This window comes from Channa argus, chromosome 2 (genome assembly GCF_033026475.1).
Source record: "Channa argus isolate prfri chromosome 2, Channa argus male v1.0, whole genome shotgun sequence".
Taxonomy (NCBI): Eukaryota; Metazoa; Chordata; class Actinopteri; order Anabantiformes; family Channidae; genus Channa; species Channa argus.
Genome location: NC_090198.1, coordinates 19,220,237 through 19,468,111, shown reverse-complemented (window position 1 = coordinate 19,468,111; position 247,875 = coordinate 19,220,237). Strand labels below are relative to the sequence as shown.

The 247,875-nt window shown below is 38.4% G+C and overlaps 16 protein-coding genes across 32 annotated transcripts; 10 read left to right on the top strand and 6 right to left on the bottom strand.

Annotated features, from left to right (window-relative positions):
- Positions 1-4,376: 4,376 nt before the first annotated feature.
- On the top strand, positions 4,377-41,978 carry rasa3 (RAS p21 protein activator 3). 2 transcript variants are annotated; one of them, XM_067496184.1, is made up of 24 exons: positions 4,377-4,662; positions 16,921-17,038; positions 18,569-18,672; positions 19,949-20,043; positions 23,155-23,231; positions 28,230-28,328; positions 28,408-28,480; positions 29,964-30,037; positions 30,146-30,250; positions 31,082-31,238; positions 31,344-31,492; positions 31,853-31,967; positions 32,146-32,220; positions 32,324-32,447; positions 33,210-33,316; positions 33,563-33,640; positions 33,780-33,857; positions 34,077-34,150; positions 36,690-36,796; positions 37,537-37,619; positions 37,740-37,948; positions 38,038-38,141; positions 38,252-38,435; positions 39,514-41,978. In XM_067496184.1, exons 1-24 carry the CDS (start codon positions 4,608-4,610, stop codon positions 39,587-39,589), a joined length of 2,520 nt encoding a protein of 839 aa, XP_067352285.1. In that variant the 5' UTR covers positions 4,377-4,607; the 3' UTR covers positions 39,590-41,978. The 2 variants fall into 2 exon arrangements, with proteins under 2 accessions (XP_067352285.1, XP_067352286.1); XM_067496185.1 differs by having other exon boundaries at positions 4,378-4,662; positions 28,230-28,310.
- A 3,584-nt stretch (positions 41,979-45,562) lies between these two features.
- Positions 45,563-56,832, top strand: pros1 (protein S). Its single transcript, XM_067496181.1, has 14 exons — positions 45,563-45,789; positions 46,296-46,453; positions 46,694-46,718; positions 47,133-47,210; positions 47,316-47,438; positions 49,209-49,334; positions 52,152-52,280; positions 52,599-52,839; positions 53,441-53,627; positions 53,723-53,887; positions 54,078-54,246; positions 54,616-54,752; positions 54,857-55,085; positions 55,771-56,832. The coding sequence occupies exons 1-14, from the start codon at positions 45,711-45,713 to the stop codon at positions 55,959-55,961; spliced, it is 2,037 nt and encodes a 678-aa protein (XP_067352282.1). The 5' UTR covers positions 45,563-45,710; the 3' UTR covers positions 55,962-56,832.
- Positions 56,833-58,195: 1,363 nt separating this feature from the next.
- gas6 (growth arrest-specific 6) lies at positions 58,196-72,246 on the top strand. Of its 2 annotated transcripts, none has more exons than XM_067496179.1 (15): positions 58,196-58,751; positions 59,010-59,170; positions 61,461-61,485; positions 61,595-61,657; positions 63,699-63,836; positions 64,851-64,970; positions 65,317-65,439; positions 66,398-66,519; positions 67,449-67,567; positions 68,154-68,343; positions 68,433-68,597; positions 68,689-68,857; positions 69,079-69,218; positions 69,307-69,505; positions 70,185-72,246. In XM_067496179.1, the coding sequence occupies exons 1-15, from the start codon at positions 58,676-58,678 to the stop codon at positions 70,334-70,336; spliced, it is 1,962 nt and encodes a 653-aa protein (XP_067352280.1). In that variant the 5' UTR covers positions 58,196-58,675; the 3' UTR covers positions 70,337-72,246. The 2 variants fall into 2 exon arrangements, with proteins under 2 accessions (XP_067352280.1, XP_067352281.1); XM_067496180.1 differs by having other exon boundaries at positions 58,198-58,751; positions 63,714-63,836.
- Positions 72,247-74,069: 1,823 nt separating this feature from the next.
- LOC137122934 (transmembrane protein 255B) lies at positions 74,070-90,185 on the bottom strand. The gene is made up of 9 exons (XM_067496182.1): positions 89,930-90,185; positions 88,886-89,028; positions 88,711-88,773; positions 81,089-81,178; positions 79,308-79,388; positions 78,823-78,908; positions 77,792-77,951; positions 77,092-77,238; positions 74,070-75,852 (listed from the first exon to the last, which is right to left on the bottom strand). Exons 1-9 carry the CDS (start codon positions 89,991-89,993, stop codon positions 75,622-75,624), a joined length of 1,065 nt encoding a protein of 354 aa, XP_067352283.1. The 5' UTR covers positions 89,994-90,185; the 3' UTR covers positions 74,070-75,621.
- Positions 90,186-91,455: 1,270 nt separating this feature from the next.
- grk1a (G protein-coupled receptor kinase 1 a) lies at positions 91,456-98,108 on the bottom strand. Its single transcript, XM_067493195.1, has 7 exons — positions 97,311-98,108; positions 95,508-95,635; positions 94,955-95,112; positions 93,914-93,997; positions 93,308-93,432; positions 92,626-92,827; positions 91,456-92,171 (listed from the first exon to the last, which is right to left on the bottom strand). Exons 1-7 carry the CDS (start codon positions 98,010-98,012, stop codon positions 91,879-91,881), a joined length of 1,692 nt encoding a protein of 563 aa, XP_067349296.1. The 5' UTR covers positions 98,013-98,108; the 3' UTR covers positions 91,456-91,878.
- A 1,413-nt stretch (positions 98,109-99,521) lies between these two features.
- LOC137122930 (potassium-transporting ATPase subunit beta-like) lies at positions 99,522-103,544 on the top strand. Its single transcript, XM_067496169.1, has 7 exons — positions 99,522-99,832; positions 100,956-101,084; positions 101,178-101,291; positions 101,384-101,589; positions 101,684-101,746; positions 101,872-101,964; positions 102,775-103,544. Exons 1-7 carry the CDS (start codon positions 99,721-99,723, stop codon positions 102,931-102,933), a joined length of 876 nt encoding a protein of 291 aa, XP_067352270.1. The 5' UTR covers positions 99,522-99,720; the 3' UTR covers positions 102,934-103,544.
- Positions 103,545-103,689: 145 nt separating this feature from the next.
- Positions 103,690-114,161, bottom strand: tmco3 (transmembrane and coiled-coil domains 3). 3 transcript variants are annotated; one of them, XM_067496167.1, is made up of 14 exons: positions 113,950-114,161; positions 111,200-111,517; positions 110,455-110,622; positions 109,766-109,945; positions 109,324-109,524; positions 109,026-109,154; positions 108,832-108,924; positions 107,766-107,952; positions 107,240-107,357; positions 106,944-107,139; positions 106,619-106,769; positions 106,444-106,523; positions 106,212-106,368; positions 103,690-106,094 (listed from the first exon to the last, which is right to left on the bottom strand). In XM_067496167.1, the coding sequence occupies exons 2-14, from the start codon at positions 111,455-111,457 to the stop codon at positions 105,910-105,912; spliced, it is 2,103 nt and encodes a 700-aa protein (XP_067352268.1). In that variant the 5' UTR covers positions 111,458-111,517; positions 113,950-114,161; the 3' UTR covers positions 103,690-105,909. The 3 variants fall into 3 exon arrangements, with proteins under 3 accessions (XP_067352268.1, XP_067352267.1, XP_067352269.1); XM_067496166.1 differs by lacking the exon at positions 113,950-114,161 and adding an exon at positions 113,393-113,530; XM_067496168.1 differs by lacking the exon at positions 113,950-114,161 and adding an exon at positions 113,393-113,530 and having other exon boundaries at positions 106,219-106,368.
- On the top strand, positions 113,543-121,748 carry dcun1d2b (DCN1, defective in cullin neddylation 1, domain containing 2b). Of its 8 annotated transcripts, XM_067496171.1 has the most exons (8): positions 114,393-114,458; positions 115,625-115,841; positions 115,941-116,109; positions 116,361-116,491; positions 116,609-116,691; positions 117,733-117,829; positions 119,689-119,748; positions 119,886-121,748. In XM_067496171.1, exons 1-8 carry the CDS (start codon positions 114,456-114,458, stop codon positions 119,894-119,896), a joined length of 771 nt encoding a protein of 256 aa, XP_067352272.1. In that variant the 5' UTR covers positions 114,393-114,455; the 3' UTR covers positions 119,897-121,748. The 8 variants fall into 8 exon arrangements, with proteins under 8 accessions (XP_067352277.1, XP_067352276.1, XP_067352273.1 ...); XM_067496176.1 differs by lacking the exon at positions 114,393-114,458 and adding an exon at positions 113,543-113,681 and having other exon boundaries at positions 119,689-121,748; XM_067496175.1 differs by lacking the exon at positions 114,393-114,458 and adding an exon at positions 113,602-113,737 and having other exon boundaries at positions 119,689-121,748.
- An 867-nt stretch (positions 121,749-122,615) lies between these two features.
- Positions 122,616-131,285, top strand: adprhl1 (ADP-ribosylhydrolase like 1). The gene is made up of 8 exons (XM_067496160.1): positions 122,616-123,473; positions 124,755-124,919; positions 125,009-125,134; positions 125,252-125,392; positions 125,526-125,653; positions 125,731-125,863; positions 125,955-126,120; positions 127,885-131,285. Exons 1-8 carry the CDS (start codon positions 123,260-123,262, stop codon positions 130,004-130,006), a joined length of 3,195 nt encoding a protein of 1,064 aa, XP_067352261.1. The 5' UTR covers positions 122,616-123,259; the 3' UTR covers positions 130,007-131,285.
- A 2,154-nt stretch (positions 131,286-133,439) lies between these two features.
- On the top strand, positions 133,440-145,163 carry grtp1a (growth hormone regulated TBC protein 1a). Its single transcript, XM_067496165.1, has 8 exons — positions 133,440-134,258; positions 136,365-136,516; positions 136,611-136,769; positions 138,380-138,504; positions 138,981-139,077; positions 139,452-139,624; positions 140,343-140,528; positions 140,654-145,163. The coding sequence occupies exons 1-8, from the start codon at positions 134,188-134,190 to the stop codon at positions 140,744-140,746; spliced, it is 1,056 nt and encodes a 351-aa protein (XP_067352266.1). The 5' UTR covers positions 133,440-134,187; the 3' UTR covers positions 140,747-145,163.
- lamp1a (lysosomal associated membrane protein 1a) lies at positions 141,270-148,593 on the bottom strand. The gene is made up of 9 exons (XM_067496162.1): positions 148,218-148,593; positions 145,055-145,161; positions 144,747-144,966; positions 143,762-143,923; positions 143,476-143,678; positions 143,268-143,393; positions 143,108-143,174; positions 142,853-143,020; positions 141,270-142,380 (listed from the first exon to the last, which is right to left on the bottom strand). Exons 1-9 carry the CDS (start codon positions 148,258-148,260, stop codon positions 142,241-142,243), a joined length of 1,236 nt encoding a protein of 411 aa, XP_067352263.1. The 5' UTR covers positions 148,261-148,593; the 3' UTR covers positions 141,270-142,240.
- An 803-nt stretch (positions 148,594-149,396) lies between these two features.
- On the bottom strand, positions 149,397-158,820 carry cul4a (cullin 4A). The gene is made up of 20 exons (XM_067496161.1): positions 158,200-158,820; positions 156,533-156,648; positions 156,208-156,311; positions 155,308-155,377; positions 155,130-155,203; positions 154,323-154,485; positions 154,141-154,230; positions 153,977-154,059; positions 153,443-153,510; positions 153,080-153,198; positions 152,790-152,982; positions 152,495-152,599; positions 152,277-152,387; positions 151,771-151,856; positions 151,558-151,665; positions 151,138-151,251; positions 150,935-151,040; positions 150,671-150,843; positions 150,405-150,557; positions 149,397-150,288 (listed from the first exon to the last, which is right to left on the bottom strand). Exons 1-20 carry the CDS (start codon positions 158,339-158,341, stop codon positions 150,193-150,195), a joined length of 2,274 nt encoding a protein of 757 aa, XP_067352262.1. The 5' UTR covers positions 158,342-158,820; the 3' UTR covers positions 149,397-150,192.
- A 1,219-nt stretch (positions 158,821-160,039) lies between these two features.
- On the top strand, positions 160,040-173,163 carry tgfbrap1 (transforming growth factor, beta receptor associated protein 1). Of its 3 annotated transcripts, none has more exons than XM_067496158.1 (13): positions 160,040-160,295; positions 161,808-162,518; positions 163,529-163,723; positions 165,076-165,230; positions 165,470-165,552; positions 165,808-165,988; positions 166,085-166,245; positions 166,789-166,846; positions 166,949-167,092; positions 167,637-167,780; positions 168,140-168,299; positions 168,569-169,035; positions 169,744-173,163. In XM_067496158.1, exons 2-13 carry the CDS (start codon positions 161,822-161,824, stop codon positions 169,930-169,932), a joined length of 2,634 nt encoding a protein of 877 aa, XP_067352259.1. In that variant the 5' UTR covers positions 160,040-160,295; positions 161,808-161,821; the 3' UTR covers positions 169,933-173,163. The 3 variants fall into 3 exon arrangements, with proteins under 3 accessions (XP_067352259.1, XP_067352258.1, XP_067352260.1); XM_067496157.1 differs by having other exon boundaries at positions 161,803-162,518; XM_067496159.1 differs by lacking the exon at positions 160,040-160,295 and adding an exon at positions 160,335-161,150 and having other exon boundaries at positions 161,803-162,518.
- Positions 173,164-175,816: 2,653 nt separating this feature from the next.
- LOC137122923 (F-box/LRR-repeat protein 3-like) lies at positions 175,817-184,752 on the top strand. Of its 2 annotated transcripts, XM_067496154.1 has the most exons (6): positions 175,822-176,125; positions 177,804-177,999; positions 178,442-178,606; positions 178,752-178,874; positions 179,322-179,493; positions 181,722-184,752. In XM_067496154.1, the coding sequence occupies exons 2-6, from the start codon at positions 177,805-177,807 to the stop codon at positions 182,360-182,362; spliced, it is 1,296 nt and encodes a 431-aa protein (XP_067352255.1). In that variant the 5' UTR covers positions 175,822-176,125; position 177,804; the 3' UTR covers positions 182,363-184,752. The 2 variants fall into 2 exon arrangements, with proteins under 2 accessions (XP_067352257.1, XP_067352255.1); XM_067496156.1 differs by lacking the exon at positions 178,442-178,606 and having other exon boundaries at positions 175,817-176,125.
- Positions 184,753-186,674: 1,922 nt separating this feature from the next.
- Positions 186,675-192,765, top strand: lims1 (LIM and senescent cell antigen-like domains 1). Of its 2 annotated transcripts, XM_067496152.1 has the most exons (11): positions 186,675-186,863; positions 187,793-187,949; positions 188,093-188,159; positions 188,409-188,529; positions 188,712-188,861; positions 189,005-189,155; positions 190,842-190,934; positions 191,111-191,159; positions 191,289-191,364; positions 191,587-191,761; positions 192,045-192,765. In XM_067496152.1, the coding sequence occupies exons 1-10, from the start codon at positions 186,835-186,837 to the stop codon at positions 191,723-191,725; spliced, it is 1,032 nt and encodes a 343-aa protein (XP_067352253.1). In that variant the 5' UTR covers positions 186,675-186,834; the 3' UTR covers positions 191,726-191,761; positions 192,045-192,765. The 2 variants fall into 2 exon arrangements, with proteins under 2 accessions (XP_067352253.1, XP_067352254.1); XM_067496153.1 differs by lacking the exon at positions 191,587-191,761 and having other exon boundaries at positions 186,677-186,863.
- Positions 192,766-194,410: 1,645 nt separating this feature from the next.
- nkpd1 (NTPase, KAP family P-loop domain containing 1) lies at positions 194,411-201,689 on the bottom strand. Of its 2 annotated transcripts, none has more exons than XM_067496150.1 (6): positions 200,851-201,689; positions 200,233-200,292; positions 199,265-199,381; positions 198,505-198,788; positions 196,292-197,758; positions 194,411-195,524 (listed from the first exon to the last, which is right to left on the bottom strand). In XM_067496150.1, the coding sequence occupies exons 2-6, from the start codon at positions 200,249-200,251 to the stop codon at positions 195,243-195,245; spliced, it is 2,169 nt and encodes a 722-aa protein (XP_067352251.1). In that variant the 5' UTR covers positions 200,252-200,292; positions 200,851-201,689; the 3' UTR covers positions 194,411-195,242. The 2 variants fall into 2 exon arrangements, with proteins under 2 accessions (XP_067352251.1, XP_067352252.1); XM_067496151.1 differs by having other exon boundaries at positions 196,292-197,497; positions 200,851-201,682.
- Positions 201,690-247,875: the final 46,186 nt, after the last annotated feature.

Here is a 247,875-nt window from a genome sequence, read left to right as displayed (position 1 = left end):
TAAATTCATCCATCGCATGAACAATTTAAATTACCAACCATAAATAAGTGTGCCGCTAATATGATATCAATTTTAAGAAAATAAAAAAAAATGACTGACTGCATTGCTTTGTGCTGCTCAATTTCCTCTATTCCAGCAGACGTCTGGAAAAACAGTCAAAGACATTTTATTGCGAAATTTTCCCAAGAGTGTAACATTACAAAAACGTATAAAATCGTATCTGAGTGCACGGCTACATTTCATGTAGCAGGGTTTAATGTTATTAAGTCTATTCCAGTGCACACAAGGTGGTGCTGTCTGATTGCTGCACTGATGAAGTGTGTCGTTATTTTTGACTAAGCTGAAATCATTCATAAAAACTGGCATTGCTATGATGCCCCTTCATCACCTAATTATGTTTTCTCTTAAATCTAGTAGACCCTTGACTCCAGATTTTTAATTGAATCTTAAATAAATTCAACAGATAAAATATGTCCTGCTTTCTTATTTAATCATTTAAACCCAGAGAAGAAAACATAAAAATGTAAAAATTCTGCACGTGTTGCTCATTTATTTTTGCTGAAACCACAATACTAGTCTAGAGCATGGTTTCTATTTTTTGTGTTTGTATTTTCTACTGATGCAATGTTGAACATGGGGGCTTAACCAATCAAATAAAAAAATAAAATAAAAAAAACTTGAGCAACATGGAGTTACTGTTTATGTGAGTCGAATATAATAATGCTAACTATAGAATCAGAGATTTAAAATAATGCATTTTGTATGTTTTTCACAGAGCAAATCAAGCTTTGATTCATGCTCTGTATCTACAGAATCTATTTCTCTTATCCATAATACCAGGATTAACTTTGCCATCTGTTCAACTCAATATTCTGTCTCTGTCTTACATTTATTATATCCATGCACACATGTACAATGTTAAAGTGTGTGGTTATACTATGCAAACACACATACAGAAGGGAGGGTTAGTTGTAAGTGTACAGTTATTTTAAGTATGCCAACGCCCTCAAACCCCACTCTAGTGACTCGCTTGTGCGTTATAAAACAGTATCCTTTCACTAATCTGCTTAGAATTAGCATCTGCCTTATCTTCCTGTCTCTGTCAGTACCTCTGTATTGTCACACATACAGACATATACATGCAGTTTTTTAACACCTTCGTTCCATTATACTTTTGCTCGAGAAAAATTAGACAAAATTTGATAAGAATTCTGTGTGTCCCTGTTTGAAACCATTAACACAGACATGCATACAGTTAGACACACAGGCTTGTGGTTTACCACAGGGCGTAGTCATAACTGAAGTGAAAAAAGTGCTTGTTATAAACATCTTTAAAGCTTTATTCCCCTATGTGATGCCATGCATGCAGCTACCAAAAAAGCTAAATTCTCTCCCTTCCATTTTGCTTGTAGATTACTTGTAGATAGTATTTTGGCTGGTATGTCATTAGTGAAAACCGTTGTCTTCTACAGTGTAGTCCTATAGTGACTTTACTGCCATTACAACGGTTCATGCAAAGTTATAGTCAAGATGAGAATCATCAGTTTTCTTGTTTGGCTGAATAAACGTTAAATGAAGTTAGTGCTCAAATCACTCCCCCAATCTTGCTACTAGCGGCACACGCCTGCAGCTGACAGGATGTGGCCAACATAAAGACCTACATTATTATTGTTTTCTCCCTGCTAACAACAAGTTATTTTGTCAAACTTGTTTTGAGAAGTTATTTAAAGCATACCATGGTTATTATCTATGAAAATAGCCACAGAGTTTTTGAAGAGATAGTCAAATGCAGACAGACCATACTGATATCTGTGTCACTGATATGCACACACAGACACATTATGCATATTCAGCCAGTGGCGGAAAAACCGGCATAAAATGGAAATAATCTTCTAGTGTCTAACATATTAACAGGAGAGACGTGACATAGGCCTACTGTACAACCCAATTAGACTTGGAGCTGTTCTAAAGAAGTCACAGATAATCCCAGCACCTTGGCCAGCAGCAGCAGCACCACAGTTAACTGTTATTCCTTTTAGAAAGACTGTCCAACTGCTCTTTAAGTCCCATGTCTCAACTGGGTTGGGCTTTGCCAGCTGGGTTTGTAAAGTGTTCCAGAGCCAGACCAGAGTCGGGCTATTTTGAGGAATGTGGTCATAGTGATCTCAGAGGCCTGGCCCAAGAGGCTTAAGTGTGGTCTGATGATGACCCTGCAGCTTTTAACTGAATGGATTTTAAATCCCGTCCTGATATCCCTCCCGCCAGGCAGGCAAATATCTTGACCATTGTACAATTAAATTTGGCCCAAGATTGGTAATAAAAATAGGAAACACTTATTTTTCCACTCTATTGCTGTTTTTGACCATCCTAAAGAACAGTTTACTTCTGTTAACTTCTGTTGGCTGTAATGCTGTAATGGGGTTCGGTGTCTTGCCTAATGCAAATTCGGCACTTCGTCAGGAGGGACGGGAAGTCAAACTGCTTACCCTGTGTTGTGCGACGACTGCCTTTCCAACTGAGCTACAGCTGCTGCATAATAAATATAATAAAATTCAAAATTTAGCAATAACTCATTGGGTAGTATTGTTGACACTGGACATAGTTTGTTTACCTGTGAAATTTAGGTCTGAAAAACAACACTAACACCATGTTTAAGTAGGCACTGAGTGACTTTGTTTTTTCTTTGTTCATTTTATCACACTTTTCCATCAAAAACTCCATGGGTCAATCGTAATCAACATTTTGCTGTATAAGATAACTAGTGATGTAAATCATTCAACATTTTAAGCTAGCTGTTATAATTCAGTCTAGCCCTTTTCTTGTTGTAAGATCATCTATGAGAGGTGATTAATGCAAAAGAAATACAAGAAGAGGAGTGGCAAATTGCACAAGTGAGTCAAATTAATTTCAGTTACAGCCCACACATCTAATAAACACACATCACATGAAGCCTATCATATTAGGTTGATTGGTGACTCTAAATTGTCCATAAGTGTGAATATGAGTTTAAATGGTTGTGTGTTTCTCTGTATCCACCATGTGATGGACTGTGGACTTTTCCTGGATGTACCGATGATGAGTGAGTCAAACCTCTCAATACACTTGTTAAGACAGCACAACAATGGAAAGCTTGTGCAGACACCCTAACAAAGACTGTGTTTTATCGTTGAAAGCAGGCTATGATGTTGACTCTCTGTTCGTCTTTCAGACTCTAACCCTTAGGTAATATAACGAGTAATGCAAAAAGCTATTTTTGATATTAAGTTATAATTAAGGTAATAATATTAATTTTGAAGAGAAAAACAAGTAATAAGCATTAAATTACATATTTTAGTAATGAGCCCAACACTTAAAGTGCAAAAATATTTGACAGGGAAAGACACTCTATGGACTTTGTTACCATCATTGCAGCAAAGAAAGTTTGGAGATGGTTATGCATTTCAGATTTTTTATAGTAGTAGTAAGTTTTTATTAGTAATTTGTGTTATATACTTTATGCACAGAGCCACTTCGGTGACATCCGGGAGGAAATAAATTGTGTGACCAAGACCCATTAAGGCATGGGAACAAGATACTATGTTATGGCTGCAATTTAATAAAAGGTGCAAACCAGAAAGCATATTGTGTGCTCATGACTTATTAAGGCATGGGAAGGATATGAATCATGTTCTATATTTGATAGGATGATAGACAGCATTTATTTTATTAACAATCCAAATCTTCTGTGTTTCTGAATGATCTGCAGTAAAATCGTGCAAGGATGATTGAATGCAAAAGTAAAAAGAGTGAAAGCAGAAAGAGTATTTTACCGATTCATAATTGGTTTGGAATTATGTGGGAAAAAAACACTATTGGGCAGCTGATGGTTGAGGAGCCGGTGTATTTAATATGTATCAGATGTGCTTCAAATGCTTGTTGGAAATTGCTGACCTGAGTTCTAAATCCATCCATAGTTACACACAGATGAGATACAAAACAAAAAAATAAACGACTACAGCAGAGCTACATACATCCTGCGCGTACCTTTTATACTGGACATAAGTAGGCTAAGTTGCATATGTTTTAATATTTGTATCTGTGCACAATCCAACTACCACTTCACCACAGTAAAACAACAAGCATCCTGCTATGTAGAACACAAATTAAAGCATGGCCCAGCATTATGAAGAAAGGGCCATGTAATAGGCTACTGTCTTGTTCCAAGCCTCGGTGATTCCTGGCCACAAGATTTTTCCTAATTCACCAGAGGGGCTCTGTACAATATGTTTTATTAAATGATTGTTACACAGATTCAGTCTTTATCCGGTTTAGTGAATGGGCAGAACTACAGTGTGGCACACCCTCCATACCCATGCGTGGGCGGTGTTGCGTGAAGCCACACCTCCACCGGCTCTGCTGCTGCTGCTGGTGCTGCGGGATTCTCAAGTCGAAGCTGTTCGCTTGTTCTCAGCCAGCCAGCAGCGGCAGTGGTCGGACCCGGGTATGTGCGCTGTCCGGAGAGCATAGATGTGCAAAAGCCCTGGAATATCCGTGCGCTGGAGAGACCAGAACCGACCACTGGATTGTCTTTATTTAGTCGTCAAAAGGGAAGGAGCCACGGTGACAGCATGGCGGTAGAAGAGGAAGGTCTCCGGGTTTTCCAGAGCGTTAAAATAAAAATAGGTAAGAAGAGGAAAAATCCCTACCCCCAGTCTGAGCGCCTCAATGGATGGCTCCATATTAACGGGCCAAGCAGGCAGGCAGTGAGGGCTGGACACCGGACTGATTCGGATCTGTCTTGTTGTCCCTGTTATGGTTTTTCATACCACACGTTTCCCTGTCAGTGCAGGGAAACCTGCACATGTGAAAGGGGGGAAAAAATCTGAGATCTTAACCTTTGTGGAACGTTGTGGGAATTTGGCAGCTGGCATTAGGATCCTAATGGTGTGTTAGAGAGCTGCTGCTGCTGGGTGACATTTAGGAGACTGTGCTACATAAAGATTTGTGCATATCCAGATGTGTGTTCTGTACACTTTGGATCAAACTAGCCATTATTTCTTTTTAGGTGCAGTCACCCATGTTATTGCACCCCCTTCTCCTTCTGTCCTCCCCCTCGGAACAGCTTTATGCCTGACTGTGTAGTTATTGATTGGTAGCCCAGATTTCTATATTTAGGTATATAGCTGGTCTCCAGTGGGTACCCTGGTTTGTAGGAGGCATGTGGTGCATGGTGTCTTGTGAATGGAGCCATGAGGAGGCTGAGGGCAGTTTGTAATCAAGGGTTGTGTGCAGAGAATAGTGTTTTATGCAATTTAGAAAAAAAATCTCTCTTGATAGGGAATAGATATGATCTGTTTTTGGAACATGTGACTAACTGTACATAAATGCATGTATCTCATGGATTACAATAGATATTAAAAGTAGGAAATATCATTACTTTACAGGGGATAAAAATGAGGTCACTGTAATCTTACTTTTAAGTCAGAAATATTGTCCTAAAAAGGCTCTTTATATATTTTAGAGAAGCTGGAATTATATAATTTGTGTTTAAGTAATAAATTGGTTGGTCATGCTTCAGAAAACAGTCATGCTTTTATGTTTTATCTTTTAATATTAAACCAGTTCTGTGTGCTTGAACTGTTATCTCAGGTCAATATGGGACATTTGTGACTGTCTCCTTTTGTTTTCACTGACATCTGGCACCCAGTTCATCCTGGCTGTTTGTTTTGACTCCAAACATGCGACAGAAGGGATGAGCTGAGAAAGAAAAATGACAACAAACACACATACAAGCTGTGGGGCTGTGTGTTTATGCCAGCTCGCATTAGATAGCAACATCCTGTGGCCTTTTTCATTGGAGCTCATAGAGTAAGATTGGCTGTAGTTTTAAGCTCCTTACCTGTCATCAGAATTGGCTGCAGAGAAACAGCTGGAGAGAACCACACTGAGATGAGTTTACAAAAGAGTCCAGGCCTTGTGAGATAATATTCTCAGACCTGTAACTCCAGGGAGATATTTAAATCACAAAGGCCTCATTAGTTTGTTGCACTTTGTGAATGAATGTTCAGTCATCCAGCAGCGTTGAGTTCCTGTGAATAAAAGCTGAATGACTAAAGGACCTGTGTTCATCGCAAATGTCGTTCCTGGAAACAGGACTGTTCACTGCTCACGTCAGTAAACATCAGTGTTGGAGGAAGTAGTCAGACCCTGCACTTAAGTAGAATATTCTGTTGCAATTATAATAGAGGTAGGATTACTTAGGTAAAATTACTGAACGCAGAAAATGGTCCTTGTGTATTGTCTATTATTGCTGAATAATTGCTAGTACATTGATGTGCAAGTAGCCTTTTAATGTTGTATTTGGTTGAGGTGGTAACTTAAATTAAAAATATTATTTCATATAAAACTATTAAAGCATTATTTGATACGAATAACTTGGTTCAAACTTGATTTTCAAACCAAAACTTCAACAAATTGATAATTTTAAAATATAAAAAAACATGATTTTTAACATCACACATGAAGATGTGTTCCCTGCACTGTGATGGATGTTATTCATATGGTTTAAAGCCATCAAGTCAAACAGCTAACAGTTATTCATTTAAATGTCGTAGAGTAAAAAAATATATATAGTGGCATCAAGTGGAAATACTGGAAGTGGAAGTAAATTACAAGTGAAGTGAAATGTGTGTTAAGAACAACACTTGAGTAAGTACTTAGTTTCATTCCTCCACTGGCAAACTCTATCGATATGTCAGTACTTGTTATTTACAATTTACTGACATTCCCAGAGAACATTTATGCTGTTGTTTCAGAGGTCACTAAGTCCTAATTCTTCGGTAACAGTCGAGCTTACGTGTAGTTACCTAGCAGCATTCATACTTGCTGTCAGTCTGATTCCCATGGCCCTCTGCTAACAGTAATGCCTGTGTAACCCTTGCATCAGATCGTTTTCATCAAAGTGTTGTCCTTTGTCATGAGGATGCAGTTGGCTGATGACTCAGAGCTCAAAATCTGTCACTTATTTGTAGTAGAGGGGGGCAAGCGAGAGGTGGCTTTTATTGTTATGATTTGCCAGGTGATGACTGTTCTCAGTTTCCTGGAGGAACACATGAATTTTGGAAACTGAACAAGGCTACTGGGCTCGAGTCAGTACTGTCTGGGGAACACAGGAAACAGGAAACTACCCCCAATTCACTTCCTGATTGGCTGGAATAGACTACAAAAGAATTGTGTTTTTTCCTGCATGGCAACAAGCTAATACAGAGCAGATGTAGTGAAACACAGAGCGAGGGACAGAGCTGGTGTCTCCCATACAGAAGCAGGCTGTGCTTCGTCTGTCAGCGCTCAGAGAGATGGGATGTCTCGGTGGCACAGCTGGAGTCGGGACTTTGCTCTAATTAACAACAACATATGTACATCCGACCTCTCTGTCACTGCAAGAAACATAGTTTGATCTGGATAAATATCTGCTTTGATTAAGACATCAGAATATAGTTTGCAGCAAATTACTCCTTAATTAAATATCTTAAATCACACTGTCAGTAAGTGAATGTGACACGTTCTGTGAGGTAAAGCTCTGCTTAATCCCTCAGAACTTAAAGGTACCCTGCAGAGTTGCACACTGGAATAGGGAGCCATATATTTTTCTAAGTAGTTCCCAGTTTTGTTTAGATTATGCGCACGCACGGTGACAAACAAGCTGAGGTGCAAACATGCATGCAACGCTTCACTACTTTGTCTGTTTACTTTTTGATGCTGGGTGGATAGTGACTATTGGGCAATTACAGATAAAATGATGAGCATACCATGAGAGCAGTGGGACTGAACCAAAACAGTTTGAGCCAATGACACCAAAACAATTATTATGATGGTGATAAAACCCTAGTTAGATCTGATGGTTCTCTGTGGGTTTTATCGCTACGAGTGACTTGTTTATCATTATACCTAGTCAGTAAAATGTTAATGACAGCAGCTTTAAAGACACTTATGGAGAAATAAGAAGGGGAAAGCAGAATCCAGAGGTTAAATTAAGTGGATTGTGTACACTAGATGACATAGAACATACTGTACATGTACTGTAAGTAACAATGAAATGAGTACATTTGTAGTTGTTGGTCTATTTGTAAGCACACTGTCGTATTATTATTTCTGCATATTTACATTTTGCTGTTTAATCCCAAGTTAAGGGTTAAGATCCTGCCAGAGTTCAGTATGGGCCAGATACTGCCTGGTGTGAACAAGCATATGTTATTAGATTTGATATACTTTATAGTGTGGCATCACATCATTACTATTTAATAACGTTGTAAAAATAATAGTGTAATATTGTATACAGGGAAAATAGTGTGGAAATAGCGATCAACATCGAGAGGGCCAGTGCAAAGAAACACTAGATTACATACTGCATAGAGGTGATAAGGTGCTGGGGGTCCAGGAAATTGGAGTGAATCCAGGCAGCTTAGGCTGGATGACTAAGACCAGTATGAACTTGCAAGGGAAGGAAAAGTTGTTTTTATTGACAGAGCCCTCCCCCGCCAAACAGAGGTTCCCAAACTTCCTCCTGTCCAGACTGAATAGGAGATGTGGAGTGACAGAGAGAACGAGGTGAACTTTGTGTAGAGGACTTATTTAACTCATGCTTTTTGTTTTTACTTAAGAAGAACAAGTTAGACATGAGGCAAGGATTTCATTGTGTTCATTACAACAACCTTGTTTACATACAGTACAGGCGTTTACATGCCTAGTCCTCCATTTACTCCTAGAAGAGCTTCTCTGCAAAGTAGTTGGCTGTAAACATGTGTGTTGACTGTTCAGTCTAGGCTTGGCAGGCCTTACTATATTCAGCTATGTGGCCTCCATGAGAACACAGCACTGGGAATAGTGGGGAAGTATCACTGTAGGACAAACTTGCATGGTCAGCACGAGTAAATAAAGAGTTTGACAGCACCTTCAGGTTGTCGTTCAAATGCCCTGTGGAAGAAATCAACATGATCTGTCTATGACCTCTACCTGGTTACATAGACACAGGCATAAAAATGTGCATCATGTGGCAGAGAGAAATTCAACTGTCCAACAAGTGTCAAGAACCAGTTGCCATATCGTTTCTTTGTTGTGAAAAAGCAAAATTACCACAGAAAGTTCTGTAGCAAATGACTCTGCGCATTACATCAAGTTTTGCAACATTGTTGCTCTATGGCAACACCAGCAGTCTCAGCTTGCCACATAGGAGGGACTTAAACCCAATTTAAACTCACTTTCCTGTGATATCATATCTCTCCATTAGTTTCCATGTGCATGTAGCATTGAAAAAAAGTGGGAGAGCTGATGTTATTTACTGAGAGTTAAGCAAATGTGTGACCTGATCAGACCATATAATGCTGTGAAGCTCCCTCCATTCAGCCTCTAGTGGTACCTCTTACTTTGAAAGATTACACCCACATCCTGAATGAGAATACCAGCTTTCTGACCCTGACTTCTAACATGTGAGCAGATTTTTAGGCCAGATTTCTCCTTCACTGCAAACATCTTTCTGCGTGTTTATGATTGTATGTTTTAGTTTTACTCAAGTTTACTCAAGACTAACAAATCTGTGATCATTAGCTCTATGCCGCACTAAACAGAAAGTGAGATTGATCAGTAACTGAACACACAGACTGGTGCAGCACACCCTCTCTTCAAATGTAAACTCCCTTTTTTCCACTTTCTGTCTCCTCATGCTGTTGTGGTTGTGCGGAAACGTCAGCACAGAACAGCTCAGCTGGTTTCACTGTAAGGGTTGTTATTCATGGTGTACAATTTGCAACATGAAGGATTACATTGAAAAGTGGTGCTGCTGCAGCTACTACAAACAATGTGTGAGCTTTATAAGAGAAGTTATGTTGACACTTACATTGAATTTGTAGATTATTATTGTGTTAATAAAAATAAAACGTGTATGTTTCTGATTTAAGTACTGTACATTTTATAAATCAATGTAGCTTCAATGAGGTATAATTAGATTTTATTTTGCTGAATATCTGACATATGTTATGTCAGTCAGGATGGAATGTTTTTCTGTCTGACCTTTAGGCTACTTATAGTAACCAGACTCTGTCTTTTGTGACAAACATTCAATGCAGGCTTTAACAGGTGGTGCTTTCCTCAGAGCTCTAAGGTGGTTCATAACACTGCACCTTTAGCTGCATTTAGCCAAGCCGAGTCTGATTTTAGAAACATATGTTAACGCTGGAGAAGCAGATTACGATTTAGCTACAATTGTATAGCAATTTCAATTCTGTGTAACTGTCATGCAAGCTCACCACATCCAGACTTCTTCTTAAAAGCAGCGAAAAAGTGACATTTAAAGCCTTTAAAGCAATAGTTAAAAGATACAGGAGAAATCAGCAGGTTTTTAGTGATAGTGTCAGATAATGTTGTATAACTGCAAAATCTTTTCTAACCGATTGCGCTGCATAGACACCTCTGCTGTGCTACTGGCTCCACTCAAATGAAAGAGAGGACGTTTGGATTGTGTGTTGGAGCTACAAACATGAGCGTGTTTTTACAGCCATTTGTTCCTTTTTTAGTATTTGTTTGTAGAAATACATTTTATTGGTCACTGGACGTCAAATGACTTGGGGATCTGACTGTAGCCATAACTTGGCTAAAATGTGCTTGCAGCTAATTGCTTATTTGAGACTGAGTTTGAAGTATGTGAGCATAAACCAAATAGGCTGTGTTGAACAAAAGACACAAATGAGTGCAAAATCATAGGGGCAACTGTAAAAGACTTGCTGTTTGACGACTGTCCATGACTGCTGTTGTCTGTATGATGTTACTTTTTTGGATTTATTGTCCCATCTCATGAACGTGATATCTCAGAAAGACCCTGAGAGAAGTTATTCAAATTTTGGCAAAAATTTCCACTTGTACTTAAGGGTAAAGTGGTTCGGATTTGGTGGTAAAAGGTTAAGGCTTAAAACCACTGTGACTTCCTATCGATCCAAATTTTGTCAGTACAGTATTTCAGGAAAGTCAGGCATGAATTTCATTACATCTGGCACAATGTCCTCTTAGACTCATGGATAAACTGATTAGAATATGAGTCTGGAAAGATAGGCATAGAATTTGCAACTTGACTGGTTGGCAGACGCATAGAACCCAAGGTAGTTATTCTAAATTGGGTTTTTATGAGGGAGAATTAGATAATAATAATCACATTTTTCAAATATTTCACTGCGTAATCAAAGCCACTGCTGTGAATATCCAGAGAGTTGGTTTGTTTGTGTGGGTGTGGGTGTGGGTGTAGTGTTTTTATATTTATTCATTTTCTGAGAGTCATAAATGTCTTACAGTGTTTTTTTTCGGTTCCTGTTCTGACTCTGCCTCAAGACATCAAAGGAACCAAGCATTAACAGTGGGAGAATATATTGCGCTCTTACAAGTTTCACTCCTTTTTTCCTTTCTCACGGTGCTTCTCTCTGTTTCTCTCTCTCTCTCCCCTCTCTCTCTCTTTCTCTCTCTCGCTCTCTCTCTCTCTCTCTCTCACACACACACACACACACACACACACACACACACAACAGGGTTGTTCGCTGCTTTTAAACTACATCTTGGATCCAGTTGAAATTCCTTTCTCCTCATCTCATTTCCTGTTGTAGCTTTCTCCAAAGCAAACCACTCTCCACTTTTCTATCTGTCTGACTTCTCTCTGTGTCTCTGTAGCCTCCTCTCTCACCCTTGATTGACTACACTGCTTGTATTTTTCTCAGTAACACCAACAACCCCCCACCCTGCCCTCTCCTTTCCTTAAAGCCACTGAAAGCATTCACGCTTGTGTATCCTCAAATGTTTTCTTGTCGGAGAAGATTTGTTGGGCTGTTAACACAAGTGTGACCCAGTTGGACTAGTCAACGTATGAGGAAGCAGAACAAAGCTACGCAACATTTTTGATGTTTTGAATTGCTCCTGTTCACTTTCACCCTCTTTGGGCTGTTCCTGTCATGAATATGTCTGTGCAATTACGCCCACGTGGTGTTTTGCGTGCACACTACACACACGCATCAGCAGTGTGTCTTCCCCACTGTGTGTTTTGATACTAAAGCAAGATATTCTCCAAGGGCAGCTGCAGTGATGCTTGATGAAAAGAGAAAGCTGCTGTTGCTGTTGTTGTTTATTTACTGATTATTTTTGAATTGTGAGGAGACCCAATGCACCCATATGATAAAAGTAAAATATGGACAGATGAAAAAAGGGAGACAACTGGAAACTGAGGAAAGTGGATTTAGGTTAAAGCTAATTCTGAAAAGGAAAATGAAAGCAACTATGACTGTGCAGATCAAAAGCAGAAAATGGACTTCAGACAAAGAGGAAAACGAGCAATAAACAGACCTGGATAATTTGAAATTAAGAGAGAGTCAAGGCCAGGCGTAGACAGATTACAAACTCCGGTTTAATATCAAAGTCTTTAATGCGTTAAATGACACGTTACTGGATGTGCTTATCCATTCTGTTGTAACAGACTCAGTCTCCACTAAACATAAATGCACAAATGTGCAAAAGCGAAACTTCTTCTCCACCCTCAGTGTTGTGGTAAACATGTTAAGCTCTCTACTGCTTATCAACTCCTCCAGAAATATAAGAAAACTGTCCAGCAGTTCCTTCTTTGCTAAACAGGAAGCTGCAATATGACACCCTGTTTCTGTAAGAAGGTACTGTCACAAGGTTATGGTTTAAATGCAAAAACAGTCAATATCGAGATTTAAACAGCAATCAAACTCCTCCATCCATCCTGACCTCACTGCTAAGCAGACTTTGTCACTGTCACCAGACTTCCTGTCATTATTTATGTAGCCACCAGAGGGGTCATAATAAATAGGCAGACAAACGGCTTGAGGGAACGTAATTTTGTCGAAAAACTACAGATTTCATATTTTTTTAAGTAAGTTCAAGTGCTTAGTCATTTGTTAAATTGGTTATTTATTAAAAAATAAATTTATTTATATAAATTCATTGATTTTACTTGTATATAGTTATAAAAATAATATATTTGTATTTTTGACTATTTGGCTTTGTCAGATTGCCACACAAGACCATTTTATACAGTATCACTTTGTTAGTTAATAGCCATTGTAAATATTTTTGACCTTTCATAGACTAATGATTAATCAAAAGATTAGATAAAGGCCTCTAGTGAAAATGTTTTTTTAAATGCTGGCATTGCAGGGTATGGCAGGTGGATCCAACACCTAAGTTCCCATGTGATTATCAGGACCTGGGATTATATTATCCGGAGTTAGATAGAGGGTTAATATCAGTTCTGGTCAGTAACTATTCTGTTAGATATTTAGAGAATTTAGAGTTGTTAAATGCACATTTGACAGCTGACAATAATAACATATTAATTTGCTATTGAGTTATAACTATAATAATGAAAATCAGTGTGGGTAATTTATTTTCAGTGACTTCTCCAACATAGTACTGAGTGTGACATTTTCCAGATGAACAATACTGTAAAGTTATATTCCATTATAATACAAATACAGGCAGGTAAAATAAACCATTAATATCAGCTCAGCTATAGTTTATAGTATAAGATATAAGATATAAAAGAGCACCAAATTCACCAGAATGATCAATATTATGTGACTTGTTGACGTTTGAAGGTGATGGTAGTTTCTTCCATTATTGGGATGAGGTGAAACCTCTGGCTGCTTCTTCAGCTACAGTATAAAGGTTTGGTTCAGGAGAAAAATAAAAAATACAATACAGAATGTGTTATAAAGATAATATTTCTTAAATGTAAATACAAATGATGTGTGTATCCTTTTTGTACATGATTTTTGCTCTCCAGCAACTTTGATTTTGAACCTCAGGTTTGTCTTTTCTTTGGAAGTAGAGTCCTTAAACACACACAGACACACACACAGACGCAGAGCTGAGAAAGCTGTGGTAATCCCATGATGTTGTGGTTATTAGGATGACCTGGATGGTGCAATCCAATCAAGGGACTGCACAGGTCAAGAATAAGAGCAGGGTGAAAACAGAGATTGGAAGGAGTTCAGGAGCATGGTGAATGAGGAGGATTACAGGAGGGAGCTAAATAAATGAGAGAGAAGCAAAGACAGGGGAGAGCTCTAATAACAGTGGACAAGTAAAGGGATAAAAGACAGTGGTAAGAGAGGCTTAAGTCAATGCTCAGCTTTCGTACATAAACACATAGTTTTTAACAACAGATTCAAACTGTACACCCTGTTTTGCAGCTTAAATTTTCTAAATGAAGGTTATTAATGTTTCGTCATAATGCATATCTGAATTCATTGAGATATAGTTAATAGTTAAAATACAGAGGGCATCTATTTGTGTAAGCATTTTATATTTGTCCTGTGTATATTATTAATCCTACTAAACGTCGAGATCCTGGCTAGTTTCTTCTTAATAACCATCTATTTGTTACTCTAATTGCAGATTGAAATAATCTATTTTCTAGGATTTCTAGTAACAACAGTACATTGTCTAGTAACAACAGTGCATTGTCTAGGTGAGGTGATAAAGCTTTGTATATTGTCAACAAACTGTAATTGAAACCAACAATGGTTTTAGCTTCCAGTTTGCTTTATCAGTGACATACTGCAGGCTCGTGCACACACACACACACATACACACCTTTCTTATGTTAGCCTGGATGGTCTGTGTCCAACTGTTTCTTTTTTACAATTTACAGAAACAGTCATCTTACATTCACACCCACTTCACACTGTGATCGGTCAGTTGTGAAGAGGTGAGACCCTACACTGGCTTTGCTCTTGCTCGGTTTTTCATTTTGGCGACAGACTTCAAACAACTTTTCATGTCTTCTGGGACTAAAATTGTGCACCAGTACCCAGATTTTTGCTTGATTGTCTTGACTCCTCTCTCTGTGATGGTAACTGTACATAAACACTTATTTTGTTGTTTGATTGTGCGAGGTTTTCCATCCTACCTGTTACAACTGTCCGTCTTAAACATGTGCCACAACTAGATTGTTTTAATTTACATCAGTAGTAAAACAGCTGGACCCTGTTGTTCTTAGAAAATTTCAACTATTGCTGTTTTTTTGGGGCATCCAGCAAAACCAAGTGCTGTTCAGAAGGTGGTGTAGCAGAGCATACCAGAGCAGGAGAGGGAGCAGAGTGGATTGATTTTGATTTTCACATATACGGTTGGTCTCTTGCCTGCAGAGTAAGTTTACCAGAGTGTAAATAAATCAGAGGGCTTTATCCAAACTGTGTAATTGCATGTTAGGGAGAGCTTTGTGATTAATATGATTACTCACCTCCTCCTAGTGATGACATATATTACGTTTTCATTGTTGCACCATTGCAACACCAACTGTTAAACATTAAATGGGTATATTATAAAATAAATTTCTTTGGAAATTAAACTAAACATAAAAAAACAACAAAACCAGATAGATCATGTTCAGTTTTCCATAGTGATAAAACTGACTTTGCAGTAAGTGTGAATTGAAAAGTCTAATGCTGCAGGTATAATACTGCAATAATAATACTGAATCTGAAACTGTGGTAATATGTTTTGCTGTTTTACAGTTGGCTATTTGGTGTCAAATGTCAACTCTGTTCCCTTCCCCCCTTCGTTTGTTGGATGCAGGGTCAAAGACACCTCAGTGGGTACAGCAAAACGTTTTTCGTAGCTAACAGATTTCTTATTTCTTCGGCAGCATTCTAGTGCAGTGGGAGAAATGTTTTTTTTTAACTGGCTGAAGAGATTATGACTGTTTTGTGGGTTTATTTTTAGTAACCCTAATAAAAAAGCATTTTACCACGGTAATTAAATTCTTTTCTGGAGCAGCAGTTCCCAAAGTGGGGATTGTGTTCCTAGATATATTGTATATAAGGAGTCAAAAGTTAATTAAAGGGAGGACAAAGGGGGAAAAGTTGTATCTTTCTTGTATTTGTTCTTGCTTACTTTCTTGTAAAATACTGAACAACGTCGCTCAGTTTAAGAGGAAAAAAGCAGACATTACCTAATTTCTTTGGTTATGAGCCAAACATGGGGAACTACTGTTGGGGAATTTTAGGTTTTAAAGAGAAAGTGTTAGTTTGCATAAAGCAGCCATCACCCACAAACTCATGCTTTAATTGTAAAGAATTTACTTACTATATTTGAACTCAGTAAAAACAGTAGTTTCCTCTTGCTCAGCTTGTCTTCTCAGTGTCAGCATAAGATTCCTGTGCAGAGAATGGAGCATTATTGGCACAGACACTGACAGTGTTGGGCTAACACATGTGTAACTATAGACTGCAGAGTGTTCTGGGTCCCCAGGGCAAAGACAAACAGAATAAGTAACAGAGTACTGACTAACATAGATCGACGGTTTCATAAAAGAGAATAAATTGCTCCTGTGGGACTGGAACACCACCTTTGTGGTTTGTGTGTCTGTGTGTCTCAGCGGTTGATTGGGTCTACATTCTTGTGGAAAGGAGTGCTATCTGTCACATGTTTGATGAACAGATTTGGCTTCAAGAGGCCCCAGGAAATGTCCCACACAGATATCCTTCATTCACAGATCTGACAACACACACACACACACACACACACACACACACACACACACACACACACACACACACACAAACAGTGTTGCATTGTTATTTGGGTGACTAGTTCCGGCAGCATTGGTATTTGTTGATATTTGTGAGTCCAGTGTAAAAGTAGCCACTCTGAGAGTTTAGATCATTGTACTGCTGTGTCGGCTGTGGTGATATAATGATAATGAAAGTGTGTAATAGAGGGTGATAGACCCTGCCAACTCAGCCAAGATATTGAACTTACATCATGTGTTTTTTTATTGTCCACAAATAAACAATCACATATTGCGGTGTGCCTAAATAAATACATTGTTATTGCTTACAACAGAACTCATAAATAATACTGCCTCTTTCTTTTTTCTTTCTCCAGGAGAAGCAAAAAATATCCCTCCATACCCAGGGCCAAACAAGATGAGGGACTGTTACTGCACTGTTAACCTGGACCAAGAGGAGGTCTTTAGGACCAAGATCGTGGAGAAGTCACTTTGGTGTGTTGAGGGCTCCTTTCACTTTTTTTTCATCTCCCTCCTTTTGTCAATTGTCATTTTGGTCTGTATGTTCAGAAATCTGCAACCCTAAAGGTCAAATCATGGGTTATAACTCAAGGCACTGGTCTAAATTTAAAAATCTATTCATTGAGATGGTGTTAATAAGTTTTGCTCATCTTTTACTTTATTTTAGTTGTTGTCCTCTGTTTACTCATAAGAATAATGAACAGTATATAGCAAGTTTTCCGTTCCCTAAACACCTGCAAATATAAATATAATTTGCAACATCACAAATATAATAAAAACAAATTCCCGTGTGACATGTTGGGTTTTAAATTCCATCTCAAATTGAAAGTAGGCTGTATGGTGAAGTAGGAGATATCCTGTTTTGAGCAGTTAAACCTTTAATTTGTAAGTATTGTTAATTTTCTAAGATCCAGATCTCAAGTGCTTTTAAGATTTCTTTCAAAATTCTGCTAAAACCGTTTATTATTCAAAACACATTTAATATGTCTTAATGTGCGATGGTTATTGTACTATACGTGACACACAAGCTGGAGTATTTTTTTACATTTATTCTTTAAATGGGTTGGCACACAAAATTAAATTACATTTATGTAAAGATCCTGTATGTGTGAGGCCCTCAGTGTCACTCCATGCATCCCTTTGTCTTTATATGTACTGAGAAACAGAAAATATCAGTAAGTGTTGGCTGCCCCGAGGCTTTGGCTCAAGAGATTCTCATTGCATTGATTTCCATGGTTGTCATTTAGGTGAAATAGAGTGTGGCGCATCAACAGGCCACTCGTCACATACATACAGTATCTGTTCTGGTAGCTTAACAGACGGTAGCAGATTTCATGTGATTCAAGAGAAGTTGTAAATCCATATAAAGTATAAGCACTTTTTTTCCTAAATGACTGATAAACATAATAGTCATCTTTGTGCAAGATGCATGAAAGTATATAGCCGGTGGTGACAATTTAATAAGAGGAATTAAATCGTAATACATGTTTTTATTATGTTTCAATACTCTCTGCTGTTACAGTGTTGCCCAGTGCCCTGTAAGTATTGCAGAGGATGCAGAATAAACCTCCTTCTGTATCTCATAATGTGAGAAAATTTGGTGCGGCTGTAACTCAGTTGGTAAGGAAGGCATTTGGGACGTAGTAGGTCATAACTAAGAAAAAAAAGTATTTTTTGTCAAATGCAAAGAAATAGTTATTATTATTATTTAAATTTGTGATTTCATTTCATATCACTAAAATTGATGTTTAGGATGTGCATACTGCAGTAATCAAACCTCACAGAGATGTGAATGTTAAAGGTTTTGTTTGTAATTTTATTTAATTTTTTCTTTTAGCATAATCTTTGGCGCAACTGAATCTGTGATTTCCTCTCACAACATAAAGGACCTTTTTGTTGTATTTAAAAAGTTAAATGTGTACATTCGTGTTTGTGGTAAAACATCCCCTATCACATGAACGAGTATCTAATCACAGTTTACTTTGTGTCTTCTGTCACCTCCAGTCCATTCTATGGGGAGGACTTCTACTGTGAGATCCCACGTAGCTTTAGACACCTCTCTTTCTACATCTTCGACAGGGATGTTTTCAGGAGGGACTCCAGTATCGGTGAGTTAACAGCTGCTGTTAAGAACTAACCCTAAACCAACTCTGAATATGATGCAAGATTTTTTTGAATTATGGAAAGGTTTTGGAAGGAGGAAAAAGCTTTATCATAATTGTACAGAAGCTCAAGCTGAATGTCAGGTGTCTCTTCACTTTTATGAAACTGCAATAGCACTTACGATGAACTGTTCTGTTTTTTCCATTATTGTAGCATCTAATGTGTGGACTTTAGACTGTTTTTAAAATACCATAACCCAAGTCATTTAAAACGGCCAAGCAGTCAAAACACAAGTTGGGTAATAAAAACAAATGCGAGTATTTTATTCCGCAATTGCGCCATTTTTCCTGAACCAAAAGAAGTTCAAGTTATTAACTTCAAGTGAAGACATGAAAGTCTTTATTACTACATGAATAGTGAGATTTGGGTCACGCATTATTTGCTTTTTGTGCCTTTTGTCAGTTGCTGGAGCATTAAAAGAAGATTTTGGAAAATACGCTCATTCACTTTCTTGCCAGGAGTTGGATGTGAAGATTGATGCCACTCTGATGTCTGTGAGGCAAACAGAATTGCCATTAAATATAATATATAACAAAACACACCTTCTAGCATCAACATTGCTAATAAACATGTTATAGGTGTATTGCCTGTTTAGTATGTCTAAAAGAGTTAAGTTTTAATGTTTTTATTTGGATTAAAAGATAAACATAAAACATTCAAATAAAAGTTGCATATCTTAGCTTCTTACCCATGTTTTTTTATGCTGAGCTTAGCTAACCCCTTGCATGGCATGAGAGGTGTCTTAAAGTTCAAATGATTCCTTTAAGGTCGTTTTACAGAGTAGTACTTTAGCACATAAAAGGTGTGTGTGTATTTGTGTGCAGGCGGATGCTTTTAATCTGTGTTATTGGGTGTGTCTGTGACCACCAACCACAAACCGAAAAATCTTTCTTATGGTGTGATATTTATCTTTAACACTATCATCGCTCTTGTTTACGTGTGTGTGTGCGTGTGTGCGTGTGAGAGAGCGTGGAAAAATTGGGTGTGGGTGTAGCTTGTTAGTTTCAGCGCAGAAATAACGGGGTCATTTCTAGGCCACTGACAGTGCGCTTTGTGAGTATTGGTGCACCAGGTGCCAACATTCATTAAAAGTGAGTAGTGTTTGGATTCACAGTTTGTGAACAGGCATGTGAGCATGTGTGGTTGTAGGCTTTTTAGGAGGCGTAACGCGAGATGTGTTTTGGTCTAATTTGTCTTTGTTGTGTGTCAACCTGTGTGCAGGCAAAGTTGCAGTGAAGAAAGAGGACCTGCAGAAATATCACAGCAAAGACACCTGGTTCCAGCTTCAACCTGTCAGTGCTGACTCAGAGGTGCAGGTCAGTACAGAGAGGAAACACAAACACATCACACATTTTAACAACAAAGCACCCTCCCTTTGTCCTTTTTTCATCTTCGCTTTAGTTTCTGTTTCCCACCTTCACCTAACACCTGTGGGTGTTACATATTGATCCTCCCTGCTGACTGGCATCAGCCAAGTGTTAGTTGACATCAAAAGCTTCCTTTGAATGTTTTCTTAGATTTTGAATCAGATGCTGAGAGAAGAAGCTGCCATGAATTCTTCATAGATATAAAAGTGAACCAGAGAGGCCTTTATTTGGGACAGACAGGCTGCTGTTTTCCTTGTTCCCAGTTATTGCAAAAACACATTGTGCTGGGTATTCCACTTGGCCTTTTCTGTTAACAAAGCTTAGCTGCCATAAGTGAAACCAAATGTTTACTCCGGAATTAAAAGTCTTGCAGCCTTCCCTTTATTGATAGGCCTTTAATGTTAGCATTAATTAGGAATAGGGCAAAGAACAAATGACTGAAAAGGCTAATTTAACATTTCCATAAAATGAGTTTGAGTTGAATTAGTGTACACTATATTGCAATGCACTTTAAACTGAACTGAACGATTGTAATTACCAACCAACCTTGTTCATGGCCTTTTACATGAATACGAGATTTTATACAAGCATTTACAGTATGTAAGTTGAAAGAAGAAACAACATAACCCTTTTCATAAAAATGACATTGAAGACCAGTAAAACACACCCTTTGCACACACACTCAGCTTTACGTGCTCTAGTCTGATATGTGGCTTTTAGTGGCTAATGTTAGCAGACTTCAGGTAATATTTTGGTGTAGCTGAGATTACTGGGTTAGTTTGCTGACTGTCTTACCTTACTATACTTGTTATGCAGTTACTCCACACTTTACAGTAGCATTTACTATCATCTCATGATTATCACTTGTGGCCACAGAAAGCACTGTTCAGCAAAACCTACTTTAACATTTGAGTCTTTAGTTAAAAGAAAAATATCTTAATAGAATACATTCTTTAAAGTAAAGCATTGATGTCCTGGGTTTGTAAGTGCTCTTGTATCAACCCTGTGCACCCTGCATACAGTATATTCATAGATACACACTACAATATACATGTCTGTAGGCATGTTAATATTTGAAGTGGGGCAAAACCCAAATAAACACAGCATGTGTGCACCTGAAACAGTTGATCCTGCAGGGTCAAAGTGACCTGGCTCTTTGTGTAAATACTTAAAAACGGATTTGTTCCATTTGTGGCGACATGTTTAAGGACTCAAAATATAGTTTTTATTAACATCTTGATATTTTCCACACTCTCACTTGTCATGAGTGAATAATAGCAGGCCATGAAAGATGGCAAGGTGTTTATTTAGGTGGCTGGTTGTGGTTTTGATATATTGTTTAAAACAATAATAAGATTTACATGTTACATGTAAATTATTATTATTATATTATTATTTTAAAGCAAATCACTCCCATTGTAAGTGGGGTATAGAAAGAAAGTCCTGCCTGAAATGTTCAAATATAATTTTAATTTGTTCGAACTGAATGTTTGCACCTCATTCTACGTTTTAATCATTAACAGTTTATTAAGTATGATAATAATTAACTTGTAAGGATATCGATGTAATATATTCATGTGTCTTATTTTCTAAACAGTGTGACTGTTGTTTTCTTAGAACCGGTTGCTACTTCTAGGTAAACTCAAGGTCAAAGGTGCCGAACGTTTCATGCTGTTGATGTTACTGAAATAAGGTTGTGTTCAGTTTATAGTAGGTTTGTTAATATTTATGTCTACAAACTGGAAAACTAATTCCCTTACACAGAGTGTGTTGATCACTGAACAATAATTTTCAGTTTACTGCTGTTTTTGTGATGGTGCAAGACGCAGAGAAAAGTCTGCACGGTCCATGGAAACTCTTAAAAGGGAATTTAGTTGATGTAGTAGCTACTTTATCCATAATTAAAGCAGCACCCTCCATTCTTGGGATAATCTTAGTAATTATTTAGCTACAGATAAAGCTGTATTGTATATAGTTACACCTTTGCTTCTAGTGGTTATTGGTGATCCTGTTTAGAGTGCATTTTCACATTGTACATGTTCAACATTTTACAGTTACATATTAATATATTGTGTTTTACTATTCACTATTCAGCAATCTCGCCCACACACATGCACGCACACACCCAGCACATAGTATTGCACACGCAGAGCTGGAGACACAGTGAACGGTAACATCTGCAGACAGATGGGTGTGTGTAACCCCGGAGCAGGGATCTGAAACAGAGACACATTCATCCGAAGAGCCGGGAAGAGGAAGGATGTGTGAAAGAATGAGAGAAAAGAGAGAAAAGCGAGGGAGATGGATCAAATGAAGTAGGAAGATAGAGTGTCTCTCTTTTCTTTTCAATAGAGGACACATTGTTTGGCCTGTGTGCACATGTGTAAGTGTGTGTGTTTGTTCCCTGTGCTTGAATCGCCCTGAAAGAGCAACGCCTGTGAGTTTGCATACTGATGCTGTTAATTAATGGAGCTTTTCTGGACAGCTGCACCACTACAATGTCATTATACCATTAATCCAATCACTTCAGAGGGAAAATAACTTTAGCATGACATTCATTCAATGTTGGTGGAAGAGTGACACATTTGTTTTGAGTGTGTATTTTTGTTTTGGAGAATTATTGTTTGCCGGTGTGTTGTTTGTTTATACAAAAATGAATCCATCCATTCCCAGCCATAAACAGTACTGCATGTACTATACATGTACAGTTCAAAAGATACATGATACAATGTGTATAGTACTACATATCTGTGGTACCAGAGAGGCAGTGAGCCGCTGGACTCCACAGTGCCCACTAAAAATCATCTACAGGTTTGGTAAATTGAATTTTTGGACAACTTGAAGGGCTTGTTTTTTATTCTTTAAAACTTGTGGTTGGACCTGACAGTTTACATTTTTAGATAGTTATCGCTTCTATAATATTTATTGAACTTTTCCTGTTATTGGGCACCTGGCTATGTGGTGATATTATCATAAGTACTCTGTAATATCCTGAGTTTTGTATGTACTGTCATTAGAAGAAGTGCGTAAAGTGTGTATTTGTCTTTGTGTTTTTTGTAGGGAAAGGTACACCTGGAGCTGCGGCTGAGTGAAGTCATCACAGACAGTGGAGTCATCAACCATAAACTAGCCACACGGTATGGCTGCGAACACACACAAACACACACACACGCACAGACATAGGGTCTTATACCTTACATATATTATGATGTAGCACAGAAAATAGAGTTTATGCAAAGACAGTAATAAAGAAGAGTAGTTTCCTTACCAATAGTAAAAATTCTTACTATTTGCAAAATGCAAACATTAAATCTAGAATTTCATAGCTTTATTTTTGTAGAAAAGAAGATAATAAGAAAGACTAACTTCACTGAAGTGAGAGGTGGTTGAAAGTCTGAAAGAAATGTAAAGGTCTCTAAAACAGTGGAGACTTTTGTCAGCAAAGCCTTATCTTCAGTGTTTTTCATCAAAAGATACTGTGTGATCCGTGTATATCCGTGTTTAAAGCATCATTTCCAACATTTGCAAAGCAAATTTTTAGAAGTATTGTTTACAGCCATGTTACCTTTTGATGGTGCATTGCAAAATTCCTGGCATGCTACTGTTGCCAGCTGGACTCCCTGGTCCATAAAAGCTCTAAATTTGCATCATTAACATCATAATTCTTAGACATTTGATGTGGACAGATGTTATATGAAGTTTGATGGTAAAACATATTTTATTTCACTTCTAACATGCATGACTTGGAGATGATGAGCCCAGAGATGTTCGTGTAGAGTCAGTGTGCTGTTGTGTGTGTGAATCAACACATTTGGGAAATCAGGAAGCCATAAACCTGCCCTCACATCATGTTTCTGGAAGTGTGTGCTGTTGTAAAATGTGCTTGTACACACATGTGGTATGGTGGGATTATTTTTTTGTGTGTTTGTGCATGCTTGTTTGCTCTTCCTCTGTAGCATGCTGCAATAAAGTCTGATGATGAACCAGCGTGGCACTGGTCCCAGACCACATTGTGGTTAAGAAGCTTAGAGCAGAGAGCAGGAGGTCATCTAGTCAGATTTCTCTAGAAAGACACGTGTATGAGAGAGCCGAAGAGCAAGCTGGGTCCATTCAGATCAAAATGAGAGACAATAATTTATATATTTCTCTTTATTTACTGCTATATAGAGGTTTTGAGTGAAAAAGTTTCTTGTGTCAAGCAAAATGGCATTAGCTTCCTTCACAGTGTGTCTGGTATCTTACAAATTAGATTTGCGATTGATTTGTCTGTGCAGCAAAGAAACCTGCTTAACCTGCTTTGTTTCCTCAATGAAGTACAGTAGCATTACCATAAGTTATTTAGAAATAAAAAGACATAGGAACATATTCAGAGTTGCTTTAAATAAATATTGTACTTAATTACAAATCTGAGGACCTTCAGCTCAAAGTATTAGCATTTCATGCTAGTTTATACTTCCCCTCCACACTTCCTCTACATTTTAGGGGACAGTATTATTTTCTGTCTAATGAGATTGTTTTTCTACTGGTCGCTAATGTAGCGTCGACCTACTGGTCTTAAGCAGATATGAGAAAGTCTTTGTCTTCCTCACGCCACAATTCCTGTTTTTAATTTTAAAACTTATAATCTTATAATCCTTTACAGCCACAAAAATGCTGTAAAATCCACTTTCACAAACACAGTAGGACAACTCCCAAGCACCTGTTAAGAGATTTTCATGTTTAAAATTAGTGGAGGTCCCGAACATTCTTGAAAGAATCTTTCACAATAATGTGATACCCTCTTCCGTCACTTGAAAATGCTGACAGAAACAAACATGGTTTAATGTACAATATCATAAATGACACAAGAAATAGTATCAACAAGAACAAATATATTTTACTTTCTGGAAGATAGTCAATTTTCAGTTTTCATTTCACTCATTTGGCATAGTGCACTTGTCGATAACTCTGACTCAGAATCACATCTGATTTTTTAGTGCCATGTTTTTTTTTTGGCAGGCGACTATGATGTAATTCATTTCCTTCTCATTTGAGTGAAATTGTTTTTGACAGGATACGTGGGCGCAGGAAAAAAGTACATTACCAGATATGAATAATACTGACTATAACAAATAAGTCTGCTTCACCACCAATGTCTGGTATTGTCAGAGTGGTGCTGAGGGACAGGGGTGGATAGTAGGCCAAGCAGGGGTTATATAAACAAGCTTACTGGACAGGAAGCACTCTGGTATTAGTGATGCTTAACCCAGCCCATTCCTTATTCCTAACTAGGAACCTGTGGGCGTGTGTGTGTGTGTGTTTGTGTGTGTGTATGTGTCAGCAGGAAGGTGCAAGCTGGGTCATGTGTGTCAGCGTAGTTGTGGGCAGTGTTGCAATGTGCTGAGTAAGTCATCCTGCAGTGTGACTAGTGGTGCGTGACTGTGACACACAGGATGTGATTCGTCCCGCTGGGTGTCCTGTTTGGGTGCTAATCCTCTTTCAGCATGATATCATTGGCAGCGGGACAGCCGTGACATATATATATAGATAGATAAATACATATATACAAAGGTCTTTTTGAGTAGAGCTATAAGTACAATTCTGAGTACTTTAATTTTATGTTACATTATACTGTTATTAAAGTTGAGAAGAAAAGGTTGTGTTACTCCACTGCATTTAGTTAATTTGCTGATGGAGATTTTAAAAACCTAGAATCACCACATACAAACATGAAATCACAATATGGCTCCAATGTTACAACTTGTAACTTGTAAACGTTTATACATGTAACAATTATCCCATTTATGCTGTTTAGAGAGTATTTTAATTGTATATTTATCTGACAGTACCTCCAATTAGGTTTGAGAGCTGTCTCACAATCCCACACCACACACCTCTGTTATAAAGGTGTATCTATTTATTTTTTAAATGCTGCCTAAGCTTTGTTTTCTCCCTGTCGTGTATCTGGTGCATTTATTGTAGAGTCAGGCGTCTGTCCATTGTCTTCAACATATGATCTCCTCTGCTTTTTACTTTATTTCTCCATGGCCTCTCTCAAGTTATCTTTGTGCTGTGTCTGTAGTTTCTGGATCTTTCTGAATTTAAAGCTGGCACAACCCTGTGCCAACAACTCAATTGGAATTGCTTTTCTCCGTGGCTTTTCATCTGCCCCACTTTGTGTGTCTCCCTTACATGCTGTACACACCTAACATCAAGAGGCTGAGAAAACTATCCAAAGGCTCTTAACAAAATTTACTAGCAAGCACTGTCAGCGTTGGAGTGAGCTCAAGTGTGAATAGACCAGATGTTTTGTGTCTGTAAGAAGGGGGCTGTTGATTGAATTGCTTGATATGACGCTCGCCTTAGATTTATTTTTATCAAAAATGCATAAAAAATTGGTTTATTTGAATTTTTTTCACAAACCTAAGATGTGTTCATTTCCACTGATTGTGGTTTTTCATCTCATTTGAGATGTTATTCGCACCTGGTGACGCTAAACAGACGTTTTTCACTGCAGACATTTTTAATGGAACAGCGCTATTATTTATGCTAAAATGTGCAAAGACTTCAAGTCAATACTGCAAAAATATATGAAAAACAAGATTTCCAGTTTCTTACAAAGTCTCTAGTTATTTATTTATGATGATGTTTACTGACCATTAGGCACTTTATATATTTTCTGTGTGCTAATGGCATGTGGCTCCATCTGTGGAGCATGTGTACAAATGTGTGATGGGATTTGTCTTGACTCTCAATGTTTCCCTGGGAGGTTTTTCATCAATCCAGATTTCAGAGGTGAAGTTAAATTTGCGTCAACCAACTTTTTAGCAACCGCTAGGGGCGTCTGTAGCTCAATTGGTAAAGTCCACCGATGACTCAGATCCGCAGTCCCGCCTACGTGTTGAAGTGTCTTTGGGCAAGTCACTGAACCCCATGTTGCTCCCGGTGGGTCAGCTGAGCACCTTGGATGGCAACCAACAACATTGCTGTGTGAGTGTGTAAATAGGTGAATGAGAAGTGACATTGTAAAGCCTTTTGGATAAAAGATCAATATACGCAGCCATTTACCATTTACCACTTGGGTGCAGAAAACAACTGTAAGTTGACTGAGAATTGTACTGTACAATGAGAGCGTTTCATGTTTCAGATACATGTTTCCGACAGACAGGCAGACAGACAGACAGACAGACATACAGACAGATAGACAGACAGACAAGCTGTCTGGAAGCTGAAGATGATGTTGGTTGTGGTTGAATTTAAGCAATTCGCTGTCAGACTTCTGACTAATGTCCTATTCGTGGTAAACTGCAGTATTTAGACTTGTCTGGAATAGAGGATAAAACTGTTTCAGAATAAATGAGGAAAAACAAATAATAATACAAAATGGGAACCAGTTGCATTTCTCACTCTGTAACTCATTTATTATGCTTCATTCTGTTAGGTGACGATAGAGGTCCTGGTACTGGTACGGTACTGGTCTTTTACACCACTTTCAGAAAAAAAATATCTGTCTTTGAAGGTACCAGACTCCTAAATTCATTAGGATAAGCAGCACAGACGCTACTTATGTTCTTTCTTACTGGAAATAACCCCCTGTTGTTTTGTATAGTAGAGCTGATGAGAGCAGTGAGACCTGCCCTGCCTGTGTGATCTGCCTGTGTGGGCTGATGGAGTTAAAAGCCTTGCAGAGACGTACTGTGTGTCAAGTGGTCTCAGGGGTCTTGACAGTGCTGCTGAACCTTTCACACCTGCCATTTAATTAAATGATAATAACTTAATTTAGTTTTAACAGTCCCGAGAGGATATTCACTATATTTGTGTTGCTCCCAGTGCATTTATCATTGAAATGTTTTTTGCCTGTTCTTCTTTGTGCTGCCTGGACGCCTCAAAGCATAGTATTATAATTATAAACACCTTGTGAAATGCATTCTTTTATGTTTTTTCACAACTCAGCTTTTATATTGTGTTTCCTGATATTTGGGGGTTAAGGCGAGACAGCCGAGCACTGGATGAGACCACCCAGCGCTAATGGTGCATTAAAATAAGGATCAAGTTAATGTGTTACTGGTGTGTGTGTGTGTTGTGTGAGTGTGTGTGCTATGCTTGTAATGTGCTGTGGTTATTCATAAGTGTCTGGTTTGTGTGTGTTTCTACAGAGTGTTGGAGTGCCAAGGCCTTCCGATTGTCAACGGCCAATGTGATCCCTATGCTGCTGTCTCCTTACTAGGCCCTTCCAGGTCACATCTCTCATACAGGTCTTCATCTTATACAACATTGTCTATCTTTGGATAAACATTGGATTTTACCTCTCTCTCTTCCTTTCTGCCTCCTTAGGTCAGATGCCAAGAAGACCAAGGTGAAAAGGAAAACCAACAATCCACAGTTTGATGAAGTTTTCTACTTTGAGGTAAAGGCTTCCTCTGTCATATTTGTGTAATATTAATATTAATCCTAAACCTGACTTTATATCAGTTTCCTACTATGTATTTAAAAATTTAATTTCTAAATTTGGGCATTTAACGCAATTCATGATAGATAATAAAAAATATGCTGTGGTATCTTAATTAACACCATAAAAGGTATTTTCTACGATAACACATATTTGTGTAACGGTTCAGGGAAAAAAGTTATGAAAAATGACAAAAAGCAACTTGAAACACTGTGAAATTGTTTCACTAGTATAATTATATAGATTACTTTGTCAAAAACAGATCACAGTTAATATACAAATTCCCCTAAATTCCATCATTACTGCAACATTATGGACTTGTGTTATGAAATCAGACAATTAGTAAACACAAGCAAATGCATAAATGCTTAAATGTTAATATGTATACAGTTATTATGTATTTATATTCCTTGGTTTATATTATATATGTATTTTTGAACATGCACACAGACACACACACACAAACACACACACAACATTCCTTTCACAATGCCCTCGTTAACCCTGGCTCACCAGAAGCGACACTGCTCTGACATTTTTGTTTCGCTCCTCCCTGTGCCCTCCAGAAGACAGCAGCACAAGAGTATGATTGATTCATACAAGCTACCAAACAATCTGGCCCATTGATTTCTATCCGACAAGACCATCTCATTTATTCCAAACCACCACATGATCAGGACTGTACGCTTTCTGCCTGCAGTCTCGATGTCGCACACAGAGGGCTGCGTTTGCACTCAAACACAGGCCATCTATCATGTTTCTGTCACGTGTTCATCCTTTTCTATTGTGATTTTTCTGTGTGTTATTAGAAATGGAACCTATTTCATCATGACTTCTGATTGGTTCCAGAGTTTGACTTGGGTCAAGGCTCATTTTAGTCTAATGAAAACAAAATAAATTTTCCGTTTAATTAAGGAAATTATTTACATTTATTATTTTTAAGTAATCTGTCAATAACATTATACCAAGTAGTGAAAAAATATGTATTTAAATTAGGTGATATATTTAATATTATCAATAGTATCAAATTTGCCAGCATAACTGCTAATTTAAAACAATTAATAACATAGTTACATTTCTTGTAGATAAGACTAATTCTTTCAAGTATAGTCTGTTGTTCTTCTTCCACCAGCCTGATTTGGGGGACATAGATGGCCCTGCTGTACAGTATGAGGAGAAAAAAATACTTTATTCTAAAGACTAATAGTAAATTGTAAATGGTCTGAACTTATATAGCGCTTTTCAACCTATTGGCTGCTTCTTATTCACCCATTCGCACTCAAAATCACACCTACTCATACACCGATGGGGGCCAACGCTCACCGGGAGCAACTAAGTAGTACTACTACTAGTACTAGTAGTAGTAGTAGTAGTAGTAGTAGTAGTAGTAGTAGTAGTAGTAATATGCTTAATGTTCGTCTTAATCTGTTTATGTTTCTAGGTGACACGACCATTAAGCTACACAAAGCGTCACTTTGATGTTGAAGAAGAGGATGTTGACAAATTGGCACTGAGGTGAGCCAGCACCTGTCTTAAGGGGCTTTAAAGTCATCATGAGAGTCAGTGCTGAACTTGGTGTCGTTTAAAGCTCCCCCCCACATTTGAACCTGTGTTTGTGTTCAGGGTGGATCTGTGGAACGCCAGCAACCTAAAGTTTGGGGATGAGTTCCTGGGAGGTGTGCGCGTTCCACTCCGGGTCCTCGGTCAGGCGGGGGTCCACGATGCATGGTGAGAGGAGCATCACTCACACATCACATTGTGGAGATTACCCAAGTACATTTACTCAAGCAGTGTATTTAAATTTTGAGTTACTCCCTATTCCACAGGGAATAAATGTACTTTTTACTCTGTTTTATGATTTTTGATTCTTGAAAATGCAACATAAAGATCAAACCATGGGCTTGTAATCATATATGTTTTTTTTTCTTTTAAACATTTTCTGAATCAGAAATACTTTAATATAGGAGCACTGGTGTGAAAATCAGAGCATAGAGAATGAAGATTGGATGGTCAGCACAGGCCTATTCAAAACAGAATATTCATCACAGAGAGACAGTAAATATGGTCCACATATTAGCAAATTGTTGCTTATTTACACATCCTGCAGACATGAAGCAGCCTTAGCATGTGTGCTTTAGAAGCCTCCACCAGTTCCCGGGGGAAATATCTGCTTCTTTAGCTGCTGACTGAGCCTGCATGTTGTACTAATTGTACTGCTGTGCAACACTGCGTGTTTTTTGGTCTTATTCACCGAAAGCATCTGCCTTCTGCTGCTGGGAATGACGATTAATGAGGGCAGCAAAAATCAGCCAATACAACTAAAACATACTAAAACCCTCTGCAGGATTGAAGAAAACCACAGAGTCACATGATATTTCTCAGTGGATTCATTACTACCAGAAATAAGTTTCACATCAGTAGTCGATTCTATTTACTTGTCACTTTTGAATCAGTCGGTCGGAAAATGTTGGGACAAGTGTCAGGCATTAGGCTTTAAAGTTAATCAGAATCTAATTAGTGACACTTAAAACCTTAGATTCTTTACTTTTTCTTCTTCAGGTACTTTCTCCTGCCGAGGGAGAACGGAGGGAAGTCAGTGAAGGTAGAAGAGCTTGGCTCGCTACGTTTAAACATCATTTACACTGAGGACCATGTCTTCCCCTCTGAACACTACAACCCCCTTAGAGATCTACTGCTGGACTCTGCTAATGTGGAGGTACATTATTTTTGTACAAATGTTTCTCTGCTTATACTGTACATCCTGCAACATCTCGCACTACTAACTGCTATTACACATTAACTGCTCGCTCTCCCTTTAAAGCCTGTGTCGGCGTCGGCTGCTCACATTCTGGGGGAGGTGTGTCGAGAGAAGCAAGAAGCCGCCATACCCCTTGTGCGTCTCTTTCTTCACTACGGCAAGATTGTGCCTTTCATCAGCGCCATCGCTCACGCTGAAGTCAACCGCACACAGTCAGTGTCTCACTGTATCTTTTTTCTTTAAATAGGTAAACAGCTAATACTTGTCAAAGTTTGTCACAGAAGATTTCAGCTGTTGCTTAAATTCATCTCCTACTTTGTGGACATTGTGTATAATTCTATTATCTCAAGAGAGGAAAGATTGGAAGCACTTGTCGTATGTCGTATATTTGGGATTCAGACATACTGTTGCATTATTAAGTTAGATACAGTTTTGTTGTTGAATCCCTGTTTTCTTTTTTGTGATTCTCAGAAGTCATGTTGTTTTATTTTTGAACACTTTGGCATCTCATTTCGAGACACAAGCTGCAGTTTTGATTAGTATTCAAAAACTCACTCTCCCTCCTTTTGTAGGGATCCTAATACCATTTTCCGGGGAAACTCGCTGACTTCTAAGTGCATTGATGAGACCATGAAGCTCGCAGGAATGCACTATCTGCAGGTCACACTCAAACCGATCATAGACGAGGTAGAGCTTGACGCAGCAATGCTGTCATGGTTTTAGTTTTTTTTCACAGTATGTGTTTCTCAAACCGTTTCACTCTCTTCATTGAATTCACCTCATGTCTTTTTCTTTGGCACATTTAAGGATTTCATGGAAAATTGGTTACAGATGTTTATCCTAATGCATTTCTAAATCTTCACAGATCTGCACAGAACACAAACCCTGTGAAATTGACCCAGTCAAACTGAAAGAGTCGGAAAACCTGGAGACAAACAGGGTAAGAAGATGAGTGTATTTTCGTGTCTGCGTGTGTGTGTGTGGGAGTGTGTGTTGTTGTTTGCTGCATTATGTGACACCTCTGTTCTATATCCCCTCTTTAGGAAAACCTCCGTCACTATGTAGACCGTATCTTCAACGTTATCACCGCCTCTGGCGTTCGCTGTCCCACCGTCATGTGTGACATCTTCTTCTCTCTGAGAGAGTCTGCTGCAACCCGTTTCCAAGGTAACTCACCTCCTCCATACTTTTCCACAGGTGGAAGAGAGAAAACGGGAAACAGACAATAAAGAAAACAATGTGCAAGATGTCCAAGAAGGCTTTCTTTTTTTTTCACTGAAGATCACAGAAACGATCACAGTTTTTGTCTGCTAAGCTGTGTAAAACCTGAAACCACTTAAACCTCCTACACATTTGTTATAGTTATGCGTATCATATAGAGTATGTACACCCAGTGTCATATACTGTCCTGCCCCCTGTTGGCCATCACACGGCACTGCACTCAAACAACCACAAACTTTTCAAAAACAATAAAAATCTAGTTTTTATAGTATAGATGCTCGTCTTTGATCCCATTGCAAACCTGTGGCTCATTCAACATGAGATAACAAGACACAGTTATTTCACAAAACAGGCATCTTCCAGGAAAACATTCAAAAATAAACTTGTGTTACATCGTTACATTTTCTTCTATATACTTTCAAATGCCACAATATTATGTACACTTCAACTACACTGCTATAACTTCTCACTTTATCCTAATCAGCAGCTGTTTTTCCTCATGTAACTTTTTAGATATGTCATTTGTGCTTTGTCTTTACACTTACACTTTTTACTTTTTATATAAAATTAATCTGCTGTTCCCATTAGAGATGATAGAAAACAAACCATCACAACAGATCTGCTCTTCTTTGTTCAGACCAACTGTCCATGTTTTGTCTTCAGTGTCATTAAGGAAGTATACCTGTTGTTGTTGTTTGTGCCCTTTAGTTGATCAAGACGTCCGATACACAGCAGTAAGCAGTTTCATCTTCTTGCGTTTTTTCGCCCCAGCCATCCTCTCCCCCAATTTGTTCCATCTACGGCCGCACCATCCAGTGAGTCTGACTTTTAAAACAAATACACTTGGACAGCAATACATATATTGTAAAGCTGTACAGTATATGTTGAGGCTGAAAGCAAGTTTAAAGCTCAATATTGACTCTGGAAATAGTGGTTTGTTTGTTTTGTTTTTTTAATGGTCTGTCCTGGTCGAGGTTGTAGTTCTATGTAAATGCTGCCAACATGGGATCAAGTCAGATTAATTTGGTTTCATTTCACACTGTACCTGTTTGTGAACCTAGGATCCTGCCACTTCACGAACCCTCACTCTCATCTCTAAGACGATCCAGACCCTGGGAAGTCTTGCAAAGTCTAAATCTGTGAGTTTCTTTACATGAAGTGAATTTTTCTCTCGTGTTTCCTTTGAAAAAATGCAATTGTATTTCAGTCTAACCGGACAAATTCCAATATAACTTGCTAATCGTTTTATGTCTTTCGCTCCATCTTTTCAATTTCAAGGCCAGTTTCAAAGAGTCATACATGGCTGCATTTTATGACTACTTCAATGAGCAGAAATATGCAGATGCGGTGAAGAATGTGAGTGTTTGGCTTCTGTCCTTGTTACAAGCAGCACATTTCTATCAGGCTAGGTATAATGAAATATGAACAAGAGTTGATACATTTGAGGTGGAGATGATAGAAGGATATCAAAATGTGGTTTTCACGGTTGGAGAATATTTGGTTCCTGTGGATGCTGCACAATATCAGCACAATAAATATGTGTGTATTTCACATTCTTTACTTCTCTCTCCACAGTTCCTTGACCTGATCTCCACCTCTGGCAAATGGGATCAGAGGAGTATTGAAACGCCAATCATGCTAAAAGAAGGGTGAGAAGCGTATTGTTTAATGAATGTTCATGGTGGATTTTTCAATACCACTCTTACAGCCTCCTTCACATGTGATATTAGATAAATTTAGAGATTTTTCTTATTATCTTGGGTACGGTGGCTGATAACATGAGTCAACTTGTTTCTGCCTCAATGATTGTTTGTTTACCATCTTATCAAGGTTGTCTTGGCTCTTAATTCTACCTCGATGAGGCAGCTGATTTGACTATAAACTGTCCAGATTCAAAGGAGGGCATTTAGGGTAATATTTTCTTTCTGAAAGAGAGGATAGATGCTGCTTGAAAAGCTCTATGGTAAATATGTAGGCTAAAGGTTGGCTAGCATATGCTACATTTATGTTATTTTGTTTAAGTTATATTTATAAGCAGCTAAGTGGGAAAAATGCACACCATCTTTAGACTTCCCACAAGGTGAAAAAAACACTGTTGACGTATCTGTCTGGTTTTACTAAATGAATATATTCGAAATATAATTCTTGATATTACTGCAATTTGTTATCCATTAACCCTTACTCATTAATATTACTGATTCAGTTAAATTTATAGGCGCTATCGATTGAATGTGGGTTTATTTATTAACAAAATGATACAAATATGTAACATTATGTAGCCTATAGTGGTTAATTAGGGTTATTTATGCGGCATATACGAAGTTATACAAGCTATCAGAATAAGTTTATTTCTTTATACAGATTAGATGATGTTGTTAATTAGTGAGCTTTAGAGGTGCTCAAAGGTGGCTTTTGTTAACTTTGAACAGAGATGAGCTGGGTGTTTCCAGTCATTGTGCTAAGCTAAGCTAACGGACAAATGCAACAAGTTCCTAGAATGGTAGACTTGTTCTTAAAGGTTTTGCTAAAGTGCTTTTACCTTCACATGTATGATTCATCACAGTCTAGTACATTTAAAATTGAGCATTTACAGCAAAGATCCACCTGACTTAAAACGAAGCCCCAATAAGGAGCTTTTGATGTGATGATATTTATATTGAGGCTAAATAGAGGAAAGTTTCGAGTTGACAGTAGTTCTGCCAGCGTCTCGCTTATCAACATCCCAACCCTCTTTTGTTTCTGCTACCGGGCATAGGAGTGTAAAACTCACTATAAAGAGGGTTGATGGGAAGGGGTCGAAAGGCACAAAGGGCAGGTAAGAGCTTCTCTGTATAAAGCTTTGCTCTTGTGACTCCCTGTGTGTGTACCGTAACGCCCCTCCCAAAACCAAGATGGCCACTATCTCTACCCCCAACCATTATGCACTGTAGATGCTGCTGCACTTTACTTTATATTTATACTAATAAATGAACTGTTACACTGTCTGATGCAGTGTGATGAATTAGGATCTTTCTACACTTACTGTACATAGCAGTAGACTCAGCCTAATTGTATAAAGTAAAGTGTGAGGCTTTAGGCCTGCTTACCCAGGTAGCGTAACTAGTGCTGATAGCCCTTCTTGTTCCTTGCTGTGCCAGACATACTTGGGGTGACAGTGACAGCAGGGGATGGTTACTGTACAAACATTTCTGGGATGTCTTGTCTTCCCGCATCCTGACCTGTCACACCCTCGGTCTAAACTGTGACCACATCACAACCATACACATTAAAGTTTCCAGTACAGCTGTAGGCGTTACAGCAGATGTGCAACCAGCATGACGTGTTAACAGAGAACAAGTCTTCCTGGGTGGGAGAGTAACATCTTTGCTTTTTGTTACCTGGTGCTTCATAGTTTATGTCACCTATGACTCTCAAACTCTACGACAAATACGCCCTTGTGTTTACTCTCCTTTAAAGAGCTACACCGGTGAAGACCTCTGAGAAACATTCATTATAGACATTATATCACATTTTTTAGAGCATGTCATAATTCTCAACTTACAGACAAGTGGGTTCATTTATTTTATTACAGCGGGAAAGTTAACTGGATAACTAATCCATCATAGTGGATTTAGCATGCTTTAGCATGCTTTAGATGCTTTTTTTTGTTAAGAAATTGCAAGCTGTGATTTTAGAATGTAATATGAAAAGACCTGCTAGAGGTTTAGTTTAGCTTTCTCGTATTGCTAAAACTAGAGATTATTGTCATTACTACCCAATATGCTCATTATTTTTTCAGTAAATCAATTGATTAAAATAGTGAACATGCCTCTCTGAATTTCCCAAACTCTGATCGTTTTGTTATGTTTAAACCAACAGTACAAAACACAGCATAGTAGCAAATAATCTTAGTGAAGAAGCCTGAACCTAACCATTTTGGCTTAAAACTGACTTTTTATTTTGTAGAGCAGCTTTGAATTAGAGGAACCGGAAGCATAAATATGTAGAATATTGATTGCACATGAATGTAAAATTAATGTACAATAATTAACACTAGTACATTTAGGTGAACTGTAATGTTATAGAACCATGGATACTTATAATTAATTTTATTGTGTATTGTGCCCAAGAAATTAAAATATTTAGATTTACTGTATTCAAACATTTCTGCTAGGTTTTCATTTATTTCTCCCATCCACCTTTCAACAGGTTTATGATAAAGAGAGCACAAGGAAGAAACCGGTTTGGAATGAAGAACTTCAAGAAGAGATGGTTTCGCCTCACCAACCATGAGTTTACTTACCACAAAACAAAAGGTTTATTTTAACTCATTATTAACTCATTGCTGCGTTTATGTTAAGACTGAACATTCTGTACATTGAGGAGGTTAAATTACTGAGGAGCCAATACATTGTTACTGCTCGCAAAAAAGGTCATCAAGCATTGAGGACACAAGCTATTTCTAAAGGTTTAGAAATGAAACGGTAGTGGTAGTAACTACGTCCATGAGAAAACAAACTCCAATAAGACCTTGCAACAAATTAAGAAGTAAATGTTTGAACAATATTTTTCTTTCTTTGTGTGAAGTTTAATTGCCAGTGTTATTCTATGATAAGAGGTTTATTGAAGTTTGATATTCATGACTCATATTTTCCCGGATATCATTATCTGTGTTATCCATTGCAAATAAGCTTCCAAACATCAGCCTAAAGGAACAAATAACACTTTTTACAACTGCAACTCATGGTTTATCTATGTACTGCCAAGTAGTAATTGATAGCTGTCCGTGTATTATTACATTGGAAACAGAACCCTTTGAAACTAATTTCTGCATTATTTTAATGGAGCCAGCCAAAAATCCAAGCAAATATGATTTCTGTTTACAGAGTTGTCAAATATCTGGAACTCTACAAATAAGCAAGACAAAACATTAATAGGAAGTGTAGAGGCATGGCAGCACTTAATTCAAGTCATTAAATGTAATTACATTTTTTTTACAGTCTTCCATCCTTTGCTGTTGTTTGCCATTCCTGATGTGTTTCCTTTCCCCCTCCAGGTGAGGGAGCTCTATGCAACATTCCCATAGAAAACATCCTGGCTGTAGAAAGGCTGGAGGAAGAGTCGTTCAAGATGAAAAATGTAAGGGACCGACAGAGCAAAGCCTATGAAATCTTTAGAGGTTTGAACATTTGGTGCAACTCTGTCCTAAAATTATTTAAACTCTTTTCTTCCCTCTGCTGTCCATTATCTCTCCTCCAGATGTTCCAGGTTATCCAGCCAGAGCGGGCACTCTACATCCAGGCCAACAACTGTGTTGAGGCACGCGACTGGATCGACATCCTGACCAAAGTCAGTCAGTGCAACCGCAAACGCCTTAGCACCTACCACCCGTCAGCCTACCTCAACGGGCACTGGCTCTGCTGCAAGCATTCAGCAGACACAGCCCCTGGGTGTACACCCTGCACTGGGTACATGAAGTTGCTAATGTCTATCCCCCACCAGGTTCCTTTTCTTTGTTTCCACTCGCTCTTTAATTTTCTTGTATGCTTTTTTTTAGCGGTCTCCCAGCCAACATTCAGCTAGATGTAGATGGAGACAGAGAAACTGAGAGGATTTTTTCTCTGTTCAGCACCTACATGACCAAACTCATCAAAATGCAAGGTCAGATATGGGCATGACTGTTTTTAAGTGTTTGTGATTGCAAATATTCTGAGTTTGTATCTTGTCCCTTTTGTTCAGCCTCTCTCTCTGCTTCCTGTCTTTCCCTGTAGAGGCCTGTGGTAGTAAGTCTGTGTACGATGGGCCTGAACAGGAGGAATACTCCAGCTTTGTCATCGATGACCCCCAGGAGACCTACAAAACCCTGAAGCAGATTGTTTCAGCTGTGCAGACGCTGGAACAGCAGCACACCAAGTACAAACGGGACAAGTTCAAGAAGACAAAGATAGGCAGCCAGTATGTTTTTTTTTCTGTATATTTGTGCTGATAGCTCATGTTAGGTATGTTATACTGTATAGTTTTTGAATTTAGAAAATGCAGTTTAGATGAGAACTGTAGAAAAAATAAGGGTTTTCAAATGTAAAATCTACTGTAGTTCACTCCAGAGCTGCCCCCTTTTTTGTGCCAGCAGGTGGTGCAGTGGTACAACTTACAGTTGCACAGTGGGCCTGAAAGATTTATCCAGTGTAAAAGAGGAAAATGTGTGAAAATATACTAAACAAAAGCTAACTAACAAAAAGTATTTAGCAATTTAACAATACATGTGCAAGATTTAGAAACGCTGCTGAGAAACAAGCTGAAGAAAATCAAATGCAGAAGCACTGTGAGTAAAACTGACAACAAGCACTATGTGTCAAAAGTAATGCACTCAGACACTGCAAAATGGTTGTTGGTTCCTTGGTGCTGTACTAAGAAGTCAACAAGCCTGTAGTATGTGCGACAGCCGCACATGCAGTATGTTGACCAAAGACACAGGCATAGAGTCCCAGTTCCTTTTTGGCCACTAGGAATCAGGAAACAAATCCTGTGGTTAATAGACAACTGCTCTACCAGCTGTGCGACTGCTGCCCCGAAACTGATGTTGTGATTCAGATATTATTCTCAGTGCCTGTTTCTGTATTCAGCTGGGTTTTTTTACTTTGCAACATTTCTTTTGCAGCACATGTTAAATTGTTGACATTTTCCTAATTGTGTTAACTTAAGTAGCCCTGTGGCATTGTAGTATTAGGGCCAAGGTTCAATAACTTGTTAATTTAACATGTATAAAAGTATGATTGAGGTTAAATGCAGCACTTTTAACATTTAAAATACTTCTAACATCATACGTTTAAGTACTACAGTGAGCTGGATTTTCCCCTTGAGTCCACTCATATTAGCTACTGGTTTCAACCTGTGTGGATCATGTAGCCTCCAGCTCTTTTTTATCATCCAATAACACTGATGAAAAATAGTTATTTATATTTTATTTTAACTTCCCCAGAACACTGCAACCTTGGTGAATAAATAAACTCAATCTTTTTCTTTGTTTCATCAGGGAGCACCCGATTGGAGACAAGGGTTTTCAGTGCTACATCCGTCAACAGTCGGAGAGCTCCACCTACTCCATCTAGCCACGGCCCTGTGTACTGTTTCTATGCCCAGAACCAGCGTACTTTTCTTAACTGCTAAAAAAAAAACATCTTAACAAAGCTCTGTTTAGTACTGAGTTTTAAATCTTTCTGCTTTCTTTTAAAAAATATAGAGAGTTTTAAGACTCACTGCCAGGCTGAACAAGTTCTGTAGATGGAACTTTTTTGCAGTTTTTCAAGGCCCAATTTGAAGAAACAGACCTCAGATCTGCAAGACTAAAAAAAAGGAGAAGGAGAAAAGAGCGGATGTGAATGAAGAAGATAATCAGGCCATGTATCTATTTGGGTCTCCTTTCTGTAATGAGACAAAAGAACAAACTTTTTCACTGGACAGTTTTGACAGTGACTAACACGCACTTTAATCGTCTCCAAATTTGTGGATGAACAAGTCTCACAGCACAGCACACACACACATATTTTATCAGTTTGATTTGTTTTGAGTTATTTTGATGGTTGTTCACAATTTCCGTTGTTTTTCATGTACGACAGACCAAACTCGACAAGGAAAGTGTGTAGAGTGGGTCCTCGTGTACTTCGTTTTTTTTCTTTGTTTGTTTGTGTTTTTGGCCCCAACCTCCTCAGGAAGGCTATAAAGGTCAAGGGAACCCAAGAAGGGATTGTTGGGACCAAGCACAGCCAAGGGCAGTTATACTATGCTGGGACGTTCGTTATGAAAACTCACTCTGCAGACTTTTTTTATCATTCATTATTGCTTATTATCAGTATGCTAACACATGTAAAGTATACCATTTTTATTTTTCATGTGACGCTTTGTTCTGCTGTGGTTGCATAATCATGCAACTGGGTTACCAGCACCTTGGTTCACGGAAAAGCTACGTCTTGGAGAGGTTTTTATTTTCATTGTTGTTGTTGTTTTTACTTTTTACACTGAGTCACACAAACCCATAGATGCCTTTTACCTATGTCTATACTGTATGTTGTTTAAAGGTCTAGTCAATGGTTTGCTTAGCATTGCTCATTTCATGCATATTGAGTCGCTGTGCTTCAAGACTTTGTGAATTTGTGCATAAGCTCAAATTTATCTAGTAAAATGCACAAAAGAAGTTGAAATTCTAACTTACTTTCACTATTAGGTACACCTCCACAAATCAGTACAAATGCTGTAACTTATGTTCCACCATTCCAAGTTTATAATGCTAACTTTTGGTAACATTCTCAGAAATTCTCATAAAATAAAGGTGGTTTTGTACTGGACTACATGATGGCATGTTGAGAGGTGTTCTTTGAGCTTTTCTTTTACATACATGAGGGGGTCAGAATATTAAAAATACCCCTGTAATAAAGTGCAGCCCAGTACACCCCCAGCATCAAAACTTCTGTTCAAAACATATACACTAAATAAATTAAAATGTGTGTGAATGTGTCATTAGCTCAACATTTTAAGCATCATAAAAGCATCATAGATATTAAGGCAGAATTCTATTGTAGTGTACCTTAACTGTTGCTAAAGTGGCTAAAGAAATTTAACATACAGATTTGTTATTAATTAAATCCACACATGTTGAACCTAGAGCCTTTGGGTCATAATGAGTTTCCGACCTAGGTTATTGGTTTATAAGCACACACAATTCCAGATGAGTCGCATCATCACAGGTACACATGCATGGCAATCTGTCCACGCTACTGGTTTAAAGAGGTGCAGTAAATAAACTGAGCCAGGCTAAGACCACCATTCTACATACCCTCAAACAGCATGTGACATACTGTCATAAAGGCACGCTGTATGTTTGTTTTACTGATTTTAAAAATGCAGTTAAACCAAACTATACATTTTGAAATCATAAACTGTGTTTCAGCGCAGCTCTTTAAAAAAAGATGTTTTTTAGCTTCACTCTAACTAATCTATATACTATCATTTTAACCAGTCTTGTCTCAAAGTTATGTTGTGAAATGGATCATGTGTTGCCTTGTTGGCTGCCTACCATTATTTTGTTTTGTGAGTTAGCTCTGTCTCATTGTGGAAAAGCTGTCCCTGTAGTTTAAAACCTATTTATATGCATTCCCCTAAAACTGCTTGCAAATCTTACAGGCCAGAACCTCAGAATCTGTTGAAGGTACAGGATTTATTGTTGTAAACCAGTTTATTTTTATATGCTTCTCAATGGCATCTGCTCTCACCTGCATTCATATTCATTAGCACTCACTCTGGCCAACTACTGGATGTGAAGTATACAGTAGTTATAGTCACAGTGATGGTAGCCTCCACAGCCACTTCTTTGTAACCAGGGGGCTACTAACCACATATGCATTCTGTATCTTTTACATTGATATGTAGCCTCATGGATGATCACGTGCTCACACGATCCCAAACAGTGCCACTCCTCACTTTTCTAAAATTGTCTTTTTGAAACAAACAAAAACTATCATTGTTTAAATATGTGTTTATATCTGAAAGCCTATAACTGTTTTAAAAGCAAACGAGCAAACATTCTGATTACATGTTTTTTTATGTCCTTCTACGAACCATAAGGAACCATAAGGAAGGTTCACAACACTCTTTTTTTCTCGTTTTCTTGTCATACAGAGATCTTGCTGTGTAGGTGAATAGATTGATAAGCACTGTGTGTTTGTATGTGTTTGTATCAGCATGTACATGAGTGACTGACATGACGGGTTGCATTAACCCAGTGTTACAGGTCAGGAAAAGCAGAATCCCTCTTGTTAAAATAAATCACTGGCTGTAATTTTACTGACTGCAGTAGGACTAATAAAACACTGGCCTGATGTCTCCTCTGTCCTATATTGTATAGACCCACTGTCCTATTCCAAGAATATTTTGAATATTTTGAGTATTCTCCTCAAACAGTGGACAACATTATACATAGGACATACTGGGATCCACCTCACCATCACCTTCTTAGCACATCAGAAATCTTTGTAAATTGATAACACATTTTAATTGGTTTCACACAGTTTATACATCCTTTTTCAAAACAGTTGACACATGTCAGTGACCCAAACATTTTAAGTATTAACTGTGTAAACAAAAGTAAAACATGTTTCCCTCTGATTGAAATGACTTGCAAAATTATGAACTCCTAATGTATGTGTGTGCAACCCCCCCCTCCCCAAAACACACACACACAAAATTCTTCAAATAGTGATAAGTCCTTACCAGTCAATAAAAGATGCTTCTTCATGTTGCTATTTGGCAGTCTGGATCAAAGATGAGGAAAAACAGTGTGATGTTAATGAGAACCTGTGGCGGATTTTACCGGAGTGAATGGACCAAATGTAAAATTCAAAGTATTTCATGTCTTCACTTTTTTCGGGGGGGATATTTCCACCCATAAGCTTCTCTTGGTTTCTTGATCTATTTTTAAGTGAAATTTGTATTTTTCTTTCACTGGAGAAAAAAAATAGTATACATACTGTGCCATATTGTGTGTTTGAATTAGTCTTGTCTAGGTGATCACTGTAGGTCCTGCATGTCAAAGATTGGGTGCAGAAAGAACTGCACACAGGAATGAATCCAGAACATTTTCTTAGAAAATCTCTTTTATTTTAATAGTATTTCCACAGGCCATTTAAAAATAATGCAGGTGCAGCAGGGTTACCTCTAGTACAATCACCATGAGATACCAGAATATTGATGAATTTATTTTGTATTTTGTTGTCTACTGTATGGTGATTCTTTTGGAAGATTGTAAAAGTTTGACAACAAGTTGTGTTGTTTGAGGGAAAAATCTGCTTTTGTTGCATGTTTTTAATGTTTTGTTAGTGTGAGAGCATTTTGCAGAAAAAAATGTGTTATTTTGAGCAATGAGCTTCTGTTTCAGCCTTTGTGTTTTGAAAATGTGACTTCAGAATGGACACAGTTTCTAAGCAAGTGAGACATACTGTAAGAGAGCAGTGTGGCTTTAACCTCTGAACTTCAGCAAGTGTTGTTTCCACCAGTTACTAAATTTACTCAGGTTTACGAAACTCTGCAGCACTGCATGTTTTACCCCCCAGAGAGATTCAGATTAAAACCACCTGTCACCCCCCCTAACTATTGAATCATATTTATTATCATTTCTAGCTAAACCTTCCCAGAATTATCAGTGAAGTTGGTGTGGTAATTGCAATTCCTCTACCCCAAAGCCCACAGAGGAATGACTTATGCAATAATAGTGTTTCAGCATGCAATAATGTTACCAACCACTCAATTAAACCCTTGAAATGACCACAAATTAACAATGCACATCTGCTGATGTTTTTTGCAATGAAATGCCTCTTCAGATACCTATTCTAAAGGGAGAACAGTATGTTTTGTACAAATGTTTCAAAAGTATTAAAATAAGGCTGTTATTTGTGCACATAAAAAAACACCTAAATGAAGTGTGAAAATGTGATGTTCTTTTTCCTGAATAACTAAATGAAACCAACATTCATTCAAATGTGGTGCCTGTGTCATTTGTTAAGCAGTTTGGTCTGTACACACTCACATCAAGAGCCTCGTTTACTTTAATTTAGCAGAGAGAATAGTCAGAGAACATTTGGATGTTTTTGTATGTAGAGTATAATAGTTCCAGGAGTTTCCATGTTTTCCTAATGCTCGAGGGGGTGGTTTTCTCCTGGTACTCTGGTTTTCTCTCACAGTTCAAAGACATGCATTTTAGGATAATTGAGGACTCGAAAAATTGCCTGTCAGTGTGAATGGTTGTCTGTCTTTGTTGACCCTAGGATGGACTGATGACCCATCTCTCACCCAATGACAGCTGGGGTAGGCTCCAGCCCTGCAACCCTGAACAGGATAAGCAGTTACAGATAATGGACATTGTTGAGACAGCTAAATGAGGAAATGTAATTATTTCTCTATCTCTGCTTTTATTTCCAAGATGAGAAAACATTTCCTGTAAAAACGTTAATTTCAAACAAATACCTTCCTAATGATGCTAATTCTTTCTCAGTGTCATTTATCAGCTTTGTTATTTGTCCCCTTACATCAAAATGGCATATAAGGGGATGCAAACATAACACTAAAGCTAACATAATAACAATGGACAATCAGCCAGCTAGATCTTTTATCATCGCAAGTTACAAAAACGATTAGTAAAATACTGAAAATTCTATCAGTGTGTATATCAACTTTAATCAATTTCTAATGAAGGAACATTTGTATGAGCTTAATGTAAATTTTAACGTTATTGTTAAGTATTTGTTTGAATCTTTTGTCATTTTAAATTAAAGTGATGCTTTACTTTTGGACCCAAGTGTATATCGAGAAAAGTAGGCCATTATTATGGGGTTGCATCAAATACTATTTTTCATTACCAATTGTTTTTGATTATTCAAAAACATTATTATTCAATATAAAAAGATGACGCTTACATGACAAAGAACAAATCATACATAAAGAAGGTAGTAGTAGCCGAAGTGGTCAAGAGGCCACAGAGTGAAAGCCTCAAGACATTGTTAAATCTTTTAAAGTCAGTGAGTTCAGTTAAAATACACTAAAATGACCACAAATTACTAAAGAAACAGTGGGTAGGGGTCATTTAAACAATTTGTGCCCATGGACTCATATTAGATGCCCCAAGTGTAAGTTAAGATTTATATTTACCAGTGTGTTTCACAAGATGTAAAACACACTGGTGTGTTTGCCTTCCACATCTGACTGAAGATTAGGCCGGTGTTAGCTTTTCCTCTAACTTGTAATTTTCGGTTCCTTCTACTCAGGACTGTTCTTACACATCCTGCACTTGTGAACTCAGCAACTTGCTGACTGATTCTTTCTTCGCCGTGTGTGTGTGTGTGTGTTTCTTCTGTGCGTGAACATGGGGCCCCTTGTTGCGTATTGTATTTCATAAACCAATCTTATGCATGAGTTCAAGTACCCAGCAGCAAAACGCACGCATGTGATAGCGATAGCAGTGTACGTGACTGAGTTTGCAGCGCTCCCTAGCTGCCTCCTCTCATATCCCCGTGGAACCGATCCTGGCAGTCTCCTCCACTCCCCCTTTCTCTCTCCCTCTCTCGCTTTGCGAAAACACTTTCGGGAAAAATAACGTTGTTTTTTTCCCCCCCTCACACGGACCCGTGCTCAGCCAGCCAGTCTCCCAGAGCCAAGCCGTGGCCTTGCAGGAAGAACAGCTCGACTATGTGGAGGAAGAAACGGGCACTTGGGGAGTCTGTGGTTTGTCTCGTGTTTCTTGTGACACTCGTGGATGCTTATCAATGTAAGTGTTTGGATTTTGCGGTTTACATTTTTTCTTCACGCAGTCAAGTAGTTCCCAAAACAGCCTCAGTGCCCCGGTTTGAGACGAGCTGGTTTTTCGGCCTCGATGTGACTAAAAAGCGCAACTGATGGGAAACAAAGTGTGAATAGGTCACGGCTCCTTTCTACACTTTGAAACAAAGTTTGGACAACACGAGCAGCCTGTTATCATAACTAGGGGTCATTTCTGGGAAATAACTGTTTCGCAATACCATCATTTTCAGGCCAATTAGGTTGTCCACTCTGTGCATGCAGGCCAACAACACCAGCCATGTTCAATGAGGAAACTAGATGACTTAAATTCCTGCAGGGATCAGACACGCTGTTATACTGTAGCTTGTTAAATTAATCGCACATGGTATCACGTGGTATCCTGCACCGTTATGTTCGTTCACGATTTCTGCAAACATGTCAACAACACAGATGTACACATTATATTTAAAATGAGTCTGCCTGTGTCTGTCCTAGTCCTGAGCCAGAGCACGGCCTCCCAGTTCCTGAGGAGACACAGGAGAGCCAACTCTCTGTTTGAGGAGGGCAAGAAGGGGAACCTGGAGAGGGAGTGCATCGAGGAGCTGTGCAACAAAGAGGAGGCCAGGGAGATCTTTGAGAACCAGCCTGAGACGGTGAGAGCAGTGACGCACCTGATCTCACTGCTTTGCTTTGTACAGAGAGGACAGCCCTGGTGTCTCCAAGTTGCTGATCGCGTTTTGTATTTTTTTTTAAATTATGAATACAAATGGAAATACATTGTTCAGTGGAATTTTGACATAGTTATGATTTGGATTCATGTTTTTCCTTGCTGCCAATGTAAATGGTAAAAAATAAGTTACATGTTATAAATTTGTTTATTTATTTTCTTTTAGGAGTACTTCTACCCCAAGTATGTTGGTAAGTTTGTACAGTGTATTGTGTTTCTTAAATTAAAGTTTTAATTTCCTTTAGAAATGCTAATGGTAGACTTTGGGCAAAGAAGCACAGCAAGACAAAGCATCCGCCTACCCCAGTTCTTTTTTCTATTGTTTCTGGGGATCAGAAGGATACCCCTGTTTTGCAGTGATCTAATGCAGGTGACTGCCCTATCAGTATCAGGCTGTTAGTTAGGACTTTTTGGGCTGCTGTGGTGCCCTGTAAAGCGCCTTTATGGGAGGTTTGGAAGGTTTATAGTGATTGCACAATGTGCCAATATTGGGCCCTTTGTCACAGATTTCTTTGTAGGGCCCAAATATTTGCATGGTTTGTCTTTCTGGATGGTACGCCTCAGGTCTATAATGTTGCATTCTGACAATGAACACTTTGTTTTAGTGTGCCTGGGGTCACACCGTGTCGGCATCAACAACCAGAATTCTCCCATCCCATCGGACCTTCGCACCTGTGTGAACGGTGAGGGGCTTTACTTAGTGTTTGTATCTTTCTGTCAATTAATCTAAGTTCACTGCCCTCAGTGACATCCCCTCTATGTGTGTGACATTGATTGTTGCATGGCAGAAATCAGTAACCAGTGCACACCATTTCCATGCTACAAAGAGGGATCAGAGCGGTGCGTGGACGGCCAAGCCTCATTCACATGTGTGTGTAAGCCTGGCTGGAAGGGGCTGCGTTGTGAAGACGGTAGATCCTCATTATTCATTACATCTTTAAATGTTTTAGACTAACATTTGGTCTTATCCAGCCACACTGTCAACTTAAAACCTTTAAACTGGTCATCTGTAAGCAAACATGCAGCCAAATCACCTACACAATGACAGTAATTAAATAAATCCATGTTGCACGTACAGTATATCCGGAAAGTATTCACAGCATTTAACTTTTTCCACATTTTGTTATGTTACAGCCTTATTCCAAAATGGATCAAATTCATTATTTTCCTTAAAGTTCCACAAACAATACCCCAGCATGACAAGGTGAAAGAAGTAATTTTGAAATCTTTTTGCAAATTTACATGTACATAAGTATTCACCGCCTTTGCCATGACACTCAGAATTTAGCTCTGGTGCATCCTGTTTCCACTGATCATCCTTGAGATGTTTTTACTACTTGATTGGAGTCCACCTGTGGGAAACTCAGTTGACTGGACATGATTTGGAAAAGCATACACCTATCTATATATGGTCCCACCGTTAACAGTGCATGTCAGAGCACAAACCAAGCCATGAAGTCCAATGGATTGTCTGTAGACCTCTGAGACAGGATTGTATCAAGGCATAGATCTGGGGAAGGAACATTTCTGCAGTATTGAAAGTCACAATGAGCACAGTGGCCTCCATCATCCGTAAATGGATGTTTGGAACCACCAGGACTCTTCCTTGAGCGGGCGCGGCAGGCCAAACTGAGCGATCGAGAGAGAAGTCCATTAGTCGGGGAGGTGACCAAGAACCTGATAAACACTCTGAAAGAGCTTCAGTGTTTCTCTGTGGAGACAGAAGAACCTTCCAGAAGAACAACCATCTCTGGAGGCCTGTATGGTAGAGAGGCCAGACAGAAACCACTCCTCAGTAAAAGGCACATGACAGCCCAACTGAAGGACTCTCAGACCCTCAGAAACAAAATTCTCTGGTCTTATGAAACAAAGATTGAACTCTTTAGCATGAATACCAAGTGTCTTGTCTGGAGGAAACCAGGCACCACTCGCAACCTGACCATTACCATCTCTACTGTAAAGCATGGTGGTGTCATGTTATGAGGATGTTTTTCAGCAGCAGGAACTGGGAGACTAGTCAGTATCACTGAAAAGATGAATGCAGCAATATACACAGATCTATTTATGAAAACCTGTTCCAGAGCGCTCTGGACCTCAGACTGGGGTGACTGTTCATCTTTCAACAGGACAATGACCCTAAGCACACAACCAAGATGACAAAGAAGTGGCTCTGGGACAACTCTGTGAATGTCCTTGAGTGGCCCAGCCAGAGCCAAGACTTCAACCCGACTGAACATCTCTGGAGAGATCTGAAAATGGCTTTGCACCAACGCTCCCCATCCAACCTGATGGAGCTAGAGAGGTACTTCAGAGAAGAAGAAGAAACTGCCCAAAAATAGGTGTGACAGCATCATACTCGAAAAGACTTGAGGCTGTAATTGATGCTAAAGGTTCTTCAACAAAGTATTAAGCAAAGGCCATGAATACTTATGTACATGTGATTTTTTTATTATTATTTTTTAAAAATAAATTTGCAAAGACTTCAAACAACTTCTTTCACGTTGTCATTATCGGGTATCGTTTGTAAAAATAATGAATTTGATCCATTTTAAAACAAGGCTGTAACATAACAAAATGTGGAAAAAGTTGAGCGCTGTGAATACTTTGTTGTACTGTTCATGTGTCTTTAAACTGGCAAACAGTTGGCTGATATGTGTCTCTCTCTGTGATCTGTTGGGCAGACATTGATGAGTGTTCAGATCCTGAATTTCCAGCGGGATGTAACCAGAAATGTTTCAACGTCCCTGGTAGTTTCCACTGCATGTGTGAAGAAGGCTACTTGATCAGTGACAATATCCACTGCTTAGGTGAGACTTCATTTTATTCCAGCTGTTTGTAAAGTTAAACTGCAGTAATGGTATGTATCATTTACATTTGAATTAATTTCAATTACATAATGAACAAATGCAGTTTGCTGTCCTATACAGTCATGTTCAAAACTTGGTATTTTGTGGAAAACAATATGAAAGTCATGTGATCTGTGCAAGTCTTCATATCAGGCCTATGGGACCTAAGACAAACAACAACATACAACTTTTTTCATCGTGCCATTATTTGTTTTATGATTTTGAGCAAGCTTTAGCTGTTAAACAGATGGCCTCACATTTACCTCTAGAATACTCTGGTATAGAAAGGAGTTCATAGTCCAATCTAAGTGTGTTTACATGGATTTAAGTAACCAGGCTACAATGGACTTTGTCGGAAAAGCTGATTTCCTAAGTGTCATGTAAACAGGAAAGCAGGAGATTAGGGAAACCTGATTTCTCCAGGTAGATTTCTGTTGGAGAACGCCAATTCGTACGTACAAAACCAGGTTTCTGATCAGCTTTCTCCAACTGTGACTGTGCGTAACAATAAACTGCAGACAGGAACACGCAGCTTAGTGAAAGGCTGGTAAGTACATTAACAGGGCGATGCCTACTCCTTTTTAAAACAAACTGTCAAAGGTCACACAGAAAACTTAGCCAACACAAAGGCCCTTGAATTCTAAAGATTTTACTTTTTCTTGCATATTTTTTTTTGTACATTAAGACAGTTCCTGTGTTTACCCTTTTTCCTTTTCTCCCCCCTGCACTGTCACTCTGCTTTGACACAAATGGAAAGCAGCATTTTCTTCCACTATACACTTGAAATTTCTGAGCCAGGCTTCCAAAATAAGTTTGAGGCATATACTCTGGGCATATACACGGATTTCCAGTAACCGGGTTTCTTAAGTGCATGTACTATAAACACTGTTCCCCAATTTCCAGAGAAAGGTGATTTCTCAGATTACCCTGGATTCCTAAGTGCATGAAAACCCAGTCACTGACTGCATGTGCCCAGGTCCTGTGGCTGCAAAACCCAAATCTTCACCCCTCCAACACCGTGCCTGACAGTGTGTATGAGGTGTTTTTGCTGAAATACTGTGTTTGGTTTTTGTCAAACATGGAGCATTAAGGCCAAACAACTCCACGTTGGTCTCATCTGTCCCTTGGACATTGTTCCAGCAGTCTTGTGGTTTGTTCAGATGCAGTCTTACAACCCCAGTTGAACCAATTATGTTTTCATGTTCATTTTAGACAGAAAAGTCTTTCTCCTGTGCTGTCATTGATTTTATTATTTAACATACTAAGTGAGGCCTTTTAAGTCAGAGGTTGAACTCTGAGTTTATTTCTTTGAGTCTGACTGTGGGTTTAGTGCATTGGGACTCCTGGGAAGATTGGCAACTGTCTTTCTCACTGTCAAAGGTTGAACTCTAAATTCTTTGGGAATTGTTTTATAACCTTTTCCAGACTGATTTGCAAGAATTTCTTCTCTAAGACCTATACTTGCATGTCTTTCCCTCTTGGTATTTTGTTAATGCAGACCTGGAGTTAAGCAGCAAACTGCCAAAACATAAAGCTCTGCTGACCTAATGATGATTAATCAGTCAAGGGCTGATGATCAGCTGGGTGCTGCTGATGTTTTTTACCCAAAATAACAAAGACTTAAAAGAGGGGGTACTAAACATCACTGTATATGAATGTACCAAGCTGTTTGTTTGGTTCTGTGAAGGTGTAATGCACAGTGCTATGATGTAGCTGAGCAAATACAAATACGGATTTATATTGGTTTAGTTTATTTTAATTTTTTCATAATGGCTGCTTGAACCTACACACTTCATATCAAAACCTTATTCTCCATTCTGTTGTGCTCAGTGCCTTCAACTTTTGTTATTTCTAACACTGACCTGAGGTGACTTCTTATGTAACAGAGTGTGAAAAGCTTTTACCATCTGAATAGATGGTCCTTGCTGTAAACAGACTATGAGTTCCTTGAGCTATTAGAACATACTTGTATTCCTTTTTTAGATGTTTGTCGTCTGATTTACGCATATTTCTTTCGGTTATATTTTGTGTGGGGAGTTCAGTCAGTGTTTATCTTTAGATGTGTTGAAGGCTCAACCGGGTACAAAGTCTTCACAAACATGAACCGAGTCAGCTGGGTAAATTTGCTTTCTCTCTTTTAATTTTATGTAATTTTTTGAATGGTGTTTAAGAAGAGCATACACATAGATTGTAGATTATAGATTGTAACATAGCTCATCAATTCAAACCCCAAATTATACTGTACATACAATAGGTTGTGAGGAATTACTGGTAGCAGGAAATATATAATTTTAATTGAACTGTCAGTTATTTTTAAATTGAAACACATTTTACTTACAAATATTAATTTCTGAGAAACTACAAGCAGGTGATTTTTATTTTATTTTTTTTGGTTTATAAATTACTTAATGTCTCTGCTTGCAGCTGCACTTCATTATGACACAACCATAATTTAATTTATCCATCTATCCATCGTCTAAACTGCTTATCTTGTTAACGATAAGTGGGAGTGCTGGAGCTGATTCCAGCTATCGCTGGGCAAGGATCGTAATGTTTACAAGAATATATAGGTGTTTCAATGTTGGATGAAAGGTATGCCATCAATAGGAAAATCTTTGAATAATAATTTAGTAATTTCCTCCATTACGAGGACGACTTTTGCATTTAACCTTGTATGGTGTATTTTTTTCAGTTCTTAGTTCATAATACATTCTCACAAGGACATTAAGTCTCACAACACCATTTGCTCATTGACACCTTTGAATTGCTGTTTTCCAGATATGAATGAATGTCTGCTGTTTCCCAGTCTCTGTGAGGCACCAGCTAAATGTGTAAACCTGCCTGGCATGTTTGAGTGCCGGTGTCCCCTAGGATTTAAATATAACTCAACTTCCAAGACCTGCAATGGTGAGATTTCAGTTTATTGTTTTTTTCTAACCAAAGGAAAAAATGCACTTAAACCTTGACAACCTTACTTGCTGTCGAGGTGCAAGCTAATTTTTACTTTGGCAATCTACAAGTGTTGTTGGCAGCTTGATCTTTACAGTTTGCTTCTGTCTTACTAGTGTTGACACGTGACAAAACTGATTATTAAATATATATTTTACATGAAAAACCTACAAAAGACATTTAATCAAACCAGAAGACATTACTTGTATGTATTATATATTGTATAATATGAATGTATAATATAAATGTATAATATATTTTTTGTTGGTGTTGCAGATGTAGATGAATGTAAAATGAACGTGTGCCACAGCACTTGTATAAACACAGTGGGCAGCTACACATGCCACTGTGATGGCCGTAAGGGTCTTCGTTTGGCCGAGAATGAAGAACACTGTGAACCAATCACTGTGTGTGTAGACCTGTATGACTACAAACACCCAGAGATGCTTTACCTGGGCGAGCAGTTTGTGGGCCTGCCTGTCATCTATCTGCGTTTCCGCCTGCCAGAGAACACAAAGTAAGCATCTGCTGGACACACGTGCAGATGAAAATGTAGTGAACATTTTTTGGTCTTGAAGGTTCATAAAGGTGTTTGGTGCTTTTAGTCCAAAATGCGTTTGGCACATAAATCACGTTAGTTAGCAAGCAGTTAGCAGAGGTTGTCTAAAGTTTGTTTCTACTGCTTTAAGCATGGTGTGAAAATTAGAGACTTGGTTGCTGGTTGGGGTGTCATTGTGTGATAACGCACCTGAAAATTGTGCATGTAAACCTTCACTGCATCACACCCCAACAATATTATAATATGTGTATGTTGATTGTTGAACTGGATAACAGTAGTTTGATCAAAACAATGCACTCTTTTTCAGTTATTTTCTATAATTTGATTCAACTCACTCATTCGAACACTGAAAGAAGTTAAAGAGTGTAAAGAGCATACAAGATTAACTTTATCCATCGTGTGACAGATGGAAGCATCTTTGACATTTTTATATTTGTACATCATTTTTAACTGAACTTTGTAAACAAGCATTTGCATTAACAGTTTGGCTATCTTGGAACTAGTAGTTTGTACATTTATTAGTGGTTAAAATCACCTCTTTCTGTTCTGTTGTTGTTAGATTTGCAGCAGAATTTGACTTCCGTACATTTGATCCGGAGGGAGTTGTTCTGTATGCAGAGTCCTCTCAAGAGTCTTGGATCATGTTGGGGCTAAGGGATGGTCGTGTTGAAGTCCAGTTCAAAAACCAGCACACATCCAAGGTCACTAGTGGAGGAAAAGCCATCAATGATGGACAGTGGCATGTGGTAAGACAGAGCTGTAGTAATCGGAAGCTCTCGTCCTTGAAGAGTTATAGTAAAGTAGCAGTAAATGTAATTAAACTATTTTGTGTAACATACAGATCTCTGTGGATGAACTGGAGAGCAGCATTAGTGTGAAGATCAGCAAGGAAGCTGTGATGAGCATCAACAGCCCTGAGAGCCTCTTTACATCAGTTAATGGCAAACTGGAGACCAAGGTGTACATTGCTGGTTTACCCAACCGCACAGACAACGTCATCAAACCTGTACGTTCGTCATCTACATTAGTGCACACACAACTAAATTACCCAGAAAGCACAATAATAGATACATTTTTTCATTAGCAAAAGTTTAAATAAACGAGCATGTGGTTTGTTTACTTAGCATTGACTAAGAGACTGTACTGAAGACCAGGAATTCATATTGTTGTACTTGTGTTTTACAACCATCTGACAGATCAACCCTCGACTTGACGGCTGCATCAGAGGCTGGAACTTGATGAACCAGGGAGCGTCTGGGGTAAAGCAGGTCATCCAGGAGAAGAAGAGTAAACATTGTTATGTGTCTGTAGAACGAGGATCTTTCTTTACTGGGGAAGGACTGGCACACTTCAACATTAACTACAGTGAGTAAGTTATACTTTAATAATCCCTATGGGGAAGTTTGGCCTCTGCTTTTGATACTTCCTAACAACTTCAGATCCTTGAGCAACTGTGTTACAGTAGTGCAGGGTCAAGTTTAGTTTGGAGCAAAGTGCATAGTTTCAAAAGCAGTGAGAAGAGTGTTACCAAAAATGCATGTTTTGGGGTGGAAAACTAAAACATATGAACAAAATGACCATATTTAATATAGAGGGGCCTCTTTTGGCTTTGGTGGGGTTTAGAAAGTCCTGAGTCCTGCCTTAATGTGCTAATGTACAGTACACCAGCATAGGTACAATGTCTCTCAAAACAAATTTGTGTTTTCCAATATGTATGTTTGTGTGTGCAACTAGGTGAATCTGGGAGCTGGATTGTGAATATAAAGATGAGTATCCGTCCCTCCACCAGTACTGGTGTCCTCTTTGGCCTTGTCTATGACAACACAGTCCCCCTGTCTCTCGCTGTTGTATCAAAAGGAGAACAAGATGCTGTGAGATAATTTACACTTTTGTTGGAGGTATCTTGCCATGTCTTCAAACACAATCGCATCACAGATGATTAAATTTTGCAATGTTATTTCCCCACATACTCTAGAACTTGCAAGTGTTCTTAGACGGCGTCTCTGTGGCGAGGCTGGACTCTCTGATGTTGTGTTACCCTGATCGGCTGATAGTGCTGCTGAATGTGACTCCTACAGAAATCCAGATTTCAGCCAACTCTTCCACTGTTACCTATATTCCCTCTGATGCTCTGCGGGAGGCACTGGAGCGACTAAACACCACCATGCAGAACCCCATCAGTACATATATTGGTGGTATACCGGGTTAGTCAAAGCAGCAAGCACAAAGTAACCAAGTACAAAAGTGACAACTACTTGTAATAACTACAAGCCTATCCTATTAGCTAGGGTACATATGGCAACTGTAAACACTTTCTCTGAGATTTCCTAATGTTGGAAAAGAGTTTCAAAGCAATCAAGGCTTAAAGGAATGTAAATAGGTTTTCAATTTGGTTTCAAATATTGGACAGTTTGAAATTCTGACCAGATGATGGCACTAGATTCAAGGTTTAGGAATTGTGACTTCAATATATCCTGAATATCTGTAACAAATTTAGTTACAAAAGGCATAGTTACAAAAAGCCAACTGGTGAATCTCCCATTTGTTATACTGGAATGTCTACATTGAAACTTTTAATATTTGTACACATTTTAATAGCAATCTGTCAAATAGAGATACATCTATTTAGACCAAAGTTGTGGACGAGACACCAGACCAGCATTTTAATAAATACGGCCACAATCATTCTTATTTAAAGGGCATTTTGGTACCAGCATTTTACTTATGAAAATGTTGTTCACTCTGCTGTTGAGATTAAAATCAAGTTGGGAATTGCATTTGCTCTGTAGTGGTACTCAATGTGTTTATTTTTTTGCATGCCATAAACTTGGTTTAAAAATGTCTCTCTTTACCACCATGACTCATTATTGTCATTCTCTTGCTCTATAGATGATGTCCCATTATCTGCCACCCCTGTAACAGCTTTTTACTACGGCTGCATGGACATTACAGTCAACGGTAAACAGTTGGACTTTGATGATGCTCTCAGCAAACACAACAGTATCAAGTCCCATTCCTGCCCTCCTTTGTCTCCTTCCTCCGAAAACCGCCATGAAACAGTGCACCCATACAGAAAATGACCTTTACACCAGCGTCACATTAGGACACCTTACTGTTCCTACAGGGGGCACTTCTCGGGATATTTTGGTAAAGAGAGAGAGAGGCAGGGGCTGAGAAAGAAGTGACAAGAGGAGGCAACAGAGGTAAATGGTTAGTCATTTTTGTCGACTTTCTCTTGTTTATTTTAAGCTTTGTTTTATGATATTTTTGTTTATCCAAACAGTGTCATTGCTTCTGTGCTGGAAGTGTTTTGTTCAGGTTTAGTTTTTTAGTTTTTTTGGTGCAACAAAAGCTGGCTTATCTGTGAGCCAGTGGGGAACTGGATGGCTGGTTGACATAGTAGCAGTTTACTGCAAAGAAATACATTTGTTTCAAGGAACTTTGAAAAAGGGCTGAGTTCTATAGCACGTGTAAGAGATGGTTGGTGTTTGTTTGGTGTTTGTTTTGAAAAATAAATGTTCACTGTTGAACAGGCTGTAAGACCACCTGCACATTCCCCCCTGCTGTTTAAACTACAGGGATCAGGAGAAAAGTAGCTGAAAGTGGTTAGTAGTTGGTTTTGGTTTGAAAACCACACAGGAGAAAGTTGAGGCTCAATCCAATTCTGTTGAATTTTTCTCAATTGGATCACCATTCCCTGTTGGTGCTCTGCTTTATGAGATGCTGCATTGGTTTATTCAATTTTAGAAGCATGTTATATCATTTTATTGTTGCCAGATGTATACATTTGTTGGTCTAACAAAATTACCTACAAATTTTGTTATTCTCTTCATGTCCTCATCTTATTAAAATAATTTGTGGCATAGCAGTTGTACATGGCATAGTCTGAACTGTAATGATAAAGATTTAATTTAATATAAGGTAAAAAAATAAAATTAACTTTTTCCAGCACTGTTTGTCTCTCAAGTCTTTGGTCACAAACCAAACTAATATAACACTCATTTAGAAATCACTCTTTTACCCAGGCGGTTTTCCTTTAACTTCAAGTGATTTCTACTTGTTTAGAGATCTCTGTTAAGACAAAATCGCAATATCATGCTCCATTGTGCTACCACCTTTTTTCCACCACCATTGTCATTCATTATTGTTGTCAAACCCATTATTCTTGTTGAGATATATGTTCATAAATCAATCAGAGACTTTGGGTCACTACATTTAAAATGCAGCATCCATATACTGTAGCTAAAACATTTTTACTATTTACTACTACACTTTAACAAAACTCCAGGTATGCTAGAACAGAACTGCTCAACAGACATTCTGACATATAAAGAACAGGACAACAGAAGAACAGGATACAAAAAGCAAGTGAAAAACAGACTTTTGCTCACACAAGATTCAGAGGAAACAAAACTGAAAGGAAAATATTCCTTAGAAATGCAGATGTCTTTGTATATCTTTAGATAATTATAATTCATAAATGCATAAGCAGCATTTAATATTGTACCCTAGTAAAAGTGGTAGCACACTGGTATTTTTACTTAAATTATAAATTAAAACCTACTTTTAGTTTTATTTTTTTTATTTAAGAAAGACACTTGACAGTTTTTTCCCCTTCTCCTCAGTTTCTGTTGACCAGTGCCACTTTATTAAATACATGTAACTTAATAAAAGATAATTCCACAAAAATTATTGGCCATCATTTATCAATAATATCAGGGGTGGCAGAGACTCAGTTCTTGGCCGCCTACTGACCATAGAGTCAGAGGCTTGCGCCCTTGTTCTTCACTACCACGGGGCTATTTGGGGTTCAGTGTCTTGCCCCTTAGCCTGGTAGAAATTGGGAGGGTTGCATAAAAACTGTGCCAAACCAACATGTGGACAAATGATCCACTGTGGCCACACAATAAGCTGAAAGGACAAAAAAAATAATAAAAAATGCTTTGAAACACACCACCTGAACTAGGCACTGATGCCCTTCAGTAAGCCTATTTACTATTTACATCGAACAATTTTGTTCTTGCTCGATCTTCACTACAAAAAGGGCTCAATATTGTGAGCGTTTCACCAACATTTGTGAGTAAAACAGTAATGTGACTGTAAAGCAAGTTGGCTGCCAAATTTACCAAATTTCGGTACATGTGATCACCCAGTTTTTATGTTGCAGTGTTTACCTTACCTGAAAAGAGCGCCATTAATTTATTTTTTACAGTGGTATGACAAGAAAATCTACCTTGAAGTTATGAGGGGGGCCCAAAAAAAACACAAGCCCCGAGCCCCCCTTACCCGGTTATTCCGGCCGTGGGGAGCGTAGTCTGGAGGGCTGCATCATCGCAAACTACAGCCTGCACTTTTTAGAGCTACTCCCCTCCTGAAGCAGCAGAGGCGTGCAGTCTTTCTCCACAAACCCCGGACTCGGTCCGGCTTCATAGTGCTCAGAACCGCAGCAGAGAGTCAAAAAATAAGTAACGATACACGCCGCAATGGGAACCAGTTTAACCGCTGAGAAAAAGAGGACGGTCGCGTAACTTGCCCGTGTTGTGAACGGAGAAACACTGGGCAGCCTGGCGTGCATCGCTCTGCCGCGGCAGTGATTTAATAATCCTCTAAAAGGTCAACGGTCAAACATACGAGTACCTGCAGCGTTTCGCACTAACGTTGGCCTCGGCTCAGTGCAAACAGCAGTGACATTGAGAGATACGACGGAGGAGGAGGAGGAGGAGGGGGACAGAGAGACTACAAGACGGGACGGGAGAAAGTTTCTCAAGCTTGACGCAGACTCAGCGGGTAAACAATGCGGCTGACCCCGACAAAGTCCCTTTCATCGGCAGCCCTGCTAATCCTGCTGATTGTCCGCTGGTCCGACGGCAGTAAGTAAACAGTTCCATGCTAGGTGGCTAGCTAGCTCGCTAATGTCTCTGTGACAGTGTTGTGGCAATGATACATTAACGTCATTAACGGTGTTTGAACGGTTACTGTTTCGCAACCTCCTCTTAAGTGTTTTCGTTTTTGAAGCCAAAAATATTGCAGTGTTGTTTGCCCTAATGTTGATTATTGTAGGTTAATTAACTTGACCTAGTCTATTTTGGGTTCAGCGGTGTTCTTTCTTTCAATTTTCTTTTTCAAAGTTTCCCTGTCGGCTCAAGAGGCGAACCAGTTTCTGAGCAGACACAGAAGAGCTAATCAGGTTTTCGAGGAGACGAAGCAAGGACACTTGGAGAGGGAGTGCGTGGAGGAAAGGTGCAGCAAAGAAGAGGCCAGAGAAGTGTTTGAAAATGACCCGGAGACGGTGAGTGTTGAACCTATAGAACAAAAAACACCATCTAGCTACAGTTGTATTGCTAAGGCCATACAAGCCCATATTATAACATCACAAAGCCTTGTTCTTCTGAGGCACTGCGGTACCAAAACCGCAGTCAAGTTAATTGTAATACAATCATTAGCCATTACCAAGTGACATTATTTACTGTAACGTTTGTCACCTTACTTTTCTATTTACATTAAAGCCACATTATTGATTGTTCCTATTATGTTCTGTTGGAATAAGTGATGACTGCAATGTGACAGTAGACTAGTGAGTCATTGCCTGAGCTGCTGGTGTTTGTTCTCTAGTAGGTGCTGATGGCTAATTGTGCACAAAATATTGCCATGTCAAGGGCTGTTTTTCCCCCCACGTTGTTTCTGTGACAGAGACAGAGTCAGTGTGATTCATCTTTAGTTTATAAAACAGGTTTAGAGAAGATGCTGCAACCCACACAGTCACTTAAGTTAGTTTGCTATAATTTAGCCCAGTCTGCTGAATATCCTTTTGGCTTAGGTTTCTGCCAAACACCTGGTTTCTTTATCTTTTGTCTGTGTCTCTTCTCAGCACTTGTATCTGTGGCCATGAATGCCAACTCTTACATGTCACTCTTACATGACATTCTCATTGCTCTCTTTGGTTAGGCCGATTAGCTTTTTCTATTAAATAAACCTGCTATTCAACACACTAATGCCCATCGCCTCAATAATATACATGCCCTCGTACTCTTTTTCTTTTTTTTTCTATTTGACATTTACAAGCAAACAAAATCCAACACATTCTTTGTGCTTAAAAATATTTCCAGGAGATTAGTTTCTGGTATTTATTAATGAATGTAAAGATTAACCTTTCCAATTCTGGTAAAGCTTCAGAGATATAAATAACTTGCATCAAGAAACCTGGACGGTGTGTTATTGGGCCAAAGTGTATTCATTCCTTTTTTCTGATGATGTAGACTTATAATTCTTTTAACAGGCACGTGTAGTGTGTTGCATGTGTCAGTGCGTGACTGTAATTGCAGTGTCTGCCATTCATGTTGCAGACATTTAAAATGTTAGCCATCAATAAATATTAGCCTCGGGAGTATCGTGACATTGAATGTTTTTGTTTTGCAAGTTGTCATTTGAACTGTTTGATGCTAGCACTGCAAGCACAGTGGTGCTGTGTTCTTTCATGATTACTCTTTAAGTACTCTTACTCTTTAGGTTTTGATGTGTAATTTGTACCAGTGGAGTAAGTGAGGCAATCAGTGACTCAGAGAGTACTTGTAAAATTTGCCAGGTAGAGTAAGATTGGAAGTTGTGGGAGGGAGGATTAAGGTGAATTTGCGTTGAGGAAAAGATGGAGTTAGGTGACATTTTCTTCTAGTCAAGTTTTTCAAGTCAGCTGTATAAACATAACCAGCAGTCGAACTTTAGCGTGCTTGTTGTGGTCTTCTACGATGTCGTGCCACAAAGCTGCAGTCTCATTCATAGCTGCATTATTCATTCTGAAAGTGCCTGTCTCTGACGCTGCGTTTTCTTCTGCTGCAGCTTTTGGGCCCTGCAGAGAAAGGGAAAATGAGGTGTTCCTGGATACTCATTATTCCTTGCAACAAAAGCTATTCCTCCCAAGCCTTTTATTTGTTAGGTGACTTCTCTATATGAACATATGATAGGAAGGTGTCATGGCTGAGTATTACACTGGACAAAAGTTTAGTAACTGCTCAAAGCTTGAATGCAACTGACCTTCACAAACCCAGGTTAAAATTAGATTTGTGATATCTAGAAACCTTTAGTCATCTTACTGACTCATAAATAACACTTTTTACCTCATTCTGCTGCATATTCCTACTGCAGCGGAATATCTCCTGTGTCTCTGTGAATCCAGTGCCAGGCACAGTGATGTTGATACATCTCAAATTTTGACCTACTTGTGCAGGAGTACTGCAGGGAAACATGTTACTGCTATCGTGAATGCAGATAATTCTCAGGAAGCCTCTGGCAAAAGGCCACACCTATTAGACAGAGTACACAGATTATGCAGTAATCATAGCCTAATCTCTATGTGGTAATAACACATACACACACGCCTCATGTGAAAATAATGGTTGTTTATGAATCACTTTTCATACCATGAGTATAAAACAAAAACAAATCCTAGATTATGTCAAGTATTAATTGAAACTCACCTTCGCATTTTAACATGTATTTAGATTGTTGTTCTGTTTAGATGTCTATTTAGATTTTGCCTACATAATTTAAAACATCTGTTTTTCAATGTCTTCTCCATTGTGTAGGACTACTTCTATCCTAAATATTTAGGTAAGTTATATTTTCTACTAAAACACTTTTTCTCAACTCCTTGCAGTCAGCTTAACTGGTTGTATATGTGTAACTTCATTGTTTTAATGTCACTTTTGTTGCTTTCTAGCCTGTATGGACAAGTTTGGAGACTCTGAAAAGAAAAAACAGGATCTGGTCACGTGTGTCCACAGTAAGTTTTATCCCTTCTTATCTGTTTCCTGACTACATGTTTGGGCTTGATGGTAGGACTGTGGACAGCACTGGCCATATTATTTTTGTCTTTTTCTATTGTTACCTTTCTCTCTTTATGTTCACTTAATAAGTATTACTACATAGTGTACATTGTGCTGTAATGTGTGATGCTGCACTGCAGTATCACTGCTCTGCACCACCTTCTCACTCAGATGTACAGAACACTCCCTCTAACTGCAGAATGAAAAAGAAGGAAGCTAATGAAATAGTACATTTTTGACCATCTCCGGGTCTGTTTTTGAAGTGTGACACACCAAACCCTTTCTGTGACTTGAATTAATATTAGTTATAATGTGCCCAGGTATTCATGAATAACATTGCAGCACTTTGCCTCGGTGATGCTGCACATTGGTGAATGAGTAGCACACCCTTTCAGTCATCACATGCTTGCTCATTCACCATCCAGGTGACTGCACCAGCTTCTTTTGTGAGCTAGCTCAGCAGCGCAATGATGAGCAGGGAAAAAAAAAGTCTGACATGAGTGGAGCAGAGGATTTCTGCTGCATCAGGATACAGAGATCTGAACCAACCAGGCTTTAGTGGTATTGGCTGGGGGCTTTCCATGACTCAGCTGCAGTACTGTGACACTTTTCCCTTATTTATCCACTAGTATCCATCAGCACACTATTGTGTTTTTATTTTTTTGCAACAAATCTCTGCCCATCTGTGGGAAGTCTGGTAGTGGGTGGTATATCTGTGTGATGGCTTTTCGCAATTTAATATATTTACAGTAATCTAAATGTCATGGGATGTTGCAAACATTGCATATTGCAGAGGTCTAGGTCTAACATATTTGCACATATCCGAAACTGAAGGAACTGGGGTAGAACTGTTAATGCAGTATCATCAAGCAGGTACTGAGACTAATACAAATATGTCACATTTACTCCAATGTACTGTCAACTACTTTTATTAATAAAAGTTTCTTAAGTTCTGACAAATGTTATTAAAAATACAAAAATTTAACTTTTTTACAATTTTAATAATTGTGTCAAATAAAATTTATTAGAGTTTATTACAGTAAATTAACGGCTCTCAGCTTGTCCCATGTTGTGCACGTTGATTTGTCATGAGTTTTTAGGCCAGATGTCCTTCCTGCTGCAACCCTCCCATTTTTATCTGGGCTTGGGACCAGCACCAAGGTCACCCTTGGTGGGTTGGGATTCAAACCCTTGGCCTTCTGCATTCCAGCCCAATGCTCTACCACTAAGCCAACTGGCCCTCTACTAGAATTTATTACAGTATGCACTTAAAATCAACAAATAAGCAATCTATACGTTCATGCTTATTTATGGTAATCATTGCCCAATAGCATAAATGACTTAAGCATGTAATAAAATGTAGCTGTTGATGAAACTGAAATGGTTTTAATACTGCTGTTTCTGAATTCTCTTAATATCTCTAATATTTTCTGCACTCTCCCCTTTCCCTGGAAGCCATGCATTTACAGTACAGTATTTAACATTTTGTAAGTCTTTTAACAATTGAGAGTCTGCATTCACTGTCCTAATCTGTCTTTCTTGCTACCCTCATTGTCCTTTCCTGTCTCTCTGAACATGTCCAGACTTGTCATGCACTCAAACTCCACTGCTAGGAAAAGGAAACTGTAAGGGGAGAGAAAAGATGTACATGAGTTTACCTAAAAATGTTTGACATGAATGAGAGAGTTCAAGTGAAATATTTCAATTTTTAATGTAAGCAGAACCAGAGTGAGCTGACACTTGAATGTCCATTTGACCTAATTTCTTGTGAGCAAGGGGACAGGTATGCTGGGAAGGCCTGAATTAGGGCATCTCTGCCAGGAGAGCTTAGCCAGCATTAGGCTATTTATGTTAGACTCTTGATATGCAGAACATAAGAGATGCCCTTCCTCACTATGGTATTACAATACAGTTACACTTACTGAATACATCCAGTTTGTACAGAATTGATTTTAAAAGAACAATAACACTTCTTCCTCTGTGTCCATATGTCTTTTGTTTTTATACTTGAAGATATTCCAGACCAGTGCTCTGCTTTTCCCTGTAATGCCAGAGGTACGGTGCGCTGCGAGGACAAAAAGGGGGATTTCTTATGTCACTGTTTTACAGGCTGGACAGGAGCCAGATGTGAGAAAGGTACTCTCATCCCTATAGAAAGAAAGAGAATATATAGTTGGAGACTGTGTGCTTAAAACTCAGCAGGGGTTGAACTTTTGCACTGTCATTCAGCGTCTCTGAAGAGTGTGACCTTAGTTCTGACAGCCATCTCCTGTGCTGTCCACTGATAGAAAGATATACCTTCCAATCACTTTCTTATAGTTGTATATCTCAGTTGTTGTGGAATTAGTTTGACCTTACTAAACCTAATTTTGTAGTTTTCCAATTTCTAAATGTTTTAACTGTATCTATTACATAAATCTTTATCCAGTGTCCAACTGCTGCTGCTTCAGTTATTTATTATGTGTGAATAGTGAGTCAATACATGAACTACATGTACAGGAACTGCAGTCAAAAGTTCCACAACGGGAATTCACGTGCCTGTAAAGCTAGTTACTGTGAACAGATTTTAAGGAAGGCTTGCTCAGCTGAGAAATGAAAGCTTGAGCAGAGATTCCACTTTTGGTAGGGAAATGAAACAAATATTAAGTGTATAAGCATAACTGGAAAGTGCACATAATTCATAGATACAATGTGAAGGAGAGGAAAACATGTTTCTAAAATTTATGGCACAGCCACCTTTCCACACATTTCCACTGTGACTCATCCTGCCACCTTACTGTGAGAGGAAACCGAGACAGATTCAATTTGACTCGATCTGAGCCTTTTCCACTTGACGACCGCACTCCTCCAAAACACTCAGCTGCAACACTCCGCTACAGTGACATAAAGTGTCAGTTATTTGTAAGACATGTAACAAAGTAGAAGTTTATAGGAGATGTAAGTAAGCTTTTCAAACCGCATCTGACTGAGAGCTGTGCACTCCTATTCAGAATGTTTCAAAATTCAACTTTAAAATGGGTTGTGCTAAAAATAGTCAGACCCTAAATTTGTTGGGAAACCTAAACACAAGCCAAACAACCTAATGCTTTTCACAGGCATGATCATGTTTTTCCTGCATTCACATTAACTCCACTACCATCCTGTTTGCAGATGTCGATGAGTGCAGCAAGAGAAGTGGAGGGTGTGACCATGAGTGCAACAACACAATTGGTAGTTACCGCTGTTACTGCCACCCAGGCTACATGTTAGTAGGACGCCACATGTGTAATGGTAAGTAAGCTACATACAGTATACATAATATACTGGAATTACATCAAGTTTAGCTGAAAAAACAATTAAACTCAGACTCAATTTTCTCAATTTGAAAACCTCTTTGAAGCATTAAACATTTATACTGTATTACACCTATCACCTATTATTGAATAAATATTTCTAATTATTTTGTAGAAATGGAATGGGGTCTTTTGGATTAGATCTGATAACCGAACAGGATCATAATGTACTAGCATCTCTATTGGGGCTGGTTCTACAAATCATCATATATTGATATTGTAGACAGGCTTTCACTTGTCCAGCTGAACACATTTTGTCTTTTTTTTTTTTTTTTTTTTTTTAGATGTGAATGAGTGTGAAGACTCAGAGGTGTGTGGAACAGCACGTTGTGAAAATGAAGAAGGCAGCTATCGCTGCTTGTGTGATATTGGCTTTGTCTATGACAATGAAACGAAGAGCTGCATTGGTAAGTGTGCATGGGTGGGTACAATAAAAGAGACAACCACATAAAGACACACAGTTTCATGAGACCTTACTTAGGAGCAGTTTCAGCCTCAGCAGGACTTATTGCAGCTGTGTTGTGGGGTCAGGAAAGGAATGCAAAGATATTCTGAGAAATTCTGTAGAAGTAGGTAACAGGTCACTGTCTAACATTGTTTAATCAGTCTTCATAGTTAAGGACACTATCATTTTTTGAGTACCATACACAGATTGATCCCTGGTTCTAGATATTGTTAGAGGGTCCTTTTGACTTCAGATTTGGTCACGACATAAATAGTTGTAAAAGCAAAAGAGATTTTTAAATCTAAAATGTAGGTTGGGAAAATCTAAGAAATCTTATTTATATCAAACAAGTCATGTTCTTCCTAAAATCCACAGGGAGAGGCATTAAAAATACATTGTCATATACACAAAGACTGAAAATATTTCCAGTGAAAGGCTCAAAAATATTCTGTCTTGTTATTTAAGACGATAACACTTGAATAAAATAACCATAACATCTGATCTGCTGGCAATGGGAAAGGAAATTGCAGACTTAAATCAAAGTCATTAATCATTTGTCTGCCCTTTTTCAGTCTGCAGTGGAAACCAGAGTTTGCATAACCTCAGTGTCCCTCCGTAGAGAATTATTTTTTTTATAGCCAGCCTGCTTGTGGCCATGTAAGGTTATATATGGATCATGGAAATATCAACCATTTAACGTCAAAGACCACTTGACTTTAGTGTTGCATTCCTGAAAATGTTTTACATACATTCTTGTAAATGTGAAGTTGTTTTGATCCTTGAAAGTTAATGTTTGAACTGAACTTCACTGACTTGGTTACCTCCATGAACTCTGCTTCCCTTTTACCCTTTATACCTCAGTCATTACTTGAATCTCTCATTCTCTTTAATTTTCTTCAACCTGCTGTGTCATTTGTCAGATGTGGATGAGTGTGAGACAGGGGTCTGTGCAGAGGATTGTCTGAACACTCCAGGGAGTTTCCGTTGCTTCTGTGATGGTCGTCAGGGCATGAAGCTGGGCCAGGACCTCAGGATCTGTAAGGTGAAATACATTAGCTGTTGCTTTTTTACCAGCCATTTCAGACCTTAGCTTCACTTTTGTACAGTACAGTAGGTGTTTCAGAAATCTTAAAAATCATTATAGTGTCCACGAACATATAAAGCTTTGTATATTTTCTTTTGCCTGTTATAGGCATGTTGTTTATTTTTTAAACCTTTTTGTATGTGATTGCTAGGGGTGGACCCAAATGTTTGACTACTTAGATATTTATTTCTTTGGGTATTATTTTTTTTTTCCTAATGCAAAATAGCATTTACCTTCTCCGCTACATAGTTGACTAACACTCTGTAGCATCTCTGAGCACACCTCAAGGAGGTGGTCAGCTTCAGACAGAGGCACAAGCGATGAGCTGTGTTCAGTTTTAATGTAAAACCCACACACAAAGGCAAATTATAGGTCCACCTAAAAAATAGAGAAGAAAATAAATCTTAGTTGACTTTTTCAGTTTATTTCATTGTGTGTAGTGAGTTGATAATTACAGAGTTAGGAAATGGCAGGCTTATACATGTAGGAGGAGCTTTATTTTACAGTAGGGGAAATATAGTTGTTTATGTCTGATGGGTGACGTTTTATTAGTTTCAGTTTTATTCTGACTTTGTACAGCATTGGCCCCTGTTACAGCTCTGATGTTATTGAACCACTTGACTTTGCTGCAGCCACTTGTCATCATGCAATGTGCTCCTTCCTTAGTAACTCCTGCAATCCCTCGTTATTTTATCCACAAAACCAGCCGACGTGCTAATCACTCTGCATTGTGGAATCTACTCTGCACCCCACCCCAGCCGCCCCCCATCTCCTACCTCCATCCTCCCAATTTGGCTTGAGCTGTAGGAACCTGTAATATGAGTAAAGTTATATATTGAACCTATATGGTTCTCATGAGGTGGCAACAATGTTGATTTCTCTTCCAGGCTATAACTCCATGTATGTTGCCATCGCTGAAGAGGAACTCACGTTCTCTATACCTGGGCCGTATGTTTAGTGGGGTGCCAGTGGTAAGGTTGCGTTTTCGCAGAAGGATTCACACTGGGTGAGAATTAGAATTTATTTATAACACTCCTAACTGCCATTTTATAAAAATATGTCACACTTTTATAAAATATGATTACACTTCTTCCAGCCTGGTTAGTCTAAAAAGACAAGTGCTTTACTTTCACTTCTGGATGATAATAAGCATTGAATGGTGTGGAGTTTTCTTTAGTACAGGAGCAGGCCTTTTTTTTACAAACTTGTTTGGAAGTGTTATGTGTCATTCTGGCAGCAGTATATCCCAATAATGGAATAAATTTGAACATGTAACATGTGATAAAATAAAATTATAATATATTCATTATCCTTAAGTAATAATGCATTTGAATAGAACCCATTAGCTTCACCTAAATGATAAAATGCTTCAGGCATTAAGGTCCTAAAATGAAATGTATAATAATTTTGTGGCATTGAATCAGCTTATTTAAATAAAACTGTCAGTAAGGATACATTTCATGCTTCCCTTCTACCATCTGTTCCACTTTATTTACTTCTCTTTTGTGCTTTTATTTCACATTCCCATCTTAGTCATGATAACTTACTCATTCATACACTCCCTATCTCCACCTTTGCTTCCCACCTCCTAGCTTTTCAGCAGAATTCGACTTCCGTACCTACGATTCTGAAGGAGTGATCTTCTTTGCTGGAGGTCATCTGAACAGCTCCTGGATTGTGCTGGCAATGCACCACGGGAAGCTGGAGCTGCAGCTGAAGTACGGCACAGTCAGCAGGGTGACCAGCAGTGGACCAATCGTCAGTGATGGCCAGTGGAGAAAGGTTGTGTTTCTATCACGGGTCCTCATGAACAGTCTGCTCTTGCTTCAATAGCAGATTGAAAAACCACTAAAAGGTCATTCTTTTGTCAGATCTCTGTAGAGGAACAGGGACGGAGTCTAGTGATTAAGATTGACAGGGAGGCCGTCATGAAGATCGCAGTAAATGGTGATCTGTTTACACTGCAGAAGGGCATGCATGAACTCAATCTTACTGTTGGTGGAGTCCCTTTCAGAGAGGATGGTCTTGTTAATCAGGTGTGTTTTTGTATGTGATTGTGTATTTTCTTAAATATTTATCAAAATTTATCAATGTTCTTATCTCTCAAGTGTTGTATTTATTACAAAGGTGAACCCCCGTTTGGATGGTTGTATGAAGGAATGGCGCTGGCTGACTGGTGAAGACACCTCCATACAGGAAACCATTCAGTCCAATGACAACATGCAGTGTTTCAGCTCGGAGGTTCCTGGAGCATATTACCCTGGCACAGGCTTTGCTCTCTTCAATATCAGCTATGGTGCAGTGTTGCTTGTTTGCATGTTTGTGTGTCTGTACTTTATGCCTAGCATTTTAGGGGTTAACGTTACTTATTCTAATGCTTTATCCTGAAGCAGTTAGTCAGTGTTTAATTTGTTTGGGATCGTTGACTACACTTCAGTCTACCTTTTTTTTGTTTGTTTGTTTGTTGATGAAGTTCGTGACCTGCTGTTCTCTCTCTTCCTGCTTTTCTCACTTCAGAGTCACAGAACCTGAGCATCCACTTGACCCTGCGTCCAACTTCTGGCATTGGAGTGCTGTTTGCACTTGTTTATCAAGACAAAGTTCCTCTCTCCATTGCCCTTGCTGACTATCATTCTGGTACAGATGAATGGCGAGATGTGAGTGCCTCTAAGCTCAAACTACATTTGTATGTGGAATTAGTTTGTTGCTGTGTGTTTGACCTGAAAACATTGTGTGTGTCTTCAGTTTGTTCTTGTGACTGCTGGTGATGCCATCATTGCCAGCTCTCCAGCTCCACTTTGTGATGGTGAGAGTCATGAAATCCAGGTGACAATCTCAGGCAACCAAACTCTGCTGCTGATTGATGGCCAGTCTGGACGAAGTGAAGACACAGAATTTACTATTGACCTGTCTCAATCCAGCACCTTTATAGGAGGCCTCCCTGGTGAGGAACCACTCACTGGAATGCATATTTTGTTATTTATATTTCTTTTCACAGTACACAGGATGCTAAATACATTATTAGAGGTACACCCAGTGTATTTGAATCATTTTCAACTTTTCGCCATTCATGCATTTTACTTTATTAAAGAAAACTGTGGTTTAGAACATATACATAAAAAAAGTATATGGCACATGAAGTGCTTAATTTGGGAAAGCCACACAAAACTCTTGGTATATCTAGTTTTTTTGAGAAGATCAATTGAATAACATAAAATTTAGATTTTTCTGCATGGTCTCCTTTTAAATGGACTCCATCGCAACATTGTTTGTTTTGCGCATGACTGTTTTCTCAAAAAATCCAACACATCAACAATAAAACTTCCTCACTGTGTGAATAATGTGAAGAGGTGGATGCAAATTTCCTATAATTTACGATTGTCACTGTAAAGTACAAAATCATTTGCAGCCAGTAAGGGCTCAAGCCTCCACCAAAATTGAAAAGAGAGGATTTTTTTTTTCAAATCACTATGTATACTTGATTTAATGTACACATCAGCAAACACAACCAAAGTGATTGTTGATGTGTTTGCTGAGTGTGACAAATTCTACACACTGAATACCACAGCTTTTACTGTCCATTTGTTAACTGCTGAATCATGTGTTGTCATTTCTTACCTCAGATGTTCCTCTTGTCTCAACAATGGTGTCAGCACCCTACAGTGGCTGTATGGAGGTCAGCTTAAATGGACAATCTCTGGACTTGGACCAGGCTATCCACAAACACAATGACATTCGCTCACACTCCTGCCCTCTGCTGGACTCTCACCAGTGATCAGCTTAACAATCTGCCAAAACTGACTCATAGGCAGTTTATTAAGGCAATGGGAATGGTTTTCAATGTATTTTTAAAAGCTTTAAATAGTGGGGACATGTTTAGTTTGGAATGTAAAATAATTAGAACAGGTTCTGTGGTGCACCACAGTTTCTGTGGTGCAGCTAGAGCCTAGGTCCAGGATCACTCTGTCTTTTTACTGTGATGAAACTGCTGCCTAGAACCATTTGCAGGGATTGTCACAGCATTGTAAGTCATTAGTTTAGTTAATGGGAAATATCCCCTGTATTAGACAGAAGACGTGAGTATAAATGCTGCACAACATTGCCTCAATAACTGCCCATGTATCTCAGCCTTGTAAGCCACACAGGGCCTTATCGAGATCCATGTTAAATGCTTGGTCTTGGTTCAGCATACTAAGCCTGGCAGCCTGTGCTTAGATGTGGTTTTGACTGGAACTTAGTAGACAGAACCATTTTTTGCTGTAGCAGCTAAACTGATAAAACTGTGGTCCTGCTCAGTCAACATCCAGTTCACCTAAGATCCATGCTCACAAAACTTGAAATAATGGAGTGATTATGTAGAATCATAAAATTTCCAAAACTGGGACTAGATAAACTGATAGAGTCCAGATGTACAGATCTTCACGAGTGCTTGGTGCACTCTTATTTGTCCCCTGACAAACTGAATACACTCCTTCAACACAGCAAGGAGCTGTCATTTGGCACAAATTTGTGTTCTGCAGAAAATGTTGCACATTGTTGCAGGTAGAAATGGACTGCATAGTTCAGCCATCTTCTGATTTCCTCTCAACTACAAGAGCACTTCATGTCTGCCTGCAACCTTTAAAACTCATCAATGTGCCTACAAAGAACAACCAACCCAAACTTCCCCATAGCTTTTCTCTAAACAAGTGAGTCATTTCACAAAGGTGCAGTACTGTATCATACAAACAGAGCTAATTTTTTATTATTCAAATGCCGTACTCCATATTCTTCATGCAATATGCATTTCCATCCGTACATTTTAGAGCATTGCAGTCTGTTAACTGACACTCTCTCAATAATCCTCACTCACTAACTTTGTCATAAAAACTCCTTCTTTGCCTCGGTATCACCCACTTACAGTTAGTACCTGCCATATATCAATCTGAGGACAATATATTAGTTGCCGAAGCACAGGGAGACAGGAAGGAGCCCTCCCAACGAAGGAGAGAGAGCACTGAATCAACCGCGTTACACAAGCTACTGAAAGTGAAAAGAGTGCGCTGTAATATACTGAATATGTAAATAATGTGACTGTACAATGCTTTATAGAAGACAGAAAACAATCACTACCCTACTCTCACCGAGTTTTTCTGCACACTTAAGAACACAAGTCTCTCAAATTGCGCCGCTTCAAAAAAAAAAAAAAAAAAAAAAAAAAAAATAGTTCGAGCAACCAATTCATGAAAATAACATAAGAACTACGGGAATGTTAAAGTTATAGCCAGGGAGAAAAATACAGTTTATCTTTAGGGATTCAGTTTATAACTTGATTTTATAGGTGCTGAACAGATCAAAACACAATCAAAACAAACCATGTCAGAGGAGCATTGTGATTGAGAATGTCCAAAGGGCTGCAGTCCTGTTTTACTTTTCTCTGTAATGTATCATTTTCAAATTTTTTGTGATGAATGAATGCCAGAATATAGTGTTGTATATTGAACTTGGCTTTAGTTTTTTTTTTTACTTTAACTGCCAGTATTTGTATAATGTTGAGAGAAGTCTGCCTTTTGACTTTTTACTTCCCTAAACCATCAAAATCTATTTTAAAAAATTGAAGCAGTTGTATGTTTTTTGTTTTTCTTTTTCAAAAACCTAGTTTGTATGTGCTCTGGTTATGTTATGGGTAAACAATTTTATGTCCTGCTCCATGTGTGATATCTTTTATCTGTTTTGAAGTTTTTAATTTTTCTTCTTTCAGGTATAGTCCCACAGACCCTCATTTCTTTAAAGTTTATTAGCAAATGTGGACACAGGCCCAAACAAGCAGGTCCTTAAAGATGATCTTGTTTGCCTTGACCATGCTTGGCAGTTGTTTTCTTCTTTAGATACTCAAATAACTGATGTTTTCTCTTGTCTTTCATACTAAACAGCACAATGAGTAATTTTAACATTTAAACAGGCTGAATAATGAGGACATCTGAGATACTAATTGAAGTTTTAGTAGTCTATAGAATCAGCATATTTCTTACCACATATCAGGGGTACCAATAATTTTGTTCAGCCCATTTTAGAAGATCTTTGTAGAATAAGAAACAATTGAGCTCTTTTCTCCATAGAACACTATCACTGGATTATGTTTCTTAATTGTTTTCCTGTAAAATGTCTATAGTTAAATCCAGGATGGTTATTATGATTTCTATCATAGCCAGTTTTTGTCTTGATTAATCATTTGGTCTAAAAAAAAAAATCTTCAAAAAATAGTGAAGTTTATTTGTCCCAGATCACAAGATGATATTTTATAAATGTTATTGTTCGACTAAGTCCAAAATAAAAACTGTTTAAATTGCCATAGTATAAAATCAAGATGGTGCTGTACTTTAAATTGTGCCATTTTAGAATTTCTGTTCAGTAAACAAGCAAAAATAAATTAAGGTTTGCTAACCTAAATGACACAAATTCAAAATAAAAGTTGGGACAATGTGTAAAACATCACTAAGAGAATGCAATGATTTGCAAATCTCATCAACCCATATTTTATTCACAATAGAACATAAACAACATAACATGTTGAAACAGACATTTTACAATTCATGGGAAATATTAGCTCATTTTGAATTTGATGGCAGCAACACATCTCAAAAAAGTTGGAATGGGGCAACAAAAGCCTGGAAAAGTAATTGCTGCAAACAAAAAAACAATTCGAGGAGCATTTGACAACTAATTAGGTAAATTGGCAACAGGTCAGTAACATGACTGTGTATAAAAGGAGCATTTCAGAGAGGCAGAGCTGAATGTAAACATGAGCATAGGTTCATCAATCTGTGACAAACTGTCTTAGAATTGTGGAATAATATCAGAAAGATGTTTCTCAACATAAAATTGCGAAGACTTGAAGATGCCACCGTCATCACACCACAGTATATAACATCAAAAGATTGACAGAATCAGGAGGAATCTCTGTGCTAGAAGTCAAATCTGGGTGTGTGTGATCTTTGGCCCCTCTGGCAGCACTGCATTAAAAACAGGCATGATTCTCTACTGGACATCACTGTATGGGCTCATAAACACTTCCAGAAAACACTCTCTGAAAACAGTTCACTGTGCAATTCACAAATGTAAGTTAAAGCTGAACCATGCAAAGAAGAAGCCATATTTGAACACGATCCAGAAAGGCTGACGTGTTCTCTGGGCAAAAGCTTGTTTAAAATGGTCTGAAGCAAAATGGAAAACTTCTATGGTCAGATGGATCAAAATTTGAAATTGTTTTTGGAAACCATTTATGTCGTCTCTAGGTGCTGAACTGGCCTGCCTCCAGTCCAGACCTTTCACCAATAGAAAACGTTTGGCACATCATAAATCAAATCGATCATAAATCCGGCAACAGAGGCCCAGGACTGTTGAGCAGCTAGAATCCTGCATCAGACAAGAACAATGTGTTGCTGTCCTCAAATTCAAAATGAGCTGATATTTTCCATGAAATGGTAAAATGAAATGTTAAAATGTCTCAGTTTCAACATCTGATATGTTGTTTATGTTCAGTTTATTGTAAATAAAATAGGGTTTGATGAGATTTAAAAATCAGAGCATTCTGTTCTTATTTAGATTTTACACATTGTCCCAACTTTTTTTTTAATATGGGGTTGTAAATAGTTGGTAATACCAGACCTGGTAGAAAACAGTAAGTCTTGAGTGAAGTGAACTGATAAAGTGTTATTGCTTATAAAGTCATCATTTTATTTATAAGAGGAGGATTGTGTGATTTGACCTTTCACTGCCACAGTAATCCAATGTGAAACAACACACCGAAAACACAGTACCGATGATATTTTTAAGTGCTAGGTTTTGAAAGAAAATTTTCCAGAATTTTTTTTCCCCCCCAGTTTTTTTTTTTTGCATAAATAATCATACAGCTCACATGTTTGTACACTAAAAAGGACACTACTAACAGAAGCTAAATGAACTTAGCATTAAGAGTAAAAACAGGAAATGGCTATCCCGCTTTTCTCTGTATACCAGAAACTTGGTTATATTGCACTTTGTTACCTCCAGCCAGAGCTCACCTCATTTCAGACTGCTAAGCTGACTGGCAAGTCAACCTTGCAATTCAATTCTGACAAAATACAAATTTCACAAAAATCTTTCTTTAAAAGAGATTTTGATAAAGCCCTTAGTCCCTGTATATGTGTAGCATCAGTGAATGTCTTTAAGGTGCCTCTTTAATACATAATGTATTACACTGCAGCAGCTACAGAATCCCATCCTGCAGCAGTTAACATGCATCATCAATAATATATACAGTATAATAACTATAACGTACACATTTAATGATTCACACAAAGGCCTACACCAACATCTTCCTCTTCAGTTCACATTTCAATAAAGCCCTTTTAATTGCTTGTACAATAGTTAGTATAGTGAGACAACACACACAAAGACGTGTAATCTACACAAATTACAACAGGAACACAGTATCAGATGGAGCGAATCAGCATGTGCACCATTATACACTTATTTAATATGGAAGCATCTGAAGGCCAGCTTTAGGGTTAAAGGAAATGTTTGACAGTTTGGGAAATACACTTTCTTTTTTCCTCAGGGCACATAACCTGCTTTTAAACAGTCACAGTTTTTGTACAGGTTAAATAAAATAGATGTCAAGTGAACAGATGCTGGTAGGCATTTTTTAAATCTTTGGACAGAGTTGAGTTACAGTATGTTGTATTTATGCAAAGTTCAGCAGCTGTTGGCTGTAGCTTCATCCTTACCTGTACATGTAAGACTGGCATTACACTTTTCATCCAAGTCGCAGCATAGAAGCAAGAAGTGAATTTCCCAAAATGTTTCCTTTAATAAATACACATGAAATAACTCAATGATGTATAAATAATCACAAGTTCTAGTAAGTTTCTCCTTATTTTACACCCATTAGACACACGAAAGACAGCACTTAAATCAGAAATTGTGGGTTTTACATCTACAAGATCCCCTATGAAATGTCTTTTGCTACATTCCGTCTGCCGATAAAGGTTTTTTTCTGTACCAACAAGCCCCACAAACAAGCAAAACATGTTCGGGGGCTCAGCAGGCATAAGGTGGAGGCTTTTCAAAGGGGCTGTAGGCAGATCCATACAGGACAGGGGCGTTGGGAGTCAGCATGTAGCCGCCCTGTTCCTGGGGGTCCCCTGGAGGCTGTGGCTGGTTAATATCCTGAGGGGGGTGCTGGTTCTCCTCAGATGCACAGGGGGTGGATGCAGGGCCTCCTTCAGGGATCAGATGGGGTGTAGCAGAAGCCTGGAAGTTGCTGTTATGCTGTGGGAGAGTCGAATAGAGCAGAGATACCAAATATTGTGGTATATTGTAATTAAATAGATAAATGGTTCCTCAATTTATTATGTGAATTGTGGTTTTCAATTTTGTTATTTTGCGTAATGAGGTTTACTGGTAGCAGCCACAGCAAAGATTAGCCATCTTCTGAAATAAATCTGTGAGCAAACTGTCTGCTGGGTTCAGAAGTACAGCACATTCCCAGTTTCACTATATGGCACCTTTTCAAAAAGCATCAGTCACACATTCCTGTTTTTAACAGATTCCTGCACAACCATTACAAAAATGACCTCTATGAATCTAGAATAATAGATGTGTCTTCAAACATGCTAGTGACTCTGTGAGGTACAAAGGTTCTTTGAGCTCAATTGTTACTACATAAATGTGTTGTTATTACATTTATATTCAAATAGTTTCTAGTAAACATTTCAACAAGTACATTTTTTTATGCTCAAAAACATCATCAGTACCTACCATCTCATACGGATCAGTGAATCATTTGTTTAAATCATGTTGCCACGTACGGAGGCAGCTGTCTGTCGAAACAACTTTGACAAAATGTCTCAAACATCGTGACTTTTGAATGGTTGAAGTGGAGATAAACAGCTGGTTATCATAATAGATTCTGATTATTATCAATGCCAATCAGATTATCACTGATAGTTTCAGCTCTGCACTGAAAACACGGCAGTGTACAGAAAAGCCTTTAAAACAACATATGTTATAGTATCTCATAGTGACAAAGTGATGGACAATCGTCTAAAAACCATCTCTATATGAAAGGACAAAACAGGGTTTATCCCTCAGTAGACCTGTAGTAATAAGCTAAATGAGACACGGTTTTAGTAGTGTTTGGCCGGTGACCAGCTCAGTGGTGAGGGGTTAGAGGAAGCAGATTAATAGTTCTCATACTGATCAAGTGCTTTGATGTTAGAGTGAAACAGCTGTGGGAAATAAATTGACCCAGCGCTGCTCATCTGATGGTCAAAATACACTGGAACAAAAGAAGGCACACTTTCGTAGCAGAAAATAAAGCAAAAGGGTTGTTAACATTAATTCAGATTTTATTGTGTTCAAGTGTCCTAATGTTTGTGACCAGCAAGCTTACATAACACCAGGACCTGGAACTGATGCATTAACTATATTCTTTAACCCTGTGTCTTTCCTACAGTGTAACCATCTTTCTAAGCCGTGAAAAAGACCTGTTAATGTTTTTTTTTGTACCTGTAGGTGTATAGGGTAGTTCGGGTAGGCAGGGAGGTTCTGTCCTGAGGGACAGAAGCCAGTGTAGGTGAGCATGTGCTGGGTCGGGTTGTACAGGATGTGAGGTGGTGGTGCTGGGCTGGGAGCGATCTGAGGAGTCGGCTTCAGCTGCAGGAAACAGCAAAAAATGTCAAAATAAGATAGTAAGTCATCAAAGAAGCTGGGAAGCAAATGCTAACTTTACCATATTAGAAGTTATGAAGTGTGAGTGGGATCTAAAGTAAATCAGGACCATTAAGATTAACATAATAGCATCAGAGCTTTGTCAACTGTCTTTGGTACCTGGTGCCAGAGAAGAATTTTTAGTTCTTTCATGTGCAGGCAATTTTTGAATATACAGTGAAACACAAAGACATCCACACATAAATCATTTTAATAATGTGGTTTATAAACAAACGGATTTGATGAACAGCAGAACCTCAACACAAGTCACTAACTTTAAAAAAAAAGCTTTTGTGAGAAATGTGTAAAGTTAAAATAATAGCAAGTGTCCTGGAGATCAGAATCCAGTGGTGTACACACAGGTGAGGAACAGATGTTGGGGATTTTATGTTCTTCACTGTCAGATCCTTCATCCACTGTGGGTCATTATTGGTTAATTTCCCTCAGACCCTCACTTGGAAGAAAAAATAATAACAAATATTTTTGCAGTCTTTCTCACCATGTCCTTGTACGCTCCCAGGATGGCGGCGGCGATGATGCCCAGTAACAAGCCGGTCACATTGAGCACCACTGAGGCCCACAGCAGCCGGTACAGGTAGATCACATCCCAGCAGCTGTTGACCCCGGTGAACTCAAAATATTGTGTGTTGAACTCTGAGCTGGGAGAGGAATGAAACTGGGGTCAGTATATGTCGGCACTGTCATCAATCACAAAGCATATGTTACAGTATGGTCAAAAAGAGGCCTTCCTCATAGCATGTTTACACCTAAAACATGTTTACACCTAAACATGTCTGCTTGGATGAAGGCCTGGAGTCTTTCCATTGCATGTCACAGGTGTTTTAACTTTTACTTCCTGGGAAAAAAAACAAAGGCTGCTGCACCTCAGTTTTTTACTTCACAAACCCCTCCTGAAAGCCATTAATCAGCCAGTACCTGGGCTGTATTGTATTTGATTATGTTGTTTGACAGTTGGGTATTATGGGAACCTAAGAGTAGAGCCTGTAAATGCAGTTGGAGTATCTGCAAGCTTAGTGAGACAATGTACTGAAAAAAATATGTTAATCCTCTGTGGATATTGTACTGTAGATTTACTGTACAACACAGGTGGTTGGTCCTTCCCACAAAACGATAACTCACACATACACCTTCTCCAAACTCTGCTGCTGTTCAGATCTTCTATCTTAGAGTAACATTTGTGATCTAAATAAAATATTTATAAATTAAAAATCCTTCACTTTTACTGGCTCAAAAATAAACTTTGACCTAAATTGCTCTTAAAAGGGAGAGAGCTGCAAACATCTCCTTAATTGACCTAGAGTGAATCCTCAGTGACTGCAGTAGAGAAACTGAGCCAGATCCTCCACTTTATCTGTTTATCGTGGCTGCAAATGAGTAAGATTAAACCTGGCTTTTGATGTGATTTTTAATCACTATACAATTACTAATTTGATCACAGTTGGATGATTTGCTGGTCATAATCTTCTAGTTTACCAAATCCAGGCCCAGATGTGAACACCTGGTTCTCACCTGTCACACTGGTACAGGTGGCAGCAATAACAGGTGTTGCTCCTCACTTTCAGCTCACATACTTTGTTGAACGAGCGGCACTGCACCTGCAGATTCAGAGATTTGATGAGTTAAAGATGCTGTCAGAGCTTTATTCATATCAACTTAATGAAACTGATGCTCCAGTCAGATAATCATCAACTGAACATGACCAGTAGGTAACTGTCTGCATGTCAAACATATATTTTCCACTACTTTTTTAAATTTGGTTGAATGAAAACAAAAAAAGTTTGTTGCTTACTTGCTGTCATTACAATTGTGCAGTAAAATTGTTCAACCACTAGATGTCAACACACTTTAAATGAATGACCAGAAGGCTGCAAGAACTATACTATATTCCTGCCGTTACCTACATGCATTTAAGTCCTTTACAGAATTACTATTCTAATTTAAAAACAACCACATATTTCCTTATTAAAAAATTACTTATCATGTATGAGAATCACCTCATTATAGTAGCTGTCGTAGGAGTAGCCCGATTCACTGACGTAAAAGTCACACATGTTCTCCTTCAAGGGCCTTGAGTCCTGGGTGTGTTCATTAAAAAGACAAAGCAGATTTGCTATATGTTTGTTACAGATTTACATAAAAAAAGACACACTAATATTTGTGTATCAGTGTAATCTATTTTATTGTAACCATAAATCTCCAGCTATTCTCATTTTGCCTGTCGTTTCAGTAGCAGTTTAAGACCAGTGCCTGCTCTCAAAACTGTCCACTGCACACGACTACAAAACGTTCAGCACTAAACCTCACTGGACTTGAACGTGAAAAGTAATTAAATTGTTTTCATTGTTCAGAGCTTGAAAGTGTTATAAATATGACTTTTACTGTCCGGCGAGCACAAAATAATTATATCTGCAGAGGTCTGATAGCACCGTTGATCAATATTAGAGCCTCTGTGCCAGGCTCTGAGAAGTCCAGCTTTGTCATCTCACTCATTAAGACTCTCATTAAAATTCATTACGCTGATGTGACAAACTCAGTTTTTCATGTCCATGTAGCCAAAAAATTAGAGCCCAGATGCAACACTGTTCTTTCTTTGACCTCTCTGCATTTTCTGTCACATGCAAAAAGTATTTGCACAAAGTGAAATATGCTTACTGCATAGTAATTTGGTTTGGGTTTTTGAAAGAGACTGCCCTCTGACTGATGCCTTAATATAGACAAATAGTGTTCCGATACAACCAAATTTAAATTCCAACATTATGAGGATTTGCTCTTTATGTGCTAACTTTTCTTTTAATATAAATACTAGGTGAAACTTTTTCCATTTCCATTTTTTTGTATGAATTAAGGAGTTATAAAACAGTCACCATTTACAAAGGATATTTACATGTAATAATAATAACTTCTAGTTTTTTCAATAAACATGAATAATCCATGTTGGGTTCTCTTACATTTAAATGTTCTAATAAGATGATTATAGTTTTATAATAGTTTTATAAACCTTGCATACGGTAGCTGTGCACTTAATAAAGGTTTGGTTGTTTTCCAGCGTAGCTTAGCTGCTGCTCAGAACATGTTGCCAAAAGTACAGACTCATTTCTTTAGCTCGCTATGTTTAAAGTGATACAGTGTAGTAGATGATATGATAATAAAACACTGGACTGTGGCTTTACATGAACTCCCCTCTTGTATTTTCTCCTATCTAAGAATTATGTAGCATGCGGACTGTGGTGGTTGTTTAGTTATGGTACCTACAATTAGGAACCAAGAGGAACAGTACGTGCTTTACCTGATTTATAAAATGAAATGAGACTGTAAACAAATATTATATATGGACACATCAAATTCCAACAGACCACTGTAGTGGTGTTACCTCGAAAACTGAGAAAAACGTAACTTGGAAAAGTTGTTGTGTATTTACTGTGTTTTTGTTTTTGCACTGCAGTACAAAAGTTTTAAAGGAAATGTGTTTAACTTTTTGAAACTTTAAGCAGCCCACTTTAATCATGTTGAATGTCTTTTCTCTTCTTTTTCTCTTTTTGCTCTTCAGGTGAGCCAGCAGCTCTCTGCAGGTCAAGCAACAAGATGAATCACTCTGCTTCACCTGTCGACTCCAAATTCTGTCTGATTGCAAAGTTTCTGGCCTTACCAATGTGCCCGCTCCACTCTTGACCTGCATTTCAGCAGTATGTATGATAAAACTTTTGCAATCTAAAAAAAGGTGAATTTGTTTCTCTCTTTACAGTGCAGGTAATTAAAAATGTGTGTGTGAGCTTACAATGAACTCTGACGCGATGATTCCGTCCACAATGGCACAGAAGAATGCCGTGATGACTCCAATACTGATAAAGATGATTGCTGCCGTGAGCTTAGAGATGAAGAGAGTGAAAGGAAGAAAGAAGGAGACACTTTAGCTTGGGCAGTTTTTTATGCATTATTCTAATAAACTTTAATTGAACTCTATGTATTGAAAACGCACCTACAGTATGTAACATTTCTAAATGAAAAATAAACTCATGAATGTTAATGGAATGGATTATAAACTTATGAATACATAAATGCACAGAAGCTTCCAAAATTTGTAATATGTAAAGGTCAAAAAGTCACATACACCTGTTCATGTAAGCTAGTCTCTGCTAGTGTGTGTCCTAGCTGCTCGTCTGCAGCGTCTGGCCTGCAGGACAATAAAGGAAACGTTCGACTTCTTGCTCTGACAATGCAGAGGTGGTTTGTGGGTAATTTATGTGCAAGGAGGCAAAGTACAAAGAGACAGAGGGACAGAGGGACGACCCTCTGCACAAACAAGGTCAATCTAATTCTCTCAGTCTGACACACACACACACACACACACACACACACACACACACACACACACACACACACACACACACAAACACGACATAGACCAGACAAAACCACATTCACAAAGTTCTGTAACTTTATCCCAACAATCTGATCACTAATAAATAAAAGTCTTCCAACAATTTGAACAGTGTGACACACACCTGCTTCCTCCATAAAGCTTGTACTGTAAGACAAAGTAATTATGAGATATCACACACGCAGTTTGGCAGATGTAGCTGGCTGATCACAGATGTCTGATCATAAACTTTATCACTGAAAATCGTTTACTGTCTGTTCAATCGCTCCTGCAGGACCAAACCTCCTGTACTGAAACAGGAGATTAAACATTCATTTACCTACTCCCTCTTTTTGTCTGATACAGCAGTTTTGCAATTAGGAACATAAGAAAAAATTAATAACAAAAGTAAGAATCAAGAACAAAAGTTGAAAAAATACAATAATTGTGTTTACTACAGTGTTTGTAGTAACCTTTTCCTTTCCTCGATTTATTCTTTAGCCTTTATTGGTAACTGAGATTCTAACTAAAGTAATTTTATCCATATCTTTCTTATTTTATACAAGAAACATTTCGACATGTTATGGTAGAAATAGCCCTACTGTACTGTAAATAAAAATAATACAATTATGGCTACATTACATTTAGCTCTATTGTTAAATTTAGAGCTAAATGCTTTTACTTTTATGATAAGTCAACATGTCTGGTTTAACAAGATATGTTACATTTTGCTCTGTTAAGGAAAAATAATAATAAAAATACAACAATACAGTTTTCCATTAAAAAAATCAATCATTGTGACGTGAGCAGCATATAGTTGTTTGTTTATTTATTCTGGATGATTGGACTGCTGCTCAGGCTGAAATTTGGTCAAATAAATTAGACATAATAAGAAGTTACGTATTAACATGTATCATTGGCTGTGCAGTCTATTTTAAAATCCAGCCTTTTGATATACACTATGTAACTATTGGTCTGTTTATGATCCTGTTGTTGCACGTGACATTTTGTTTACATGCTGCACAGTGCTCTCAGTTCAACTTGGCAAAATTTGTGTATGGAACTGAAATGCCATGGTCACGGTTAAACCTGTTTCAGTCCTGGACCCTGGATTGACCCTATCACCATTCACAGATTCAGTGCGATGCACTTGTCATTCTGTGTTTTTATTTGTCAGTTTTTATCTTTTTAGTGCATTTTTTTCTTGTCTTTATGGTCATTTTGTGTTTATGTTTGGCCTTCATGCCTCACTCCTTGGTCATTCTTTGTTTTTGTTTTTACTCTTAGAAGTTATTTATTGTCTATTTTGGTAATTTTTCATCAGTTTGAAGTCATTTTTGTGTGTTGCACAAGAAATTAGCACTTACTTTATACAAAGTATCTGGCCAAGGGGCCACTGCGCTTGGGCAACTGTCCCATTCCTCGTTTGACCACTTTTTAATCTGGGGACCTTGGTTGTAGCATCATTGCCAGTGGTGCACATGTTTAAAACAACATCAAACTGGCTTGAAAAGTGTATTTTATTGTGGCTATTTTTTAGTTAACCTTAGTGACCAAGTGTTAAATCTGAACTGTCTTGCTGTATGAGTCAGAATAATACACAGGGTGGGAAAAGGATAGTAAAACAAGGGAGTTTAACATGAATTTCTCGGAAATAGCTGAGGAAATTAGCTTTTTCTGGGTGGGTTTTTATCAGCCACTGGTCCAGACTCTCCACTTCATTAGCGGTTTAAATGACTCTGCTTTTATGGGCTTGGATGGGAGATGAGGCCAGCAGCAGAGACAATAGAGCCTGACAACTACATTATTTCACATTACCTTAGCAGCAGCTGCCAGCACATAAACCTTCTCAGCACACACTCTGTGTGTCTACACCTCCCCTGACACAACTGAGGCACAGCCAAAAATCAAATACTGTAAAAGATTAAAGACATACTGTAGATAGATTTCTGCTCTCAGGAGTCGAGTCTGTAAGGTAATATTAAAAGAAAGCAGTGGTGAAAAAACTCCAAGCACAGCACAAAGTGTACTGATACTCAGTACTGCTACTCTACAACAGAGGAATATTGTCCTTTCAATTACACTATTCAGATTTTACATTTACATTTACTATACAATAAACTGCAAATCATAAGAAAAGTCTCTCGGGCAACTTTATGTTACAGAACCTAGTTTTTTCTAATCCCAAATAATCTTTTTGTTTTCATCACTGCATCAAACAATTTTATAATTTTGTTTACCTAGCCCCAGTTCAACTGGACTGACATTTTTGTGAAAGGTTTAAGTAATTCTGCTGATATTACCAATGTGCTTCTATACCAGCACAATTTCAAATGAAGGACTTTTACTTGTAATTATTTTTTTACATAAAATAATTGCTATGGCTACTTAGACCTACAATAGTATCTGAGTCTGTTGGCTGTTGGTCTCCCTGTTTACTTTATTCCTACTGCAAACTGACATGCCACATTAATCTACTGTTGTCCTGCATGTACACCCAGGTTTCTGAACCAGGGATCAGATGTTTAGGTGTAGTCTAAATAGTTGAGCATGTGCGAGGCTGATATAGCAAACTGTTTACACTTGTTATTTACACATCCAGTGTATTATCATTCATTTTGAGTCGTGTTTTTAGCCATTTTACAAACACAGATAGTGGAGCTGCTGTTTGATGCTCAGCAGGGAGCTAAAAAAGGCAGGTTTTTAGATGACTTTCATTGAAAACTATTGCCTGATGCTGCCAAAAACAAAAGAGACAAAGGTTTCAGAGGAGAAAAGACATCATTGATGAAAAGACTTAGAGGCATTTTATAGCTTCAGTGAAGATACCTATCAGGTTATGTAAAGTCGCTGACCACTGCAAGGTCTTCTTCGCCTGCTCAGTGGTCCAGTGACCAATCATGACCATAGCTGGACACGCTGTTAATAAGAACTGATCATCCAGTGGCCTGTTGGGTAAAATATGGCCATTTAAAGGTCTGAGCTGCAAGGTGACCAAAAGGACGGTAGTTTGTGAAATACAGGCAGTAGCTTCCGAGGAGGCTGGTGGAGCAAAGAACATGAGCTACATGAAGCATTTAGCCATAAAGAAATCAGCGCAGTGCATCAGGGCAGTGAAGCCTGTTATGGGAGCAGCAGGGTAAGGGCAGATAGGAAGAGAGTTGATCTTTTTCTTTCTCTTACAGACAGAATTTCATGCTCTACAATCCTTTAAAGCATTTTGGAGGACAAGATAAGACAAAATGAAAGCGTGCAGACAGATGAGTCATTAAGCTTTATAAAGCTTTATCCAGGAAAAGTCAATGGAGCAAAAATGAGAGTTTGATATTTTAATATCTTCTTAAAGTGTGCTGGTCTCGCTTCAGTATTAATGAAAGGAGCACAGTGTGTTTCAACACCAACATCTAGACGTACAGCACTGTGGAAAGATTACAAATAACCAAAAACACAGAATCAATCGATAGCGCTGCCACCTCAAGCTAGAAGGTCCCCGGTTCTATTCTATCTGCCGTATGTGGCCTTTCTGTTTGCATGTTCTCCTTGTGTTTGTGTGGGTTTCGTCCAGTTTGCTCCCACAGTCCAAAGACATGCATGTTAGGTATATTGGTGACAATTTCCCGTAGGCGTGAATTTGAGTGTGAATGGTCGTCTCTCTCTGTGTTGGCCCTGAGATAGACTGGTGACCTGTCCAGCGTCCATAACGTTGATGAAAATGGTCCGTTAAATCAATATTATATATGATCTGCTAACACCTATTGAAATCCAGAGCTTCTTTTATGAGCCACTTGAATTTTGTATCTCATTCCTCATTTATTTTGGTACAGTATCTTTGGTAGTGGTAGTGATAGTGGCATTTAACTTTTGTAACATATTACATTTTCTACTGTGTATTGTGCTTAATGTGTTTTCCTTAACCGATGGGTTTAGATGCTAGAATTTTTTTTTTTATTTCTCATTTTGGAAAGATCTCTCTATTACGTAACAGTACACTTATTTGTCATTTTTCTCATTATCAGAATCCTAATTCAATGACTGTTAACAGTTATTGCCATTTATTATTGTGCAAAAGAAAATGGGTAACTAAACCTTTTGTTTTATTTTATTTCAGTTGAATTTTACTTAGTGTGTCAGTGTCAGTGACACACAGTGACAGTTTTAGCTTTCCTCTGGCTGTTTGGGAGCAGCAGATGTTCACAGTTCGAAAACAGAACAACAGTCCGTTGCCTGGTTTCTGAGGTCAGATTAGCAAAGGGCTGTGAGATCCAGGAAGTACAAAAAAGCTGTAGAGCTCTCAGATGTCTGTTGCATTGTGGCACAGTTTGTTGTTCTTCAATGAGTGACATCATGGCTCTGCCAGGCAGCTCTCGTGTTACACTACCAGTGTCACACACAGGAGGGAAGAAGACACCTGTGTGAGGACCGACATCATGCCACATGCGCCTCAAAAGAGACAAGCGCTAGTGTGGCAGCCATCAAACCATTAAAGTTTCAAAGCCCAGAGCTGGGAGTGATGCCACACAGGTGAACAGAAACAGCAGGGAGTGGACGTCTTTGTCTTTCCCCTGCATTTATTCCACACACACACACACAGACCCCATCTCTCCACATGTGTAAACAGAATATCTGTAGACCGGATTAGATATAGTACACAGTAGTGTAATGTAAGACAAGGAGATCTGATGTGGCACATGACACCCTGGACGCCACATGAAAAATTAACGGCACACGCTCAGATACCACAGTCATGGAGGCCGGCAGAGGAAACATTTATGTTGCTGTTTCTCTGCACTGTGTCAAGTGTCTCTCCATGTCTGGAAAATGTCTACAAAGTTTGATTTTATTACCATATCAAAGAGCTTAGTTTAATGAGGACACATCATTTCTTAAGTTTTTATTAATTCAGAGGTTTCACTTATGAGGAAACATGCTGATATTACAATCAGTTTTATTTCTTCAGACCCCCATTTTTAGTGGTTAATAAATATTTGGACCATTGGCTGCTCAGCTGTTCTTTGGCCACATGATTGTTATTGCTCTAATAGTTTATTTACAAGGAGGTAAATAAATAGTTTGGAGCAGATTTTAAGAGTTACATTTGGAGTCTGGTGTTGCTAAATATCAATATGAATTCCAAAGATGTGCCACTAAGGTAAGCTAAAACATATCTATTTACTTTATTCTTTAAAATAAAAGAATACAAAGGTGAACTCAGAGAGTCCAGATGACAACTGTGATGGATGACAGGAGAATTATTTTCCTGGAGAAGAAAATACTCTTTACAAGAGTTGCTCATTTAAAGCAAAGCTGGCGTATCAGGAGTCAGGAGCTGATATAAACTGTTGGTAAGACTCAAAAACTGGAAAACCAGCTTAAAGTTTAGATTCAGCAACAACAACAAATATAAAAGGCCTGTAAACTGTAGACCCAAAACAACATCCTGTGGACAGATGAGACCAAGATCAATTTGTACCAAAAAAATGGGAATTTTGGAGAAGAAAAAACTGCTTGCCGTGAATGGCTGCGTAAAGAAGTAGTTGTCTTCATTTATGGTGTGACTGTGGACAAAAGCAGCAGGATGAATTGTACCTCTACGGTTATACTATGTGCTCAGATTCAGTGTCAAAACTCACTTGACAGCTTTTCCCAGTGCAGATGGACAGTGATTCGAAGAACAAATGCAACCCATGACTTTTTAAGGTAAAGACAATCTGAAAGTAAAAGCCTGGCAGAGCCTCATCAGGGAAGAAACCCAGCGTCTGGTGCTGTCCGAGTTACAAAATTCAGGCAACATATGACTGACTGATTCAAACTGTTCCCATAAAAGGAAAAACATTTAGGATGAAGACTAACCATGTGTCCGGTGAATGTAAAGCTAATAAAAGTTAATAAATTTGGAGTTTTTTACTGACACTACAATGTTTCCCTTTAGGCCTAATATTAAGGACAAGTGAGGAAAAACGACAACACTCTACTGACATTTGTGTCACCAGTGTCCTTTTCCGTCCTTGCGGTGACTTAACACAATCTTCCGTCTCATGCTGTGAATGTGATACTGATGATGCTACTTTAATGACACAGAAGAGGCCCAGATTCTAGTTGCCAATGGCCCTTAGTTTACAATTTAAATGTTAATTTGAGATTGAATTATCTGCATTTCATTCTCAGCACACGGGCATTTCCCACAGGTTGTGACCTGCCTGTGTCACTAATCTGAGGAAATGAACATGATTATTTTTTGAACCCCTTGTTGCAGTGAGTAAATTTTGAAATGTGTCCTTTCCTGATGTAAAGAAGCCCTGACAGAAACTGACCGATACTAATGCAATTCTCCCTCTTTGTCAGTGAAATCCAGCGCCAATCACATCCACTCACCGTGACCCCAAATCCAGTCACGTCCACTGACCCAAGCACAAGGACCAAGAACACATTACGCTACCATGAAGTAATCGCATTTCCTTCTTGCTCATAATAGAGCAATTTCCTGTAAAACATTTGAGTGAATTTGCAAAGTCTGTAACCTAATCCTTTAATTTATGGTGTATATATGTCCTGCTTTCCAGGAACAATGCCTCATTTTTAGAAGATGAATATTATAATGCTGGAAAAGCTGACGCAAATTACCTTGGGAGCAACAAACAGAGAGTTACAATGTGACATGACATTGTACATTTAGAGCTGCTGTGAAAAAGAATCATCAACAATCCAGCTGAATGTATCTCCTAACTCAAAAATGTCGAAAAGCTGAGGATACAACACAAAGTGCAGGCTACTTGTTAGTAAAGAGCTGCATTTTTACAGAAGCACATTCATATTTATTTACAGCCGTGTTTCATACACTCATCTATTTATGTAATCAACAACTGTGACTGATGAATATTGTGCTGTATTGTTGCTGTATTGTTGCTCTGGTGAACTATCCATAACCTTTTTACTACAGGCAGGAAGGTAAATGTACAGTAGGGGGATAAGCCACGTATAATGATGGGATTTTAAATGTTTTACATTTAACAGTGACATTAGATTCACAGGGCCAGACTCACCATGGGTTTGCGGTTTTCCACCAGTTGGATGCCAACAATACCCAGAAATGCTCCAAAACTCAGCTGAAGGCACAAAGAAATCAAAGGGAGGGAACATTAGGCTGCATGTGTCAAAATTATAGCAGTTTTTTGAGTTGTTCACTGATTAAGCATTGTCAGAATGACTGTCACTCACGGTGATGCCGGGGTAATATCCAGCGACAGGCACGTTGTCGGTTCGAGTGGCAGAGCTCAGACCCACAGCCAGCACCACCAGACCCAGAACCAGCAGTAACACTGTCACCCACAGAGCTGTTCTCCTGCGATGCATGTACGTATCTGAGAGGAAAACCAGAGGAAATCACCTTTTTTTTTTTTACACTTATTACATCTAACGGCAGATGAGCAGCTTTCAAACCTGAAGAAGCTTTTTTTTTGTCAGTTTTCCTGTTGTTGGGAATTGAATGAGACAGTTTTAAATGACCTCTGTTTGATAATGTTTCCACGAGGTGTAGATTTCCATTTTCAATAACTTTTCCATGCTTTACACAGTAGATCAGTGGGAACTCCTCCACTAATGCAACACTTTGTGAACTAATTTATCAGTTATCTTTTGGAAAAAAAAATCCCTGTAAACTATTTATAATAATTTCTGAGTTGATAGATTAAAGATCCCTTAATTTAATAATATTTACGATTACAGGTGACTAACTGATGTATCATTGAAAGCCCTACACTATGATTTACAGCTGTAAACCAGATTTTTATCAAAACACCTGATTTAATGCATTTGTTTTCAAACTACCGACAGGGAGCTTAAAATGTTAATAGTAAACAATATTATATTTTAATGATATTTTATTCTCTCTGCGATATTACTATTCAAATATCTGCACACAGATTGACAAATCAACAGCCATGCAAATAAAAACGGTAAATCTGCAGTTGTAAGTGATAATAAGCAGTTTATAAAAGGATTTTGGTTCAGATGTCCTGCTGTCTGATCACTCCACTCCATAGGTTTTTAAAGAGCTATCATCAAAGATAGCCAATGCCAAGCAGAAGGAGGATTTTACAAAACATGGCAACCCAATGGTTCTTATTAACGGCTTAAAACTGAGCTAATTTTGATTAATTTTCATGCATAACATGTTAAATACATTTTTGTAAATTTCATTCAAGAAGCTGCTGGAACTTTAAGCCTTACGAAGATCTCTGGATTGAACCTGGTGAAATGTACCTTCTGGAACCTGAACCTCTGTCGCTGTTCCCTGACGTGTCTGCTGGGATTCAGGCTGCTGCATTTCTTTCGGGTTCAAGTGATTTTGTTCTAAAAAGAAAAAATAAATAAGAAAAATATCGCTGCTGAGTCAAAACAAAGTCTTCGTCCTCGACGGAGAGCGGCCAGAGTCAGTAAAAGTAAGATATCTTTTTCCAATTATTCAGTCATGTTATCATTTGTAACTGTAGAGTGAACGCCACAGCTGATCCAGTGCTCAGAGGGTTTAACTTTTCCTAAAACCGGGGGAAAGAGAGAGAGAGAGAGAGAGAGAGAGAGAAAGGGGGGCGACCAATCAGCGCCCTGCTTCACCTCAGAGATCAATTATTGAATTATGTATCTGAAATACGTTTAAATACAGCGTAGATTTTGGATTGTTGTTTAAACTATGTTGGAGTATTTTAGAGATTACATAATAAAATAAAACGGGTTTTTAAAAAAAGTTAAAAGGGGTTTTTGCTGAGTTTGACGTTTGCAGGCTACAGTATCACAATGGGGAAGACAATGAGTTTACAGCGCCCCCGATCGGCCAGTACCTGCAGAACAGCCATGTAGCAGGACCATAGACTTCATTAAGCATTTTTAAAATCTGAATCTAAAGTAATGGTTTAGCCATATCAGTCATATCAATTGTCTCTGATGGGAAAAATATATAATGGATAACGTCCTTGGCTGGAGAAAAAACATGATTTATGTATATGTAAGCACTTTGATGTGGTTATTACAAATGTAGTTGATGATTGATCATTTAAGTCGTTTTTAAAAATTAAAGGACAAACTAGTTTCAGCCTTTTAGTTGCGAAGATGTCTTGATTTTCTTCTTTTTAATGTGCTTATGAAGAGAATATTTTTGACTTTGAGACTGTAACTAAATATATGTTTTCAGGTAGAGGTTGTTGTACTTTTATTATTCCCACTTTATGCTATTTTATACTTGTACCACAATTCAGAGACAAATTTGAACTTTTTTCTACTTTTTACATTACTTGTAGTAGTAGACTGTAGTAACAGTAAAATAATGCTTACACAATGATTTCATATAATTAATAATAATGTCATTTAAGATAATAATTAGTCACTGGTGCTCAGGAAACTTTACACTGTGTGACATGTAACATCCTGTGTGTCCAGTGATTTGTAAAAAAAAGTGTGAATAAGCCAAAAGTAAACAGAAATAATTTAGATTTTGTTCAGATTTAAAATTCTTCCTGAAAGTTGTGTGTGCTTGTATCCATCAGATCTATAATATTCTGAGGATGAAACTTGGCTTTAGCTGCAGGAACTGGATTCGTAATGTTTATGTCAGTCACATATAAAACAAGGTCATTTTAGTGGCAATACATTTATTCAAATTAATTTATGCATATGTGCATCAGTGGATACAAGCTTATTTATATGCATGAAGCTGCAAACTGCTCATAATACAGTAAAGAAGCAAAAAGTGCAAATACAGACAAAGAAGTGAAACACATTACTTTACAGGTATGTGTGTGTGTGTTTCTGTGTGTGTGTCATGTCACATAATCTCTGTCATCTCATGTAAAATGTATCGGAGGTAAAGGGAGCAACTGTACAACAGCAGTATAATGTTTAAACAGCTAAAGCAATACAAATGTGTGCAGCACTAAAGAAAAATCAGTTCACTTTAATTGTGCATTAATAAGCAAACAAACCCGATCTGTGAAATACTGGTTAGTATCATAGCAGAATAGTGGAAAAAAAGTGCAGGTAACAATGCAGGGAGGCCTTTATCTATCTGATCTGCTGTTACAAAAAGACTTAATCATCATCATTCATTCCCTTCAATCCACCACAAAGCTGTGCACAAGTCTTAAAGGTGCTTAACAAATAAAGTTTGATTGAATGATAAACAAACAGTTCACATGGAGTCATTCATGCTCTGTAGCCTCTTATGACACTGTGCAGGTGGAGGACCTGGGCGGCTGCTCCAGGATAGATTCACGCCGCAAGTCGTTGGGCAAAGCGCCATTGGGCCCCCAGGTTGTGAGCTCTCCATAGATCCCCGTGTCGATCATCTCCTCCTGCCATGGGATGGAGATGTTCCCCGAGGCAAACTCATCAAAAAGTTCTTTGTCCTTGTCTTCCAGCTGCACACCTTTAACTGTGGAGAAGGCCCCAACACCATCGATGTCCTTGGCATAAACTGTCTTAGAGTCTGGCACAAAGGGCGGTGTGAGGATCCCTGAGGAGACACCACACAGGAAGATGCAGACATTAAGTGCTGGTTGGGGTTATTTCTATCTTTGGTCTTTAATCATCCATCCTCAATGGACTAATAGGGCCATAAATAAAGTGTTTAATGCAGGTGTGTGGGCTTAAAACTTTGGACATACACAAGTGTGCTGATGCATGATGTGTTTTTAAATGTTTCAGCCCATATTTGTTAAAGCTTAATTAACCTTCCACTTTAATTCATTGAAGTGGGCGTTTTATAAATAAAAACTTTTCTGTATGGAACTCTCCAGGAGCACTTACGTCTTTCACCACAAGCAGAGTTTTTCAATACACCTTAATGTAGCAGCATTATAAAATATCAAGGTTTCTTAGTGATAAGTGAGCAGAAGTGCTACATAGTACGGACAGAACAGTGTAAGACTGAGAAACACTAATTCAACATGTTTCTGTCTGAAACAGACCTGCATTCAGCTTCCTCCAATTGATCTCGCTGAAGAAGGGATGCGCCCTGAGCTCGTCACACGAGCCGTTCGTGAAGCCGAGCCTCTTGTCGACCTCTTTGCACAGCAGACCCTCACAGATGGAGCGGGCTTTTTCACTGAACCTCTCAGGAAAGGTTACTGGGTCGTTCAGAATTCGCTTTTTCACCACCTTGTTCTCAACCTTAAAACAGAAAAATGAGCAGCAGAGATACATTCGGTGATATCACTCCAACTCTAACATATTTTTTCCTTTTAAAGCATTTGAATACATCACACATTCAGGTTAAAGTATTAACATTAACATGGACATCTCTCATTTCTTATTTATCTGCAGGACATACAGGTGAATCCAGACAATTCAGGTAAACATGATCATGCTCATGTAACAAAATATACACCAGTGTTCAGGGTTTCAGATTTCACAGCAGTATCAGCATCCGACCACTAGAGGTCGAGCTACATAATCTGCTACTGTGTTATCGCACAGACTTAATAAATGCAGGTTTAAACATCAGATAAAAAAGCCAGCAGTTGAAACGACTATAAGAAACAGGTGAAGGAAGAGGCCAAAAGAAAAAAACATTAAAAAAAATTTGATGCATGTATAACCTGTTATACATGCATTTAGAGCAGGTAAAAAACCAAAACACAGTATATTGACCTTCTCTCCTCGTGTTCTGAAGGGACCCTTGGAAGCCAGAAACTCATATAGAGTGACCCCCAGAGCAAAGTAGTCCACAGAGTAGTCATACTCCTCTCCCTTCAGCAACTCTGGGGCCATAAAACCTACGGGTGAGACACAAGGATTAACACCTTTCAGTTAAACAATAGACATTTGGATATGATGTAAAGGATCCATTTCAAATTTATAATACTAAATGTACATGTAAAAAAAAAAAAAATTTTTAACGCGGTCTACAAAAAGACATAACTGCCCTTGTAAAATCCTTCCTTATGAAAAATAAAAATTTCTTAAAAAATCAAATAAACCAACTAAATTGACCATGCAGTATATGCATGCACTGTGTTTATATTATCTATCCATGCTTATACATAACATTAATTCAATTTAAGAAGAGATATTTGCTTTGTTTAATCAGTATGCAGTTTTATAACAAGGCGTTTAGTTTCATTGAGGATGTACATACATACGGGAGTCAATATACTATATACTGAAAGGAAAACAGTATTAAAGTAAATACCATGAGACTGCTTGTTTTCTGGACACATCAGGTTAATTTCAGTTTGGATTATATTTCGACTGTACCTGGAGTCCCAGCATAGCCCTTGATTTTAAACTGATCGTCGGCCAGCTCCACAGCCAGACCAAGGTCAGAGATACGGACGTTACCTGTGAGGACAAACAGCAAGGTAATGCCAAGAGCTATGGACGTCACAGATATGAATGTTGACCTGCACATTAAGTCTCGGAGTCATTAACCTGTGGTACTGTGATAACGTAAAGGTGTCCTTGTGTTAGGGGTACACAGTATGTACTGCAGGTTTGAAAGTGTGTTTATACAGACCAGCATGTGTGTGTGTTGTGGGCTCAGGAGGGCAAGACGGGAGATGAGGAGGGGTTAAAACATATCTGAGCTGTTGTGGTCTTGAGTGGCTCTGGAATTAAATTTTCCAGAGGAAAATGTTTGGGGGAAATGTGTATTTGCTTTACTGCGATTCGTCAGATGAAAAAGCCACTTTCCTGTCAACAGGTTGAATATGAAGCTTTGAGATGGTAAGTTTAGCTTTGTGAAGTAGGGAAACTGCAGGCATTCACCCAGCTATGTTCAACATTACAGGAAGTCACCTGGTACAACCACAGGTTGCCTTTATTACAGAGGCAGTGTAGCATGTGAACAGACACAGATTCCCTGGGTCCGCCTTTCTAATTAACAGACATGAGAGCGGTATCAGTTTTCTGACCCAATTCCTCGCAAGAGATAAGCATTGTCCCTAAAATGTCAAGTTACTCTTTTACACTTTAGTCGTCCAAAAATCAGACAGCATAATTTACTGTTGAACTCTTAGTTTAAAGAGGGTTGGGGTGCAGAAGGCCACGGCTTCGAATTCCACCCTGCCAGGTGCGCCTTGGTGCCATTCCTTAACCCTGATAAAATTGGACGGTTGTGGTAGGAAGGGCCTGCAGTGTAAAAACTCATGGCAAATCAATGTGTGGATCACGCTCCGCTGTGGCAACCCCTTAAGGGACAAGCTGAAAGCCGTTGATCTTTATACAGTGTGATCTGAATACAGAAATGAGCTGCGTTAAACATTAAAGCCTTTCTTTTCTCGTACACATGTGTCTGACCTTGATTATCTAGCAGCACGTTTTCTGGTTTGAGGTCTCTATAGATGATCCTCTTCTGGTGGAGATGCTCCAGGCCCTGGATGATCTGAGCAGCATAGTAGGCGGCCCGTGGCTCTTCAAAGCCTGGATTGTTCTCATCCACGTTATATATGTGATACCTGTGGGCAAGGAAACACATATAAAACATTTCCTTAAGAAACATGCACATTTGTCGTTGCTAATGAGACGCAACACATTTGTGTGGCATAATTAATAAATTAAAAAAATATTTTACATTTTGTTTTCCATCATCAGAAAAAATGACAAACACTCACTGGTTCCATAATCTTACATGTGAGGATTTGATGTTTTACTTTGCAAAATATAACAGCAAACAAAATCTGATTTGTATAGCTGAAATCTTGCTGTGGGATATTATAACAGGCACCAAGAATCACTGATGCAATTTTTTATGCTACATGAAATCCCAATAAGGCCAAAGGAATATCAGATGTAAATATCCAAGCATAATCCTAAAGTTGTCTTTAGCGTGTAAGTGAGTGCGGGATCTCACCTCAGGTCTCCTCCGTTCATGATGGTCATGATCAGACACAGTTCTGTTTTTGACTGGAAGGCATAAGCCAGAGACACAATGAACCTGCTGTGAACTCGAGCCAGGATCCTCTTCTCCACCATTGCCCCCTTCAGAATGGAAAGGGGTAGCAGGTATGAGTAAATGCTCTACTGTCTGCTGTGCTACCATCTTTACCGGAGACATTCAAATATTTGGGTTGCGGTTCACATAACAACAGTGATTGTGGGTGTGTTGTTCAAAGCTGAGATCCACTGATTCTTTTCACAGTGTTTCACTGGAGCCACCCCGTCATCTTGTACAGGCACAACTGCTCAACTTCATTGTCAGTGAGTCATAGGACAACACATTTTCAGGCTTTATGTTGTGATACACAGTGTGGTGAGGAGTTTCTGCGATTTGTTGTGAGAAGGTGGAACATGACACTGACGTCCAGAGAGCCGTCGGAAATCATGTGTTAACTTTCAACCGATGCTGTTCAATGTATAATTTAAAAACATCTTTCAATCAGGTTTTAATAGTCTTTACAAACAATTAAGAAACAAATGAATACATTTTCAGTTTAGATCATTTGGTTGTTCGCACTGCAGAGGTTATAATCCTGGTAGATTGGCTCCTCCCCAACTATTCTAGATGACAAATTGTGAACAGGAAACTCTCCTGGTGACATGATCAGTCATTCAGCTGAGCCATACTTTAAATACAGAAACGGTGGAGGGAAGTTTAGTAGCATTCCTATAAAGGTATTCAACATACTAGATCCCTTCAAGGCAGGTGCAAAAGTATTGATGTTGCTCTTTAAATGTAGTTGCAACAGGAAAAATACCATGGGACACAAAGGAAGAAATAACTGCACTTTTTAATAAATAGGGGTAAATTCATTATTATTTCTGTATTCATGGGGCAGCATGTTGGTTAACTCTGCTGCCTCGCAGATCGAACGTCCCCGAATACAAGGTGTGAATGTGAGTGTGAATGGTTGTTTGTTGAATGTGTAACCTTGTGTTAGACTGGTGACGACTGGGAGAGGCTCCAGCACAACACGAACTTTGTACAATGGCTTTGTATTTACAAAAAAAAGTACTTTATTAAGTATTTTTGTAAATACAAAGTAAAGGAGTTTGAGAAGTAAGTTGAATTGTGGTAACAAACTTAATCTTACTAAAAGGCACAGTGTATAAGTATAGTTATTAAATCTGCAATTTCCTCATTAACCACCTATATCTTCTATATTAAGATACTATTATAGTTATTTTCCTCAGTTGACAAGACAAATCTTGATATACACCACAGTGTTGTACCAATTTTGATCATTCTGATGTAGCAATATCAGTGTCCACATACTGTAGAAACTCATCCAGAGACCATATTTTAAACATTTTAAACATTTGTCTAATCTGTCCAGGCAATGGCTGAGAACTGGATCATTTTAGCAACATTATTAGTTTATGAAGCTCAGCACATTTTATTGTTTCTGATTTGGGGACTGAGCAGAACATTAGAAAATCCATCCCAGAGCTTCTCCATTTATAAACATGGCAGGATTGGCACTTTATAAGTAGATCAAAATGTTCTAAGGTTGAAGGCACTAATCATATAAGCCAATCGTGCCTAATGTTATGCACAAGGCATCTAGTTACTGACTGTAGTTCACACAGATACAGCCTATGAAAGACCTGGACAAGTGAAAAACTTTTCCAAAAGTCAACCATTGTACAGACTGCAAGTAATTCATTGGCATCTTTACAATTTTCCCTCTTTTCCTCTAAGAAAGGACTTACTTACCTCGTAGCCTTTTCTTTTCTTCAGCCTCTTCTTGTTGAGCTTTTTGCAGGCGTACAGTTTCCCTGTGGCCTTCATCTGACAGGCAGACACCTCCCCAAAACCCCCTTTACCTAATACACGAAAATCTAGGAACCAGTCCTCTCCCATCGGTTGCATCTCTAGCCACTTCCACTGCAGAAACCTTTTCAGATACATACTCTCCAGGAAGAAAGTGTAGGGTACTTCTTTGAGAAAGTCCGTCACACTGTCCATGGTCTCATTAAAAAGATCATCCCCGGCCTCTTGGTGTTTCTCTTTGACCTTTGTGATGCAGTTTTCAGGCAGGAACGGGCAGAAATACTTGGCTTCGGGCTCCATGTAGCGGGACAATATCTTGCTTGCTTTTTTAACCCGATCGTCATCCTCTGCCATATTGTACTCCTCAATATCCTTCCACAGGCGGCACGGTCCTTTATACTCTCTGTTGGAGTCTAAGAACTCCTGGAAGAGACGTTTGCCAATGGGCTGCTCCACACAAACCGTCTGGAAGCCCAGGTCGAGAGTCTCCCGCAGACCCTCACACACTGTGATGTGAGGCAGCTTCAGACGGGAGTGGTACTTCTTGTCTCGATTGGATGCAGGGTTGGCAGTGCCATCAAAGCTCCCGCGGGCTGAGATGTAGGCAGAGTTGGCTACCACTGTCGTCAGGCCACCAATGTCCATGATGTCACAGTGGGAAAGGTCAGAGAAGGGACTGAGAAATTTGATATGCAGAGTAGAAAAACTGCAAAAAAGAAGAAAGTAGCAGTGAAGATGAAATAGCTAAAAAATGCATATAAAAATAAAAAGAAATGTGATATTAATGTCTTCCTCCAGTGGTCCAGAAGCAGTGTGTATTACACATCTGACAGTCTGCTCGTTGCACACAGCCACAGACACCTGAGAGTTTCCCCTTAGTGAGGGTTTCACTAAACCTGAGAGTCCCATCTCTTCCTTTCACACACATGCAGACACACATGCAGATCTACCTGACTCATCACCTTTCCACAAAGCGATTTATCCACTCTGTAATGCTTTATCCTCTGCTAAACCACGTGCCAAATGCAGATGAAGAGGAGAGAACAGAGGAAAACAAGGGCTCAGGGAACATGATGGAGAGATCGAGAGACAGAAAATAAAAGTGACAAGGAAGGAGGGTGAGGGGAGATAACTATGCTCTGCGTGCAGTGAGCTGGTAATGACGGGAATGTTGTGGAGATGTGTTCACAGTAGATTGTGCTTCTGCAGAGCCCCACCAATTTTAAACCGTCTACTGTCAGAAAGAGGAATGTTTTTGGTCTTAAAACCTGTCGTTCTAAAAAACATAAGTGGTTTTAGAACTTTACATTTTTATTGCGTTTTCCTCTAATAAGTATCTTTAAAACATTTTAGTTGCAAAAGTTTAGGCATGACAATGTTGTTCTTTCACAAGTATTCCCTATATGGTTTGATTGGGTAGACTGCAATAAAGTCTGCTACATATATCCATGGTCTTCCCTGGATGAATTATAACAACTTTGTCTCTAGCGCATTGTTGGATCACTAATCGTTTTTAAACAAAAACCAGCAAACTACAAGCATTTAATATAAGCATGTTATCACCCTAAAATAATATACACTTCTAGAGAGCTTCTAGCATGGCAGTGGACTGTTATGGTACGGTTGCCTTACAAACATATACAATACTGACAGTGGTGCATATAAGTGTAACCGAAATGAAAGATGTTTATTTACCTGTAAAGGTCAAAAGCAGTGGCCTGTGACTTAGGATTGTTCTGTAGCATCCTAAATCCTAAATAAATTATTAATCCTGCATTTAAGGCAGTCTCAGGGCTTAAAATTATTTATATGTTTGAGAATTATGTTATTTATTCGATTGTTAAAAACTGAAATTTAAAAATGTCTACCTTGGGAACTTTGAATAAGAGATTTTTTTACACTTTGTAAGTTAAGTTAATAACATCCATATATCTCCCTTAAATTCTTTTAAAGCAAATTTGGCTCTTAATTTTTTCCACCAGTTTATATTTCAGACTGAAACAAGCTAAACTGTTGTTGAAGGTGATCCTGAGGTTTCTTCAAGGAGCAAAGGACATAGTTTCTGAGGAAGGACGTTTACCTGTACCTACGTGGGTTCATCTCAGTGTCCCTGCCCACATTATCGCAGCCTTATAAATAAGAGAAAACACATGCATTACACTCTGGAACGTCGTCCTAGGAGAGAGTTTTAGCTTTAAAAGAGAATGAGGCAGGGGTCAAAACATAGCTGAAAGGGCCTCAAAATCTTTGGGGAGCCACAGGAGAAAGGAAAAATTACCTGAAAAATAAAATATACAGTTGAGTAAAGGAAATAAAAACCTGTTGAGCATCCTGCTCAGCACAGATTTTCATCATGGCCACCCTGAAGGAAAAGAGGACTTGTGGCCAGCGATGTGAAGACTTTGGCCATTTTGTCTGGAACTCAGACAATGGGACGTTTATGGGGAGAACGCCAGAGAAATGGGGTAAGATTAAAGTGACACATTAACCGTAGAAATATACAGTACGTGCTTATCAAATACATAAACTAGAGAAATGCAATGATTTGCTTACAAGAAAAGATACAGTGAATTAATCTCAGGATTGGCTCTGGATTGATCTCTTCCTGGCACACTGCATCATCATTTATTGTAAAATTAAAGTTTAAACCAGGTGTAGTATAAAAGTCTGTTTTTGTGTTACTCCAGACAGTGCTTCATTACTGAGACTGGAGATCGGTTATTTTCATATCTAGTTAAAAGGAAGACAGATTTCAACATCGCATGACTTCTTCAATGTACTTTTGATCAGCAGCAGAAGTTATGATCCAAGATAAACACACTATTCAATTTCAAGCAAAGGTGATGCTTTTAAAATGTAAAGGTATGAAAATTAATTGTACTGCAGGTATAAGAAGTACTCATAATGTGTCAAGATGGCTCCTTTGTAAAGTATACTGTTAGGTATTTTATTCAATAACAGTGCACATTTCAAAGATATTCTACAGGATCTTCATATATTTTGCCTATAATATCTAACCCACACCAACTTCTAATTTTAGGCGAACAATAAATGTAGTAACATTAACACCTCTGCTCGTGGCCATGAGTATTGTGTTTTGTGTAAAAGACTTTAAATATTCTGACTCCATTGTCATTTGAGTCAAGAGAAATATTGAAATCAAATCCAAAAACAGAAGCTAAAATTTTTGCAACAAGCAAACGTGAGGTCAGCCACACATCATGTACTTTTCTTTATATGTACCACTGTGACATTTTGTGTCCTTTTACCCCAGCAGGGCGTATGTTTGCAGCAAGCAGACGGAAATAGATTGTTTTGTTTGATTTTACAGATTACAGATCTTATCAGATTAAGTTCTGCTCGCATCAACAAAGGACACACTGACCTCTGTATTTTCAGTATTTACATCCTAGCATTTACTATAGATATTAAAAGTTTTTTTCTATTTTTTGTTATTGTATACAATATTGTACATGCTCAGGTACAACAACATCTACAAATGTCTAAGAAAAAACTTAAAAATCAGACATTTACAACATCAAAGAAACTTTAGGAGAGGTGATAAAAAACGTTTTCTTTCCTTTACAGTGTACATCAGTCTTTATTATGTAGCCTTCTACGTGGTGATGACAGGCCTCTTTTCTTTGGCCATCTGGGTGCTAATGTACACCTTGGATCCATATGCCCCTGACTACAAGGACCGGCTAAAATCTCCAGGTAAAACAACAACAACAACAACAACAACAACAACAACTTATTAACAAATGAAACTTCAGTGGCTCATAACCACCTCTCTGTTTGGTTGTTCAGGGGTGATGGTGTGGCCCGACACTTATGGAGAGGAAGTCATTGAAATCAATTACAACACGTCAGACAAGGCCAGCTGGACGAAGATGTCCAAAATCCTTCACAAGTTCCTGAAGCGTTAGTATTTATCTAACTGGCAATTATTTAACATTGTACACAGTTTGTTTCAATGATGCCGTGCAAACCCTGTAAGTGTTTGTGTCCTTCAGCCTACAATGACACCAAGCAGCTGGAATATAACAACAACAACTGCACCAAGGGAAAGTACTTCATCCAGAAAACTTTCTCTGCCCCTCACCACACCAAGTGGGTATGTCCTTTCACACAAAGCATGCTGGGACCCTGCTCAGGACTGGAGGACCCAACGTTTGGCTACAGCTCCACCAGGCCTTGTGTTGTCATTAAGATGAACAGGGTATGTTTTTTTTTTTTTTAACAATTATCCTTGCGGGCACTAGATAGTTTAAAAAAACGATGACTAAAGAAGTAAATGTTTTTTCGCTTCGCAGATCATAGACTTCTTTCCTTCTAATCACACTGGTATTGCCCCATATGTCAACTGCACTATACTGGTGAGCAACAACTCTTCTCATTGGACTCTCTCTTCTTGTGAACAAACTGCACAGATCCAGTCCGTACCTCAAATATTCTATTTGGAATAAATAAAAATAAATAAATAGGCATTTGTTTGTTACAGGAAGGAAATGACAATGTGGAGAATATTGAGTATTTCCCTAACAATGGAATTATGGATCTCTCCTACTTTCCCTACTATGGAAAACTGGCACAGGTAACCAGGAAACCCATCCAACCACTAAATGTGACTATAACACCATCAATGTACAAATGTATTTATGACTTTAAAATATTCACTGTAAGGCTTTTTCCTACTTGGCAAAGCAGGCAACTATGCCCAATGTTTCAAATTATGTCAGTTGATTTATTCACATTTAGAAACATACACATGCAAAGGTTATTTTTTAACTTCAGTGACAAGGAACTTAAGATGACTCCACCCAGCTTAATCCAAAGGCCTTGTTTAAAAAAACAAAAACTAGCTAAAAAAAAATAGTTCGAACAAATCGAACAAAAGAAGTTTTTATCTTCAAAGTTAACATTGTGTATAATGTTAATCAGTTTGATATATTCAGGGGACCACTGGTGGGTTAATCCAGCTGTAAATGCTTACCCCTCACATGAACTCCTTTTATCAAATTACCACAGGCAGGTGATCTATTAGATGTCCACAGCCCCTTTTTTTTTTTTTTGAATTTGAATTAAAAGGCTTTTTAGAAAAACACAAGTTTTAGATACCTTGTGTACCGTCTTCAGCAACACGTATGCATTTGCCTTTAAAACCAGCAGTTATAGCAAAAAGACTAAAAACATTGGGAAAAAGCGAACCATGTCTGTCTGTCCGCTTGCCACCAGCTCGAAAGCTCACTGATTGACACATTATATCTTGTTTGGTTCATATTAATTCTAGATGTAAGAGTTGCAATAAACTCATCACGTCGAGACAACACTTAAGTATAAATGTGGAACTCTTCTTTTAAGGTTAATCAATAATCTGCGTTTCCCCTCTCCTCTTTTGCTTTAGCCAACTTATGTAAACCCATTGGTGGCAGTTCGGTTCAGCCTGGTCAGAAAGATGAAAGCCAAGCTCCAATGCAGGGTGGTCGCCGACCAAATCACCTTCGAACACTACCACGACCCTTACGAGGGAAAAGTCATCTTCTACCTCCAATCAGTGAAATGAGAACAGAAAATACTCAAACGAGTGACCAGCTCACCTGAGAGAACATTATAGACCCACTTAATTCTTTCTTTACTCTAAAATGTCAATAGCATTTGTTATGCTTTGCTGAGTGAATCAGAAACTTTTACGTCATATGATTTTCAGATTTTCGCATAAAATAAACAGTGCAGTTATGACTGAAATACAACTGGATTCTTTAGGGGAATTTAGAGTAAAACAAATAAAAATGTTAAATGTGTCTTTGAATGCCATGACAAATGTCTGAAATAAACAAAGTTTTTCAATTTAAAAGAAATTCACTTTGAAAATTCACTTTGCTCTCCAAGTTACCAGCTCAGTTATGAATTCATTTTAATTTATATATCACATATGGAAAAACAATCCAAATGTAAAAGAGGTAAAATCCTATTTTGCTGGTCTGTAGAGTACTGCAACTGTAACCTCGGTAATAGGATGATGACGTTGATAAGTTTTCTCATAAATCTGCTGACTACACAGTTTGTGGGTTATCAGCTTACATCGTACAGGTATGCTTGCATGTGCTATCACACTCAGAAACACATGTAGATCTGTCTCATCCACTGAAGATTACTGCACCGTTATTAGACGGGGTTTCCCTGACTCAGAGATCTCGGAAGCCAGACACCGTTTCCTTGAAAAAGATTATGGTTATGGGTTACGAGTTAACACCAATTCTCATAGTCATCTCTTTTACTTCTAGTACTTTATATACCTATAGAAATTCTCCACTAAACGTAGGAGTACAATTTTTATTTAAGTAAACATTTTAAGGACAGTACAATCAGAAAAATTTGTTAAAAGTACCCAATGCTGAAAAATGGCCTATGTGATGAGGTTTTTTATTAAGGATTCCTTTGCCGATTATTTTCCTGTTTGTTTAAATTTTACTTGGAATTACATTTTGGTGCAAAAATATATAATAAAACATACGATTTTCATGTAACTTATATGGCAAAATTCACATTTCTAAAGTAAGTAGTCCCTCTCAATTGTACGATGGCACAAGTGAAATAAATAGAAAATTACATGTGTACTTTAAGTATTCTGTCAGTCTTCTAATTTTTATTTTTCTCGTAAAATACTGATTAAAATACAAGATGAAAACAGCATTTGTTTGTCTCAGTGAGTGTCATGGACACCAACACACACATGTGAACTCAAACATAAAACTTACTTCAGGAAGAATATTTCAAAACAATATTAACCAAGACCAACACACTATTGTGGCTGTGTTATACACATCTGTGTGGCATAATAGGAATTATAAGACACTGCATGAAAGGCAACAGATGTGCTCTCTCTTCCAAAGTGAAATCACATTCTTTAAAACCTTGCTTTTAGTGCAGAGCAGGCACAGATGTTAACTAGTGCAGATTTTACTTTGTTATGACAAAGGTTCTAATAGTATTTTCTGTTTTATGGGCTGCTATTTAACATTGTATTTTGTGGAGAAAATTACTCTAATGAATACAACAGACAGAAGGTTTACACTTTGATTAAAAGCAGAATCTGTCATTTATAATAAGCGGAATTTAAATATGTTTGAAGTAGAAGTGTCAAATACAGGAACAACAGAGAACGTTTAAAAAATAAAAAGTTTCTCACTGTTGACAAAGGGTTTTAGAATGAAAAACCAATATATGGAGATTGGTCCATGTTACAATGAGTAAGCAAACTACAGATTCAATGTACAGTACAGATACAGTATTAATGGTTAGAAACAATAGAAAACAAATGGAAAAACAAAAAAGTAGCATTACAGCATCAGGGCTGGGTGCTGAGTCTTTAGTACTCTAATAAATAAAGGGATCAGTGAAGTTATTTACTCGATTTATTCTAACATTAATTTATGTTACCAAATCTGACATTACACAGTAAAAGGCAGGGGCCTTGACCTAAAAATCTAGGATATCACCCTCAGTCGAGGTCCGGACCTTAACGCATCAAACCTTTTCCCACTGTTTTTGAGTATTTTTCTTAGGTATGCAGACATATTTCATTGTTTTAATCCCTCCCCTTAAAAAAAGTCAGATGGCTCATGTTTAGTTATGAATGTATATTCATATAAAGGTCTGTTTAAAGTTAAAGTATTTGGCATGTATATGCTAATAGAAAATATGATGAATGAAAGTTCTTGTGTAAAATAGTTATGGGTAAATAGTGTTTTATTTTGTAATGTAATGTTGTTACAGCAAAAACATGACAGCTCTGCACATTCCCACTCAGGCTGAAATACCTTTCAAATTTAATTAATTTAATAGTTACAGACCAAAAAATAAATTAATAAATATTACACCCTAAGCTAGACAGTATGTGTGAGTCTCGTATGGTTTTACACACCTGTCTCATACTTAGACACAAAATATTTGTCTAAATTCAAACAACCGTAGCACAGCAAGTTTACTGACCTCATTGCACTTGTTGTAGGCTAGATAAAGGCCCATTTGTGTGCCCACTCATCTCTGAACACTCTCAACTTTTTAGAATTTTGAACAAGCACCAGTTCCTCTTATACACTGTGCTACAGGTTATAGTTCATGTACGATTCAGAGACTCTGGAGTTAATTATATGGGAAGTAAAATGTGTTTGCTCTCCCTTATCTTAATCTGAGGCTATCCACTAACCTCTGCCTGCTCCTGAGGCTTGAGACCTAGATATGCTATTCTGCTCTCACGATTGATTTCACCTCGCAGTCTGGAGAGCAGTCTCTTTAGGTCTGAATTCGGACTGGAGTCCACCAGTTGGCAACCACTGGTGTTGGGCATCTAAAGTACTTAAATGTAAGGCGCGGAGTAAATGTAACGATGATACATGAAGTAGCATACAACCCTTATAACAATCAGAAAGATGCATGTTTTAAAAATGAGATTTTGCCTCCTCTCCTAGAGCATATCATAGTGTCAGTGTTGTACTAACAGGAGAGGCTTTCTGAATGGCAAAATTAGACTCAACTTCTACTTCCTGTCATTCTGCTTTGCACGAGTTAAATGTACATATGAGGCTTTTGGCCCAGAAGTTGATCTGATCACGTGACCGTTTTGCGCTCGGCTCGGGGAACCCATTTGTGTGTAGTCACTCTCCATAAGACTGGAGCTAGCAGCAAACTGAGAGTGGTCACACTGAGAACCAGTAGGTAAACCTAAGCAGAGAGAGAAAGAAACAAACAAAAAAATATTAACAATAACAGGTCAAAACAGGCACCTACAAAACAAACTTATGACCAACTGAAGAAAAAAAAATAAAATAAAATAAACACCATTTACTTCTCTGGAGATGATGCCAGCCCGACGTGCACGGCTGCCCAAGACAAAGGAAAACTCGCTGACCTGCGCAAGTCCAGCTGAGACGACCCACCGTATATGTCGAGAACCTGGAGGGAGGATGGCTGACAGCACCACTACAGCCATCACAAACTGGGAGGAAACCAGGAGTTTAAGAGTGTGGTCAAAGTCAAACTAGAGAAGAGCGAAAGAGAGAAAGTGCACTACCTTCATAATGACAAGCGAGAGTGTCAGCACCAGCAGAATGGTGAGTTCATACAGCACAAATGTCGGGAAAACATGGAGACCTGCAGTAACACACAAAAACACAAGACGATACAGTTGCAGAAGTAAATAGTCCAAAAGTGTAAGATAATCTGTTGCTGTCATTGTTGGACCTAACCAATGGAGGCAAAGAAGATGATAGCAAGGAAGTCTCTGACTGGCTCAATGCATCCCATGACCTCTGTGGTAACCATGTGACCCTGTGTGGAGAGCAAAGCTCCAGCCAGGAAACAGCCCAGCTCCATAGAAACATCCAGAAATTCTGTGACCTAGCGGACAATTCAGGAAGAGAAAAAACAAAAACAAAATCACAAGTAAAACTAAACTGTAGAGGAAATATCAGGTTGTAGAGACAATATTGAAAACATTTAAAAAAAGAAGAGAGTGCAAGCAATAACAAAGGCAAGCTCAAAGAATAAAAAGATCAAAAGCAATGTGCATACCGTCAGCATGAAAAAGACAAAAGCTGCCATCCCCAGCACGAGGATCTCCTTGTTGCCTTTGCTCTCTGCATGCAGCTTCTTGTAATAGGGGCCAATCAGGAAAGATTTGAGCAACAAACACAACAACAGCACAGCAGCCAGAGACACTAAGACCTGGGCCAGGAGATACATCACACGGAGACTTCCGAAAAGGAGGCTGTGGTGGTGCATAGGAGGAGAAATGGATTTACACAGCTGTGAGCGCGTGTGTGTTTTAGGGAGGAAGGAAGCGGACAAGAACAGAAACACAACCTAACCTGTCCAAGTCTCCACTCTGTGCCTGGATCAGAGTCGGCATAACAGCAATGAAGAGGCCAAGCTGAACATCTTGCATCACTAACATTCCAAGGAGAACACCGCTGTACTCCAGGTCACCTGTTTCACACACACACACACACAGTCATGTTGCAGACCACTATGTACTCAAGGACTACAGATAGATGGGCTAAAGGGAGTATTTTTAACATGAAGTTATTGTGTGGCAAAGCAATTTGTTTTAGTGTCAGTGGTGATACTACAAATTCAAGGTGCCTGTAACTGAAAATGTCCTCTTTACTTGATATAACTTCATGCTTCCATTGCATCTCAGAGACAAATATTCAAGTATTGTAATTTTACCAACACTTCTAACTAGAATTATTTAAAACATTTTTCAGATTAAAATCTTTATACACTTTTTGGTTTCATGCATCACATTAAATGTTATTTTAAAGGTTAAGGAAGGCTCTTGCTTCTGAAGCTAAATGAAAGTATCAAACATTTTTTTAACACACACACACACACCTTCCTTGTCCGCCCTGCTTCCTCCTGCTAGGAAGCGGGACACTAGTGGAGTGCTGGATAGGGAGAGACAACTGGAAATGAAGACAGTCTGGGTAGCTCGAATACGCAGGGCTTGTCCCCACAACAACCCTGCCCCTACCATCAACAGACTGAGGTAGCATGACCCCTGAAGCGATGTCTTCCATACCTACACATAAAAATTAAACAACTGATGAGTCAAAACAAAAGTGTCATTCTCCAAAATAATCTGAGACATAAAAGCATTTTTTTCATAAATGCATTTTTCAAGTTATACTTTATAATTTCTAGGTGAACTACAGTAACTGCAGTTATCAGAAAAAGGAACAGAAATTAACCCCTTCATTAACCCTGCTTCTCACTCACCCATTGACTCACTGATGGGGACACAGATGACCTACACTGACACCTAGCCTGGAGTTTGTGGCAGAAGCAGAGGCTATGTTGGGGTACAGTTACAACAATGACAGTGGAAATATCCACTCCAACTACCATCCTGCGGTTAAGGTTCAGAGAAATATTCAATCAGCTGTTTGATTGCCTTGCAGATTAGCCTCTGTCACACAGCGTTAAAGCTTGAGGCTCTCCACAAAAACAATATCAAATAAATATTAAAGTCATGTCTACATATCATAAGATAAGTTGATAAATTATTGTGACAGGCCTTTCTCTGGGTTTTGTTACACCTTTTGCAGTATGTGCCACCACATATCTCCTCCAGTTCCCATCTCTACCATGTTCTCCACAGGGACACGCTGCCTACAGTATCCTGTATCGTTGGTCATTGGCGCAGAAGACACACTGCAATTATTTCAGATGGTTATTGAGACTATTTTAAGAAAATCTATACACTAGCCCCCAAAGTGGCTAGTGGAAGTAACTATGTTACCCACCAGTAGGTGTTAGAGTCAAACCCATTCCCTCTTTTTATTTGACACTAATCTTTATTTAGGGTTAATATTGACAGTTGCAACTTCAAAACCACATCTGATGTAAAAATGTGATTAATTTACAGTTTTGATCCTAAATCCAAATCCTTTCTGTTTACCTTTCGTAGGCGCTCGGGAGAGAACTCCAGTCCTACCACAAAGAGAGTGAAGAACACACCCAACTCTCCCAGAGTCTCCACCTGCACCATAGACTGCAACACAGAGACAGACAGTGACATGAAGTCACATAAAAGTAACTGGTATTTTTCGATAAGTCTGATCTGATATACTAATGACACACACCCACACACACCTTGATGCTATTGAGGCCAGAAGGACCAAGAAGTACTCCACAGATGATATATCCAAACATGGGAGGAAGACCGACCAGGGTGCAAATCCAGCCGCAAGGTAGGGACAACATAACCACTGACACCAAATCCTAGAGGTACACACAGTAGAGCTATGAAAACTGGGGAAAGTTTGATCAAATTTACCAACTGGAATCAGCCCTAGTCTAAGCAGTATCAAAGATTAAACTATGTTAATACAGAGCTTCCACGTCCCATCAAGCCTGGAGAAGACAGGATCATGGCTAAAGAATTACGCACCTTGATGAAGTGATGGTCCGCTCTTGGCATTGTGGAGTCTCGTGGTTTAGTCAGAACATACTGGTTGTTCTGCGAGTCAATAAGCATGCTCAGTCCCAGGTCATCCTCCACTTCCTTCTGCTTGGACTTGTTCTTCCTTTTCCCCCCATTCTCCTCATCCTCCTCAACTCTCAACACTGCTTCTACATTCACTCCTTTCATCTACAAAACAGTGGAAGGACGCAATTTGATCCTTGCTGAAGCAGTGTGTGTACCTGAAATCCTGAAATTCTTATAGCTGGACTTAGATATGCACTGCTATTTTGATAAAGGTTTGGCTTTTATTATACATGCATGCAATCAGTCCTAGTGATGATGGTGGTGCTGGTGTTCCCTCTTGAATCTCCAAGTGTCTGTGGCATAAACAAACTACTCAAACACTGTGAATGCTTTGTTTGCTGACCTGTTTGTTGTTATCAAAGGCGTGCTCTTCGATCTCCTCTTCGAGCCGGTCTGCAGCTTTCCTGACATCCTCCAGGATTTCATCAAGTATAGACAGAGTCTTGTTCTGGGCTAAAGCACTCTTAACAGCTTCCTGCTGGTGTTTCTCAGCAGCCACCAGCTCCACATACTCCTGTTCCTCCTGAAGGGTGACAACAAAGCCCAAAATAAGAATAAACAATTATTTGATTAGTAAAAATATACTGATTTGATAATAAAAATAATAGTACTTAAAAAACAAACAAACTGTTTCCTCATATGAAAGCTTTTGCTGTATTGAAGTGTTTTAAATGCAATGTCTATCAGTTTAGGCTCTGAGAAACAAGACATTCTTGAAGATATCACTTTGGGCTTTCAAACATTGTGATGGTCTTTTATAGTCTAGTTTTCTAGTCTTTTTAGACATTTTATAGACTCGAAACTTAATCAATTAATATCAAATTCATTGATAAATAATAAAAATTAAAAACTAAACAATCATCATGTGTGCCTATATCAGAATGTGTTTATGTTCAGCATGATAACATTTTGCACACATTGTTATCTGATTTTTTCAGAGCAACTACCCTTAATCACTTTGACTTCATTTATCAGCCCTTTTCTCCTGCGCTCTGAGTTAATATCCAGAAAACACTGCTGACCACAGCTCACCTTTATGGCTGCCTCCCTCAGGGCCTCCAGCCTCTGTCTGCTGCTCTCCTTCATGTTGACCACATCCTTGTAGTCCCCCTGCAGCGCCCTCTGCAGGCTGTGCACCGCCTGAAACACCAGGTGTTCGCTTTCATTCAGCTCCTTTTGGAAAACCTCCAGAGTGTGTACCTGAATGCATGGAGACACCAGTCGGTCATTAAGCTGTAAAATATCTGACATCATTTTTTTTTTTTTACTGAAACCTACTGTATATGGTCATTATTTGGTAACAATTGATGGGAATATTTTACATGTTCTTTATTTATAGGTGCTGTGGTTAAAATAAAATTATTGGTTTAAGAATATTTTACAGTTAAACAACATTTAAACTGTCTAGTGTAAAATTACCCACTAGACAGCTTAAATGGTGTTAATTGTTCAAGCTTCTCCAGTGTGACAATTTGCAGCTATAACAAGGCATTTTATGACAGAGAAGCTCTGGGAAGTTTTAACAAGCATTTTAACAAGCAGATGAGGCTATTTATTGTGGTGACTCGAATGTGCCAAGAAACAAAGAGGATTATATGGAAGTATATTTTTAAGAATTGCAAACTGTCACAGACAATGTACTGTGGCCCACCATAATGTACTCTTTTAAACTATAAAAATATATTGTACTTAAAAAGTCACTAAAAAAACAAAACACAAATTTCTTATTGACATTAAAACTCTTTGCTCCATGTGTTATTTTTCCTTGGTATAGTACCTGGAAGTGCCTCTCAGGTTCTGAAAGGGACTGGTCTCTTTCAACAGCATCTGCAGCAGCTTCCAGTTTCTTAACAACCACATTCTTCTGATGGAGGAGACCCACAAGCCGCTTGCAATTGCTGGCAACCCAGCTGTGGCCATGTGTGGCCCCCTTACTCTGATAAAGCTTGATGACATGCTGAGCCACCTGGTCCTTCCGCAGCACAGCAAGTGCCCTCGCTAGGCCAAGGCACAGCAGCCAGCAAAAAACCTGCATTCAAACTTCTACTTCTGTCTTCTACTTCACCAGACTGTGGAGCTATATCAAGAGAAAGACCTGGGAATATGAAAAGAAAAAGAAATTTCAGCAAGACAGACATGTTTGTTACAAAGTTCCACACTAAATAACTAAATATGAAAAAAAAAAAAAGGAGGAGAGTATAGCGCAGTCTTGATATCAGGAGAAATTAAAATAACTGGTGATAGCTTGTGTTTTTCTTGCTTTCTACAAATACCACCCAATGACAAAACTGACAATAAATTCATCCAAATAAAAAATATTATCTGTCTATCCAGTACCTGACTAGTTTACTTCTTTGTGGCTTAGAAATGATTATAGGACACGTGTGACTTACAAGAAACGTATGAGCCACAGACAGGCTGGTGAAATTAAATATTAATTTAATTTTAATTATTATTTGTTTTGATCCATGCAGGAATACAGGAGTACAGGAATTACCAGTGTCAGTCTTGAAAGTGAAGATGGTGCCAGATTTTTTTTCCACAAAATGTGATACAGTATTCTAGGTGGGGCACACAATAACTTTCGAAACGAGCTTTGTAAATACACCTGTGTCATGTCCTACTGGCAGCTGTGAGCGTCTAATAACGTCTTGTAGAGCTGTGTTAGGTGCAATTGACTTGATCAACCAGGTCACATGAAGGAATTCCTGCAGTACTCGCTTTTCTGCCTGCAGCTGATGTGATGATGCATTTCTATCTACACTTGAAAGACAAAAATCTAAAAACAGTGCGAATTAACTTAATTCAAGCCCACTTTAAACTTTATCGTGAGAAACATCTGTCTACATGTTAGGCTTTTTTTGTCTGTAACTTGTAACGCTCCGTCTCGGCCAGGTCATTGCGGTCAACGATTATCCCAATGGGATACTACCTGATTTCAATTAGGAAACTGTGCCCTTTGAAATAATGTGCCCTCTTCTACCCTGACAGTGTGTGCTCGCTTACGCAACCTTTTTCTACACCTGCATAATGGCCGAATGCATTCAACTCACACCCAAGCTTGTCCACACCTTTGTGAGCATGAGTGAAGCTAAATTATGTTGACTTTCCAAACTCCTTCTCTGTCCTTCTTCCTATGACTGGACTGCAGCCGCTCTGCTGCTTCTACAAATCAATAGCACCACTGTTTGCTGCTTGGCTGCTGAAAAGAACAAGTAAGCAGAAACGATCTTCCTTTTAATTCTACAGAATCTGTAACAGTGCTGTACAAACACAAACATCTGCACAAGTGGTATAAGAGTAATAATAATACGTTACTCTGTCTCATATACTGCTGGCTGCATCGTATTTTAAAAACAGACATAAAAGTGGCTTGTTCATAAGTTATTCAATCAAAAGCAACTCATCTGTAGAGATGGAGACAGAAAACATAAAGGGGGTATGACATGCATCAAACGTCCTTGGCGATTGTGGAGATGCTTGTAATACGTTTTACACTATTGTTTGATTTTTGTATAGATTAAGTGATTCTTTGTAAAACAAAATGAATGAGATTCATTCAAATAAAAAGAAACCTTTCAAAAAATCCTTTAGTTACAAAAGAATGTGGATTTATTTCCCCTAAAATGTAGTGTAGTGGCAGTAAAGTATATAGGTGATAATATTCAAGTAAGATAAAAACTGTTCTTTAGTACTTTGCACTTTGATACAAGTACTATACTTACTCAAAAAATGGGCAGTACTTAGTGCAGTAATAGTGCTCTACTCAATCCATGTACAGTTTTAAATAGCTGAATACCGATGGGAATGCATTGAAAATAGGAAAACATGCCATCGATTGAGCATAAAGTTTTCCTGACAGAAAGCTGAGCACACGCCCCAGGCACCAAGAAACACGATGATCGATGGTATCATTCATTTGTTCAGTGGCACAGACACAAATTACTCCACTCAACAAAAAGGCATCTACCTGAGAATGTATGCACTCTGTCCGGGTTGTCCGCTCCACTCCGCGGCCGAAGGAGAAGCAGAAGAAGACGGAAACAATCATGTTGTTGTACCAGCACCACTACCGACACCCCTCCTCCCCTGCCACATAGCTGAAGTCAGCGTCGATGCAGGCGTTCACCGAATTACTTGCAAGCCAACTCCGTGTTTACTTCGGTAACGTTACGGGCATTAGCAAACAGGAGGCTAACGCTGGCCCGTCTAGGTAGCGTTGCGTTAGGACGGCGCCACTGCTGCTGATAAAACCTAAGGTGAAGCTGGATTCATTCCTTGTGTTAAAAGTTCAACGTGTTTCTCCTGTGGAACTGTAAGTAAAGATGAGTTAGGCAACGTACTCCTCAGAGGAATCAAAGCAGCTGCAGCCAGCCGAGTCCCCACACAACTCCCGTGACACAACGGAGACGCTAACACAGCTTGCTAACATTAGCAAAGAAATAACTTTGCCTTGGTAAGCTGATCAAGATGTGTCATGGTCAAACAAACAAACAAACAAACAAACAAACAAACAAACAAACAAACCTAAAACCCAACAAGTGTTATCCGCCGTTGTAATTTAGATCCATCTTCAGATTACTTCCGAAGCATCGCGATCAGTTTTTATATGGGAGTTGTAGTTTTTAGATGTTATGTTTTCCCTGCTTTTCTGCATCGTGAATTTAAATTGTCAAAGCTGATCGCTGGTTAATGTTACTGTGACACGTCTAAAGAGCCGTTTAGCACTGTGCTCGTTTCTTTTTCATCTACACATCTTGTTCTCAACTGGCTCGCTAAAGCTTACTGACACTAATTAGGACTACATTTTCAAATAAATTGGTGTCAGTATGAGACCAAAGTAAATAAATAAATAAAATGATGTAAGAGTTTTGGTGATTCTGGTGTTGACTAACTGAAAGCTGTGAAGCTACAAAACTCTAGGCCAGTGGGAATGCAGTGCGACAGAACTACAAGTCCCAGGAACACAGTGCCCTTACACTAGCGCATGCGCACAAGTAGTATAGCAAGTTGGGCAAAAAGCAGGTGATAAAATGGTAGGTAACATAAAAAATGAGAAAACCGCTACTGTTGTTTAGCCCCGTTAAATAAGTCCACAACAGATCACGGTTGTCATTAACGACAAGACTGCAAATCGACACGAGGGGTCGGCGTGTCCTAAGCCAAATGTCGCATTGTTAGGTGATGTGTGTCGGCAATATGAGGGAAATGGAAGGTCAGTTGGTGGTGTTTTGCGATCGGACATCCGCACTTGCGGCACATACCTTTCCCTTTTTGGTAACGTTAGTTCGCGTGTGCTGTTGCCCCGGGTCAGGGCAGAGACAGCCCTGAGGAGGAACAAACGCCCCCTCCCCCCTCCCAGGAAAACTGGGTCGTCAAATACTGGGCTGTCACAGTTATTGCTGGTGGGTCATCAAGTGGGTCAGGTCTGCAGTCCTGCAAAGACATGCAGTCCTCCCAATGACCGTCATGTTTAAGACGATGAGGTATTTTGTAAACTAACAACCTTGTGGTGGTGTATTGGGACGTGACAGTGTTTTCGTTTTCACTTATACTAATGTATAGGCTCTTGCACGCATGGTATAAGGCTAATCGTTACTTTTTTAATCGTATGCATAACGTTACCATACCAGATCCTGTGGTCAAGACACGTGTTCTTTAAGTGTAATCCACTTCAGCTCACCATTTGCCTCATGATTAATTACAAAAACCCTTTTCTTCAGTCTGGAGATTTAAATTATTAATAAACACGTTTTTAAATTTAAATGTTCAGTAAGTTCAGAAAGTTTAGAATGTTTGTTGGATTGGTAAATGCATGTTTCTGAATCCCTTTTACACAATGCTGGATTATCAACTTGGCAAAGCAGGCACCTGTTCCTTGGCTCTGGGCACTCGGGTGTTTTGTATTTGTTATTTTGTGGTGACATGAATATTTGCACATTTGTTTGGTGTTATGCACGAGTAAAGGAAATGATCAAGTGCAGATTTATAATTTCTTTGGGGCTCTGTGTACAAATCTTCATTTAATACTTCGATGTTGCAGTTGATGTTGTGTGTCACAATGCATATTTGTGAACACATTTTGTTTTAAAAATGAAAAGTGATACTGCTCGGTTTTGTGTCAAAAAGGGTTCAAGGATTGTGTGTTGGGGAAGGTTAAGAAGCAGCTGCTTATTTACCTGTATTTGTACTTGCTTTGCAGCACAAATTAAAGTCATCACAGAAGGACAAGGTGCGGCAGTTCATGTCCTTTACACAGGCTGGGGAGAGGACAGCCGTGTACTGCCTGACACAGAATGACTGGAAACTAGAAGTCGCTACAGACAACTACTTCCAGAACCCAGATCTCTACTACAAAGAATCCATGAAAACCGCAGTGGACCGCAAGAAGCTGGAACAGCTCTACAACAGATACAAAGGCAGGTGTTGGAAAATTGATGTTGATCAGCACAGTCTGGCTGTCTTCTCTATTGCACTCTGCCACTGTTTTGCTCACTTATCTCAACTGTCTGTTGCAGACCCCCATGACGAGAATAAGATAGGCATTGATGGGATCCAGCAGTTCTGTGATGACCTGGCCCTGGACCCAGCTAGCATGAGCATCCTTGTAGTGGCCTGGAAGTTCAGAGCGGCCACACAGTGCGAGTTCAGCAGGAAAGAATTTCTGGATGGGATGGCTGAGCTAGGGTGAGAAACACTTACACTGAAAAAAACATGTTGATCATCAAGGTGTATGCACAAAACACTAAGAAGTTATATATAAAACTTTTTTTTTCTGTAAGCAAAATATGTTGAATCTGATACTGTTAAAAGTGTTGTGGTCAGAAACTTCAGTTTTGTGTTTTAAGTATGTTTGTAAGTGCAGTTCACTTTCAATCACATTTCTAGGACTTTGTAGGTTTGATTTGCTGCATGTTTTGCTTCAATGTCTCCTTCAGCTGTGACAGTCCTGAAAAACTCAGGGCAATCCTTCCCAGATTAGAGCAGGAGCTGAAAGATGCAGGAAAGTTTAAAGACTTTTACCAGTTTACCTTCAACTTTGCAAAGAACCCCAGCCAGAAGGGTTTAGGTAAGTTTAATCAGAGGATGGTTCACTTTTATGGATGGATGTTCACCAGTTTTTTTTTTTTAATTCAACATACAAAATATAAGATTTTGAAAATTCTTATTTTACTTTCTGCTCTAGACCTAGAGATGGCTGTGGCCTACTGGAATCTAGTTCTCACCGGTCGCTTCAAGTTCTTGGATCTCTGGAACCGCTTTCTGCTGGTGAGTGTGGAAAATCCTGTTGCATTGTAAACAATGAGGTTTTGTTTTCTTGCTGCAGCATAGTCGAGGTTTAAAAGTAGACTTCTGTGTTATTGTGTCCACCTTGTTAACAGTGCATTTAGAAAGTTTTCAGACCTGTTTTGGTCTAAAAACCCCTTTGGTATGTTGGAGCCTCACACTACAGTTGTTAAAATTCATTTTGTTTCCTCCTTAATCTAAACTCAGTACCCCATAATGACAAAGTATTACCGGGATTTAAGAAATGACTGTAAATGTATTCAAAAATAAAAATTCTATGTATATAAATGTTCAGACCCTTTGCTCGGGTGTTGAAACAGCTTTGACAGCAATTACAGCCTTGAGTCTTTTTGGGTGTAATGCAACAAGCTTTGCACACCTGGATTTGGAGATTTTCTGCCTTTCTTCTTTGCAAATCCTCTCATCCATTTTTAAGGCTCTGCAGAGATGTTCAATGGGGCTCTGGCTGGGCAACTGTTGGACATTCACAAAGTTAAAAAAATGGGAGGCATCTTAGCTAAAATTCAAATGTTTTTGCAAAGGGTCTGAATTCTTACTTATATTTATCTTATTCTTATTTATTTTGAATACATTTTCAGACATTACTAAAATTCTGTTTTCACTTTGTCATACATAAGATAGATAAACTTTATTTCAGACTCAAACATAAAGGTCCATAAAACACACACATTCACCACTCACACATTATTGGGTACCAAACTGTACATTAATGAGAGAAAAATGAACTTCAATAACTGTAGTATAAGGCTGCAACATACTGTAACAAAATTGAAAAAGTAAAGGAGTCTGAAAACCATTCAAATGCATGGTATATGATGATAAGCAAAGCTATTAGAAACTTTTAACATGTTTTTGACACTAACAGCACCAACATCAATAAATAGGTGTACTAACTTTCATAAAAGTTGTATGTTATATAAGACTGTACTGAATTAATACATAATTTATACCTATTGTCATTACTGTAATGTGAAAAAGTTACTTTCACTATGCTGCATTCAGGAGCATCACAAGCGGTCAATTCCCAAGGACACATGGAACCTCCTACTAGACTTTGGCAATATGATTGCAGATGACATGTCAAACTATGATGAGGAAGGTGAGCTTATTAAACTTCTGGACAAAAGCAGTCACATCAATAGTCACACTAAAATGTACTGTATGTTGATAATTCAAACAACCTGAATAAGTCAGATAATTATGGTGATGTAAATGTTTAATACTGTTTTTCTTACATTGGTCAAAGTCTGTGTGCTTTTTTAAAATTATTTTAGTGTGTTAAATTCATTTCATATTCTTACTTATTTAGCAAGATTTAACTTTGACTTTTTTACTATTATTTGAAACACAAAACACAGGACAAGGAAGACAAAGTAACATATACAAAGGATTACAAATAAAATTACTTGTGTGTGTTGGGTGGATGTGTGCCCGGCTATCTGAATGTCTATAATGAGGTATAAAGTAAATGACGATGGAGGGTAGAGAAATGGAACGAAGAGGGCCAGCATGGGTGAGTGCTGTATAGGGGTGAAAAGGGCCAAAAGGAAAAAACAAATACAAAAAAAGGGTAAATAAATACATTGCTGTAATTGCTATTACTGTTGTCACCTCTGCTATTAAAGACAATACCTAAAGATTAATTAAAAAAAAAAAAAAATTATGGATACGTGGAGATTTGCTTGGCCTCAGCTCTTGGTGTCAGTTCTAGATTGTAACAAATTAGAAATGGGTGTCTTTAAAGGCTGGTACATTCCTTCTGTGAATATTATTACTTTATTTAATGTATTCTGTCAGGAAAATTGAGCCAGTGAAGTATTTTAGATTGACAGTTTAGAAGAATTTTTTTTGTGGTAATAGTCAGATAAATGAGCAGAGAGTTTTTATATTTATTTAGGAGATGTTTGACATATGATGTTATGAAGAAAACGTAGTGACGGAAGATGATTTTCTCTGTTACTGCTAACTAGAGGGAGTGAACTGTTTGCAGGCCCAAGTGGAATAATAGTTATTGTCAGTGCTACACAAGGTGCATTGTGAACAGGTGTCTGTGTCAGTTAAGCCGATTTTAAATATTTTTCTTTGAGTTTTGTGAGTTCTTTGAATTTAAAGTTGTAAATTTGTATTGCCTGTTATAGAAAAAGATTTCACAGATATCTATCTATAAACTGGGTTGGGGAAGAAGGTGAATCCATTTTCTCATTTTGTTCTTGGGATTGTTATTGTTGCTTCTGACTTTTTTTTTTAGGAGTTTGTAGCATTTGGATGTTATTTTCTTGAAATTAGTGATTTTAATTCTCTTCAGGGCAGTAGAAGGTTGTTGGTTACATACATTTTTTAACTTAATTATGGAATTGTTGGTATTGTCCTCCCCTAACTCCATACCTAGTGTATTAAATGATATGAGCTGGTTATTTTGAAAAAGGTGGTGAAGTTTATTCATTGCTATGTGCTGCCAATGTGGAAAGTGAGTAGGGGTATTATGTAATTGGGATTCATATTGCGGTGTAGCTATAAGGTGCTAGTGATGATGATGGTTATAATGTACAGTATGTATAGTGGAGATTGTGGTATTCCTAAAGTAATTTGTTTTCTTGATCAATTGGATGATCTGCTACTGAAGGGTTAATTTTGTTATTCGATTGATTTTCTTCTAATTCAATCCATGAGTTATTGTAATTGTCTTTCTGAATCAGTTTGACTAAATACTATAGTTAATTTTAAAGTAATTTTTAAAGTTTGCTGCTTCTAAGCTGCCTTGTTGTTTGTTTTAGTAAATGGTAAAGTTATTTGTCTGTGGGTGTTGTGGGGAAAAACAGTAGAAAACAGTGATTATTTCTTAATATTGGTATTTTTATATTAAGAAACAACATGAAATTTGCCCTGTGGATACTGCTTTGAAGGATTACATTTACTGTACTGCAGTGGTAACCAATATGTTTCTTCCTGTCTCTTCAGGAGCATGGCCTGTTCTCATAGATGACTTTGTGGAGTTTGCCCGGCCGATTGTGATGAGAGGTAAACGCAGCATTACATAGTGCTTGCTCGTACCAGCTTCCCGGGCACGAAGTGTGTGTTTCTTCCCATTTTCTTTTTTTTTTTTTTATGAGAGGTTTTCTACAAGTGAGCTAAAAAGAACCTATGCCATTCTGCAGCTTGCCATTAGGATTGTTACAGCTGCATGAGATGCCTTGGTTGGAGAGAGACCTGGATAACCATTTCAGAGAGGAAAGCAGGCACAGACACTTTTTGGAAAAACTTTGTAATTTCAACACGGAGAAGATGGATACCTAAAAACTCGTCATTCATGGGCGAATCACTAATGGGTTTAGCTTTGAACTGTTGCTGTGAACTTGGCTCACTAACCTGCACCTTTGGCCCAGGGAGGAGGGACAGTAAAAGTGAGCTTTCAGCACATGCAGACAATTAAGTTACAGATGTAGCAGGATGGAAGCATATATTAAAATCCATATGTTTTTTTCAGCTAGTGTGAAGCAGCAGCACAATGGATGCTGAGGAAGAAAAAAGTAACCTACATTATTTTAACTGAAATTGTGAATGTGTTGCTCTTGACCAATCACACTGAGAGTAGATAAAAAGTGTGTGTGTGTTTGTAAAGGTTTAAACAAAATGCCTCTTTTTAAAATACTTAATTTGGTTTAATTAATAGGTTGAGAAATTTAGTATTACTTTGCGTGAGTGATAGTAAAAGTGACCAGCTCCAGTGTTTGTATTCAGAATTGGACAGAGCAGCATGTTTCTGAGCACCAGCAGAATCAGAATAAATTAGATTCAACTTTCAATGAACAAAAATGTATATCAGAGCGGGAAAAAACTTTAATGACATTTATAATTCTGATTAGTGAATAAGAAGCATTTGGGGTTTATTTGTTTTGTTTTATTCTGCTGCATTACATTTTTATAGTTCCTTTAGTTTTGCAGTGTGCACTTTCTGGATTTTTTTTTCAGGCAGCGCTATATACAGCTATAGAGCTAGTCAAGTTTACATGATTGTATGTTACTTACGCACTAGACTTTTTAAAAACGAACATCTACGTTATAGCAAAGTATTCAACTGTTTGTTTACACTGTTTTAGTCTGTTGCTTTTCATGCATTAGGCATAATACCATTGAACCTACTATGTAGAAATGTGTCACATCAGGCACATTGATTGAGCTTCCATCTAGTGGTGGCTATGCAGTAAAGCGTTTCTCTGATGCAGCTAGAGGTGGTAAGACATGAGGATGATGATGTGGTCAGAAAACTCGAGTAAGAGCAGTGATGTTTTCCCTAAAAGATTTACTTGTAATTAAAAAAAGCTAAAGAACTCTTTATATACCAAATCTATCAAAAGGTAGAGCTGGGGTATCAGTCGTCTACTAGTCACAGTGAGCAACAGTGCAATACTTGCATAAGTATTTGCCATGTTCATCAACACGAATGGTTGCATTATGTTATTTCCATGCAATCAGCTGGCAACTGTGGAGATAATTTCCTTTTATTAGCAATAATTAGTTTGGCAAATCTGTGTTAAACCTCTCATATTTATGTAAACGCAAGTAGATACATTGATTATATCTGTTCCAATTTGAATTAAGATGAGTGGCAAAGAAGGCTGTCAGTACGGGAGATGATTATTGTGTCACACTGTTCATCTTTAGAACGAAGTTCAGTATGTGTTGGTTCAGTGAAATCAGTCTCTTGCGTTTAAATGTCAGCACAAGTTGTGAACCAATCTATCCCGATAAAGACAGTGAGATGGTTTGAATGTTTTTCCATGTTGATTGTTGAGTTTAGGTTCTGACTTTGTGGTTCAGGAACAAACAAAAAAAAAAAATCAGTATTCAGTTTGATAACACGGTACATTTTTCGTCAAATGTGTGTTCATCTTTCTCATCAAAACAGTACTATTTGTGCTGGCCAGAAAAGAGGTACAGTATATAAAATTATGTTGTCCCACAAGCATACCATACAGTGTTTTCATTAAGAAAGTCAATAAAGCATGTTGTTTGTTCTTCTTTTCTACTTTGTTTTTTTTTTTCAACAGAGGCAAAACACAACATATATAGACATAGCTTGGTAGCATGTCTCCAGTGGTGGAACTGTACAAGTAGAAAATAAAAGTGTATTCTAGTAAAATAATTTGACATTTATACTTAAGTGAGAGTAAGTACATTAATACTAATCTGTTCAAATTATGAAGTATGTTTTGGCCTGCAATTTATTAGCAGGCTGTCCTTTCTGAAATGAACATGAATCACAACACTGCAAGTGCTTTTTTTTCCATTTTAATTATATGGATTGCTTAATGATTAGAGACATTGCACATTAATAACACAACATCGTGGCAAATGCGACAACACACAACATATGAGAATCATGACATGCAAGACAAGAAATGAAGCAGCTTCTGCTGAGGTCCAAGCTGTGCAGATGTTTAGTCTAAAGGAGATCTATAGGTCAGTAGTTCTTTACCAGGATGAACACAGACTTATTTTACAGATATGCCATCTAAACAGAGAATGGACAAACTCCATTGCTGGTCAGAACCACTGTTGTACAGTGTGTGTTTGAGAGTTGATGTAAAATGTCAGCTTGGTAACAGTTGTCCCTTATCAGGTTGCATTCCTCCTGCATTTCATCATCACTGGCTCTTCTACGTTTACTCTGGGTATGTCTATGACTACATTCACCAACAGAAATACAAAAACTGAAAGGGTTAGGAATAAAATATCTGTGTAATTTCCCTAACTTAAAGGGGGCACTTGCATGCAGTACACATAACTGGAGAGTTAACTGGTGACAGTAGATGAAAAAAAAGTTTAAAATAGTGTGCTAGGGATTAGAGAGTTGGACCCAGTAAAGAAGGACATAAGCTCATGTAGTGGGGAGGGGGCGTCAGTTGGGATGATGCTCCATTCTTATCCTTGTCTCATGGGATAGGTGGGAAGTCAACAAGGCCCAGTACCAGCTGACAAGCTTACACTCCAGCCCAGAAGCACATAAGCATCTCTTTGAATATGTCCAGCCCCCATCACCACTCCAAACTCAGCCATCCAGCTTTTAGGCGTTGGGTCCATGGGGATTGCCATTTTAGGAGACACCTGATCACAGCTGAACCCAACGCCTCCCAACACAAAGAAGCTGTGATAATGTGTTGCTTTTGTGTGTGTTTGTGTGTGCGTGCTCGTCCTCCCCGGGTAAGGGTGGGAAGGTGGTAGAGCTATTATTATGTAGAGACAAGGAACTGTGGTAGCTGCGCATCAATTGGAAATTAAAACCTTAAGCGGTGAAGAGGCTGAAGTTCTTTAGGATGTTTGGTGCACAAGACTGTTGTGTTTTCATTGTTCTATGTCTCAGTCTGTTGAGGTGGTGAAGAACCCCTTTACCTGAAAAGAGTTCAGATTTTGGCATCTGTTTGTGCCAAGATTCATCTAAATCACAGGAGAGTTGTGATAACTTCATTCAAGAAAAGACCTCTTGTTTTGTGATTGGCTGGGTGAGCCAACGTGAGTACAGCCTAATATCATGGAGAAATTTAAGGCAGCCATGGTTGCTGGTGCTGTTGGTGATGCCTTGGGCTACAGAAAGGGCCAGTGGGAAAGCTGCACCTCAGGAAGGAAAATCCAGGAGGAACTGGCTTCTCTGGGGGGACTGGAAGCCCTGAAACTGGACCCTGATAACTGGCCCCTGAGTGATGCAACGCTGATGCACATGACTACAGCAGAAGCACTAATAACAGGTACGTTTGGGACAGATCAGAATTGTGTGTGAAAGGGAGTTTTATGATTGTAAGAGGCAGATTAGAACATGGAAATCACAGCAAGATTATAAAATTATTTTCTCAAATTTTAGGATTTCTTTTTTTTGTCCTTTCGTCTTATCCCGTGAGTTCAGGGTCGTCACAGCAGATTATTGTCCACATGTTGGTTTAGCAGAGTTTTTACGCCGGATGCCCTTCCTGACGCAAACCTCCCCAATTTCTATCAGGCTTGGACCGGCACTACACAGCTGAGGAGGGGAATGGGCTGTTAGGTGTTCAGTGTCTTGCAGAGACACTTCGACATATAGCCAGGGCCGGGGATCGAACCACTGACCCTGTGGTCGACTGCCTTTACCAACTGAGCTACAGCCATCCATCATATAATATTTCATATCTTCACTCTAATTTTACTTCACATAAATAAAAACTTTTTTATACAGACAATGTAATATGTCCCTACAATACGGAAACAACATCAGTTATGTTCAGCCAGACTTTCAATCTTTGTACATAGTAGAAAGACCAGAATAGCTGCATCTATACAGCTCGTACAGCTAATCACTTACTGGCAGACTAAGCTGGAATGACAAAACCCACAGGCATGCTATAATCCAACTTTGTAACAGAGGGTATCTTAGTGGAAAACTTGCAGTGAATGCCCTCACCCCGTTCTGGAGCTCCTGTAGAGTGGCCTAAGAGTCTAAAATAGACTAGTTTAAAGCAGATCCACAGCTCTCCTTTAGTGAACAATAGCAGGTCAGACTCTAAACAGTTTGGCTGCAGATGTGGTTCATAGCCTATGACAGTGGTATTGAGAAATGCTGGTGACATCTTTTGTGATTATGACACCATATTTAGCCAATATAGAGCATGCCGGCACAAAACACTAGCCAGACAATAACATATTGTGGAATAAATGTAAACACTTAAAATTAAAAAAATTTAACGCGAAAGGCAAGAATTACCCCTATTTCAATTTGATTGATTCTGTGTTAACACAGGCTCTCTCTGACACACACATGGACATAAACAGTACACAGATAATCAAATTGCTGCTGGAGGGCCGTGGATTCCAGGTGACCTTATGGTGTATGGAAGTCACCCTACTCACTCTGCAGGCATGTCAGTCCTAATCTGCAGTGTGGCAGGCTGCAGCTAAACTTAGCCCACTGCAGCACAATTCATCTTGTCCTGCATGCCAATCATGAATGACTCACTCATCAAGTCACTGTTTATGTTTGTGTGTGTGTGTGTGTCCAGATTACTGGTGTCTGGAAGACCTGTACCGAGAGCTGGTGCGTCTTTATGTTGAAGCCATGGTGTCTCTACAGGGCAGAGCCCCTGATCCTGCCACAGTGGAGGGCTTTGTTCAGCTTAAACCTAACAACTATCTGCTCGCCTGGCATACACCATTCAATGAAAAAGGTAATGTTCTTTTTTGAACGTTTAAAGTCCAACATAAGTACATGTATGATAATGTGTGTCTGGGTGTGTGCACATGTGTCTACATCCAGGGTCTGGGTTTGGGGCAGCTGCCAAAGCCATGTGTGTGGGTATGAGATACTGGCAACCTGACAGACTAGACAACCTGGTGGAGGTCAGCATCGAGACAGGCAGAATGACCCACAACCACCCCATAGGTGACAATGTTGCCAATTTTCAACTTACAGAACCTATGGATTCCGTTAAATTGTGCAGCATCTGTAAATTAATACTTGGTAAATCGTGAGATAACCTGGTGTCACTGTTGGCTTCAGGGTTCCTTGGCTCCCTGACAACAGCCCTGTTTGCATCCTACGCGATCCAGGGGAAACCTCTTGTGACTTGGGGTCGTGAGCTCTTTAAGGTCATCCCTCTGGCTGAGGAATACTGCAGAAAGACCATACGACACATGGCAGGTTAGATTGTTTTTCCTCTCTGTGAAAAAGGCACACCAACTTGGTTGATTAATCCAAGACATTTGAAACTCCCACATGCCTAAAGAGAGCATAACTGTCAGCTGATGTCAGTAATGCTTGTATTCCTATGCAGAGTATCAGGAAAACTGGTTCTATTTTGAGGCCAAGTGGCAGTTTTACCTTGAAGAGAGAGAGATAGACAAGGAAGGACAGAATAAACCTTCATTTCCCAATCATTATGATGCTGAGGAAACAGACAAGGTAAGTCCTGCCTCTGTGGCACTCAAAATAAAAAACATACAAAAGGAAATTTCCTTAAGTTTCATTTATTCATACAGATGTATAAGCACTGGAGCTCAGAGGGCCGTGCAGGCCGTAGAGGTCACGATGCCCCTATGATAGCCTATGATGCCCTTCTGGCTGCAGGTAGTGACTGGGCTGAAGTATGTAAACGAGCCATGTTTCATGGAGGTGAGAACCACAGCATTCATACACAGAAAGATATTTTAAAACACATACTGTATTTACTGGGGACTTCTGTTAAAACAATGTGTTCTTGTAGGTGAGAGTGAAGCCACAGGCCTCATCACAGGTTGTCTCTTTGGCCTCATGTATGGCCTGAGTCAGGTTCCCCCTGGCCTGTACCAGAATTTGGACAAAAAAGAGCGCCTTGAGGAGCTGGGAGAGGCACTTTACAAGGCAGCATCTTCTGAGAAATGCATAGACAAGTAATCCCAATCTTCACTGACCTGGATTTTACTAGTTATCAGAGGAAAAGTTCTTCTCTCTGTCCGCACCGCACAACTCTTTAATTCTCTTTGGCAGTGGCTCAGTAGTTGTAATTGGCATCTTGTCCTATCCGCTCCTTCTTTGCTATTCTCTCTTTTTGCTGCTCACTATCCACAGCTCTGTCATAAATTGGAAAAGTAAACTCACCATTTAGAATTTGAAGTTTAAGCCTTTCAGGTCTGATATGAATGGTTTTTGCCAGATAACCTGTCTGGTCTTATACCTGGAATCAGTTTTTTATGTATTGTTTTGTGGATGGCATAGATATAGCACACTATAATGTAAGGCCAGCTGGATGCATAAGTCTTTATTCAATTGAAATGACAGAACTGTGGAAAAAAAAAAATGGGGGTTTGTAACCAAAACGTAATTTCCTTCTCCGACATCTCCTTTCTGTAAAGCTAACCTTTATTAACATTATGCAAAATGTAATATTTTGTCAAATGCAGCACAATTTTGCACAATTGTGTGCTGAGGATTTTGGTGAAACCTGATTTCAAGGTCTCAACAACTTGCTCTACACACTTGAATTGATGCTTTCATCTAAAATGTATCTAATGTGAGGCATTGAATAAGGTTAAACGTTTTTGATCTAGAATCAGCCTATCGATCATTAGCCTACCAATGCATGTGAGATGTGCTTAATGAAACAATTTCAACTTTTATATATATCAATTTGTTTTATTAGCAGAACATTAATTAAGTTTTCTTATACTGTGATTGTCATTTGCACTGTGATGCTCCTATCAGGTATGGTGTACTATACTATACTGTGAAAACATTACAAAATGGGGAATATTAATATGACATGTCAATTAAAATTAACAGAGATGATTCACAAGGTTCCTGTCTCTCTTTGGCTTTACTAAAACATTTATTTAGATGGTAGCTTTTTAATTTTTGACCAGATTTCTGCTTCTTGTTACACAGCCCTCCTCTACAACCCTCAACTAATAACCTGTAACAAGATCACACTGCAGCAACACCTCACTTCCCAATCTAAACATTATCTTTCTTACTTTCTGCTGGACTGGGATAGCTACTTGTATAACCAAGTGCTTCAGAAGTGCCTTTCTGAAGATTACGCTGAATTTAACACTGACTAGTTTTATATGGCAATGAAATTTACAGTGCTCCAAAAACTAATCCCTCTGTAGTTCAGTGGTATTTACAGTTGGGTGCAAATGTTTGCATCCCTTTATTTTGAAATGAGAAAGAGTAAAATAACCATGAAATGGCATGTAAAGGGATTGAAAACTTCAGCTTCAGGTAGTATAAATGTCAATGTTCATCTTCAGAAGTAACAAAAAAAGAAAAGGAGTGTATAACATAAAGTTTAAGTAAAATCATTTAAAAAATACATATGTGCAAAAGTTTGCATCCCAGTTAATTAATTTATTAAATATTAACTTCAATTTCTAAATGAAAGAACAATTGTAAACATTGAATGTGCCTTAAATGTTATGTTGATGAAAAATCTTAGTTTTAGTCTTTGTGACATTTCAAAATAAGGTGATGCAAACTTTTGCTATGCATGGGTCGAAATAGATTTAAAAGCAAACATAAGTGCATACTTCAACATCTTTGATGAAAATGTGTGTCTAAGATTTTCTAACATAATGGTGATATCAGTTTCACCAGAACTAAACCTAGCTGCAGATGGCTACAGGGATTAAGTTCTGCATATCCTCTATTCTCTGTAGACCAGATTCTTGGAAAACCAGTATCAGCCCTGATGCCAACATGCTGAGGAAGTTGGTTAGAGACCGCAAATGCCACCCAGTCCTCCGAGGGATTTTTGAAAGTCTCCTGCATTACATAATGCAGGACTTGCCCAAGTGGTCCACCAGAAACCAAAGCTTGGAGAAGTCAGAGTTTGGGATTGTAGCAGAAATAGATACAAGAAACAAAGATTGTCCTAAAGGGAGAACTGAGACCTCAATGAAACACCTTCAGCCAAGTTGTACTGTGCTTCAGCTCCCAGAAGAGCATAAAATGACTGAATTAAAAACTGCTGAGACCAGTTCCAAGATGCCTGAAAAACACCAATCAGGGCCTAAAAAAGACAGATTACTAAGTAAGTACAGAGGAAATAAAAAAGCCGGAGGCCTAATACCTCAACGCCTTACCACATTCCAGCTCCTCCAATCAAAATTTACAAGGTCCACACCCAAAACCTTCATCACCTACCAAAGGGAAGTAGGAACTCTGTCCTCTATCAAAGTAGCAGGCAATGTGAATTACAGCCAAGGCAATGAGCATGATGTGCAGAAGAGAGACCGAGCTAAAAGAGATCCCAGACTGAAAAATACTGGCAGCGTGAAGGATATGGTGGCAAAGTTTGCCGTGGCTGAGCGGAAAGAACGAGGCCTAAATGTGATAAAAGAACCGATCAAACCAAGACTCATTGGAAGAGGAATCTTCTTGTCTTCCTTGATGAAAAGATTTGAAACCATGGCCACTGTATGTAATGAAGGGGACTTGAAATGTTTGCATGCAAGGCCCTCTATAGAAGTAAAAATGTCAAGTAATGTAAAAATGAAACTAAACAGTCATGAAAGAGTGCAACAACAGGTGGTAGACCAAACTGTCCACAAACAAAACCAACACAAGCTAATGAAAAGTAAATCTCTTGGACAACAGTTGAAGGGAAATCAAATTGCAAATAGAAAACAACAAATACCGGAGGAGGTTTTAGACCTTTTAACAAACGTAAACCCAAACCTGGAAGAAAAAAATGATTTGAAAGCAGAACAAGTGTTGCCAAGGGGGGATCAGCCCTTAGGTCAAAAGGCTGGTAGTCATTGTTCATTAAAACATATTCACGGTACTAATGTTAACGGTTGGGTATCAGGGGAATATGGTAAAAGTCAGACTATAGTTAATCAAACCGACACATGTATCATCAACAGGTTAAAACATGGAAGCTTAGAGCTGTTCTGTTTAATGTCAGTCACAGAGTGGTCTTTCCCAGAAGCCTACAGGTTTTTTCTGCAGGTGGAAGACCCATTTCTCTGGTATGTGGCAACCATTACCTGCTGTCCTGTGGTGTACACGCGTGTAGATTCCTCACCCAAACAATATTTGCGGAAAATCAAAGCTGCAGCATCAGAAAAGATCCTAAATCTGAAGAAAGACAGTCCCTGTAAAGCCTCTCACAGCAAGTCAGCTGCAGGTGAACCTTCTATAGTAATTGAAGACACTGTAAGCCCCAAAACTGAGGGAATCTTTGAGGAAAAATTCCATGACCAAATGGACAACAGCACAGTGGAAGACCCAGACACCCTCAGAGCAGTTACTATTCAAAGAATCATGCCCAAGTATGTCATGCCGCATGTTTCCAGATGTGATTATCAACAAGGTCTCGAGCGCACTTACTCCTTCTCTCAGTCCACACCACAATTGGATGCAATTTCACCATCACAATCTGATACTTCTATGTGTCCTCTTAACTTAGTGTTGATGAAAATGGAAAATGTTCAGGACTTTGACCTGTACCCTCCCAGTGATATCACTCATCATATAAAAAACAAAGGGGACCCAACAGAGGTTAAAGCACAAGAAAAAGACAAGGAGGACAGAGAGAAAAAGGTGGAAATAAAAGAGACTAATACGCAGCAAAATGTTAGACTTTCTGAAGACAATGTCAGTACGGCTGGATTTGAAGTCAGCAAAACATCTGCTGTGACATTACCTGAGATTCAACCTGAGGCAGAGAAGCCAAAACAAAGACCAAAGTATACAACAATCAACTATGGGGATCCTTCAGTGAAACAAACCTATAAACCCAAGATCATACGTTTTACCGACACCTTCACTTTTTAGGTCGGTACTAATGCACAGACAGTGATGTCCAATTAAAGACAATGAACAATGTTTCCTGGTTAAGCACTGTTTCCTGTCAAGGAAAGATAGGAGCGATTCAGTTACTCAGTACATACACTCCCCTCCAAAAGTATTTTAACAGTGAGGCCAATTTCTTTATTTTTACTGTAGAACCAGAGAGCTGTCTATGGGTGAAAAACAAGCAGTTGTGAAACTAAGAGAAGATGGGAAAAAATCAATCAGAGCTATTGCACAAGCATTGGCCATAGCCAATACAACCAATTGGAATGTCCTGAAGAAGAAACAAACCACTGGTGTACTAAATACCAGCCGTCGAATGGGAAGATCAAGTAAACAGCAGCCGTTGACGACAGAAACATTGTGAGAGGTATAAAGAAAGACCCTAAAACAACTGTTAGTAACACCAGTAACAACATCCAGAGGGCAGGAAAGAAGGTATCAAAATCTACTCTTTGCAGAAGACTACATGAACAAAAGTACAGAGGCTTCACCAGAAGATGCAAACCACTCATTAGCAAGAAAGAACAGGAAGGCCAGTCTGGAATTTGCCAAAAAAGTAAAGTTTGGAAAGTATCTACTCATGATTCCAAACATAAGCTCATCTGTGAAACAGAGTGAAGGTAATGTCATCGCTTGCATGGCTTCTTCTGGGATAGGCTCATTAATCTTCACTGATGGTGTAACACATGATGGCCACAGCAAAATGAACTCAGACGCCTACAGGCACAATTTGTCTGCCAATTTAAGGAAAGATGCAACTATACTGATTGGGAGAGTTTTCATCATGCAGCAAGATAATGACCACACACTGCCAAAAAGGGCAGGAAGTGGAAGGATTTAGACTGGCCAATTCAATCTCCAGACTTAAACTCTATCTATGAAAAATGGGTGGGTTCAAACAAAAGCATCAAATTATGTATCAGAACTAGATGTAAATACCTGGAAATAAAAGCTGAAATGTTGATTTCTTGTCTCACGTTAATCAAATCAAAGTCAAACCCAGATGTTTTCAGTCTGCAGCAAAAATACATGATTTTGCCACACTTTTCCAATAGTTTTGGAGGGGAGTGTATATACATGTGCAATTTTATCTTCTTTTCTACTTCAACGTTTAAACTGCATAATATGAAGACTAGGCAACAGACAACTAGATTGACCTCAAACAATATTACAAATTAATAACAAATTAATTCAATATAAATCAGTAATTTAACCATTAAATTGTCCAGTTTACCTGTTTAATGAATGTTAACTTTTAAAAATAAAATAGCACACTACTATAACAGTCCGTTATTTGCAAACAATGGTTTGAGATCTATTGTGGTGGGATGATTTTTAATACGATTTAGGTACAAACGTAGAACTGTATATGTTAGTCTGCCAGGAAAACTTCTATGCAAGTATTAACGAGGTCAGACCACCGTTGTGCAATTAAAGGGTGAAATTTGCTCTGCTGCAAGTCAAATATATAATCCAGATTAATACAGTACAGTGTGATGTACATTTTACGTCTGAAGGCCAGATCTGTGCACTGGATAATTACAGCTAATTGACACAAGAAGCACTTTTACTTCTACTAGGCGGAGAGAGAGAGAGAGAGAGATAGGAAAGATGTATTGGGGCATATTAAAGATCAGTTGCCATGGTTTTTTAACAGGTAAATCTGATTGCTGTTAATGTAACTACAACTCAGACATTCAGAGTTGCAGGAAATGTCGCATAAATTGGCCAAACTTAAGTGTGTAGCTTGCATTGCAGTACACAGTACATTTACCTTGAAAGGATTTTGTGGTTTAAAATAGTAATACTGAGTAACTTTTCAAGTACTTTTTCTTAGACGGATAACCAAAACTGTAAGTGTTCTACACTTAATAAACCTCTCTAAGTCAGAATACAACCGATTAGATATATAACCAATTAGAATTTTCAGTGTATAATATGGCCAATATGATGCATTACGCATTCCATTTTTTAATTAGCTCACAAGCAAATTATTTAATAATTATATGTTTCCCCAAGTTTATGAGTTTGTGATAATGCTGGGACAGAAAGAGCTCAGGTAAACTAATGATTCTGAGTGCCATATTTTTGGGTTTATCCATTCATTTTCTTTGACTAAAATCCTATTATTTTTAGAGACTGCTCAGGCCTTGAATCATTCACGTCGTAAGTATGTTCAAAGACAGGGATTTGTCAGGGAACTACTGCTGCCCTGGCAGCAGCGGCTAACCCTTAAGAGATCCGAGGGACATTTTATGCCATTCAGTTTCTTTATTTTCAAGCCATTTTGGATGGCTGTCTAATGAATATAGCTCAGATTTGCCATTTGCCATTTTTAAAAAGTTTACAATTGCTGTGCCGGTTCCTTAAATTAACCTAAAATGGCTAAAAGACAAAAAAAAAAACAAAAAAACCCCCCAAAACGACACATTTTAACCTCAGGACAGAATATTCCCTTCAAAACCATTGAAAATCTAATTTTTTATCCCAGATTTATCTTAACAAAAACTAACGCATTCCTTTTTGATATCATTTAATTTTGAACTACTTGCCTTCTATGTTTAATTTAAATATTTGTCCACCAGATGGCGCTACTTCCCCCCCTTCCAAGCATGTAGAAAATTTTCCCACTTTTTAGAATTTTCTGCAAGAATGTCTTGCTAATGAAATGATCCGTGTGTGTCACTACGGATGTTGGATGGATGCCGTGTGTTTATCTGTGTCCAAATTCATTCATTTTAAAAGGCCATATTTGTTTTGATTAAAAAAAAAAACTGTGGAGTTATTTTTAGAGCAGTTATTGGGAAGGTGATATTTTTTGTTCATCATTTGTGTTAGAATTTTAAAGGACCTCTTAATACAGCCGTTAAACCCAACGGCTGTATTTACCTATCCTACGTTCCTGAAAAGGGCGCGGCTACTTACCAGGGCTGCCTTCATGTGTTATCTGACATATGGGCACTAGCGATTTTATGTTCACGGGGAGTTTGGTTGTAGGTTGTGTCTGTGTCAACAGTCGATACTATTGATAATAAAATAAATATATGTTCGGTTATGGAGGCATTTACAGTTTAAAGGTAATGCTCTTAAATTCATTTTTTATTCAGTGATGCAGACAGCCGTCACCTAGTGGATAACAAGGGATGCCATGTGTTTATAGCTGCAAGAATTCAGTTATTCAGCAAGAATTTAGTTATTCAATCATTCAGGTGAAAGAAAATCTTGTCAAACTATTCTAATAAATTAACTAATTGAATCCCTTTTCAGATAAAAATACTGAAAATCCTCGACTTGTTGCTTTTCCTTTTGCTAAATTATTACATTAAATATTTTGGGGTTAGAGAAAAGATAAACACGGTGAATAAAAGTGCTAAATACGTACATTACTAAACGTTATAAACTAAACATGGTGGAAGATTAATGCAACCTTTTAAAAACTTAAACATTTAAAGTTCACCTTTCCTCCCCTCCTTATTCAAACGCCATGCGTCACACTTAATCGTAGCAATGGACCATGAAGTAGGATGTTACGGGAAGTACTCGAAAGCAACATTAGGTCTGATTGCCGTTTGTGTCCCGGGTCAAACGTCACGAGTCCGAAATCCTCAATGGAGTATTCCGAGGAAGAACAGGGAAATCTCTTGTAGTGTCTGGATTATCTGGATTACACCGGGGAGCGTTCAAATACTGTAGCTAGACGTCGTGTTTGGATGTTGTTATTAGAGCTACACGCCGGTGTCCCGGTTAGTTGGAAGTTACTCCGGGAGGGAAACCAGACCAGCAGTAGCAGGTGCATGTGGATGGCGATAAAACCCAGGGCAAACTCCGCACTCTCTACACTGCTTGAACACCAGAAAACATTTGAAGCTAAACGACGTGCTGCTCCGGGGAGGAATTTGAGCATGCTTTCCGCGGATTTTCGAGAATAGGATGTTAATCCCAGGATAAAAAACCAGCAGCGTCCTGTCCCGTTCCTCCGCACGCAAACATGGAGAAAGTGGACGCGGATCTAACTTGCCTCAACTAAAAACCGTGCGTCCCACCGTCACGCTTTGCTTCAAACTTTTGCGTTGCTTTTTGCAGGAAAATCAACGAGGTGAGTATATAGTGACACTAGCGGAAATTTTGTTGTTTTGAGATATCACCGGAGAAAGGAGGCAATGGAAAAGAAGAACAAAGCGATCAACCGGACCAGAGTCGCCGGCGGCAGAGCTAAAGACCGAGTGGACAGGTAACGTTAGCAGACACTGGGGGTTTGCGGTTATTTCAGCTGCTAAAAAGCTAACAGCAGGTTGATGAGATGCAAATTGGATTAGAATCCAATGCGATTGTGTTTATTTGGATAGGCCTAATTAGGGTCTCCTAGAAAGGATCTGACCTCCACTGTAGTTTAATTATTAACTTAGGGTCGAGATATTTTTAATTGACAGAAAATTACTGGTTTCTGGGGGGTTCCCCAGGCGGTTGCCCACTATTCCCTGGATAGACTGCATTTGGTTGGCCCTTTAAATAAAAGCACGTGGTTGATTGTTAATAATTCATTTTACAGACTAATATACTTCCTAAGTTATGTTGTGACATGATTATATTTAGACTGGACACATTTTTTCATATAACCAGTAGACAGGATTTACATTTTAGATACCTGCAATATACTTTTTACTAGTCGAAACTGTAATTTAAGATATCTGAAACTACATTTTATGTAGTCAACATTTTAATTAAAGATATATGTGATTACATTTTGACTAGTCAGAAAGTCGCATTGACCTAAAAGACAAAAGACATCTACTATTCAATTCAGACTATCCGTAATGTGAAATCCAGACATCTTTAATTAGATTATGACGAGTCAACATTTAAATTACAGATATCTTGAATTACATTTTAACTAGTCAAATTTTCATTTAAAGGTATCTTTGATTTGGCACATTTACAAGATATCTTTATTATGGTTTTGGATGTCTTAAAACTAAGATAATACTAGTCGAACGGAATTCACATTATGAATGGTCAGAATTAAATAGTAGATATCCTAAATTCGTTTTCCCATTCCCTGACTGGTTAAAATGTAGTTGCTGGTATCTTAAATTACATATTTGACCAGTTATAAATACATTTTAGGTATCTGAAATTTGAATTTTGTTGCTCCAATAAATGCTAAAACAGCACAATGACGAGAGTGACGTCATTTCCGATCTCTACAACGCAATTGTGACTATTCGAAATGTAATTTTAGATATCTTAAATGCTCATTCTTACTGGTCAGAATGCAGTTATAGATATTTTGTATTATAAATTTGACTAGTCACACTGTAATTTTGAGTAGTCCAAATGCAGTTCTTGATATCGGAAATGTAATTATGGATATTCAACTGAAAACTGTTAATGTTAAAAAAGCTTGCCAGAGGTATAGGCTTTATTGCAGGACTCTTGTTAGGTTTGGCTAGGTGCATCTCATAAACTGCCAACACACTGAAATCAGGTGCCATATTCATAAACCCCACACTGATAGGTGTATCGTGTGTATACTAGATTTCCTTTTACCAACAAGGGCATTGTCGGACACGAAACATAACCTTTGCATGCTGATACCTTTATTTCCATAAAGTATTTGCATAGCCACACAGTGCCAGTTAAAGCCCTCGCTCTCTGCTTTTAGGTGGTTTAATGCGATAAAGTCTGGTGTGTTTAAACGTGTTCCAAACAAACCTCGTGTCAAACCACATCTCTGCTCTGCAGCTTCATTTCTTCTGCAGTGGTGGCCTTGATATTGGTCTTGTGAAAGAGTTAAGCTGCAGGAAGATTATCGTGTTACCTAAGGCATCAGGTTGATCCAACTGCAACTGACTTTTGTATTGAGAACCAGATTGTAGACGTGGGTAATACAGGTACACGTGCTATATATTAAAGAATAAATTAAAAAAATAGAACCATTGATTCCATTCTCTTTTTGGCGTAATGGCTTTATTTAATTAGGTTATGCCTAAACAAGGCCATAATGAAGCAAGGATGATAGGGACCACTAAATGCTAGCCAACAAATTATGCTGGCCAATGAAACAAAGAAAACACATTAAATATGAATGCAATGTTATGTTCAGCGAGAGATGTAAGTTTGTCTTTAGTTTCAATGACAATAAATAACATCTTAGCACACAACAGGATATGCATACATTTAAGCACAAGTGCATGTCACGTAATTTTGTTCAATTGAAGTTGCTCAATTTGTTCCTTTGACATGAATGGCCATGATGTACACATTGAAAACCATCCTTTAAGATCAAATTCAAACATTATGTCTTTAACAGTTTTAATTTTTTTGCTTTTTGACCCAGAGTGGATCCTTATGGCTTTGAGCGCCCAGAGGACTTTGACTATGAATCGTATGAGGAGCTTATGTCCGACTATCTAGTTGTGCTTACCCGGCGCTCCATCAAGTGGTCCAAACTACTAAAAGGCAAAAGCAAAGTTCAGAAAAATTTTAAATGTGAGTGTTAAAACTGAACATACCAGTATCCTCACAGAATGAATGTGCACTGTAACTGTGAACTAAATGTCAGCATTTTCTCTCTCTCCTTCAGTAAAGCGTTATGTACGTAAGGGCATTCCTAATGAGCACAGGGCTCTGATATGGATGGCAGCCAGTGGAGCTCAAGACCAGCTCGAGAGTAACCCGGGCTACTACCAGGCCATGCTCAGAGCCCAGCATGACCCCACACTGGTGGAGGCCATAAGCACAGGTCAGGGTTGAGAACAGTTTCACCTAAACCTCTTTTAGACCCCTGGCACACAATAAGTCAGCCTCAAATTCCAAGCAACAGGTCACACAGCTGCATTTTCTCACATCTATTGTTAAAAGTTGCTCTTTACTTTTTGTTTAAAAGTTAGAGTACACATAGCTGCATTGTAAAGTTTGTCTGTCAGGAAAATGTTTCTCGCTGCCTCCCCCTAAAGCTAATACATTGTACTAAATACGGAGTGCTTGCTGATTAACACTTAATATACCCAAAGGTGCTGAACCTGCTGCATAGTGCCTGCACTGACAGCCACACAGGCACAGTGACAGACAACAGAAGGGTTTAGTGTTCTTGTGACATCTGCATGGTTTTGTGAGACTGTCCAAGTAGATCTGCTACTCTGTTGATATTTCTTTATGTGAGTTACTGAGCAGCCATTCAGAATAAGGGCACTACAAAAGAAAAACACAGTGATGGAAGGCCAGTAAAAACGTCCAAGTCTTTGAACATTTAAAACAAACCCATACATACAGGGCACACTCATCGACTAAATATACAACTCATTCCAGGAAAGACAAAAAATAATTGAGAATTCTTAACATTACCAATTACCAATTATCTGCACTATTGAACCTTTCCCAGTGCTTAAAGTAAATTTTTTATGTATGTATTTGCAATTTATCCCTCGTAAATGAAATATGTTTTTAATAAAGCTTTAAATTGATTCATGTTCAGTGATCTTAACCCTTCTGCTTTAAAAACATTTCCCCAGCAAAATAATGATTAAATAATTCTTTTTAGTAATTTTCTCAAGCTGGAAACACAGCTTAATTTCTAAATATACTGTATTTTCTGACCCGCCTTCCAGAGGGTAGACGCCACATTCTACACATCAAGCACCTGACAGTTACTGCCAGTTTTGTCTTACCACTATTCATTTTTCTTTTCCAATCTGTTTTTATAGCCAATATCATCTGGTTATTTAACTGAACGGGAAGGGGACTACCACATTATTTTAAATAAACTGGCTGCAGTTAATAGGTTGCCCATTTTAATATCACTTATTAACCAGACCCCTTGATTAAATACATTTCCCAAAATAGACTTTAAATTACAAATGTTTAATTCAAAATTAAAATGTTAGAATGAAACCATAGTGTCTTGTTGCAAAATTTCAACACTGCTTCTTAGAGAAAGGATATAACCCTTCTGAGAACATTGATTGATATTTTCTTTAATTTTGCTTGAAATTCATTTTGGAACAACAGAAGCTTTCAAAGTAAGAGTGAATTGTAGTTCATAACAATATGAGGGTGCTATTTTCCACTGTTGGCCTTAAGGGGGTGGACATACTAGCCAAGTTCTTGCCTGAATGCATGTAAAGAGCAGCTATCCATCAATTTCCAAGTTCCCAATCTGCAATATTTGCAGCTAGTTGTCGGAGTCTCTACATTGACAAGGACACAATCCTTCAGTAAAATTCTAAAGTATTTTTTATATAATGCCTGACCTGGGTTTAGTTTGCAATTTTCTTTTTCCTGCTGTTACTCCTTCTGTAACTCTCATGTTTGTACAAGTGCACAAAGACATGTCGTCACTTTTTTTTTTTTCAGACTTAAACAGAACATTTCCAGACAACATCCAATTCCGCAAGACATCCAGTCAATGTCTGCAGAAAGCTCTGTACAATGTACTGTTGGCTTATGGTTGCCACAGTCCAGCTGTTGGCTACTGTCAGGTAATGGGGACGTTCTACACATCCATCCTAAGTCTAAAATGTATTGGATTGTTAACATGATGATTACTTTAGGATTTTTAAAATGTTTTTAAATCTTTGTGGCATAATTTAATATGCCATGCAAACCTGTAAGTGTATACATTTAAAAACTACTAACTTAAATGAATACTCCAATACTTATGCTTGTGTGTCCTAAGAGAAGTTGTTTGTGTCAGTGTTTTCTCACTTTAGCTCTACGGGTATGTTAATTATTAGCATTTGAAAGGCAAATTCGACTCTGCAGACCTTGTGCAGCTTGGATTACAAGTCAAAAACGCAAGCACAGCTGTGTTGATGTTACATTGTTTATGCAGACACTAATTATACTCATATAATACTGACACCATAGTCAACAATACTTCTGAATGCTTTATTAACATTTATAAATCCTCAGAGAAGACTGATGTGCGACCTGTGTGTTTCTCTTTTGTCTACAGGGGATGAATTTTATAGCTGGGTATCTGCTCATAATCACAAAAGATGAAGAGAAGTCTTTCTGGTTGATGGATGCACTACTGGGCAGAATTTTACCAGGTTTGTGTATGCGTTTGCATGCGTGTAAACTAATTTGCCTACGTGTCTTGTGGCAGGTGTGTGGGTAGATGCAGGTGTTCTGGTTGTGCCTTTGCTATGGTCTAAAAATAATCCTGATGAAGTCACATGGTCTTTATCTTTCCATGGCTTAATACCTGCAGTATTTTTCCAATCTTGCACTCACTTAAATAAGGCAATGTCAACATTAATTGGAGAAAACATGGCAGCAGTAGTTTGGACAGGAGTGATAATTAGGTTTAGTTACAGTCCGTTTATTTTCAGCTATTTTCCTCGGACATTTGTTTAGCTTTTACAGGTACATTAAAAAAAAAAAACACTACATAACTATGGTTAAAGTGTTTATGTGTGTTCAGACTACTACAGTCCAGCCATGCTGGGGCTGAAGATGGACCAGGAGGTGCTAGGGGAGCTGGTTAAAGTTAAAATTCCTGGAGTCTGGAAAACCATGATGGATAATAATGTCATGTGGACACTGGTAGTGTCCAGATGGTTCATCTGCCTCTACATTGACATCCTGCCAGTTGAGGTGAGCTGTCTGCCAGGAGGGAAACACACATATCCCAATTGATGAGTCTCACAGCAGTTTGTCAGGCCTTACCAAAATGTCTTTATTAAACGAGTTTAGGAAAGCTTGTTAAGTTGGAAATGCATTTTATGCATTTTATTATTAGCATTCAAAACTTCATGTAGTACAGGATATCTCAGCTAACCTTTTATGTGATTGTAATCTCTCAATAAAAGCTCTGTCACGCCACCATTCGCCACGCTTTATGCCGAGACTGCATTCTTGTATTTTGGAAACAACAACCCTGCATGTACAACAATCCTAGTTAATACTAGCTTCCTGCGTTGCCCTGGAAAGGGGGTCGATTTCTTTGTTCTCCAATATACATGGAGCTTCACACTTTTCAGAGTTTGTGACCCCCTAAAAAAAAAAAAAAAAAAAAAAAAAAAAACCTACACACCTTAACCTCTGCCTTTACTTTTTTAGTACATGAGAAATGGAGGTAGTCATTAAAATATCACACTGTAAAAACCAATTGTAATGTATGCATGCATTTTCATTAGTTTGCTCTTTTACCAGGTGGTGGAGTCTGATTGTAGCTCATTTAATATTGTACAATGCGTGTAGATGTTTGAGGGTTTCTAACAAATCTTATCACTGTTAAACATCATTTTACACTTAGATGCAAATCACAGACCACGAGTTTACTGTTGGGAGTCATTGTTGCTGTTTTGTGCAGACAGTTCTGCGGATTTGGGACTGCTTGTTCTACGAGGGCTCAAAAATCCTGTTCCGTGTAGCTCTGACACTGATCCACAACAATCAGGCTCAGATTCAACAGGCAGAGTCACTGCCGGACATCTGCCAAATTTTCAAGCAGATCACCCACGGACCATTTGTTGATGAATGCCACACTTTCATGCAGGTAAAAAAAACATTAAATAAACTGTTAAGAATTATTTAAAACAATTGATCTTCCCTCCAGTGAACTGTTAAACATCCATTGCAATTTCCTTAATTCTATAATTATGCTGTTTTTGCTTCTTTAAGAAAATCTTTACTGAACCAGGAAGTCTCTCCATGGCAACCTTAAATAAACTGAGGGCAATTTGTCGATCTCGCATCATTGCAGAAGAGTCATGACCCAGACTTCCCGTTGCCTAAACATTCCACCATTCAGCAGCTATGCATCTCGTTTGCACTTTTAAAAAAAAAATGATGAATGTAGCAGTGACAGCTTCATGTATTTTTTGTCTGTATCATATTTTGAGACAACCATTCTTAGACATGGGTTATATGAACTGACATTTTCCCCTGAAATTAACATGTAGCTCATCTTAAACTGATTTAGTTAATGTGGAATTATGCAGTTCTACTCCGTAACGTTAGAAGACAAAAAGCTTTGCAGCAAATGGCTAGTTTAGTTACATTCAAGTTCAGGTTTTGCAACCTGTGCATTCAAATGCACTATACTGAAGCAATATAGTCACAATTGAAAGGGCTGCTCTCTTTTCTAACAATGTTGTCCAGTTTATTCTAGAGTTGAGTTTTTGGCCCTTTGAACTATCGTAGTACTGATGTCAGATTTCATTGCACTGGACAGAAATAACTTTGGCTGTGATCCTGGCTTTGAGTATTCTGTGTAATGTACACTTGAATGAACATCTGAGTAAACAACCATGTTTATTTCACACAAAATTATATAAAAGAAATGCTGGACTTTAGATTTGTATTGACTTTTGGCTCCATGACAGATAATGAGATCAAACCATTTTCTATAAAACAATAAAAGCTTAAATCACTATAGCTCTTTTTGTTGTTGGGGAAAAGCAAGGATAGAAAATTAACCCAGGCATGTAATCACTTGTACTTTTATATATATTTTAGAAATGCAAAGTTGGTAGTCAGTATGGCAGGGCCACTGCACACTGGTTATACAAAGCAGCACACCACATTTTTAACCATAGTTATTACCAGACTCCGCAGTTAGATCAATTCAACTGTGGCTCAATGCACTGATGCAACAGTTCAGGATTTTATCTGTCTCGACTGTGGAGGAACGTGCCGGGAAAAAGTTACTTGGATTATTTTATACATATAAAGTTTAGAACAGTACTAGTGTGGGTGTAAGAATAAAACTGCATCTACTTACATTTTGACCAACGGTGAAACAAACTGCTGAAATTCATTCTTTTTAACTGCATCGGGTAACAAATTATTTTTATAAATGATCCCTATAATCACACAATTACAGCTAAAAATTGAACATGTCAGTTCAGGCAATTTGAACCACTTCTAACACAGAAAACGGAGCCAAAAATCGGACTGAACTTGCTGCAGTAAATGCAAACTGCTTCCTTTTTTGAATATGGGACATCCTCTTGGGCTTCATTCCGATGCACACCATTTAAACTGGGCAGAGTTTTGGCTTCTCATTGTCATCCACACAGAAAATGAAAGGGAAACATAATATCCAGGGGTCACATTCAGTAGAATATGCAAAAACATGCATTCACCACAGAGTAAAAACTCCTTCCGTTCACTCATGCTCTGGGTCACAGTCTGTTTCTTGCTCGTTCAAACACTCAGGGCTACCATCATTTCGTCTGTTATGTTTAAGTTAAATGACAGCTTTGTTCAGATGGTCTGGTATCCAGCATGACTCCTCTTCCTGCCTATTAGGTATGCAATGAGCACAATAAGCACTAAGCCAGCAAGAGCTGCTCCAACAATGATGGGGATGAGCATCTGGTCTTGATCAAGCTGACACTCCTCAGCTGGAGAGAAACAAATAGAAACACTATAACAGAAGCAGTTAATGGTTAAATTCCCTCTCCTACTGCAACAGAGTGATTACTTAGGACAGAGTCTGAACCTTTGACATTTATTCATGCAAGACAGCTTGGGCCCTGTCCCAGACCCCTGGGTCTTTCTGTTCTGTTTGTTTCTTTGTTTTTTTTTTTTAAATTGTCTCAAAGTTCTGTTATTGTGCTCACTGACGGTGGTTTCCCCAGTTATTCCCGCAGCCATAAAAATAGGGACAAAAAGTAGCCACAAAAATGGCAACAATGTGAATGAGCTTGATGCAGCTTAACAGGTTGCAAGTTGACTTACAGACGGAACAGTATCTATTAAATCTTTTTGTCACTCTTAGCAAGTAAGCAACTGAGAAAAATTCCCCAAAACTAGTACCATTCTTTTAAAATGGCATATTTCTTTAAACCATTGATGAGAGAAAAGCATTAGTACCTGTAGCAAACTGGTTGGTGGTGACTCCAAAGGGTTGGACTTGCAGTCTGAATGTGTTGAGCGAGAAAGCTGGTACCACATCGAGAGTTTGCTCTGCATTGCACATGTAAGAACGACCCAGTGTACTCCGCATGTAGTTAAGACTGGTGTTACTGGCCGAGAAGGGCCCTGGGGAAGAGAATTGTATTAATATTTCTTGGAGATAAACAAACTGGGGCTAGGACAAATTAGTTTTTCTGATCAAAGATTAATTACCAGTCATATCGGACCAGTTAGTGAACAGCGTTATCCCACTCAGGTGGTATTTGTTGGATGTGGAGTTCTGTGAATAACATGAGTTGAATGGATTTGTATCAACAAACACAATAAAAACCTAATCATGTAACTACATTAACAAAAAGAGGAATGAATTTACCAAAGTGAAGTTGAAGTTGAGGGTGGTGGTTCCCTCTTGTGACAAAGCCAGTGTAGCACTGCTGGCTTCACATGAGCCTGATGAAGTTGTCAGATTGGGATTCAGGTTTACTACATCTCGGACAGTCTGGCAAAGTGGAGAGAATTATGGTCTAATTAAAGTTCGGTAAAGAATTGATCAAAATTAGGTTCATGAACCACCACATTACCTTATTCTGAAGTTGAGAGAAATAGGAGACGTTGAGCTGGAGTCCCATTTGAGCCAGGAGACAAATGGTGCCGTTGTTTTTTACAGAGTAGTTGCCACGTTCAGGTGTTCCTGGAGGAGTTGGTGATGGAGCTGCTGTTGTCGTAGTTCTGGCAGTGGTAGGTGGAGCTGCAGTACTGGCCTTATCTGCCATACATACGCTTTCTATGCCAAAAAAAATGTAACATACGATCAACAATTAATAAGCAGATCAAAGATCATACAATTACACCTACTCAGATTTGTACCTGTTGGACTCAGGTCATTTCCTGGCATGTAAGCCTCCAGCCTCATATCAGAGAAAGTGACAGTTGCTCCACCGAGTGGAAAATTGGTGGTGGTCAAACAGCGGTAAGTGGTGTTGACCGTCGCCCAGATCCCAACTGAAGATGACACCACAGTGACCACATCTAGGACATAAACAGTAGAATGCAGAATTTACTAGTTTGACCAAGTATGAAATATGTTTTAGCAACTAACAGTCTTTATTTCCAAAAATTATGAATTCTTAGATACAACACACCTTTTATTATACCGGTGCACATTAAATGTTTGTGTTCCCATCTGGTTTAAGGTTGCTAGATGTGAAATCTCTGGAGTTTATTCGAACTCAATCAGCCTGTTTTGTTATACATCAGATGTAATTTGGGTTCAATAGCATAATTTCAAATTTAAATCCAGTATCAAATTAACTTCTCAAATCTTATTCAAGTGGAGAGGTCATATGATATATAGGCCAGATTTTTAACCAAATAGTTGGATGATGATACAAATGATGGAGGTTCCGATTCATAAGGTCAAAAATACTGAACTGATTTAAAAAAAGATGATTAACTGGCTGGTTATTTCTTTAGAGCAGTCTTTACTTTATTAAAATGCAATTCATTCATGGCTCTAGAGTGACTTTATGGATTGATTTTCCCTCTCTTACAATCTTCAGCAATACAGTCCTCATTTACATTTTAAGTAAGTTTAGTCATTTGGTAGACAATCAACAGTTTGAAGAGAGCTTTGTTAATTAACCATTACATTAACCATCAGAATTACGTTTAGGTGATACCGTTACTGAATTAACACAATTTGGCTACAACCTAAAAACTTCCATTGTCACGTTAATGGGCAAAAGTTGAATCAAAGAAGTTTGAACTCTCTTTGAACTGTACTATTGCATCTGATGTAAATGTATTGAACCTTACTTGACAACAACTCTGTTGTGCTAGATAGTATTCTCACCAGAGCTGTTGGCCTCAGGGAACGTTGAGGTATCGCTGAGGTTGTACTTCAGCGTCAGGTTAGCAACACTATACTGGCTTCCATTGGTGGAAAAGCTCAGTCCCAGTGCGTGGCCTGGTCCAAACACGGCCACCAGCCATGGTGAGCTGCTATTTGTACCGCATGAGCTGCTGCCTTTGTCGACTGTGGTGGAGTTGGGCAGAGGCACCTGCACTGTTCTCTGAAGAAAGACAATAGGTACATGTGGTGTTCATAAGGAGATACAGAACTGGTCTTTAACTTAACTTAATTGTTGTCACTTTACATACTGTAGTGTTGGAGGCTTTGTATGAGATGGAGAACAATGCGGAAAGCTTAGCCTTAATGCAGGTGGAGTTGCCTTTGTTCACCTCAAGGGTAACAGCCTGAATGTAACCTGTAGGGGAGAACAGAATGAGTACGGACATAACACTGACCTTATATGGAGAGAAAAACAAACAAACAATAAAACCAACATCTTAACAATAAACTCCCCCAACTAAAAATATACAGGAAAATGCAGCCAGTCACATGTATGACGTGGTAATTGCTGTATGTTTTAGTGTTGCTCTGCCAGTCCTACATACAGTTACAAACCACCACCAGAGGTCGGCAGATAGCTAAAAGTAAACTGGACTTTGATGCCAATAGCCACAACATTAATACCATCTGGTGGTTTTAATATAAAAATATGATGTTTTTCAAATACAAAATTATTAACTTACACATGCTAGTTTTATGCATAGTGGTTAAAATCTGTTTCACTTTTACCAACAGTGACCTTTGACCCTTATTGAGTTTGTGTACTTCCATAACCTCTGCACACAGTGAATCACATTTTGTTGCTTTTGCAGCTATGTAGCTGCAGACTGCTTAGAGTTGTCATGCTGACCCTTGTCCTCCATAACATTTTTAAGATCACCAGTTGTGGCTGATAGGTGCCTGCTAAATGTGGCTCCCATGAGCAGACTTACCAAGTAGCATTTACCAGCTCAGCCAACCTGGCAGCGTTAACTTTTGCATTGTAAGCTATTAATACCTTTATACCCTGGAAACTGTCAACTTATTGGCTGCACTTCTCAAACATATTGCTTGGAAGCTACACTGGCTATTCAGGACTCAGATAATTATCAACCCTACAACATAGGTCCTTAAAACCCTTCTCACAAGTTTTATAGTTCAGTTAACGCAATGCAGGAGTTTCAACACACTTCCCAGAAGCAGCATTTCTTACTTTGAATAACTTTCAATCAGAATAAATGCTTATTTACTTTACTGTATATTATTAAATTCTATTTTTGTGTTTGTTCTGTTCAGTCCAAGTGATAGTGATAGGTTAGTGATATCAGATTAATAAAAAACTACTTGTGAGGATGTAAATAAAAGTCTTCTCTGCCTTGCAAAAACTTGACCCTTATATCACCTCTTTTTTCCACACACAAATACAAGGAAAAGTTTACACAATACTGCAATCTCATCATGAGGTAAAAGCAGCTGAACAACGTACCAAGGAGATATCAGTGTTGGAAATAATAACAAAATGAAAAAATATGCCACACTGCCATTTTATGAGCATTATTGGTTCTTGTGGGTTGTCAAGTGTAAGGTCACCCCAGTCTTAAGCATAACTCGTGGACATATTGGAGAGTGACATGATTTAACAATAATTTTAGCATTAAGGGGTTAAACACTGGGCTGCAACTAGTTGAGCTATAACAGTATTGGCCCGTTTTCCTGTGTCAGCAGCCAGATGCCTGTGTGCGTTTAGGACTATAAAACTGGTCATAAACAAACACTGTCAGTAGGCCCCCACTGTGGTGTGAGCAACACAAAGCCATAACAGCAGGCACATTAAGCTCTCAAATGATGCAACAATGAGGCAAAGCTGCTGCTCTTCAACATAAACAAAACCTGGTTATCACATTAGGTTAGAATAAAACACCTAGGGAGTTCTCAGGTAACTCTGCTCTGATCTATGAGTTTTGGGATTTTTGTCCATGTAAAACTCTGTGGTCGGTGTATTTATATCCACTTGGTCAAACTTCAGAAGATAAACACTTCTTTTCTAAATAATAGCTTTCCTAAAATAGACACAAGTACATAAATAGCAGTTCGTCAGTTATAGCCATTTCTTTTGTCATTTGTCCAATAAGATACCTCAAAATTGATAAAAGTGGTTATTTGAAGGTGTCTTACTGTTATGTCCAACTGTAAAATGAACTGGGCTACAAAAGGGGACATCCTCAAACGGCCTGGTCTATTTTGTCCAACAAACAGTTCACACCCAAAGGTGTTAAAGTCACAAGAAAGAATTAAACAATCAAAATGTGTCTTTTTACTTTAGCAAAAAATAACAATATTAGGGAATATATACAAGTTATAAAAAATATGTTATGACTGTTAAACTGTCTTTTATGTCATTAGATTATTATTATTCAAAGGGTTGTATAAGCAACATTTCACTGCTGCAGCTTGTTTGAGGTGGAGGTAATGTAATATAGACTAGTGTGATAAATTATTTTTTTATCATTATGGGTTATTGATTAACAAAGATAAAATACAATAAATAACATTTGCATGGTAAAATAGATAATCTTAACATTTAAAAAACTGGTAATTAAATTAGTTGCCAATGCATTTCCTATCAACTGATAAATAATTGTTTAAACCGTACTTTTTAATTCTATTAGGTAAAATAGATAACGTTTGTAAAGGATAATTTTATTAAGGCTGTTATTATGTAACAGGAATCTTTATTTTTGTCTTTTTGGCTTATACTGCGAGTTCCGAGTCGTCATAGCGGATCATTTGTCCGCGTGTAGCGTTTTTACGGCGGATGCCCTTCCTGACGCAACCCTCCCCAATTTCTACCGGGCTTGGGACCGGCACAGCACGACTGCTACAGGAATCTTAATATACAGTATATTTAGTGGACTAAAAATATACCTAAACTGGAATATAATGCACCATAAAACAAACGAGTGGTCGAGTAGCTAATAAGTTAAGTCATTTCACAAATTAATTAAAAACATTATTCAATTATTACTAGTTCCAGCTTTTTATATAAGCATTTTTTGGCTTCTGGGCTTATTATTTAATTATTTTTTTTACTGTGATTAGTCCGCAGATTTTCATATTTTTGACTTTTGCTTGAGCAGAAAAAGTGTGTAGATGTCAAACTGGGCTGTGGGATTTAAACACTTTTGTTTTATAATACCATCACATCGAAAAACAACGACGGGAGTGGATAATTCGTACAATATTGAACTTACTTTTTTCATCACTGGTTGCCAACTATCTTAATGTTGATTTTCGACTGTAACGTTATAAACATTACGATTAATCGACACTTTGTTCACCTGGTAAACAAGCGTTAGTGTACAACCAGGGTTGGGTTTAGTAGGTTTTGTGGCTGGACCAACGGTCCGAGTAGCCTTTAAACTGCACACTTACCTAAAACGGCAAACCAGGCGACGACAAACGCGACGACTTTCATCCTTAAGGTCCGATCAAAGCAACAAGGTGGACTTCACTTTTTCTCCGTCGTGGGAACAACAACTCCCGCAGAGCTGGGGCTTGTGCACTGAAGGCGCAGGTGGGTCTACGGTAACGTGACGGCGAAGAACTTGACGTGACGCTCCGTTGTCTAATGTTGGATAATGAAACCTCCCTGTTGTGGTTTACGTTTCTCTGCTGCCTGGGGTGAAAGGAACGCGGTATTTGGCGTTCGTCGGCTGCGCCCTACAAGAAAAACCCGCTAAGTAACGTTACACACGGTTAGCCGCGGTCAGTAGCACAGGACGTCTCGTCACGTGAACTGTGAAGCGTTTAGCTAAATAGTCACGTGAGACCGCCCTCTGCCTTTTTCTCTTTGAGCTCTGCTCCACGACTAAATGCAGCCGTAAAACTAGTTTTGGGTGTGTACCAGGATAAAATGTTTGTTGTTACATACGAGTTTGGATAGAATAACATAAAAGCCTCATTTATGTAAGGTGATACCAATGAATACTGTATTTTTAGGTATGTTGCTTTAATCACTTTTTGACTAATTCTCGCACGACACCCTACTTGAGGGTTTTCAACTAAAATGTAATGGAGGGAGAGAAAAGACCAAATGAATTGCTGGAATACAAACATGTACTGTAGTTTGCCATATGGAGAGATAGCATGTGAGCGTCCACACACACCATGTGCTGTGCAAGTTGCAAAGTGGATCTGTTCTGAGTAGTCAGCTGACAACCTCAATTCACGAGGGTGTGCGAAAAGCCTTGAAGGAACTCAAGAGGTTGCTTTAATGCTTCTGTCCAAGCATCATCAGGACCCTGCGACATTCCCCCTTAAGCCTTTAACAATGCTTTTAATGGGATAAGATGCATTTTTCTTGTCTTAAAACGAGACTGTTAGACAACTCATGTTCTCTGCTGCAATAGTTTTAAGTTTCAGGAGGTAGCCTTTCATTTTCATTTCAATCTTCCAGTAACTTGAGGTATTGCATTTTCAAATGGCTCATTTCAATCACTGACAACTGTTATTTAAAACATTTGTTCCCCTAGTAAGAATCCTGTGATTAATTAAAAATAAAAAGGCAAATCCTTCACAGACTCTTTGGTGATGTAGAAATCATTAACTGACTCATTAAATATCCATTTATTCAGGTTCACTTTTCTCACTCGTACATAGAATACAATCTGATCTACAAAAATGTCAGAACATGACATTTGAACATTTTGGTCAAAACATACAAGACGCCCAAAGAAATACCTAAGTGGCTTGCCTGCATGTCATTTAACATCCGAGTTATTACAAGCAATCAACCCTCTGTTTGACCTATTCACATCTGACCCAATGTCTCTGGCAACCTTCACTCTTTTCTTTGTCCTCAACAGCTGTTTCTCTGCTAAATCAAGCAACCCACCAATCAGGTTTACAGGCAGCAGTTGAGCAACCATTCCTAACAATGCCTTGAACACAAACAAACTAAAATAAACCAAAAAAAAAAAAAAACTTTCAGAGACACCAACTCTAACAGAAAATAACTGGTTTTTAAATGTGATGGACAAAAAGAAAAATCTAAATTCCAATGAGGAAAAAAAAAACAAAAACAGAAGAAAGTGCTAGTTATTTTCAGGTGAGTTTTGCATTAACAGATTTGTAAGTCATCTGAATCATCCATCAACATCTACTCCAACCACATCTCGGTGTCCCACTAAAAATATCGCAGAGTGGGAACCCTACAGCCGAGTGTCTCGTCTCTCTGGAGCTGTGTGTGATCTGGATGCTGTGCCCAAGACTGTAGGTGGAGGGAAACAAACAAAAAACAAATCAGGCACCAGAGGACAGTTGGGTGGCTGAAGGGCTGTAATGCTGTGTTTGGGTGGCCAGCTGTACGTTGCAGCGAAGAAAGCCTGGCAGTGAGAGCAGAGTTTTCTCAGGCAACATAGTGGTACTGGTTAGGAGTCTCCTTGTCACGTTCCATATAGTCTCTGTCTATGAGCGACTCAATCCGTTTTTTCAGATCGCCCGGCTGTGGAGAGGAAAGCAAGTCAGAGGCTAATAAGATTTGTGTACATGTGTTGGAACAAAAATAAAATAAATAAAATAAAAAATCAAGAGGAAAATAAGAAGCCTAAGATGTGTCACCTTGACAGGGAACTTGAGCTGGTTGTAGAGCTCTGACACCAGTAGGTTGTGACTGAGGGTCTTCCTCATCTTCATGATGCGAACCACAGCTGCATCAATCTGATACTGCCTATCTTGAAACACACGTTCTGTAGTGCTTACCTGTTCCTCAACCTGTAAGAAAAATGTGGGTAAAACTGGTAAAAAAAAAAGGCGGGAAAAAAATCTCGGTGGTATGTGAAAAAACTGCAAAGGGAGCTTCTGAAATGTCTGGACAATATTTGTACCGTTTCCTTCATTTGGATCTGGTTGATCTTGATGCGGAACAGTTTGTGTTTAAAATCATTATTAAAATTGAATCGGTCCCCATCTTCCACGTCTTTCCCTCGAGGGTTCTTGTTGAGAACGCGTGCTTTTCCACAAGCCAGGGATTGCAGTGTACGCTTTAGCTCTCCCTCCTCTGTACAGAACACAAGAGAAAATGATACAGCAGGTCTATCTAAAAACAACTACAAAAACTGCTGTACTGCACATTTAAATAAATATGAAACCTATGCCAGTGGCAGTGCGGATCTCCTCCACGCTGAATTCCTCTCCCTCATTAAACATTAGCAACACCAGAGTCTGGAACAGAGAGACCTGCAGCTCCTTCTTACCCTGGAGGAGAAGGCAGTCATTGCAAGTGCTTTAGAGATGTTTTCAATCCATTTAATTCATCTTGGCTGTACCCTGATAAAATGTCCCAAACCTTTACCTCTTTAAACTCTGCTTTTAGTACAGCATGCCCCAGTGTTGGTTGCCACTGCAGTTTCCTCCCACTGTGCTTGCCTAGGTAGAACAACTTGAAGACCTCCTGGAGTTTCACCATCTACCACAACATTAGGAAACGAAATCTGTACAAAGACTGTGCCTGCTACAGTTTGATGAGAATCAGTTAATGATCATCATCACAAGTTATTTTGTTTTGATAAGTTTTCTTCAATAATGTCATATAGCAGTGTAACAACTTTAAATCCAGAGAATAAATGCACTATAGAAAAATATGAATAGTCTTACGCTAAAATGTCTTATCGCAGGTGCACAAAATGCATATCCTGTTCAACTGTATTTGTAAGTAGTATCAAATAGTACTGTGAACAAAAAACAGCACCTACATATGCATAGAAATTCTTACCTCTGGGGGCAAGTGGACCTCCATGGGTGTGTAGGAAGGCCAGTAGCCCATAGTGAGGATATTGACCGTAAGCTCTATGTTGCTTGGCTCACTCTGATTCTGCATATACTGTTGAAATATCATATTTTTAACAATTATGTGCAGAATGTAACTTTAATGATACAGTTAAATGGAATGCTGCACATTTGTTTGTAAATGTGAAATGGTAAGTACCTGTTTAAATTGGATCATTATGTCTTTAGACAACTCCATGTCCTTGAACATTCCCTCAAGCTTACTGGTAAATGCTGCTCCGCATTCTGGAGGAAGTTAAAACCAATATTATCACAAGTAACTTGTTTTCACCTCACACCAACACATGCGACCAAGACATGCTATATCAGAATGTATTAACATTTGCATTAGTGCTTAATCTGCTACAATCCTTAGCACATGCAAAAAACATCTTTACAGGTATCACAGTAGTACTGGTACTACTGAGGCCATGAGACTGATCTGAAAGCAACAAGAGTCAAAGCAACATTGAAACGTCAGGCTAAATCGTATCAGGTCTCCAGGTTAAGGTAACATTTATTCACTACAGACCAGGTAAGGTTGATTAAAAGTTATGGACCTGCTGTAATCATATATAATAGATATAATGTGCTACCTAAAGCACACTTCCCTATGTCAGACAAAAGTTTTCTTTACTGACAGCTATTAATGGCAATGGGAGTCACCATGTTTCAGCTTTGATAGCATGGACTTTTCAGCATCAACAGAAGCACTCTTGCCGACCAGCAGACGCTTGGCCAAGTCCTTCTTATAAAAAGCTTCAAATACATCTTTTCCTGGAGAGAGAAGAAGAAAAAATCAATTAGTATTATCAGAGTTTAAAAAGCATCATAGTGGAAAGTAACACTAAAAAGTGAGAAAGCAAACTGTCAGTGTAACTGACCATGTATGAAACGGAAAATTATCATTATCTTGTCCAGGATTCTCTCCAGCTCCTCTTCTGTAGCTTCCTTGTTCCCTGCTCTTAACTTAGAATCCACATATTTAGCTGCACATGAAAAGACATAACAAAAACAGTTATCATACCCTGGAACATAAAATAATATACGTATGTGGTACGAGTTAAGTTATTTGCACTAATAGCACAAAAGGTGTGTTTTATACTTTTTCAAAGTTATTAAAAATGAGCAGAACAGAATCACTGTTCCCATATCACGTAATTTCTTCATCTGACGTACCGATAAGTTCAGCAGGCTTGTTGGGCCTCTTGTTAATAAAGGTTTCAAAGGCTTCCTTCATGGCATTGATGAATCCCTCACTACGTCCAAAGCAGCTCTGTGCCACGTTGTCCATCTTGTCTTTGAAGTCCAGCAGGTCTTGCACCATGTCCTTGTCTTTCTCTGGTGTACATACAATCTCTCCACCAAAGGACTAAGACAGACATCAAGTTTAGAACAATGAATTTCTGACATAAAAAAGCAACTGTCTATGTATATATGATGTTGGTTAAGCTTAATTATAAATGCACCTTTATGTAATCCCTCCAAAACTGCAGCAGTGTGGGGAGTCCTCCCTTCACCTTGCTGAAGAGATGGTAGAGAAGGGCTAGTTCAGTCACACGATTTTCATCCAGCAGGATGCTAAGACCTGATAATAAAAAAAAAACAAAAATCATAATTAATAATATGATGTGTATAATGTATTGTACCTTACAATAAAACAGATTTAAAAAAAAACAACTTAATTTATTAAAAAAAACAACTTAATTTTATTTTATGTCATGTTTATGACCAAATCAAATCCTGAAATTGAAAAATTATTGAATGGGTGCAGCTCTACAAAGCCGTAACAATTCATAACCACACAGAAGGGGTATTTTATGCTGACATACCTTTTTGTAATATTGCAGTCATGTGTTCTCCTAAAAGTTGTTTTTCAACACAGCTAATAAGTGGTTTCCTGTGAAATAAGGAAGAGGAAGTAATAAGAAAATGTATGCATGTCATCAAAGTTTTTTTTTGACACTACTGTACCAGCATTTCTTAATTAAAAAAACAAAACAAAAAAAAAAACTATAATATTACGAACGATTTATGGGTGGGAATGAAAAAAAAAATACTAAAAGTACTAGGGGATGAGGGAGTTTACCATAAAATAAAGATAGAATAAAGTTTCTGGTATCACTCATAAAACTAGTACATGCAATAATACATTTCTATTCATACGTACAGCGTTTATGATGAGTAAAAGCACCAAATGTGTTTGTAACTTAGATCTCCCACAGTAGTTGTTAATTGAAGTTAAATGAATTCCGCCAGATATGTTAGTTTCTTGTAAAATTTTTTAAATAATAGAATAATTCCTTTGTTAGTTTTAACATTTTTCAGTTATATGCTTTGATATTAATAATAAAAATAATAATTACTGAGTGCTCTGGTCGAGGTAGCTCACAATACGATCATTCTCCTCCTCTAACCTGCGAGCCACATGATGCAAGTACTCAGGTACCTGGACACAAACAACCACATAATTAGTTTTTGAAACTGTGAGCAAACAACACAGAGTAAATCCATTAAGAGTCTCACTCACATCTCTCTCCTGCATCAGCAGCTGTCCTTCTGCCGCATACAGGCGATTGGTCTCAATCAAAAATCTCTCCTCAAAGGAATCCTTGTACACCTTAACAAATGTTGGACAGTTATCAGGAGGTAAAACGGTGACACATTCAGTCCATCTGCTGTTTAGTTGTTGTAAACCACGCAAACAGGTACCTGCAGGTCTGACAGCATGCCTAGTAGGCTCCTGAGCAGACTGCGGTCTACTGTCTCCCCATTCCGCTCCAGTTCTATCTGCTCCAAAATGCCATCTACTGTGCGCTTCTGAACTGCACTGTCACTCACAATGTGAGTACGGAACAGTTCCAACCCAGTGTCCCTGCAAGGCATAAGCATACATATTATCAGCCTCCAAAGTACATCCTAACATTTTTGATCAGCCAAAAAGGACTTATGTCACACCACTTTTCAGATCTCTACACTGGCTTCCTGTAGCTGCTCGCATCAGGTTCAAAGCTCTGACTCTTGCCTACAGGGTGATCACCTCAACAGCTCCTGCTTACCTCAACTCCCTCATTCAGGTCTACAATCCCTCCCGTCCGCTGCGGTCTGCCAATGAACGGCGTCTGGTGGTCCCAGCACCACACAGAAGACATCAAGCAAAACTCTTTAGCGCAACGATCCCACGATGGTGGATCGAGCTACCAAATTCTGCAAACTCACTCCCAATATTCAAAAACTGCTGAAAACAGAACTCTTCCGTACCTTCCTATGCACTTAAATCTATTAAAACAAAACAAAACAAAAACACTTCCTTTCTGCAATGTCTTGCACTTGCATCTCATGAAATGTAAACACTTTTCTAATAAGACTTTGCTTTGATGTTTTCTCCTTGACTTAGATTTTTTCTTGCCTTGTACCTCACTTGTAAGTTGCTTTGGATAAAGGCGTCTGCTAAATGACTAAATGTAAAATGACTAAATATCTAAAAAACAGAATAATAGGAATAAACTGAAATTTTACCAAATGGAGGGAAGCAGAGAGTTCTGAAGCACATAGGTACGATCCAGGAAAAGAAAAATGCTTCGGATCATTATCTACAAAGAGAAAAATGTTTGAATGTAGGATTTACATTCCTCAGGATCTTGTCCTATTAACAAAACTGGCATTAAGCATAGCTTTGATATGTATCAAACCTTACAGTTTGCCTGCAGTGGTCCTGCCAGCAGCGATTCATTCGCTTCAGGAAGGAAAGGTTGTCCAAAGACTCTGTGGGTTTCACGTTAAGTACTACATTTAATGAAAATCGTGAATGAACAAACCTCAGATGAAGCATATACCTTATTCTTACTTCTTGAACACTGAAAAAGATTTGATGTTCAAGCTGGGTGACACTGGCTTTAATTCTCACCTGTACTGAGCATGTTGAGGTTTTTATAAGAGCAATAGATAAATTTAAAGTCCAACTACAGTAAATAGCAACTGGATTACATCAAATACATAAATAAATAATTAAATTGTCTTATTAATAGATTGTTATCATACACAATGATATATCATGAAACAATTCCAAACATCATAAAAAAAATTGCAACAAGCATCACACTTTTTAGATATGCTGTCATGAAGCCAGGCATTTTAGGCTGGGCAGAATTGGCACTGCTGATCTTAATAATGTTATGGAGTACAAGGGTCAGCATGGCCACTGGCCAGTCTGTGGCCACACAGCCCAACAGAGTTAAAGCACACTATCTACATTTTAATTAAAGGTACAATAGTAACAGTACTCGACTGAAAAACAATGTAATTTAAATAACACTGAATATGGTAATTATGGCAAGCAACATAAAGTGATTAATTAAGAGTCAAAGATTACTGTCTATCAAAGTGGAGCTGATTTTAACCACTTTTTGTGCTGACAAGTAGTTAACCCATAATGAAACGTCAAAATGTATTGGTTCGTAAGATTTTTTACAAGACCACCAGGTGAAATTAATGCTCTGGGTGAATGAAGTTTGTTTCTTCTTTGATCCATGCTCAGTAAATGTTTCAAGGGGCTAAACATATAATTTACTCAGTGCCGCAGAATGAAAAAGGATATTCTCTAAAGTGGTAGATCTGAGCCTGCACGTGATCTTCACAGACCTGCCGTAGCTGCTTGTACAGCGTGGGGGAGACTTTATATGAACACAGGTTCTCCACCGCCTTCATGTGATTTAAAAGAAAATGTGACATTAGGGGAGACAAGAAAAGACAAAGATTCTTTATAATTCTAGACAAACACCAGAGTGAAAACAAAATTTATAACAAATTACATGTCCCACATCACAACACTTTATAAATGTTTGTCTATCAACCAATTTTCTACAGCCCAACAGACTTATCTGGAAACAAATTTGACTTGTGTAAAAAGACAGACAGCAAACCTGATAGAGTTCTTCCAGATTGTACTTAATAGAGGTGCTGTTCTGAATGGCACCCACTGCATCTCGTAGCTTCAGCCATGTGTCCTCAGTATAGTTCTCAACTAGTTTTGGCCGGTCTGTTAAGAAAAAAAAGGTTAAGCAGTTTTAATTTATAGGTCATGCAAGCTAAAAGGAACACACTCTAATTAAACAAGACCGGTGTTTGGACCAAACACATCCTTCAGTACTGTGCAGTATTGTATTTGCTCTGTTAAAAAAATGTATATGGTTATTATGCTAATTTCTTCCCTTTACTCGTTGTTATTACTGGCATGGGTAGACACAGAATGAATAAGCACACTAGATCATTAAACTGTCTGTATAATAGATGTTATGACAAAAATGACTTTGATTACTTAGTTAACACATTTTTAATTTGAATAACTATCAACCAAGCAGCAGGAAAATTATCTATTAGAGAAAAGAATTTTTCAAAAAAATGCACTAATTATGTCAGCACATATTTACTCTAATACTCGTACTAAGACTTAAAGTAGTCTACACCCAATATGTGCAATTCCCTGGTGGCACCACCAGATGTTATATATTATCGATCCATATATTGAAAAGACTCAGGAAGCAAAAAGTAAAAATTACTGGCACTGGAAAGCATATGTTATGTACATAAAACAAAAGCTATATTCATATCTGGCATGCGAAGACTTCAAATCACCATCGGCAGATAGGTCAGCAAATTGCAGCAAGTATTAATGATTTCACCAGTAGAATGATTGCGGAGGGAATACAACAACTTGTTTTATGTTCAATGAGACTATATAATTTAAAAAAAAACATGATGTAAACAACATACAGGGGCACTAAAGACATGGTGTTCAGGTTTTGAGGAATGAAACTGACTCATCCTCAGCAGAAACTCAGGTCAGCACTAAAACTCTGCCATAGCCCAAGGAACCAAACTAAACAACCATGTGACTGGCATGGAATCTGTAATCTCCTTATTTATATCTATATATGGCCATATCTACACGTAGTGTTTACCTTACACTTGCATTAAGGCTAGAAACATCTTGTTGAAAACTTCAGTTGTCTGAATGCTGAACATCCAGCTGTTTACAGTTTCAGGGCTGAGCTTCCTGCATACAGCTGACCAACATGATGGACCCTTGCAAAAGCCATCATCTTTTACCATACATAAAAGACAGATCATAAGTGAGATCAGCTTTCCTAAATGTTCTTAAAAGAAAAATCTACTCTGTAAGCTACAAAATGAGATGCACACGGTTAATTATGTCAGTATAATCAGGTAAAAGTCGTTTCCATTTAGATAAATATTAAGTGATGGTTTGACACTGTGGCTGTTATAGGGTCAGAATAGTCAGAATAGGGTCAGAAAACCCATCTCCTGGATCAGAACTATGAAATCGAATATGAGATTTTGTCATCTATACTTTATGCCAAGGGTGTTTCAACATTTGTTGTGCTTCGGAGCTAAAGATAAAGAAAACTATCCCCGTCTTCTCTAAAGTAGCCAATCAAGCAGTTCAAATAGTAGCTAATTGAACACAATTTACTACGGTGGCGACTCCAAACTGTGATGCTGCGAACATAGTATATGTAACTGTAGTAACTGTAAGATAATGCTAAGAACAAAAAAATAGTGACAATACCTTTGAAATTTTTGATCACTAATTTCTTTGAAGCACCAGTTTTGCCGGATGCCAAAGTGGAGGTCCTGGCCATCCCGTTGGTGTTGTGCTCCGTTATAGCCGAGAAGCTGGCTCTCTTGTCCTGTCGGGTATCCTCTGCCATTATCAGATTAGCGCTTTGGCTTAACGCAGTGTGATTCAAGTGTTTGCTAAGTTGATCTGTTCAGTCGCCTGCTTATTTACTGTCAGAAACACAGCTTCTTTTGTTGACGGCAGAGACAGTCGTAGTCTACTTGAAACGCATTTACAAACACACAATGACTAACGTGGTGCCAGTTAATCAGAAAACAACTACCGCCAGCTAGGTAAACAGCTAACCTAGCTAACAGTGTGTTATCTGACACTGCAGCACACTTTGGCTACCAATGTTCGTTTTCGCCAAAACAATTTAGCCTTAGATGCTAGTCCATGCCAGTCTTGACTACTTACAGATCTTACCGACTATAATTTTGGGCTTTTGGAAAACAGAAGTATACAGGCGACATAGCGCTGATATAGCAGATGTTTTGGTGGTTTTTCTTTAGCACATAGTTAGCTCGCTAGCACAACAAAATGGCTTTTATCAGACAGTTCAGTTGGACAGGTGCATTTTGGGTGAAAAGCGGCTGAGTTGCGTTTAAGGACAGTTTGATATTTCATGGTCACACATTAAAGTATGGTGAAATCACCAAAAGTGTAACACTTTGTGATCACAGTACACATGGATCACAGTAACTAAATTTAACTCACTCCAGTAATTGCTTTGTAAAAGTTGTGGAAAACCAACTTTCTTAACATAACATACCCCCAAAAAGATATTTCCAGAGCTAAATAGACAGATAATATAGGAAATGGATTTTACCAAAAGCTTTTAAAAAAATTCAATATCTAGTTTAGCTACAAAATACAAGTTCAATCATCAATTCATCATTATACCTTTTAGTTACTAATATGAATTAGTTTGCATATATGTATCTATTTATAATTCTTTTTATTTTATTATACAATATACACATATTATTGAATATTTGTATATTTATGTAGCTATGTTGGTTAGTAACATAAATGTACAGCTCACATGTAAGTGAAGATTGTTGACATCCTTGATTGTAATCCACATCATGTCAATTTTGTACTAGACATGCTACATTATGTTTAATACAAAAATGCTCCATGAAATGAAATAAGTGTCCTACTTTATGTAAAACATTGTCAAATATTTAATGACACCTTCAGCAGAAAGCGAGTTACTACTAAAACTACAATGTTAAAGAAAAATAAAAATGAAATATGAATTATGACATCATGAATCTAGTAAAATTGTATGTTTGTGATACCACAAATGACTTTTCCCTGCTGTAGAGATTATTAGTAAAAGCCTGGAACACTATTTCAAAAGAAGACGTCAACAATAAGAAATGTCCAAGTTCAAAGTCCAAGTTCATGTTTCTGTGTATCCTCATTCTGTCAATTTTGAATATCACATAGCTGTTGATCATTAGTTATTTAAGTGAGCAACACAGGCATGTCACACAAGTGTATATGTCAAAGTTATAATCCCAAGTTTTCTCATACTTTCACTTTAAAATGGTAGAAAATGGCAGAACGTGACTGACTTTGTGCTGTGATTTTGTGTCCTATTGTTTGTACATCCGTCAGTTAATATTTAAATATTCTGTTATTTAGGTTTGTGAAATAAACAGTAACAGTAAATTTCGGAAAAACATCCGTTTTATGACTGTTTACTACATGAGCTGTATTTACTTGTAATCGTTATGGTGGCGTTTAAACCATGTTGAGCAATCGTTAACAACTCGCTACAGAGGCCTGAACGCACCCCTGTATCACCTGCAAAAGGCAGCAGGTCGGAGGAGATGGGCGGTGTTTTACTTGGGACAAGGAAGAAATAACGCAAGTAGTCAGACCATATTTTCGGCGTGTCAGTGTGTTGCCGACACGATCATAATGGCTATATTAATATTTTACTGTAAATGCATGTCGCGGCTACTCTTGTTGGAGTCGTAGGGCTCGCTTGTTTGTGGTGATCCAGTCGGCCGTCCTGAGCGCTGTCTGCAGCGGTAAGAATGCTAACACCTAGAAGACAAACTAGTTGTTGGTGCATAGAGCATCATCTCAAGGGAGGGAGACCGGTTGGATATTAAGTGTTTTTTTTTTCCTTTAGGCAGACATCCCGTGAATGTTTTGTTAATTGGCGTGTTTGATTATCAACAAAATCTCCATTAGTCACGTTCAAGACGTAGCCTAGCATTTTCACTGGAGCAAGCAAACTGTTAGCTACTGTAGTTTAGCTAGCTGAGCTAGAAGCTAACGCTAACTACAAAATTAAAATCGACCATAACTTGTTCAAGTGTTTAATGTGCGTTAGTCTACGAACAACTTATTTCCACTTTCCGAAACTCTGTGTTGACTAACGAGACCTTTTCTGCTACTGCACCTAGCCTGTGTGCATGTGGCTAGCATGCTAGTGTTAATACTGTATTATTAGCTGTTAGCGTTTCCACTTGAGCAATGTTAGATGATGGCGTTTTTCAGCAGATTTAGAATTAACGTTAACCCTTAGTTTTCCTGAATTATTTGAGTATATAAACCTTTAATAAATGCTGCATAGTTAATTCTATATACTGGTATGTTGTGCATATAAATACATTTTTACTTAAGTGTGATTTATGCAAAACATAATTTCTCAAACAAATTGTGTTTTTTTAGTCAAAGCAAGTATTGGAGCTGTGTTTCACTGCTCTGTAATAATGTAATACAGCGGTCATTCATCAAAACTAGAAAATATTAACATAGGTTACTGGTTAAAAAGGCTTAACTTGTTGGACTGGACGTTAACCGTAGCTAGACTCAGCATGAATACTGATTAGGAGACAGGACCAACTCTGCATCGAGACATTACAAACAAGATTTTGGTAAGGACCTGGAATCCCCAGTGGTGTGGAAAAAGACATAACAGAACATACATTAAATATACACCTTTAATTATTTCTAATGAGGGAAATTCACCATGTAGTTATATTTATAGTAAGTTAAGTTATAGAGTTACATTTAATGCCACTACCTAGATTTATATGTCATATCATAAATGCTGTAATGTGTGACATTATCAGGAAAGGTTTAATTAAAAGATCCCAATATAATGGCCAGATGAATATAAAATAAATTTTATTCACAACTTTATCCAATTCACAAAGGTCAAAACGTCCTTACCTACTCTGAGGCTGAGTGTGAGTGTAAGAGCGAAATGTTTTTTATTTATTAGTTTCCTAAACCCGCACTCCCAAATCATTAAAATGGTGGGAAAATTTGGCAACTCACACCCATGTATGGTATTATTTAGAGGAAAGTCATTCAGAAATGAGACAAAGTCTAAAGTGCCTAAAAACAGATTAGACCCAGCATTTCGTAAATGAAGGAAACACCCATGATTCAATATGTCCTCTGCTATTAGCAATTAATTAATAATTTATCACAAGAAAATGCGTGGATGCCAGGATACTCTCATATTGATTATTTTTATTCGTTTGCAGTTTTGTTGATGATTGTCTGTTTTGTGTTATCTAGTATAGATGCCTTGGCTGAGATGAGTGTGAAGGCTTTTGAGCTAGTTCCTGCTGTGGAGCGAGATCTCCTCATGGGTGACAAAGCTCACATCAACATTGAGTGCATTGAATGCTGTGGACAGCACCTGTATGTGGGCACCAATGACTGTTTCATCCACCACTATCTGCTGGATGAGGTCACTTCCTCCAAAGGAAGACTGAGTTATTTGGCTCAGAAACTTCTGCATAAATACCTGGGCCTCAAGAAACCAGTTGCCGAATTGCGGGCTGCCTCTGCTTTGGAGCGTCTGATTGTGCTTTGCGATGGAATTGTGTTGCTCGTTGACATGGTGACACTAGAGACTGTGCCTTCGGCAGCAGGAGGTGGAGCTAAGATCAGAGGTGTCACGGCATTCTGCATTAATGAGAACCCGGTGAACGGTGATCCGTTCTGCGTAGAAATGGGTGTGCTGTCATCTAAGCGGCGGACTGTGCAGATTTACATGGTGTATGAGGACAGAGTGCAGCTGGTCAAAGAAGTGAGCACTCCCGAGCATCCCTGCGCCATCAGTGTTGATGGTTACTTCTTGTGCCTGGCCCTCACTACACAGTACATGATCTTGAACTATAACACAGGAGCCTCCCAAGACCTTTTCCCATACAACAGTGAAGAGAGGAGACCCATAGTGAAAAGGATCGGCAGGGAGGAGTTCCTCTTAGCAGCACCTGGTGGTTTAGGTAAGTCGATACAAAAACACTGTATCTGCCAGTCTTGCAAAGAAAAAAGTAAATGTTTTGAAATATTAAAATTAGTTTTAAGTGCAAGTGAGACTGTCCTGAAATTCAATCAGCACCAGATGCAAGAAAAGTCCACTGACAATATGGGGCAAAACTTTGTGTTAGGGCCTCCTTCCTTAGTCATTAAATAATATAGCCTAATCAGTAATAGTATTTGTAAAAACAAAAAGTATAGATATTGCCAAGGTGTGTCCACTGAAGTATAACAAACTGAACCCATTTCATGTTATTTTTTAATAATTATTATAATAATCCTGACCCATACTTTGTCTGTCTAGGCTTAAAGAATGTGTGCTACAGTTTGGTAACTTGCAACTAACTAAAAATACTACACCATATTCTAGCCTGTCATTGTTAAAATAACTGTATAGAAATAATAACATGAGCTAATGATTCTGCAATTACTATAGCAGATACAGTACTATATTTGTCTTGTTCAGCTACTCAACAGTACCTTTATGATTTTTTTCCCTATATTGTATCAAATATGATATCCTGTCTAATAATTGTAGGCCTGTTTCTCCTACTGATAGTTGATGCATTCTCTGTGGCATTAAAACAATTTAAGTTGCTGAATCCTGTGGAAATGAAAAAGTGCTGTATTTTTTGTTTGTTTTTTTTCTTTGTTTTTTGGATTGTGTAACTATATTTAACTGTTTCATATATTCTGAGATTTTTGGGGGATTCAGGATTTTGTACCCTATTGGAGGTGGTCAGTTACGTGTATGAGATACTTGTCTTAACCACTCATTTACTAATGTCTCATGTATTAATTATATTTCATGAGTAATGTACAGTATTATTCATTTTCATTTTTTTCATTATTCAAATTGTCAACTTCCACAGTTTCACAGACATGGTATATTTGCTTTGTGAAGTTATGAGTATTTCTTGACTTACGAATGTTTGCTTAAAATATCCCTGTTTATCTTCCTTATATCTCCTTTCAGGAATGTTTGCCAATGCAGAAGGGGTATCTCAGCGAGCTCCAGTAAACTGGTCGGAGAGCGTGATTGGTGCTACTGTGTGTTTTCCATATGTGGTCGCTTTGGATGAGAGCTTTATCACCATCCACAGCATGCTGGACCAGCAGCTAAAACAGACACTTTCATTCAGGGACGGTCACATTCTGCAAGACTTTGAAGGTATAATCACAAATTGCTTTTTAAAAAGCTATCTGCATACTGGGTTTTTGTTTGGTCTCTTCTAACCAAAGTACTGTGGCACTTGAGGATGGGGGTTACATGACAGCTAGCCACAGACTCAATAACAGGATAGAAGTTGTTAGAGAGTGGCAGAACACTCTTGTTGGTTCTTGTTATTTTAACACAGTTATCTAAATAAATGTTACTAATAATCATGTTTACATTTGTGTATTATAAAAATGAGCTGTCGATTTGCCTTATTATTGTTTTCATAGTTTTCACCAAAATGTATTTTGTTAGAAAAACTGCCTGTATTGGTTTAATCTACCAGCAGAACTCAATGTGAATATGTACACAGCCCAAAAAAAACAGTTTGGGGTTTTGTTAACCTCTTAAGAATGTTTTTTTTCAGCCTACGTCAGCTATTCAAACCACCCACAGTATTTACCAGAGTATCACTGGGATTCATTACCCAATGGCTGCACATGTAGTTTGGAAACCTGCTTTATTTATTATTCTGGCCCGTTGAGCTTCATTGTTGTCTAGACACTATTAAAAACTTATTAGAGAGGTATACCACCCCACAGGTTATCACGTTTTTATTCTTGTGTCAATTTCGTTCATACACAGTACTTTGTAATATACCTTTTTTCACAGTCCGATGAGTAGTTCGTGTAAAGCAGAGGTGAATAAACATGCTTTGGAATATAGTTATCACTTTTTTTTTTTTTTAACCTGAAGAACTCTCCCAACACTCAGGGTGTCAGTTGTGCTGAGAAGCTGTGGTGGTGTTTAACACTTTTCATCGTGGTTTCTCTCATCTTGCAGTTTCTGCAGTATAGGCTCTGGAGTGTCCCAGTCATTTACTGCAAAAATTCAGTCTCGGTTGGCATGAGCGCCGATAGCAGCTGGACCACCAGTCTTGTGTGGTTCAGTTTGGAGTGCTTCCCCAACAGTACTTAATATTGCTCCACGCATGACTTTACCAGGGAGCACTTCTCTGTTGGATTTCGTCTTCTTAAAACTCTGGCTCACATAAGTATGGATTTACCAATCTGACGCATTGAATGCTCTCTACTTTAGCCATGAGCTTGTGTTATGTCCAGTAGCACAACACAACAGGCTAGAAAAGGAGTGCAACAGAACTGTATGTCCTACTCTGCACAGTAACATAAAGTACTCCAGGAACTGATCCTCTGCAGTCATTGAAAATAATGGAGAAACATGAAGCAGTTTCTGTAGCACGCTAAATTCAGATTAAATTGAGTCTAATGTTTATAGACAGGCCACCTGTAATATCACACTACATATTTGTTTGGTATTACTGACTGTTTGACTGCTGTATGTTTTAGGAAAGGTCATTCTGGCGTCAACGAAGGGAGTGTATGTCTTGGTGCCACTGCCACTGGACAGACAGATTCAAGACCTACTGGCCAGTCACAGGGTAGAGGAGGCACTCACACTCACAGAGGGAGCACAGAGAAACATTCCCAAAGAGAAGTTCCAGGTAACAAACAATGTGTTTTTTATGTCTGAGGTATGTTAAAAAATGACATGTGCATGTCATGGACCATACATTGATTCTTGTATCATGTTGTCATATTAGTAATATAATATTAATAGAATAACTTTGCCTGGCCTAAGATGTTTTGTGCTAAATTGTAATCTCTGAATCACATTATTTACATTTTTTTAACTCATAAAAAAAAGACTTGTCTAACATCATGTCGCTTTTTCTATGTACAGATTTTGCACAAACGAATCTTCCAGCAGGCAGGTTTTATACAGTTTGGTCAACTTCAGTTTCAAGAGGCAAAAGAACACTTTAGGTAACTTCTGTTTTGCATATACTTTAGTTTTAGTTCCCAATCTTTGTAAGGGGCATTGACTTTGTTTTTGTTTGATTTTAGTTTCTTTTCTGAATTCACTTAATTGAAAATATGTAAACTCTATTTAAACAAATCTAAAGGGTTTACATTTAAGAGATGAGGTTTACGCTGTCACTACTCTCTCTACTTTCTGACCTTTACCCCTTTTTTCTCTCACTCAGCTGTTGTTTTGAGACCTTTCCTTTATATTTTCAGGAAGGGTCAGCTGGATGTGCGGGAGCTAATATCTCTCTACCCCTTGCTGCTGCCGGCTTCCTCTTCCTTCACACGCTGCCACCCTCCTCTCCATGAGTTTGCAGATCTTAACCATCTGGCACAGGGTGACCAGGAAAAAGTGTTGCAATGCAAGAGATTCCTTATCACCTATTTGAGAGAGGTAAAATGAATTGAAACAAATTTTATTTACACAGAATTGTTCAAAGTTGTATTTCTACGTAAATTTATACATAGTGTTTTTCTTTCCCCTACACAGGCTCGAAGCACAGAGGTGGCCAACGGCTGCAGGGAGGATGTGGACACAGCACTGTTAAAGCTGTATGCTGAACAGGATCATGAAAGTCTTCTAGACCTCGTAGCTTCAGACAATGCCTGCTTGCTACCAGACTGTGTCCCATGGCTAGAAAAATATCACAAGTGCGTGTACTCTAAGTGCATTCTTTTCAAGAATAAGCTAAAACATTTTAATATAAATGTATACATTCAGGAAATCACTCCATCCTTGTACAAAGGCACACATAGAAGCACTGGTATTGGAATTGGCATGCAAATATATTTAAATTAAAATGATACCTTTCTGAAGCTGTGGCTGCACTGGACTTCTTAAAAGTCATCTTTTAGTGTACGGTTTCATTTCTAAAGAGTAATTTAGTATTCTCTGTTTGGTTGTGTTCTGTTTCAAACTGGCCAGTGGCTGGAGAGAGGATGTGGACACAAGCTATAAGCAGAACAGGATCATCATTAGATTCAACATAACAGTCTTGTAGACACTGCTTGTAAATGTGCTTTTCACTAATATTTGCGGTTACAAAACTCATAGAGACTGGCTGTATTTAACATTTGTCGGGTAAATACTGTGAAGCTTTTATAATGTGTCTAATTTTGTTAATTTCATAACCAACACAAATGGAATCAAAGTGAGCAAATTTACTTAAATCAGTCTTTTATTTCCTTCTTTAGATATTTTGCACTTGGACTACTATATCATTACAGTGATCAGGATTCTGCAGCACTTCAGGTACGTATACATAAAATCTGTCGATTGTCAGGTCCCACAGAAGAGTCGGCGACAGTATAATAGTTAGAAATTTGACATAATTCTTCTCCATTTGTCTGACAGTTGTGGATTCGTGTAGTAGATGGTGATCTGCAGGATTCCACGAGGTCTGACCTTTATGAGTACATTGTGGACTTTCTCTGCTCCTGCTCCAATCTGGACCTTGTATGGAAGTATGCAGACTGGACATTACGGAAGGATCCCACCGTAGGTTGCAGAACCCTAAATGAACCCAAAAGTGAAAGTGTGCTGTATATATTACTAAATTAAAAGACCGTGCAGATTTAGTAACTGGCAAAAAAAAAACTACTGATTGGTTAGAAGGGCTCATTTTCATAAAAATCTTTTATTTTAAGATGAAGATGAAAAAAAATTATTCCTTACAGTTCACGTTAAACATTAATTTGAATAAATTGAATTTGTGACTCTTCACTGCTCACAAGACAAGTATTCAGTTCCCTATTTAGTCCAACTGAGCTTTTTTATATTAACTGGCAGGCACACAGTTCCACTCGCATATAAGCCAGAATTGGGGGGAAAAATGTGCCTAAATGTACTTTTTTGCAGAACTGTCTCTTCTTTTCACACTATGTTTTGTTGAGCATTTTACATGCGCATGCTTTCTCCTTCCTGACAGATTATTTTCATCATTTTTAACATGGTTTTATAGCATCATTATCTAATATTTTATATTATTATTATATTGTCTAATATAATTATAGTGGTAACCTGTTTTTTCTTTTTGTTATAGATAGGTGTCCATATCTTTACTAAGAGACCTGTCAATAAAGACCAGTCAGAACTGAAGCCTGATGATGTTGTCACTTACTTGGGAAAACACAACCAGGCCCTGCTTCTCTACTTGGAGCACCTGGTGCTGGAGAGAAGGATACAGGTACAATAAAAGAAACAATTATCAGTTTTAATTCAGAAAATGGATGGATGGATGAATGCACATGTTTTTAAAGCCTAATTTAACCGGATTTTAACTCCAAACAGAGCTCCCTTCCTGTACTTTGCTCCACACTCATTCTCTCATTCCTTTTTGGAGGTGTAGTTTAAGGCTATCTAGAATAGCTAGTTTAAGGTAGTTCAGATAATTTAAAAACAACTGCTGCTTATCTTTTTTATTCAAAGCATTGAATCAAGTTAATATATGAATAGTGAAATGTCATTTAAGCATGTTTTAATGGAGCTTTTATCAAAGCACCCATCTATAGAAAATTGTTTCATCTTCCATGTTTGTGGATGCAGAAAGAGAAGTTCCACACACACCTTGCTGTGTTGTATCTGGAGAAGGTCTTGTCATCACTGTCACAGTCACCAAGGGATGAAGAGCAGCTCACCAGAGCTCGAGAGAGGCTCCAAGCCCTGCTCAGGGAGTCCAACCTATACCGTGCACAGTTCCTTTTAGGTGAGCCTCAGGTCTGAGAATTATTTTTAGAATGATCTTTCTGTTTTTACAGAATTTTTACCAGTTCTTTGAAGATGTAAGTGTAGAGGTAATTTTGCAACTATGTTGTAATGAAGTTCGGTCATTCATAGGTCAATTGATAACTGTGTCAGCTTTCACTCTGTAATGGTAGATTATTGAACCAATTATCCATGGCAGACAAGTGTGTTTCTTGGTTGTGAGATCCCCTATAGCTAAGGACATAATATTTCATGTCCTTTTCTTTTTAGGTAAGATGGAGAAATATGAACAACTGCTGCTAGAGCGTGCAACACTACATGGGAAACTGGAGGAGCACGATAAAGCGCTTCACATTTTGGTGCACAAACTTAGAGACTTCCCATCTGCTGAGGCCTTCTGTTTATGGGCCTCATCCTGTCAGAATTCTGCTTACCGACAGCAATTATTTCACCTGCTGCTGGGGATGTATCTAGATGGGAACCTTCCTGGACAATCCCAGACAGCAGCAGGAGGTGGCAGTGGAGAACTTGAGATGGCAGCAGTGGATCTCCTAAATCGACACGGCGAGTTGTTCGATGCAGTCCGTGTTCTGCGTATGCTCCCAGAAGACTGGTCACTGCAGCTGTTGCGGCCCTTTCTGGGTCGAGCCGTCAGGGCCAGTATGCATGCCTCCCGCACTTCCCAGATTGCTCTGGGACTAGCCCGCTCTGAAAACCTTCAACTTCTGCATGACCGGGTAAGAAATGCATAACATGTTTCAAAGGCAGAAATTACCTAAAACTCTACTACTTCTACTACTTTGTTTATTTAATATGAACAAACTGTGGAACATTTACCATCAGAATATCAGACCTTTTAGGTTATAACCCTTTTTCTTTTGTGACCAAGGTTGTTAAGTGAAATGCAAGACAGCATTAAATTTAACAGCAACAGAGCAATCTGGACCAATTACTTAATGATCAATGAAATCTGATATAAAACCGTCGACTATGTCCAAATAATTAGGTGGAGGAGCAGAATAAATTTACTTTTAAATAATAATTTTGTACCTTTTTATTGTTTTACCAGACACTGAAATTGCTGCATTACCCCATTAAGGAAGATCTTATTGTATCATTTATAAATATAAATGTTCGTGTTTTTTTTTTTTCATGATTATTGTTATAATTCTTTTATGTATGCGAATATAACGGTTTCTCAATGATAAACCATATTGTAAATCAGAAGTAACATGTCTGGTTTACAGTATCGGCAGTTGTTGGACCAGTGGCTCAGAGGGCAAAATAAATCAGAAAAATGGAGCCTCTTAGTCTTTTATCTAAAGTTGTAAAAGGAGAAGAACGAGTATTGGTAGTATTGCAAACCAAATAATAACAATAATGACGATTCTAACACTTATATTGCTCGATACTCCTTTAGCTCATGTATTTTTTTCTTCTTCTAGTTGAAAGAGCGGAAGAAACCAATCTTCGTGTCTGAAAAGAAGGGATGCCACCTGTGTCACAACACCTTCAGTGAGCCTGATGTGGTCTGTCTGCCAGGTGGAGTGCCTGTCCACACCCACTGTGTGGCCCAGAGAGTAAGAGACTCTCCCACAAAGAGACCGTTAACTAATAGCAGTAATCATACGTGAGACTTGAGCCCTCAGAGCGTTATGTGTTCTCTGATCACAGGCACCAAACTGAAGCTGAACAGTGCTGAGTTTTTGTTTGAATGAGACAACTTTGGGAATATTAAAAAGCACAGGAGGAGAATCTTCTATTGATTTAATGGGAAACACAAAAAAGGCAGTGTATGTGTGTAAGGGAGAAGAAGATTCCAGCTGCTCATTCCTGTGCTGCAATTATACCATACTTATAGATTACAGGTTTTTATAGTATGACGGTGACAAAACAGCCAATTCACCTGGCCCTTTTACTTCATTTACAAAGAGAATCAGTCAAAACAACGCTTCTGCTTATCTGTGGACTCAGTTCGTACAGTTTAAAACCTGAATTTGAGAAACAGCTTGGATTACAGAACACACAGTATTTTAAGTATTTCAGAAGCATGAGTAGAATCACTACTCTCACAGTCTAATCAACTCTTATGGGTAATGGATTAATATTGTCCTAATTTGAACATTGCAGCGTTTTAATGTGAAATACTACAAAGAGTTGATTTGGCTTTTGCTCTCTGACTTCTGATCTTGCTGCTTCTCTTTTTTTTTTGTCACAACCATAATGGGAGCAGATGTTGTACATACAGTATTTCAGTGGGTGACTAAAGGACAGAAAATGGATGCAACCCATTAGATTTTGAATATCCTGTTACAGTGGTTATTCTCTGTGGAGCAATAACAGTGTAAAACGTAATTAAGTGTAAATGAAGATTCAATATTGAAACTGCATTAAGGACTAATCAGATTGATGCCTTTAAAACTAGCCCCAGTTGAGTAATCTTTACTGATAATATGTCAGTAGACATGTGAAACATGGCAAAAGCTCTTATGGCACAATTACACATCATGTAGTTGGCAGATATGTAAAGTGTTATCAAATCATAAAATCAAGCTTACTACATTTTTTTCTGACTATTGAAATAAATCAAGAGGTGGTTTTAAATTGTGCCATCATGGATCAATTATTGGTAATATAAATTAACATAAAACATTGAACATGTTTTTTTCTGTTTCTGGTGAACAAACAATATTTAGCAAGCCCTCTGAAAATGTTTGATTCTGACATTTGAAAGTCTTCACTATGAGTGAGGAAGTTATTTGTTCCAAACAGGTAAATAAAACTAAAAGTACTGTGAGGAAACTGTAATTCATCTGTGTGTAATCATTTATTTTTTAATAGTATGCATGTTATGATTCAAGAACTGTTAACATTTTTGTTTAAGCTGTAAAAATATATCTGACCACAAGGTGACAGCAATGTGTAAGCCTTTACAACAATGGTATGAACCACAAGTGAAATGTTATGGAAAAGACATTGTTTCATATTCTTTAGCATTATGCTACTCAGCGCTTTGAATGTGTTTTAAATTATTGAGGGTGGGGGGCTGTTTGGAACAATTCTTATTCTATATCCATAATCCATTGAAACATAGCTTCGGCTTGGTTAAAAGGAAATGCTTTAACAGTCATTAGAACTGCTATTACAAACTTTTCTTTTTTTATTAGGAGCAATGAAAAATTACAAACTCAAGGACATAGTGTGACAGTGTTCCACACGGGCATGAAATCTTCAGAATTAAGCAGTAGATGTGGATGACGATGGATTTGATTACAGCGAAATCAATGAAAGATTGTCACAGAAAATGGTTCTCCTAATGCAAAATATTGCACAGCACGTAACCTATCAACCTTTTTGTAACAGTTGGAAATTGTGAGAAAACTAAACCTTTAACATTTGTGACTTTGATGACTCCAGAACATATGGCTTGATACATCTCAGCTTTCATAACCGCCTCCCCCAGAGTGCTGGAGTTATGGCTCTAACCTTTTAATCATGACACCACTCTCAAAAACAAAGAAATGGAAGTCGGCCCTATTCTATCATAATGAAGCCTTAAAATTTTTTACAGGCTTGTCATCACACAATACTGCTTTGTCCTTTAGCGCTTTCCAAATGTCGTGTATTTGTCACACAGTAATAAAGTGCAGCTTGGACCTCATAAATGTTTCTCCCAGTCTGACATAACTAATGGGAGGTTCATAATGTGTTTGTGTTGTTAGATTGTGTGAGCATCCAGTATCAGGGACTTTGCTAAAAACAGTGTTTGACTATATTGAGCAGAAAAATTGAGTTTTCCAAGGTGGGAGAAGATGCATGAGTTTCATAAAGGAGGAATGAACTAAAGTTAAATCACTGTGCACCTCCATGTTGTCTTTTTAATGTTAACATTTGGAAATGTGCCATAGTCTGTGTCTCAATGAAGATTCCATCCAGAGAAGATGTGAAAGTGACCCCTTACCCTTTAGATACTACCCACTCCTATAAAGATATTCTTCTCCTTTAGTTATGAAAGACAGGAAATTGGCAAGGATTTGTAATTTTTTTTTTTTTTTACCAGAAACAAACAGAACAACAGAGAAGTGTGTCCCACCTCCCACTCATTTATTTTAAACATTTTTTCCGTCAACCCACTATAACCCACGTCATCACCCACCACATCACTAGCTGTTTATTTTTCTTGCTTTTCTGGTGCCTGTGCTGCTACTTGATGCTAGCCTTCTGTAATTGAAACCCATTTCTGTAGAGGACTTTGTGCAAACATGGGACTGTTTTTCTAAGCTCTGAATATTGTAGATACTAAATGTTTGACTCATTTTCCATGACAGAAAATAACCGCTTATGCACAGCATCTTTCTGTCTGAACAAATCAAGTATAGCTTCCGCAAAGGTCCTCCTAACCATCAACTTCAAATAATACAAAAATACAGTGCAGTTGTGTGAAAAAGTGCTATTGTATTTTATAAATATATGTATACTGGTATGTATATACTGCATTTGTACTTGTTTGTTGCTTTCTAAATTAAAAACAGTGTGGATGGAGTGTAAAAACTGTAAATCCGTCCCATTTTAATAAACAGGAAATATCAACACACTGAAGTCTCAGTTTTACATTTTGTGGCTTCTAAACTAGCCCCTGCTCTAAGCTTCCTATTTGTGTTTTCCCACCCTTTTCATTGTCATTGGTCTCTGTTCAGCCATTGACCTGTTTCCAGTCTCCTAATGGTGGTGTTGCCCTGTCGCCCCTCTGTCACACCTGGTTTCACTTTGTGTCATATCCCTCACTCTACACACCAATCACAGCCCCTCCATCACTTGCTGGTTTCTTAGATGTCATTGTGTCCAAGCCATTTACCTGCTTCTGTTTTTCCTGTGCTGACTGTTGCTGGACTACTTTCCTATGTTAGACTCAGATTATTTTGCTGCTTGTCTGTTCCTGATATCAGTCTCTGTATGTTTTTGGAAAGTGCCTGTTGTGTCTGCAAGAATTACTTCTTAAGTCTAATTAAACTTATGTTTAACTCATTCCTGAGTGATCTGCTGCTATCTATTTAGTAGCCATAACTGAATGTAAGAAAGTGTTTTGATGTATTTTGTGAGATGAGTTTTTATTCTGCAGCAGGTAAGTAGCCTGTAACTATGTTGTCTGGCCTCCATACCACCACTTTGGAACCAGAAAGGAGAAGAGCCGTGAATAATGTGAGCGAATACATAGTCAGCGGGTTGTGGAGTAGGTTTTGGCTTTGGGATAGGAGGAAACAGGGCTTTGAAGTGGCTGTGAGGAGGAATGGGGAGCCGGTATACAGAATGAAGAAGAGGTGTAGTGTGGATTAGTTACATAGGTCAGAAAAAAACATTAAGGTGACAGTAGTTAAGGCAGGAGATGACAAGTCCCTGACTGAGCACCTGGACTGAAACATAAACGAAAATGTTCTGAGATGACTGAAACAGTGGGTTAGGAAGGATAAGAGGTCGGAGGAGACAGATTGAAGGAGTCTGGTGACAGGACCACAGTAAGCACTATACAGTCACTATGGTATTCTGGTCAGGTCCACAGCAAAATTTTGGATTCATTTGACCCATTCACCGATTCATCAGACTTCGTTTTACAATCTCCAGCACAGTTTAATGTACATAAAAGCCTGTACAATTGCTGTGAGATGATACCATTCATCAGTGTTATTTGTATACTTTTTTTTTATACACATGCAACATACGTTCATTTCACATGTGCACATTCAAACATACAATCTTCTTATAAAGATCAGATTTTTTTAGTTTTTTTACCTCAAACTGCTTGTATTTTTTTAACCACTTTTCTTGTTTTTTTGTCTGCTTTCCATGTGAAAAGTTCATTGTAAGAGAGACAAAACATCTGCAAAACTATGATCCAGTTGGCAGTTGGCAGTTTCCTTTGTTGTTGCTTGTTTGTACTGTGAAAAAAAAAACACAGCTGGGACTGATTACAAGGAACATAATGGAAGAAACAAACATGTTGCGAGTTAAGAAGAGAGCACTGAACATGCTTCTTGATTAAATGTAGGTAAAGAGTGAGCTTGTTGAACAGGAAAACAGACAAAACCGGCTTCAGATGCAATTGTAGTACACTATCACCACCCTAAAAAGGTAATATTCACAGCGTGGAACAAAATAAAACAATTAAAACTGGAAAACGTTGCAGATGAATCAACCCAATAAACCTCCTGCAAGTGAATATGGTTAAATGAAAACGTCCATGAATGCAATTCTGCAACTCCACCTTGTTGTTAGCTGGAAAAAAAAAAACATCCAACACAGCTGAATCTGATGGTAAAGAAAACCTCACAACATAAAAGTGCATTCTAAGGGGAATAAAAACAGTTGAACATGGTTCTAGATTAATGCTTCTAGATCCCACCTGTAAACTTTTGTGGCTGTAAAGTGGCCTGGTAGCTCATGGGGTAGAGCAGCAGGATGGGATTTAGAAGTCTGCATGATCAAATCCCAGCCTACCCACCAGGTGTGTCCCTGAGTGAGACACTCAGTGAAAGAATTTCATTGTATCATTTATGTGTGCAGTGACAATAAGGGTTGTGCTAAATGTAAACTTTAAACAGATAATTGAACCTGCATCAGACAGTTTCATTGCAAATAAACACTCTGGTGTGAGTGAACAGCAAACTACCATGAAGCTGGAAGCGGAAAATAATCAGTAGTGCTCACATTTACAGTATTTTCCCCCAAACACTTCCCCCAACACTGCAGTGTTTGTGCTGAATGCCATTATACCACTGGACAGGGTTAAGGTTATTTGTGTGTATTTTTCATTACACAAAAAAGTCAAAACATGTTATTTTGTTGTTGCTTTCTTTATGTACACTAAACATTAAAACCAAACTTTGATGAATAAAAAAAAATAAAAAGGAAATTAGGGGGTCTGGTGGCTCAGTGGTAGAGCATTGGGTTGGTATGGAGAAGGCAGTGGTCTCAGGTGGTGGGATTCTGGAAGCACCACTCTCCAAAACTTTTAAAGGCTTGTTTGAACAACATAAAATGAAGAAAATTAACCACTTATTTCACATTATTATGTAAAAACTACAGTGAAGCAAAATGTCAATTGTAAATTGGAAATACTCAAGTGAAGTACAAGTACCTCAAAATACCCACATAAATGTACTTTACATTAAAAATTCAAGATTCAAAGAACTTCATTAAATCCAAGACGGACACTGTTTTGCCTTTATAGCTGCTTTCTGCTTAAAAAGCAAGACAATTCTTGCTTTTAATGGAAAAATACTTAAGTATTTCCATTTTCATTCTTTAATACACAAGTACAATAAAATTTGTAAAATAATTTTTTATGTTTTCGTCTTTTTGATACGGCGTCGCAGATTTGTAAACGTTTAAATTGCTCCATAGATGATTTTACATAACTGTATCGTTTTTTGTTCCTTTTGTAATCTTTGAAATACTTTTGCGGTAACCTGACCCGAGACAACTCCAGCTCGGTGAAACGACGCCCCCTGCCGATGCGCCGGTGTAATCGCCCACCAGCCCACTCACTGTTCGGTACAACAAAACAAACGCCATTTTTCTCCGGCAGCCAAACTACCGGCAGCGGCAGAGTTGTGGAGCGAAAGTAGGTCAAGTCTCTCGGAGACACGAAACACTTTGGAAAACCTCGTTTCGTGAGCTTCAGGTAGTGTTTTACTACCCCACCGACATACAGCGCTGTCCTATGGTCCAATGAGTTTGTTCGGTCGCCAAGCTCGGAGGCAGTTTTCCTGTGTCGGACCCGGTTGAGTGATCGTATTTTCTGACAAAAGAAGCGACGGAGGTAAAAGCCAGGTAAGAACAGGAGAGAATCGAGAGGACCAACGTATTTGTCTTCTATTGCATTAACCTGTTTGCGGAGTTAGCAGAAATGCAACGCTCGTTGCTGCTAAGCTAGCTAGCTAACTCTTGTCTTGGTTGGAGTTGTGAACTAGTCATCTGCTTTGTCATTAAATGTCATTAATGTGCAAAACCGTTTGAATAAAAACAGTTTTTGTGAACAGAAGCTTATGAATTTGACTGTTTAGATGGGACTGGCGTGGGTTTAGGCAGAGAGAGGCGTGTCCTCCGTCTGCGAGTGTTTTCATTTCTCAGCTGAGCAGAGGAGACACGCCTGCTTATTTTTACCTTTGGGAGGAAAGAGTTTCCTTCTGTTTCCACTAATGTGAGAATGTCTGGATGTTTTTTTTTTGTAATATGCTGTCAGAGTGGCAATGTATTCAGTGTTTTTGTATTTTGATGTTGAAATGTATCGTTTTAAAAGAAACACTCACTGGATGTTGAATATTGTATTTATTTTTGAATTATACAAGAAAATAATCAGATTTCAAGAGCAGTATTGTGATTAGGACGTTTCTTTTTAGTATTATTCATCAATATGCCGTGTTATTATTATTCTCTGCATCCTCTGTACAGCCCTGGTTTTGCTATCTCCACAGGTGTGCGTGTGTGCGCCTCCGGCGCTGACACAGCATCAGTATTTGATGCCCTTTGTGAACTAATTTTAAGTTACAGCTACAGGTAGCTTGATTCCCAAGGGTTGCATATTGTAGTGTAGATTTAACAAAGCTGTGTTGAGGCAGACTGGTAGGTTTCTAGCATTAAAGGCTGGATTTACAGAAATAAAATCTTCTTTTCCTTCAGGCTGTTCAGGGGAACAGCCCTTTCAGGATCCTCTTCTCACAACAACTAACTTCATGTCCTCTCTCACTACATCCACAAATCTCCTTTTTGGTCTTCCTCTAGACCTCATGCCTGCCAGCTCTACAGAAATAATATATGACTAGTAAATACTTATACATATGAATGTGTTCTACTGCCTGACAAATAGCCCTAGTTAGTGTGGTGCAGATAATAGATTTTCATGTAGCAGCCCTGTGGTCAGTGTCACAATTACAGATAAACATCAGACAACACAAAACTCCCATGACACATTATGAATGTGACACGTCATATTGCAGAGATTTGTTAGGCAGAGCTATTCTTCAGGCAATCAAATATCTATGCACATGGGCAGTCTGCAGCCACAATAAATTAAAAAATTAGTCTTCAGAAAATTAGCCTGTGTCAAATTTTAAAAAAATCTGTTAATTAAGTAATTTATTAAATAACACACAACACTTAAATTTCTTGGTTAAAGAGTCAGAAATGTGAGAATTTGCAGCTTTTTCTGTCTTTCACTCAATTTGAACAGAAAGTCATTAACTTAGAATTTCATGTGCTAATAAATGAATTGATAAATAATTGATAAATAAAATTGTGCTCTACAACCATGAATCATTTCACAGATATATATTCATTATGTGTCACCATGCATCAGTCTGCCAGACGTAGTCCGTGATCTTGTTATTAGCAGGATAAATGGGATAACATTTCATCTACCAAACATGTCAGGTCTTGTGATAAAGAGGCTCTGCATAAACACTGCTGTTAATCAAAAGCATTTTTTTTTATCACTTACTTACTTGGCCAGGATGAAACGAGTTCTCCAGGGGAATGAGCAGGAGGATGGAGGAGGCACCAGTGCAGGCTCTCAGGAGACCCATAAACGGCAGAGGATGGAGAAAGATTTGGAGGAAGAGCGAGCCCACTGGGAGTGTCTGCCACAGGAGATCCTGCTGCACATCTTCCAGTACCTGCCTCTACTGGACAGGGCATACTCTTCCCAGGTACACATGTAATAAGGTTCCATTAGTTGCTACACTCAGTGGACAATATTTAAGAGCAAGCAGCATCTTGTTCATCTGTATGAATGGTCAGATGGTGGTTTGTAAGAGCACAACCTGAGGCAGCACTGTAAAGTGTTGTGTGGATTTTGTAGAAATCAAATTGATTCCATTTTGGAGTCCCAGATGTGCACATCCGACCTTATTCATTCAGATCTGAATTTTAGGCATATTTGAGCAACCACAGTTTTTGACATTACATCTGAATTGAACTTTTTGAAATAGCGCGACTTGAATAGCTTTTGATTGTAGAATTATCTCAATATATAGGTTTAAAAACCTTTTGTATTTTGTGTAGTTTTGGATTTTAAATAACCATTGATTAGATTGATTCTCGAGCTCATTAGACACTTAACAGATTAAAATTGTATTGGTGTGCCAATAGGTGTGTCGACGCTGGAATCAGGCTTTTCACATGCCAGAGCTGTGGCGGTGCTTTGAGTTTGAGTTGAACCAGCCAGAAAGTTCCTACCTGAAAGCCACACACCCAGATCTCATCAAACAGATAATCAAAAGGCACTCGAACCATCTGCAGTATGTCAGCTTCAAGGTATAAATTAATGATGACAAGGAGAGGAATGGTTTGTGATCAGGGTAGTTAAAATGATGAAGAGAACTATGTGAACTGTATTCTTACAGTATGTTCTCTTGAAAGTTGAATGGTCTCTGTGTTTTTCTCTGTGTGTATTGTTTAGGTGGACAGCAGCAGAGAGTCTGCAGAGGCAGCATGCAACATCCTCTCTCAGCTTGTTAATTGTTCTTTGAAAACATTGGGGCTTATTTCCACAGCCAGGCCCAGCTTCATGGAACTCCCAAAGGTAAAGATTATTATTCCTGTGCATGTTCACAGGATCCCAATTGTTCACTTTATTGAAAGTTTGCAGAATTTTCTTTACAATCATAGTTCAAGTAACATGAAACACGAATTTCTCTGTAACATATTGCTGTTATGTTATGAGCTCTGAGTGCTGTCTAAGATGCTGCTGGTAAATAGGAAGTTTCATAATTTAAGATCTCTTTAAGCAGTCTGCACTCAGCCAGTAAAAAAAAAAGTGGTACTAGTGAACATTTGCATTTACACAATAACATCTAAAAGTACAAACATGTTCCTGTTTTGTTTGTCTTATGCTTTACAAGCGTGAGCACAAAGATGCACAAAGATCCAGAAAAAAGCTTAAATAATGTCTAGTGTAATTATAAAGCAGCATCTAACTATTTAGAGTAACGATGACTAAATATTTCTCTCCCTGGTTCTTTTCCAACAGTCTCATTTCATCTCAGCACTGACAGTGGTTTTTGTCAACTCAAAATCTCTGTCCTCCCTGAAGATTGATGATACACCTGTAGATGACCCCTCACTCAAAGTCCTAGTGGCCAATAACAGTGAAACACTCAAACTGCTGAAAATGAGCAGTTGCCCACATGTCTCACCAGCAGGTACAGGCTTATAAAAACAATGATAGATATTTGTCATGTTAACGCATACCACACTACACCACACTAGCTCAGTGACCTCTCACCCCACACACCCAGACTGCACTTGCAAACAAGAAGATGTGAGCCGACTCCAAAGACAGAACCCCAGAGCGGTAGTCTAAAAGCCTGTGCTGACCAACTGGCTTCAGTCTTTACTCAGATCTGTGTGAAGTCCCCTCTATCTTTAAATGATTAACCCTAACTCTAGCCTGTAAAAATGGACTATGACAGGACTACACAGGCCAATCGCTCAGATGTCTGTGTCATGAAGTCTTTTTCAGTAGCTAGGGGTGCAACACCTTAAGGACATCACAAGGCCCAAGCTAGACCCCCTTTGGTTTACCCACAGGGGAAACATTTCATTAAATTATGGAGATAGCAAGGATCTGCATTACATCCTGCAAACTGTCACTACCCTGGGCAAAATCCTGTTTTTTGGAGTTCAGCCTAGCAATCAGTACCACTGTTCCTGAAGTTCTGTGTTACGAACTCTCCATATCACTGCATTCAACTCTCTGTGTTAGTGCATCAACTTCCTGACCAACAACTCACATCTTGTTTACTGACAGTCAACACTGAGATGTGTCCTCTCCCCTCTGCCTTCTCCCTTTACACTAACAACTGCACCTCCAGTGACCAAACTGTCAAGCTCCTGAAGTTTGGAGAAGGCGCTACGATTATCTGCGTCACCTAAGATGGTGACAAGTCTGCACGTAGACGGGAGGTTGAACAGCATGTGCTCTGGTCCAGTCCAAACAGCCTGGAGCTGAACATGGTCAAGACTGCAGAGATGAGAGTGGGTTTTAGGAGGTGGCCTATTGCTTAATCCAGTTCTAGTCTGCTTTTATTGGGACCCTTCCATGCCCCTCCACCAGTTCAGTCTGGTTTAGAGCAGCCTCTAAACAGTACAACAACAAACAGTAAAAACTGCGGTAAAGAATCATTGGTCCTTCCACTCACTCTCCAGGACTTGTAGCCCTTAAGAGAAAGAAATGCACAAGAAACAGTACAGAAACACCACAGACCCCTCTCACCCTGCCTACAACCCTTTGTAGTTTTTCCTGTCTGGGAGGCACCATAGATCTGTTTGGCAAAACTGCCAGATATCAAAAGCTGCAGAAGTTGAGTTAGATGTCCAAGCTTTCCTCTCTGTAATTCTCAATAACAGTTGACCACATACAGTTGCTATATAGCTGCTACTCCCACTGTATTGCTGTTACTCATACTGTACATGGCAGACATAATGTACTACTACTTAATTGCTATATCGCTCCCATGAAATTGGACATGCGGACTGCACCTTAGGTATCAAAACAAATATAAAAATTTGTTTTATATAGCCCCAGATAACAAATCTGCTTCAGCAGACTCTGCTATCTGTGTAGCCGCAACATCTTCTGCCCTTAGTAAAAACTCCTTCCACAAAAAAACATTTCACAGGAAAATATGTAAGAAGCCACAGGAGGAGCAACAGAGGACGAATCCTTTTTTCAGGTGCAATACATTACATGTATACTGAAGAGAGTAATCACAGGAGAGAGAGAGAGGAAGAAGCTGAGACTGCGATGAAGATCTACTTTCAACACAGTGAACTGAGTCACTGACAGCCAGGAGGGGCCGGTGTTGCTAGGACAAGAAGTTGTTTAGCACAGAGAGCCTGACAGAAGAAAGGACAAGGAAAAGGAGGGACAGAAAAAGACAGAGACACACAGAGTGGACATGTTCTTGAGAGGCAAAACAGAGGGTTAGAAAAATGCAGATACATGGAAATGTGTTGGAAATGCTCTCCACCCCTTTGAATATGCATTTTGTACTTGTTTTGCTTTTGTCATTTCTATTATATTGTCAGTATGAGCCCATGTATACTTGCTATTTACCAATGCCTAAGCGCATCAATGGCAGCATTTTGCATGAGTGCATACGTAGCTAATCGCCAGTATATCTGAACCATATCTGTTTACTCTTGAACACATTCTGTACGATACTTGAGGATTACTTATGCTCAAGTATCATACAGCAAACTTGTACTAAGCAAACGTTTTCGAAAACCTGGCCAATAAAGCGGATTCTGTTCTATTCCTAGATGTTAGAAACAAAAAGTCAACTTTAAGTTTAAAAGATAGAATAGATAGAACAGCGTTGCCCTACTTAATTGTTTTACTCTTCTCTCTTTTTCCTCTCTTTCCCAGGCATCCTGTGTGTGGCTGATCAGTGTCATGGTCTGAGAGAACTGGCTCTCAACTACCATTTGTTGAGTGATGAACTCCTCATCGCCCTCTCCTCAGAGAAGCATGTTCACCTCGAGCACCTTCGCATCGATGTGGTTAGTGAGAATCCTGGCCAGCAGTTCCACACCATCAAGAAGAGCAGCTGGGATGCCATGGTGCGCCACTCTCCCAAATTTAGTCTGGTCATGTACTTCTTCCTCTACGAGGATGAGTTTGGCCCTTTCTTCCGCGACGAAATCCCTGTTACGCATCTGTACTTCGGCCGCTCTGTCAGTAAAGACGTGCTGGGCCGCGTTGGGCTCACCTGCCCACGTCTGGTTGAGCTGGTGGTGTGTGCCAACGGGCTGCGGCCGTTGGATGAGGAGCTGATCCGCATCGCCCAGCGCTGCACGCAGCTGTCAGCCATTGGCTTGGGAGAGTGTGAAGTGTCCTGCAGCGCCTTCGTGGAGTTTGTCAAGATGTGTGGAGACAGACTGACACAGCTATCCATCATGGAGGAAGTGCTGGTTCCAGACCATTGCTATGGTCTGGATGATATCCACTGGGAGGTGTCAAAGCATTTGGGCCGTGTCTGGTTCCCAGACATGATGCCTACCTGGTAGAGTTCTATGAGAAGGTGTAGGTTTGTTTGAGCCATTAAGTGTGTGGGGGTGTGCGTTTGTCCTTTAATTTCTCCCGACTTTGAGAATGGCCCTTTGCAAGGCGCTCTCTGTACCTTCATTTTATCTGAATACATAGTAGGTTAATAGATAATAGGGTTTTTATCTGATAAAACATTTGACATTTTAAAACATTTAACACTGATTTCAGCTCCATCATGTTGTTCCATGTACATAAAGTGTATGTTTATATGTATATTTATATCTAAATTTATTCATCTTGTTGCCAATCCCTGTAGGTTAAGTGTAGTGTTTTGGGACTCGAAATTTCCAGGAATGTTTGAGAATTATTGGGAATGAATGGGGAAATTTAAGATGTATGTCGTGTCCATAGGTTTTTATTACCATATTGTGAGCAGACAGAAAGGGCGACTGTAGCTCAATTGGTAGCTGTCCACAGATGACAGGGCCAGTGATCAGATGAGCACCATGCATGGCAGCTGCAGTTATTGGTGTGTGCGAGTGTGTGTGCGCGTGTGTGTGTGTGTGTGTAAAGCACACACACACGAAAGTAAGTGCTTTATAAGCAAAACATTTACCATTTACAGATAAATTAGATCATTTTCAGAAATTGGTTTTGAATACAGTCACAATCATTGAGGTCAGGCAGTGTCGTATTTCAGAAAACAGTCTTCATGTTTGGTGGAAATATTCATTAAATGGGGAAGATCACCATTATAAGCTAACATATTGATTTAAAATGGCCAGAATTCTATATATTTTTTTACTTTCATAGAAGATATTTCAAATTTTGTAGATTATTAGAAAAACCAGGTAATGACACATTTTTATTGTGCAAAACTAGACACATTTCATTATAAAGGGACAATACCCCAGATATGGGTGGTTGATCATTTATCTTCAGTCAGAAAGGCAATGTCACATAAGGATTCCATGTTGAACCCACACACTTGTTCTCAAAGCTTCTGATGTCCCTAATGAATCTGTATATTAGCCATAGTTCCACATTGCTGGACCATGGTGCTGTTGTAATTGCAAGTATTACAATAGGCAGCTGTGAGGGAGGATTTTTATTGTTTGTCATATATCTGTACATTTACTAAATGATGCACTTTTACTCTAATGAAGTATGCAAGTCTATCGACATGACCTGCTTGAAATTTACAAATCCTGCAGACAAATGATGGTACATTTAGCTGGTAGGCGGTAAATCTGTCAGTTCTGTGAGTCACCGTTGGTAGTTTAAGGGGAATCTTCCTCTTACGGTGCTACTTTGGGGAGTCCATGTATATGAATAAAGTTAAACTTTTCTCTGCTTTCCTTATACTGGAATACTTGTCTGCTTCTACACTAGCTGGAGTTTTTTGGTTCAGATAAAAATAAAAACCTCCTCCTTTCGAGGTAAAGCAGATGGAAATTTAATGCCTTTCATAGAACTTAAAAATGGGTGAAGTTGCCATATTTTCTGTTGTTAAAGTCAAGAAATGGCAATTGTAATTGTTAATTATTTTGAAATAAAACCTAGAAAGCCTAAAAAATCTGCAAAGCTAATCAGAAAGAACTAAACCAAACCAGGTTGATAGCACGATTATTCCTTGTGCTACTATTCAGTACAGTCAGTATCCAAAGATTGAATCATGTCAATATGTCAACTTTTTTCTTTTTTTTTCTTTTTCTTCCAGCCTTTTACAACTTAAATTGATGCTTGTCACAAAATACTAAGTGGCACATCATTCAGAGACTATAATATTTAGTTGTATCTGGCAACTGCTCTAAAGTAACTTTAATTTAATGATTAGTTTGATGATGTAATTGTGTAGCCCTGAAGATGAGACTCTGCGCTAGCTGGATGCTGACGTAACTGAATTTGTTCTTGAATGTGTAAGAATGAAATAGTGGTGCTATGTCTCACTATTGTTTTGTTGCAGTGGAGGGAAATTATAACAGTTAGAACATGTTTTTAAGGTCGACTTGATGAAAGATGTCACTCTTGGACTGTGCAATGAAAGACTTATAAAGGATTTATATTTATGTTTTTGTGTATTTAAAATTATCGCTACTTCACATTAAATATTTTTTTACATTTTATGCACCTGAACGTGAGTTAATATCCAGAACCCAGTTACAATACATTTTACTGTACTTACTGTAAGATCATCCCGTTGATATTACCTGCATTTGTATTCAATGCTAATAGATAATTATTGTAATATTAAAGTATAAGCCATGTGAAGGCTACAGGTTCTTAATGTACGCTGACAGTGTGGTGTTTTTATTTTACCCAAACAAGGCTGGATTGTACAAGGATTTTTTTGGAAAGGGCCTCTTGTACTTTTCCTAAAGATGTTGATTAAAATATAATTAAAAATGTATGCCTGAAAATGTATTTTATGTCTAAATTATAAAAAAACAACACTCGCACAGTATGAGCAACATTAAAAGTAAGGGACAAAAAAAGGACGCATCAATCATAGTCAATTAATTACTTCATTAGGTTAGATCAGATAAAACACATCTTGGTTGCTGCCTCCTCTTCCTAATTAAAATCTAGGGTCTTTGGATTTAAAAGGAATGTTAGTCATACTTCTTAAACAGGAAATGGGTATAAACAGGTATAAAAGGTGATGAAATCGGACCACTTGATGTTATTCAAATCCACTTTTTCCATTATTCAAAAATGTTTTAAGCTTTGGTTATCCATCCTGAAATCATTATGATCAAAATGGTCTTCCAGCTGTTCCCTTTCTATATTTGGGTATTTATTTGGAATTGGCTGTCAAAGAGCACTGAGGTTACTGGGCACAGGTTAGTGGGTGAGACACAACAATTTATTCTTATGTACTGCACACTTTAATTAAGTTGCAGTACAAGAAAGCTTAACGTACAGTATGTCCTTTACACACCTCCACACAGATGTTTTCACTTGTTGTTATTAATTAGACCTCTTCATGGGACTGTTAAAGGCACCTCCCTGTATTGGATCGTGGATTTAAAAGGACTGATGCATCACTGTGATGCAACATGTCAGGTAATTACTTAACTAGATTAGGCCTTTCCAGACAGTGGGTGTGAAGATAGTCCGCTTGTTTGACATCTTCCTTATCATCCTTTAGTGCACCTCTTAGTATAAATTACATCTATTCAGTTGTTGTAATGTATGTGGTTCGGTGAATAAATTAACAGCAACACTTAGGGTTTTTGTATTAACCTAAAACAACACCAACCTCATATAAAAATCTAATAAAAATTACTGTTGCACTCAAAATTATTTAATCTCCCATTGAAATTTAGGTGTTTGGCCACATTTTCAAACTTTCAGATGTGTAGCATGAACAAATCAAACAAGAACAATTCAAGTAATGCAACTATTCAAGGGCATCATTAATTACACCAGGTGTGCTTGAGATAGAACACATCAAATACCTTAACTGGATCAGGGTTTGCAGTGATGTTTGATTGGGAGTTGGGGGGTGCCGTTACACGCCATTTTAATGAAAAGGGAGGCAAACTTAAACCTTACATACACTACAGTAATAATAATGCACATGCAGCTGATACAAATGTTCCTTCATCAAATAAAATGGTTAAGCATTTTATAAAAAAAACAGTGAAATAATGAAAATCATATCAGTGCAAACTTTTGTACCTGCCTTAATAAAGTGTTCAAAATATCAATCAATGCCCCTCTTTTTCATCTTGTTGTAGGTAAAAAATTATTGTCATATTGTCAATATATGCAAAGATGATTTCATAAGTGGTTGTTCAGGGTTACCATATTCTAATTGATTTTGTAATGAAATTCCACAAACTACTGGGCAGTAGTCCGTGTAATTATTAAGTCTAATTATAATTAGCCTATACGATTTCAAACATATGGTCATATCAGTCTCCATGTTACAAGCTGCTACATTAAAACTGATGATGATAATCAGAATCCAATAATATCAATGATGTAAAATGAGCCATTAAGTTTACTTTACTTTGAATGGCTAATTTAACAATTTTCAAACTAATACTTCTGTATTATCATATTGTACTTTTCTTATTTCCTCCTCTACTGGAAACAGTGGCTGTGTCAGTTTCTTGATGCAGCATAAAAACAAAAATGAGGACGTGAAGGACAATGCAGGTTTATACACATCAAATGCACAACTGAACATTTTTCACGTTTGACTTTGTTGTAAATATTGATGCGAGTCACAGTGTAGGATATTTTGGATGGAAAAGCTGAGAATGTTAAACTCTGTGGATCATCCCAGAAGAGGGACGGGACGGGACGGGGCGGGTCTGGTCTGAAGTTTCCAGCCCACCGCACCGCACGGCTGTGCCTGGAGGGGACCACACGGCGAAGCGGTGTCTGCTATCCCCTCAAAACTTTGGCAGCTCGAGTATTCAATGCATCTGTTAGTGTGAATTGATTTGCCACGCTTCTAACACCGTTGGTCTAATAGGTGATGCTGGGGGTGGCAGACATGACGGGCAGGTAAGATTTGTCCTTAGCTCGAGTAGCAGCAAACAGACACCGCTAACTTCAGCTAGCGTCGAAGGCCAGAAAGCTAAAGCTAACAGCTAACCTCAGGGGAAGTTAACTACAATAGATCACTCATTTTAAGAAAGTGGGGAAAATGTCAATGCTTACCGCTAAGTTATCAATACAGATTTGGGTCTAAGGCAAATGTTTGATCATAGTTGACAAATCATCTTTAGCAGTAAACGTTAATGTGTTTTCTCAAATTGGAGCTAACTGTATGGTTAGCAAGCTGTCTAGCTAACTCTTTCTGTCAATTCGTCCCATTTCGTCTCTAATCCCCAATTCCCAAATTAACTGTAATGCTCTTCAGGACCTATTTCGTTATCACCATGGCTGATATTACATAAAGTTAACTAACGTTAAGCGTTAACGTTGTGGCGGGCAGTGACTTTAACTTAAAATCAAATTTAAGTTAACATTAAAGTACATGCGGTTTGGTTCTCTCAATATAGTTGTAACAAAATTTTACCGTAACGTAATTTCTGTTTAAAGTGAACATCATTGACCAATGTGGGTCAATGTGGGATTGATCTGTTTATTGATTGCAATGTAATGTAATGTATTAAGCGGGTCTCGTTATTAGTGAGTGTGACGTTAACCTTATTAGTAACTTTATAGCTTACGTGTGTGTGTGGAATTTCAATTCCTCTTCCTTTACCAAATTAGGTGATGGCTGTGCAGCGAGTGAGTGTTAGTGAGTTCCCCAACTGATTCACATATTATGTCCATTCTCTGCTGTGACAGCTGCTGAATCAAGCTCAGCAGTTACTGTAGGAGTTATGTTAGAAATGAGAAACGGGCCCTTGCCTTGCATTACATCCCAGTTGCATGTCCGAGGGGAAGTCCTGTACTAAAACATATTTTCTTCTCTCATGCAATAGCATTGCTAATGCCCTCGCCAGTGCGGCCTGTGAGCGATGTAAGAGTGGATTTGCTCCAAGTGAGAAGATTGTCAATAGCAATGGAGAGCTGTACCACGAGCAGTGCTTTGTGTGTGCCCAGTGCTTTCAACAGTTTCCAGAAGGACTCTTCTATGAGGTAATGCACTCACATACTGTATAATTTTAATTACTTTGGCAAACAAAAACAGAGATGCAGCATATTTTGTTGTGCGCTGTCACTTTTGGTAACATTTCGTATATTTTTGTTCGATTCTTCCTCATTTCTTTTTCTGCTCGCAGTTTGAAGGAAGAAAATATTGTGAACACGACTTCCAGATGCTCTTTGCGCCATGCTGTCATCAGTGTGGTGAGTATTACAGGGCTGTGTGAAGAACAACTAGAAACCACTTTGTAAAAGTTAATGAGGACATAAATAAAGAGTCAAGTATCTTGTATTCAGATAGATCTTTATACTATAGTGGATCTAATTGAGAGAGACTAAATTTTAGCCATGCTACCAGAGTGCATCTCAGGTGTGCATCAAGTCCCAAAATATAGTAGAAAAATCCAACTTTGACTTTCCTCAAGCTTATCTCTCACTCGTGGTTTCCCTCAGGGGAGTTTATCATTGGTCGTGTCATTAAGGCCATGAACAATAGTTGGCACCCTGACTGCTTCTGCTGTGACATTTGCCAGGCTGTGCTTGCGGATGTGGGGTTTGTCAAAAATGCTGGCAGGTAAGTATTCCACCTTATTACAGTTTTAATGTAACTCTGTGACATCCTGTACAACAGATGGTTACTCACCCATCAGGCTGGTGAATCACTCACTTGAGCAGCCGTGACAGTTTGTCAAACCATTATTTAAGGCTGCAGAAACTTTCTTGACATCTCTAATTTTTGCTCTCCTTTTCACTCAGGCATCTGTGTCGCCCATGCCATAACCGTGAGAAAGCTCGCGGTCTGGGGAAATACATTTGTCAGAAGTGCCATGCCATCATTGAGGAGCAGCCACTGATCTTTAAGAATGACCCTTATCACCCAGACCACTTCAACTGCAGCAACTGTGGGTCAGTCTCAGCACTCTAACTGCTTAGTACAAAAAACAACACTGTTAGCTTTCGGGTCCATATGGAAATTGTACTCTGAGAGTAAGCATAAATTCCCTTTTTTAATTTAAAATAAAAGTGCTTCAACATTTCTCTATTTACAGGAAGGAATTGACAGCTGAAGCTAGGGAGCTGAAGGGAGAGCTCTTCTGTTTGCCTTGCCATGACAAGATGGGTGTACCAATCTGCGGTGCCTGTAGGAGACCCATCGAGGGGCGTGTTGTCAATGCCATGGGTAAACAGTGGCATGTAGAGGTTTGTGATGAAGAAATAATACGTTTTGTCAATTCATGAGACTGAGGGTAGATGATTTATCAAAATTGGATAAAAATACATCAAACAAAAAATTGAGATTAGGGCTTAATGTAACTTATTGACAGCTGTCGGCTTGTGTTTGACTATGCTTGTAAGAGTGAGCAGCGCTAGTCAACAAGCTAAAGAAATGGTGGTTGGATAAGCTGAAAATGTTGAAATAAAACAAAAGAAAGGTAGTAATGTTACTTTAGGGATATGGAAATGGAAGGCATACCAACACCAGTCTATTTAACTTGTAGGATACCCGGAGCAGAACCAAAACACACCGGAGGGATTATATAGTCTGTTTCACACATGAACTCAGCACACTGTTAGAAAAAAATCAGAGCCAGACATTGTCCAGAGTTGGACTCACACATGTGAAACACAGCACACAGAGGGATTGAGTCAGAAGTGTCCTTACAGGAAATCTATGCTTAATTTCAGTGCATGGGTCCCCTAGCACTGGAGAAACAACATAGAAATCTTTAGCTGGGGGAAAAGATGTTTTGTTTAGAGCACATCAGAGCTGTGCATCTAAAAAATACAATAAAATAAACATTTGTCAATAAGCCCATAGGTTCACTTTTAATTGTTCAGACAGTTTGGTACTGCACAGATGGGCTCATGCACAAAATCCAGACTTTGTACCAGGGGACTCTCAGGCTAAAGTCCGGGTAATATTAAAGTTGGAAGAATTTCAGAATTTTGAAAGGGGCTATTATCTCGTTGATGGATGGATGGATTTACTTTCAGTACACTAGCAAAGGAAACTCAGTTTTACCTAACCAACCATATTAAAATTTGATATTCCCAAGCTCTCAGGGAGTTGTATCTAATTGATCTTTAAAACAAAAAAGTGATAACATAAATAAAATAAGTGACAAAGTCATGTCTTAATGTCATTAACGTGAATGAGGTTTGTAAAAAATTCATTAGCAGTTAAACTACTGGGAGCAGCCTTAAGAAGGAGTCATTAGTAATATAGCAATTGTCATGTTTAGCACCTTTTCAAAGTTGATAATAATATGTTATGGTCTTTATCTAAAATTTGAATGAAGACATTTCACATTTTGTTACATTTGTTATGCACAGGAACATTTATTAAATTAACCTCTTTTGAACCAAAACACTGTAAATGAGCTATTTTGAGGCAGTAGGAGAGATTTGAGTGTTTTTAGAACATTTTCTCTTGAGGCAAAATCAAGTTCTGTCTGTTGGGAGGCTGCAGCCTTTTGTTAAAAAAATATTAACGTTTCAACAAAAATGTTAATGTTAGTATTTATAATATATAATATTTAGTGCTAAAGATGGTCATTAGCTGGGATTGATTTTGTATCTGACCACTTCTGTAATTTTATCTTGCAGACAATAGAAAAGTTTCACCGGTTTCTCTGGAGCACTGGAGATTTATGTACTAAATCTAATTTGTTTTGGGGGGGGGGAAGAAACTACCATGAAAAAGTAAACATTCATGTAATGGTCATGTAAAATTCATGTTTCACTCTTAAAAACTTTGCACCATTTAATGAATGCTTTGTTGGACCAGAATTCAGTGTATTGGCACCTGCTCCTATACTCAATTTCACATGCCCTGGTTAGGGATTTTCTCTCCTTTCCCTCACCAACACTTGTTTTTGTTAACAGCACTTTGTGTGTGCGAAGTGTGAAAAGCCTTTTCTCGGTCATCGCCATTATGAGAGGAAAGGGTTGGCTTACTGTGAAACTCATTATAACCAGGTAAGAGAAATGTCAATGTTAAGCTAAGTAAAATAAAGGGATTGCTAGACATCACAATGTTTGTAAAGTCTCAAAGAAAATGACACATCACTGCTAATCCCTCGTTGCCTCACGAAATAAATTAATTTGGGTTTGCTCTATGAACACCTAATCTCCCTGTTTTCTCTGCTATCAAGCTCTTTGGTGATGTGTGCTATCACTGCAACCGTGTGATTGAAGGTGATGGTGAGTATTAATATGAAATTGCTCATTCAACAGTGTTTTTAGTAATTGAGACAAAATGTTGCATGAAGATGAAACTGATGAATATTCATGATTTTATTGAGTTTTTTTTTTTTTTTCCTCCACCTTCAGTTGTGTCTGCTCTCAACAAGGCCTGGTGTGTCAGTTGTTTCTCGTGCTCCACCTGCAACACAAAACTCACTCTCAAGTAAGTGTTGGTGCTCATTAATAGCTCATTTTACTAACAAATCATGTGCAAAAAGATGTGCTGATCATGGTCTTTTCAGCTTTCTGTAATAGTCCTTATGTGCAGTCTTAACACTTGTCTTTGTTTTTCACTCTCTTCCTACAATGCTTCCCTCTTTTTCTTTTCTCCCTTTTCCACTGATTTTCCTTACATGCTTCACTTACTGCGTCTGTGGTAACTCAGAGATAAGTTTGTTGAAATTGACCTGAGGCCAGTGTGCAAGCACTGCTATGAGCACATGCCTGAGGAGCTGAAACGCCGCCTGGCTCGACGCGAGCGCGATGCCAAAGACCGCAAGAAAAAACCTGCTGTGTCTCTGTAAAGTTAAAGAGTTGCAACTCACAGCTCCATCCGTTGGGTTGGTGCTGTCTCAGCCTTTCTGTGGTGTCCCTTCTCATTTAGCAGTGTATTGTTGTTGCCATTTATGTTCTGTGTATAAATGTGTTTTTAGCTCATATTATGCTTAAAAACAATATAAAGGTCCATCAGTAGTGGATTTTTTTTATGAGATGATAATAAATGTTACCTGCAGAGAGATTAATATTTAGATAACAAATCTGAAAGATTAATTTGGACAAGACATAAGTCCGTAGATTACCTGTCTAGTATTAACATAGTCCTTCCTTCCCTTTCCTTTGCAGGAACAAGTTTGTTGAGTTTGACATGAAGCCTGTTTGTAAAAAGTGTTATGAGAAGTTTCCTCTGGAGCTCAAGAAAAGGCTCAAGAAGCTGGCTGAGACATTGGGACGCAAGTGAGCTGCTTTAGTCCGAATATCCTGGAAGTACTGTACTCCTGCTATTTCTTTGATGATAAAATATTCAGTGCACTCTTACTGGGAAAATATCCACAAGCTTTTTCACTGGTGCTTTACAGAATGACAGTTACCGGCATTTTACGAGTAGGGTTTAAAAAAAAAAAAAAAAAGATATCCACCACTATGTTCTAGTCATTAAGGTACCTGATGTACTTTTTTGTTTTGTAGTTGAAATACATAAATGTTAGTTTTTTTTTAAAAATACATTCCTCAGTTGTCCAAATATATTATTTTGTCTTGGCGAAGAAATGTAGTGACTTTATTAGCTTAATTGCCAGTTGTTATCTTTAAAACCCTCATAGATTATTTGGCACTAATTACATTTGTGCCTTGAGTGTATATGAGCAAAGTGTCTTAAAATGCAGCTAATTGTTAAAATGTAACTTGCTGTACATACACTTATAATACATGTATGCCTTAGTCAGTCTAAAATTTAAAATTCTGGGGATTGCTGTGGCCTTTTCAATTTCTCTTTAAAAATGCAGTGCATGTTGCAGTGCTTTGAATTTTTTCCTTTGAAGCAATAAAATCACAGGAGCAAGTGAAAGTAGCATTTGTCTTTTTTTGGTTTGTATAATGCAGTACAAATCAAAGGCAAATGTGATTTTAAATTATAATTTAAAATCACATTTGCGTTTGATTTATAGTACACTACATAGTGTTGGTAACTGCTGTTTGTTGGAACTATTCAGGGACAGGAGAAAGTCAAATAGGTCAAATTTGGGGTGAAATTGAGAAATTTCACGCATTTATGACACATACATTTTGGCACATACCCAAAAAACAAATTAATAGAATAAATGTAATATAAAATCAATGTGTTTAGATGTACAGCATATCAGGTTAAAGTGAAATAGTGGCAAAGGCAGAGTAAATAACTGTAAGAAGAGCATTAGAAAGTCTTATGGAATTTGTAAATGTATGTTTAATTAGACAGCTTTTTATCTTTCTGGCCTTTTTTTCAATTTGTACGGCCAAACAATCTCATAATAGACTTGTTTGAGAAGTTATCAATGATGTTAGTAATGGCTCTGTTCTACTTGTTAGTAACTTTTCAGTGATTCAGCATGAACAATTGCAGGACCTAAGGAACTAAATGAAATCAAACTCTTCATTTAAGATAAGATAAAACCTTTATTCGTTCCACAGTGGGAAAATTTCCATTTACGTCTCTGCAGCCACATTTTGCCTATTGTAGCAAAAAAACAGACAACCAGTATAATCCATTTTAATCAAACTTTGAGTGATTAAAGTTAATTTATAAACAATAGGAGGTATCTCTAACTTAAGTTTTGGTGATTTTTTTTCACACCCTAATGGGAGTGATCTTGTTTTGTAACTGCAAAAGTCATATTCTATTAGCACTAATGTATATCTAATTGTGATATAAAGCATAAATGAATGCATGATTTATCATATGTACCTTTAATAAATATTGGTGTTTACTTTGCATCTGAAATTTTGCCCGATTGCTTATTCAATTAAATTCATCAAATAAACCCATGCATTTTTGTAAGTCTAAAGCTAAACAATACCTGGCTTTTCTAAGAAAAAAAATTTCCTGTATAACACACAGATCAGCAAAAACTGCTGATGGATCTAGTTTGGGTAGTATATTAAAAGAATGCCGTTAAACTTCCCTCTGAGATCCCTATATTTTCCATATTTTTTTTAAGCCGAAAAAGGTCTCCACATGACATCATTTGAAGGAATCTTCACTCCAGATCATGTCATCTTGTTGCTCATACTATGAAGTTTATAATCATGGTCAATCTGATTACCAGAGCTCCTCCAGATTATATCTGAACTACTAATCATAAAAAAACTCCTCTGAGTGATGTCATCTGGAGGAGTTTTTCAGCTGGAAGCAGATAAATATTTTAATATAAAGAAGTCAGAGATGATTTTAAAAGCATTAATGTACATTTACATACTGATCTAAAGCCATAGAGAGCAAGTTCAAATAGAGCGGCATTGCCCTTTAAGCACTGTACAACTACATTTACAATAGTTCAATAGTAATTTATTAGTATGAGCCAACACTCAGGCAGCATAAACATCATAAAGGTGATGCTGAATTGTCTCATAGGCCCCACCTTCATAATGAGGAAGAGGTGAGGAAGAAGAGACCTATTTACCAGACATGTTTGAAATAATAGTGAGGACACATTACTCAACCAGAAATTTCACACTTGACCGGTTTACAGTTTATTTGATAAAAAGTTGGACAAATACATGTTTAACTAAACAGTTCAATTAAAGAATGAAAACCACTCCTTTGTGTGCTAAATACATTATAAAGACTGGAGCAGAGGCAAGCAGGTAACCTGGGCAAAGAAAAACACAAACTCTAAAGCTGAGTAAGGACTAGGTTGGGGTGAGGATAATTAAAATATTAGACTTTGTAACTGACAGGAGCCAGGACACAAGTCCAAGTCCAACATAAAAAAAACTTGACAACATGGCAGTGAGCAGTTGGAAGGGACCAGTTTAAATAGTGCAGGTGATGAGCAAACAGGGAGCCTTGCGTATGACTGGATGGGGAATCTTAATCGACATTTGGTGACTGGGCGGAAAGTGTCAGTTAATGGAAATTTGCTGAAAATATCATACATCTGAGGAAGTGATGTGTGAGTGAAAGTGGGTGCCAAAACAAACAGGCTAGGGAGAGGAATTTTGATTTAAATTTGCTAGTTTAATCTACAAAAACAGAAATGCCAGGTGAAGTTATGCTTTATAGGTGTATTTCTAAACTTTCAACAGGGCCACGCTAGCAGTTCTCCCCTGATCCCGTCTTTATGCAAAGATGAGCTAATTACCTGGTAGCATTTGGTAAATATTTAGCATTCAGATACGAGATTGGTAATTAATTACTAATCTACAACAAGGAAACTGCATTTCCCAAAATGTCCGACTATGGCTCTAATGTATTAGTTCACATAAAATTTTTCAGTCATTCGTTACTCTTTATATGATTATGAACAAGTTCTATATTGTATCTTTGAAGATTGGAAATGGATTATATTAGCTGTCAACCAGATTGGGATTAGATGAGTAATGATGAGCAATGTGTAGGGGAATTCTCGACTTCCAACGCTGAGAAGGAACCAGTGGCGTGTCCTTGTATTGTGGACGGAGATGTGGTGGTAAACCCAGGAAGTGCAGTCTGAAAGTTGTCCATTCACCAAAGGTCATACCTAGGAGGTCTTTGAGGTCATCTGCATTTCCAAACACCAGTGCTGATCCCTTGAGGTCATTGCTTTTCACAATATCAATATACTTGCTGGGGTATTCCATCCTTTCCATCTGGGACAAGCAACAACACACACAGAGGAACTTTACTTCCAGATCCTTTCTGATATTTCCAAATTGATCTAAAAATCATTTTGTGTTGCAAACCTAGTAGACTTTGTGTGATGTGATAAGGCATTCATTTTAATAAATAAATACTGGGTTATAATCCTCAAGACTTACATGATTTTAATCTTATTAAGGCCAGCAAAAGGCATTCAATGATTTTAATTTAGTATCTGTTTGTCTACATAGTTATTTTACCCCATTTCCAGAAAAATTGGGATGTTGTAAATCAAATGTAAATCAAACACACACAAAATTATGGTTGTGATGTTCAGTTTCCTTGGTTGCCACTGAAGTTGAAACAGACATAATCCTGCAATTGCAAGTTGCAGTGGAGTTTGTTAACTTCCCAAACCCGAGAGATTTGTCTCTTTGATATGATCACAGACACAGGATGGACGTTTCAGGGAACGTGAAGGAAATTTTACTGAATTGAACTGAAATGTGAATGAATATGAATCACGCATTATACATTTAATTATTACCATTACTATTTCAGTGTGCACTACTTTATGATTGTTGATCTAATGATCAAATAAAAAACATTACTGACTTACTCCTTCATTAAAACACTATAAATATGTACAACAATGGTTTTATTTTATTTCTGATAAAGAAGCTGCTTATTAATTGTAGTATTACTGTAACCCCAGATTTTGCCATACCACCCAGGAGTGAAATCTTAACCTTTAGAAATCCTTTAAGACATTTCTTACCTCTTTACATACATCCTGCGTGTCCATGTTGATGATAGTTGTGATTGGCAGAGGGGCCAGGTTTCTCATCCAACCAGAGTCTTTCAGCCTAGATGTTCCTCTGATCTGAGCCAGCTCCTTCCTAAATGTATGATCCAGGTTCACCGTCACCAGTTCGAATAACTTCAAGTCCTTTATGGTAAATTGGAAATCTACTCTGAGAAATCTTTCAAACATCTCTGGGTCTCCGTCCTGCTCCAAGAGGTCTTCAATCTGCGCTCTCATCACATACAGCTCTACCCTGGATTTACTAAAGACTTTCCATAAGGTCTTTGAATCAGCCACATTCCTACCATCAATATCTGCTCTTTGCTGAGCATCTTCAGCACACTGAATAATCCAGCTGAGTCGACAGGGCCACTGAGTAGCTAAAACCACCCACGCTGCTACATATTCTGGCTGTGGAATCTCTATTTTCAAGGCCTTTATGATTATCACAGTCATTCGAATGGAGTTTATCACCCTCCTCATAGACATGGCATCATCAAACATGTACTTGTTAAGTTTCCTTTCACTGCTGGTCAGGATGCTTCTGACGCACATGTCTATCTCCTCCTCCTTTGCATCCAGTGCTGCTGTATTTTTACTCATCAGTGGATTTGCCTCTTTAAATTCGAAAGCACTCTCCTCTGCAATCTCCACTAAGGATATATCTGAGGAAGATGCGTTTTCGAGGCTCACAGGTCTATGTTTAGCTTTCTTCATGCATTTATCCTCAAGGATTTTTGAAATGCTACCAAGGTTGTAAAATAAACTGCGCTTTGATTCATCACACAGGGGTGGGACTGTGAAGGCAAGAGTCACTATCCGGTTCAGCATTGCATAAGCTCTGTCCTCTTTGCTGAGGCAGCCATCTGCAAAGTTCACTTTCTGTATAAGAACTTCTGGGTTTACTGCCAGAATTGAAATAAATGGACTGTCCTCATCTGAAAGCAGTATGTTGATGGCATCCAGAACTGCAACAATTTTCTTAGGGGAACACCGGTGCAGATTTGTGATCTTCAGCACCACTCGAATCCTCCTCCTCTCAAACACCTCCATAAACTGTATGAAGCGAGACAGGAACCACATTTCCTTTCTTACCTCGTTCATGAAACCCAGCTGGCTGCTGACCTGCTTGTTGTCCATCCCCTTCTTAATGTTTAGATCCTCGTTGAAGATGAGGTTCTTAATGATCAGAAAAGCAAATCTCAATGCACTCAGTGCAGGGACTCCTAAAGCACCTATGGCCAGGCCCTCCAGCACACCTACTTGCCCATTTGGTTCATTTACATCCTCATTGGGTTTTAACTCAGGTTTAGGAAGGTCATATGTGAACAGGACTACCAGGAAGACAACTGGTGCCACAAGAATGGACAGTGTGAGAAACCACAGAGGACAGCAGCAAATTTTCTTAGACCGCCAGTGGTTGGGACCCTCCTGCACTATCTGAACATTTTTTTAAAAAAACAACAGAGCAATGAGGTTAAAGGTCATACACTATTGCCATGTTTTTAGCCACACTAGCAGCAATGCTCCAGAGGAAATCGTCATTGGTTGGTTTGCTAGTTTCTCTGTAGTCTGGACTGAAATATCTTTACAGGTATTAGACAGATTTCCATGTGGCACTGAATGACTTGATGGTGACTGTCCACTTAATATTAATTGTATATGTTTTTAGTCAAAGCACCAGAAGAATAAAGCCAATTAATTTGAAAAGCTGAAATATTATAATGTGCTAAAAAGATTCATATCTATAACAAAATCAGTAAGCAAGAGTCTAAAATGTCTTCCTTTTTCCAGTTTCTTTTGTGCAAATGATACGAGTCTGGTACAAATCTGTTGAGAGTTCTTCACACAATATTCTTTTAAGCTTCTCTTTGCTGGAAGGATTCTGTTGCTCTAGCTTCTGCTTCGAAAAATAATTAAATAAATCCTATTCCTGACAACTTCTTGAGTTGGGAATAATCTTTTGGGGTTTACAACCTTTCAGTAGGAGTGCATCTTGTATAAATGTACATTTCTCTACACATTTTGCACTCATGCAGCCCTAAATCGGCACACTCCCATCTCCATGAAATTGCTGCTAATTTATATCGAGTTCCATTTTAGGTTCTTAAGCAAAGTTTAATCTTGCAGTTTTGTGTGATTTATTATTGTGTATTTTGTTTGTTAAGAAATGTTAAATGACAAACCTTTTTCTTGAGTTCCTCCTCCTCAACATGTTGAGCCACACGGTAGAGAACCAGGTGTAATTTGCCAAAGTTTATCTCCATGGCCTGAAATAGTCGAATGACGAGCCCGGCCCAAAGCAGGTCACTGCCTGCAAAGTGCCAGGCACTAAAATGCACATAAATGAACCTAATGTTATGGTGCTGCAGGTTCTTCTCAGTCCACATGGGCCTGCAGAAGAGCAGCCGGAAAATGAGAGCTAAAAAGCCCATAATTGAAAGCTTTCTGTCGTCTTGTTTCATGTACTCTGCAAAGATACAGATATTTATAATATTTAGAAGAAATAGTTTAGCTTGAGGTTAAGGATAACATATACAGCTAACATACACAGCATAAAGGCAAAGATATATCAAGACAAGGTTTTTACACTGTTTTATGGATATATATATATATATATATATATATATATATATATATATATATATATATATATATATATATATATATATATATATATATATATATATATATATATATATATATATATAACTGTAAGTTATTTATTATTTATCTCACAATGTATGGACATTATTATGGGAGCATCAAGCCATGATAGTGCAACATGTGCAAGGTTAGAAACAATCAGCATGACAACCCAATACTGCAAGAATTTCAGGTACCACAAAAGAAAAAAACCTTAAATTTGACTTTTCCTCTTCAACTAGAGCTGGACGTGCTCCACTCAGTCTGTTCAGACAAAGAAATGCTGAACTCTTTACATACCTTCCATTTGTCTGAGGATCAAGTTGATTCTATTCTGACATGAAGAATATAGTCCTACTGTTGCAGGTGATGAAACTTTTGTCAAGGTCTTTGCCAGGGCATATGCATAAATGTCATCTGAAAGCGGTTTTAAAAAGAAAAACATGTTATCTCATTATACATTTGATGCATTTATGAGTCATGTGTGAGCAACATCTTAGCCAGAAACCTCACAATAGCATGAATTAGTCATATTTTACATATAAAATATATTTAATATTACGTAAGACTTATTATATTGGCATGAACTTTAGGAATTATTATTAAAATCATCATGCAGGGATCAGCCACAACATTAATACCATCTTACAGTGACTTACAGTATGTGTGTGACTTGTGTCTTGCGCCTTATCTTCCAAAGGGAATGGGATTAAAAACCCAATAAACACTTTCAAATTAGTATGAGCATAAATTATTTTGCGCATATTGTAGGACCCACTGAAATATTTTTCCAAATCTTAAAGCACATTATTAAGGTTCAGGGCAACAATTACAGCATGCTGAAATATAAACACAGATAACAAAAACAAAAACAATAATGATGATGATAATAATAATAATAATAATAATAATAATAATAATAGATAGATAGATAGATAGATAGATAGATAGATAGATAGATAGGTAGATAGATAGATAGATAGATAGATAGATAGATAGATAGATAGATAGATAGATAGATAGATAGATAGATAGATAGATAGATAGATAGATAGATATTTAAATCCAGAGCAGTATTATTTCAATCAAAGGCAAAGGAATAGAAACTTGTAGCCACACTTAATTGATTCAGACTATAATAAGCATTTACATTCAAACTGTGAGTATTTCAAGTGAAACTGAAAGTGAAAACAAAGCTGTTCTTGGAGTGAGGCGAGAAAGCCATGTCATAAACTGTATTTATGTGTCATTACCTACAGCTAACTTACCTTTTGTTGCCTCAAACATGATGACTGTGTGGTGGGATTGTGACAGAAAATACCTCTAAGCTGTAAAGAAAAAGAACCACAGAAAACTCAGCACTGACAGGACAGAGTTGAGTGTCTCTGGCTGTTTGTGTGTGGTTCCTTTTTAGCTACAGGTACTTCCTAGCTTTTCCTGCCTATTGTATCAACAAATAATGAGGAACCACAATGGCATATCATATTGTCATAAGAGCAATATCTTATGACTTTTCACATGCGACTTGTCTTTATTTCCTTAAAAATTAGCTTGTACATGTACAAATAACAGAATGCCCTTAAGAATGCTGACAAGGTAAAAAAAACAACAATTCACAGCACATCACACAACCACACAGTGATTGACAGACATTTAAATGGTTTGTTTTAATGTGACATCCTGACATTCATGCGTGAGCACGCACCCTCACAGAGCTCATACTGTTAATTTTTATGTGCACAGAAATGTCAACAGTTTAGCAGTGTCAATGATTACCTTACCTACTCTCTTTCCCTGTGGGCAAGGAGATGTGTTCTTTAATGCACATACCCAAACACACCACACACCACACACACACAAATGTGATACTATTGAAATAATCTTACCTGTTTAAGTTCTGGTCTTTATTTTACCTCATGTCAGATCACTTCCTTATATGTGTCCAGAAAACTGAGAGGACCATGCGGTAGTAGCTAAGGTGTGGTGAACCTCAAACCACGGGTATTTCAGTGCTGTAAAACTTTACAATAGTGATAAGAGAGAAAATGGTGCCTGATAACACTTTCCAGGACGTGATGTCACATATAAGATGGAATAATTTCTAAGATATGGAGCTGAACATTTCTTCCCTTCTCTTTTTTCAATTTGTTACCCCCCTGCTCTCAATCTTCTTTCTATTCACAGAATTGAAGTGAAGTGGGTAGTTCCTGAAAGCATTACAAGGTGGAAACATTCACATTCGTGCAATAGCTTCAGGCATTAACCGACCAACTTCTTCAGTCCATGGAAAACTGGGACAAATGGTTTGATTTCATGCTGGAGCCTGGAGTCTACATGATTCATGAACTGAATTCCTAGTTTGGAATCCCTCAGGTTGAGGATGGCTGGATTGCTGTGCCTGGCCTGAACAGACATGCAGAACAGTTAAGATGCCAAAGCAGCAGCACTAAAGCTCTTTTTGGCCTAGAGCAGTACTTGTTATGACATAAGTGGTTGGTCAAGCTTTGAAAAACAAGCTAGAAGTCTAATTTCTGTTGGCATATTTATATTTTTGTATTAACCTACTTTTACTAGTTATATCTGGTTTCGCTCACAACACAGGTCCATCACAAACTACTACAAAAAACATTGTGAAACGTTTAAGGTTTATTCAAGAAGAATGATGTATATTGCATAAACCTTGTCTTCAGTACTGTTGGCAGATGTCAATGCAGGACTGAAATAGATCTAAAAAAAAACATTAGCTTAAAAGAAGTGGGAAGGTTTATTGGTAAAATCCTTAATAAGGTTAATTATTTTTATTATTAAAGTGAGATAATATTTATTTCTTTAAGATTAAAAGTTGAACACATGAGCAATAAACAGTGTTGTTCTGTATACTGAGTGTGATGCTATATACAGATTAATTTGAACTGAAATGACCCTTAGCATTTGTTAGACATGGTATACATTTCACAGGACTCTTACTTGTGTTAGATAGTTTTGCTTATGTTAGGTTGTATGCAAAAACACATCACAAACACATGGAGTGATTTTCAGAAGTTAACTTTGCTGCAATTACAACCAAATGTTGGGTGTTAGAACTGTACACAACCTCACACACAAGAACCTAAGAGCAAAATTGTGATTTTTTAGGCCAGTTGCTGAGATGAAGTTTAATTAGTGTACGTCTGATTAAGATTTAAAGTATGTGGCCTGAGGGTGACTAATTCTGTCCTTACTCTGAGTACCTGATTGTATAACTACTTTAATTAACGTGATTGTCATAGAGAGACTATATGTGTGTGTGTGTGTGTGTGTGTGTGTGTGTGTGTGTAAGAGAGAGGAAGGTTCTTACTTATTGCTTGCCCCGTAGTCAATGCAAATCAATACAGAATGAATTGGATTGTATCTCCCCTTCTATGAACCCTTAACACACCTCGCCCTTCACCACATAAACCTTGCAATTAAGGTTAACAAATTCACCTTCAGGATTAATCCAAGATAAGTATCAGAGACAACAGTGGTGTTAAAATTTTTCTCTATTACTGTATAAAAACAACCCAATACATGTTCTAACCCTTTAAACCATGGATACAAAAATACACTCATTTGTTGGTTGTGGTAAATTATTCAATCATATATTTGTGTGTGGTAAAGTGTGTGAACCTCAGGAACACAGATTTGTGGAGCTGTGTCATGGATCAAACAAAGGAGATTTCTGAATACCTTAGAAGAAGAGTTATTGATGCTCACCAGAATGGAAAATCTTACAAAAAAAGTCCCAAAGAGCAGGAACTACACCAGTTCTAGTAGTGTCAGGCAACAATAGAGAAAATTAAGTACAACTCTTACCATCCCCTGGATTGGTTTGCCACTTTAGTTATCCACCGTCATAAGGAATCCTAGGGTAATATCCAGGAAACCAAAGGCTTCTCCTTCTGTGGCTAATATCAGTTTATGAGTCCACCATCAAGAACACAAGACAATAGCAGTGCGCTTGGCAGAGTTGCAAAGAGGAACCTCAACTCTTCAAAAATAACACAGATGTTTAGTTTGCTTAAGGTCATGTGAAAAAAACAAGACGGGTGTTGGAAGAATGTTCTGTGGATGGGTGACACCCATCCAAGTAGAGCATTCTGGCCAAGAAGCATTCGCTGCATTTTAGCCTAAAGACCTTGTCCCACCTAGTAGAGTGGTTTGGGCCCCCTTTACTGCCTTTGGAACTGGAAGGCTTGCCATCATTTATAGAACTATAAATTCTGAGTTGTACAAGCAAAGTCGACAGGAAAATGACAGGATATCCATCTGTGAACTGCAAACTGAAAGTGGATAAAGTAACCATGACAAAAACCCTAAACACAAGTTGTTTTACAAAAGAATAGTTAAAGCATGTAAATTTGGAATTGTCATGTATGAAATTACCTTAACACTAGTGAAATGCAGTGGAAGGATTTGAAGCTGGCTGTTCATGCAACATCCCTGACTTAAAGCTGCTCTATACTGAGGAATTGGCTCAAACTTCAACCTTGTGTGCAGGGCTGATGCAATTGCTGCAAAAAGGGTTTGCACCATTTTTTGAAGGTGTCGCCTAACTTCCCATTATCAAATTTTGGGATTTTTGATATTCAAGCAGGTGTAAGCTAATTATAAATTCTAAAGGTTTCACACATTTTCACAAACACTGTAAAGTACATTTCAGGCGTTTGCAAGCTGATGTTTTCTCTAGAGGCAAGGGGTATTGAAACCAATTTGCAAAATGTTCAGGATATGACAATTGTTTTCTGTCAGGAACTTTTTAAAAATGCACAGCACCTATGATGCATGAACAAGTTGAATGATTTGACATTTTATGCATCATGTTGTACTCTAACACACCAATAGAGGGTGCTACAGTATTGTGCTTGAACCCTGGACAATAACGTTTGATCAGCTGCCCTTGTTCACACTTCTCTGCTCTATTTGGTATGTAGGAGCAGACCTGACAGTGAAGGAGGCGTTTACTGAAGAAGGGGTGCGGTTGAGGGCTTCCGATATGCTCGAACTTCTCTTGGATGAGCTGATGATCATTTAATGTAAATCAGTAACTGCGGTGCACAGGGCACACACGCGCATATGCACTCAGCTGAACACACAACACACATTATCTATCTGCCGTTATTCCTTATACATTGCTCTTAAGAGAAGACAAGTGTCAGGCACGTAAGCCGCCAGCAGCTTGGCCCTGGCCCAGCTTGCTTGGCCTAATTGGCCTCAAGATCTCTCATTGCTGTGATCTATTGATCAGTCTCATTGTAGATGATGCTAAGTCACAGGAAGAAGACAGAAATAGCCCGATGTACTGAAAATAAGCACTGCCAGATCTGGGCTTGATGTCTTAAGCTTTACTGCTCTCTTGGCAGAGCTGTGCAGCAAGCAAAGATGATGATAGGGTCTTCACCTTCAGGTGCAGGGGTCCAGCTCCGTGCCACAAGTTGATTCGCACACAGAGATTGTTCTTTATTGTTACCAAAGGGATGATGGCACCAACAAACGGCCGTATCTGAATTCTGTGACCCCCCACAGATCTATAGACACTCTCTGCTTTAACAATCCCACAAGAGACAGCAAGATGAAAACTCCTTCACACTCACAAGATCCACTTTTTGTTTGATACATCTCCAGCAAATATTCAGAGAAAAAAAAAATGCAGCCGCCATGATTTTGCTGCCGAAGAGCCCTTCTGGGGCAGGGGTGAGTGAAATGGTATGCATACTGATCTTGTTTCTATCAGCACAAACATCCTATACATGATTATTTTTGTCCACACCTTCAACCTCTTTTACATTCACATTCAAGTCCCAGATCCCATCATCTCATTCTCATCCCTTTCCATTTCAACTTCTTCTCCTCATCTGTTCCCGTCTCAAGCAGTACTACAGCCATTTCAGTGTAAATAGTGCCTATGCTTATCTGCCTCTTAATCCTTCTCACTCATTCTGTATGGCCTTCCTTCAAATCCAAGAAAACCTTATAAGATAAATATACATCTATTTATGAAGCCCATGAGGCCTGTAAAAGTCCTATTCTCTACTGTGTGTGAGCGCTACATTCCCATATGGCATTGCATTTATGTTGCATGACAGGCCTTACAATTCTCTGCCCCTCTGCAGCACACTGGGTAACCAGAGCTGTCCAAAAGTCATGGTTGTGACAACAGGGATCTTTATAGGTTTTTCTTTCTGTGTGGCCGCCACTCTGTATTCCACTCCATAGCCGCTTTCTCATATATAAACTGTCCGGAGTTGCCCTTTCACATGTGTAGTACACAACAGGAGGGTGTCTGTGTTGACTCTCACCTACTGCAAATTCTCTGTTTGGTTTTCAGTGTGGGGTAGAGTCTTGGTAGAGTGTAGGGAGAGTAATATATGATGCAAAAAGTATGCTGTGAAAATTAGAAGTTTTTGTTTAAGCACATCAAACATGGTGGACAAGTCTACCGACTCATTTGTGACGATGACTCTTGCTGTTGAATTTGTCTGAAGATTTTGGCATTGGCTCTCACAGGGAGAAGTCCCTGAATTCCGTTGGTTCTCTTAATAACATAACCCTCTGATATATTCTACAATCCAAGTTGATAGAAACATTATCAACATGTCCACTAAGACTTTAGTATTTCTCTACATGGACTGGGACAAACAGGGTTGCACAAAAATTGAAAGGCAAAGACATATTTAAAGAAAAGTCCCAGCACACTGATTGGCACAAGAAATGTGGGGAGAACTGTTATTGGTGGATGCAGTTATGACAGAAATTAACAAACGAGTGACTGGTAGCTGACACTCTCAGAAAAGAAGTGACATTATTGTACCTTGAGGGGTACAACAGCTTGGCGTTGGGGCTGTACCCTGTACAAGGTCACATCTGTACCCTTCACACTGGGCATTTATTTGTTACTCATTATTTGGCACCTTGCCACTTTAGTGCATATAGTATATGTTATGGCTTTTCATTAAGCTTGTTCAGTGATAAGTGCAATATTGACTTCATAATTATAATAGCACATTTTCATATTTACAAATCTGCTTAACAAACAGGGGGTCCCCTGACTTTGCACTTAATAAATAGTACATATATGGACCTTTTACTGCTCGGGAATATATATGTACCCTTTCAACCCTCATAGATGGGTACACATAGTACACATAGATGCCTTGAGGTCCTAAATAAATTCCCACTGTGCCCCTATTTCTGTGATTGTAGCAGCAGTTCCAAACAGAGTGTGAGAAGGACAAGATCTTCCTTACGGAGCTTTCACCAGAGCTTCATTTAAATAACCGAACCAACTGATTTTGATATTTGCATTATCACACACAGCTCCCCTGGGTAGTGTCTTGATAAGTCCGGAGTTGCATGTCTGTAAACAGCTCACGCCTCCATGAAATTTATCCCGGCATGTGTAGAGCACAGCTATCAGATGCACACTGAGCTCTCATCTGGGCGGTGGCGTTGTTGGTAACTTGGACCTTTTCACCAACATGCACACTTACATGCACATGTGCACACATTCGTGCCAGGCAACTGATCCTGCCTCCTGTTTTATTGTCAATATCACTCAGCTCAAAGGTTGTAGGGGTTGACGTCTGTTGACAGGGCCTGGATTGTGGAGGTAAAGATGATGGCAGCTCTTACAGAGATAGTATAGCTGCATCTTGAGACCCCTTGGAGGGAGTTATTGGGCTGTTATGAAATCTGCTCCCTATCAGACCTTCACTCAAGCAAGGGGAAAGGATATAGCCAGATGCATGAGTGTTGACTCTCTCCCTCCCTCCTATGGCTCCCTCTTATCTACCCCTCAACTTCTTTTTCTCACCCACAAACACACACATTTCTCTTTAGGATTATACCACCTGTACCTGTTTTTTTTCATTCAACACAGCCTGCAGTCTACCTGAGTACTTGCACGAAGGAATTGCTTCATCATATAAGGAAGGGCACTAATCTTGTTTGTTTTATATTTCATGAAGACATACACCTCAAGGCTTGTAGTGTGCGCTGCTCTGCATGACACCAAAACTTGCTGTCAGGTTGCTCCAAAGCTCCTGACAACATACCTGAACTCATACTGATCATTTCAGCACATCACTGAGGGAAGTGCTGTAAAAACACTGTAATGCTGCTAGTTCAAACAAATACAAAAAGTGAACGTTTCAGATGTACTGTACTTCATGTAGCAAGAGAGCAAGAACATGTGCTAGACACCTCAGTTTGAGTGATACACACATTTGTTTATCCAACAAGTCAACGAGATCAAACAAACAAAAAAGTCAGTTAGGGAGGAAAAACTGATCTTTGGAGTGAGTCCACAGCACGTAGGAAAAAAGTCAACATTCAGGCTATTTCAGTTTCACCTGTATGCTTTTGTGTGATGGAGTTTAAACTTTGCAATACAGAGATTTGAGCCAATCGCTATTACGCATCTCTCTGAGTGTTTAGAGCACTTAGGTCTGTCCACCACTTAAATCCAGACAGCCATATTTCAATGCCACACTCAAACTCAGGGCAGCGAGAGTTTTGATAGGCTAAAATTCATCCATCCAGTATCTGTAACTGCTTATCCTGTTTAGAGTCATGAGGGGGTGGAGCCTATGCCAGCTGTCATAGGGCGAGAGGTGTGCCACCCCCTGGACAGTTCACCGGTCTAGCTCAGAGCCAACACATAGAGACAAACACTGACAGACAACCATTCACTCTCACATTCACACCGACGGGCAATTTAGAGTCACCAATTAACCTAACAGGAAGTTAGGTTGCAGGAGGAAACGAAGTAACCGGAGGAAAGGCTAAAGTACATTTATTCTAATGGTTTTGGTGACTTTGACATATGGTCTGTTTCATTCTGTATTGGCCCAAATCGCAATAAAATCTACAAAACAGCCATGTGTGATTAGTAACTTGACAGAAATCAACCAGCGTGTGTTGTGTTCACACAATGACACATTTGAAAATATAATGCTTTTTTTTTTTACCTCTGTAAAGTGTTTATAATAAAGAATAATGTTGAATTTGCTTTAATACAGGCTAAAGGTGTAACAACCTTACTCATTTGAATGCTTCAAAGGAAAGAGTAATCTTTTTAGTTCAATAGGTAAAATGCAGCTGCAGTACATTTTGTTAAAGAAATGTGGATCATTAAAGAATAATCCAGGTGCCGTGTATTTAATAACGTGTAACTGGCATTTAAAATATTAGTGACATGTGAAAGTGAGACAGCTATGTGTGGCATTCCTGTGTCAGAAGAAAAACTGTTTGCATCCACACTTCAAAAATGTAATTTTTACACCTACACAGAAAACAGACACATGCATAAATATGCATATGGAGATTTGTCTGTGGCTGAGGCGTCAAGATAAAGTAATAATATCTTCTAATGCAGTGCAAAGGTTGAGTCTGATTTCTTGTAACTGTTGCAACTACTGTATTGAATATTCAGATGTCAGATATGTTTACATGGGCGCACGGATAAAGCAGCTATTCAAACATGCAGGCTGGAGAAAGGCAATAGGTGGACACAGAAATCTTAGCATGAATGTGAATCTCATTTGTGAGACAAGAATCATTTAAAGAGCTCCCTCTAAACCCCTTCTGTCAGCTGCGAGAGAGCCTGCTCTAATCCATTGTCACTGGGTGGATTAATTTGCATAATTCCACTATTGTGCAGTTCCAGATCTTTTTCTGTCTCCTCCTTCTCAGGCAAAAAGATGAAGAAAAAGACTCTCAAACCTTTGCTACTTGTTGCTTTGGAAACAGGGGTGGAAACACGTAGAGAAGTAAAGCAGGGCAGGAATTAAAACTGGCAGAAGAGAAAGGACTCAGCAGTAGTGGAAGGGTGTAGAGAGGGAGAGGGTGTGAGCATGGCGATATGATGAGCCTGGGAGCAGTGAAAAGGTGGCGGCATGAGCAAAGGACAAGGGAAAGAAAGGAGGAAGACAGATTGAGAGAAGAGAGGAAACTAGTGTTCAGTGAATGGAATACAGAGCAATTTTCTGTTACTTAAAGAGTCATTTATCTATGTCGACAGTCTATTAGTCATGTATTCAAGTGTGACCCCCTTTGCACACACATACACTTCCCTTATCACAGCCACAGTGTGTATGTGTACATGTGTGCCACTGTTTGCATGTGCCTATGTGTTGCTTATCCTCCAGGGATGTGAGTTGCAGGGAAGTGAGGCAGTGCTAAGTTGCACAGATCAATACGTAGTTAAAGGGTGGGGTTGTGCCTTTGAGTATCACAACTGTGTAATATTGCACAAGTCCTAAGCATTTGGTAAAGCAATATTTTTAAACATGTGATGAGGAGAGCTTACCTGTCAAGAATGACATCTTTACATTGCTCACTTTTAATTTTTTTTTAGATTTGGATTGCTGCATGAAATCTGTTTGGATCCACACAATAGGACTGTGCTTTCAAGGAACATAATAAGTGCACAAAACAGTACACTGTAACTTCAGGGCAAACATAGTAATTATGACTTTGACACAACAAGCAGGTTGTGATGAATACAGAATATAATGTTAGGTCTGTAACATTATATTAATAATGTTATGCTGTGTTAAATGTTGAGGATGGGGGTGGTATTTTTTGACGTGTGCCCTCAGTCTGCCATGATGGTTACAATGAGTTACCTGCATAATGATTTTAAATTGATGGAAATGGAACAAAAGTAAGGTGACACTTCTGGTTTGACACAGGAGACTGCTATTTATTTGCTGGCAACAGTCAGTGATTTCTTTTACCCATGACCACAATTGTTTCCTAAACTTAACTAGGTTGTAAACTTAATGCTGGTAGATTTGAGAATGCTTTTCATTTTACACCTGTCATTTGTGTCACAAACTGGCTTAAAGGATAACTTCAATCATTTTCAAAATGAATCATCAATAGAGATGCTAAAGCCAAAAACTAAATCTCTCTACTCAGATTTGGTAAGTCGTCAGACTGGATTCTTTTCCATAGACCTCCTCAGCTGGACACATCACTACCTATGGTCACATGTTTGATGTTTTGTTCTGGTGGGCAATTACAATGTATTTTGCCATTTAAAGAGAATTTGCATGTTGTGCATTTCAATGGAAATATCTCAAAAGCTGGACACTTAGAACGAAACCAATGGCTAATTCCAGTAGAGGCAAGTGAGAAAATATTTCAAGTTTGGTAAAGTAACCATTTAAAAATTATTTCAGCTTCAGTGAAGCTAACCAGGAGTAAGTATCTCTCACCCTCAGCTGAGAGACGACACACTGTTAACCCTGCTGGCATGGGATGAAAACCCTGCAGAGCTGTCTTCTGTCTCCCCTACTGCTGACTCGCTCTTTGAGTTCTTTCACAGTTGTAATAAGAAAAAACAGCATGTCCTGCTATAATCACTAATATATTGAACCTAATCAGGTGTGCAAATAAGGTCATAATTACTGTGATTCATTCATTAAATATTTCTCTCTCTACGCAAAACTTCAAATAGTTCAATTGATTGATCTATCTACCTGTTTGGTCCCAAATTAACCCAGTTAAAGCTATAAAATGTTACTTTAGCTAGCACGAGACACAAAATCAGTCCACTCTGCTCCAACTAGCCCTTCCTCTTTTTGCTCTGCTGTGCTCTGCTACACTCTGCCTATTGCTTCATGGAATCTTTGTTGTGAAATTACAGTGAAAAAAAAAAAAAGAAATGCTCTGAAACAAATCGAGCAGAAATGGTTCAAATTCTCTTATTGGTTAGAAGGCTGAGCCTCGTTCAAAAACAACACAAATATCTATGCACTGCTGCCAGTGTTATTCAATGAGCCTATGTCACAGGAGGCTTCAACAACACCTCTCATTTCAATTAGTGAGGACCCAATTTACCTTTAATGCACAAATTAAATACAGATTTTGGCATTGACAGTGCATTTGGAATAATCAGGATGAAGTGTATTAATAGAAGCCAGGAACAAGTAACCTGTGGCACTGACACGTGCTCAGCACCTGGTAAAATATGTGGATAATAATAGAGAGGTGGAGCTTTAACTGACAGATGTCTTCTTGTTTGAACTTGTGCTAAAAGCTTCATTATGATTTTATAGTTTTGGAGCATAGTTCAGTTTAAAAGTTGTAGTTGAACTAATAGAAGTCTCAACAAAACATAAAATTCATGATCTTTATTATACATTGCAAGTGTTTATTATTAGCTTTTATGTATTATTATTATTAGAAGTTATGTTTTCTTGTAGTATATGTCCACATGTTCATGTATTGTGTGTTAGCTATAGTAGTCCCGAAGAACTGGTGTACTGGTGCACAGCATGTAGCAAGTCTCCTTCAAACAATCAGACCTTTAAAACAAAGAAATAACCACTTATTACAAAAGCTTGTGCTCTTTGAAATAATCTTCTAAAATAATCCAAGTAGCAATGAGAATTCTTCTGGGAGAACTAATCCTAACTGAATTAATGAACACATAAATGAACATGAGAGCTTACTTAAATTGACAATCAGAGGGCAAGGGTGGTGAAGGGTGGAGCTGGCATGAAGAGATCAGTAGAGTCAGAGTGCGAAGTGTCTGGTTATAATAGCAATACTGTAAAGCTGGGTGAATAAGACTGGATATTACAAGTCAGCTTGTAGCCACACAGCTGGTGAATGAGGCAGTGATTGTGAAGCATGAATGAAGCAGCTGATGCCAATCAGCTAAAGCAAGCTCCACTGCTCTGTCTGAACTAATACTATGCTCCACTGGATCCAAAGGGGAACTTTGAGAAGCATGCAGGGCGTTGCAGATGTCTTATTTTTGGGCTTTCAAAATAAAACAGACATTAGCTTGACATTACAGTATGATCAATGTTTTTATATTGATGGATCACATGATAACGTTTATGTGAATGAGATTTCTCATAGCGAAGGCCCCACTGAGAACTATTACCCAACTCTGCAATTTCCCTCCAGCTCTACTGAGCATTTCAGCATTTTTCACCTCATTTGGTAGTTGTAATTTTTACAGCCTGCAACTTTACTGTTTCGATTCACTCATCGCTTTCATCACTGTTTTTTTTCCAGCTGAAGCAGACAGAAAAAAAGCTCTAAAAATCTGATTCCAGCTACCTGCCCAGCATCAGACAGATACAGTTATTGTCCAACACATTAGAGCATTTACCTGCATTTAGGATGGATCACAACACAGCTAAAGGAGAGTTCATATTGGACTAACATTTAAGGACATTTTCTAAATTAATTGTATTTTCAACATACAGAAACTAAAACCAACCAATATGTTGCCTATACTCACAGGACGTGTGCATCTTAGTCGCTCTGTTTTAGGAAACAGAGCGACTAAGAAAGTCTTGTGTGATATGTTTTCTCAGAAGATTTTACTAATGTTTATTCATAACAAAAAATATGACTGTGAATATTTTCTCATTTTTCAGCCTCACTTCCCACTTAAACTAATCCTCCCAAGCTGTCCAGTTTGACGACAGCCTTCAACTTTCGACCAGTACTGGAGCAAGATTGGGTTCAGTGTGGGCCTTGCCTGGGGAGAAAGAAAGAAGCTAAACCAGAAAATCTATTTCTCATAATTATGAATGAAAATTAATGTGCACAATTCACTGAGCAGAGCTGTAAGAAACTGAAAAAAAAAAGGTCAGAGAAGGTTCTGCAGAGATTGAAACTATTGATTGGGTGATTTGATCATTTCATCCGTCGACTATCTTAAAGTGCAAAACACATGGTTGACAATAAGAAAGGTTGAGTCACTTGTGGTGTTATTGTTTTTAGTTAAAAAAACAATATAGTTCCAAAATATAACCTTCCAAATATTATAACAATCCAGTCGTAAGTGAATCTCTTTCGAGCAGAAGCCATAATCAGCTTACATTTCAATTACTTTTTTTTAATCTTACCTCGTTACACAATAATGGTTTGCACTGATGTGTCTGATGGAAACAACACCCATATATGTTTATTCATGTGAGCTCTGAGCCAAACTGAGTGGACCATCCATCAACACGCGCCGGATAGAAGTGACTTTTTTCTTCCTCTTTCCTTTCTCATGCTGCTCAACACCTCCACCCCCATCCCTCCTTGAGAGTGGAGCGTGGTTGCTGATGCATGGACACGGTAACCACGGCGGAGCCTTGCAGAAAACAAATGACGGCCCAGGTCTGGTTGCGTCTGTCATGGATCATCACGAGGGGTTCATTGTTATTACTTCCACTGTTACACTGAGTGATGGAGCAACAGACAGACTAGTTGTGACTGGTAGTTAAGGCACATTGTGCTTAGAACACCTGCTGGTTGATAATTGTCACAACATGGCAAAAAGAGGAAAAAAAATCATGTGATGTGCTGCGTGCATGTACTGACACATGCATTCAGTCACTATTATGTAGCAACAGAGCCACAGACACATGTACTGTGTAAACACACTGTAATAGGCCAGTGTGTGGTTTAAATTCTCTTTGATGCAGTGGATGCCCCCCACTGCTCACCATATTACTCTGCACACATCAGACAGGTTGTTCTGGAAAGAAAAAGGGACATGATGACATGACTGTGACTCAGTATTCTGCTCCTCCTGACACCAGGCTTTTTATTCAAATAAAAAAATAGGTTCCTCTACTTTTTTCTCCTTTCTCTTTGTTCCTCTTTTTTCTGTTGCTCTGCCATGGTTTATTATTTTGCACGTGGTTCTCACAATGAGTGGGTGCCCGTTAGAAATTTTAACCAAAAATAAAAGTTTCCATTCACTTCACGTATCACGAACTACCATTATAATAATATGTAATAAACGACTGGTGGCACTAATTTTCCAGTTAGGCCCCATTAAATCACTGCACAAGAAAAGGGTGCACCATAGAAACATAATTAAAAAATGCCAATCAAACTTAAAATAAATAAACAATTAAATCCATTTTTGTTTGTATTTTCTTTTACTTAATGAGGATATTTGCCTCATCTGATTTGTTAGGGTTTGCTGGTATTTCATTGGAATTCACATACTTCATGTATATCATACATGACACGTGTTTCACATGTACTATGTCACAATTTGCTTTCATTAATACACTAACTTTTCTACCACAGCCAAGCAATAAAACAATGCATTTGTTGTCTTTTTTCAGTGCATGAAAAACCCTCCTTTTCTTCCTATTTGCCCTTCTTGCCTTTGTAACTCCTGCATCTGTTTTCCTCACCCTTTGTTGCAAAAAACAACTGACTGTATAGACTTTCACACCATCCTGGTTTTGCTCTGTGGCCATTTTTTATTTTTCTTGTAATCTGCTGTGCCCTACCATTCTCGTTTTGAGGAACCTGGAGCTTGTCGCAGCATGCCACCCCATCATAGCTGACCATGCAGCGTGAGCCCAACTTCACAGATGTTAATCACTCTACCCGGCTGCTCTGTAACCAGGGACACACTGGGCTCCTCTAACCTGCGATCCGGCATGTGTGTGCCCATGCATGTCTATTTCATTGCATGTGTAAATGTATTTGTTCAAATTTATTATGTAGAGAAAGGGAAACTGGGGAAAAAAACATCACAACCTCCCTTTGTGCTGATTTGTGTTGAGTGTGCAAATGCATCTACAGTATGTATGCATTGAATTTACTGAAGTAGAGATTTGTATGTCGATTTCTGTGTATGATCCTATTGGTATGGATAGCATGGTCTGATCTCGAGTGTGATCTGTGTTCACTGCCTCCCCAACAGCCCCCTCCCTTTCTATAATTCTACCTCTACCTCCAAAGCCCCTCTAACCTTTCTTCTGCACACCCATCTGTCAATCATGTTCATTGCAGCATAGCTGTATAGGGACACTTGGTTCAGTGTTAATTGAACCCTCGCAGTTTACATTGGAATAAACCAACATCGCTTATCTGTTATTCCTGAAGTAACCCTTCGCAGAGCGATTATTAATCACAGCGCACAGCCCAGGCAACATCTATTGACTGATGAAACATTTGGAAAAATGAGATAGGACCCAGTTGGAGAGTTATAGATGTAATGGCTAGAAATGTACAGACATTTATTAGTTTAAATTTTGAATGCGTGGTAGAAAAGAAATGTACTGTATCTTGTTTCCACGCTACCAAATAATTCAGTACAGTAAGCATCCTTTAACGTGGTGTGAAAGTCTTTGCATAAAAACACATTTTCGCATACTTAAAGGTCACGCCTATTTAAGGCATATTTGTAGGAGGCACACACTGCGTCATAATACAAATTACACAACAAAAATGTTCCTTAACTGTATTGTACAGATGGTCACCAAGCAGCTTCCATTGTGTGGACTTTTATGCACAGAGGGAAATGTGTTCCAGTCTTGAAATCCCAGGATGTTCTGGTGTTTTGGTTAAAAGCCTGCTCCTCTAGACATCATTTTTGAACCAGTCCTTCACCACTCAAAGGATTGCACTATGCTTCAAAAGAAGTGCTTATACAGTAGGACCATACAACAGCATCTGAAACTCCTCTACCAGCACATTTTCAGCAGCGTTGGGGAATATTAGAGAATTGGAAAAGTATATATTTGACACACAAACAAACCTTCAAACACCAATAGCGCAATAACTACACCAACACTTAAGACAGAAATTAGCCAGGTGTAGACAGGTGATAAAACAGGAAAGATCTGAACCAAACACAGAGTACGACACCTCAAATGCCTCAGAGGGGAGAAGGTAAGAAAGTGTTATCCCCATGATTCATTGTGACACGCAAAAGACAAGGACACGGTAAGATGCAGCTTCAGCAGGTGGACTATGGCAGAAGAGATATTTACACTTATTAGCTTCAGTCGTGTTTGGACACTTTGCTTCTCTTCATTGCAACAGGTTTTATTTTGTAGAAGGGACAATGTCTCTTGGGAAGTTCCTGATGTCCAATTGTAGTTTCTGCATGTTTAAAATGTCACTGAACTCAATTCTGCTCAATTTGTTTTACACTAAATGCTTACTACTTCTTCTCTCGTGTTCTCTGTGTAGCTTATGCTTATCAGATAATTCCTGACATCTTTATTTCTGCCACTATCAAATATTTCATCACTTACATTTTGTGTTTCTGAAAAAACAAAAAACAAAAAGTAATTTTGGCCTTGATAGATGCTCCTTTTTTCAACGTAGATCACATCATTGTGAGCCTTGTCAGTTCTGCAGGAGAAATTCTCTTGAAAGAAATACATTACCAAAAAAAAAAAACATGTTCATGTACAAATGCCGCATAGTTTGGCTTTAAAAATAAGAAATAAGGTGTGTTACTTTAAAGCAGAGCATTGCACAATATTGCATCATATGTGTTGCCACAGGGAACTGAATCTGATTGTAAAACACAGAAATCATCAAGGATCTGTCTGATTGTTGTATGATAGGTGCCTGTTTATTGGAATATCTCTCTGTCAGTCAGTCAGTCAGGGTCTCTAAACTACACGGCAGTACAACAAAGGAATGTTGTTGACAAAATGTCGTGTCTGTAATTGTCCTCAGCTGCTTATCTGCTTCGGAGACAGGATGGACTTACAGTACAATATTTCCTGCTCTGTCCCGCTCTCAATCAATTCACCGAGAGAAGGTTAAGTTCTCTTCTTCAAGCCCCCATTTCCACCTTGTGGCAGAGCCTTGGATAGCGATCAGACTGCAATCAATTAGGTGTCTGTGTCATTACAGGATTAGCTCTACCTACAGCATGGTCGCATACATCTGGAAGCTTGCCCAATAATGGGCAGGTAATAGAGCAAGTGACTGCATGTCCCCTGGGGAAGATTAGTGCTCCATGTCCCATATTAAGTACAAGGCTGGGGAAGTAACAAATGACATGTAACAGAAATAGAGTTCAGTGAAAACAAACGTAGCTAGAACTCAACAATGTCTGCATGCTAAGACTATGGTTGTTAGATTACTTTCATACCTGACTGGAAAATAGGTTCAGGATCCGATCATGCTTTACATAAGTTATTGCTATTTCCACCATGTTTGCTGGGTGGATCTATGAAGTGGAAATGTCAGTGTGATCAGAACTTCTGATTAGTTTGCAATGAAATTTTGTAACCCTATTCATTGTTCCTGGTGGACAGATTGTATCATCTTTTTAGCCCTCTGACATTTCCTCCCCTACCATCTCTTATAGTTGAGATTTTTGGTTATGAGTGATTTGAGGACTTTTGAATAAAGTGCTAGTGGAAATTGAGGTGGATCAGGATATAGAGCAAAGTTTCCTCTAAAAGAGGGGTCAGCTGTTCAATCCCCTGCTCCTCGTGTGCATTTCGAAGGCTATACACTCCAAGTTGCTCCTGGTGTGTGTGTTCCTCACTTGCAATCTGCTGAATCATAGGATGTAAATGTAAGGAATGTTATCATGCTAACTGGGTAAAGTTAGCATGTTCATATTTATTGTATTTAGCGTAGCTCAGTGCATCCCTGTGCTTAAAGTCTCACACTTTATTGTCAACATTTCCTCATCAAGTTAAAAAAAAACGAATACTGTTACAAACTAGCACAAAAATATATTTGGATTTACACTTTAGTTGCATGAAAATGTACAGTAGTTGTTAGGTTGACCAGGACCAGGTTGGAAATGTCACACATTTACAGTAAAAATACACTACATGCTTTTTAAAGACATGGTCTTTGTCAGCGACAGCTGCAAACACGGACAATTGCAGACAAACACACACCTTCACAAAAAACGCTATGTCATGTTCAAGGTAGTCCGTAGAGATCAGTGTTGCTTTTCTCTGAGCTTGAATAGGCCCCATTCCTCTCAATAGTTTCTCATTATCCAGCCTGCTGGTGTTTGAGTTTGATGGATTGTTCATAAAACATGCATGACCCTCATGAATTATTGTGAGGGAACATCCAATAAATTGTTTTAGATGGCTTATTACAACATTACTGGCCTGGCATATTAAATTATTTGCAATCCTGTAAATCACAGAGGCGATTTGAAAATAACCCATCAAAAGCATCATGGTGACATTTCTCCACTCTCTCTACACCATAACCATCTATGTCACTCTTCTTTTTAATCAGAAGGAATTTTGCCATCAATCACCTTCTATTAAGTTTTTAATAAGATAGAAACAGAATCTCAGGAGATGAATCTGGAGGGATCTACAGGTTTGCGAGGGGGGTTATTAATAATATCAGGTTAACAGTGATTAATGTCACTCAGTTATAAAAACACTATTATAAACTTTTTAAACTTTCAACTATCTTTGTCCAAAATACAATAAAACATTTTACTGTAACAGGTAATGAAAGTAAGCAAAGTCAATAAAAACTACATAAAAAAGCAATTAAGTCCAGCGATACAATAATACAGTAACAACACAATATTGCTCTTTGAAACATGCAAGACAAATGGTGAGTTATTAAATTTACTTTGTGAACTGACCAAAACAAACCAAAAACATAAAAAGCATCTGTTGTTAAGGACTTTGTTTTACCCAGTTTCGTAAGAATTATTGCTTCCATCTATCATTTAGCTTATAGATACCTGTCTGTTTTGGAAAGTTGAGCTTAGACTGAGTATAGATTTTGACATGAACGCACCGTTGGTCTTTGCAAATGGACATAGAGTTGACCATGCGTTTCACTTGTGTGACCCTCTTTCACCTTCCCTGCATCCCCTGGGTGAAGTGAGGAGACAGGTGGGGGGAGGGGGGGAGTTGGAGGGGACGTTCCAGCATGCTGCCACTGACCTTCAGGCCCCAAAGGGACACAAGTCACACTTCAAGAATAAAGTTGAAGGTCTGTGTGACTTGGAGATTTCTAGCAGCAGACTCAAGTGGGAGTTTATAAGTGGACACTTCATGCAGATCCTCAGGAACCACTTCACCACGTTGCCTTGGATTTAGCTTCAACTAATGTTATATTAATGATTAAAGACCAGGCGTAGCTCTTTTACTGCTAAATAAGTGTGTGCGTCATTAGCTTTGGTTGACCTAAAATTGTATTTTTTGCAAAAATTTGTTGCTACCGTGAAAGAAATTAAGTAATTACTATGACCGATGGCATAGAGTAAAGCATTGCTTTACATTCAGGTTCCATCATCTAATTTTTGATTTTAGCTCATTTATTGTCATTAAGATTCAAGTATTGTACTGAATGTGGCTCCTGCAAGCACAGACATGAAAAGAGCCATAGATGAAGGGAGCGGAGCCACGGAGAGAGTTGTGTACATTCACCACCTACCTGCACCCACTGCGTTTGATCCAAACCCCATGCCTTTGAAGTGTGTATGCCTTTGTGCCAGGCCAAATAAGGGTGTGTGCAAAACTCTTGCATGCAAGTGATGTCATCATTTACACATAAGCAGAAACACGAATATTCACACACGTAAATTCATGTGCACATGCATATACACACAGTCAGAAACAGTTTCTATCATCCACATACATACATGGTTTCAAAAGTGTACTGCAGACCCGTTTCTTTTCTGACTGTGAAGTGTCTCAAATTACAGTACAAATGTGCTTTTTACGGGGAAGTGTAAAACAATGTCTCAACACATACAGCTTAAAAACTAATAATATATCGATTAACAAAATGATTAACCTTGTCATTAAAAGTCAGGCACAGATAGTCAGGGATTGTAGTAGAACACATAGCTGCTGTTGAACTTTGGCTACCTGAAAGTGACAACATTGCTACTCAAGTTGCAGATTTTCAGTTCTGGTAATCCTACAAAAGCATAACAGCTGATTTCCTGAGCATTCTTCACATTGTTCTGTAATTTGCATTGTGTTGGTAACTTTATAATTTCATTTTCTATATGATGTTTGAACCCTCTTGGTGCAAAGCTTATTGCTGTTGGGTTTCCTTTACCTATCTGTATAGTCCTGACTTTATTGTGTAAAGTGCCTTGAGATGACGTTGTGAAATGGCGCCATGTAAATAAAGTTGATTCAAATTGAATTGAGGGGAACATGTGTAATGTTCATTTAAATTGTACTCTACCGTTCACAGTGGTGCAGTGGCTGAAAGTGATCACATCATGTTACCTTGAGGGGATTCCAAGTTGCCGTGATAAGTTCAACAACCTTGTAATGTACACACAAACTGACTATATACTATATTATATGCAACTATAAGTATATATTAGATACAGTAAATCAGAGAGGCTGCCATTACACTGATAAAAAAGGAAATAAAAAAATGTAGAAAATATGACAACATAAATGCAGCATTCGTTTTTCTGGTAAAGAAATTGTCAAATCTTTTGAAAGTAATTGACAGCAATAGCTTTAATAATAGGTGACGCATGCCTTCCTTTGTATTCTAAAAAACACACACGCAACTGGCAGGTGGAGTGGTAATTATGTCTTTCGAATGATTTCATGTAATGGAAAAAATGTTTTATAAAGTGTTTGTTTCATAATTGACACTTTGATACTGACTGATCTTTGCTATAAATTAGTAAAATACAAATACACTTGGTGGGTTATGAAGGAATTAAAAAGATTTGAGGGGTTTTATTCTCCACTTGTCTTGTCTGTGACCAGCTGTTACTGAATAAGTCAATATGAAGCAAGCTGAATTCTAATTAGCAGATCAGATTTTTACAAAATAAGATGCCATTTCTTCTGCAGGCTGTGGAAAGTTTTACTCAGAAAGAGTAACTGACAACAAACATGATTCATTTTCAACTTAATAATTTGTTGACATGAAAAAAAAACCCAAAACAAAACAAACAAACACACAAAAAAACTGGCAGTTACCTTCAGACATTTCCTAGTTTTGATCTCTTTTGATCTGAAGCTGCCATTGCTCTGCATAGTTAGAAATGTGTTTTGCATGGTTGATTGCATAAATGTACAGTATGCCTGTGTTTCATGTAATTGTATGCAGGAGCTTTTCATTTGAAAAAACAAACAAACAAAAAAACAATAATTTAATTGCAACCCTCTTGGTACAAAGCCTATTGTTGTGAGTTTAACTGTCAGATGACAGAGTGAGAAAGTAAAAACAAGAAGATGAGCTATGAAGGAGAACAGGAAACAAGATGACTGGAGAAGCTGTCAGTCACACTGGGTTGTTAGAATTTAATATGTCTTTCTCATGCACACATCTAAACCCCCCTCTTCATCTGCTGTCAGTGAATGCCAGCTAGATGTCACTTTAACTCTGGATTTCCAGCTCATGACAGAGGAACCTGAGGTCAAGTCATCACTAACAGTGAGCTCAGTTTAATACAACTGAACATAAACCCCTGACAGTCTTCAAATAGTCATTTCAGGGGGTTGATCACTTTTACCCGTGTCTGCCGTGCATGCCGTTGACTCCCTTTCATCTGTTTACTGTATTTTATAGTGGAAGATAAGCTTCCGTTAAGTGCTAAGTTTTCATACTGCCTGAAAAAATGGAGGCAGTTAGGGTAAAGACGTGTTATATAAAGTGCAGCTCTTTTTCTTTCTCTTTGGATTTGATCTTACAGCCTTCTCTATCCCAACCCAATGCTCTACCCATTGATCCACCAGGCCCCCACCTCAATATAATAATTAATAATCATTAATCATTTTAGAGTTGCTATAAATAGATGAAAGGATGATGGCATGAAAGCCCATTAACATTGCTGTCTGAATATGTTGCAGATATGTTCTATATGAAGATATTGCAACTTTCCAGCAACATAAAAACATGTCCTCATTACATTGATGAAAGTGTTATCAGCAAAATGTAACTGGTTCTGCAAATTAGTATTATATCAACAGAGTTTCTGACAGGGCTGCTGTTGAGGTCTGAGATGGCAAGAAGAAAGGTCAGATAAGGCAAGAAACAGATGCACTTTAGATGATCACACAGGATTTACACAATGTCCTACAGCAGGTTAATTAGAAGAGAAAATAAAGATAAACATACATTCTAAAGTTGTCTCCCAACTTTCTTTTGTAAACATCCATCACATTTTACAAACTGACTTTCTGGCTCAACTTTGACCTGCTGTAATTACTGTAAAAGTTATTCTGTCAAACTAAGGATTATTAGTTTCTTTTCATATGGATGCTTTTAAACCCTGTTGAGATATTCAGTCTGACATAACAGACAAAATCATGCTGTAACAAACCAGAATGAGCCCATAGGATGGATGTAAACTCCGTTGTTACATATAAAGGAGTCTGTCTCCGTGCTCTCATCTTTTCCCTATTATGTGGCTTCCTCTATGACCACTAAGACTTTCATTTTCAGCAGTTTTGGCTTCATTTCAGTTTGGTCTTTTAGTTTGATCAAAGAGCTGACACTGAGTCAGTGCCATAAAAATGATTCTTGTTGAGAGAGAATATTACATAATCATGATCACACCCATCAGCCAATTTTTATTGCTCCAGTCATTTATTAACTCCCCATGATGCATTGATCTCTGATTTGGGCTTATTATGGCCAATGACAAAATGAAACTACTAATGGATTCTTGATTTAGACTAGAAACTCACTGAGGACAAGCAGTATATCTGACATGACAAGGAGATATCTGTTTTCATCTGGCTCAGTTGTGTGTGTGTGTGTGTGTGTGTGTGTGTGTGTGTGTGTGTATATGTGTGTATGTGTGTGTGTACCTGTGTTACCCATGTTGTGGGGACATAAATCTTCGTAGTTACACATATTGTGTCACATTGTGTGGACTTCCTGTTGGGAAAGGCAAGTCCCCATAATGTAGCTCTGTGTGTGTGTGTGTGTGTGTGTGTGTGTGTGTGTGTAGGTGTGGGTGTGTTCTGTTTTTTGATTTGGAGTGGGCGAGTGTGTTTGTGAGTAAGGTCACACTTTGTGAGATATCAGAAAAGCAATATTCTTTCAAGTTGAGAGGTATGTGTTGGAGAAAAGAAGACCACAGCATGAAGAAAAGGTTTGTGGGATGTGGCACTGACAGTTATCTGTTGTTCACTTAGACTTAGCATGTGTTTGACTACAACAGTACAGTTTGTCCATACTAGCTGTGGTGGAGTCAGTGGCAATATACATCATCTATATGCATCCTTCACATCTAACTAAGCGATGGACATTCAATGAGTATGAGAGTGTTTGTAGATTGCGATAGCAATTACTCCAAGTTCGGCGACTGGTACTGAGACCTTCCTTCACGGTGCGGGAGTGTGCACAATTAAAGCAAAAAACCCATAGTAACGACACATAGCCTGCATGCATTATGGTAAACTATGGTGTTAAATAGAGATCATTGACTGTGCAATAGTTGATCAAACAAAGTATGTACTCATATGTGCTTATAACACCCAGCACTCCAACAGTCCTCAGACCTTGAAATTCCCTTTGCTAAGCTCTCTTCTCCTTCTGTCTGTGCAATCGTACAAAGACCAGAAGACCTTAAGCAGTGCAAAGCGAACAAGATAAATCAGCGTAAACTCTTATTGAGCTGAGAACTCTGGAAGGGCAGTCCCTGTTGATTTATGAATTAATATGATGGTTTGACAGATGTTTTTTTTTGTCCTTCTGAAGGCAGCAGGGCAAATTACTATTGTGATGTGATGTTACAACAGTGTCAATAGTGTAGTAGAAACTCTATTTCACAAGTTCAGTTAATTGATTTAGATTTACAATTTTCACAATCCATAAAATGACGTTGAACTAACTATTAAAACTGAGTTAACTGGCAGTAGGGGAACTTACATTTCAAAATTGAACAGACTTAAATCGATTTTCAGTTGACACATGCTGCTTTAATATTTCAAAATTAATTTCTGATCTAGCCTTGGTCTCTTACTGCTGCCTCCCCGGGGCTCCTCTGCATTTTTTTCTGCATCATTATTTGGTGCCATCTCGGATTTTGGAGAAACACTATTCTTGTAATAGCTAATTATACTGTATTTGTCAAGTTTTTGTTTTGAAAAACAAAGCCGGTTGTGATTAATCTTCTATGGTGCCTTTTTCTCTGGGCTCTAATTTTGAACTTTACCTTGGGACTTCTCTTTGTACACCTCCTGAATTCATCATCACATACTCTGTGTTTAGTTACTTTCAATATCTGTCCTTCTGGTCTTTTTGACGACTTGTAATGCACATTTGTGTTACTGAAAAAAATCACCTGTATTAACAAAAATCGAATCTACATTATAAACACAGAAAGCAAAGAAACCCAACCAATTCCACTTGTGTCACATTTATTTCTCAATTTGATTTTACAGTGAGACAACTGAAACACTTGGGGTATAATTAAGATTAGGCAATAGCCTCCAGACCTCCACATCACCTCCCACATACTTGATTTGTTCAGTGCTTCATACAGGTTTGGCGTTGTTTCCATTGATGCCTCTTCCTGCTGGTTGGAGAAACACTCGACAAAGCTTTGTAGGCAGCAGGAGGAATATTAATGTCCTGCATAACTTGATAGCTACCTGGCTGAATCCACAAAGAACAAGTGAGAAGAAAACAGCAACAAAAATGGAGGCAGAACATTACAAATTAACACAGCTGCACAGGGGGCTGTAGGTTAACTTGTAATAAATTTGAGCATTTTAAAAAAGTACTTGATTCACTTTGTTGTAGGGACAAATCAAAATATCCATCCATCAATTTATCCTCTTAACTGTTCATCCTGTTCAGGGATGCTGAACAGCTTTCATGGGCAAAAAGCAGGGTAATCTGGACAGGTCACAAGTCTATTTCAAGGCCAAAACATGGGACATACACAAACACACTCACATTCACATCTAATGTACAGTATAACAATATAACAATATAAAGTCAACAATTGATGTAACATACATGTCTTTGGACTGTGGGATAAAACACAAACAAGCACAGGGAGAACATGCAAACAGCAGACAGCAGGGATTCAACCCAGGGACCTTCAAGCTGTAAAGTGGCAGGGCAAACCCCTTTGCCACCATGCTGCCCCCCCAAAAAACTATACTAAAGACTGGCTAATATAATTATATGTACTAGACAACAAAGTGCAGTGCAACACGCCACAGCTCCAGACAAAGGTTTTCAGCATAGCTAATTGTGAGACATATTGTGCTGAAAGTCTCACTGTGGCAGTTTAAAGCTACAGTAAGTTAAAAATTTAACAATTCTTCAAAAATAGCCATATTAACCTCATTAAAGCAGCATTAATGAAAAAAAATTGATATGGGAGCAATTTGCATTGAGTATGTGGAGAACATTGGGTATTTGACTTTATTACCCGATTGCTCAATATCAGAAACTGATTAAAGGGTATTTTTAGAAATTACGTAAAAAAACCCTCAGGAGCAGTGATTAAACATAATTGCAATCAGAATTGATCACAATATGAGTTGAAACACACAGGGACTGCATTGACTTTTCTGAAATAGATAACATGTACCACTTGTATAGGATACTCTTTATCCTGGAAACAAGACCCAGAGCTACTTCTCTGGCTTTTTAAGAGATGTCAATCAAACTGGTCCCTGTATTTCCCTGAGTGCTGGCTTAGTGTCCAGTAATTCACTCGAAGGATGTGTAGAGTGCAAATGTCTGTTAAACAGATATTTCTTGTGTATTATTTCTTAAACGACTACATTCATCACCCAAAGCATAATTCCAGTTATTTTCAGCCTGTACCTTATTTACCTAAATTTTTCCATTGCAGTGATTGATTGCATACAAAATGCATTCATGTTCTTTACAAGTTCTCTACAGACTGTAGTGCTTTTCAGCACACACAGAAAAAAATAAAAAACCTGACAGTCAAAAAGCAAAATAAATCACAAGTTTTTTAGGGCTTTCGTCAAATGCTGAGGCCTTACCTGAAGAAACTAACAAAGTTAGAACAATTTTTTCACATAAAAGATTTTTTGTGTTCTCGTCACCGATTTGGACTGAACTCAAAACATTGATGCACTGCAAAAACCTAGCGCATTGATAATTTGTGCCAACAACTTCGCTTCAGTTAGGCACAAAAAACATCACTTGAAAGAAATCTTGGTTGGATTTGTCAAATCTATATGGCAAGTAGAAAGAAAAAAGTTTCTTTAAAAGCAGTGGATACAATGAATACCATTTTCCACATGACCTCAGTAAGTGAATCTGGCAAAAAGGACACTGTGGAAGAAAAGTAACAAGAAGAAATAATTTTGAACTAAAAATGCTACCATTTTGAGAAGTTTTCTGGGAGGTTGGAGCCTTTTATTGTCTTCAGTTGAACTTTTTAACATGTTTTTGCTCGGATGGAGAACTGTTGATTCTGACCCTCATTACAGACATAGAAAGCGTTTCGAGGGACCTCTCAAAGGCCTTTGTTAGCCAGAGGAATGTTTTCAGCAACCAGACCTGCTGCAATGTCAATCTTGGCACCTGACTGTTGACTTAACACAGACCTGAAAAATTATGAGACTATACTTTAAGTTGTAGTGGCTTTAAGAGTTTTTAAAGTAATACTTTCAATTGAGAGACAAGTATTTTTTTTAGGAAAAAACATTTTATTTTAATTTTTTCTTAGTTTGTTATAAATTAATTTTTTGGAAAAGAATTAAAAAGTAGTTAAAAAGGTCCAACCTTAATATTTTACAATTGCAACTTTCGTCCATCTTTAAAACAACTGCAATTTATTGGCCCAGCTGTCCCAACACCTGAAATTGCAGCTGCCCTGTTTTGCATTGGTTGGCACCTTGTGCCCCCACCCCCCGTCCCCCCCGTGCACTCAAATGTTACTCAAAAGTGATAATTCTTTTACTGTTGTGCAGAAATGTTGTCTGGACCTTGTTGTCAGCTGTGGCTTTGAAATTTTCTGGTGCTGCTTAGCAACAGGCACACACCTGCTGCTTCCTTCAGCTTTCCAACTGATGAGCCAATGCTTTTTACAGCCCAAATACTGCGGGTCTACCCACACATGCTAAATGCCAGCTTTGGTAGCTCTTTCATGCTGAAATTAACCGCGGTAAAGATTTATTTGCTGCAGTTATGAATTTTGCATGAAAAGCTTGAAATTCTTTTTTTTTCTCGCAATAAGCTTAAAAACTGATGAATGATGAATGTTAGTGTGAATATGTCATTTTAACAACTCACTCTTTTTAGTTCCATGTTTTAGTAATGGCCTCTATGACTGAAGCTATTCCCACTTTAGTGCATACCATTCACCTCTGCAGAACTATAAAGCGCTGAAGGAAATTCTGGTTTGCCATTTGAACTTGAATGTACCTTTCTCATGAGTGTAACTGCACTGGCCCCACAACCAACTCACCATCATGGACAAAACAGTGGGAGAGTGCGAGGGTTTCAAAGAGGGAAATGTCTCTAAAAAGCAACAGTTCAAGCCTCAGAAGCAACTACAAACAGGGACACTAATGGCCACCAGCCATAGAGTGTCTTTCTATGCGATGTGAATTTGACATAAGATGTGCTCAGTAACTCACAGCAAAATGAGGGTTGTGATGTGTTTTAATGCTTAAAATTGGATTATTTGACAGCAGCTTTAACAAGCTCAAGGTTTGGTCTGAAATTTATTATTTTCACTGCTGCAGTGATTTAACGACAAATGAGAGAATCTTAAAATCTGCCCTATATTTATTTAGATATCAGTACTTTAGCACCGTTTTATCTCTCGGTGGTACCAGTGAGGCCAATAGTCAAGTCTATTTTCAAGTGCCCCAAAGTAAGTCTGCTTTTAGAAATTAGAGCAGTTTAAAGTAAATATTTTATTGACTTTTAAAAACTATTAACTGCTCCTATGGCATCTGTTTGGACTGAAAATGTTCAATTATTACTTCCAAGAATTAAAAACAAAAAACGTAAACAACTCTGTACTATATTTTAACAGGAATCTGACTATTATATCTATGTGTAGTGTACATACGAAGTTGTCTAATATTAGGTAAGGCTAAGGCTGCAGTCACACCATGTTGATAAAAGAACAAGACGCAGCCATCTGTCATTGCAGTGCTGGTGGAAGGCAGTGAGTTGAGTCTCAACTTGACTTAAATGCAATGCAAGAGAACATAATACGGTGAAACCCAACACAACTTCAGACAAAGTTTTCCAGCACAGCTAAACATAATTGTAAGACATAACGTGCTGTAAGTCTCACTTTGGCAATTTAAAGCTACAGTAAGTTAAAAATATAATATTTTTTTTAAAAGAAGCTTGCAGTTGAAATCAAAGCAGCATTCACGCAGCAAATAGGTAAAGGACATTGGACAGTTATAAAAAAAGACCCTCAGAAGCACCGATTAGACATAATTGCAATCAGAGTTGATCACAATATGGGTTGAAATACATAGGCATCACATATAACATGTACAACTTGTATAGGATACACTTTATGCTGGAAGCAAGACCCCACAGCTGCTTCTCTGGCTTTCTCAGAGATGTCAATCAAGCTGGTATGTCCCTGAGTGCTGGCTTAGCATCCAGTGATTCACTGGAAGGATGTGTTGAGTACATATGTTTCAGTAAAACACAAAATAATATGTTTTAGTTTACAATGACATTCCTATCAGCATCAGCTGTGCTAACAAGGTTTAGCATCTTAACATGAAAAATGAATACAGAGAATGTGCTTACAACAAAAATGAAAGCTTTGGCATTTCAGTAGCCTTATATTAGCCTGTGAGTAAAGCACAGTTTCATTGCTGCTACCATGGCTGTGGACTTGTGTTAAACATTGAGTACTTGGCAAGTGGTCATTTTCTGAGTGAGAATGACATGAGGGCAAGTCAAAGACATGTATGACTGCAGTTAAAAAGTTTCTTTTCAAAAGTGGTACTTAGACTGAGGACTTGAGAGAGGGACATGACAAGGAGGGAGTATATTTTCAATCAAATCAAAGTTATATTGACCCTTAGAGAAGCTCAATAAAGAATTGCTGGTTATGAGTTAAGCTGAACCTGGCCGCAGAGAGTCTAAAGAGTAGCACATAAAGTTGATTTATCAAAGCATCTTTCTGGTTCAAAATCAAAACTTAATTAAGGTAAACCTTTAACTGGGTGTAAGGGTAAATTGTTTTTTACAATCACTCAAGTATAGGAAACTAGCTTACGAAAAAAAATAACGGAGCATAATTTTAACTCTTAGCTTCTGGTACAAGGCCTACTGTACTTGACTGTTTAGATTTTAACTAGAGAAGATACTGAAGATTTTAACAAGTGATTTTATTCATAATCAACATACTCACCATGTCATCTCACCTGTAGGTGTTGATTACAAAGCAGCATGTCACATCATGAAGACCACAAGGGACATTTACCATCCATCACAATAATGTTGTCTGCTAAATTAAGATCATCACAATTTACACTTTATGAACAGCCTTTTTTTAGCAATGAATGCAGCATACGTTTATTTCATATTTTTACTTTTCATATGTTTAAATACTGCATATTATAAAGAAACAAGCAGCAATGCTGTTTTTTAGTTGTGAAGGAACTATACTGTGTGTTTGTGTGTGCGAATCATCATTCTGGGTGCAGTATTTCAAAAGGCTTATGATGTTGCTTACATCAGAGCCAAAATGGTGGCCAATTTTTCATTTGTTATTTGCTCTAAACATTCAAAAATGGAATTTAAACACTGTTTTAAGAAGACAACAAAATAGTGTTAAAAATCAGTTCTTCCGTAATGTAAACATGACATCACAAGTCCTGTTACTGGTTGAAACGACACCTGTAACAGTTGTTTTACACTAGACTTATAATACATTTATTCAGAAATTTGAATATAACTGCCTTTATTTTCCAATTGTGTCACCTTTTTTGAGTGTGTGCTCTAGTCTAGCCAATCCAGTAAAACATTTCTAAATGTACCTACTACTACTATTTCTCACATTTACTTACTATGTATGCACAGATGGATTAACCATCTCCTATAAGGACATATTACTGAATGGATTTTAGTAAAGATGATGCCATGTGCAGTCATAAGGTGTCATAAAAAGAGTCATTCTAAGCCAGAAAGTTCTTGCAAACAATGATGTCAAATGAATTATGCTTTACTTAGTTGTTGCAGTAGTAACTAGATGGAAAACGGGTTTACTCTGCTTTTGGAACATGCGCATACAAATAAAAATAACCTGGGATGACTAAGCTCACTAACCAATCCCAATAATCCTGGTTCTTGGCTAAACATGAGTTGAAGGCATTTGTCTGTATATCAGGAGGCAAAATCTCATTATCTTAATTATTTTTCTGTATAATATTTACTGTACATTTGAAATACATGGCCTGCTGCTTTGTTTGTATGAATTACAGTTTCCGTTTCTCTGTTTAACTACTTTTCTGTGTAAAGCACTGTACTCCTTTTTCCAAGTGTTCTATAAATAAACTTCATCTTATTTTTAATATAGTTTATAAATGCTGTGGTATTTCAGAGAGTCTATGCTGGCTGAAGACAAGCACACACACGACAAGCAGCTGAAACCTAGACTGGTCAAGTCACACCTTAAGATTATTTCCACTAACTGTCATAGATTTTTAGTTTTTGACAGGGAGCACAACCTTTACAGCTGAGTAAACACTGTGGACAATGAAGCTCTGGCAGGAGACAAACCTGCAAACCCCACAGGATAGTGTACTTTTATATCAAAGTAAGCATGGACAATAACTGGCTCCTTGGATTGTTGACATCTTTCTCCTTAATGCATCTGTGGGTTACTGTGTATACACTGAAAAAAGTTGTTGAAATCATTGGTGGAGAGGATTGGGCAACAGGAGATGTAGAGCTTACGGGAGAATTGGAGGTAAATTAAATTTTGTAAAATACTTCAGATTAACCTGTTTGTTTACTACTTTATTTCGCCAGTCATCAGTGCAGAAATAGTGACTCAAATCTGCGACCTGGAATCGAGTTACACGTACTGTAAGTCACACTCACACAGACTTGAGACTTGATTTGAGGATCGTGGTTGAAAGATTTAGAATTTGACTCGGACTCGCAATTTGGGCCCTTCGGTTCACATTAGGATTATTACCATCATCAGGTAATAATGGTAAAATTAATGGTTTTCACGTGATCAATTAGATTGAAATCCTTTACCGCTACCATTTTTATGCATATCTACATACATACAGGAAAGAGCAGACAAAATAACAGTGTAATGCTTTCAATACAGTTTCAATACTTCATACATTTCTTGTAGTAATTGAGCATAAAGGCCTATGCACATCATAGGCCTTTATGTGTTCATTCTGTTGAATCATATTGCAGCTGTTATTTCCACCCCACCCAAGTTTTTCCTCCTTGACCCTATTCACTGTCCCAAAGACTAACATCCATTTTACAAACCTTAAATTGAATCATTAAAGGTAACCCCTCTTCATAAGTTTTCTGCTTTGTTACGGCATGTTGGGGAGAACATACGGGGACTATTCTGTTTACAAAAGGCATTTCTGTTCACTTCCTTCATTCAAATGCACAAGGTGTTTGTGAAATATGACAGGGATGAGCGAGTGTGAGTGTGTTTGTGTATGAGCATGTTTGTGTGTGTCTTATAACTGAGGGGAAGCAAGAGGAGACGCAGAAGATGAACATGCTTTATGGCAGTAGTAAAATTCTCCATGGTCCGTCTGCTAGGGAAGAGCCAAGGGCAGAATGTTTATAGCTCCCAAACATTATAAACTACCTCTGTGCATTTACCTCAAGCTGCTGTGTTTGGCCAGCCATGTCCTTCTGCAGCAGAACGTGTGTCAGAGTGGCATATCTCTTCATGAATACTAACTATACTTCTGTTTCACTATCATTAAATGTATCTTTACTATTTCCAACCTCATCTCGTCTGCTAGTAAGGTCAGGAGCACTGAGGTGCGCTTTCATGCAGTGAATATCAACTGGTACACTGTCTACACAGCCATATTGGTTGAATGCATGCATGTCCTCCTCTGTATCTACAGAGCATGCAATATAAACAGTATACACACCAGCGTCTCAGTATGTTAGCTACTTCAGGAGTCAAACAGCAAAAAAAAAAGAAGTACTAGTTCAAAACATCACCAGAAGTCAGGACCTCACACAATTTATAGAGACTTGTTGGACCTTCATGATCAGTTAGGTCAGGGTCATGTAACAAAGAGTGGCAGCAAACTACCATCTGAGATAATCTGGTCATTTGTGAGCAATTGGCTTTGTGAGCGGATACACTGACTTTTGTTGTGACAGTGTTTTCATTTTTAGTTCATTTTGAAGAAATACACAATCTTTCACATTAGTGTACACCATGTGAAACAAGCATGTAAGTTGTGTCCAGCCCCCGTCTCAGACACTCGGCAAACAAATCTCTCCTAAAACTCTCATAACCAAACTGGTTAGAAAACTAATCAGAATATAGCCTGAGGGCACTATCTCTGCAATGCAGGTCTAACAGTGACTGGTGTATTTGGCAAATGAGCCACCTATGGTTTGCACACAAACGTGGTTATATAAAATACAAAACACAGAAGCAGTGACTGCCTTTATCAACAAGTACATGGAAGTTGTGACAGTAACCAAAGCCATCACACCAACCAGAAGCTCTGGATGAAAGGAGAGGCTTGTGCACTGCCGGGAGCCTGCTTGTGAGAGCCCCAAGCAGCTAGGCCTTGTGTCTGCTCCCTAGCAGTGTGAGGAAAACGTCGACCAAGGTCAGTACCAACAAATCTATGGGGCTTCACAACATCCTGGTCACGTACTGAGACAATATGCAGAACAACTGACTGGCATTCTGATTGCCTTCTTCCACACCTCTCTGAGCCAGGCTGTCGTGCTGACCCATCCTAACACTACCGCTATAATTCTAGTGCAGACAAAGTCCCCTGTGTCACCCAAAGGACTACTGTCTCATGGCACTGGCCCCAATCACAATGAAGTGAAGGTTAGTCAAACAGTGCATTACTTCCTCTTCCACCTCCACACTAGACCCCCTCCAGTTTGTGTACAGTGCAAACTAGGCCACAATCCACTAGACACAATCCAATCCACACTGCAGCCAGAATGAGTAGATGGGCACCCCAGAGCTGTGTCCTCAGCCCAGTGATATATATACTGATGACCCATGACTCCCTGAAACCACATCACTTTATTCTCCGCCGGGCTCTGCATAGCTCTTTAGGTATTGGTCATCAAATCACAATAAGTAAGAAGCTGGTAAACTTTCCAATCAAGCAGAAGTCATTGAAACTATCTGATTGGTTAGAATAGCCTGTTGAAAAACACATAGAAACAAATATCTGGAAATGGAGCACCGATAGGGGGATGCGGCAGCACCCTCAGCACCACTCGATCCATGGTTATGGCAGTTGCCTACAGGAAAGTCCAGTATTTCCTGAGCCGTTAATTTTTTCCAACTTCTTTATTTTCCTTGTTTCATGATTAAAAGTGTAAAATGTTTGTATTCTCCAATCTCACTTCTAAGCCATGGTGAAAGACGAGTGGACTTTTTAACAAAGTTTCAAATGATAACTATGTAATGTGCTTCCTCAGTATTTGCATTACAAATAGACCAGTTAGCAAGCTAATGGAAATATAGCTTTGAAATATCTCCATCGGCCTTTTAAAACTTGCATGTCAGCTGAGAAGCTCTGTGTCAATTTATTCAGTTTAACTATTTTGTGACATTAGCATACAACTATAGAGCCACTGATACTTAATTTATTAGCAGGTTCATCATATCCACCACACCCTGAGAGCTAAAACCTGTTGTGCCAGGTGAAAACAGGCAACACATTTTAATCTCTACACCCAGCAGTCACAACACAAAAAATCGGTAACATCAAATAATCAATCTGGGGCCGTGAATTATATTAAGCTCCCATATGTTTCCCAAAATAAAACTATGTTATGTTTTTATTAGTCTGCAGCTTGGAGAATTAGTAGCACCAGCTCATGGAAACAAGAACAGGACCTGTGTAGAGTACATCATGCACACCCAAGTCCTAGTGCACAGAGGCACTCCATCTGAATCCTAACACCATTTTACACTCAGACTCTGAAAGCTGCTGTCAAGGGATACAAGATTTATTTGCCTGTAATTGCCTAATTTTGCCTTTCCTGCAGGCTCAGAGGGAGCTGCAGCCCACCGATAGACAGTCTAACCTTGCCTACTGAGGTACAGTCCAAGGATGTAATACTGTCAGCTGCACATAGTCCTCGCTGGTGATTTATCATCACCGCCTCACTCCTTCTCTCCCTCCTGCACTTCTCTCAACCTTCTGCTTGAACAAACACTTAGTGAGTTGTTGTGGCCTCGCTCATTGAAAGTAAACTCTGCTGAGTGTTTGCGATGCAATGCAAAGGAGGGATCTATTGATAGACGTACCCCAGAACTGCGGCAAGAGGTGAGATGTGTTGAATGACTACAACATGCCCAGGATGGGTTGTTTGTCAGGATCAATGGGGCGGCCTAAGCAAGCAAGAAAAGGAACTGTCTTTGTTAGGCCGGAGTAAATTCAGGTCAATCAGAAAAGGTTCACTGATTATGAATATTTACTCTTGTGAGGTGCTGAGAATGGCAGCTCGGGAGGGATGATCAGGAGGACACAGCAAAAAAACATGACAGCTCTGTTTTTCAGTATAAGTTTAATTGGGTGATTGCTTATTTTTGTAGGTGGAGAAGAACTGATACGCGCCAGTAATTCAGTCAGATTTTAAACCACATAAAAAATACTCTGGATCAGGTAGATAAAGTACGACAAAACTGTGCTTAAGTCATCTGATGAAAAATCCAGCCTCTCTGTAAACCTCTTTTAATGGAATTTGTATCTGGGACATGTTAAAATAACATTCTGACCAGAAAGTAAACTGCCCCGTGATCACATTGAGATGATGTATAAATTGAGGTACATGATGCGTGAAGTCTATAGCCAATTTTCCACAGTGCATGTGGCAGAGTTTGTTCAATTTTACTTCTTATCTACGGGCTTAGGCTGGGATATGACTGGGCTTACTCTGTACACTGCTTATGCAGTTGTGGGGCTTATGGCTCAAGTGCAAAATCATTACAAACAATTTCATATCCAGTCTATAAATAATATTTCTTTTATAGCTAGTGAGGAAATTTAGTTTGTTCCCAGCTCAGGTTCTGCCAGCGACACAAAAACTGAAAACATGCAATTTTGCACTTTTGGCACAGAAGTAACGGCACTGTCTAAGTTTAGGTTTAAATGGTTTTTAGCATAGCAAGAAACTATTTTGGCCACCTATTGAAAATTAAAAAGGGAGCCAAAACTTAAGAACAACCTTTTCTTATAATGCAGTCCAATACCACCCACTATGACCTCAGTAATCATCAAACCTTCTGACAGTTTCAACCTCAAAACTGAGAAATTATAATATAATTTTATGGGCAATTCATGGCAGAGCTGCTGTATTGCCTTAGATTGTTACAGCAGTACCTAATAAAATGGCCAGTGAGTGTATCCCCCTCTCTCTCTCTTTCTCTCTATCCAAAAATATGCATTTATATGTAATAAGGTAGGAACTACAGCTTTGATGGGCTTCTCAGATTAAGATTCAGATTTTGGTTTAAACCAGCTGATACATTTGTGCATTAGACAGAAGGTGACATGACTTTTCAGGCAGTGACATCCCAGGTATTCAGGTTTGATGCTTAATGCATAGTTATACATATGTGATTCACTCCATGTTAAAAATAATCTACACTATAAACTGTGATAGGAAGCCATAGCAGTGGCATAGTCATAACTCCCAAGATTATGTAGCGCAAGTTGGCTATTATCACAAAAGAAGTCCTGACAGGGAGAGTCTCAGTCTGATTGCACACCATGAAGCACGGGTCCTCCTGTAATATAACCCTCTTTAAAAAATATCTACAAAATAATTTAATCATTTGAGCAAAGATATGCGTTTTCTTGAAGTTCTTGATGGCAGACAGACATGGCAGATCTTGTTCACAGCATACATTTCCCAAGAAAAGCACAGGTGTATCTCATGACTTTAAGTAATTAAAAACCTTGGCAGTGGGCAAACATGTACAACACAAGGTTTCTGGAGCTGGCACACCGAAATGAGATGTAGCAATTATTCATGCTATTAATTACACCGTGTTTACTCAGTCAAAGTGTCAGCTGTGAAAAAACCTCACTCTGGTGATGTAACCCGTCAGAGATTTGAATATTTAATAGATTATAACATTACACATGCTGGTCAGGGACTTTTAGGTTTCCACACAGACATGTCACCAAACAGCCCACACAGTCACCAGGTGCTTGACTGACACCTCCCCCACTCTCCTGTTATTGTTGAACCTCTCAGTGCAGGTAAATGTACAGCTTTACCATTTCCTGTCATTCTGGACTAAAGTCAGATTCATTGCAAAACAATTGTTCACTCAGTGTCATTTTTGCTACGAGAAAAGATTTAACTATTATTAAAATAGCTGCTTATTTTTCTTGGACAACTAATTATTTTCTTGTGCAAATGGGTACTTAGTTTGTTCAGAAACCTCAGTGACCTTATGCACCAAACGCACAGAAGTTCAGTCAACTTTAACCAGAACAGACGCAGAACATATCTGAAACAGCTGTGTGTGTGTGTGTGTGTGTGTGTGTGTGTGTGTGTGTGTGTGTGTTTTCTCTCAGATTCTAATTTATTTTTGTGCAGTCTCTGCTACTTTATATTACTTTATTGTATTTGTTTAGTGTTTTTGTCTAACACAAAGCACCCTGTGGAATGTGACAGTGAAAATGCCATGAGGCTCACGTTGAGGAGTAATGCATATACTTTCTGTTACCCATATCCTTACTTGAATATGAATCCCATCCAATTGCAGGATTTGGACATGAAACACTTTGTTCAGTTAAACAATGTTCTACTCGACCTTTATTAATAAACCTTAATATTATAAATAACTGCTCACAGACGTGACAAATCACGTGCTAAGTGCTCTTTCTTTATGGGAGGTCCTGGTTCCCTAAGCTGCCACCTTAATTTGACCTCTCAATTTACCATTACGTTCATAATGGGTTCATTCATCAGTTTAAAGTTGCTAGGTTAATTTTTTCTCTCAAAGAACTAAATGGGAAGATTAACTTAGCAAATTACAACTGATGAATGACCCATTATGAAAATCAGGCATCCAGGGCAATGATCACAGGCTACTTTGCCTGCTCATGTACTTGTTATGCGGTCAGTCACTGAGCTGACCTCGTATGTGACACCAGCATTAGCTTTAAAATGTCAAGATTAATGTAATGCAGCTGCATTTTACTACACCCCATTGGATGCTTATCTTTGTAAAGACAAGTTTTGTCATTTTAACATTTTCATTTTGTTCACTGAGATTATGAGGTTCATTTATAGTAAGTACTCAATTCAAGTCTCCCATACTGCATAAACAGTATACAAACACTAAATACAAGGTTCCAAACACACCCTTTAATGCAGTGGTGTTCAGCTACAAAGACATTTTACATATTTAATAATGTACATACTGTATTATCATTTGTTATCGATAATGTAGTAGCAGCTCCGGTTATGAGAATTATCGTGGATACACTGTAAACTGTAAAGTAATCTCAAGGCACTTTACATAATAAAGTCAAGACTATACAGATATAAATGTAGAGAAAACCCAACAAATCCCCCTTGAGTAAACCTATAGGCAACAGTGAAGAGGAAAAACTACCATTAATGGAAGAAGCCTCCAGCAGAAACAAGCTCAGGGTGGGCGGCCATCTGCCTTGACCGGTTGGGGTGAGTGGAAAGTGGAGAGAGAAAAGAAAAGAGCAAGAAAAAGCAACAACACTGGGCAGGTTGATAGGAACAGTAGCTGCTCACTGGAAACACACAGCTCCTAAGCTGAGGACACCTGCAGAAAGGGACAGAGAGGGGGAAGGACAACTACGGGAGAGGATACAAAGTTAATGTCATGCATTGGTGCATTCAGTGCATCAGGAGGGGGGGCTAAGCCTATGGCAGCATGACTATAGCTAACTATAAGCTTTATCAAAGAGGAAGGTGTTAAGCCTAGACTTTAAAGTAGAGAGGGTGTCTGCTTCCCAAATCTGAAGCTGGTCTCAAAGGAGAGGAGCTTGATAGCTAAAGGCTCTGCCTCCCGTTCTACTTTTGGAAATTCCGTGAACCACAAGTAGGCCTGCATTCTAAGATCGAAGTGGTCCTTTAGGATGGTATGGTACTATGAGGTCTTTTATACATGATGGAGCTTGACCGCTTGACAGAGCTTTGTATGTAAGAAGCAGGCTTTTGAATTCTATTTTAGATTTTATGGGAAGACCATGGAGAGAAGCTGGTGAAGTTGAAAAATGATCTCTCTTGCTAATTCCAGTCAGCACTCTTGCTGCAGCATTTTGGATTAATTGCAGGCTCTTTAGGGAGTAACTGGGGCATCTTGAAAGTAGTGAATTACAGTTACAGTAATTTAGTTACAGTAATGTAGGGTTGCCTAAAGTATTGCCCTATTAATTTATCTTGAGCTGACATAATGGAAATGAATGGAGTAAATTACTTTATTCCCAAAATTAAACAATAACCAAGAATTGTATAATTTGTTACCAGTTTGAAAATCATCACTTTCTGTTATATTTATATAATTTCCCTCAAATTCTCTTTTAACATCTTTCCTTGTTAGTGGGTTAGGGTTAGAAATGCTTGTTAAAAGCTAAAAGGAACATAAAAAATTCCTTAAAATAACAAACCATTTATTATTTCAGGCTTCATAATGGCTTATAGTTCTCATTTTTCACTTTCATTGTTGCATGTTAAACTGATGTGCACTGACTAAATGACTCTGCCTTAGAACAGCAATTAATTATAATTAATTAACTGGAAGTCTACCAACTGAACACTGTCTCTATTTTATTACCAATACATATAATTAGTGCCACTATACATGGTTGTTTTGGACAATTTCCCAGGAAATTCTTTATGAAATTAGGATTAAAAATGTTACCAGATGGCTCTAATCATTGGTTTGATTTAAAACGATGTGAAATCTGCTGACGAATGACACATGAACTAGTTTAAAATAGACTAGTTTTTGAGGTCACACTTCTTCTATTCTCCATTAGGAGATTTTGTTTTGGACAGTGGCTTGAACAGAGCAGATGAAACACCTACGGGACTCTATGGTGATGAGACACAAATGAAATCATTTCCTCAAATCTTCTGCATCACCCCCTTATCACAGCCCCGTAATGATGATCTAGAAGCAGCTCTGCATCAAAGAAGAAGACCTGGAGGAAAAGACATCCCCTTTTGTGCACTAAAGTTCATTATTTTGTGCAAAAATCTTTGAACCTCATGCCTTTACTTTTAGCAGTGGGAGATGTTGTCACTCGAAAACTACAAACTAAGTTCCATAACTTCTGCTCGCCTGCCTGCATCCAATTAAAATGCCTATATGGAAAGTGCTTTATGAGTTACCCTCACAAACATACGTCAAACACAAGTCTCCTGTTTGTTTGTATTAACCAGACCTGCTGTGTTCACAGCTTTTCTGCCAGTGCCACTTTTGTTAAGAGACATTTAGTATTGTTTTTTTTGCTTTCTTTTTTCTTTTTTTCTTTTTTTTACTCAATGCTGTTTGCAAATATTGGCAGCCACTGGGTTTGTTTTTCTGGGCTTGTTTTCAAAATGTGCCTGGTCTTTTCAGCCTTGTTTTACTTCACCTGCTTAAAACACAGAAAACAAAACGGCCAGACAATTTCAGATAAAATACAAGCTGTCAATCATTACCACCCGCTGCCTGCCTCTGATACACGCACGAACTGTAAGACCTGTCTGCACAAAGTCTGCATCCTCTCTGTCTGACTCTCTCCTTGTATTTGTCTGTTTTTCTCTCTCTCCCTCTCAACATGAAAAACCATGAAATCAAAGAAGACAGAGTGTATTGATTAGGAAAATAGTGCAGTCATTAAAAATAATTAAAGCAAAAACTTATGCATCTGTGTAATAACAATTATAAAGTAAACATTTGATAATTTAATTCACTTAATATTGAATTGCAATTGTAATAAAATGGTAATAAAAATTATTCATTACAGTCAGATCAGGATGCAGCCATCAAGCTTTTGTCCCTTGTTTAACAGCAGAGTGTCACACTCGTGTAAACCTGGGTGAGTAATGATATAATCTTGGTGTATGGAAAAGGAATTTCGGTCATTTTTACTGTCTAATTACTTTCAATGTCCATGCACACAAATTCACAAATTACTTGTTACTGTTTGATTTTTGATTTCTGGATTCTCCTGCCAAACCGACTGTACACTATTTGGTAATTACATTCATGCAACTAATTTGCATAATACCGTACATATAATAGCATGAGACAATCTCTGCACTGTGAGACTGTTGTTAATCAAGGATATTGCTGCACATAGAATCAACATGTCCACCACAATAGAAACATACATTAGACTATTAATGAAAAAAACCTGTCAATATTGGTAACATCATGTTAATTATACCCATCCACACTATTCCCACATACCCACATCTTTCACCACACCACCACACCATTTTGTAACATTCACACAAACACAATATCAGTGACTAAGCAGTTACAACAGAGTCACTCTTCCTTTCTGTCTTTGCTCAAGGAGCCACTCGGTAATAAGTTTGACTGATAGAAGAACAATAGCGTGTTAATAATAATAATTATGCTTAAACAAGGGAACGCTGTATCCCTTTCCATACTTTGACATCACACACACATATGTAAGACATGAGAGGAGTCAGATAGAATCCTGTTAGCCTGCTCAAAAATGACCTGGGGTGTGGGGGGTAAAGGTCTGTGCATAATGTTCCCTGCTATCTTCACCAGGTAAATAATTGTAGTCTTAGCTTTAAACTTAAGGCTGATAATGCAGTGGAGCAAAAATATACTCAAAAACTAGTAACTAATAACTTGCTAGAAAATTTGCACAGATTCAGGCAGAGACGCCTGAAACACAAGTGTTCCAACTAAGATGCCTGTCAGTGTTGACACCCAGATATTTATATGAGACATGTCTAATGCTATTGCTGTGAACAATAAGAGAAGTATGGTCTCCCGTTAATGCGAGATTTAATTACAGTCTTTTCTGTTTTACCATCGTGAATATACAAATGATGTTCCTCGCATCAAGCCACACACCTATCCACCTTAGAGTTATATCTGCCAAAAAGAGAATCTTTTACAAGTAAACTAACAGCAACAGCAACATCAGAAAATGTATCTGCAAATTGATAGGGCTGGTGCATGTTCTTCCCTTGTTTGCATGGGTTTACTCTGTGGGCAGCGTCAGACATGCATGTTAGGTTCATTGGTGACTCTAAATTGCCTTCAGTTGTGGTAGTCTGTCATGTGTATGTCTCTCTGTGTTGGCCCTGAGATAGACTGAAAACCTGTCCAGGGTACCCTGCCTCTCGCCCTATGACAGCTGGGATAGGATCCAGCCCTGATGACCCTCAACAGGATAAGCTGTCACAAGCTGATAGTTGCTGGATGATTGGGCTGGGAGCTAAAACAATCACGTGTGTGCAGAGTGAACAGATGAACTTGGCAAAAGTAATAAAACCAAGATATACTGTATATATTGTTACTTATCTATGAGTAATCTTACTCCGAATACACACAGACTTGTTTGTTGCTTGTTCACACACACATGCAAATATTGTCAGTGTCAAAAGGATACATGTTCAAGTGATGTCTTGAGTGACTGGTGTTAAGTCGGAGTCGAGGTGCAACACAACTTCTGCTGAAGTAAATAAAAACATGGCATGAAGTGGATCATAGTTTCATGACTTAGTGTCATTCTCTTGTGTCTCTGAATTTGTGTGTTTGCTGTTACACTTATGAGTCTGTTTAGGTGTTTCAAGTGGAAAAAACAAATCACACTGATATACTCTCCCATCATTTTGTTTGATTGTCTGGGTTTTTGTGTTTCCTGTTAATGTAGAAGAAGTCTTACAGTGAACACTGTAAACAATTTTCCAACAAATTTAAATTACTCATCATTTTAAAGGTAAAAGTTTTCCAAATTGTAGCTACTGGAAAAAAGATTGGGTGTTTTGTGTCTTATTTAGCTTGTAGTTTGTGGACTTCAAAAAGAGGAATAATTTAAGAGTAGTAAAATTTGTGTGTAGCAAGCTACTGTTGTCGGTCTCTTGGATAAAACAATTTCTTAAGCAGGATTTGAATTAATTAGTTGTTTAAGACCAAGCAGGTTGTGCAACACTGAAATTTGTATGTGTATTTATTGTAAGTGTTGCCTGGTGCTGCAAAAAGAGATTACTGAGAAATTACTATGACAGAGCAATATTACTGTGAGGTTACTATCATATTGCTATAGTTTGAATCTGGAAAACCCCTATATGTACATGATGAATGCACTTCACCATGGCTACTAAAATATTTACATATTATATAATTACATATTGTTTTTTTTAACCTTGCAGCTCATGCAAATCCACTGGTTCCAAGTTACTACTTGCATGAAGTTAATGTCACTGATGTTCCCCTGCAGAGTGGCCACTAGCACAGCACATTCTTACTTTTTTCATTCAGGTGTGTGAGCATAATCATTCACCACGGTCTGCAAATGAACGCTGACAAGGCCCACGATAACTGTGAGGCAAGAAATCTCAATCCAAACTACTCCAGTGCCTCAGCTGTAGAATGAGTTACCAAACTCAATTCGGTCAGCAGTCTCCCTCTCAGTCTAAAAAACATCTCTTAAAGACCTATCTCTTTGAGAGCCCTCACCTAATATTCTCTTTGTCTCTTTCTGATGCTCTCAGTCCTTTCAGATCTTTCTAAAAGAAAAAAGCAATTTGCTCAGCTTTGTGCCTGGTGGCACATGTCATGTGGAACATTAACTGAGACTTCTCCTTGATCTGTTGCGGCTTTGATTGTTACTCATTTGTACATCACCATGGACAAAAATGTTTGCCAAATCAATAAATGTATTAGCATATATCAGATCATGATGGTATCACTAATCTACACATCTGAGTTTGGATTGACTGAATAAAACAGGTCACATCAGGTCACAGCACCATTACTCTGTGTGGAATTTCAGCCATTCTGTGGCATCATGGTGATTTTATTCTCACCGCTGTACTTAAAATACACACCATAAGGAGTGAACGTCCTTTGAACTTAATTAGCATTAATGCTCGCAATTAGAAAAGATGCTGCTACCACTGAGCAAACTAATTTACAGACAACTTCCAAACTGAACAAGCACAGATAATTTGCATTAGACAAGCATTACCCACCCACCTATAGTGTCCTGAATGAGCTTTTACCTTGGTTTTTCTTATTGAAATTAACTGCGGAAATCCTTTGTCACCTACGTCCCTTTACTCTCTTGTGGGCATTTAATTATCATTCATGTGAATATATAAACAGAAGTCCCCATCCACCACCCAGGTGGGAATTAATTAGTACACAGTCAGATATATATTATAACCACAAGGACCTGATTTAGAGATTTTGGAACTAGATGTGATTGTTGAAAGTGTGGATGCAAATTTGACATTGGACTTACACAGTTTTGACTTGACATGAGTAACATTTAGTTTATTGCTTTTATTTTGTTACTTCCTGTAATTATCTTCACTACACCTTTTCCAAAAGCAGACACACAGGCATGTCATAGCAGTAAAACATTGCAAATTATAAGATTTAAGGCAGATGTAATTCATTCAGGTGAACTAGTTTCATGGTGCAAGCATTGTTCATGCTGTGTCTCTGGGTACATCTCAGTTCCCCTAATTGCAGCTGTGTTTCCCTCTCTTGCATCTTTTCCTTCTGCTTTTGCTCCCCCCCTCCCATTGAAAACACAAGGAGGGATGCAAGAAAAAGATGTGATATGTCCTTTTCTCTGAAGCGACATTTGCTTCTGATAACGGTGGCTCAGCTGGATCCTCATCTTTTGACTGTCATATTATTCATGATACAGAATCGGCAGGAATGGAGAAATAATAGGTGGGCTTGAAAAGAAAACTCTTCCTAATGAATGAATAAAGTTGCTAGTGGTTCTTTTTTTAGTCAAACTTACAGTTAATAAAAACGGAACATTTTTTAACCACACTGTGAAGCTAAAGCAACTTAAAACTTCATTAAGTTATTTATGAACGTAATGTAAAACTATGATGATGTTCTGATGTAACCTCACATTGTTCTAAGAAAGAGTTGTGCCAGACTTTTAACATAACTAAGTGAATGATGGAAGGTGAGACTGTTTTTGGATTTATTATACAGTGTAGATACTTCAAATTCATCAAGCTAAATAAGGGTTTCACTTGATCCTGTTTTCCGTAGCGTGAATTATGCAAATCTATGTTCACTACTTTTTTGTTGTAAACACCTTCTTGAGGTGGGATACATGTCCCCAAATTGGCTCCATTATTTGACTTTTATAGGTGATATATTGTACTTCAGTTGTGTCACGATGTCACAACACTGCTAAATTTCCCAAAAAAGCTTTGCAAGTATGGATAAATATTTACATACAGTAGGGCGGCTGTCTTATTTTTAACCCTTGGCCGTCTTAAGCTGTTTTTTTAAAACATTTGATTTTACCCTAATATGACAATTGTTCACTACTGAGCCAGTCATTCGATTTATGAACATTCCACAGGCTTTTTCTATGGTTTTTATCTTTAGATTTGTCAGGCGATTGCTGATTGTGCTGATTCATTAACAAATGCTCATGTCTCCTTAGAAATCTTCAAGCCTCTTTCTGAGCTTGTGTGACCTTTGCCAATACAAAGAAAAGACTCAAGCGAGGACAAAATGGATCCAAGTCAAGTGAACAAGATGGATTGGACCTACAGCTTATTTGTCAATGTGAAGATACACTTGTCACCAGCATCCAATTTTTACATCACAAGGGGTAAGCTGAGATATGAAAGTGTATATTTCAAGTCAAACTATGTTTGGTAACTATGGTAACTGTTTTAGTTATTGTTATCTTGATGAGAAAAATCAGGTATGCAAACTGCCCTTATGTTAATATAGGATTACATGAACTATATGGATGTTTGTGTTGGGTCATGTGTTGCTCTCTTAGCCTGCAGAGAAAAAACAAGGATCATTTTGATTGAGCTATGCTCCTTGTTCTAGGCCAAAGTCTGCGCCAGGCTTGTCTGAAAGCATTTATTATAAAAAAACCTCTATGAGCTCTGTTCAGTCACTCCAGGATTTTGGAGTCAAATCCTTCAATACATATTACTTTACCCAGAGTGAAATATGACATTCATCTATTGGACAGGAAGATAGTGTTGTGTGATTGGGTACAGCATGCCTCTCCTCGTTCGTCATGAAACTAGGCTATTCAAAGTGGTTATAATGACAGCTCAAACAGAGAGTCTTGTCTGGGAATAAAGATAAGGCAGAGCAACTGCGTACGTGTGCGCATGTGCGTGTGTGTTGAAGTACAAGGTGGGGCCGCTGGGTGATAGGCAGGAAGACATGACAGAACGACAGATGGACAGAAAGGAAAGAAAGAAACAGATGGAGAGAGCAAGAAACCGAGAGCAATATTGCAAAATACCAAGGAGGGGAAATAGCTATGTTTGCTCCCTGCAGAAGAAATTTTAATTACTGAATCATATTGCATCTAGTGCCCTCCTAATTGAACTCTCACTATCTCACTTTCTATCTGTGTATTTTATTTTTTGAAGACAAGTGAAGACAATTGTCAGTATATACAAACAATAATTCTATCCGAAAAGGCTAAAAGATATGTACCAAAAAACAACACAAACAGTCTTAATGAAAGTATTCATGCAAAGCAGCTTCTTAAACAGTAATTCCACTACAACAAAGAGGGTTTCCCTTTACATTTTTGAAAAATATTTATTGAAAAATTGATACCCTGGCAGAAACAATGGATGATTATTATTTTTTTATTAAAAAATGTACAGAAAGCTTTGATCTCGATGGACTAAACTTGAACAAAATTTCACCACCGAGCAGATATGTGTTAAGGCTTAAAAGTCCATAGATACACAAGATTTAAATTATGAGAGCAATACACTGATGTGACACACTGTGCCTTACTCACACATATCCATCTTGTTGCTGTGTGACAACCACACAGACATAAGTTAAAGAAAATTATCTACAATTCTACAAACAGTGTCTGAAAGCTGCAGTGTTAAAGACAAGCGTGCGACCAGGCCAAGTCAACGTTATGATACTTAAGCAGAAAGAGCTGTTCTGTGGTAGGCGGCCATGTAAAGGTCAGAAGCCAGTAGGAGGGTAGCATGGAGTGGTGCACTGAGGACTGTGTATGCATCATCTGATGTCTAATTATGAGGTTCATGACATTTGATGATGACATTTATGCCCATGGCATAGGCGATAGACATAGAGGTTTGGATATTGAAATGTCATTCAATGCATATTATCTTTAACTTTTAAGCTCAAAGAGTTTAAATATGTCTTTAACTCATCCACTTTATATACTGTTCTCCATATTCATGCATTTTGTGTTTTTGTTGCATGCTTACGTGACACTGAACATTACGCTGAGTCTCTCTGTTGTTGACCGGATGGATGTAGATGAGAAGATGGGTTACAAGATCCAGATGTGGTGGGTTACGACAAAGATGCAGAGTAGGGGTGGTTAAAAAAGAGAGCAAAGATCCATGTAGTTTATAGTTGTTGTAGCTTTTCTTACTTTGTACTTTTTATAATATGACTTAATAGAAAGATACAGTACTGAATTATGGGCATAAATGTGCACTAAATGTTTACCATATGGTAAGCATTTAAGCAGCTTTGTGACTAATTTCTGTAGCCGTAATTACTATAGTAGAGGTGAAAATGTACAGGCATGATCTCTTGGATTGATATTTAAGTTGGATAAAAGAATATATTTAATATAATTTATTTATTAAATTGATTAGTAATGCAGCCTTGATAAAGAAAAAGATTCTTCCATACTACACTGATTTGTCCCCAACATCAGAATACATTTTTGTGCAGATTTACTAACATTACTTTCTCCCTTTTATTTATCTAAAAAAGTAGTAACATTGTGAACGGTCTGTGAACCACTGCCCGAACCACCACACATCGCCTTCACAACTAAATGCTGAACTTTCTTTAAACTCGGACACACAGCGGCTATGAAAAACTAAATCACCTTAATATATCTCAACATCTTGGATTTTGTTCTTGACATTGTTGTTACACTGATAAGTAAAATTAGCAAAATCTAACACAGATCAACATTAGCACTACGTGTTGCTTTGTATTCTGGCACCAAGTGTCTTAACTTGCCAGGACGTCATTCTTCATTGGACATAGTTATACTGTGGTGCAGCGCTCCTGCTGGTCTCAGGCGAGGAGAAGCTGTGCGAGGTTCGGGGCTGTTTGGTCAGGGCAGAGGCAGGTGCTGGACCTATAGGTGGATATTATAATTCATGCAGCTTTGCACACAGGCCAAGGATAAGCTCACCTCAAGGTCAGGGAGCTGTGAGTGGAATACTTATTGGGAAGTCTGGGCTTATTTTCACATCTCTGCAGATCCATCTCCATCTCCTCGCAAACAAGGAATGATTCTGCAAGCTGTAGCAGAGCCAGTGTAGAGTGCTTGTCAAAAATGAAAAGTCACTAGAAACTCTATTGCTGCTATGGTGGTGCTTTTCCCTATATGTCTACTAAATTACCACAATAAACCCCATTTACTTTTTCTACGGAATGCAACCATTTCCTACAACAAATGACATGCACATGGCATTGCTATACATACAGATCTTAATGCAAATTCCATGTTATTTTGAGGATATGCTTTGCATTTGTTGTGCATTTGTTCTAAAAAACCATACTTAATATAAACGTATATTAAGAATATGTAAAACCAACACACCCATGCCTACATGTTACAAGTACAAAACAGTAAAAAGAATACAAATCCTACATGACTGCACTCACACACACAAACATGGACACACAAACGAAAGGAGATCCCAGGGAACACTGACAAGTGTGCTTATCATAGCCTGAGGTAAAACAGAGAGAGAACACTGACACAGACACTGCTTGCTCTCTAGATATCCATGACAAT

Coding starts and splice junctions, on each gene's coding strand:
- rasa3 (XM_067496184.1), top strand. CDS start 4,608: ATGGCGGTAGAAGAGGAAGGTCTCCGGGTTTTCCAGAGCGTTAAAATA. Junction 31,968..32,145: donor TCAAACCGATCATAGACGAG/GTAGAGCTTGAC, acceptor AAATCTTCACAG/ATCTGCACAGAACACAAACC. Junction 38,436..39,513: donor AAGACAAAGATAGGCAGCCA/GTATGTTTTTTT, acceptor TTGTTTCATCAG/GGAGCACCCGATTGGAGACA.
- pros1 (XM_067496181.1), top strand. CDS start 45,711: ATGTGGAGGAAGAAACGGGCACTTGGGGAGTCTGTGGTTTGTCTCGTG. Junction 47,211..47,315: donor CCTTCGCACCTGTGTGAACG/GTGAGGGGCTTT, acceptor GTTGCATGGCAG/AAATCAGTAACCAGTGCACA. Junction 47,439..49,208: donor GGGGCTGCGTTGTGAAGACG/GTAGATCCTCAT, acceptor TCTGTTGGGCAG/ACATTGATGAGTGTTCAGAT.
- gas6 (XM_067496179.1), top strand. CDS start 58,676: ATGCGGCTGACCCCGACAAAGTCCCTTTCATCGGCAGCCCTGCTAATC. Junction 61,486..61,594: donor CTTCTATCCTAAATATTTAG/GTAAGTTATATT, acceptor GTTGCTTTCTAG/CCTGTATGGACAAGTTTGGA. Junction 68,598..68,688: donor AGGATGGTCTTGTTAATCAG/GTGTGTTTTTGT, acceptor TTTATTACAAAG/GTGAACCCCCGTTTGGATGG.
- LOC137122934 (XM_067496182.1), bottom strand. CDS start 89,993: ATGCAGCAGCCTGAATCCCAGCAGACACGTCAGGGAACAGCGACAGAG. Junction 78,909..79,307: donor ACGACAGCTACTATAATGAG/GTGATTCTCATA, acceptor CTGAATCTGCAG/GTGCAGTGCCGCTCGTTCAA. Junction 77,952..78,822: donor CACCTGTACCAGTGTGACAG/GTGAGAACCAGG, acceptor TTCCTCTCCCAG/CTCAGAGTTCAACACACAAT.
- grk1a (XM_067493195.1), bottom strand. CDS start 98,012: ATGGACATTGGTGGCCTGACGACAGTGGTAGCCAACTCTGCCTACATC. Junction 95,113..95,507: donor ATGAACGGAGGAGACCTGAG/GTGAGATCCCGC, acceptor CCTTGCCCACAG/GTATCACATATATAACGTGG. Junction 93,998..94,954: donor CGTGCTGCTAGATAATCAAG/GTCAGACACATG, acceptor TTGTCCTCACAG/GTAACGTCCGTATCTCTGAC.
- LOC137122930 (XM_067496169.1), top strand. CDS start 99,721: ATGGCCACCCTGAAGGAAAAGAGGACTTGTGGCCAGCGATGTGAAGAC. Junction 101,085..101,177: donor GGACCGGCTAAAATCTCCAG/GTAAAACAACAA, acceptor TTGGTTGTTCAG/GGGTGATGGTGTGGCCCGAC. Junction 101,747..101,871: donor ATGTCAACTGCACTATACTG/GTGAGCAACAAC, acceptor TGTTTGTTACAG/GAAGGAAATGACAATGTGGA.
- tmco3 (XM_067496167.1), bottom strand. CDS start 111,457: ATGCAGGTTTTTTGCTGGCTGCTGTGCCTTGGCCTAGCGAGGGCACTT. Junction 107,953..108,831: donor CTCCCGAGCGCCTACGAAAG/GTAAACAGAAAG, acceptor TTTTATGTGTAG/GTATGGAAGACATCGCTTCA. Junction 106,524..106,618: donor CATCTTCTTTGCCTCCATTG/GTTAGGTCCAAC, acceptor GTGTTACTGCAG/GTCTCCATGTTTTCCCGACA.
- dcun1d2b (XM_067496170.1), top strand. Junction 116,110..116,360: donor GATGGGATGGCTGAGCTAGG/GTGAGAAACACT, acceptor TGTCTCCTTCAG/CTGTGACAGTCCTGAAAAAC. Junction 116,492..116,608: donor CCCCAGCCAGAAGGGTTTAG/GTAAGTTTAATC, acceptor TTTCTGCTCTAG/ACCTAGAGATGGCTGTGGCC.
- adprhl1 (XM_067496160.1), top strand. CDS start 123,260: ATGGAGAAATTTAAGGCAGCCATGGTTGCTGGTGCTGTTGGTGATGCC. Junction 125,654..125,730: donor ATGCTGAGGAAACAGACAAG/GTAAGTCCTGCC, acceptor TTATTCATACAG/ATGTATAAGCACTGGAGCTC. Junction 126,121..127,884: donor TCTGAGAAATGCATAGACAA/GTAATCCCAATC, acceptor TATTCTCTGTAG/ACCAGATTCTTGGAAAACCA.
- grtp1a (XM_067496165.1), top strand. CDS start 134,188: ATGGAAAAGAAGAACAAAGCGATCAACCGGACCAGAGTCGCCGGCGGC. Junction 134,259..136,364: donor GCTAAAGACCGAGTGGACAG/GTAACGTTAGCA, acceptor TTTTTGACCCAG/AGTGGATCCTTATGGCTTTG. Junction 136,770..138,379: donor GGTGGAGGCCATAAGCACAG/GTCAGGGTTGAG, acceptor TTTTTTTTTCAG/ACTTAAACAGAACATTTCCA.
- lamp1a (XM_067496162.1), bottom strand. CDS start 148,260: ATGAAAGTCGTCGCGTTTGTCGTCGCCTGGTTTGCCGTTTTAG. Junction 144,967..145,054: donor ACAAAGCCTCCAACACTACA/GTATGTAAAGTG, acceptor GTCTTTCTTCAG/AGAACAGTGCAGGTGCCTCT. Junction 143,679..143,761: donor AAATGACCTGAGTCCAACAG/GTACAAATCTGA, acceptor TTTTTGGCATAG/AAAGCGTATGTATGGCAGAT.
- cul4a (XM_067496161.1), bottom strand. CDS start 158,341: ATGGCAGAGGATACCCGACAGGACAAGAGAGCCAGCTTCTCGGCTATA. Junction 152,983..153,079: donor TTTGGAGGGATTACATAAAG/GTGCATTTATAA, acceptor TGTCTGTCTTAG/TCCTTTGGTGGAGAGATTGT. Junction 151,666..151,770: donor TAATGATCCAATTTAAACAG/GTACTTACCATT, acceptor ATATTTCAACAG/TATATGCAGAATCAGAGTGA.
- tgfbrap1 (XM_067496158.1), top strand. CDS start 161,822: ATGAGTGTGAAGGCTTTTGAGCTAGTTCCTGCTGTGGAGCGAGATCTC. Junction 162,519..163,528: donor AGCAGCACCTGGTGGTTTAG/GTAAGTCGATAC, acceptor ATCTCCTTTCAG/GAATGTTTGCCAATGCAGAA. Junction 169,036..169,743: donor TTCAACTTCTGCATGACCGG/GTAAGAAATGCA, acceptor TTCTTCTTCTAG/TTGAAAGAGCGGAAGAAACC.
- LOC137122923 (XM_067496154.1), top strand. CDS start 177,805: ATGAAACGAGTTCTCCAGGGGAATGAGCAGGAGGATGGAGGAGGCACC. Junction 178,000..178,441: donor ACAGGGCATACTCTTCCCAG/GTACACATGTAA, acceptor GTGTGCCAATAG/GTGTGTCGACGCTGGAATCA. Junction 178,607..178,751: donor TGCAGTATGTCAGCTTCAAG/GTATAAATTAAT, acceptor TGTATTGTTTAG/GTGGACAGCAGCAGAGAGTC.
- lims1 (XM_067496152.1), top strand. CDS start 186,835: ATGCTGGGGGTGGCAGACATGACGGGCAG. Junction 189,156..190,841: donor GTAAACAGTGGCATGTAGAG/GTTTGTGATGAA, acceptor TTTTGTTAACAG/CACTTTGTGTGTGCGAAGTG. Junction 190,935..191,110: donor GTGAAACTCATTATAACCAG/GTAAGAGAAATG, acceptor TCTGCTATCAAG/CTCTTTGGTGATGTGTGCTA.
- nkpd1 (XM_067496150.1), bottom strand. Junction 197,759..198,504: donor AGGAGGAACTCAAGAAAAAG/GTTTGTCATTTA, acceptor AAAAATGTTCAG/ATAGTGCAGGAGGGTCCCAA. Junction 195,525..196,291: donor CGCAGGATGTATGTAAAGAG/GTAAGAAATGTC, acceptor TGCTTGTCCCAG/ATGGAAAGGATGGAATACCC.